Source organism: Pelmatolapia mariae, linkage group LG9 (genome assembly GCF_036321145.2).
Source record: "Pelmatolapia mariae isolate MD_Pm_ZW linkage group LG9, Pm_UMD_F_2, whole genome shotgun sequence".
Taxonomy (NCBI): domain Eukaryota; kingdom Metazoa; phylum Chordata; class Actinopteri; order Cichliformes; family Cichlidae; genus Pelmatolapia; species Pelmatolapia mariae.
Genome location: NC_086235.1, coordinates 21,896,688 through 22,104,541, shown reverse-complemented (window position 1 = coordinate 22,104,541; position 207,854 = coordinate 21,896,688). Strand labels below are relative to the sequence as shown.

At 40.9% G+C, this 207,854-nt stretch overlaps 1 protein-coding gene across 3 annotated transcripts; it reads right to left on the bottom strand.

Annotated features, from left to right (window-relative positions):
• Nucleotides 1-49,464: 49,464 nt before the first annotated feature.
• sema5a (sema domain, seven thrombospondin repeats (type 1 and type 1-like), transmembrane domain (TM) and short cytoplasmic domain, (semaphorin) 5A) lies at nucleotides 49,465-194,811 on the bottom strand. Of its 3 annotated transcripts, XR_010094874.1 has the most exons (23): nucleotides 194,336-194,811; nucleotides 151,922-152,133; nucleotides 139,847-139,946; nucleotides 135,104-135,149; nucleotides 125,742-125,804; nucleotides 122,820-122,918; nucleotides 118,250-118,463; nucleotides 116,668-116,953; nucleotides 114,177-114,312; nucleotides 108,005-108,209; nucleotides 104,163-104,370; nucleotides 102,339-102,456; nucleotides 97,961-98,142; nucleotides 96,071-96,214; nucleotides 92,096-92,243; nucleotides 80,957-81,182; nucleotides 62,093-62,302; nucleotides 59,814-59,984; nucleotides 59,461-59,616; nucleotides 56,015-56,059; nucleotides 55,141-55,352; nucleotides 52,029-52,289; nucleotides 50,765-50,871 (listed from the first exon to the last, which is right to left on the bottom strand). XR_010094874.1 is itself a non-coding variant. In XM_063484120.1 (22 exons), exons 2-22 carry the CDS (start codon nucleotides 152,067-152,069, stop codon nucleotides 50,752-50,754), a joined length of 3,237 nt encoding a protein of 1,078 aa, XP_063340190.1. In that variant the 5' UTR covers nucleotides 152,070-152,133; nucleotides 194,336-194,811; the 3' UTR covers nucleotides 49,465-50,751. The 3 variants fall into 3 exon arrangements, 2 of the variants coding, with proteins under 2 accessions (XP_063340190.1, XP_063340191.1); XM_063484120.1 differs by lacking the exon at nucleotides 52,029-52,289 and having other exon boundaries at nucleotides 49,465-50,871; XM_063484121.1 differs by lacking the exons at nucleotides 52,029-52,289; nucleotides 59,461-59,616 and having other exon boundaries at nucleotides 49,465-50,871.
• Nucleotides 194,812-207,854: the final 13,043 nt, after the last annotated feature.

The following is a 207,854-nucleotide window of genomic DNA, read 5'->3' as shown; positions in this document are numbered from 1 at the left end:
TGGCTAGCTACGCAATGAAGCGCTTCAGTGGATGCGATGGAGCATTGTCCTGCATAACAAGTCATGGTGTTCCCTTCTTGCATCACTGCTTGAATAAAATGTTTTCTAAAAGCAGGCAGTAGTTTTCTGAGTTGATTTTGAGTTCATTTTCAACCTGAAAAGGTCCAATTAGCTCATCTTTAATAACACTAGGACCCCAACTCCACCTTGCTGGCATCATTAGAAGTGGAGCTCTATTCCCATTACTGATCCAGCCATGATCCAGATATTTCTTGGCCTAGTGTTGACATTTTGACTTATGTGTCTTGTTCAGTAGTGGTCATGCTCTGAAATATGACAGCATTGGAGCTGCCAGCTTTACGCTTCATTCTTCTCAAATCTTTGGCAGTTAATTTACATATTTTTCCTCCCTTTTTGAGTATTTTGATAGTTTTGTGATCACAGCCTAATATCTTAGCAATTTCAAGAATATTGCATTCCATTTTCACCTTTCCACAGTCCGTTAAACATCTTTTTTTGGCCCATTTTACCTGGACAACAACAGCAACAACTGCCTAATAATTATGCACTTATTCTTAAATCCAATAAGCTTTCAACTTTATAGAGTGGAGTTGGAAAATATGCATAAAAATGAAGATATGGTCAAAAACACTCACGTGCCTAATAATTGTGCACATGGTGTATTTTCTGTGGAGGCTGAGGCTTTGATTTAGGCTGAAAGCTAGTGAGAATCCTTCCTTTGACACAAGCAGAGAAAATATGTCTTCTTAAAGTTCAACTAACTTGTCCTTAATTGTGTTTAGCCATCAGCTCTGTCTGCCATCAGTGACTCAGGAATGTAAAGTCATTCCTTTCATGTGGCATCGATGGCAGCCCTGTGAACACACGCACGTATGAGTCAACCTGCGCTTCAGCATCCCAGCTGCATCCCAGCTTGCGCACACACACTTTAACTTCAGCATCTGTCATTGCTGGAGAAAAATCTATGTTTTCCTAAAGAGGCTGCAGCGCTTCTATTGAGTTTCCTGTTTTCACTGTGAGATACCAGTGTTGTTCTGGTCTCTGTTTATTGATGCACCACGAGAGATACCCCTGCTTCTGATTTGGCAGAACAAACATTTGCTGTAATTGATACTGGCAGGAGGAGGAAGTGCTCAATAAGAAAGTATTGTTCTCCCACTGGGATGGATTCAAATGGCTAAAGCGAGCGCTCTGTGAGAAGTATCAGAATAAATTTAAAACATATACTCGCGGACATTTACATGTGACCTGTGTGGGAAGCATTTTTCCATACCACTCAGGTACTGTGTGTCCAAATGAATTAAGCAGAAAGTGCTTGGCTCATCAAATGTATTAATGATGTTTCAGCGATGGATGTGCTTTCTGTCTCCATTAGTCAAAGAAATGTAAAAATTGGTTGGGCATTTTTAAACTTACAACGACGGATGAACACTTAGCAGAATTTATGGTCTCCTCTGTCCTGACAGCCATAATGACTTATGCAAATTGGAGGTTAAGTGCTGAGATGAGGCAGTTCAGCAAAAACATGCACGTACCACCCAGGATGGATGGAAAGGTGGAAGAAAATGCAGATGGAAGGGTAAACTGTGACCGCTTGACATTTGTCCAACAGACGTCTTTATTTGTCGAGCGGGCGAGCTTGTGTTGCTATGTAGCGCAATTAAATACGTCTGGAGATATCTAAAAATGCACAAGATTAAATTAATTTAAAAATATAACAGATACCGTGGGTGAAAAGTGCCGCCTCATGTTTAGCTTGATCTCACAGTGATATATTTGCTCTGTGACTAAAAGACGATAATAAAGTTTTAAGAGTTTAGACAGCCAGATGGTTGGGATCTGACCCCCACAGCCCTGTCAGATAGACTCAAAACCCCTTCAGCAACACCGCCTCTTATTTAAACTCATTTCAAACTAGATACGGACCACTTTAGCAATTACATGGAGCCTGAAAGGAGTCGAGGTTGGGTGTTCTGGGTATGTCATGCTGGGAGGAGGCCCCGGGCCAGACCCAGGAAAAGCTGGAGAGGTTACATCTTTCGGCTGGCTTGGCCCAGAAGAGCTGAAGGGGGTGGCAGGGAGATAGAGGAGGTGAGGGACTGCTTAGACCTCTGCGACCCAGATGGATGAATGGCATTTTTCAGTTGTAGTGGAGACAGTTTAAAAGGGACTCACTGTACCCAAAAGAAGTCTGGTCATAAATCTATAGGAGAAATTCTGTCCCAAAGAGCCAATCAAAAGCTGAGCTGGGAATTACAGGAACCAGTTGTGCTGCTGCACACAGAGCTTCACTACAGTTTCAGCTGGAGCCTGGAGCCTATGTATTGTTAGCCTTGGCTTACTGTACCTGTAGCATAAATTTGCATGACATTTGTTCACTGCTCTTAGTTAATAAAGTTCAGTGTTAACTTTGCACACATCTAGCAGAAGGATAACTTTCTGTAAATGTAAATGTCCGAAGTGAAGGCAAAGTTTTTAAGCACTTCTTCTGGGACCACTGACTAGCTCTCTCCCAATTAATTTAGGTAAGTGTTTTTTAAATATTTATCCTAGCATTACAATAGAAAGCATGATAGATGGACGTCCTGGTCTGTAAAGTAAAGCAGACAGGGAAGATTCTTAAACCTGTGTTCTTTGTATAGACCACCCAGAGAGGAGACAGCTGTGGCTTCAAAAAACCTGGAAATGTAGCTGAAGCCCTGAAGTCATCTCCCTGGTCAAAACCGATCATGGCACAACTGCAAAAAAAAAAGAATCATAAGATGCTGTCAGTGTTTCCATGTAGAATACAATTCTAACAAAGTGAGAAGTATAGATGAGATTATTGCAGTGAGGCAATTAGATTCTCGTGTCTCACGTGTCAGCAGCTAATCTGATTAGCATGTGGCTGTTAACACATTTTGTTTTTACATTTCTTTCTATAAATTACATTTTGACTAATTGGTTGCATGGTAAACTGGACATGTCTGACTATAACAACCACCAGCTCTCTGTCCTTGAGATAAACTTTTTGTGTTGAAGTCAGTTAGCCCAGTAGGAACTAAAGAGACAGCTGTGGCTCTGTCTCTGTAAACACTGATTAGTTTATAATCTCAGTCACTGATTTCGGGTCATTCAAAATAAAATAATAAGACAATTTTCTAAATTTGGGGGATTCTATGTGTCACAAAGAGAGAGGCTTATCTGGTGTATGCTCATTAGATATTGCTCAACGAGCGTGCAGTTCCATAGTTAGATCTGCCTTTAGTTATCAGAGGGACTTCACAAAAGAAAAGATGATGTCAAGGTAGCTACATCCATCTTTTATCGAGATTTGCAGACCCACTAACTATGATCACTAACTATGTGACGTTAACTTCCAGGCCATTTTGGATGCGTCATGATGGCGATGTCGGATCAAGTGAATACGGCCCCAGTTACACATGCTTTAAGAGCAGCAGCCACTGGTCAGAAGGGGAAAATGATCTATTCCCTGACTGGGTGCAAGTGTTTGCTGGAGGTTGATTGCAGTCACTGGGTAAATGATTGCTAAAGTCCCAGTCACACACATACTACAGACCAGTCAGTGACCCCCATTTTTCTCTAGCAACCCACCTGTTTCCAGGGAAAATGTATATTTCCCAGCTGGTTGACAAAACCTGGCAGATTGCTGTGGTTGTCATTTGAATAGAAGTGACAGAAGTGGCTATGAACATTAGCTTGCTACTCTCAGAGCTGTAGGGAAACTGTGAAAAGTGCAACAGGTGTGACAACACACCTGTTGAAACATGTTGGCTGCAGCACAGCCTCACAACCTCCACTGCCAACTAATTGGAGAATATACATTTTTCCAAAGCAAGCAGTGATTGTATTACATCCAACATGGCAGGTCAATCTTGAACAACATGCATACCTATACTCTCTTAGTAGTGAGACTTGTATCTAGAAAGACCATTTCAGTGCTTCAGGGATAATTGTTAGCTTACTATTTGTACCAATCGATCGCTACTTTTGCCATTAAAACCTCTGATAGCTATCCACTGTTTAGTGAGTGCGCTCAGTAGTTTATCCATAACTGTTAATCCATACTATTAGCTAATAATTTCAGCGGCTGCCCTAGTTTTAGCTAACAATAACTATTTATTTGGAATTTTAGCTAGCTACATTAACTGTCTTATAGGATAAAAAGGTAAATAATTAATTTAATTATGCATACTTTTCACTTTTTTGGCTCTTGCATGTTTTGCTTTAACCATTTTTGTCATTATTTCCTATTCATTTTTATTCTTTAACCACTTTTGATGATTTTCTCCCTCAAACCTGTTCATGTCCACTCAGCTCTCAAACAGGAAATTGTAATGTACTGCTGTTTTCAGACTAGTTTAGCTAACGTGTCCACTCTGAATTCAAAACGCTGTCATATCAGTTTTTGTGTGCAGTTTTAAAAAGCTTCTCTGCTGTGACAATGTTTATATCCAAAGCCTTCGCCTTGTACTTTTGCTATTCTACTGTGGCACTGGCAACTGTCCTAATATCACCCAACGCCTGATAAGCAGGCATGAGCTGTCTGGTGAGTGGGGCTCATCAGTGGCAGATTAATGCCCAGCTGTACTCCCCGCACCACGCTGTGAAAGGGATGAACAAAGTGAGGCTGAAAGTAGAATGACACAGTTAAGAGGGAAAGACTAACCGTAAAAGCCTGGAAATTGGGCTAAAATATAGAAAAAGAGCTGAGACCGAGAGAGGCATTCAAAATCAATTTTCCTCTGAGAGGATAAGGATGGGCAGATAAAGATAGTGAAGATAAAATGGACAACAGGTGGAAGTGCGACGGGAAAATGTGAGAGGTGCCTGACCCTGAATCTATTAGTGTGCTTTCTGTGCAGTGGGAGGGGAAGCAGGTTGAGTTACAACATCACCTGAACCTTTTTTGGGTTTGACTCCTGTAGAGATGGGCACAGAGTCATCCCACAGCACAAACACACATGCACACTTTAGCACATTAATAAATAATACACCACAAACTGGTTGTCCTCGTATCCAGGGTCCAAGAGCCACGTAAAAAGTTTATACCTTCATCAAAACTCATAACGTGGAAAAGAAGTGAAATATAGCCCCCGAGGCAAAAGAAAGCGTTAAGGATGCATTTAAAAAATGGGCAACTATTTGTGTGATTAATCATCGTCCCACAAAGTGACAGCCTGTGTGCATGTAATGGGACGTCTGGGATTTTGCTGCGTAATTACGGTTTTATTGAAAAATCTGTACATACGGAAGAGCAATTACAAAGGTTACAACATAAACTGTTTGTAGTGCAGTTTATCAGTGTTCAAGGCAAATCATGCATCAGTGCAGGAATTATGTTTTCTGCCCATTTGAGAGATTGGGCATTAAATGGATTTGATATGCGGAGATATGCACACGTATTAAAAATGGAGATTAAAAACAGGGTAAACAAACTACTGGAAGGAAAAAGTAATTTTCAAAAACAGACTTTAAGTGCATTTAAATGATAAAAGTTTTTAACCATATGGCTAGTATAGGGAAGCTCCATTATTTTACCTTTCTTTTTTAATAAAACAGCATGTAGTATTTTAGCAAAGAAACTTCTGGTGATACAAGCTTTCATTCTTCAAGCTTTAGGCTAATATAGAGGTATAAAAGTATGTTTCTTTGTTTGGTTTTTAAATGGTTCTGCGGGAGGTTTCTTCCTATTAAAAGTCTCCAAATGCATGCTCGTAGGGCATTGTCTGATTGTTGAGACGACTATTGGTGTGATTTAGCACTTTATAGATTAAATGAATGACAGTAAACACACTTAAATAACCACTTGTGGCCTTTGAACATGGTATTAGACACTTTTACCTCTGTATGGGTCTCCACCAACCCTGGGGATAAATTACCAAATTCTTAGCTGCTAAATGTTCCACTGTGCTCAACACTAAGCTGCTGAATTTGTCTGATATTTGGAGCTTTTCACTGTGGGGAGAGCTTAACAGGGGCAGTGAGAGTAATTCAAAACAATAAATCCAGGGTTGTAAAACACAAGGATAGAATGAATATGCTTAACATAAATACACTGCTCTAAAAGAATAAGGAAACCATTATTGTATAACACAAAGTCAGTTAAACCTCAGGGATATCGGTCTGTCCAGCTAGGAAGCAGAAACCTTTGTTTTTTTTTTCACCTGCTTTGGTGCAAATGAAAGTAACAACAGGTGCACTGGAGAGGCAACAAGACAGCCCAGGAAAAGGAAATGGTTATGCAGGTGTTAACCACAGGCCATCGCTATTGCTCTTTATATCTCCCGGCTGATTTTTCTGCTACTTTTGTTCCCGTCACCGCTGATAGCGTGAGACAGTACCTGCAGCACATTCAGGTTGCACAGGTAGTCCAGCTCCTTCAGGATGGCACATCCATAGGTGCCGTCACGAGAAGGTTTGCTGTGTCTTCCGGCACAGTTTCAACAGTGTGGAGGAGATACCAGGAGACAGGCTGTTACGTGAGGAGAGCTGGACAGGGCCACAGGAGGGCATCAACCCAGCAGCAGGACCAGTATTTGCTCCTTTGTACGAGGAAGAACAGGATGACCACTACAGAGTGACCTCCAGCGAATGAAAGTGCATGTGTTTGGTGCAAATTAAAGTGACAACAGGTGCACCGGTGACAAGACAACCCAGAAAAAAATGTGCATGTTTTTTGACCAGACTGTCAGAAACAGACTACGTGAGGATGGCAACAAGGACGTTTAATGAGACCTCTTCTCACAGACCAGTGCTGTGCAGCTTGATTGGCTTTTTCCAGAGAACACCAGCACTGGCAGGTCCTCCGACAGGGCAACCTTTCACTGTGCTATACTGTGACAATCAGGTGATCCTCCACTGTGCTGCTCCTTTTCGTTGTGCATGTACAATGATAATAAAGGGCGGTTCTATTCTATTACACAAGACTGTTGTTAGTATGTGTTTTAAAGTGTTTGAGTTTTTACCCTGTGTTGACCTCAAGGTCAAAGTCAGAGGTCAAGTTTTCTGAAAATCTTGAGAAAGTGATAACTTACTTAATGTAATACCATAGGTGTGTCTACTTGGAGGCTCAGGGGGTAGCTGACAGTTATTGTTTCCATTATATTCTTAAAATACAACAACCTCTTGTGTTTCTATTAATTTTAATGCCTGTATTTGTAATTTCTCTACATGTTGGCAACTCTTTACTTCTCCTGTGTTGTTTGTGAGTCCATCTTTTTGCTTTCTTGTATGTATTACTAATGTTTTTCCCCATGTTCCTTGACTTTCTTCAGCTTTCCGATTAAGCACTACCTTTGCTGAAACTGCGTCCTTGGATTTTCTGTTTACTTAGACTCATGTAAGTTTTATTCAGCTTCTTGTTAAAGTGTCCTTAATTTTTTTTGATAAAAAACCATTATGTCAGTGCAGCTTTAATATAATCTTAACCCACCAAAATAGATAAGCTTCTTTAAATAATTAAGGCACAATGAAAGCTTATTATGTTCCTTCTTTTGGGTTATTTTTATTAACTCTGCCCTGTCTGTCGCCTCCCCATCTGCCTCCTTCATTGTGAATTTGTTATTTTAGTCATTTTTTAATGCAAGAAACAGTTTTTGGTGCAGTTTAAATGTAATCTTAATCTAATCTACTGGTTATCAGAAGGAGTTTCAGCACACAAAATATATAAAAGCGCACTAAGTGTGCAGATGATGAAACTTAAACTGTTCATGCGAGCTTCTTATTGAAGCACTACTGGAGAAACTTTCATACAGACATATTACAGAATGCATTATATCAAAGGGCTACAAACAATTGAGCTGAGACACACATTCAGCGAAGGGTCGAAGTTCTCCCAAAAACCATTAAACTGGAGTTTGATCCAGAGCCAGTGATTAAAAACAGCTTAAACGCGACTCTTTTCTTTAGGAGCTGTGATGGTACTACAATGCACTGCCGCGGCTGTTGCTAAGTAACTGCTACAGCAACTGATCTTTTCATTTTTGCACTAATAATAGAGAAGGCTTTATTTCTGGCAGTCAACACATCTTCCTTTTAAAGTAGTGGCAACGACACAACTCTCACGTCGTTTCGATGACAGTAACGATGAAGGAGGACAGGAAGGGCCTTCCCCGCAAGCACTCCACATTAAGTTACGCTTGTAGCTCCGGAGTAAAGTTTTCATTACAGCAGATAAATAAAACAGATGAACTATAGGACAATACAGAAGACACGCTCATCCGGTTGCGGTGATGATCTAACGATTTGATCGCGTCTTTTTGCCAGCTTGCGAAAAGCTTTGATTCCTTTTCATGTGATGCGGTGAAAAACATTTGAGCATAATTCATTTTCACTACATATTCAGCAATGTTTAATTGTTTAAAACAGCTGCTCCAAAATGTAACAGTCTGAAGTATGGAAAACGCACCACAAAATCATAGCTAATGAATCTATTAACACCGCTCTGTTCGTGCCATTCAAACACTGGTATTAATGATGAAGCTGTTGATCAGAAAAAAAGCAAACAAAGTAGTACAAATGCAGTTTTAACTGATGTAGCTACAAACTTTAGACCAATCAGAGATAAAACATACCTCTTTGCCATCTTTGGCCATCATTTTTCTGCTACTTTATTGACCATGTTCTTCTTTTTAGCTCCCCCCCACACACTTTCTTTTCTTGTTTTTGATGGTGCCCCAGTAAGCCGTGAGCTGCAATCCGCAATACCAGGAATCCGAAATAAAGGCTGCTAAAAGGAATCCAAGCATAATTTGGATTTCTGTGAAATGGAAAACGTCTTCCAAGGCTTCCCCTCTAAAAAAGGGGGAGAAAAAAAGTCATGCAGAGAACTTTTATGCAGTTTTTCAAATTCAACAGCCTCAATCTACAGTCTTATCTTTATAACTAGAAAAATACTTCATATTTAGCTCCGTGGATTCTGTTTTTTATATTTCATTTGTGTCTCCTTCGGGGAAATGAGGTTATCAGTAACTGTCGACAGGCGACAGATTAATGTGTTTGATCTGCAGCCACATGTAATCACTCTTTGTCTGCACTAGAATGGGTCTGGATTAAGCCTATTGTGTTTCACAGAGGTGATCAATAATGATACTACCGAGACTGTTTTCACAAAAAGAATTTAACAGTTTGTTGCACTCTTTTCAAATGAAGCAGTCTTTCCCCTTAATGATTTGAATGTTGAGTTTTAGTGAGAAACAAAGGATTTTTTTATGTGGGGGTGGTGGTTTGGTAAAAACATTCAATTAACGCAAGAACGTCGTGATGATAAAGTATTGATCCGATTAACTCGCACAAGCTTTGAACTGCTAATAAAGTTGCTTACATGGTCCAGATAATTAGACGAGTGTTGCACAGCAGATGTTTTGGCATTTCATAGCTACAAAATGTCTATTAGTTAAAGTTAGAATGGCTCCATTTAGATGAGCCAGCTCCAGGTATGGGGCATGCTGGCTTGCTGTTAGTACTGGAACACTTAATGGAACTGAACTGAATTTGTTTCACCTGCACTTTTCCTCTCATGTCAAGACAAAATGTGTGCCCTGAAAAAGGTTTGGTGCATGCTCACAGAGATTTTGGCTCATTTGCCCTCTGCTGAGGTTAAAGCTCCAAGGCAACTTTTTTCTTTCTTTTTTGTTGTTGTTTTTTTGTATGAGCTTTTCCACAGCACACACACACACACACACAAAAGCAACAGAGTCCTTACTGTTGTTATTCTTGTTTAATTCAACGCCTTCTTGTTGAAATGAATTTTCTAACCAGCTAAATTGCTTTCCCAGTTATGTTTAAGTGCAATTAAATTGTTGGCTTGATTATACCTTAATGTGATTTTTTTCTCATAGTGTCATAATAACAACAAATGTCCACAATCTTTCTTTAACCTTAACCGAGTGCTGTGAATAACGCTAGAAACTGTACTCCATTATCACCGAACATCTCATTCAACATTAATGACTGAAATCCATCGTTATGTTTAAAGAAATTGTATGTTTGCAGTTAGATTTGCTGTGGTGTAAAAACAGATCAAAATTGCAGTGGCTGTTGTTGGACGCAGAGAGAACATTATTGTCAGATCAACTATTTGGACTTGTACCCTGCGTCACATGACCAACCCGTGGCTTCAAGCCAGTTGTTGCCCCAGAAAAGTCAAGTGCAGTGTCCAACAGAGGATATGAGTCAGTGTTTGGTTCATAAACTGGAAATCTGAAATTAAGAGCAAGTTAAGATTGTACAAAAGTGGATTTTCCCTAAAATGTGTCTATTTTACTTGTCGTAGGTCATTAATGTGGTAATGTAGTATGTTTTTGTGCAAACTTATAATGATGACGTAAATACTGATATGCAAAATGTGGTTTCTTTTAGCTATTTTAATATCAATGAAGGACAAAGTCTTGAATATGTGTGTGTGTGTGTGTGTGTGTGTGTGTGTGTGTGTGTGTGTGTGTGTGTCTGTGTGCGTGTTTTCTCTGCTAGTCTTTGAATTCAAGAATCAGTGGATCTACCATGTGGTCGTTGTTTAGGTCAAGTGCAAATAAAAGCTTGTAAAGAAAACTTAAGTGCAGAAATAGAGAAAGTTATTTTATTCCTTTGGAGACTATCAGCCTTTAACCTTCAAATAATATCCACCAGTCCTTATTATGTTCCTTAGTTGTAGATATTTTGTAGATATTTTTTATAAGTTGTTGATTAATTTCCTTGCCAAAAAGAAAGAATAATGTTGCAGTGACAGTCTCAAGTCCAAATACTGCTTTCTTTTCAGTTTTAGGTCATCTGGCTGAAGGGCCAGTGAGCTCATGCCATGGTGAGGTGTCAGCTGTCTCCCCTTCCTGTAGTAATGGTCAGATTTTAGTGATACTTGCACACACCAATCACCTAATGGGTCTTCTTCTAAGGCCACATTTGTTGCTTTACTGGCAATAAACTTAGATGAATTATGTCAATAGCAAAGTGTGTTTTTAAGATTATTGGCCTGTGTTACAAGATCAACACGTCTACAAGATGTTTCTTTTGAATTCAGTGTATTCTTGGATGAGTAAAAAGGCTGGGATCGCTTTTCATATTAAAAATAGGCTATTATTGTGTTCAAGATTAATCATTTATCAGCAAAATAGTACAGACAACTGTACTTACTTGCATACCTGAAATAACTAAGTAATTTTCCTCCTTAGCCATGGGATTCGGTCCATGGACTCTAGAGTTGATCTCTTTATCTCTTTGCCCAATTATGTGCATTTATCACTGAGCAAATGCTGATCTGGGACACGAAAGGTGGATAGTAAGGTGGAAGTCCTGGGTGTAGGTTTCACTGCTTAAAACTATTTTCCTTTTTCTTGAAAAGTATGAAGTTGACCAAGTTGTACCAAAAACCTGTACTTTGAACTTATTTGTATAAAAGCGTAATATTACGTTTCATTACATGGCTACTTTACATTTCTAAGAAACACTTCTTCGCTTCTCCTCCTACAAGAAGTCAAAAAGTCTGCTGTAAAAAGAATCATAGAGGTATAGGTTGTTCTGGCATAGCACAACAAGCAGCATAGTGATGATACATTTGGGTCAAACTTGAATGCATCCATGTGAGAGTTGCAATATCCACCCTATCAAAATGACTGATTTCACAAGTCAGGATGCCCGGAAGCGACTACCTCTTAGCAGCAGCAACAATGTCTCCGCACAAACAGATCACTTGCTGTGGCTTTGCTCTCAGCCCACTTGTTTCTGTTGGGTTCTTGCACTTGCAACATGGTATCATCACACATTGCTGCCTCGGTTTATTGCAGTTATTACTTGTTCTGTCCAATCCACTGGTTTTAATTCATGGTCGCTCACCCACAGTGCTGCTGATTTTCCCGTTCTGCCAGCTAGTTAATTGCAGTTAATTACAATCACCTGGGTTTGCAGGTGTAGCTCAGTCCCTAATCGGATAGCCTGAATAATGTGGGCTGTGAGGACTGGGAAGCCAAGGTCAATGCTCCAGTCACGCTCCAGTTTGTCTTCACTGTGGAGTATTTCATCAAAACTAATAAATTGAAAAGGCTGGTCTTCCTACCGTCCTTAAAAAATGTAATCGCAATAATGAAAAGTCATCTGCTCTATGAGTCTGCAATATATTTCCCACGAGAGCTAAGCCACATGCTTATGTATGCATGTTTGCATGCCATGAGCTCTCTCACACGCACACACAACCTTCAGACAACTGCTGAAGCCTAAATTTTGCTGTTTATCTGCAGACCGGTGTAGGTTCTGTGATAAATCACCCTCTTTGACAGATATCTCTCGCTTGCATGCAAGCACATGAAGCTTGTTCTAAGAAAGGGGCGAGTGAATTAGATGTTTGAGGGCTGGCAATATTTCCTGCAAACCTCAGAGGATGCTGGACAGGAAAGCTGGAGTCAAAAAGCTGAATATGACACCAGTTGTGCAGTGAATTGTCATGAAAAGGATGCCGTTAGATAGCAAAAGCATAATATCTGCCCACAATGAAATCTCAAAAGGTCAAAAAAAAGAAAAAAAGAGCTGCCTAAATTTTATGTTTTATTATTCAGACTGAATACCAGAGTTCTAGAGATGGCACAGCATCACTATGCATACTTTGCAAAGCAGTTTGGGAGATCTGCGAAACCTACCACCTTCAAGTCATCGTATAAAAATGCAAAGCGCTTCTTTTAAAACAATACGTTGTGAAGACAATGACTGTCCTTATCAAGGCCTTGACTCTCTCTTTGTTTCTGATTTAATTGGAGTGAACATCGAGCCTGTCCTCCTCAGTGCTCACAGAGCGTCCCTCAGGTTGTCGTTTTGTCCCAGTGGGATCATATAATGCAATTGTTGTTGCGTCTAACAGTGCAAACTCTTAGAAGAGAGAGGAGGCTTGTGCTTTGTTACATGCAGTGCAAGAGAAAAGTCAGTTTTCTTTTTCTTGGTTTTGCTGATATTTCGAGCACTCCGAACTGCGACAGTTTAGGGGCCCTCTGTGCACAGCTAAATAATCTATGATCCTCATATGGAGCCCAGATTTTGGCATCGTCTTTCCCTGCTTCACCTGCTTCTTTAAGCAGCAGAATCGTGTAAAAAGTTGCAGGCGCTCATCAATCACTTTAAGATCTATCTGTCAAAGCAAACTTTTGAAGATACTTGTTATAAAGGTATGGAAGTGGCAAGGCGGCAAGGAAAATTGCTCCACCTGACTCTGCGTGCCATGAGCCAGCAGTATGTCTCATTTCTTGATGTGACTTACTGCGCACCTGGAGGTTTGATCTGCTTTCCTGCTGCTGACAAACACCCCCCACGTCTCATCCATGTTTATCATGAGAGATTTTCTTAGTTTCTACTAGCAGGGATGGAACACAGTTAAATAGCAACATGGAAATATTTAAAAAAAGAAGAAGAAGCATACATTAAAGAGAGTGGGTATATTGGGTATTTTTGCACTGACTTACCAGTTAAGTTACAGCCTAACAGGATAAGTGAAGAAGTGAAGCATCAGGAGGAGAAGTTGGGTAAAATACTACGCAGATTTTCCGGCTCGCCGTGTTGCACCGAGGGGCAGTTCTGTGGTATTAGTAGTTACCTTGGGGTCCAACCTGGCCTGAACTGATAGACCAAATCTCACCCTGTGTGAGTTGCTCTCGTATCATATAGCATGCAGAGCAGAGGCGGCGAATTATGTATTCCTTTGAGCGATGAAGAAGATGAGATGGGAGGGCAGATACGCAGTGATAGCCAAATAAAATGCCTTTCACTCAAACACCTGAACCTTGGACCACCCCGGCGGCCTATTTAGTGATCTAATTTAAATTTCAGCCGGGCTTTGGTCATGGAAGGGGCAACGCAGCTGAACTTATAAATATCTATCTCCTGCCTCCGAACAAACAAAACGGGTGAAAGCTGGGCTGTGGGTTTTAATGAAGAATCAATGATTTAAGACCCACTAGAAAGGCAATGAAATAATTCAGAGATATTTATGCTTGCAATTAGTGCATAATGATCCTCTGTGCCCTGTTGCATAATGCAGAATAATACTTTGGCAATATTCCAGTACACGCACAAATATTATATCTGTGCCAGAAGAAGACTTTAAGGGTCGATCGCATATGTGATGCTGGCTGTTCCCATAAACATGGCAAAAGTATCAAACACACAAAAGCACAGACAAAACTGGAGAAAAATGGCTTGCTTCATACAAAAGATAAATTGTGGACCTACATTAAGAGCCAGTATACGAGTGAATCATACAAAGGTCCTCTAATAGAGTCCCCCCCCCCTCCAAAAAAAACATGTTGCTGTAAAACAACATAATAGTCCCTGTTTCAAGGAAAAAATACTTGAGCAGTTTATTCTAAGTAATGCTAAACTGAGTCATCTCAGCTTGCTTTCTTCTGCTCAATGAGACAGCGAAGAAATTGGTGCAATCCCGCCCTAAATTACTTTAATTTGAACATTTTTCGATCATTATTTGAAAATACTTCCTAAATAAATAGCTGCAAATTTGCGCTTATAGGAGGGGTATATACATGCCAAAAGGCGTGAAGCTAGCTGTAGAAACAAAGGCAGTTTGTGTAATAGGAGCAATTAGTGCAGGCCACTCTTGGGTTAATTGAGTTAGATGCTTTCATCCCACAGGATCCAGACCTAAGATTCAAAATGTTATTAAGGTGTTTCAGTGTAGCTTTTGTCTGTGTACAGTCACCCAACTCCACTTCCTCAGAGCCGCTGGGAGGGTCAGATAGCCAAAAGTACAGAGACTGAAGTTATTGTAAGCCACACAACTACAGGGCAAAACAAAGCTCTTCTGTACTTCTAATACACTTCAAAATACATGAAAACAAGAATCACAGAAGCCAACTCAAGTTTAGGTGGCCAGACTTCTACAAAATTGTCCTCAATTTGCAAATAAATTGAGAAATCAAAAGAAAATCAGAAGAATATTAGAACACTGACATTCAACCTCCCTTCACACATTGCATTATTAAGTGGAGAGAGAAATGTAGAAGAGAAACATGGACAGAAAGACTCAACCTTGGTGTGGTCCTGTGAGGAGTAATAAGTGGGGCCAGAGACAGAGAGTAGACGACTAATGAGGCAAGTCGCTAATTAGCCACTAGTGGCACTGGCCTTTTTTACTTTCACATGCTATGTATTTATGGATGTGTGTGAGTGTGAGACTCTCCCACTTCCGCAGGTATACATTCATGTCATTATTTCAAAAAAGTAATGCACAGAAATCCATAAAAACCTTATTACCGTAGGGAATTTTGCATTTATAAATAACATCTAATAATGCTGCTTGGAGTTTTCTAATAAAGCCTAGCATCTCCTCAGGCTACCAATATGTCTATAAAAAGTCAATGACTGCTTTTAGATTTCCTGCCGTAAATTTAAAATTAAATTATGTAATTTAAAAACTTTTAAGAACAAGGTCGATGCTTGTGTATCTACAACATGTGCAAGAGTCTTCAATAAGGGAACGCACCAAGAAAATAACATCGTCTCTTCTATTTCACAATGAAGAAATGCTTTTTCTCTATTGCTGCTGCTACGATGATTCAACAAGAGTGCTCCTGGTGCTTGCTCCTATGTCATTTACATGTATGTATGTATGTATGGTAACTTACCTTAGCACAACCAGTTTACAAAGCACTCAAAAAACAGAAGATGAAAAAAATCCCCCAAAGAGCTCCATGCATTACAAATCTCCTCTTGTCTATAGGAAGCAGTCTTCCTCTTCTGAAACTCACCTCAGGTTCACGTGGTTAGGATCAGTGACACATGGAGCCTCCACTCAGTATGAACCAACATGTGGACCTTGAGGAACTCTCTGGGGAGCCTTTAAGACCCATCCACTTCATCCCCCTTAAGCTGTTCTCCATTGAGACAGTGCTTTAGTGCTAACCACAGCATCAGCTGAGAAGCTGAGTGACTTTTATGCTCTATGTGCAGTACTGAACCTAAAGGGCGGACTGCTATCTTTTACCAACATACTGGAGAGAACTTCAGTAACAGTCCTCTTTGTTCTTTTTATAAATAAAAAGGTGGAGGCTTGTGTTCTGTCATAGCCGCATAGCTACTAAACAATAGGATGTCTTTGATTCTATCTTGAGCTCACCTAAAGCATTACAGAAACAAACCAGCGTGACTTTGAGTCATCACTGGAGGTTTTGCTATTTTCTCCCCACCGTAGCTCTCGTTTAAAGGGTGGAGAGGGCTTCACTGAATTTGCGATGCAACAGCAAATTGGAGAGCTGCCAATCTAATTGCTTCCTGTGTCTGCATGCCCATCAGTCAATGCTTTGGAAAGGCTCAGTAGCCTTGGCTTGAATGACCACGATTCACCTTTGTTTGACTGCAGGTGTCGTCTATTACATTATTCATAATTACAAGAATTCCTGTTATACCCTGAGCTAAAAGGACAGATTTCTGTGCTACTTCCCACTATGATATAATGTCCAGCTGCATGTGCATGTAGCAGTTTTATTTTAGAAATTTCTTCAAAGAATTTCGTGCAAATCTGAAGGGATAAAAGAATCCTTGCACAGATGTGTTATTTTCACTTTCCTGGTACTGCAACCTCTAATAAGCTACACCTTGATGGAATTCACACCGTTATGATCGTCTTATGGATTAAGCCACATAAAGACGTGTGAAATAATGAGCTTGGCATTTTCTCTCTCGCACCAAGGTGCTCTGAAATTTATGTTGAGAGAGCTCTTGATCAAAATTACCTGCCGCTGTCCTTTCCACTTCAGCTGTGCAGAAACGGTCCTCGCTATTACTTTTCACAGGGGCAGCACAGCTCCAGCTCATACCGCCACGACTTGTTGCATAAGCTTTAGCTTAACACGTGAAAAGTTTCAAGACTGCCCCCTGGACTCCTCGGGCACTGATTGATTGCAAGAGATTTGCAGCATTTTTTTTTCTTTTTTTAACCAATGCTTCCTCTCACGCCGCTCAGTGTGGCTGTGAAATGAGTCTTTAGTGAGTGACAGAGAATACTAAACACACTGAAAAGGTCAGTCAATATCTAATTGCTTTGTCAACTCAGTCTTTATTCATATCTTAAATATTTAATATTGCTATTAAAAATTTAGAGGCAGGAGAGTCTGGTTTCAGATCGCACGGTGGTATCAGGAAAGATCTCATTAAGCGTTTTTCATAATGAATGACATCTTTCCTGTCAGTAACAGGCTACTTAACATGGATACTCACACCTCCAGGAGGTAGATCACCTTGCCTCCAATGTGTGAAATGTAAAACAAAGGAAATGAGAAAATGTTTCATCTTATCATGAAGATAAAAGATAAGAAACCTTGCAGGTGCTGTAGGCACCACATTCTGCTTCCAAGAGGGAAATAGGATAATGTATTTATTTGATGAGATTTAGGTTTGTTTGTTTGTTTGTTTTTTAAAAAGGTTCACTATACTCCTTATCTCACACACTAGAAGGAGAATCTGTCTCAATATCAGAAGGTTTTTTTGGGGTGTAGATGATAAAGTCCCTTCATTTCTTATTTTATCTGTTTTTTAGAGAACGAATTGCTCTCTGTATTCAATGAGCTCTAAAACAAAACGCAAAAGCGGCGTAGAAACCAAGGGCGCAGATAAAGCGCCATGCTCCGAATCCCGCAATGAAAAACAAACTTTGTCAAGCTGGATTAACACTCACACGAGCTCCCGAGCAGGAAGGCAATTACTTGTGTTAACACTGTTATCCACTGTAACGTCCCTCGACAGCTGATTTTTCTTTGTGGGCGTCCGTGTGTGTTTATGTGTGTGAAGAGGAGAGAGCAAAAGATATAAAGAGCTTTCGTGTCTTCTTGTCTAACATGGTGTATATGTAAACTCCACAGAGGCTTGAATGCAGTAAAGACAGGCAGTAATGAGGCGCCGCAGTAGAAGTGTGTGAGTTTTTTGTGTGTGAAAGAGACGCTAATTTGCACCTCTTGAGCACCCTATGACTTCATTTTAAACTCCAATGCATCTGAGCCACATAGCATGAAAAGCTATGAACTGCCTTTCAATTAAAACACAGTATGGGTAAAAACAATGGGCGCTGTTGCAAAGCAACCGCTAATTGAGGTTTGGAGGTTCTCTTCCAATTTATTCTCTTGCTTATGCTCAGGAAATCTTCAAATGCTGACTTTTTAGAGATATTTATTTCGATTATTGAGCAGAAGTGCTTTCAGAAGAATGGTGGAACTGCAGTGGAGGTTCTTGCGTGATGACAGGAATATGTTCATTTGTGGTAATTTTTGCACTGGGTGAGTGTATTTATAATTCCCAGATGTAAAACTTTTCCCAAACTTTCCTGAAACAGCTGGGAGATGTTCTTCTTATCCCTTTCTTTCTTTCTTTTTCTTTCTTTTGAGCTAGACCTGTCCCAGACTTCTGTGCTCACTTTCTTTCCTCTCACGAGCTCTTTCACTTCAGAGCCACTCAGATGTTGCTGCTGGTGTGTAACAAGGTCACCCCTACTAGCATTTCGCACCTTTATTCATCTTTTTAGGCCTCGCACCGGTAGACCTCACCCCCACACACACCCATGTAACCCCCTCCCTGTTCAGGCACAGACTTATGCACACACACCTCATCACCCTCTCTAATCACTGCATGCATGCCGGGATGATTGACAGCTGATCACTGTGACTGACCTTGGCTGGTTATATTCCTGACAAAGTATGACAGACACTAAGCTGCAGAGAAAATAGAAAGAAAGAAAAAACTGTGTATATGTGTATGAAAAGGCAGATTCATAAAACTGAAAGAAATAAAAGAAAAAAGAGAATGACTGAGTAGACGAGTGAAACGAGCACAGAGTAAAAGTGTGAGAGACAGAAAGTGAAACACGCACACAAAAGAAGAAGAGCAGATTTAAAAACAATAAAAGTCAGACAGAAAAGGACTCTATGTGCATAGTAAAGACTGCATCGTCTTGTATTTGTGATTTAAAGCTCTGTGCTATGGCTGGTACAGACTCTTCACTGGTACTGCTGAGGATGTTCATGAGCGGGTCTCCTCTGAGAAAGCTGGGGGTGATCGGGGTCACGAGTTGAATAGTCGGTCTAGAACTGTCGTGCCACGTAGCCATTACACACTACAAAGCCTCTTTATCAGCCTGTGTATCCTGAGGGGCAAAACATGCAACCTTGACCCTGAGGACTTTCAAAGGACCGTCAAAGATACACACTCGCATACACACACACACACACACACACACACACACACACACACACACATGCAATAACTGAAAAGGCGCAGTCTGAAGTGAACCTAAAGCAAAGCCAACAGGTTCAATCATTTTTTCAGGGCTGTGGGACCAGGTGGTTGACATTTGCAAGATTCCACTTGAATGAATTAGTAAGACTTTTGTGAATAAATATGGTGAGCAGATTCATAGCATGGGAGTCGGTTAGGTTAAAGTTTTTGTCCCTTTCATCAGATCAAATGCTACTGACTCCTAATTTAACACAGATCACATCATCCTCTGACTATCAGGTGTGAGTCCTAAAGACACACAACCTCAATGACCTCCTGCCACAAGCTGGACATAACTGGAGCTTTGAACTTTGCCTCAGAGGACATTGCTATTATTACCTTTAAGTTCCCTGATATGCACCAACTTTGTTAGGTACACCTGTTCAGCTGTTTGATAATGATATGTAATCAGCCAGTGACAAGGCAGAAACTCAGTGCATTTAGGTATTGGTCAAGATGAGCTGCTGAAGTCCAAACTGAGCATCAGAAATGGGAAGAAAGGTGATTTAAGTGACTTTGAATATGCCATGATTGCTGGTTGGAGTGATTCAGAAGCTGCTGATCTACTAGGATTTTTCTGCACAAACATCTCTATGGTTTACAGAAACTGGTTAAAAAAGAGGAAATGTCCAGTGAGCAGCAGTCCTCTGGCTGAAAGTGCATAGTTTGATGCCACAGGTGAGAGGAGACTTGGATTTGAGCCGATAGGAAGACAAAAGTAACTCAAATGACAAACTGTTACAACCAAGGTATAAAGAAGAGCATCTATGAAAGCACAGCACATCAAATCTTAAAACAGATGGGCTAAAGCAGCAGAAGACCACACAGACCCAGTGTGGAACAGGGACAGGAAACTGAGGTTAAACTTCACATGGGCTCACCAAAAAAAAAACCTAGTACCTGATCTGATGAGTCTCAATTTCTGCTACGACATTTAGATGGTAGGGTCAGAATTTGGCATAAACAACACAAAAGCATGAATCCATCCTGCACTCCATCAACAGTTCAAGCTGCTGGGAATGGTAATAATGCAGGGGATATTTTTTGGCACCCTTTGAGCATTGTTTAAACACCACAGAATACCTGAGCATTGTTGCCGACCGTCAACTGTGTCCATCCCTTTATGACCACAGTGTGCCTTCTTCTGGTGGCAGGATAACGCACCGTGTCCAAAATCTCAGAGGAATAGTTCCAGGACCTTGTTGAGTCTACGCCGTGAAGAATTAAAGCAGTTCTGAAGATGAATGGCAGTTATTATTTCTAGTAATTATTATTATTAGTTTTTGAAGAACTTCCAGTTCCCTCTTTAGCATTTGTTGTTCTGTATGTTATATTTCTCATATTCTTACTTGCCTCTATTCCACTTGTATTATTTCTAGTTCTTGTTTTAGCTTTTCTAGTTAACTTTTTAGCATTTGTGATTGAGTTTTCAGTGTTCCTCATTCTCTTTTTAATGTTTTGATTTGCCATTTTATGTAGGTCTATTTTAGTGGTTATTTTGTTTCTTGCTCCATTTGTTTCTCTAATAATTCTTCTATCTTACCCTCTTTGTATTATGTGTTATGCTGCAAACCTATATTCTGTGATTAAGTGGGGTATTGTGAATATAATCCAATTTTTTTCATCTATTTTGCCCAGAAAGGCCTTTACATAAGCCCCTTGTATTATCAATGCACATTGACAGCTGTAAATTCGAAAGATTAAAAAAAAAAAAGAATGCTATTAAATGGAAAAAAAGACCTCACTGTAAGTCAGATTTCACAGTATCAATAAGCATCTAAAATTCAATAGAAAGTATAAATTCTTTGGTTTCAAGTTTTTTTTTAATGTTTTTCTTGGCAACAATGATCAAAACATTGAGATTTATAAATTCAAGTTCTGAAAAAGAGTTCACAAACTATTCTTACAGGCAGCTGTGTCAAAATGTACATTGAATACATACAGTAACTGAAAGACTCACTATAATCTCCTAGACCCTATACTGAACAAAATATTCTGACAAGAAAAAAAAATCCCTGCCTGCTCCTGAACACCAGAGCCCATCTCTGTTCTCTTCAGCTATTTTCTGTGCTGTATTGATTGCTCACTGCAGGAAATATTCCTGCTTCTCCTCCTGTCTGTATTCATGTCTGAGCTTCAAGATCTTTCTTCATTATTGACATGTGCAGTTGAAGACAAGTAGCAATGGGGGACACGCCTCAGTTCCTGCTGCACGTAGAGATCAAGCAGATGCTCTGACTGATTTCTGAACACTGTTCTGGTAATTGAGATGTTTTCAGAGGCAATGCTTGCACATACAGCTACAAAACTTAATTTGTAAAACTTTCTGAGCAAAAGAAAAAAATATATCATAACACAGATTTAGATTTTTCTTTTTGCTAGAACAGTTTAAGAGACATACCAGCACATCTTCTGTAACTGGAAATAGCCTTCATGTCTGACAGTTCTTGAGGAGATGAGGATGTGTTTCCTGTTCTGGTCCCATTATTTCCTAATGATGAATCTCTGCTAATGGTTAGTCTCTCCTGTGCTGCTCTGTGGTGCTCACAATGGGCTTCTTGTTAATTGGCCTTTTGACAGTGATGCCCACCCACCGGTGGCCAACTGGGGTTTGATAAATGAGGTGCTCACGTTACTTGCACTCCCTCCATGCTTCATGTTTTGAGAGTGGAGTGAAGTGGGCGTTTTTGTTTTCCATTGCACTTTCTGAGAGGTGAGTACGCTTTGCTGCACACAACAACTCATAAGATCCACAAGTTGAACAATGCTTGTTTGAGTGCTCATGACGGACTCTGTACTTAAAGGTAAATTCACCATAAAATGTTCAAAACTTGATGCTCCTTGAACTTTTCTTTGAACCTTGTGTTTATTTGCTGTTTGCTGGTGTACTAATGAAAATAAAAAATAAAAAAACATGGTCAGGTGTAACGAGTGTATGATGATCAAATTAGGATGATATTTTTTTCTTATACACCTGAACAGACTAATTTCTAATACTATCAGTAAATATCTAAAAGTGCGCATTCAAAGTGCAAAATTTTAACTCAAAAAGGGAAAATCTACCACAAAAAGGAGAAGATTAATGCTCTTCTGGAACAAGCCGTGTTTACCAACCTCAAAATGTTATAGGTCTCAGCCGACATATGGTATATCCTTTGAGCATGAAAAATCTACACAATAAACACACTTCAATGACATAAGATTTTGTAAAAGATTGACTAGCCACCCTGATGTCACCTATGTGGACTAAAGGCTCAAGTTTGACAATTTTTAATATCAGATTTTAGAGCTAGAGCTAGAGCTAGCACTAGCGCTGGCTAGCTTGAGCTGCTAGCAGGCTGCTTGCTTAATTCATTGTGAAACTAAATAAGATTACTTACTTTGGCTGGTGCACTGGCTAGAGTTGTTCCCTAAGAACAAATAAGATCCTAGGTTTGAATCTAACAGCCAGCTGGAGTGTGGCTTCCTCTTATTAATACAAAATTCAGTAAAGTGATTACTCTCTGATGACCTCTCAAAGCAGAACAGGATCTCACAGTCTCAGCAGTCATAATAATTAGGACAGTACCACCCACCTGGAGTCTAGATGCTGCTGGGGGTGGGGGTCCTGTCCTAAATCCTGTAAAGAACACACTAGCGATGGGTGAATGCGGTGGCTATGTCTCAGTCTCCAGTCTGCACACCAAAGTATCCTTGGGTAAGATACTAAACCCTGAGTTGCTCCCAGTGTGTTCAATAGAAATGTTTAATAGATACTTAGATGTAGCAATAACTGCTTATACGGTTATGTGTGTGAATGGGTGAAAGACAGCTGTTGTATAAAGTGCTTTGAGTGCTCAACCAGAGTAAAAAAGCACCGTATGAGAAACCCATGAGCTTTATCTTCAGTTGTCTGTCCCTTCGTGTCAGACCTGTGAAAACCTTTTGCCCAGTCCAGGGTGCACTCTGCCTCTTGCTCCATAACAGCTGAAATCCTGAACTAGACAGAAGAAGTCGATAAAGAAAACAGATAGACAGATGTAACATTAGCCAAGAGCAAGATGGTATGTACCTGTCAATTAAAATAGCTATTTTCTTAGTTGTGCAAATTTCAGGTGAAATTTCAGGTAATTAGCTATGGAGCTCAAAATCATTTTTTGCATCTGTAAGCATCTTTTTATTTTTGTTGTGAAATCCAGTCTCTGGGGATCGACTTTGAAGTTAGCTTCAAACAGCTAATCAACAAGTCGAAAAAAATTGATTTTTTAATATTTTGGCATTTGGCTACATTGTTCCGCTTCAGGGCTTTCTGCTTATTATGTGCCTTTTAAATACTGTTTGCATTCAAGTTAAGGTTGTAGGAAGTAACCTGCCAGCACCGGCAGTCTTTTACCTTAAGCAGCTGCTTAATGTGAGCTGCAAGTTCGTCTATGTACACACCAGGTTTTAGCAGCTTTGATTATTTTTATACGTGTTCATCAGTTAGAACTGCGTGGCACTAGGAAAACCTAATGTGTCATCTACTTCCACTGAAGAGTTCAATCAAAATGCAGAGACAGCTGCTGCACCACCAGAACCAGCCCTTATCAAGTCAGCTCCATGCTTTACTGATGAGTAGTTTTATGGTGACATTTTCAGGTGGAAACTAGGGTCTGACAGTGTCTTCCTTCCAAACTATAACTGTGATGTTGCACATTTAGTCATAAATATTCAATGGTCCGGATAAATATTTAACACTTGCACAAGGCTTCAGTGTACCTGGATATGTTGAGCAATATTGCAAAGTAAATGTCTGACATTGTTGTGACATTTATATGTCAAAGTCTTCTAACAAAATGAGAAAAGTCATTCATACTGTAGAACCACGGTTGCAGAGCATGGATTATTAAACTGCTGAAATATGGTAGTAACCTCTAGGGGGCACTGAACTACCAAATTAACCTCAGGTCAACGTAATTTGTGAGGCAGTGTCCACAGACACCAACAGATACTCTCTTGTCATTTTAGTGTGCAGCTCGCAAACCGTCGCATTATTTCATATTTTCTCGTATAATTCCTGTCACAATAGAAGTGCCTCCTGTGTCCTCACTCCATGTCCTTGAGGAAATATTACTTCAAAAATGTGGTTGCTTAGGAAAATATTATAAGGAGTAGGTTAATTAACATGCCGGCATATTTATGCCGAATCTTGTCGTAGCTCTATCAAGCCCTGCTTCTTTTCTGTTTCGCCTTGTATTCTTCATTGCTTCCTCCTCCCCTCCTGTGTGTCTCTTTCAGTTTACTTTTAATTCCTTCTTGTACTCCACTTTCCTCTGTACACTGTGTTTATTTCCTCACCCGTGCTGCGTCTCAGCCTCTTAATGGATTGATCTAAGTGCTCTCCCGGTGCTTTGCAGCTGCTTGTTGTTCTTTATTGCAGCAGAATCTCGGCCTTAAGGCTGCGTAGTTTCGTCTCTTGTCCCACAGTGGGGCAACAACTGATGCCCTTGATGAGGTGGCCCTGTTGCAGTCGGACTCATTAGCTAGCAGATGTGAGGTGTCACTACATATCACAACACCAGGCACCAGTAGATTACTTTTTTTTTTTTGCCAAGGTGTGAATAATATATCAGATTTTGTTTACAGGTCCCTCTCTCCTCAGACATTGTGCAGTCGGTACCAGTCCTCCTTTGCCTGGCGCTGTACGAACTCAAGAGCTACCAACTTGCTTCGGGACAAATAACGCAGCCAGTGTTCTCTGTCACCTTGGATTTAAGTTTACGTTGCTTAACTATACATGGTGACACTGCCCTCTGCAAGGCGCAGTGGGCGTGGCTGGGTAGGAGACATTACAGTACGTTCAAATAATCTCAAAGGACAGTCTGAACAAAAGAGGAGATACGTGTCCTCTGGCCTGTTTCCAAATCTTGTTTGATGGGGGGGAAACTGATTAGAGCATCCCTATGCGAAGAGACCAAATCAGATCATGTTTGCTGCTCTCACTTTGATTAGAGATTAATTGAAATAGGAACTGAGCCTCCTGGGAGGAGAGAGGAAATAACAAGGGTTACAGAGCTACACACACACACACACGCACGTACACTTCACCTTCCTTTATATCTCAGTTTAGTGCTATCTTTGGATTGGCTAGAAAACCTGATACACTCTCATCAAAGGTGGAAGAACAAAACAGCTTGCATCCATAGTCATTCATCCTAATTGCTTAGACTACTAAAGGATGCTGCACACTGCTTGAAGTATTGACTCAAAGCAAAATTTATTTGTTTATTTGAAACTTGTCCCTTTTAAAGTTGCTGAAAAAATTAAGGGAAATCAAACATATCTATTAAACTGTCTTGTAGCACTTACAGCGTAGGGTGTTGACCAAGCCACAATATGTATAACTCCCAGACCTTGGCTGTATATGTCTGTTTCCTCCTCTTGTTTCCTTTGTATTATTCATCCCCTCTTGTTTCCTGCTCCTTTTCACCGTCTGTCATATCCAGTGTATCCGGATTTTTCTCTCTTCTTTATTTTGTACCTCTCCGCCTCCTCACTTCCCCGCCTTTCTGCTGCCTGCGACCTGGATCTTTATCTCAGTGGGCCATCTTCAAGGATGACTCAATTCCTAGAATGCACCTGGAGGAGAGCGAAACGGGGAGAGAGGTAAGTTTAATTGCAGAGGTACGAGCAAGAATGAACAAGTGTGTCCATGCATCTGAGGTGCAAGGGACAAAGATGCCAGGAAAGGAAAAGAACTGATTACGTACAAACTGAAAAATAAAAAGAAAGGTAAGCGTTTGTGCAATAATTTCTTCCTCTTTTTCTCTGTTCTCCCAACTCCAATCAAGAGCTGTCCATCTCCACTAAACGCACCTGTGGCTCATTAACTGCAGTATATCTACTCCAGCTCTGCAGTTACTGCCAGATCATTCCACCTGCTAGAAGATTATTAGACTATGCTGCTGAGTTTTGTCTGGTTAGCTCTTCGTGTTTTGTTCTGTAACTAATCCAGCCCTATTGTGCATAGAGCCATCATCTCATCATCCACCAGCTCAGTCAAAGTTTGAATCTTTTGCTTAGTGTCAGACTCCATTCTCTTGTGTGTTCCAACACCTACTACAACACCACACTTAGGGTGCACTCAAACTTGATGAGCTGTAATGTTCCTGAGCGTGTTTGACCCTCAAACTTGAGCTTGTTTTACTTGTTTGCGGCATACTGTTCCCGGGCACAAATGAACCGCGCCCTTGCTTGAAGAAGCGAGCTCAGATGTTTTAGTTGGACTTGGGAATGACACACACGTACTGAAGCATAATGAGTGATCATGTTCAAGCACACAACTCCAAAGAGGATTGGTTTAAAAAATGTTACTAAATTTGCTACTGCGCTTTGAAAAAATATTTATGTGCAGAGAAGAGGGTGAGGGGAACTGAGATGCTCAGTCAAACTGAAGCGTACTCCGGCTTAGACCACAGGGTAGACAGCGTGGGGAGAGGGCAGTCGTGCCCGGGCATGTTACACAGCAACTATGCCCAGTGTGAGTACACCACACAGCATAAAACACAGACATAGCTTCCAGGTTGGAAAAATGAAGCCAGTGCAGAAACGCCTTAAAGACGTCCCGTCCTCGTGAAAGTATGAGGGAAAACAACCCTGTAAACACTTTCCTGCTAAGTTTATGAGCTCAGTCACTCATTTTATCTCATACTATGTTTGACTATGTATGACTTTTAAATCAGAAGTCGTTAGCTAATGACTGCGTGATCTCACAGTCAGACCCAGCTCTCCTCATCACATCCAGGTTTCTGTTAACAATATTCAAAAACACGACTCCAGAAACCAATGCTCAATGTTTCGACCATCTTTTATAAGCTAATCTCTATGGAGAACATCCTGACTGCGCTTCACATTCAGCTCAAATTGCCATGCTCCCTCCTTCCATTTCCAAGACCCATTCCGTCTCCAATACAACACCATTTTCAAACTGGAACCAATAAGTTTTTCTAATTCTTTGTTCATGTGGTCCTCAATACAATACTCTATGTATAAAAACTACTTTTATGCAGACGATAAATGTGACATCAAGGCATCAAAGGCTTAAAAAAACTAACTCTCTCCAAAGTCTGCTTATACTCTTAGTGCAGCTTCATACACACTACTTCAACATGTGGTCAGTAATAGGCAGCTTGTCCTGTTGCTTTTTACAAATATGTGAAAATGGAAGCATAAAGTGCCAGAGTGCTGGTTTTGTGTTCAGAAAATATATCTTCCATCCAGCCTTTAGTTTGTTTACAGCTGAGTGCACCATGTGCATCAAACCTTCTTTACAGAAAGGTAAAATTTGGCACATTTATACAAATGTAAAATGTGACGTCTTTTCACAGGAAATTCTATGCTCAATGTTCTGCATGTTGACAGATGTGAAACATTACAGTACGTACTTTATGCTTCTGAGTTTAATGGTATAAGTGTCCTCAGTGGTCTAAGCCGTTACCTGTGGTTCTGAGAGGTTTAGGTGAGAAGTTATTTGGGGGGCGGGAGGACAGCAACTAGAGAGTTTGTGTTTAATTTTTATGGTGGAAGATGCATTATGAAATTATAAGTTAATGTGCAGTTGTTCAAGTTTAGCTTTGTAGTTACCACCTCACTGATTTGAACTGATGTAAGGCTTTGTGTGCTTCCATTAAAACTTGATATAAACAGCAGTTGGTATAAGTGCTTTAGAATAGTCAGTGAATAAGCTGAAACCTTGCTGACCTCTTTTCCCCTCAGCAGGGGTGATATGGGTATTGTATTACCCTGTGAGAACCGCCTGATGTTCAGCCATTGTAAAAGGCTTGATTGCTGTCGTGCCGTTTGATATGAGCCCACTACCGCCAGGGTTGCTCCATAAATCTCGCTCGTTCAGCTGCTTCTGCTCCTCTATTCTCCTTTTGATGGAAACCATTGACCAGAAACATTAATAATAAAAAGAGTTTTAGTCACGGCCCATAAAGTTACACTTTGCAGTCGTTAGGGAAGCCTGGGAGGAAATCATTTGTCGTGTTTTTGATGTGAATTGCTTGAAAGGCGACACGGAGTCAAGCAAACAATCTGCATGCTCGCATGTGATGAGATGCCAAATGACTATTTGAAATTTCAAGATAAAAATTTATCACATTATCTTTTGCCATTCATCATGATTAGGTACAGTAATAGATGCAGATGAGTTGCAATCTGGAAATTAACATAGCCCACTGATATTAGTAGTAAGACGTTTGCTGGGTTATGTGAGTATCTCGGCGTTTGAGCTTTTATTTTCTGCCTGATGACTTTAGATATACATCGTCAATCGAGAGTTTTATTCTGTTTGTGTACTCTCCAAGGACTGTAGTAATTTATCTCCTATCCATCTCCATTTCTTCCCATCTCTGTTCCACTGTATGCGGTGTATATTTGTGTGTTTGTGTAGATGACAGTGTCCTTGAAACCAATGTACACACGAGGGTGTGTATTAATGTGTTTCTTTTCTCTCTCTCTCACAAAGAGCACTCCCATCCGTCTTCTGCACTCAGTAATGGGGGCTCAGAGAGGCTTACGCTCGGCCCCCTGATCCGTCCTCATTTGCTTGGCATTTTGTTACAGGCCAGACACTCTTCCTGTGACATGGAAAGAAACACAGACTACCTCCCTCCACCTGCCACCTTCGCCACTGCTTCACTTTTTCTTTTCCTTTCTCCTCGGAGCTCGTGCTCCCTCCGCCTGACACAAACAAACACACACAGAGATACACACATCTTCTTTCCATGTCTGCATCTCAGCTTTCACACCGCTACCACAGGACGAGGCAAAATGAGGACAAATTGATATGAATCCCAAGGAAACAAGCCAAGGGGTAAGGAAAAAAATAGAAAGGAAGAAGGTAGTGGCGCTTTGCCTGCGAGGCAACTGTAAGCATAAATCCACTGATATACTGCTGTGTTATTCGCTCTGTAAGTGCATCCATTCCTCACCATGATGCCCATAACGGTCATACAAGAAGAACCCTCAGGATAACCCACTGTCACATCAGCATCTGTTGATCATGTGCTTTGATTTTGAATTTGCCACCAGTATAGATTATAGCCGTGATCGTGCTATTTTAAGTTTGTCTCAGTTTCGTCCACTGATTGATCTCTCCACAGCGGTCATGCGGTACAAATAAAGGCAAAAAATAGTAAACCGGAGAGAACTGATCTACCTCAACTGGCCAGAGGCCAGAGATAACGCATAGAGGCGATGTGCTGCAATGCACTCTGAATACCCTGTGGTTTAAACCGAGGGCTGACAAGCTGAGACAAACCTCATCTTGTTTAAAGGCAATTCCCCTTCATAGTGGTTCTTTAGCCCCGAGCTGCAGGGCCCAAAACAAAGCCAGTCAATCTAATCATGAGAAAAGGTGAGCGGGGAGGATAGGAGAAAGAAGGAGAGGGACGCTGGGAAGGAGGTTGAGAAAGAGCCTGATGGTGTATATGAGATAGAGTGTGGGGAGGGGGTGGAGAGGGCTTCACAACATCAAATCTATGAACTCTGAGGCCCCTGGCTGACTCTCAGAGGTGTTTATGTGTCTAAAATCCAGATTTAGCCTGCCCGCTGCTTTCACTGTCTGGGAGAAAAGCTGTGAGATACTGGTGTCGGATTTTTCAGGCACTAAACGTCTCCGCGGTTAGCAGCTGAATAATGGCTTCCCTCATTTTTTTGCATCCATAAAAGTGTATTTATGCAGAGCCACACTTGCATCAGGTGTTTTTTTTTTTTTTTTTTTAATGTACCCTGTAAACTCAAAAGCATATCAACACAGACACAAGACTTACACACATGCACAAGTCTTTGCACAAAAACATGGAAGTGAAGCTCCATTGTGTAGGTGCACGCGCTGAGGTGAGCGCTCAAGTCAAGTCAGCACAACATGGCTTCTCTGAGCTGCTGGATAGCCCTACTGCTGAGCGCTGCAAGTACAGTACATCTCAATTTGTTCTGGGAGGGATCAAATTCTACTGCCTTGCAAATCTTCCCGAGCAGCAGGGAAAGCACTCGATGAATAAATGGAGAACTGTAGGAAATATAATAGAGCTGTGTTTGAACCACTAGAATCAAATTGGAGCCAGGATATCTGTATCAATAACCTGTGGGAAGTCTGGCCAAGCTGGATATAAAGTAAATCGATGAAATTCGGAATAATTACAGGCTGCGTATAACACAAAACTGCTTATCGTATCCTCGTCTGTTGATAGATGAAAGGCTGTAAACAGCGTCGCATGGAATAATCAAAAAATATCAGTCTTCTCCTCTAGGATGACAGTTCATACAAGTCTGAAGTCTTATTAATAATTACCTTTTGATGGATGTTATTAATCTTTCATTCAGAAGTGGCCCAAGAGAGGAAAAAAAAAATCCTCACAGGTCCTGAAGAAGGTTGAAGAGCAGAGGTTGAGAAAGGACAACCAAATCCTAATTACCGTCATCACTCACTCTGCCCCGTAATTTATCTGATCCTCTCCCGGAAATGAAAAACCTCATCACTAATAGCCAATATCACAAAGCCGAGGAGGAGTTTCACAGAGTAAGGCACTTTCTTGATGGTATTTGATTCAAATTTTTTTCCCCTTTAAGGTTGTTAAAGGTTAAATTAATCGCCATTTATTTGGAGAAAAGGGGAAAGGGCATGTTGACAAACAAGCATTCGTGGAAGAAGGGTTAATGATCGATTAACATTAACCTTTACACACGTCGTGACCTTTACCTTCACATGGCCAGTTTTGTTTTGTTTAGGTTGTTTGGAGTAGGGTTGTCAGATTTGACAAAAAAAGTCTTGTTCAATTAGTTCTTAAAAAAAAATCCACACACATAACAGAGCGGCGTGTCTGGAACCTGAAGCAGTGGGAGATGCTCCTACGCCACACAGCTGTTCGTACTTTGACACACACACACAGTGTGGTGATTGTAGGTGGATGGTGCTTCATTAAACCCCAGCAGCGCTGCGTCTAACAACTTTTCTGGTGGAAATCCAGCTTTGCTCAGAGGACAGACAGTGGCCGCCAGCACTGTTTTATTTTTTTAATGAGTTTTTTTTTTATTTTTTTTTTTTTTACCTGTAATCATTTAAAAAAAATAATCAAATCACTGCCCTGCTTTATTGTCATCTTTTGTCTGCTTATTGCAGTCCAACCACAGCCCTCCTGCTTCACTGGCAGCATGCATTGTGGCAAGCTTTCTTGTAATTTCTTTAAGTAGTCTTCAGGAATAGTTCTCCAGGCTTCTTGAAGGACATTCAAAGCTCTTCTTTGGATGTTGGGTGCCTTTTTTTTGGTTCTCTCTAAAGATGAGCCCACACTGTTTCAATAATATTGAGGTCTGCGCTCTGGGGAGGCCAATCCATGACTGATAAAAATAGCTTTTTGACAGCCACCCTTCCACTGAGACTTTCTGATGAGGCTTTAGCAAAAGGTCCAGATGTATCACTCAGGTTCAGGTTCTCACTTGTCCGTTTTTTTAAGGACACACTGCGCATCATTTTTGCAGCTAATGCCTCATAGCAGGGGCGTAATTTCCAGGGGGGTTAGGGGGCTATGACACCCCCCCCCCCCAATAATCACACCCAACCAATATAACCCCCCAATAAAATTATGAATTACCTTGCATAAATTGGCTGTTGATTTTCTTTACTCATTTCAGTTATTACCAGCAAAATAGTTGCATTTTTAATCATCTGGGAATTTACAAAGATGTATTTATTTATTTAGACAGAGATCTTGACCCCCCCAATGTTCAGCACAAAGTTATGCCTGTCAAACAGAATTATCTTTGTCATTTTCATAGATTAAACTGAAGAAATGGGAACAAATTATATGTTTTTATGAAAGGCTAGTAATAAAGTGCCTAAAGATGCAATTTAATTACTTGCTAAGTTATCTGTTGTGTTTAGACACAACACTGGTCCATTCCTTGTTAGGTGCCCTTTTAATGCTTGAATGATTCATCAGTCACTGTTAAGTAGCTTGAAAAATGATAAAAAGAAAAAAAGCACTCATCTGAAAATAGTCAGGTCCAAGGATTAGACTGAAAATAAGAGTAAAAGTAGCCAATGTCCAAAGAAAAGCTCAGAGACCTTCAGAAAGCCTGGAGAACTATTGAGCAAAAACAAATATAAAGAAATGGGGTTGGCTCAAGACTTTCGCACAGTACTGTGCACTCTAAAAATGGAAACTATGCCAAAATCTGAATATATCCTCTTTAAAACAAATCAGATTAAGAAAAAGGGATTAAGGTCAGCTGGATATGGAGGTGCTTTTTAGAAATGTCCTGACTTACATGACAGATAGCTAATGCTGATAAAGTCTAGAGACTGGCATAATTTGAACGAATAAAGTCAGTGGCGATGAAAGTGATGAAGAGCTTGCTTTGCTTCTGTTTCCTTTGTGTGGATTCAAAGGTCCCAGGTTTTCAAAAAATTAGCTCCGATTTTAAGTGGTGTAACCTGGGCAAACCTTTTAATAAATAGCCTTATTAAAATGCCTCCTACATTACTTTGGAGAATATTTTCTTTTTTTTCTTCTTTTTTTTTTTGTGTTTTGCTTTTAGCCCTCACACTTAGCTCCTCAGACACCTTGCTGTAGATCAATAGCTCATCACAAGGTCCATTAGCAGAGCGGATGGATCTAATGAGGTGGGGAAAAGAAGGGCTGGTTTAATCCAGGACAGCCTGATTCTAATTGTACGACCCCGGTAAGGTAAAGAGCTAGAGAAAGATGAGTTACTGGTTGCTTCTGAAATCGCTCTGCAAATTAACACTGATTAATCCCCTAAACAGCTTATGTGATTGAAAGTTTAAGATCCAGGTGCCTTATTTTTCCAACGTGACTGCAAACTTTGGAAGTTTGAAAGCCGTACAGGGCTAGACTCTCATCTCCGTGGTATTAGTGTTTTATTTTGTTGTATGATGCCAGTAATCACTCTGCCGAAAGAAGAAAGTGTTTTTAGTGATGTTTTACATGCACTTATAAGAACCATTAATATCAGAGCTTTACAAAACATTGTGATTACTTTACCTGGACTGATTTCCTGTAATGATCTTGAAGCTAAAAACAGAGGCCCAGTCATTACGCTTCCCAATTCGCCATTGTTTTCTAGTTAAAGGTAATCAATTTTCTTATGAGCACGAATCCCTTAAGTGTTCCGCTGCCTATGTCGAGTGCTTTCATTAATCAAACAGACAAACCATACCTTAGGGGAAGCTCGTGCTTCTATTGTACATTTGTGAAAATGGCGGTAAAACAGAACAAAACTTAAAATGTAAAAATGAAAGATGTTACAGCACCAGGAGAGACAAATAACGAGAGTCAGTCTTGAGTTTCTCTTGCTTGTATCTTTCGCTGTCATCTCCCATCTGTCGATTTCTCATTCTCTGACTTTCCCTTCTCTCTCTTTCTCCCATCTCCTCCCGTCCTGTGGCTCATGAAGGGCTTCATTTGTCATCTCGCAGGTGACGAGTGCAGTGTTTTTCACCCTGACCTCTAGTCTGTCCCTAATGAGATATCAGCTATGCTGCTTCATGCTCCCACAGCCGAGACTGAGACCCAGGTCAAATAATATTTGAAAACCCTCGTTCAGTTCATTTAAGCCTTGGAGGCACCAGGTGATGGATTTACCAAGCAGGGGACTGTAATGAACAGTAAACATTTAAAGATGCCCCTCAGAGAATATAGCATCTAAAAGATAATAACTGTCTGGGATGGACAACTTACCTGACACTGTGAATGATCTCCAGCCATCTGGTGAGCCCAACAGGTAAAAACGAGCAATGACACTTGAAGCTAATTATGCAAACAGTCACACCAGTGGCGTTAAAGAAGTTTCTGGCTTCATCCTGGTTTAACACATGCATTTCACAGATAATGCCGCAGTCCCTCTCCTTTTTTTTTATCAGTGTCTGGAAATATGTGTCACTAAATAAATAAATAAAAATGTAATATCACACCCCAAGAGCTTTCGCAGCAATACGTCTTCAGCCAGCACTCCCACACGCTTCATGACTTTTGTTAAAATCGTAGGCTAACCTGCAGCTGTCAGACTTCATGATTTCAGTCACACACTCACCGTGCATAATCATCCACAGCCAAAAAGCAAACCAGCAGGACAGCAGATGCTGTAATGGAATGAAAAAATATTGAAAAAAATAAATCAGTTTTTTTCCCTCTTGTATTTTAGTGGACATTTGTTAGCAGAACCTGAAGTTTTACATTTTTCTTACCACAAAATAGAAGTTTGGAGGGTTTTTTGGGAAAAATGGTAAAAAAGCAATCGGTCTTATCTGAAAACGAAACTAGGTCACTGATAGATGATGTGAGAAAAAGTCAGTTTAAATCCAACATATTGAACATATTCTGTCTGAGGGACAAAATATTTTCAATGGGAGAGAAAATTTACATTCCCAGTGCGGAAATCTGGCATGATGTCATGACAAGACATTTGTCTTAAAGTTACTAAACACAAGTACATGTACTGAGATACTGTGCATTTTACCGTATTTGACAAATTAATATTATCAGCAACTAAAATATCTACTAAGGAAATGTTATTTACTGCACATTTATTTTGGCAGCTACAATCCCCACAAACACACAAAACAATATGAGATATGAGACTTTTTATAGAAAAAACTTCTCAGGTATATGTGTGAGTGTGAGAGTGTATGCTCTGAGCCTTGTTCTGTTCTAAAGAAAGATAATAGATATGAGATGGCTCCAGTTTTCTAGAGTTTTAATCTGAGTTGGATAATTTTGATTAAGTAAGAATAACTCAGTGCAGTGGACACATTCAAAACTTTATTGAAAAACATCTTTATATACATATTTCTTTCTTGTAAAAACACATATCTTACGTGTCAGAATCAAGCAATATGATATCATAGCTTCATCCATCAGCGTCCTCTTTAGCGAACCCTCAGAGAGAGATTAATTTTTAAATCGCCAGTTATGTTGATTTTATTCTCTGAAAGTGTAGTTGACTGAGCACACACTTTTAAACTTTCCCTCTGCAGCTGTTCAGCTACAGATAGCAGATTGGATGGACATGAGTTACTCATTACTCTGATAACACTGATTTACAGCCAAAATGCTTCTGAAACAAAATTTTCGGTTACTGAAACTGAAAATGATGCTTAAAATCGTTGGCCGGCTTCTGTTTTGATGATACTGCTGTTGTGTCAGTTCTAAGACCAAATGTTCTTTATTAAAACCAGAAGTGGCCGAAATAAATTTTGTCCTCTGACTTTCGGTAAATATCTCCTAAATGAGAGTAGGTGTTAATTTTCAGCAGATGGCCACTCTTCCTGAACTATCCATCCAGTTTTGGCCTAACGTGAACTGCAACTGTATCAAGTAAAAAATGCAGTTTTGATATTATGTTTGCTGACCTTTTGACTTCTAATCTGACTTTGGATTTGAGCTTCCTAGTAGCGGAACATCTGTAACATTGCAAAGTAAAGTTACAAGTTACTTAAAGAATCACTCTGCGCTGTTGAAACGACTATGACTTTTAGAACTTGCACCTGTGAAATGAATGTGACCTTTGCAGTTCCAGTATTAGTGCCACATTGTTAAACACTTAAAAACCTCCACGACCTCTAATTTCCTGCTTCCAAATTCAGATAAAACTGAGGTTATTGTACTCAGCCCTAAAAATCTTACAAACATGGCGTCTAACCAGATACCTACTCTTGATCACCGTGACCTCCGGTAACACTGTGAGGAATCTTGGAATTATTTTTGACCAAGATATGTTCTTCAATGCGCATATTAAACAAATATGTAGGACTGCTTTCTTGTATTTTCATAATATCTCTAAATTTAGAAACATCCTGTCTCAGAGTGATGCTGAAAAACTAGTTCATGCATTTATTACTGCTAGGATGGACTATCGTAATTCGTTATCATCAGCATGTCCTAAAAACTCCCTGAAAAGCCTTCAGTTGATCCAAAATGCTGCAGCGAGAGTACTGACATGGACTAGAAGGGAAGAGCCTATTTTTTCCATACTGGCTTCTCTTCACTGACTTCACTGAATCCTGCTCCTCACATACAGGGTCCTGAATAATCTTATCTTTAAGACCTCACAGTACCATATCACCTCAGTAGAACACTTCGCTCTCAGACTGCTGGTTTACTTGTGGTTCTCTGAATATTTGAAAGTACAATGGGAGGCAGACATTTCATCTTTCTGTCTTTCTTCTGTGGAACCAGCTCCACAGCTGGATTCAGGAGACAGACACCCTCTCTACTTTTAAGAGTAGGCTTAAAACTTTTTGAATAAAAATCATAGTTCGGGCTGGATCAGATGACCCTGAATCTTCCCTTAGTTATGGTGCAATAGACATAGGCTGCTGGGAGTTCCTTCCCACTGTCGCCAAGTGCTTGCTCATAGGGGGTTGTCTAATTTTTCGGGTTTTTTCTGTATTTTTTAGGGTCTTCACCTTACAAAAAAAATAATAAAGCACCTTGAGGCAACTGCAATTATGATTTTGGTGGTATATAAATAAAATAAAATTAAACTTAGTTCAATAAACAAACAGGTTTTGTTGTGGAGACATCGACAGATAGACATGCAGCCATGTGAATATCCCATCAAGACACAATTGAGGTAGAACTGTGCCTACTAATATAACGTTTCATTTTAAGCTTCCCTTTAAAATTTTCCAGATTTTTACCTTGTTATATACACTAATGACAAAAAGTGAAATATTACATGAAGCTGCCATAAACAGATAGGGTCGGTATTTCTGATTAAAACTGAATTAAACTAATAAATAAGTGGTAAACGGAGTGGTTGTTACTGTATATTGGGCTTTTCTGCTCTATCTGAGCACTCAAAGTGCTTAAATAAACAGCAGCCAGTCCGCTATTTTAATTGTCTGATTTTTAATTCAGCACATTGAAGGCCATAGGAAATACCGCATTTTATCTCTGAGCAGACAGTTTTTGAAAAAACAGTCGACCAGTTGTTTAGTTCGTTTGGTTTTAGTAGCTCAGGTGTTGCTGTTCTTCTGCATGACTACAGCGATGGTGCAGATTTGTCCACTGAAGCGATCTGGGTTGAGATACAAATGCTGAGAGACACGCTGTATGATCTGGGGACTGTGAATGTGCAGCTGAGGGTAGAGCTGAGGAGCCTGAAACCAGAATGAGAAACTAAGAGGTTCAGGCGAAGATAAAGAGAAGCAAAGTGCTTCTTCTCACAGCTGAGCTAGGTGATTTGTTGAAGAAGGTAGATGAGCAGAGAAAAGGAGCTGCTGGTTGCTGGAAGAAGATGACTGAGCAGGAGAAAACGAATGAGGGTCTGTGTGCAGTAATTTTTCAGTTTTGCAATGAGTGCAATAGCTAAATGCTAAGATTTTTCCATTTAAGAAATTTTATGTCCTAATACCAATTTAAAAAAAAACGAGAGAGCCCATTTGTCTTTGTCTTATTAAATGAAAAATATATATGATTAAAAATTAGGGTGTTGTACAATGGTTTAGGTCCTATACACCAATCAGCTACAACCTTAAACGATCTTCTGGTAAACCTTGGATGCTGACACTGAACACCCCCAATATCAACAGCACACCCCGATGGCAGCAGCCTCCATCTAGAGGACAATGCACTCCACTAAACAGCAAAAAAATTAATGAAAAAATGCTGAACTATGGCTACAGGAACAGAACAAAAAGCTCATGGCACTGATCCAGTCTCCAAACCCCAGATCACAATCTAATTGAGCATCTGTGGAGTTCCTGCCCCCACAGCAATCATCCCAGAACACAGGACACCTCCAAAATGTGCCATATCTGAGCTTCATTGTGTCGGGGCTGTTTTGGCAGAATGAGGGGAAACCATATGATATGAGGCAGGTGGTTTTAGTGCTGTAGCTGATGGTAAACGTAGTAAAAATGTGGTACAATTGATTTTAGTGTCAATTACACAGACTCAAAGAGCTACTGAGTATATTCTGGACTCATCTCGGCTGAGGAACATCCAGATGAGTGATCGGCTGTGACGACCCGGCATGTGTCTGAGGGATGATATGTCACCAGACCATCATCTTTCTATGCTGTTTTTCTGAAGCTGGGATGCAGTTTGCTGAAATTCCTCATCTCCAGTTTGTGTTTAGTACAAATTAGCAAGTTAGTTATCTAGCTGATGTCCAGGTAGTTGCTGTTTTAGATGGCCGGGCTACCACATTGAAATGTGTAAAAAAAACAAAACAAAAACCCCACAGTGTAGCCATGGAGCATTTCCGTTTATTTTGTGAATGGCACCAGTGAAACATGGCCACATTACTTGAAATTATTGAAGCGTATAAACCGTATCCAAAACCAAATGAAAGGGCTATTCCTAGCACTATTATTAAAAATATTCAAAACATGACAAAGTAAAAGTACACACAAAGGTTGAGGGTATGGTACATCTCACAAGCTCTGCTAGGAATATTATGAACAGATGAATCATAACAACACTGGAGAATTGCTTATTCTTCTGAGGATGACAATAAATGAGATCCTGACTTTGTGAATGCAGAAATAATATCCACAGTGGTTCACGGGCGTATGGGTACATTTCTCGCTTCATAACCGTCATCTTTGCAGTGGAATACAAGACATTTGGATGTAAAAGCTCAAATGGTTTCCACAAAGTCAATCTGAGTTTGTTTGAAGTTTGGTTTAAAGGCATCCTTTTTTATGGCTTCCAATGCTGCGCGCGCGTGTGTGTATTTTGAAATATTGATTCAAATATTTCATTTCAGGCATGCCACAGATGAATTTTGCTTGAGGCTATGCTTTGAATATTTTCATTAGATTTGTTATGGTTGTATTTACAATAGATTGGATTTTGTTGAGTAGCTGTTGAATGCATAACAGCGACTCATGCTTTTTTCCCTCTTTACAATTTTAGTGCTATCAGCAGAAGCACTGGCTGCCACACTCTGTTGAACAGAGAGTGGCAGCCAGTGAGGGAGACCTAAGCAATCAGAGCAAAGAAGTGGCCATTTTTATAGCAGTATTGAGTACCACTGAGACTCAAGTGCAGCTCCAAAGATAATAATATAGAAGATGTGGAGAAAGGAGTAACAGGTATGATACAAAGACTCATCTCATGTTTTTACTCAACTACAACAAACCATGTATGAATGACGAGCACAAAGCTTTGGGTTAATTTGTGATGAAGGGACATTATTTCACAATTTCTTTATGTTTTTCTAGGAAAATTGGAAATAGGTGTAGTGATTTATTCAAACATGTGAAAGGATGCATGGAAATACAGTAAATAAGGCAAAAATCAGATTTTTTTACAACCCTAACAAGCTTGAAAGTCAATGTTTGGTATGACCACCTTTATTCTTCAACACATTCAAAAACTGGCTGAGATGCAGCCCTACACATGACAGACCCTCCGCCGTGTTGTACACATGGCTGCAGATACTCACTGTTGTACGTCTCTCCAAATGTGAATTCTTCACTCCACTCCAGTTTTTGGACCAGTTTTTGGACCAGAATTGTTCACATTGCACACCATGCAAAGATATGCCAACTAATAGCTCTTCAGGAATCGCCTTGTAGTAACAAAGTGCCTAAAGATACATTTTCAAATTGGTTCTTTACTAAGTTGTCTGTCATGTGTAGACACAACACTAGTTCACTTAAGTTAGTGCCTTTTCTATCATTGAAAGTTTCATATGTAAGTCTTAAGTGTTTCAAAGAAAAGGACTGGACTGAAAATTGGTGAAAAAGCAGCCAATGATCTGTTGCAAGACCATTTTAACACATTACAAGAAAGTCTGGATCCTTCAAAACACAATATAAAGGAATCAGCAGTGGGACAAAACTTTTGCACGGCACCATATATTGATTAATTTTATATTTACTAGACTAAACTTTGAGATGTCTTTACTCTTCATCATTTTTATCACAGATAAATTGTAATTGCATTAAAGCCCAACACTTTCTGATCAATTCAAAGTCTTTTGCATAAATTACATTAGAATTTACAAAGCATGCTAGCATTATCCTTTAATGATTAGCATGTTTTTTTAATAAGCTTTCAGACTTCCATAACCTCTACTGTTTACCATGATTAAATTTAAATGTGATACGAACTGTCCTTGCTTTTCTGTCGACAGCCTCGGAGCAACAAACCAGATTAGATGCTGTGGACTTGAGACTTACACGGAGTGAAAGGCACTGAGGAGCGCAAGTTGGAGGTGATGACTCTGAGAGTGGAGCTGAATAACATTTGGGCTAAACTGCAGCTCCACAATGAAACAGAACGGCTGGAGAAGAATGAGTTTGGAGTTTTTTAGGTTCCTTCTACCTGATAAAATATGCATAAATGTCTGTGCCATATTCAGCATCTCAAACTTTTTGGGGGTTTTTACTTATCAATAATTTTCTCTAATATTTTTTTTTCACCGGCAAGCTTGCTTTCTCTGTTGGTTTGACCGATCAGGTAGGACAATTCAAGCTGGAGACCTCACTGAAATTCAACATTTGCAGTACTTGCAACATAACTTCAGGTGCATTTAATCTAACAAATGAATCCAAATGGATCTGAGCACACTTAACCTTCGCAATGCTTAATAAAATACAAAACCCGCTTTTCTTATCTTCTTATTCAGGCAGGTTCATTGCACCAGCCAGATGTCTACTACTTCAGATTCACTGCCTTTGATCACTGAATTGGGAAACTCTGGTTTTCAACTTTACTGCAATAACCAGAAAATCATTTCTAACTGGGAAAACAAGAATAATGGAGGCCATTTGTACCTGTCAGATGCATTAACTCTTCAAATAAATGAGGGGGAGTTAGTGTACATGCACCTTCCCTCTGGGCACAGCCTTTATGATGATCAAAATATTCCCAACACATTAAGTGGTCTCTTATATTTCAGTCTTAAATGCCTCCCACGTGGCGGTCACGTTGTGCTGCCCATTTATGGTGACCCACGACATAACTAAATATTTAATGATCAGCAACTGGTGCTCCTGTCATCCAATGTTGTGCATTTACAGCATAGACAATTTTCTCAGCTAAATTACCTGCGATTAGCCTTCCGTGCGAGTTTTATGAACTGCAGGTTAAGGACATATGTTTACTCCGGCAACATAGGCGATTGCTTTATTTTGATGAGTTCAGCCTTTAATTGCTTGTGTAGAGTCATCTCAAGATGAAAAACTCCACTGAAGCTGCACTTGATCAAAGCTGCGCTAAAGTGAGGTCTGCAGTGAGTGAGTAAGAGAACAAATAGCGATTTCAAATTCTGTATGAAGTTTATCCGCTATGATGCTCACTGGTAAAAAATACTAGAAATAAGACATCTTTTGTGGCAGAGATGTATGAGAGTAAAGGGTAACACACGCATTGGATCATCCACACTGAATAAAGTGTAGTTTAACAACGTATCTGCATTTGAAACAAAGAGAGCCCAGGTCTAGTTCTGTGAGGCTGTGCTTTGAACTAAATGCTGATGTCAGCATGCCAGCACAGAGTACCTATTACAATGAGAGCGCTAAAATGCTGATGTAAGGTTTAAATAGTGAACTATCTGTGCCTTTTTACCTTAGCTGTTCTATGGCACTTAAAAATATGTTTTGTTTTGTTTTTTCCACCCACCCATTCACACAGACACCAGCGGAGCTCACCTGCTATCAGGAGCAGCTTGGAGCTCAGCATGAGCTACGTGATTTACCATGTTTGCTATCATTAGCAGATTAGCATGTTCTTTGTTTACGGTCTTTACATCAAGCATGAAAAACAAAGTGAAGCTAACGCTAAGAGGGTCAAAAAGGGCCATTAGACTTTTTAAAAGTTAAACAAGTAAGAAGTGAATGGTGGAGCGGGACAGTGATGCAGTTTTTGAGGAGTGGACATCACTTTTATTTTTATTGTGCAAAAGAGAAACTGCTAACACAACTTTGGCTCTTTGCAGCATGCTAGCACAGTCCAGCAACCAGATACTGAACTTCAACAAGTAAGAAAAATATTGATGAGCAGTCTGTAGCCTCTGTATCTGCCTGTTTTAAAGTAGAATCACTGCAGGCAATCGCTATGAAGTCTTTCTTCGTCTGTTTTTCGTCTTTGCCTTGTGTTGCTGGCTTTGTGTTCATACGGGGGTAATGTTTTACAGCACAACAAGAAAGTGATGTAATGAGCAGTGTAACAAATTACTTTCTCTGGCTAAACATATTAAATTACTTTTAAGAAAAGTAATGTGTAATCTGTAACACGTTACTTTTACTGAGTAATGACACCAACACTGGTAATATCACGGCATTACCTACAGGCTTAAAGGCTAAACTACAGCAAGATTTAACAGATCTAAAAAAATGACAGATGTATAAAATCACTTAAGCCTTGTATATCAACAGAAACACACATCTGATTGCAGCAAACATCAATTTGCAATGACCGAGTCTCATTGCAAATAATGCTCTTTAAACTCGATCCATATAATCACCATGCTATTAAGCAAAGGTCTGGCTACAGCCCTCTGGAAGTTTGTTGGACACCAGTATTTGCCAGAGACGTTGCACTTTGAGAGACACTTCTGTACTATTGATAAGACCCGCTAAACACCGTGGCAGTCATCTCTTGCGAGTGAATCTAGCGCCGACAGAGCCCTTCTGTTCTGAAAGGTCTCGCGCCGCACAGATACTGAAGAAGGGGAGCAGCGCCAGAGCAGCTGGGAAAGATGAGTAGAATCGGGTCTTGTGGGGAAGTTGGCAAGGAAACATGGAGAAGACATAGTGGTTAATTGGAGCGCAGCGATATCCGCCATGTTGGCTCGTTACCTAAATAACAGCTTTGATTGAGGTGAATAGGCCCATAAAGGGTTCTGGTGGAGCCGATAAGGCTCAGTGTAGCTTGGCTGGTGTTGCGAAGCTTTTGGCATCCACGAGGACTCCTGGCTTCCTGCAGCTGAGACCTGGATCGGTTGGGAAGGGCACCTGGGATTCCAGATGTCTCAGGGTGGAATCTATGGTACCATCTCTCAGTTGGCATTAGTGCCTACGGTGACATTCATCCTTCAGTCTGGCATAACGGAACTGGAAGCGTCTTGCCAGCTTCCTATCTACCCACACAGATCTGCACGTGAGCCCTGCTGGAAGTTGTGCTTCCTTCTGCCTGGAATAAAGGAAAAAACAAAACAGAGTGCAGGAAATAAAGAAAGAAGAGGCTGCTTTTCTGTCTGGAAATGTGGAAAGTAACACCCAACAGCAGATGCTAATGTAGCCTAATGAGTGTAGGATTCTTAGACTCAGTGGCAAAAACACAATTTTCCTCAAAGATGTCGCTGTTCGAAAACATATTTTTCTTTAAGCGTGGCAGCAAGGATGTTATGGAGATTAGAGCTGCTTTGAAAAATCTTTCTCATCTGTTTGCTTTGAATACATGGTAATGTTAATCTGGACTGAAGCTGCATTAGGGAATGTTTGCTTCAAAACATACAAGCGTGTGGAGAAAAAAATTACACTTAAGGGGATGCTCCAATGCACTGTGGGATTGTTAAAGCATCTTCTGTCTGACTCAGTCTATTTACAAAAAACAACAAATAAAGCGATAAATCTACACGGCTTCACCTTGGCCTCAGGTGGGGAGAGACGGAGAGGGAGTGTGAGGTAATGCGGCGCTCTTGCTTTTAAAACTAATTTGAACTGCGCTTACTGTACCGCCACGCTTTCCTCGCTCAAGGATTCCACTGCGTAACAATCTTCGGTAATCGGTGTTATTTTCCTACTGCAAAAAACACAAAATTTCATGACAGCTCATAAATTGTTCAGCAGTTTTTCGTTTTCCCTGGGGTAGTTGAGTCAACATCTACTGCCGTCACTTCTCCATACTCGCGCAAACGCAACGCTTCAGCACCCATTCATCACTCGGTTTTCTCTCCTGACTGTATGGGGGTCCTGTCCCAGACTTTGCTTTAACTTCTTTTGATTTCCTCCACACAAACAAATGACTAAAGAGCGTGGGCTTGATTAACCACAGGCACTGAATAACAACAGCAGCTGCAGCAGCAGCCACTTGTTGTCAGGGGGGCATCATTTTGGGGAATTTGTCAACTCGGTCCTGCTGATGTTTCGGTGCTAACGGGGGTGGCGAGTCTACTCGGGGAGGTGCAGAAAGACCGATCTCGAGCACAGCAATCCATGCGAAAGGGAGAAAATCTGATCTTGAGAGGAAAAAGAGGTGTTTAATGGGATGTTCACGCTCTGTTACCTGCCTGACAGGAACAATCTCACTCACTGGCCTTATTTGCCACTCAGAGGCCTCTGTATACAGGCTGCTAATTACCAGGGCTCCTGAATGCTTTATGAGCAAATCTGCTACCTGCACAGAGAAGCCTGGCTCATATTTGGAAAATGAAATTTCTAGCAAACGTGTGCCATCTTTCAATCACATCACATACACTAACACCCACAAACAATTAAAAAAATGGCTATATAAAGTACAATGTTGGGCAAAGGGTAAATAAAAACAAAACACTATGATCTGCCAATTATTCAGACATGTATTTAATTAAAAACTGTACAAAGATACTTTAATGGTACACATATAAGCTTAAAGGAAGCAGCTGAAAGAAGAAAAAATAATTTTTTTAAGAGTTTGATTCACACAAAAACAGTGAAAAAAGAAAGCTGTGTATTCGGCTAATTGGAAACAGGTCATGTTTTCCCTGTCAGGCTGATTCTAAAAGTAAAGAAATAAAATTAATTTTGTGTTTTGTCATAATATGGACGAGAGCCAAAGGCCTCTCACACTCTGTGGCCGTCTTGAAGTGTCTCAGAGGACTTAATTATCTTAACTTAGAAACTGAATGTATGGAATATGCAATTCTATTTGATTAATATGCAATACTAACTTTGTCCCCAAATAAGGATTTTAAAAAGCATTTTACCCCTTAGTTATCCTTGTATCATCATCTTTACATATATCTGTTCAGGAGTCTGATATCTGAGTGTGATATTTGACTTGTACAAAAACAATACTAAAAGACCAAAATCTTTGTTTTGCACAAATTCAAAACTCTATTAAACAAAGGAGAAAGATGACGCTGGACCCAAACTCATTTAAACAGACCGATCGATATCTGATTTTTGGGAAAAATACTGATTCTGATTTAATACTGATTCATTTGCTTTAGACTTCAAGTCACAAGCAAGTTAAGTAATTGCTTATTTCAGTAACCACAGCCTGCCTGTGTTCCCACTGCAACAGGAATGAGAAGCACAAATGTACAAATGTTTTAAAAAACAAAGAAACAAAATCATTAAAATCTCAACATTTACAATGCCTATCTTTGTATTAAGCACGGCAATAGATTGCCAACTTGTCTACACATGCTGAGTTTAAGCGAGACAGAAGGGATATTTTATTTTTGATGTTTCCCTTTCTATTTTAGCCAGTTTAGCTTTTATTTATTTATTTGTGAAACCACTGGAACAAGCATGCGTAAATGCTTACAGTCGCGAAAACATTTCCACTTTGGGAGAGTGTGTTAGCATGCTAACATTTCCTAATTAGTGCAAACAGCGCAAGCCTAAGAATAATGGGAGCCTGATGAGTTTTTCTGGTATCCGATGACACCATAGTTAACTTTCAAACTTATTCCATTCATTTCACTTTCACATTAATATAGCACCAAATCCAAACAACTGTTGCCTGAAGGTGCTTTTTATTATAAGGTAAAGCTCCTCCAGTAATACAGAGAAAAACTGAGAAAACCTCAACAACCAGCTCAAAAGTCAGGAGCTGACAATCTAGGTGTTGAGACTTTTTTAATCACAGAGCTCATTAGGTCCTAAATAGTTTTCTGTCACATTCAACGCCCGATTTGTTCGGCTCAAATATTCATTCCCTTAAAGCCTCTTTAATATACAAAACGCAGAATGTGCTCCATCTCTTCCTGCGAGTCACATCTCATGACACCTTGACTTTTTTATACACATGCAGGCACTCACACAGTCAGTTTCTCTGACATGCACCAGACCTGCTCTTGTGACCTTTAGCTGTGACCTTTAGCAGTCCCCAAATGCCACTTTGAGAAAGTCATTTATCGTGCTGGCCCCTGCTGTCAAAGTGGAATGTCACATGTGTCTGACTGACTACGAGTCGCATAGCTCGTGTTGCTGCCAAATTCATGGGAGGATAAAAGTGCCCAAGAAAACTTGAGTGCTTCTCTTTAGGCTGTATATGTGTGTGTATGTCTGTGTGTGTGCGCAATGAATATATATATATATATATATATATATATATATATATATATATATATATATATATATATATATATATATATATATATATATATATCACATTATGTGTGCATCCAGTAATGAATCATCAGTCAAGGTTAGTTGAGGTCAGTGTGGAACAAATTGCTGATTTATATAACATGCACATAGACTGAAAAGGTGTTTGGAGACTAACCAATACTGAGAGAGAAATCATGTCTCTTGCAGGCATTCACACTGTTTTTCCAGCTGCACACACTAACATATACACAACTGCTCTTACACTCACTGCCCCCTAGCCCCTTCTGTACACAACCATCTGTGTGTCTACTGCTGCATCTCTTCTTCTTACTCAGGTTGCGAGAATGAAGTCAAGGTAAAGAGAGATTAATCCTCTGAAGTCAGACCCTCAACCAACCAAACAGCGGGGTGATTAATAACACCCCCTCCCATTACCCTCTGCACACAGATGAGACGTCAGGTTGAAGGTTGATGGAGAACAGCACGGTGTGTGGTATTACACCCAATCATACAGATTAGAGTTCGGACTTGAGACCCAACAACCTTTACCCCGCTGTCTCGCGCGATTTGTATCCTTCACGTATCCTTCCACCGATGCTGATGCCATTTGTCACCGCAGGGCCCCGCTGAAGACTCCTTTAAAAACAGGTGGAGGGAGTCTCTTCCTCTGGTTTTGGGTGATTTATGAAGTGCTGGTACATGCCTGAGCTGCTGTGGTTTTACAGTGTTTAGCCTGAGGAATATCACAGTCTCCAAAGTTGTGAGATGAGCCACATTGGACAGAGGCGTCTCACACTTGTGAGTGATCTAAATACATGTGAGGGCTTCACAATTTTCCTATAAGGTGGACTCAAGGACCCACTTCATAAAACACAGTCAGGTTCAAAGTGTTCATATGAACTCAGACATAGCTATGAATTTACTATCTCAGTGAATGCTTCATTTGTGTTTATTAACCAGTTATAACAATTTAGTCATAACACTTAGATGAAGATTTCCATCCATTCATTTTCTGCCACTGATTTGGGTTGTAGTTGCAGGAGGAGCAGTCGAAGCCCAGACCTCACTCCCCGGCCACACTGACGCGCTCCCAAACCAGCCGAAAGAGCTGCAATCTCCCCAATGTATCCTGTTTCTGTTCTGGGACCTCCTCCAGGCGCGAGTGAGCACTCCATTTTTTTCCTTTAACAGTTTATAAGCAGATTTTAATGCACAGCTTTAGTTTGCTATTTCAGTTACCTTTCCAGCATGTTAGCCACAATTTATTCATCAATACTTTTAGGTAATCAGTCTAAGTGGTGGTGGTTGTCAATTAAACCAAAAATGAGTGTCTTATTTTTATATATATATATCTGGCTATTTATTTGTTATTATTTGCTTATTCAAGAATTTATTTGGTGTGTTTAACATACAATTTCATGTATTTATTCATATTAGCTTAAACTCAAACAAGTTTAGATTTCTTTTAGATTTTCTCTAATGCACACATATACTTGAAAAGTATGCACACAGGATTAAAAAGATATATGCTCCCACTAGCATTTGGAGATAGTCTTCCTTCATTAGTCCATCCACTCTGTCCACTGTATCAGTACCACTGCCAGCTAAACAGTCCCAGAGCATGATGCTACCACCACCATGCTTGCCACTTCTGCAGTGTTCATAGGGTTGAAAGTCTCACCTTTACTCCTCCAAACATACCGCTTGTCATTGTTGCCAAATCGCTCAATCTGTCTTGTCTGACCATAAAACCTTTTTCCAGAAGGCGTCATCTTCCTGGGTTGTTTCTGAACATCCTTATCAATTTCTAACCAATCGGGGTGACAGTTTGGGTCTTTTTCCAGACCTTGGCAAAGTGTCATTACATCGAGAAAACTCGTATGTACGTACAATTGTTTGAACTGACCTTGGCAGTTTACAGCCTTTCAAGTTAAAAGACATTGTGGAACCTTCAGCACCAATTATTAAAAGATTTAAGTGAGAGTATGTGTATGTTCGAGCCTCTGTGTATGCTTTTGACTTGGGACTATGTGCATTTGCAGTTTGTAGATTAGAGAAAATCCTGCACCCGGTTCTTGTTTCAGTCATTAAAGATGTATGCTGTCCAATCATTATACCCTCGAAAAAAACAGTTCAAAGAAATCATCAAATGCCCAAAATTAGCGTGACATTCATGGTCATGATGAGTGTAACTGTATTTGTAACAGAATTTGAAAACCGGGCCAAAGTTGTTGTGTTTTTATGTTCACTAAAATTTTAAAACTTGTAGATTAACATAAAAAATAACATTTCATGTATGTTTCTTTGTTTATTTTTTGTGAATCTTTTACTCAAAAATGTCAACCTGTGTCTGTTCTTTGAATTATTTTGGTTCATTGATGGTGCGTATAGACACAAATGGCCTCTTGAAGAAATAAAAACAAAAAATTCTTCTGCTTATCCTCAGCTGGATAAAGAAGATTAAGATTAACATTTGAAATATCGGAAATTTCCATTATTCTTGACTGAGTCGCTGCTTGACTATTTCTATGTGAAGAAGATTGTTGGTCTGCATCTTTGGCCCATATAGCAACTCTCTGTTGGCACTGCTTCTCTATCGCTATCAGTAAACTAACATTTCTGCTTCAACCTGTGCAGATCCACAAAATTCTCAAACTGGCTTTTTTCACATTTGAGCTCAAATGTGCACCAATCCCTTGGCTACTGCAGAATTACCTACTGAGTGGTTTAACCTGTCTCCTGTTTGGGAATCGCAGCTTTAAATCATCTCTGTTTTCTCCTCTTTATGTCATTCATTAGAGCTACAGAGGTAATAAGCAGTCATGTGATGTATTGCTTTCACACGTTACAGATGAAACTGCAAGAAACTAAATGTGTATAATTCACACCTTGACAAGTTTGTGTACGAAGCAATTTTAATTTATGCACAGTAACACAAGCAAACATGTAAAAAGAGTTAGTCGCAACTAAACCATTGAATAACCTAATATTTGGTTATACACTCTGAACAGAAAGATCTCAACTTAATGAGTGAATGTCATCTTACAGTATATGAGTAGCACTCCAGTTGGGTTTTCAGGAGAACAGTAGTTGCTACTTTGCACCATCTGTACAGCAAATGCCTGCTCTCACAAACACTTAGCTCAGAAGCCAAAGAATAATAATGAGCACTATCAAAATTCAAAAACATTTTTTTTACAAAAAATATATAAAAAGTACAATGACGAGGACAAAACTTGATGCAGGCTGAAATGAATACTCCCAATTACTTGCCAGAACGTACATAAACCTTTTTTTTTCTTTTTAAAGGAAAATGTTCTTTTAACACTTGAGACACCGAATAAATGTATTTAGAAAACCCGCAGACAGGGGATTCAAACTGAACTTCCTGTACAAAACAAACAAAGAAAAACATGTAATCTTTAAAAGCAAAATGAAAAAGAGAAAAAAATTTTACATTGAAAGTTTAAACACTTCTAGCTGCTAGAGGAACGAAAAGCAAACTAAAGAAAAACATGGACAAACTTGACCACAGACTTCAAATAACTACATCCTGATTCTGGGGCTGGGGGTAGATATTGATCTGCCTGGAGACTGCTGCTGCAGTAAAGCCACCAGGCATCACCGCAGCCTTTGTTTTTTTTATGACATCCAAAACCAGCCCTGAATCTAAGCCCAGCAAAAAAACCCAAAAATCAAAATGCCCCCTACACCATGGAATGCGATCGATCATGCAAAATCAAACCGAAAGGCAGAGAAAACACATCAGATGAAGTCATGCAAAGCAATTTGTGGTTATTTCCAATCATTACAAATACAGGTCTGTTTTAGAGGCGTCACAGGAAAGTTAAAAGGGATACGGTTCCCAAAGTCTCGTTGACGTGAGTTCTTCTTTTTCCCTTCTTAGTTTTTTGTTGTTTATTTTGTTTCTTTTGTTTTTGTTTAATCCACATCAGGAAATCCAGTTGTCTATTTCTCAGTGAGAGTCAAGGCAAGATATACCCCCAAAACATTGAGCTTTCCAAGTGTACCTCAAGGCACCTGAGAGAAAGTGGGGATTTCCCTCTGTTGGCAACACTGTGTGTCTGTGTTTAATTACATACCAGCTGCCATAGAGTCTCAGAGTGGGCTTGTCCCACGCGTGGTGTGACGAATCTCAATACAAAGCACAAAGAAAAGAATAAAGTCCGATTTGATGATAAGGTAGGTGTCGAGGGTTAATAGTCATCGTAGGTGTTGAGGTCGGTGAAGTATGCATTGGTATAGGTCTTCCCGGCAAGCTGTGGGTTGAAATACTTATTTCTTTCCTCCAGAATCAGATTGTTTTTGTTGAAGGCCTGTGAACATAAGAAGAAAAAAGAGAAGAAGGAGAGAAGGAAGGCAGCTGAGTCAGTACGGACTTTCCGACACATGGATCAAGTGATTATTCAGCCCAGATGGCAAGGTAAAAGCAAATCCATCTAGCAACCCTCCCCAAAATAAAAAAAGGGAGCAACACAAATCAATGAGGGGCTGCTCAGTGAATGAAACATACTTTCCACAGTGCAAGGTCAAAGCATTTGCAAACAGGCTGGAAAAATGATAAGCCACCACAGGGCTAAATTATTTTGATGCGCATCCGTATGTCCACCTCTGTCATCTCTAATACACAGCATCAGCAGTTTTTATGGCCCTTGGATTGTTGGTCCTCAGGACAATCTAAGCCATAAAAATCGATCATGTGAGAGTCACTTTTCTGTTAAACAATAAGGATGAGCCATGGGGGCATCTTCTCTGTCCCCGCGTGACATGGTAAACATGGAGTGATGCCTCTGATGTGGTGCTCAATACAACATCAGCAATTTGGCAAATAGATGTGTTCATTTCCAGTCTGCTGTAGTGGAGTGTGTGCTGGGAGTCCCTTGGGGGCAACCGTAATTGAACACTTGATGATGCTGCGTTTGCAGCTGATGGATGCTTCCGACTGACACTGATAGGGAACAAGTGTGCCGGACAAAAAACTCATATATTTTGCTTCATTCCCATTATGTGATTTGCACACAAAGGGAATGCAATCAACTCTCCTGCCGCCCCGGAGACGGTTATGTGTCTCTGCAGGTGGCCCCATGGCTGCTTTCAAACAGATGTGCTACGATGCTTGTTAGCATCACCTACTTCATCTTGCCTTAAATGCTTTTAATTGGCTCAGGAGTGATTATATTTGTCTGTATTTGTAAACAAACGTATCTTTAACTATAAAGTAGAATCAGTGAAAGAGAGGTAACAGAGGAGTTTAATAAAAGAACCCAACAAATCAAAACCATCAAGTAAGAAACAAAACAAGGAATACGGACACGGAAAGAAAAACACATGCACATGGAGGCGCTTTTAAGAGAAACATAAAGATGGGATACACTGCCTTCTCACAAGCTGCGAGGGAGAAGGGAGGGTTTCATGATGGAGGGATGAAAAGGGTCTGAGCAGAGAAAGAGAAACTAGAGTACTGTACTCCAACCTGCCACACACAGGAAGAGCCACAGGAAGTGGAGGGGCGGGGCACGGTGGGGAACAGGATGTAGCAGTAGTAGTAGCGGTAGCAGAAGTAGTAGTGGTTTGGGTCAAATTGCTGTTGGGGGGGAAGAGTCAAAAGGCGGGATGTTGTAGAGGTCAGTGGTTAGTAGAAAATCTCCAGTCCACGCATAGACACCCCCATATTAGAAGAGAGAGGCTGGTGCATGGCGGGGTCGTCCAAGGGCAAGAGTACCGACACATCTGGCTGCAAGGAGGAGAGGAACGGGCAAGAGTCATCTCAGAGAAACCCTAAGGCCATATTCTGTTTTACAGGAAGCCTGGAAATATGATACACTGTACATAAAAGTGCAGCTTAACGGTGAGCGTTGCGATCATAAACTATACAGCTGGAAATACTCCAGGACACCGGTATGAAGTGTGTCTGTGATACACTGTGCATAATAACAACAACGACAAATGCATCATCAACATCAGGCTCTGAGCCAAATCTGCTAAAATACGACGTCAGGTGTTCACGAGTCCTTCCTGTACACACCTAAAAGAAGCATGTTATGGTTTTGCACACTTAATGGTTGAAAATTCACTGCAACATCTGAACTGTTTAGGCCCACAGAGAGAGGGCTGGAGGCAGAATGTGCTTCTGGAAAATCACACATTATTCAATTGTCAGGCACCTCCTTTTGTATTTTCGCATGGAGTGTCTATATTCATATCCTCCTCTATCTGCAACTGCTCTAACTGAATTATGCTCCATGCTCCTGACTCTAATTGCATGACAGATGAAGCTCCTCACACCTTCATTTTGCAATGAAATAACATTCAGAGAAGTTTGCTTCGAGCCAGCGGATCTGTTCACACTCTGACAGTTATACAAAACATTTTCATAACTGTGAAGTGGTTTTGCAAACAGAGATCCAGGTATTCACTTAGTTCATAATATAGCCAGTTTCTGATAGTGAAGGTGCCCCCTGATGGTGTACAGCATAAAAAAACCTTTGCAAAGGAACGCGAAGCTGTTAAAAAAGTGCTTATTTATCTGGATTCCTGTAGTATCATACTGACTGTTCAACTCCTGAAGATAAAGATGTTCAAATAACTGTTCACTAAGTCCCCCCTCACAATAGTCACAACCTGATCACAGCTAACCAGCTAATCACAGGAGGTATGCCAATCATAGACTGTAATCAAAACACGGATGAAATATCAATTCCCTCTAATGGCCACCAGGGGGTGACTTCTCTAGTTACATTAAAAAAGTCAATAAAACACTATCACTTTATTTCTGACCTATGCAAACACTTGAATCTGTGAGTCTATGGCTTCAATCACTAATTTAAAGTCTTATTTAATACAGTATAGTGCTTATTATGCTAATAATAGTACCAGTAAAATACATGTACATACTTTTGTGATTAATAAGTTGCTAGCTTATGAATGTTGGGGTTTTTTTTCAGTCAAACTCATCCCCTAGGCTTCAAAATATTTCACAAACCTGTGAGTGACCATGTTGATCTTATATCCAGTCTATAGTGTCAACCTTTGGATATTTCAGCATTGGAAAGCAGTGTGTAGAACTTGTACTTTTCATTTATAATGTCTACAAGTTGAGATCTTTATTATTTTATTAGAGGCATCTGGAGGTTTTCGTAATTTAGATTTAACATTTAACGTTTAGATTTAACATTTAGATTTAACATTTAAAATTGTGTTTTAAATATGAAAAGTTACAAATATTTTACTAAATGTTGTAAAAAATGACTTGAAAAAACATGTTTTTGTAAGGTTTTGAGCTAAATATGGAAAAATGTTGCCGTTAATTTCAGTATGTTTCACTTTACAAGCGGCGCCCCATAGGTTTTTGAATAAAAAAAGCCAGCCATTGTTTAATATAAAGATACCCTCTCTGATGTGTTTACGTATGTCTGAAATCCAGCTCTGAATGGTACACACAGACGCTGTGTGTACCACTGAACATACCATTGTTATGTATTGCTCTGTATTGGAATTGGCCATGTTTACAAACTCATAACCCCAGCCAGCAATACCTGAGATGTTGTCACATGACCCAAACACAATGGTTCTATAATCATCCTCTATTGTGAAGTTAAAAGTGAGTCCTGCTGTTTGAAATGAATGCAAGCTACGCTGAAAAACAGGGTAATGGTAGAACTAAATTACACTTTATTATACTTCAGACGCCTGGAAATGTGAAGCTGCTTTCGCGTGCGGGCCTGACATCGAGGACCTTTTTGTTTCAAAAAACAGCTACTGTTTTTGTACAGGCTGAGCTGCAGTACATTTGCTAGGAAATGCTAGGAATGCTAATGCTAAAACTGTGTGCATCACTGGTTTACTTGAAACATAAAGTAGTACTAAAGACATTCCTTGTTTGTGCCAAAACAACAGCTTTTACATCTAGAATAGCTGCCTATCACTAGTGAGCTCCACTAGATTATCTTTTAAACCTTTAATAAAGAGCACTGGGAACCTGGAAAAGCCCAGCTGGAGTACGGGGTATCTGTGGACAAATAGTAATCAGCTGCCCAGTCTGGCAGTAAAGGCCTGATCTAGCAGTGGATAACAGGCTGCTTGTGCCTCGAGACTAGTTGGATCTCCTTCACTGGCTCTCACACATCCGACTTTCTGCCTGCACTTTAGGATGCAATAATGACACAAAGAAGCAGGCAAATGTGCAGATGCAAAGCCTCTTCACCGACTTCCTATTCGCTCTAATAAGTAATTGCACTTTTGTATGTTATGAGAAAGCAGTGTATGACCACTGACACAGAACAGTCGCACACTGAGACACACAGCAGAGGAGCACAGGGAGTGAGGATGAACGCACAGCTGCCTATCTGTTACACAACTAGAGAGTGTCTGAGAACGACAGGAGGTGGCGTGACAGTGAGAGTCATGCAGTAAGAAGTGCATTTAATCACAGCTGACACCCGGGGAAGAGGCAAACCGTTGCTCACTGACTCAGAGTGGGGACATCAGCTGATTAAGTCAAACAGTAAGGAAATGTTGCCTGTAAATAGCTCGACGTTTGTCAAGCGTGACCCGCCGCGAACCCGGGGCAAATAAAGTCTACAGACCTTGATGGCTTCCACGGTGTCGTACTTGTCCAGTTTGTTGATGTGGTTGGTGATGCTGGTGTTGAGCGGCGCGGCTGAAATGGGATGGATGACGGTGGCGTCGTGCGACTGCTGCTGGTAGCGCTGGCAGTACGAGTAGACCAGCAGGGTGACCAGACAGCCAAGAATGGAGCTGCTGAGCCCCACGGCAATCATGTGGAAGAGGTTGAAGTCTGGAAGGAGAGCGAGAGGCTGCGGGTAATGCCGATTCACATGGCGGAAGCACAATTGAAGCAGCAATTCATACGGTAACCACGGAGTGTCTTACAGTAAAAAAGACCCTTCTGTATTGCTGAAGAAAATAGATAATTTTTTGTTGCTGCTCTTTTTTTCCCCCTTCTTTGTTTTGTGCAAGAGGAAAACAATCTATCACGGAGATGACATGCTCTGTTTACACACTGTGTGCACAAGAAGAGAAGATTAAAGAAAAAATATAAACGCTTAATGGATGCTATTTGCTGTACCCTTAGCAACACTGTAACAGCTATTAGCAGCTGATAATAGCAAATGAGTCATCATTTAAGTACTCATTTAACCTTAGTCTTAACATAATAATACATTTAGAATTTGATGATTGCTCAGAATATGATAGTTTGAAATGAGAGCTTTATTTATGGCAGGAAATAAGCATTTAAAATAAAATGCGAACATAAGATCAGCTCTGCCCACCTTCTTCTTTCCTGCTTCTTGGATGTATTTACTTGAGAGTTTCTGTGCCGCTAAGCAGGATTGCAAAGCTATCTTGTTGCCCATGATACTGTACGTGTTTTCTGCCAGGTGCTATATTCCCCCTCTCTTTATCTCACCCCCTCTGTCACACACATATATAAATTACCTCCACAGCGCCTCTCCTCCTGACTGGAGCGTGCGATCGAGACTTCTGGCAAAGGAAAAAGAAACAGCAAGAAAAGGCAGAGGTATCAGGGATATGGCCAAACACATATACTCTCCCCTGTTAGCATGACAAAGTGAACCCTTGAAGGTGAATGTGGGGATGAAAGCTGCGCTCAATACGGCACAGATTATCGTGAAAAACTCCACAAGCTAATCACGGCTGTGGCACCTGGAGTGGTTTATGAAAAGTATCAGCTCCCATTAAAGGAAATGAAGTACAAGACGTTGCTAATGAACCCTAATGGACTACCTTTCCCATAAAATGGGATGGATGATAAGGTATAAAGGCAAATGGGCAATTCTACAAAGATCTGTGAAGGTTCTCGTGAGTATTATACGCCTGCTAATTAATACAGAAAAGGTTACAAATCCATGTTTCAATCAAATGTTTATTCTGTCTGATAACTAATGATCCCTGAAGTTTCTAGACCCGGGGACTTTACTCGTGAATGGGTAGCTTTTGCAGACGCAGCCCTCCCAGTGTTCCCTGTAACACAATGTGAATAACATCAGCACAAGAATCCTCAGATAAAGGGAGAAGTTTCACTGATCTCCGTGTAGCAGAGATCGATACTTTTCTGTGTCTCACATTACTGGCTGTCGATAGGGAGATGCCCGTCTAAGCAGATGTCAATACTGATGGTGTGTGCGTGAGATAATGTGCATGTGGTTTTACAGTAAGTATGCTGAGGTTTTAAAAGGAAAGGATTTTCCTAACTTCTCAAAGCTCTGTAAAAACCTCCCTCTCATAATCACTTAACCCCTCGGTTCAGGAAACATCTTAAGATGTTTCCAACCACCTTGAGTTGTTCTTAGGCGTGTTAGCCACTTTTCTCTTCTGTCTTACTTCCATCCCATATTATGTTTGCTTTCTGCACCCATTGATCTTGTAAATTCTCTTTTGTGTCTTGCTTTTTTGCACATATTTCTGACGTGATTTGCAATGCAACGCGTACGGCACTTTAATCAACTTCAGTTGTTTTCAAATGTGTTGCATATGCAAACTTGATTTGATTACTCTCAGCTTAATCCTATCTCTAAATCAAAGTAGGATTTTATCAACAATAAATAGACATCACAAGCTAAAATGGTCTGTACTGGGATGAATGATCATCAGCTAACCAGTTTGAGTTTGTGGGGTTACATTAAGTAAGCCCTGATTCAGAATACCCTCTGCCAATGTCGAAGCTTTGTCCTGTTCTTTATTTTTTATCAGTCAACAGGTAGCATTGAACTTGCCAACACAGAGCAGCCTGAAATCACACCTCTCTCTAGGACTGCCCAGCTTTAGGCTGCAATAAAAGAACAATGTGTTTCTTCATTTAGTGTCATCTAAATGGATCATCAGCTTGTGAGATTGCTGAATTTGCATTGAACATGCAGTTTTAATGACAATATGCAATTGTCATTAATATGTTAAGAACTCTTGAAAACATAAAAACTGATCTGTATGAAAAGTAAGAGAGCAGGGCTTATTTAACCCTTTAAGTTGTCTGAGTAAGCAAGGTGGTAACCCTAACCCTAGTCTATCCCTAGACTAAGAAACTCACCATATTGGAAGAAATGAAGATCGCTTTTGATGTGTACCAGTTAGAATGATTGTTTCTTTGTTCCTTGATTGTTGAGACTTTGGACGACAATTTCATAAAAACAAATATTATATATTCTACTTGCCTAGGGTTATGGTTAGAGTTAGGGCTGGGTTGTCACTAACTTCGACTTGGAGCTCAGAGGGTTAAAAAATTAGCACTTTTTTGTCATTGTTGTGGTGGAATAGGAGAGTTTTTTCTATTCCAATGAAGACATGTTTAACCAAGTTGGTTTTTTGAAGAATAACCAGTTATTTTCCTGATTAGGACAATAATTTTTGGAAGATGAATCTCATTATTTTCAATATTTTAAACCTATAAAACGACCATCTAAATGAAAAGGTGCCACTGCTTTTGGTAGCTGTAGCTGTAATGTGATGGGACGGACTTCTGAAATTGCCTTTAGACAAAGAGGGCGGGATGTGTTTGAGTGTATCCTTGAGACAAGTCCCAAAGCACAACAATACACCACACAATTAATATGCTGCTGTGCTGCTGACAAGAATGTAATCAAGGTTTACTGAATGACAGCAACTTATAGTACAGTAAAATTAGTCTTTATTCTGACTACTGAGTCCTGTCCTGTTTATGGGGGTCTATCTATGCATGATAAACTTGAGTATTTTTGAATTGGGAGAGCAGAAACAGCTAAAAATCAAGACTGAACCTGAGAAAGGTAGTCAAATAAAATATAACTGCAGCTTATAAGCATGCCTGCACACAGCCTGCACACAAGCCTACCTAATATTAGATCTCGACTGATAATAATAAAGTAATACTAAAACTTCTGTCATGCACATATAGATTCTCTCGGTGAAGTTACGTATATTAAATAAACCTCAAAGGTGAAGACTCCTACAAACAGCTGTGAGCAAAACACAAAATGTCTTCTCCTATTTTTTTTTTAACCTGTACTACATTCAATGGCAAGAGAAGACATCTACTGTTATTTGATATGAGATTTGTTCAGGCAGCCTGAGACTGTGAGACAGAGCCTGACAGTGGGCGTCTCTGCAAGTTGGCAGCCCCGGTGAGCAGTTAGCTCTCTGTGTGCAATCAATAACGTTTATCTTATTTTCTTGTACCTAACATTCTGCTCAACTATTTCGAATTGACATTTAAGAAGTTGTTAATAAGTTGTTCACAAGTGGCAAAAACACTCCCACACGCTCTTGCCTTAACAGTATAACTATTCTCATTAGGAAAGAGCTTTCAACATTAAAGGTATTATTATTATTATGGAAACACCACATGCAGAGAGGCAAGCAAAAATACCTCATTGACCGGATACAAACAGCATGCAGGAGCAATTTCTTCCATTTGAGAAAGGCAAAACTGCTTGTGTAAGTGCTTTCTGCATGGCCTGACAAGACTCATAGGCTCATAATGAAACTAATACGGCAGCAGGATTGTTGGAATGGGTGGAGGGACTGCCCTTAAGTGTAGCACCCGAGTTCACGCCCCCACCTAATCACCTGCCGTACTCAAGAGTCCTTGAGCAAAATACTTATAACCCCAACCATCCACGAAAGCGCTGCCCTGTCGCTGAACCTGACCTCTGACATCAGACGGGTCGCTTAGAGGGATCAATAACGCATTTCATTATCATGGGATTCTTGCAAATGAACTCAATTGCTGCTGTGGGCATATGGTGGTGGGTAGTGAAGAGTGTGTGTGTGTGTGTGTGTGTGTATGTGTGCTTAAACTTGTGTGTTAAGTCATGGATGATTGCCCAAGATTTTTCTACACAGGAAGGAAGGAAGGAAGGAAGGAAGGAAGGAAGTGTGTGTGTGATCACCTGGTATAAAATTGGAGTCAGGAGAGCACGGCCTGGTCTCGCTGCTGTTTCCTAAGCACTGGTTTCCAGTGGGGAAAAGGACATCACAGTGACGCACACGCAGCTGGGCGCCGCTGGAGTCACAGTGGGACCACTCTGACCAGCTGGACCAGCTCTCTGGAAACGGCAATGACAGCAAACCTCACACACAGCCTGTCCGATGGGCGTACGTGTGTGTGTGTGTGTGTGCTGCACTGGATGAGTATTTTAGTGGTGCATTGGGTGCCCTCTGAGGGGCTCAAAGAAACTAAAGAAAATAAACAATGAGCCTGTGAAGCTGCTTATCATTAAGGTGTGTGTGTGTGTGTGAGTACCTGGACAAGGCTGCGTGTTGCACAGTGCCTCCTCAGTGTGAAGACCCAGGCAGATGTCCCCTCCGTAGGCTGGCAGGGGGTTGCTGCAGGTTCGTGTCCTCATGTAGTGACCCCCTCCACACGTCACTGAGCACTTGGACCACGAAGACCAGCATGACCAGCTGCCGTCCACTAAACCGGGGATATCAGTGGCACATTTTTAATATAAATGTGAGGTGATATTATTAAGGCAGCAGGAAAGAGTCACTGAATTCTACTGTTTCTGGTTTTCTAATAAAACTGTTGCTAAAAACGTGGGTTTTCATATCTCCGAGTCCTTTACAACAGACAGTTTCAATTGAAGTCACTCTAATCCATTTTGAAACACCAATGATTGATACACACATACGAGGCACGGAGAATATGTGCTTGTGTCTTGAACTGAAAGAAGCTGGGCTTCACCCAGCTGTTACAGCAAAGGCCTGACCTCCCTAAACCGTTGGAATAACACTCTCTCCTGTGATTAATAAAGATAAATGAAGCATCGCAGTCCGCTGCATGGCTTCTCTCTTCATGTGATGCCAAGCCAAACAACAGACGTTTAAAAGACATGAATATTCAGGCTCGCATCAGAGAAGACGTGCTGCATAAATAGGTGGATGAATCGAGAGAACGAAGAGAGGGAGAAATAAAAGGAGAGGAATAAAGAGAGCAATAAAAATGGAGGCACATCTTTACACATGAATCACAGCAGAGGCAAATATCCTTTGCCAGTCATCTGGATAAAACCTCACTTCATTGTAGCAGAGAGAAATCCCCTTTTCGATTGCTTTTAAAGACTTGGAGATGGCTGGCAGCGCTGTGCAGGTAATTGAAGTTGCCGATGCTTTTTGTCATCTCGGTGTAATTTCTCTATCACAGAGTGACACATAAGTCGATCCCTGGCCCTCGATGACGGATCGTCTCATCTCGGGTGCAGACTCAAGAAAAACCTGGATTCATTTGTTTCCAAAGCAGATGGATTGTAGGCATTGCGCTTTCCCCCCCGTCTCCTCTGCTCCTTCACAGCAAACTAACAAATTTTAAAAAAGCACTAGATTAGCCAAAGGAGGATTAAAGTTGGTCTTCCAGCCTGGCTTGGATACCTCGAAATAATATCTCACTTTGAGGGGTGCTAATTGAGTGTGCATTAGTATTCATTGCTGCTCAAGTCGTTTCCTTTGGGGGACAGGAGCGCAGAGCTGTTCATCAACATGTTGTAGCTGTGGTATTATTCCAGTCAACGTCCCAGAAAAAAGTGTACTACACGTATTAACGCAGTGCAGGAAAATGAAAGCACATTCACCCAACGTTTCACTCAAGGGGCGAGCACCTGTGGCAACCTTCCTCCAGGAGACACCAAATCAAATTCTCTGAGATCCATCCAAAGTCCTCATCTGAGCTCGCAGCTGATAACAGCTTATCCTATTAGCGAGAATGCTCAAGCTGTTGAGGAGCTGAATGGTGTCTGCTTTCACTGAATGAATTAACAGGCTGTAAAAATAGTATAGATGGCCATTCACTCTCTTGTCTCTTTCGCTTGCTTGCAGCCTGGCAGCAGTTATGAAGACAGATCGCGGGTGTCGAAGACGATGCGCCGATCCGGGCTTTTAGCAAGATAGCAAAGCCGTTCTCCAGGGGGGCTTGATTAATAATCATCCGAGACAACGTCCTGCTTGTCTGCTTACCGCCCTTGCAGGATACCAGGTGTACTTTATGCCAAACTAAGCAGTGGATTTCCATTTAGACAGCTTACTTTCCTTGTCAGACAGAGTATTCTTTTAATTAGAAAGCTTCCTCTTGCCGTCTTCCACTAGAGGAGTGTTGAAAATGCATTGTCTCAGGGCTTTTCACAACAAAATAAGGCCTCCCATAGCTGGCAGCATAATTACCCAGGAATGTAATTACACAGTGGAGCGCCACAGGGATTGTCTCTTTGATTCTTGGCGTAAATTGGGGTCTTCGTCACACCTCTTATCTGCAACTGATTTCTTTTGTGGTTCCTGATAATTTGGTCAGTGATTTTGTCTCTGCACTTCTTATACATTAATCACACAAAAAACCCTACCACAACAAAAAAGCCGAAGCCTGAGTATCGTGTGGAGGAGTGTGTGTTTAAATGTGTGACTGAAAAGGAGACTTATTGACTCCAAGTCTTTTTTCTTTTTTTAAATCGATGCATGCCTTTGTTACTATAAATGAAATTAACTGAAATCCTCTCATGTATTTAACTGTACAGAATATGTTTGTGGATTTCTTACCTGGACAAGGGGTAATGTTACACTCTTGGTACTCCTGTGCCGGCCCCAAGCAGGTCTGACCTCCATACCGGGGCTCTGGGTTACTGCAGGTCCTCTTTCTGCTTCGGATTCCCCGGCTGCAGTCTCTGCTGCACTGAGACCAGGAACTCCAGGATGACCAGGCACCGTTTACCGTGTGGCTTGAGATCCTCCCCAGACGAAGCACTTCTCCTAAACAACACATACAAGTGTGACAAAACTCTCATCAGTATCTAAAATTGTGGTATTGTTAGTATTTCTCAATAATGAACACTGCTGTTTGCAGGAAGAAAGCAGATGGCTGTTCTCACTTACTAGCATCAATGTGTGCATCTATTTTCAACAGCAATAAGCGGGCAGAGAGTCAATAACCACTCTTGACAACAGTGTATGTGCCTTTACTATTTGAGTTGGGAGCTACAAGCTTTAGCTCAATTTGTGCTGAAAGAGTCTGGCCCATTTCCTGGCTTGTGGTGTTTTTCAATGACTTTCTGCTGTAAAGCAATTTGAGGGATTTCATCAAATGATAGGAGCTTCTAAAGGCTGTCAGTCTTAGTGTGCTGTCTCAAACAATCAATCAGGAGCACAGATGTCGGTTTATTCATTCCCACTTCTGTGTTTGAATAATGCAGGTAGCATGGATCCAGGAATGGCTGGTATCTTTTTTTGGGGGTAGGTTAGTCCCCCAAATCTGAGCAAACAGATTTGCTGATACCTGAAGGATGATTATTAATTATAGTTCTTATGATGCCAACTCTATATGATGTCATCCATTAGCCTGTGATGTCCTGTTTGGAAGACTCAAATCTGTGATTTTGGTGATTTTAAACCAGACCAGAGGGCTGTATGTGAAAGTAAAGCAGCAGTAAAACAGTTAGTTGTTAGTCCTACTCTGATTTATTGTCTGTTTTACTCTACATGACACCATCATTTACAAATAGACATCATGCTCTAACAGATAGGGAAACTAGCAATTAAAATCATGAACTAAAAAGTTTTACTGAGGTCATAAATGAAGTGAGAAGTAGTGATTCTCCATAGATTTGGATCCAATTTGTCTTGTTTGTGCAGCCAAAGGAGACGGTCATAAGAAAGATTGCAGATTTAAGGCACTTTGATATTAGCATCACTTTTCATCTTTAACATACAGTCTCCAGTATTTCTCTACACATACAATGCAATTAGGTACAACGTATTAGGTGTTGTAGCCGCTTTAAATCAACAGTATTGGTAATTACCAAAATGAGTTTTAATGTTTTTTTCTATCATGGTTAATCCACCGCTATGTGCAAGCTCTTAAACTCAAGTAATATTTTTAATGCTAAAATCTAAAATTTGTTCTTATCCATGACTTTTCAAATGCACTAATTTATAAAAGAAACAGAAACACATTAAAGCACATTATGATTTTTTTTTTTATTAAGATGCCAAATCACAGTTATTTCCTTGCATCCCTGAAGAGAAAAATTTGTTTTAGTGTTTGAATGCTATGCTTGATTAATTTCTGAGTTCTTAGGGAAGTCCAGCGTGGCGGCTCACGTGTAGGCATAAAAAAATGTGAATTAAATTTGTCGTTTGTCTAATAAATGAAAACGTATTTATTAGTTTGAAACAAATTTTTGACTTATTTTAAAATATTTCTTATTTTTTTTTACTTTTATGACAGGTGCACAGAAAGTGCTGGAAGTTGTGTGTAGTTGCCTTCTTATTGGGACTTTGGTTGAAAAAGGTAAGTCATAAATCAGAAAGTAAGACTCAGGTGCCTGACAATGTGATGCCAAAAGGTTGTCACCAACTGCATCAGTATGTAACCCTCTGGTTTATGATCCAATATCTGTAAAACCAACGGCTATCATCGTCCTCACTCCTTGCTAAAGCTAATTGGAAAATGGTAACTTGCAATACTGACACGATGACCACTGTAAACACTCCACCTGCTATAATCAGGATGTGCAAAGTCAGTGTGTGCCACACAAAACTGCTAGCATGACTCTGAGCTATGAAACTTTTAAACCTCTACAAACGTACATGCCACCAGAAATCAACTACACAACATAACCCATGATTTTAATCTTCTCTTTAAAGATGGATTCAGCGAGAGCAGCATGCGCCCCGTCAACACGCGAACATGCTCGCTCATCAAACAACATCACTTGACTATTCTGTGTACTCTCATCTGGAATGAGTCGAATAGATGAGTCCTAATGAAATATGAAACCCTAATTTCTACTAAACTGTAATTACCGCACGCATTAATCAGCTCCTTGCTCTGAGAGAATGAGCAGAATGAGTGGAGAGAGAAAGCTTTCGGCATTTTTGAATGAAAAGAGCAAATTCGTCTGTTCGACTAAACGATAATCACTCAAACATCCGATGGAACTACAGTCACTGACCGAGCGCTCTTTTGATGATTCGCTCCTTCAGCAAACTGTGCTGTGATTTTTATATTACTTTTTTTTTTCAGATAATAATGCAAATCTTCATTCAGTGCCTGCACCGCGTCTGCTCGGCATCGCTCTGCGCTCCGTCTCGTTTTGCTCTTGCATTTAAATGAGCGCGAGGAGAGCCTATTAGGGCTTTTCACACAGACCGCAAATGCACATCTGGATCACGAATCTTAGCAATTCAAGCGTGAAACCTTCCTTTTGTGTCTGATTCTCCTCTTAATCTTTTTGATTTTTCTTAATTATTATTATCTCATCTATTTTGCGGACGGCCTTTCTGTAACCTTCTCTTTCTCTCTGTCTTCCTTTGCTATTAACCTCCTCCTACCTTTTGTCTTGCTGCTATCTCTCCGTCCTCCAGCCTGGCCTTGCTGTTTTGTCAGCATGCTCTTTTCACTGACAGTTATCATGGCGCGACTGCTTTGTATTCTCAGGGAGAAGAGAGTGTGTTTACTTAGTGCAAATCCTCAACCTCTTCATAACTACGGCTGACCTTGGCGGTGCACAGGCTGACTCACCCCGGCGTCAAGATGGTGTGAGTGCTGACAGGCCCGTCGAGGGCTCAAGGCCCCCAGCTCTTTATCGATTCTGAGCAGGAAGTGGCATGGACAGTCCCACCTGGCAGTATGACCCATACTCTTTATCAAGCCTTCAGTAGCCCGGTAGACTGGACCACTGCACCAAGGGAGATGGACTGCTTCACATTAATGCTTCTCATATGTAGGCACACATTAAAGAGCGCTGCAGTCAAGGCACACATACAACATAAGTATGTGCAAACACAGCCTTGGATTGTGTGTGCCGCAACCCACAATACAGTATATATACACACACTGCACTTTGCTCCCTCTGCTTGTTTAAGCTTCTTGCCGGAGACTGCTCTGATGTACTGTGCATATTGTTAACGCTACTTCACAGGAGCTGCCCTCCTGTCGCCAAAACAAACAGCTTGGTGCCCTCCTTCTCAAATAGGTAGCGACTGGATCTATCGATCATCACAAGAACCACACACAGCCGGAGAGAATTAATCCTCGCTCTCCTGACAGGCTAGGCTGAGCCAAAGCTAGGAAGGACACAGTGCAACATCCAATAGTCCCCACCGCAAAGAAACTAGGACATAAAAAAAGAGTTCCCTCCCCCCTCCTCCCGTCGCTGAACCTCACACCCAGCTCAAAGGCAAATTGCACTGTAAACAAACTGGCGAAGTTATGTGTGTGTGGGATTATGGATGCTGCGAAAAAGAGCAATGGTGGATTTTTTAAAAAAGAAAAAAATTAGCGAGGCCGCGCAAACACGCAACGCCCTGCAATCGAATGTATTGTACAGTCAACTGTTAAGACAGAGATGGAGCTGAGGTGACATCTGCAAACTAGAAAGACAACTCGGCTTCAAGATAGACAGATGTGAGAGGCAAACAGGTGGAAAACATTTGAAAAAAAGAAACTTTCAGTAGAGAAGAAAGATGAACTGTCAAGTTTTATCAGCACCAGAGTAAACCAAGACCACACTGGGAGAAAAGAGGAGAGGAGAAGTGCTTCTTCCAGCTTGTCCTAGATTCTGAACTGCACATTTACTCCCTATTACTCTTCCTCCCCCTCCGCCTTTACTTTCCATATCAGATCAGCAATGTCTCCCTGAGGAGGGACCCATTTCTTTCAATGTGTGTGTGCCTGCAAGTGTTTAGAAATGTATGGCCGTTCGTACATATGGTACGAGTTGTAAAACCATAAAATTAGGGGCTCGGGCTGTTTGCAGCGGCACAGCGTGGCCGTTTTACCTGTGCTGTCCTGACGTCTGCCGGGCGATGACTGACCCAGAAACCCTCTAGAGGAACACTCTCAAGGAAGAAGCAATTAAAGGTTTGTAAAAGTGCAATTAAAAAACCCACTCCTGAAGAGCGCGAGGAACGAGTGCACAAGTTCAGAAACACATACACACAGAAGAACATGGATTTAAATGCTAACCTGAAATAAGTAGACGGATTACTGAATGTACTAGAACGGGATGTTTCTGGAATTCACCTAAGTTGAATCCGGGGAGTTTGTCATGTTTTTATGAGGAGGATTAAAGACCCAACTTGCACCTTCAGAGAGCGGTGTCCTCTGCTGAAATACTGTCATCCCTACTTCCAGGTTTGATTACAGACTGATTTATTGGACTGAGGAGGTTTTATTCACGCTCTGTAATATTTAGGCTTACAAGGATACAAGGACTAAAAGCACATTATTCGACCTCCAGCATGTATAAACCACATTTATTTACTTTGTAGTGTTTGCAGGGTTTAACGTTTAAAGGGATTTCCAGGAGGTTAAACTTTATGGCTGAATTTCAGCGCCATTAACTTCATATCGTATTTAGTTTTCATCCCTGCCAACGTTTGAAATCCAAAATTTGAACCACACTAACAACCAACCTTGTGCATTTCACAGTGCCCATGCTTGCTTGTGTTTTTGTCTTTTTTTTCTGAGGCTTTGATTTTCTGACAAGAAAGCTCTGCATTGAATCATAAGATTTGCAGCTTCTGACTGACAATTTGTCTTTGAATGTACCATCAAGGAGAGTGCTGGCAATTGTCTCTGTCTCAAAGTGCAACAATAAAACAACTATGACAAGAAGATTAGGGTAACTACAACTTTTCTTCAGTAATGCAGGTTTCAGGTTTCACTTTTATACTATGAAAACAATTATCTGAAATAAACACCTTGTTGGAATGTGAAAAACCTGAAGTCTGTAACTCTATGGCAGACTTTGGAAAACATCCATCCATCCATCCATCCATCCATCCATCCATCCATCCATCCATTCCTTTTAGCTTCTTCAGGATACCAAGGCGTTCCCAAGTGAGCTGAGTGTGTCCTGGATCTGTCCTGCAGTGTCCTTCTGGTAGCACATGCCCGAACATCCCACGTAGGAGGTACCCAGAAGATATCCTAGTTCCTCCTGAATAATTGAGCTCCTCAAACTATCTCTAAGATCAAACCCAGACAACTTATTTCCATCATGTGTATCGGCAAGCTCATTCTTTTGGCCACCAAAACAAAAAGGTACAGCATCAAAATCACAGAAGACGCCACACCAATCCATTTCCCTAGACCTCAAGATACTAAAACTCCTCCACATGGGTCAGCAACTCACTCCTGATCCATTCCTTTTCCAACTAAGAGCCATGGTTTCAGACTTGGAGGTGCAAATGTACGTCCCAAATTCAAATTCTTTCAAATTCAGCTGCAAAACACAAGCAAGCTGGAGGTCGTGGCTTGTTGAAGCCAAAAGACCCACGGGACTTGCAAAAAGTAGAGAAGAAATCCTGAGATAAACTGTCCTCCATCCTCCAAGTATAAGTGACAGCAGGCAGCCCTGTGTCCAACACACACAGGGACATATATGAAATATACATCTTATACATAATTTACCTTTTTATGTTATATATAAATCGTCTACTGACGAACATAGTCTCACAGTTGGTGTTCTAGCTCTCTTGACCAGATTTTTGTTTTGAATACAGCAGAAGGAGCACATATGAGGAAAAGAAACTCAAGGCCAGCTCTTTCCATTTATCACTCCTGCCAATACAATCACGAGTAACACAAATGTTCAGCTGGTTCTGCTGGCTGTTCTGGTGGACATCAAGCACATGGTTGTTGTATTTAAAAAAACTTAAAAAAACAAACAAAAAAAAACAGTCAATGCAACTATCTATGATGGCCAACAAACAGTAAGAAAGATCCTTCTCCCTGATAATTTGCTCGGCTTTCTGAGGTAGCAGTCAGACCAGATTAAAAAAAAAGGGAAATAAAGCTGAAAGTGAATCAATGTCAGAGAACACAGGCAAAGAAAAGCCCATCACTGAGCCTGAATGTGAGCACCCAAAAACTTTTCTTTTGTTGTTAAGCTTTAATGTTGAAAACTGTTTAGACGGCATTGTCAAAACCTTCGGGTACGATGTTTTTAAGAGCTTAGAGCCATGATTTCATGCAGACATGCTGTAGTGGCTTTCTGCCAAAAAAGTACAAAAAGTGATTTGATTTTTTTAAAATTCTGACGGGTGGTGTTATTTTTCTGCCGACACTGGCTTCCTAATTTTGTTGACTCTAAGTCACAAAAATTTGTGCTGCTCTGTAAAGCGCTGGGGCCGAAGGTGAAACAGGCAGCGTGTCACTGGCATCCCAATCTTACCCTGCAAATTTGGTGTCAAGTTAATTCCAATTAGGTTGTGAACTTCATCTGACAGCAATCTGGAGGAGGGCACGGGTTACGTGCTTAGGTGAGGCATAACTGACAGGCATACAGGGCGGGATCTTGCAACTAAGGCAACATCACTTAAAAAGTACACAGGAGCGTCACAATTTAAACCATTCGCTGCCGTAGAGACACACAGTGCAGACGAAGAGGATTCCATAAGAGCCTCTTCCTTAAATGGATCAACTTATTACACAAAATGAACACAGTACTCCACGATGAGTAGAGTACTGAAAAACCCCCCTTTGGAGGGGTTTTCGTATTTACATACCTCATTTACATAAGCATTCAAACCCTTCACTTAGTGAATGGTTAACGCATCTTTGGCAGCAATAACATCCTCAAGTTTTCTTGGGAGTGATACTACACACTTGGAACAGAAAGTTTCTCTCATTCTTCTTGGCAGAATTATTCAAACCTATCCCTGCTGGATGGGGAGTGTTGGTGCACAGCCAACTTCAGGTCTCTCTAGAAGTGCACTATTGAGTTCTGGTCCAGATTCTGACTGGCCGAATCAACAATATTTTCCAATGATGCTCCCGAGTTTCCGCATGGTTTTAGGCTATTGGGTATTTAGAATGTAAACTTTTGCTTGGTTTTTATCTTTTTTTGCATCAATTTTTCCATCTGACTAGTCTCCCAGTCACTGTTACAGAGTCCCACAGCATGATGCTGCAACTATTGTGTTAAAGTGCAGAGCTGGTACTAATGAAGTGACGCCAAGAGTATAGTTTTCGCTACACATGTCGTTGGGAATTGTGGCGGAACAGTTAAATCCTTCTTTAATCAGAGCAGAGGATCTTGCTTCTCATGGTGTGGGAGCTGTTAAGGTGCCTTTTGGTAAACCCCCAGCAGCTTGTCACATGCCTTTTAGTCTGGAATGGCTTCTGTCTGCCGACTCTACCATGATTGGAGTAGTGCTATAAGGTTCTTACACGCCAACAAAGGAACTCCGCCCATTAAGTCTGACGTCATTAGCCATTTCTGGGACTAAACTCTTCTTCAATTCCCAAACTCAAACAAACTGTGGTATCAAAAATGACCAAAATTCTTCTATCTTTAATAAAATAAAATGATCAGTGTGGCTTCTTTCTCAGTCAAGAGAACACCTATGATGATTCATCCACAACACGAGGTTAGACATTAATGTGCTGCTGCGTGGTTTTGATTACTCGCTATTAAAAATTCCTGATGCTCAGCTTTGTGTACCCATTCAAATCTCAGTTAGCCTCAGAGGGATTCTTTTCTGAAGCATTCAAATATTTGCTGTTTGGCAAACCACGAGTCCATGACCTATAGTTATACCATAAGATTTTTAAAAACTGAGTTTAAAGATGCGATGCACATAAACGGTGCTAATAAGAAAGCAAGAGAACCTGACAGTAATCACAGATTATTTTTAGGCACTTGTTTATAACAAATAAAACGAGATACAAGTGTTCTCGAGCAATTTTTGTGCCACAGAAATGTGCCTTGAAACAATCTTGCCTCATAGGTCCATTTTTTTAACCTCCTGGCTTGAGTTTCAGTTTCAAATACACTAACTGTGCACCAGTGCACTCCAATCAAGTCAAGAAAGACCAAAATTGATCTATAACATTTCATTGCTATATTCACGGAACTCCCCTGAGCCTGAACCCTGAACCTTCTTGCAACAGGTAACAGGTCTAATCACTGCTCGATGCTGCTCGTGTGAAGTCTGTGTTTTCTGCATGCTTGCAGAAAACACAGACTGCGTGGGTTCTCTCCAGGTACTCTATCTTCCTCCCACAGTCCACAGAAATGACAGGTATATTGGCAAATCTAAATTTGTCATCGACATGAATGTGACTGTGAATGGTTGCCTGTATTTCTGTGCTACCCCTGCAACAGACTGGCGACCTATCCAGGGTGTACTCCACCTATGACAACTGGGACATACTCCTACGCCCCTCCAGGATCCTAAACTGGATAAATGGAAGATGGATGGATGCAATTAGATATGAAGCTTATGTGCAAGCTAAGTAAGGAAGATCTGTAGTCACTCATCTGCCTGCATTCCTGGATTCTTTGCTGCTAGTCTCTTCATTACATTACTACCACTTTCCCACGCTGCCAATCTCAGTACTGATGTCTTTACTCTAGTCCAATCATCTTCTTGCCTGCCTTCTTTGAGCCAATCAGCTTCCACTCTGCGTGGTTTAAATCTGCACTCTCTGTCATTTTCCTTCCACCTCACCCAGAAACTCAGAGCTCAATCCAAACCTCCACCTTCATCTTCACCACCACCAGTGTCCAGGGTCCTGTCCTAAATCCTATTTAGGGATTCCACTCTGACATGATGGGTCATTGGAGACTAATCACCAAATACATTTATTTCTCTATCTCAATGAATAATATTCAATTCTTCCAAATGATCTCGCCTCACTGAAACAACAGCTGTTTTGTAGATTATTGTTGGTTCTCAGGATGTCGCACTCTTTCTCCATCACTCATCCTTTGTGAAGACCTTCACATCCTCACTTTTATTCAGCAAAATAAGGAATGCATTCAATCTTTTTTACTATTTTGTAGCAGTTTCCCATAGAAACAGGCCTCTCAGGTACCAGATGTATGTGTTGTATAACTTTGTCTCTACCTAAACTGTGCGCTCTGTTGTTGGCTCAACTACTTTTCCTTTTTTTGCTTGACAGAGTAACAGCCACATGAAAAGGGAGCATTGAGTGTAGGAAGAGAGCAAGAGAACGAGTCAGAATACCAAAAAGACAATAAGGACACTGGGTTGGTTGTCATCCGTCAGAGTCGTCCCTCAGCGCTGTCTTGTGTCTACTCAGTGCCTGCTCACGACATCCGTGCACAAGAACTAATCTCTCGTCCATGAGAGGGCCCTGGCCTTGATACCAGATCAGCTGAAGTGAAACACATCAGGCTGCTGACAAGCCACCGTTTCTCCCTGGGATAAAATGAAGCCATCACTCACCAGCACAAGCTAGCAAAATTACAAACTCACAACCTTCTTTCATCTTTACAGCGCTTTCTTTTGCCTCTGCCTCTGGCTTTGTGTGATGCAAATGATAAAACATTTAAAGCACCAGTGGTATAATCAAGCTTAAAAGCTTTTTTTTTTAAAGCTTGATTATACCACTGCTTCACATAAAACCAGCCTGACTAACTTTTAACTAATTCACCACATGTACAGATTGAATCGCACAAGAATATTTGTTTTATCGACATATGGCTTTGCAGAAACCATCATTTAAAATTAAAAGTGCAGTGGGCTGGCCTGTGGCAGCACAGACAGTGAGTAATAGCTACGAAGTCTTTTACATTAAGCTGACTAATGATAGAAAGCGAGCTGGTTTCAATCCTTGCCACAGTGGGAGGGTTATTTCCAGTTTTATGTCGAATACAGGTGGCTGCTTGATTGGTGGATAATTGACGGAACAAAAAAACACCGCCCCCGAACACAGAGAGCGCAGTCACAGTCCTGAATGGCAAGCAGCCTGATATCTGGCAAGACTTAAAGGGTTGTGTTGTGGTTTCAGTCTGTTCAAAAATCTGAGAAAAAAGCAACACAGTAAGGAATTACAGAAGAAAGAATGCAAGCAAGCTTTATTAATTCCACAAAGGTTGTGTCGTGCTGGGTTTTGTCTACCCCTATTTGTGAGCATACATGAAACCAAAGAGGGCATGCCTTCTCATACATTTGAGCAATGTTAGCAGCTCTGTCTGGATTTGTATTGGTTGTGGGAAAGAAACCCCAAACAAACTTAAACATGCTATTGTAAAGTCACTTATTTCAAGCTAAAAAATCTTGTATTAAGTGAAAAAAATCTGCCAATGAAACAAGTGAAAATGTATGGCGTTATTTTTGTGCCACTATTCTGAGCGCACGTAAAAAAAATTTGCAGCTGCAAGTGTTGCATTTTGAGGAGAAATTTATTTTGAGCGAAGAAAAGCTAAATTTGAGTGAACAAAATTCATTGCTGCGTGCAAAAAATGTATTTCAGTGTTTGCTATTATCCATACACACACACAATAGCAGCCCCTCTCGCTCAGTTTTTGCATTTGCGCTTGCTCGCAATGTGTTGCTCGCGCTCTCAACATTTCTGCCCGTGTGCGTTCAACTCTTTCTGTACACCGTTATATTTGTGCCACAAAACCAGCCAATCACAGACTTGGATGCATAAAATCTGATTGGCTGTTTTGGTCTCCAATCAGCTCGAAATGATGAAATGCAATATCCCAGAATGCATTTCGTCCAAAACTCAAACGAGGCAGTGGCGGAGGAACACAGAGTGGCGGAGTTTGAAATATTACTCTTTCTGGGTCACAAAATAAACTTTTAAGATATTTTCATGCTAGAATGGTGCTGTGTAAACTTCAAATATCTGCTTGATTCATCAAGACATCACATATTTGCAAAAGTGCTCTAATGTTTTCGGAGATGCCTGTTACCCACCAGCTGACTGCATAGCTGAACTGGCCATTGGGCACACCATTTGCCCGGTGGGCTGATGGTGATTTTTCATTTTTATGTTTGTTTGTTTGTTTGGTTGGTTTGTAACGGTATAAACAATGAAAGGTAGTGGATTAGCCAATTGGTCGTGATCAACTCTGGGCTGGACCAATTACAATACATCCGTATTGAGGGGAAAAGGAATGCGATTCGTCCCGTACTTCAGCTAGAATGAAAAAGACACAAAGCTGGAGTTATTCTGTGTTTTTGCTGCACAACTGCCCATTCTTCTCTCATTCTCTCCCTCTCCTGTTGCTACTTCAATCATGAAACTGATCAATGATCAGCTGATCGGCTTTTCTGCCACAAGTCCCGTCTCTCTTGTTTGTTTATCGCCCACTTTGCGCCAGAAAGAGGAAACCAGCGAATGTTGCGCTAAACAACAGCAGCACGTTCAAGTTCAAGCTTGATCAGCTGTTGTTAGAATTTATTTAATATTACTTTCTAGTATCAGCTGATGTTTGCTGGAGCCACAGCTGTAAAGCTGCTGCTCATGATATCGGTTTGGATATGTGGTGAGAGGGAAACATGAAGGTGATACAAATCATACATATATACCAACAAGTGTTTGTTTTAGTTCAAAGGCTTTATGGTTTTTCCTATAATACCTGGTGGTGTAGTCGGCCGATTTTTTGTCAGTTCAGCCTTATATTTTAACCCGAGTGACCACCCGGTCAGCTAGTGGGTAACAGGCATCTCCGAAAACGTTAGAGCACTTATGCAAATATGTGATGTCTTGATAAATCAAGCAGATATTTGAAGTTTACACAGCACCATGTGACCCAGAAAGAGTAATATTTCAAACTCCGCCACTCTGTGTTCCTCCGCCACTGCCTCATTTGAGTTTTGGACGAAATGGATTCTGGGATATTGCATTTCGTCATTTCGAGCTGATTGGAGACCAAAACAGCCAATCAGATTTTTTTGCATCCAAGTCTGTGATTGGCTGGTTTTGTGGCACAAACATAACGGTGTACAGAAATGTTGAGAGCGCGAGCAACACATTGCGACCAAGCGCAAATGCAAAAACTGAGCGAGAGGGGCTGCTATTGTGTGTGTGTATGGATAATAGCAAACACTGAAATACATTTTTTTTGCACACAGCAATGAATTTTGTTCACTCAAATTTAGCTTTTCTTTGCTCAAAATAAATTTCTCCTCAAAATGCAACACTTGCAGCTGCAATTTTTTTTTTTTACGTGCGCTCAAAATGTTTTTACGTGCGCTCAAAATGTTTTTACGTGCGCTCAGAATAGTGGCACAAAAATAACGCCATAAAAATTCTCTAGTTTCTCTCTAGTTTAAAGATTCACTGTCTTGTTCCTACTTAAAGTTCCTATATCTTACTGAAATGTTGCTCTGTAGCTGATTGTGTATTATTTTAAGTGTAATGAGATAATTTTGACTAGAAATAAGACAAATATAGTTGGTAAGATTTTGAGTTTTTGCAGTTATACTGGAATGCAATAGCATTGCTTTACTCCTTTGTCCAAAAATGGATCAGCTATTTGCGGATACTGAATTGTAATTATAGAAGTGGCACTGTGGTTGGCACTTTTGCCTCACAGCGTGAAGGTCCTGGGCTCAAATCCTGGCTGGTGCCTTTTTGTGTTGAATTTGCATTATCTCCATATGTCTGTGTGGGTCTTCTCCAGATACTACAGCCTCCTCTCGCAGTCTGAAGACATGCATGTTGGGGTAAACTAACTGTAGGTGTGTGAAGGCGAGGCTGTCTGTTGTCTGTCACTCTGTGTTTTAGCCCTGCGACAGTTTGGGGACCTGAGCAGAGAAGAAAACTACTAGACATAGTTTCCACGCATTAAAAAATCTGAAGTTACATTAAAAAGAGAGCTGAGCAGGCCAACGGTCCCAGGAAACATCAAAGTCATTTATTGAAAATCAGCAAGAAGAAGAAACAGCAGTAAACCACACTAAAGAATATTAGAAATTGGTAAGGATTGACTATTCAACACCAAACATACATAGTTATTCATGTTTTGCTACTTTTTCTTGGCTTCAGAGAAGGAGCTGAGGCTGCTGTAGTTGACTCTCATCCCCACACAGAGAGCATAACACAGGGTTAACATAGTCTTACATTGTTAAACAGCTGGTGTTTTTTTCACACACACCTCTAATTGGGGCTCCTTTAGATGTCACTGCAAATCCTCTGCTAGCTTATGAGAGAGTGGGGTAAAGTGTGTGAGCCCTCGCTGACCCTCTAACAGCCTGTGGCCCCAAGCAGTTGCCTGATGTGGTTGTTGTTCACAAGCTGCTGTTATGAAAAAAAAAAATCCTGGAAGCCATCCTTGATTTGAATTTGCATTGAATTTTCTTCCTTTGCCAATTTCCCACCTCTCCCCCAAGCAGTTTTGGCACAGTGCTTAACAAACCGACACACAAGCAGACAAAACAGCATTTCAGGAAGCAAAATTCATGTCTGCAAAAAAGGACCAAATGATTCGGAAAATTAAGAATTCCTGCGTTGTCATTTGTGAGGTATGAAGTTATTATTTTTTAAGTGCATACATGCCATTTGGGGATGAAATACAAGACATGCACTGTAGCAGTATCTAAAGGTTTTGGGGGCATATCGGTGACACCATCAACTGTGCAAGGCTTCTACAGTGTGCTTCCATCCATAGAGAAGCAGATGAAAAGCAGGGGTGTAGGTATGTGTATGCACTAAACATTAGGAAATACTGTATGAACAGGAGAGGAAATCTATAGATTTTATGTTTTGCTTTTGAAAAATTAAAAAGAACTTCATGTTTAACACTTAAATTTATCCAACTGATCAAATGTTTGGCTTTTCATTCAGCCATGTAAGATGTGAAAAAGAAGGAAAATGGCTACAAGAGCTACGAGATTAATAAATGGGTGTACATGACAAGAGAGGTCTTTAAATCACCACAGATCTTAAGTAATTAACTCATCGCTATCATTAAGCTACGATCACTGATATGAAACAAGTCAGTATGTTACATAAAAGCTCATTGTAAATGCTTGGTTAAATCATATAGTCATAATTTGTCTCTCGTAATAAAGACAGATAGCGATCACGAGGCAACAGTGAAACAAAGACAGAAGGAAGCTGCTAGGTTGGCTCCAGCAGCAGTTTTATTCCCCCTGTATTGACAGGGGATTAATTTCTTCTTATCTGTATGTCCGTGATAACACTTCCAGGTGTGTGCCAATAAACATCTGCCATGTGTCTGAATATAATCCAAATCAGGTATATCTGATGGCTGTGATGCACGAGTGTACAAACACAGTGCCCAGGAGGTGGGCGGCGGAGAAGATCTTAAACAACATGGAAAAGTGGGCTTTTTATTAAATTGCAGGGAAGTGACATTAGTGTGACAGCAAGGCGGCAAGTGAGAGAAAATGTTCATGCACTGACTTCAAAAGAGAATATTCGAACAAGAACATACCTAGCAGTAAGAAGAGGTTATTTCACTTAAAATATGTGTGAAGAGAATATTTATATACTGTGTGAAAAAGTGGATACATACATTTTTTAAAAACAGGATTTATATTCAGTTTTAAGCTGTAAAGTCAGTAACATGTTAATTCTTTAACAGTTTGGAAGTCTAATTTGTTGACTTAAGTCCTTTTCACATCGAAATGGCATGAATGCACTGACATCTGTGGTCATCAGTTAACACGAGCAGGCGTTAACGGTTGATCCTGTTAAAGACTGCAAAATGGTCCTGACCGAACGCTGCCACGCACGTTATCCATCTCATCATCCTTGGAGATTTCACACTTCTGACAGATTTCAGCTTGCTCTTTCTATGAATGGGTCTCAGCGCTGTGTGGTGGCATGAGCCCTTTTAGTGCAAGTATGTAATCAGCCAATCAAACTGGTTTCTTGAACATGACAGCGAGTTCACTGTCCTCAAACGGCCTCCACAGTCACCAGATCTCAATCCCCTAGAGCACCTTTGGGACGTGATGTGAGATTGGCATCTTTTTTCAGCTTTTCCCACAGAGAGTTAAGGCAGAATTCTGAAAGCAAAAGGATGAGCAGCTACATAGTATAACGGTTAACACATTTACCTAATATATGAAAGATCACTGCTTTGAGACTGGGAGGACACACAAATCCCTGGGAGAGTTGTGTCAGGGAGGGTATCCGGCATAAAAACCCACAAAATCAATCTTTGGATCCATCTGCTGTGGTGACCCCGTTTGAATCAGGGAGCAGCTGAAAGAGGCTTGAAGGCAAAAAGGGTCCAAAAATGGCTGCCAATTTATTTGTGAATTCTTAATTTACAAATAAAACTGCATTTTCAGACGACACTTGGCTGCAGGAGGTAGTTTCTGATTAAAAGCTGCAAACTAGAAGCTTCTAGCTAACCGCTGTTAGCTTGGACTACATTCAGCTGAGCTACGAGAGGGTTTTCTTTTTTTACCACTTCATAATTCTGATACTATTGACAGCCACAGGGAAAAAAAACCAACAAATTTTGTTTTTATAAAAAAATAAGGCCCCAGGAAAAAACTATTCTCTAAACCAGATACTGAATGATACATGAAGAAACCCTTCTGTAAAAATAAACACCCTCCAAAATGCAGATAAATATAGACAAGAATAAAAATGGAAAGTAAACTTACTCCTCTGAAGTGGAGATATCTGACTCATAGTATGAGAAAAACTTATTTAAAAAAACAAAAACAAACTTCTTTTGCAACTGCAGATATTTATCAGATGGTCGATTTCTTCAATATGATAACAATAATACATTTTTTTATTTTACAAATATTGTGTTCAATTATTCAAAGGAAGTATTATGTCACCCATGGACTAAATTGCATAAATTTCTAGGAGACAAAGCGCAGTTTAAAAGAAGAAAAAAACAGTACTTGGATGCACTATCTCACCATAAGTCTGTTTGCAAAGAAAAGCGTCTGGACTTCTTTAAGTTGCTTGAAGACGTTTCACCTCTCATCCGAGAAGCTTCTTCAGAAGTCCAGACGCTTTTCTTTGCAAACTCCTTTGACTACGATGACCTGGATGACTGAGAACCTTCACAGACCTATCTCACCATAAGTGTCTCAACATGTCCTCTGCTAAGGATTAACAGCAACATGTTTATTGTGGCCTATGCACTAATTGATTACCGTCTCAAATAACTTTCCCGCCACTCTTCATAGAGCAATCTGTTTACACTGGCTCTCACAGGTAAAGCGCGTGATGTGAGCTGAACTCTAATCGATTGCAAGCTGCCTGATGCAAATAGTAAATCTTTATTGAGTGACACACCATTTCTTTTCGGGGGTCCCGCCGTCTCAGAGGGATCTCGTTGTCCTTTGCCCCAGTTCTGAGTATCAATAAACACCAGCGCTGTGGTAGTAATTACTTTATGATAGCCTCTTGCTTTCAGAAAAGTTAACTGCTGTCCCCGGGGATCTGGCACCACATGAGAGATGGACAGTAGGAGGAGGAGGGCTTATTGAAAGAATGTCTCATACGCACACACAGACACACACACAGACACAAACGTGCACATATCCACCCACCAAGAAAAAAAAAGAAAAAGGCAAACGCACATATTACCCGCCTCCACGTACACCCACAAATACACACACCAGTGCTCTCCAGATGGATGGCAACTTTGATAATGGCTGAAATGAAGAAGTGGATCGCTGGAGTCCGTCCTCTTTTTCGACAGTTATGACTTAAAACTCCTCCGAGAAGTGAATCATACCGAAGACTGGAGATGGACAATCAACACGGGACGGCGCGGACGAGAACACAGGGGCCACGCACACCTCAATAGATCTCCACTTCACTCGGTGCAGCTAATTGAAACAGAAGTTTCAAAGTGCACACTGAAGTATTTTTTTAAACCTTTTTTTCCCTTTTGCTCAAACATACGTTACTCAGTTTTTTCAAAAAGGAGGAAAAAAAACCAGATTTGAATTAAACCGTTCTGATGTTTAAAGGAAATTTGCTTCACAGAACATTTGCAGAAAGTAAATGAAAAAGAAAGAAAAAATCGTTTCACATATTTCACCGATTCCATATTAAATCACCCTGTTATTCACAAGGCTATGCTTTGAGGAGACTAGAAACATTGCCTGCAGTGATGTTAATTACTTATCTAGTTAAAGCGAAGTGTAAAGTGCAACAGCCTCACAACTAATCATCGCTGTTGATAATCTTTGCCACAGTACGTATAATGAAGTCTGTCTCTATTAGCACAGATATCCTAACCTCCCCTGCAAAATAATGGTTTAAACGCAACCTGCAGTAGTCTTGCTACAAAGTTTCCACTTTAACAAGCTGAGCTAACGGCACTTTCCATTTTCAAGAAGGTATATCTGTGAAAAAAACCACCCAAAACAAAAAAAAACCAGCTACATTTTTACAGCTAGTACTACTCAGCTCATATGGTGTATTACCATCTGCCTGCTTGGATCCTATAGTCGGCTTGCATCCTGCACTGACTAACACGTTGCCAAAAGTGACTGCTGAAATCACTGCCTTGCTTTTTTTTCTCCAATTGTTGTAATTAACACTGAAGCTAATCTGATGTCGGGCTGCCGGTGACAACCCCTAATGAAACACGTTGTGTCGGTTACTTCCTCCCACTAATCAGAAACAAGACAGACCTATTAAAGCTCGAGCCTTTGTTCTCTAACGTCTCAGATGTGTGGCTGTCACTCCTCTTAAAGCTTTGAGTCTGCAGTCAGGTTTTTCCTCTGTGCTTGTCAGCGCTCATTTAAAACCCTTCAGGAACATTTAAGCGCTGGCTTCAAAGTGTGAGAAGAACAACTTGTACCACTGTTAGCGCCTGGAAGAAAGATGGATATTAATAATCAGAAATAAGGAAGAGGTGGTGAGATCAAAAAGGCTAACCTTGGTGATTATCGCAGCGTGTGGCGTGTGATTGGTGGTAGCAACAGACCACCCAGAGACACAGATGAGCCCAGCGTGATGGGAGGCCGCCGCAGCTTAGCCGGGCGCTAACTCTGAAGCCCTTTAAAAACAGCTTTTTCCCCTCTGAGGGAGAGAGCGGCACCATAAACAAACTTTAACTGCTGCATCTGTATCTGAATCGCTTTGCTGTGGTGCGATGCCATCCTGCATGTCTCCTCTCTAACACATATTCTTCTCTTGGACAACATAAACAACTCGTCAATTAGCCGGCTGCTTGTACAAACATTTACAGCGTTTAATTCGCCAGGGGTGTGGCTGACTGAGACTGTGTGGTGCAGCGACTTAAGCAAATGGGAATAGCTGGAATTACGGATAAAGAGCCGCAGTTTGCTGCTTCTTTGTGAGCCTGTAAATGAACTTGTGCATGTGTGTCTGTTTGCGTTTCTGTGCATGTGAGCGCGGCGGATGAAATTAGTCGTAAACTGCTGATCGGCTTTGGATTGGAAGTTCATTAGCACATCTGACGCCTTGATGTCTGATAAAGGCGAGGAGGACGGGATGGTAAACACGAGAGTTGAGCGAGCTAGGGCTCCTATAACTTTTCCAGGACATCGAGAAAGGAAGAGAAAGAGCAACAGCCAAACAGAAAGAAGGACTGACTTGAGGCGAGGAGGACAATAACCCGCCCGTAGAGCTGCAGAAGAACAGTTGGAGTAGGAAAACAGGAACATCCAGAGGCTGAGAGAGCTGGAAAGAGACCATCTGTCTTATGCACTCACCATCAGTGGAGCAGCCAGTGGATCCGTCGCTGGAACAGTAGCGCATCTCGATCCTCTGTCTGCCCACTTCTAGCAGGCTCGGGTCTGGAATGCGAGCTTTGCAAGTGTAGCGGAAACGCTGCTCGTAGTGGCCGCCGTTGTCGGAGATGTTGACAGGTGTCCACGGGGTCCAGGGCGTGGTCTTTTTAAGGTCGGGACATGGCAGAGTGTTGCAAGACTGGTACTCCTGCAGGCACAGAAACACTGCATTTTAACCAAGTTTTATTTCACGAGAGAGAATCACAAATGACTGAGGCGATAATTAGCACAACAGGCTCCGACAAAAACCTTCTGTTGTGTTTTCCAAACATAATAATGACCCGGACAATGCCTTCTGAAACCCTCAGCAGTCGCTCATGTGAAATTAAACAAACTATAAAGGGGTGAGAAAAAAAAACAACGCCTTTCATCATCGCTTATCCTTGAAAGCCTCTTGATTCTGGTTCTGGCAGGTTTACAGTACGGCATGTTACCAGAACGAGTGCCACTCATTCCCAAAAATACCCTTTACAAACCAACCAGGCCTGGTTTGCCTGGCTCTAATATAGCGTGCCATTCTGCCTGCACGCACTGGCTATGGATATGCTCCCATTAGACCACTTGCCGAACATGGAAAGAGGCAAACAAACCAAGCAGAAAAGGTCATTGTTGATCAAATTTAATCTATAACCACAGGGAAAAGATGGAGAGAAGGAGCGCTGAAGCCAAGGACTACAAGAGGCTGACACAGAAAGAGGTGAAGAATACAGTAATAATGGCAACTCTTCCTCCAATCTGCATTTGACTTTGAAAGCCATATATATATATATATACATATATATATATATATATATCCAGCACTCTCCTCAGCCAACTTGGACAGCTGGCTGGAAAAGAAATACTCTTATTCTGTGGTGCTATATTTGGTGATAAGATTCAATATGATAATAGATGGGTAATAGGAAGTCCGGCCGTTTTGTGCCCAGCTAAAGAGTAAGAAGGCGGAGGGAGAGATATGTCTGAGGAAAATGACACTGTAGAAGAGAAGGTGAGATGGCTGCCATTTTCCTCGCTGCTTGTTTATTTATGCTGAATAGGACTTGACTGACTGCCAGACCTTGACAAAATAAGATAAGAGTTCCTTTCTGCACATCCGTCAGCCTGTCGCATAGGATACGCTGACAGGTCAGCTGAGGAGAAGAGCTCTATACATTATACAGTATGCAGGCATATTTTTCACCATCTCACTTCCTTTTTTATCCGCTGTCATGGTCTTACTTTGCATCCATCCATCTATCTTTATATTCCCCCAACCCCACCCCCCTGCGTTTTTCTCACACAGCTTATAACTCGCTTTGTGACACATCTCTCCCCCTCTCTCTCTCTCTGTTTCTTATTTTTTTCCTTCTGTATCTGTTTCATCTCCTTCTCCTCTCCCTATGCACCTCTGTTTCTATCTCCTGCTTCCTCTCGCTCCCTCTGCCTCCTCTCCCCAGGGTACCAAGGTTAAAAACACAGCGAGGATTTAGATTCTGTTAGGGCCCGGTGATGAATGAGGGTGTCACCTCCACCGCACTTCCCGCCTCTCTCCATCCAGTGCAGTAATCATCTTCAGACATTAATATTTAACATTGTCACGCATCACAGACCAGCCCACAATCTGTGATTATCAGCCAATAACAAAAGGGAAGGAAGAAAAAAAAAAGTCCACGTCAGCTTCTCGCCATCGCCTACAGCGACACAAATGCAACACATGGCATGAATGGGGGGGGTTGGGGGGGACGGAGGAAAGGCAAACAGTCTGTGGGTGTTTGTTGTGAGAGTGGTTGATGGTGGCCAAACACAGTAAATATTTAATGAGGCTTGTCTGGTAAGCGTTTCTCCCTATACTCTGGGGATTAGTATCAGTGCAGTGGGCTAAGGAGATAATTACTGGGTTTAAAGCTAAACCTCATTCAAGGTCTCTAAAGGAATCTACAACAACTACAGCTGAAGTATATATATCTTACAGCTAGTGGTTTATATATATATGTGTATATGCATAGCAATTTTTTAAAGTGGTCTTGAGCAATGGTTGTCCTGGCTTTCTGAAGGGCTTTCAAAGTTTTTGGCTGTTTTTTTGTCTCATTTCCCACCCAGTCCTTGTACCTAACCATTTTCAGAGGATTTCTGTTTGTTGAGCTACTTAAAAGTGACCTAACTCTAGGGATGGACCACTGTTGACAAGACAGCCAACTTAGCCAAGAACCAATTTTAAATTGTATCTTTAGGCACTTTGTTACTAGTAGCCTGCTGCAAAAATACATAATTTGTTGCAAATTGTTGTTGTTTGTTTAGCAGAATCTACAAAAAATGCCAAAGACAGCACAGTTTAACAAGCATAACATTGTATTTATGCAACAAAAATGTGTTTCTCAGCTTTTCAGCACAGAGTGCCCTTAAAAATTGATGAAAACTGGAGAAGTGGAGGAGAAAAGAAGAAGTGACAGACTTAAAAAAGTATCTAGAGCAGATGAACTGTACCCGAAAGTCAAGAAACAAAAAACCAGACACAGATGTATCTGACCCTACAAGTTATCCACATCAAGAAGCCATTCTGATTAGCCATGGATTGGCCTCCACATGTGGGATCTTCAGTGTGGCAGCCAACATCCAAAGAATTTGAATGTCCATCAGGAAATGTGGAGTGCTATTCCTGAAGACTACTTCAAGAAATTACAGAAAAGCTCATCTAAGAGAGTTCAAGTGTTGAAGAATAAAGGTGGCCATGCCAAATATTTACTGTCAAGCTTGCTGGAGCAAAAACGCTGGTTTATACTGTATTTCCATGTATTTTTGCACACGGTTCAATAAATCACTGCATCTTTCCATTTCTGCAATCTAAATATCTGGGCGCTGAAATGAGGGGTGTCGCGAGACTTTTGCATAGTGCTCTCTCTCTCCCTCTCTCTCTCTCTCTCTCTCTCCATATATATATATATGTCTATAAGTATACACTGAATGAATTAGCATGGCATTATGTCCTAGTATTTATCAATAAGGTGAATCTTTTTGTGGACCCAGACTAATTAAATGACAGGTTCTTAATAAAACCCCACAAATGTATCTGTATTAGCTCCAGAGATAAAGATGAGAGGTCACAAATTGATCGTCTCTTTAGGCTTCTAAAAACATGCTAATTAAAACACTCTGAATAAGGGACTGTGAAGTTAGACTTTATGAACTATATACACCATGTCTTTGATACGTGGTGACAGTTAGACATGACTTTATTTTAATGATCACAAGAAAAAAAATTACCCATTAGTTGTATGGGATTTGTAGCGGAATAGAGGTAATAACATTTTTAATTCAGTACATGAATCAATTTATTATTAATTTAGATATAGTGGCTTATTTATTTAGGAGTACATCTAATGGCTCTACTACAGAGGAAAAACCAAACAAAAGGGTTTAGTTTGACTTTTTAGGCTCAAGAGATTTCAAGCTAGCTCAGTGTGTCATTTATTTACATGTGGCATTGCCGGCATGTGTTAGACTATTGGTCTGAAGAAAATCTGCACGCTAAGTCAGTTTTATTTATACAGGTGATAATGACAAATCACACATTTGTCTAAAGGGGATTTTACAATCTGTTCAGCTCACTGTCTATCCTAGGCTTTTTTTCCTGAAAAACTGAACAAGCAACACACAGCAACAAGCATTTTTTCAATCATAGACTGTACATACATGTACAGACTTCTTCTCGAGGTAGCCACACACTAATGCACAATTATTTTCAGTTTTACCCTGAACGTGATCATAACTTACAAAGTTACCATCATGTTGTATTAAATGTGACATGAAGTCAAAATATTCCCAGGGATCAGAAATAAAGACAATATATTTTATAGGCTTGTAAATAAAGTAGAGTCCCCCTCTGCTGGTTGTTGGACAGAATGCAGGTTTTAAGGTGCTTCCACTGACTTCACGTTTATGTCCATCTTTTATATACAGCCTCTGCTACCCACACGGATACATTCACGTAGACATGCTGTATGGAAACATTTGTGGGAAGGGTCATTTTTGTTTTACTTGTACCGAAGTATATTATAGGATTGCAATGCAATGCCATGAAGATAATCTTGCTGCTCCCCAGTATCAGCCCTGTGTTACCTGGGGGTCTATAATGTGAAATAAGTCAAAACACCCTTGCTGTTGATGGTGTCTACTCTTAAAGTGGAGGGATAGTGGACAGTTTATTATATTTTACTGCAATAAAAGGAGCCTTGTTACAGCGGCTATGCATGGGACACAATGGCATGATAATAAACACAAAAACAGTCTCTCCTGCTTTTAGAGTAGAAATTTTTACAACATGTTTTGAATAATGCATTAAAAATGGACCTAAGGAGGTGGAAATAAACATCAATCCAAACCTATAACCATAACACACATACACCCACAAACCAATAAAATGACTCATTTTAATGACTTTGACTGTCTCGGAGCAGTGAATAGGCCATTTTGGGCATAAAATACATCTTGACCATTGTAAACATGTCCGTCTGAATTAAAACAAAGAGCCCTATTTCTTTTATAATTTTTTTTTTTTATTAAACTTTGATTTTAACTATGCTATTTAAATGTTTTATCTCATTCTTTCCAGCTGATATGGTAAAGTAGTAAAACAAAGTAATACAACTACAGTAAAACAAGTAAAAAAACAACAAAAAACCAGGAAAAAGGATTTTCTGCACTCTTCACTCAGCCACACTCACGTCTCAATTTCACAGAAATTACCCTAAAAGGGAAAAACATAGACCAAAGCAGTCGGATGTGACGAGTGGCATGTGGAACACAAGATTGAATTCAATTAGTCCGCTGATTTTGACTCATACCCGTGCCCACCGCCCCCCTGGAGAGAGCAGCAATGTGCATTATGGGCAAATGGAGAGCTGCGATTTTATGCTGCTTAACACCTTTAACAGGCAGCTGCTCGGAGACGGGCACCTCTGTAATGGGTTTCTGGCTGGAGCTCAGGAGGGCTGGGTGGAAGGATGCTTCTTGATAGCATCATAACGGTCTGGTTGGTCAGCAGTGGAAGCAGTGGTTGGGCTGTTTGTGTGTATGTGTCTATGCAAGGCTGTCAACTTGACTATTGAGTCAAAGTTCTTACTTTGGCACCTTGCACTCACTTGTCTGTGTCTGTTACTGTGCCTGAAGCGCGTGCATGTTTATACGTTTATCCATGGCCGACTTATGGATTCAGGCTTCAGCTCCTATCTCATTCTGTCTCCATCCACAGACCTTTCTGCCTATTTTTTAGGTGTTACAGACTAACGGGATACAAGTTGAGGATGGAGGAAGGGAGAAAGGAAGAAAGAGAGCCAGTGTGAGTGTCAGCATACTGTTTGAGTCCTGTGGAAACATAATCCCTCAGCCTCTTTCCCTACTGGAAAATGTATGAATGTAAAGTGGAGGCCGAAATACCCTGTATATCTTTACTTATGTGTGTGTGGAAGAAACAAAATGTGTGTGTAGGTACAAAAGGGCCTCTGTCACGGTCAGCTGTGGGAGGTGAATAATAAGGAGTCGTGCCTCTCCAGCCTCCTACCATCATTACACTCATTAAACTTCTTATTGGACTGGGAGAGCTGTGAGTGTGTGAGCCAGAGAGGAAAACTTATGTGAATATAAGGATGGCTGCACTTACATACTGCTGCAGAACCCAGACGTTTAAGTGTACGCTCCAGATGTGAGAGTGACTAATCCTCTCCGGTGCCTACGTCTTTATCTATTGTGGTCGAGTCTGCAGAGACGGAGGCCTAATGTTCCTCAAGTCTCGGTGACACATCAGTTCAATTAGCGGCACCGACCAAAACACACTTTGTCAAACACAGACTCCTCTCTCTTTCTCTCTCTCTCTGCCTACCAGTCTGACTCCATAATGAAGCTCGCTCTCGGCCGGGAGCAGGCTACACACCAGTGCGCACACAATGACTAAAACGGAGCAGTACAAAAACACACGCGCGCGCACATGCACACACACGAACACAAGTGCGTTCACCTGCCAGACTGCCTACACAAACACTGGGTGCTTAACTTTCATTTCACAGGCTGGCTGCACAACTGAACTCCTCACAGGTAAATAGAACAGCTCTCAGTTTCATTAAGCAGCTCTGTGCATCGTCAGTTCTGCCTGGCCCACGTTTGACTTATTTAACTCCGCCAGGCATATTCAGCAGAGAAGAATGGTTCCTTTTGATCCTTGGATGTGACAGACATTTGATGTACTTTACTGTACAAAGTAGGAAATACCATAGTGAAGGATGTACTCTTGAAGACGGCACAACTCTGAAGTCTTCTTTTATCTACCCGTAGGAACTAAAAGGAATAAAACCATGGCATTCACAATGAAGTTGTAGCTCTCGACAAGATCTAGTTTAAAATTCTCTCTTATATGCTGTCTTTTTCACGACTTTTATTTTAATCGTAGATCATTTCTAACATAGTAGCTTCATAGCTTTAATGCACTAAAACAGAGTGCAAGTATGCAAAACGTGACACTAAATTTCAAGTTGTTCAACGCAGAAATGCAGTGTATAGAAAATGCAAAGAGAATACTAACTTGCATTTTAAATGAAACTCAAATTAAACTCAGCTTGAATTTCGGCAGTAATGCATCATTTAATAAAAACGACTGTAGATCTCGCCGTACACGGGTCGGTCTTTTTGTCGGTAAGCTGCTGAGGATGTGATTTGAAAAATGAGAAATTAATGGAGGTTTAGGGTAGTGAAAATTATTTAATCACGCAGGGACCTACTCTCCATTTTTTTTCCAGAAGCTGAAGAAAGACATCTATTTGTCAATGCCGCTGAAAAGTTTTACGGATTCTAATCACCTACAACCATTTTTCTTCCTTCGATCTCATTGCTTACTTCATGCTTATAAATAACAGTCCTAATTATTCTGCCCTCTGACTTAAGTCAGCAGTTGTATGTGGTAACTGATTGTAACTTGTGTTGAATCTATCCAAACATACTCTCTTGATACTTTTACTTTGAAATGTCTCAGGAAGTGTGGGCAGTGTGATCCAAACATGTGACAAACATGCCTTTTTGCACTTGAGCTACAATCAGCTTATTTCACTTGGTGTTCATGGGAGGAGGAAAAAAGGGTGGAGCAGTCTATAACTTGTGACAAGCAAACATGTGGACATTACTTTGATTTTTATGAAGAACAAGAGTGCGAAGGTAAACTGCAATCTTCATCCAGGACAGAAACACCTACGTTATACTGCTGACACAACGCTGGCTCTGTGTAAGCTACTATACAATCACTTCCCAGAGTGACTTAAGGCTGAGTGTGTGCTGACCCCAGCCCAGCAGCCAGAGCCTGAGCTTCGGCAGGTAACAACGGCAGCGATGAGCAGTCAGGCTTATAGCATTGTAGCATTCATTGCCACCTACGTATGCTTCCACAGTAGAATTGCTGTGGTGATTGCCATGAAGTCTCTTTCAGCTGCTTTTCAGCACTAAAAGAAAAACTGTAAGCGTGTCCTATCCTATTAGGACAGGGATTTGTATCAGTGTAGGACTGAGCCTCAGGATTATACTGCTAACTGGTAAATATGTGGCAATGCATTTAAGTACATATCATGAGCAGTGAAACAAGTAGTGTAACAAACTACTCTCTCCAGGGAGTAATTAAGTAAAGTAATGCGTAATACACAATAATGTGTAAAACGCTTTTTTATGGGTAACGACGCCAAGACTAGTTGCAAGATATGAAGGAAAGAGAGAAAACTACATGATTCAGGCCTGTCTGTGTGCAATAATTCACTTTAATTATTTATATAGCGCCATAGATTCACCAAAGCACTTTATAATGTAAAGTAAATAGATAATCACTAAGTTCTAGGTTTTTGTTGTTTTACACCCTTATTAATTGCTCTAACTTCCCTTTCAATGCACAGTGTTTGTCTTTTGATGCTTATTGTTGGGGTTGCAGTGACGCTCATGTATCATGATGTTACAACATCGTTCTTTCTGCGCTCCTGTTGTTACAATTACAACTGCAGCACTCTTGCTATGCTAGCTGATGTAAAAGTTAAGTCCTTTCTGTTTTTTTGCTCGCTGCAGTTTTACTTGTAAATTTTCACCTGTGTGCACAAACTTTGTCAATACGAAGCACAAGGTACATTTTTCCTGGCCTGTGAAAAGTTTGTCTGGCCGTGGAACATATAGCAGGAATAAATTCAGCATGAAATTTCCCCAGCCCACATTAATGATCCCACTCTAAACACAGTGAGCGAGCTGCTTCTAAATTTATTTAATTATTTTAGCCTTGTTTCCAGAATTCATAACCTCCGGCAAATAATAGCTTTTTGTCTCAATACTGGGGAAAAAAAATACCTTGCTTCCAATTCATCCAAGGTTGACTGAGCACACTTCCAATTCTGTGGTAAAGTTTTAAGTCACAGGAAAAGATGGGGTTAAGTACTGTATTGCAGCTATAGTGCATCACTACTGTTTTATTTCCTACCTAGCTTAGCTAGCTTCCCTGGGGACTCAACACTGTAGAGTGAATACACTGAATGTGATGGAGCAGCACTGTGTGGACTTCAGACTGATGAAGTTGCAGTTATGTGGCCTTTTTCATCAGCAAAAATGAGGCACTGAACTGTAGTAAGCCTGCAGCTGAAGCTTATGGCTATGACACACGGGGCAACGTAAGGGCAGGTTTGATGGAAATAAAGCACCGAGAGAGGTTGTTCCTTTAATCAAGCATCTGGCAGCATTTTGTTTTCAGGGTAGCGGGGTTGCATAGTGAGCGAGGACTCTTTGATTTAAACTGAAATGTCCTTGACCTGAATCCCTACTAGTTTTAGTTGAGCTACTCTGTTTCTGACTGTGTTGCGAGCACCCTGTGGAGGGGTATAAGCAAAGAAATGTTTGCTTCAGGGATCAACAGAGAATCACAAAAAAAGTAACAACTGAACATTTTTTTCTGCTCAGGGATTCATTTTACCACATGTTGGGAGTGTATTGACAACGTTGACAACAGAATATTTATCACCAACTTAGTTCAACTTTGCACACTCGTCAAAAAGTTCCAAAAAAGATTTAAAATCGTTCTCTTTTTTCAAAACAAGTTGCAGATGTTAGTCCATTGCTGTCACTACCTATCTGACAAACACCTGGAGCTGACCACAGGTGGCTGTGACAATATAAATCCTTACAGGTAAACGCAAAGGCGCAAATGAACATACTCGCACCTTTGTTGACGATCTAACACCCTTTCCAGGTCTCAGTAGGATTCCCAGACTAAATAAAGTAGCTGTGATGACAGAAGCTGCAACATGTGTGTGTTTGTGCGTGTGGTCTCCTTCTGTTTAATTAAACATGTGTCCGGGGAAAGAAACGCACGCAGATGGCACATAAAAATGAACTCCATCACATTTTGGGGGTTCTTGAAATTACCATTGCTGTTATTATCCCCATCATATGTGGAAATCTTTAAGGTCTGAATAGAAATGTGTGTGGATATGGGTGCTTTAAATGCATTGAAGCACTTGTTATACATTAACAGCTGTGCCTTTTAGCACCTTATACGAGTTGTAAATAAAAGGCAGCAAATGGTTCTCTGATCTGAGTAAATGTGTGACTCTAATATAACTTAGAAAAACCATCCAAATAAGTCTTTCCCGGCAAAGAATTGCCTCTGAAGTCAGTATGTAATTACCTCTCCGGTGCCTGAAACGTCCCTAATTAAGTCCATATCACAATGTTAGAAGACAAGGAGTCAATGAGAAAACAAAACAAAGGAGAAAGGGACAACAAGTGAAAATGCAAGAGCAAGAAGGAAGAGGGAGGAGGAAGACAACTTGGCTAAACAAACAGAAAATTTATAAGAGTCAGTGCAAAGTGCCTGTTTGACCTTTCCTGCTTTCCTTTGTGTAGCACGACTGTAACCGCGACGACGCTGTCACCTCCACGGACACACGCAAACACACAGAACCATCTTTAACATCTCCTGTCCTGTTCCCTCATTCCTAATGACAAGTTGCTCTATTCCTAGCGTGTTAATGGCCACCATGCAATGACAGAAATATGACCATAGGAACCGTGTGGCTGTGTAGGTGCACGAAGCAGGAGATGATAAGGTATGACTGCTAAATTGCTACTTAATGGGAGGTCAGTCTTTTTATTTGGGTGTTCTGCAGCAACTAATGTGTCACGGGCAATTATCACATACTATATATGCTCGCGAGGTATCAAGGTCTTGCGTGGGATGTTTCATCGTGTGCACTGTATTATTTCGCTTTACAACAGACCATTACACAACCTCTGTAATGTGACTTTTTTTCCTGCTAAATGCGATTTGGGTCAATGAAAGTATTTTACAGCATTTTACTGAAATTTTCTAAAAGCAAAAAGCACCCAATTATTTAATTTAACCAAGTGAATGTCTGTGTGTCCAATCTTTTACATGAAAATTCTATGAAAATACACATAATTCTTTGCTTTGCTTTGGGGCTAAAACATTAAAAAAATCCAAACGTCTACTTAAAATGATAAAGAAAACCCGCAAACAAACAGAAATACACTTCAAGAATCCCATGCATCCACAAGGCCCTGACCCATATTCTTTAATCTGTTTTCAACAGGGGGACAAGACGCTACAGCTATCATGTTCGTTCTCTCTTATTTTTACCAGGACTGAGGATGAGGGAGTCTGTGCGTGTATGAAAATAGCAGCAGAAATAACACAAGCATCACATCATTCTGTCATCAAGAAGAACACTCGTATTTCAACACTTCCTTGCATCATCTTTGCTTTGGAGACATCTTTGTGGCAGAAAATAAGCCTATTCATATGTGGAATGATTACAGTATGTGTGTGTGTGTGCGTGTGCGTGCATGGTATTAAATAGGTCTTGGTAATAAATCTGATGGCTGCTGCCACTGTATAAATATAGCCGGGGGATTTGGTCATGTTAGATGTTCCCATTTCATCACCACTGACGCTTCGTCGCATCAAATGGCTTAAGCTGAGCTCCCAAACAATGAACAGCCACAGAGAAAAGACGGGTGTTAGAACGGTGCATATGAGAGGCATTGTTCTGCATGACATACCTGACCACACCCGGGACAGTCGTTGCCGTTCTCACAGGTTCTCCGGCGTGACTGGATGCCGCCGCCACAAGGCACAGTGCAGCGTTCCCACGCCGACCAGGCGGACCAGTAGACGTGTGGCGGGCAGGGCAAGTGTTCGTTGCAGTACCTGAGAAGTCACATAAGCACAGATTTAAACTCATAATAGTCAAGCTCAGCCACATTCAGCTGATGGCTTATCTAATGGTCTCCTATACATCCAACTGGCAAATTTCACACATAGTAGGACGCTCTACTTAAGCCGATTTAGCCTGACCATGGTTGCTATGCATCTGCAAGCCACTCAGCAACCATCCTCAAACTCAGCTTATCATATCATTCTGCTTCTGTATTAAACAATGTCTATCTATGGCGCCTGCTCTGCCCCACTAGTCTGCAAACAGATGCAGATGGAAATACCTTTCTTCCTTTTACTGCAGCAGTCCTGACTCAAAGATAAATTCAAGATCTCCAGCAGGAGAGAGAGAGTTATCGAGTACTTTTGTGAGTTTATTCTGCTTAAAAGGTGAATATATCTCTAACCAGTCTCATCCTCTGTATTCCAGGTTGCGTCACTGACCACTCTGCACTTCATGTCAGTGCAACAAGCTGTAAACAACACTGTCATGTCATGTTTAATATCAAACTCATAAGCAGCTGTCTTTAAGATGGTTATTACCCTCCAATAAGTAACTAAAGTGTCCAATAATACTTCATCTGTAGCTGTTTCAGTCGTCAAAAAACTCCTGAGGCTCTGACAGGAGTTAGTTTAAAAGCTTTCACAGAGGATACCTTATTGAATCATGTATAGGAGTCTCTGGGATTGTCTGTGGAAAATGGAATAGCTTCTTTATCTGACAGACCACTGAAATTATATATGAAGGACACCGAAGACGTCACCGCACTCTTGAAACCTTGCCACTGCGCTACAACTACAAATAGCTCAGACCACAAGACAGGGATGTTTGAAAAGGCGTGTAAACTTCACTTCCAACAAACTTTTGTAAAAACCAACATCTTTCTTTGATGTGGCCTTGGAGTGCAGAGAACACAGCTCGGTGCGAGTCTGAAGGTCTGTAGCGTATGTCTGTGCATAATGTTGTATTAGCCACTGTGGCTTCAAAGTACAGTTAAGAAAATTGAATCTCAAAACATAACTTCCACATGTAGTTTGCATAATTCATTGACACAGCCTATTAAAAAAGCCTCATATGTGCATGCATCATCTGTAATTACATCGTTTTACAAGACAGGATTATGGCGATGTCTAAAATACTTTAATAGCTCAATCCTCATTAGGCATTAACTACAGACGATTGCCAGTCTTATTAGAGCCATATAATTTATTTTATAACTCTTACGCATGCTATAAAATTGCTTTTATTGCTATTTTGTTGTCTTTTTGCAGATGACCGCTTTTTGAAGAAAACCGAGTCTTCTTTAAACCCTTCCTCCAGAGGCTCAGGCTGGATATTTCCATTGTACCATTCTCAAACACTCGGCTATTGTTCACGCCAAATCAAACGCCACATTCTGTACACCCCTTGTTGTTAAAAAATCCTTAGAGCAGTGTCTTTCTTTCCACTTCTACTAATCTGCGCGCTTGTACGATACAGTAGGGAGGAGGAGTGTGGAAAAGTGAGGACAAGTGTGGATTACAATCTTGCGAAAGCCCGAGAGAAGGGGGAAGATGCACAAACACACACACTCACACAGACGACCGTGCAAACAAGTCGTGCGCATTAACTGCAGCGACCCAACACAATATGAAAAAAAAAAAAAAACGTCCGCAATCAATATGTAGAGCTTTAGAATCATCATCATCATACACACTAATCATTTCAGACGAGTAAGTGGCTTTGCTCCATCTCATCTTATCCTTTTCCCTTCTCTGTAAAACACACAGAGCTGATCAAACCGAAAGCGAGGCTAATTACCCGCTATAGGCTGAGTAAGCAGTGCGGACGCTGTCAGTGTGCTGAGGGAAATACCAACAGAAGGTTCATAAATGCAGGCATTAACTGGCCAGATTTAAGCCCGTAGCGCTGCTGTGTACGGTTGGTTTCATAGCATTTGCTTTATCTTTAAAAGCTTTGCCTGCTGCAAACAATCAGGGCCAGACTTATTGGAGGCCTGTTGGCTAATGCAAAAAAAAAAAGACGTAGAAAAAGAAGTTTATTTTGCCCTCAGAATCGTTGTATTTTGCAAATATGCGTGTCTGTAAATATAAGCTCGTGTCATATGCATGGATCTGTGAACATAAGGCCTGTGAGTTAATCCCAACACAGTGCTTGAAGCAAGAACAGCGTATAGTGTGTCTTTGCTGCAGATGCCTAGCACCTATGAAAGAAACCCAGTGCCTCATAAAATAAAAGCCTCCACTGGCATTAAAAGAATCGCTCAGCGAGCAGAATTTGAAAAAACGCCAGTCCGCCTCATGCTTTTAACGACAGAGGTGGTTGAAATTTTTTGGACACTGTGTTGATCACCGAATTTTTTTACATCTCTTCCCCATTTGTTTTGTGGCACAAGCAATAAACATTCCTGCTTCACCAGGACACACACATACACCTTTTCTAGCATCCCTTTCTTTTTCCTCCCTCGGGCAGTCTCAAACTGACACAGCATAATTCATCTGTTAACACATTTTCTTTCAGTGTCTCTGCTTTCCTGTTCATTTCTCTCTTCAAGCACTAAACACACACACACACACACACATGCAAGACTCCTCCCCTTTCACTCCTGTCTTACAAGAATCCTTTTCCAGCCCTCACAGCTGGCCTCTAAGGTGGCCTAAGGTGTTTTAAATAGCTGAACAGAGCAAGCAGTGATGGAAGGGGAGATGAAACAAATGAGATTAAAGCTCGGAGAGTGAAATCGAAGGGTGGGAGGTGTAAAATGTGCTTCTGGCCTCCTGTGGTCTTTAGTGCCAGCCAGCATTTTTTGGGTTTGGTTCCTGAGTAAGTGGGCTGTGCCGGTCACTCTGTATATGTTTTGCTCAGGGCTCGTGGCGGAGCAGTCACTTTCTCAAGGACTGCTCCAGGAGCAGCAATGAGTGGAAGAGGGTGGGGGGGAGGCAGGAGGTTAGACGAGGGAGTGAGAGGAAATGAAAAAGTGCTGGGAAAAGGAAAAAAAAGAAAAACAAGTAATATAAGGTTCATCCTTGAAGGCCGTATCCTATTACTCACCCATCACGCTGCTTCTGTTGCCATGGTGACAACTGGTAACAATTTCTGTCTCCTTTCTCCTTCCCTGTATCCTCTGAACTGTGTTTATTTGTACTTTTACTGCCTTCACCTCGGGTTAACAGCAGGGGGGTGGATGAAAAACATCAGACACTATGGACACCAAGAAGGAATGCCACTCTGTACTTGGATGGAATTAACTTTCTCTAAGACAGCTTGTTTCGTATAATTTTCGAACACACCTAAAGATCTTAAAGTTTTCCTCAGTGCTTTTCAGGTTCACCTTACTTAATTGACCTCATTTAACTTAAGAAAACTCATCTCTTGACCTTTTCTACCTTGCTTCTTCGCATACTTTCTCTTTGAAAAACTAAGTTTTTTTCAGGCCTTCAAGGTTGCTTAGAAACCGTACAAACATCTTTAAAAAGGCGATTATTCTACAGCAAAGCCTCCAAAGCTTCAAAACGTGGACTCAGTCTGTGTGTGAAAGCCAGATAATTACCCAAGCGCAGGCCTATCCCACTTATTCCTTAATTGGCTGTCACATATTTGGACAGAAGTGAGGGGGGAAGGCGGGGAGGAAAACAAAAAGTCACAGCCAAAGTCGTACTTTCTAACAGCAGGTTGCAAATTATGGGGAAAAAAAAGTTGTTTTCTTTTTCCCTTTCCTTAAACATGCATGGATCCAAACGCACTTGTAAAGCTTGTTTTTACTTGAATCGGCTCATGTTGACCAATGTATACGTGTGGGTGTTGCGTTTGCATTATTCACCTCTCCTCGCGGTTCTGGCCCACGCATACTCGTCCGCCGTGGCGAGGGGTCGGGTTGCTGCAGGAGCGCTGACGCACCTGAAAGCCAATACCACAGGTGGTGCTGCAGGGAGACCAGGAAGTCCAGGGGGTCCACGCTCCATTTCTATGGTGACAGACGAAGCAATGTCAGTCTGTGACTTTAGCCACTGATTGAGAAGCTGTGCAATTGGTCTAGCTTGTACCAGATTGTCCTGTCTTTATTGTTTAAGAAGAAGGTCTTGGCTGAGAAGCCATTCCTCATTGCATGTTGCTCAGAGGAACAGCACGACCTTTCTCGGGGCTAACACAAAGAAACACACCACCATTCACCATCACATTCACACCTACGGTCAATTTAGCCACACAGGAAGAGCAAGGACATGCGAACTCCACACAAAAAAGCCTCCAACCAGCCTGCAATCTGAACCTTCTAGCTTTTTGGCGATGGTGCTAACCACTTCACCACTGTGCTGCTTGCGGGTGATCAGACTAATCTTTGTAGCACATATTAAGGGAAAATGAGCCAGTGAAACAAATCAGATAAAGGGATGTGTTTTCATGTGTCTGTTTCACTGTAAATGTAATGATAGGCTCAGAGTTTGAGATAAGCATTTCTGATTACGCTCAGACATTTATTACTGCAAAAGATTCATTGACTGTTTCTAACTTCCCTTCATCAAAACACCTCATCCTTCATGAACGAATATGCTCATATTCTTTGTATAGCCGCCGGAAGAGTCATGCAGCAGCAACTTTAACTGTGAGAGTTAAAAACAGTCACGTATCAGCTGATGCGGTGCAAAAAAAAAAGCAACACCCAATCAACACTTGTTAGCCCTGAATAGATGACAGTGAGGATGCAATAATGACTGACTGTGTTTAGATACCAAAGGACTAGTTGCAATTCTCCAGGGAATTAACTAACTTTCTCAACCTCCCTCTTAAAGGTACAGTCAGTCGTTTTTTAAGTTACTTTATAGAAAAAATGAAAGTCGCACTTATAAATACATATTGATTAATCTGTAATTACATCTTCCAAGAAACTGATGCCTTAATTTAAAATTTGTAGAAGTCTCTATATTGCCCCGCCATCTTGAATACAGTGACCAAAAAGGACATCACCTTTCTGCTGAATCGTGCTTTATGTCTGTGGCTAGAGACCACATATCTAGTACACCTTATACATTACTATTGGCAACTGTCAAACCTTTGAGTCACCGAGCAGCTGAATAGGGGAATAATGTTGACGTGCCCGCTGCTCAAACGTTACTCGAAGTTCCAGTTTAAAAACTCCTTTATTTGTTATCAAAATCCTTAAAATCCATAGAAATCCGTGTCTGGACAGCTGACAGCAAGGCATTTAAACAACAATAAAGCCAAACAGCTAACAGTATGCCAGCTAATGTTAGGCCTCCAATAAACAACATGATAACAGAGTTTAATCACTAAGACTCAGAGTACAGCAAAATTACATCTACTTTAAAGACAGTTTCACTAACAGCAGCTAACAGCGGCAAAAAGAACAGTTTTTACCAAAACAAAAGTTAAACCTAATCTCAAGAACTCATCTCAGTATCTGTAACAGATGAGGTAAACAGCGGACTGACAGCCTACACTCACTACAGATGAACAGTGGCAAGAGTTGTTTGACCTACAAAGGCCACCGTAGCTAGCATTATGAATTTACATTGGTAAAGGTAAGAAAAAAGCAGTTGACTGCAATGTGCAATCTGCTGACATGTAGTGGTGAGATTTTACATACTGCACCATATAAGTTCTATTGTTCCCTACATAGATGTATGCAAAGATATTCATAGATCATTTAGAAACATTTGCACATATGTGCTGCTGCATCAACAAAGTAGTTTACCTGGAGCAGTTGGCGACCTCAACACTGATCCCATGACACTGCTGCCCACCACACTGCGGGGCTGGGTTATCGCAGGCTCGCGTCCGACACAGACAAGACCCTGCACTGCCTCCGTCGTTGTGGCTACAAGTGGACCAGCCGGACCAGGCACCAAAGCCTCCATCGACTGTAACATTACGAACCTAGCAGCAACAGAGAAGGTCAAAAATGAAACACCTGAAAGTAATGGCTTCTCAGAAAATGGTCATTGAGTGATGCTCTCAGGAAGGTATTGCTCTGCGAAATTCAGCCCATGGGTGGATGCAAACAGAAATCAATTTTCCTCTAATAGATGCAAAGAAAAAAAAACATTACATCTACAGCACACCCCAAATTGTGCATTTATGTGCTGTAAACATAAGGAAGATACACAAAAATTGCATCAGGAAATGATGAGCGACGAAAACGGGAAAATAGAGATTCATAAATGCAGATCAAGGCTGTGAATGGACATATTCAAAGGACAGAAATATGAGGAAATAAAAGTGGCCTCATAACTGAATATGTGAAGCAAAACAGAATCGAACAGGAAGGCTCTGATATTGCAGCCGCTATGAATTACGACTGATGTCCTAGGCGTATGAGCTAAATACAAAAAAGCGCCGTTGTGAGATTCAGAGCTGCAGATGATATGAGCCATGTCGCCACAACATTTCAGGATGATTTAAAAATGCAAAGAACACTTTCACACAAGGGGAAGAGGGAGCGTGATCATCAGCAGTTTTGGCAGAAGCAGAATACCGTCTGCCCTCCGCTCTTTTTGGTAATTGAACTCTGCTGTGTGCCTAAATGGGGTACCCTTGGCTGAGGCAGACAACATCAACGGGCTGCCTAGAAAGCAAACAACTATACAGCAACAGCCAATGCAGAAATATTGCAATATCATTTACAGCCGAGGCTATAAATGATTTGGTAGATGAATATTTCATGCTGTATATATCTCTCATTAAAAAATAAAGATCCAAAGAGAAATAAAGTTACTTTTTTACTGGCAGGAAATGTAGTTTTTTTTCATTAAAATGCCAAAATAGAAGGGAAAAGGCGCCAGAAAGAGGACAATAGAAAAAAATCTGAAAGATGATGAAAAGCACTCATATTTTTTTATGGAATATAAAAATAATACTTTCTTTCACTGACTGAAAAAGCAAGAGAGGGGTCTCTTTTTATTCAAAATATATATAAAAAAAACATGCTTTAGATTTGGGCTTGGTGGAGGACAGGCAAAGCGGATACCTTACAAAAAATATTGAGTAAAAATTTCCATTTTACCTGAGTTAAAATTGGGACAAAAATGTCTGTGACTAAGACTTTCACCTCCCCTAAAACCACAGCAAAACACATTTTTTTGCTTGTTTCCAGACATGAGACTGTGAAGCCAGATGGCGATTATGAATAGGTTGGTAAAGCGTATCTCCTGTCTCTGCCTACACAACACTACTCAGTGTGCAAACCCTTGACTGGCCTCCAACTCCAGGCTTCCACTTCGCAGGAGAACAGACATTCAGCCAGTTTAGCCTTTGCAAACTGTTAATGGACTCACAGGGAGTGAAATTGTAGCTGTGATAAAAGAACGCTTCTTTATTTTCAGGTTTTACAAACTGCGACTGAATTGTTGCAGACTCCTACTGTCTGGCCATTCCTCAGTGTCAGCATATAAAGTTCATTTAGATTAACTCATGATCACTCTAAGGCTATGTCCACACGTACACGGGTATTTTTGAAAACGGAGATTTTCCGTTTTCGTTTTAAAAAATAATCCCGTCCACACGTAAAGGCAGAAATGAAGGAAAACGCTGCTAGGAACATGCCAAAGCAGCAGGTGGCGCTATATTCCTAACCGTGTAGAAATGTTGGCCAATCAGAAGTCTAGAAGCCTCGGTGGGAAATAGTAAACAAAGCTGGGGCATAGAAGCAGAACTGAGTCGTATGTGTGGAGGGACAGTAACTGTGTGTGTATATGTAAGCATTTAAACACTGCAGAGAGTACAATTAACAGTAACAGTATTGTAGAAATTCATTTCACCGAAACAACAACGTGGCGCACACTGTGACGTCAAAAAAGGCGCACACCTTTGACGCTGCGTTTTCTCCGTTTTTCTCGTCCACACGTAAATGCAAAAACGGAGTTTTAGAAAATAACCACCCTGGCCGGAGTTTTTAGAAATCTCCGTTTTCAGTGACCGAAAACGCCGTTTACGTGTGGACGAAAGGTGCAAACGCATAGAAAAATCTGCGTTTTCAAAAATACCCGGGTACGTGTGGACATAGCCTAAATGGACTAGACCGGACCAGACAAAGGTTAACCAAGCAAATATATACCCCATCAGTGGTGTGGGCAGTGATATGTGGCCACCTGAAAATGCATAAAAACTAAAGTATTAGTGGCTATGCAGCAAGAAACACGGGTAATATCTTCAATCAGCATTTAAAGTAATAACTTGAATTTTTTGGGGGGGGATCTGAACCCCCTCCAAATGACAGTTAGATTAAAAGATAAGCCATGCTGTCTCACGTCCATGATTAGACAGGTGACAATTACTTTAAGCTATGATACTGTTAGGAAAATGGGAGAGACAACTTGATTTTTACACTTTTGTTTCGTAAAATTTTAGATCATATAACAACAACTTATAGAGAGAAGATATAAAACATGGACAAAGCCACTGTGACTGTGTGAAATCAGACGTGAACATATTTGGACAGGAGCACAGAGCAGAGCAGCTACTAGCTACTGCTAGCACTTTCTAGCTAGCTTAGCTAGCAATATGAAGCCGTAATTTGGTGCAATACTGAAGTAGACTAAGTTGGCCTATCCTCAAAAAGAGATATTTTTGAAACACTTAGTTACAAAAAAAAGAAAAGAGGAGCATATTTTAGTAAAGTTTCATGATTTACTAGACAACAACAGCCACACTCCTCATTATACAAAGTGTTAATTACTTTTTAAACAGACGGGTTACATCACTGCTCACTCACTAAACGTGAATTGGTAAATCAGCTCTAGATTAAAGCCCTTAAAAAAAAAATTCCTGTCCTTTCACCCTCGATTGGTCGAGGCAGATGTCTGCCCCTCCCCAAGTCTGATTTCATCCTGTTAAATGGGAGGTTTTCCTTCCCACTGTCTCCAAGTGGTTGCTCATGGTTGGAGTTTTCTCTTTTCTCTTTCCGTATTATTGTAGGGTCTTTATCTTGCAATAAAAAGCACATTGAGGTAACTGTGATTGCGATTAGGTGTTATATAAATAAAATGAAACTGAAATGAATTGTCTTTTGGAATCAACTCAATTTTGGAGCCAATTTGAGGAGCATCATTTTTTGGCAGTTCTTGGCTTTATTTTACAGGCTTGAAGTTTGGGTTGCTGTTTAACCCTGTTTTCATGCTTTGTGCTATGCTAAGCTAACTGTGCCTTGGCTCCTCTTTCATTTTTAATGAGCAAATATGAGAGTGATGTAAATTTCCCGCACATTAAAATGATTCACCAAAATGCTCAACTGATCATAAGTAGCAGAGCTAAATGTTTTGAAGCTGAAATTGCTTCAATGAAAATGTGATCTTGATGAAATATTGACTAGAAATGTTGTGGTGAGCTCATGAAGCTTTTGCCTCTGGCACAAAGAAAAAAAACACACTGTTGCAGTTGCTGAAATGGTAATGCTTATTCATGCACATATATGCATGTGTAATTGTGTCCATGTATGCTCTCTGAATGGATATGCGGATGTGGTGTTGGCTAGCTTTCTGCCAGAGCTCTGCTGACAGATGCCATGGCTTGAGTGCCAGATATTTCCCTGAATATAAAGCCACATAAAAGAGCCACACAGCACTCTTGACTGGCTTGAAACTGATGTCTGTGAAACACTGCTCAAATTGATAGGCTTACCGCCCCCTAATACGGCTCCCAATGCTGGTGCACGTTAAAAATAAATGGAAGAGCTGTTGTGCTAATGAACCAGCAGTTGGAGGTGAATGATTGAGGCAGCGTTCTCGATCATTCTGAGGGTACATGCAGCTCCCTTAAAGTCAAGTTGTTCAGTCCTGAGATGTCTTTTGTTGTTGGGAAGGATATGTTTCACAGTGCTGGTTTTAGGGACTGCTTGTGAGCCGTGAAGATCTGGAGAGCAGGATGTAGCTTTCAATGGGGAAGAGTACAAATTAATGTAAGAAACGAATACATGCGAAAAAGAGAGTGAGCTTGCAGGTGGAGCAAGGATAATTGTGTTTTCTGCCAACTTTTGTTAAGTTTGAAAGCTGAAAAAAGAAAAATAAAGCAATCAAAAACCAAGCGAGTAAGCTACAATGAAGTCTGTGCACATCACACAATAGCTTCATGATACTCACAGGGCATTTTGAGATGCTTTGCTCCCACTGGCTCATTCTGATGCTTTCCTCCAGAGTGGTGCATTTCTTTAGCAGCAGATCCCAACCGCAGTACGGGTCCCTCGCTCCTACACAGGCTCTGAAAGGACAGAATAAAGTTCGTCATTTAATGGGCTTTTATTAACCTGTCATGTATGTATACAGACACCTCTGCATTGTTGCTTGACATGAAATCAAACATCAGGATGAAGAGGGAGATTACTGGGAGAGCTAAACGATAAGGTGCTGGGATAGGTGATGTATGGAAATATAGAACTGCGAGAGATAAGATGCTGGGGAAAGTGTCAAAAGAGTGACGGCACAGGAAATAAGAAAAAAGAGAGCGTTTGGGAGAGGACAAAGAAGAAAATTAACAGTGGGACTGTAAATCACCGTCATGCATTGCAATGCATCAGCATCCTAGAATTATCTCCTAACACAGTTTAGTGACTGATTTTTCAGGTAATCCTCAGTCAAACACCAGGATTACATTCATGCCATCACATATGCGCACACATACATTCCTGACTCAAATAGCTTATCAGCTCCCACATGAGAATGCTGTAGTAAAGATAACTGGGTCTGTTTTTGCCGTATCCGCTTCAGATGTTTTGCTGAGTGCAATAAAAAGCCCGATGTTACTATTTTCATATAAATAAAAGTCTGCACTGACAGCACAATGACATATCTTTGAGCCGCAGGCTTCAATGCTGCCTGACATGCCCCTAGTGAAATTTAACAAAGTTGTCCGTGGGTTTCATAACAATGAACCGCATGCACACACAAACAAGTGAGCTTATGCAAGCAACACATGATCATACCCTATCTGGCTGTATGAAATTGCAGAAAGGGAAGACTCATGCTTTCCTGCACACACAAAGTGGCTGACATAATGTCTGGGTGACTGTAGGTGTCCAGACAAAATATCAGGGCCAAAGACAGGAGAACAAAATGAAAGGGAGAAGTAACACGTCAGTACCTGTCTTTCATGGGGCCTTAAGGGCTGTACAGATCGTACACCTCCCATCGGTGAGCCACACAGCAAAAGACGGAGACAGCCGTCTAATATTTCAAATAGGCAAACCTCAAAGAAATGTCAGTGATGATCCCAGAAACACTCCCTGTAGCTGCCAGTCCGTGTCCAAGATTTTATTACTTTTATCTGTTTTTTTCTGTTCTGAATTCTCTCTTTAAAAAAAAAAAGAAAAAAAAAAAAGCATCAGCGATGTGATGAAGTGCCATTACGGCTGCAGCATATATCACAGAGCCACAGCTGTAATATGAAGCCTTAAGTCTTTTGTGTATTCCAATAACAGCTCATTGTGCGAGAGATAAGGTATGCAGGTGTGATTCCTTTCCTGTGTGCGATGATGGATGGGATCCCAATCTTAGTGAGTCTTCACACCCCGGCCTCTGTCTCAGGTTTTCTTTGCCAATATTTATACCTTGATGGAGCTCCTTCCAGACAGACAGAAACTCAATATATCTGATAAACACACGCACACGGTCGCTGCAGGACTGTGCACGAGGCAGAAAACATGTGGTTTTGTGGGCGGGTCAATGACAATGAGCGACATCGAGACAGGGCAGCCGTGGGCACCTCCAGTGGCTCAGACAAAGCTGATTTAGAGGATTTTTAATCTCACCAAAGGCCCCTGATCAACACAAAGGCCTGGCTCCCTCAGATAAAGAGCATCTCGTGAAAGAGGGAGCTTTAAAACTTCGTTGTAAGCACATTTGCTTTTTTGACCATTTCAACTGAGATTAACGGTGTTGGTTTGTTGGTTTCTTTGCGCATGTACTCACTCTCTGCTCTTGTGGTAGCTGCATCTCTTGAGCGGGATCTTGATGACCTGGTCTCTCACACCCACGTATAGCTCGCTGCGGCTGTGCAGGATCAGCAGGCTCCGGATGTGCTGCCTCTTCCTGGGAGGGAACAGCTCGATCTCTTCTAAAAGGCAGCTCCCTGTAGACTGGTTGAGCGGGGAAAGCACTTTTTTGATAGTACCGTAATCTAGAAGAGAGAGACAGAGCTGAGGTGAAGATTTGGCCACAAAGAGGAAGGAGGGTCATTTTCTGAACAAGAAAAGGTGGCGGAAAGAGCAAAAGGAAAGCCATGGTAACAATAGAGGAGTTTGAGGAGGGTAAACAACAACAACACATATTTGCTGGATGTGAACTCAGGGTGCGAGCGCACACAAATAACAATCACTTCCTAACACAGCGGCTGTGAAATAATACTGTCAAAAAGAATGGCGATGGCTGGTGTGCCGAGCTCTGTTATGCCGTCAACATGCAGCACTGTCGATGCAACCAGGGAATTGATATGGCACCTGAATCCATGATTTCTGGCCTACTTTGCTTTGAGGGGATATTCCAGGGGATAAAACCTCTTTGTAGCTTTGAGAGAGAAGAGTGTGTAAATCCATGTCACTGTGAATGTGTCCCGACCCTTATTTTCTGTAAAGGCGGGCCCTATGGGATAAGGTTAGGGACACATTTTCTTTGTAGAGAGTTAAAACAAATATCATCTATTATACATGCAATCCCCTGGGTGAAGAAAAAATAATTAGGTGCACAGTGATGCCTAAGGAAGACGTGACATGCTAATAGATATTTTTAAGGCAGGGGATGCAGAAGTTAAGTTTTGCCCCCAGCACTAAGGGCAAGGGAGCAATTAGTTCTGAAAGTAGCAAGAAGTGTAGAATCCCAGTAAGGCTACATTACTTTGGTATTTGGGAGTTGGCTTGCTTGCTTGTTTTGGATGCCAGATATTAGACCACTCTGACTGTAGTCCATAAATATACAGGTCTTAGAGTTACTACCTTTGCAGAGAGATAAAAGGGATGGAGTTCTGGGTTGGAACCAGAAACATGAGCTGAATTTAGTTGATTAGATAGAGGATAGGGAGTAGCTCCATAGTGCAGTGGTTTATGCATTAGCAAGCAAACAATCCACTGTTTTTTTTCTCTGGGAGGAGACACAAACTCCTTTTGGGTTACATCAGGAAGGGTTTAAAAAATCTACCAAATCAAACATACTGGGCTACTACTTGCTGTGGAGACCCCGTGTGAATAAGGGAGCAGCAAAACGTAGCTTACGTAGAGAGCTTTAATTGTGCTAACTGTGGCTAACATTAAGGTAGCTATTGATAGCTAGCTAATCTAGCTAGCTAGCTAATAGATAGCTACTCACTCATATTGTACTGTATAAATCAATCAATCAAAACTTTATTTTCAAAGTTCTTCTCATACAATAAAGATGCAACTCAGATTTCTGTACACATTAAAAGAAGAAAATAAACAAAAATATACAGCCGGACACAAACACCTTTTTCACTCATCCCTCTCATCACCCCTCTGTCCCTACAACCCCACCTAGATATCAACACCCACCTGACAGATAAAAAAAGATGTAAGGTAACTATAAAGGAAACTAAAGTGAACAAATAGATACACAAATATAATAAAAGAGGATTAACCATGTAAAGGAATGATTCAATGAACATGCCATTAAATATATGAAAAGTAAAATAAGTTTTAAAAGTCTCAGCAGGCCAGCAGTCATTAGGTAGACTGATCCACAAGCGTGGCACATAATAACACATATGGCATAAGACAAAATAGTATTAATTAGTAGTATCACCATTTATCATCCTTCATATTATACTATTTATGATGTGTAGGCAGCTACTATATGTGCATAGGTACAGTACCCCATACTTTCAAATTAGTTTTTAAAAAAGGTTTTCTATTTTTAAATCCAAGATTATTTTATTGTGCACACGTGTTTTAGAAAAACGTTGTGACTGTATGTTGAAGTTTAATAAAAATACAGTGCAATGATTTCAGATCATTCGATTCATATTTAATCAAAATCATTAACTTCTTATTTGCTCAAAGTTAAATCATAGCAGATAAATTATAATAGATAATTATAGCATTATCTGTTTAATCAAAGATTAATGTAATCCTACTTCTATTTTTGTGCTGTTGCAAATGTAGCCTATATTAGTCATAATATATGTATATGTCTTACTTCTGATATGTTTTATATGCATCCGTGTGGGGACGTCTAAGGTCACAGTTACTGTATCTAATTACTTTTGCAAATGACTAATTAGCTAAAGTTTTAATCACGAATGCCTTATGAGTAAGAAAAGCATTGTTTTTTTTCTTAAAGGATTTACCTGGTTAAAAGTTTAGCACTGCGGTGAACAATGAATTGAAAAGTCTTTTGCTTTTAACTCAATTCTGTTCACGTTAATGGAAAGAAAATAAATACTGCTTCGGGGCAGAAATTCCTAATGAGGGCTGAAAAACAAGGTGACTGCTTGCCACATGTTCAAATTGAAAACCCCCACACCTTCACATCTTTGGACCCCTAGTTGAAGCTAGCAGCTTTTCCACAATGGCCCCAATCAGTGGGGTGTTTTTAGGCGTTAATAATGGCATGTGATTAGGTACAGTATGTGTGCTAGCCAGTGGCCTTGGCAGCATTTCAGATGTTTTCATTAGCGTCTGGTTAGTGTCTAGGGAACTTGCAGTGTGGGCAACTCTGGTCCAATGCTACATTGATCACAGCCCCATGCAAACAATGAGAGGGGAGTTTTTGAGGGAGATGCCAAGCACGGAGGCAGCGAACTGGAACAGGTTGTGTGTGTGTTTGTGTGTGTGTGTTTTTGTGTGTGTGTAAGTAAGAGGGAGAAAAAGAGCTTGTATGCTTGCATATGAGATATCCTAAAATAACACTGACGCTACAACAGGAAGATCATGTTGACATTTCCCAGTGGGCTTATGGTACATTAGCACAGTGAAGTGGGTCACTACATTCAAATTCTGCTCAGTACACCTGTTCATAATCCACGTATGTGTGTTATATCATAATACAGACACCCTGGTGCCTATCTGGTGTCTTGCTGATACCGTTTCCCCCACCTTGCCAAGTCTAACATCACATATTGTCACGCCATTATGATCAAACAGTGGACTGATAAGCAGACGGCACCACGCACGTCAGACTGGGTAACCGTGCAAGGGCTGAATCTGTGTGTGTTATTAATTATCCATCTGTCTGCTTTTGATGCATCGCTGTCGGTTGTTTCATGGTATTTATGATCTCTTCATGAGGGATTGCATGGAAGTGACATGTGGTGAGCCTGCCTGCATAATAGTTTATGTTGCGTCAGTGCATATGGAGAACATATGGAGGTAAAAAAGTGATTTAAACCCATGTCAAAGACAGAGCTTTGGCGTCTACATGATAATCATACTGATAGATTGGTTTCATTTGTCTTCACACAGCCCCCTTTTTTTCCTCATACAGAGTGCACTTCAATTATGAGAGTATAATTTTAAGTATTTTACTGTGACAACCAATATTCATGGCTGTCGAAGTAACAATTAAAGCTAACATTTGAAAAATAATGACGCTTTTTTATGAATTAAGACAAACTTAGCTCTAATTTTGCCCACTTTAAATAAATAACATGTTTATGTAGGATACTGTTCCTCATAACAAGAAGCTAATAGAGAACATTTATTTTTAGACCCTTTAATATGTCACACATTGACATCAGAAGGTCCAAAACACAATGTGCACGAAAAAGAAAGAGGCAGTAATATGTAGATGCAATCTTAAAGACCTACCTGTGGCCAAATATATGATGTGGAACAGCGTGTCTTTCCCCTGCACCACATCCACTGCCACATGAGTGAAGCGGACGTTGTCCTCCATGAAGTAGGGCACAGGAACCACAGGTTGGATCACCTCATGCATCAGTAAAAACTTCTGAGCATCCTGCAAGTTTCTTTGAGTCAGGTTCACGTAAGCGCCGGAGTCGATGGTGCCGCACTGTGGGGAAGGTAGGGGAGTTGGAAAGGAAGAAAAAAAAAAGGTTTGACTGATTTCATTAATAAAAGCCTCTGGGATGGCAAGTTAATAAGCTTAAGCTTTTTGTTCAGAAGTACCACCAGAGATGGAAAAGGGAGGGATTGAATGATTAAACGAACAAGGCTTGAAAGTCAATTGCTGAGTCGTTGCACTGGTTTTCTATCCTCACAACCTCAAGACTTTGTAGTCAATACACCGAGGCTGATGGAAGGAGTCTGAATGTGATGTTTGACTGAGCAAGTAGTTATCTCTTTCATTAGATTCTTCTCCTCATATGCATATATATTGCTGGTGAGCTTTATTGGTACCCCCATAACAGTGTGTCTTGATTTTGTCATTCTTTACCTCAAAAGTATCTTCTTAAATCAGTTTTCAGGTCTTCATTATTGCTACTCTGAAAATAAAACATGCAACAATATCATTCAACCAAAGAACTCCCACCCCGCACTGAAAATGGCTTGCACCCACGATTTTTGGACTGTAGAAATCTGCAGTCAAAACAACAGAAGTGTCTCACAGAAATGAGTGAATTCCATTGTTACAGATAAATTTGATTTTATCAGGCATTGTTTACTTGGAGTTCTCAAGTCCCGGTAGAGACCTGCGACTGAAGCAGAGTCAGTGCTGCGGCGCTGGCTTATAATAAGAAATATCTGCTATGTAACATATTTCCCAGAGTCTATTACTAAAAAAAAACAGCTCAATAAAGTGAACTCTCTCCAAATGGGATTTTAAAGACGGAAATATTAAGGAGTCAAGAGGAGTATGGTTTCCTTTTTCACGTTAGAGGACATTGTAAAACCCAAGTGTGTTCATTTTTAAAACTGTATTGTTAACTGAATCTTTTTATTGGATGTTACTAAAACGATTTTTAGGATTTTGAAACGTCGTTTTTCAAATTCAGTATAGTTCCAGCGATCACTATCACAGTGCACTACTATTGTAAAAAAAAAAAAATACACTTTGCAACTTTGTGTGTAACGTGATCACTGAGATTTTAAACAAACTGTAAAGTGTATCTACAGTTAGGTCCATAAATAGTTGGTAAGAGACTTTTTTTTTCTACTTTTAGTTCTGTACATTACCACAATGGATTTTAAATGAAACAACTCAGATGCAGTTGAAGTGCAGACTTAAAGCTGTCTTTTTTAAAATAAAAAGATTGCATAAAAATGTGAGGAACTAAAGCATTTTTAACACAATCCCTTCATTTCAGTGGCTCGAAAGTTATTGGATAAATTGTTAATTTGTAATACTTGGTTGAAAACTCTTTGCTGACAATGACAGCCTGAAGTCTTGAGCTCATGGACATCACCAGATGCTGGGTTTCCTCCTTTTTATGCTCTGCCAGGCCTTTACTGCAGTGTCTTTCAGTTGCTGTGTGTTTGTGAGCGTTTCTGTCCAAAGTTTAGTCTTCAACAAGTGAAATGCATGCTCAGCTGGGTTAAGATCAGGGGACTGACTTAGCCTTTCAAAAATATTCCACTTCTTTGCTTTAATAAACTTCTGAGTTGCTTTGACTGTATGTTTTGGGTCATTGTCCGTGTGTATTTTGAAACACTGCCCAATCAATTTGACTTCATTGAGCTGGATTTGAGCAGACAATACGTCTCTGAACACCTCAGAGTTTATTTGGCTGCTTCTGTCCTGTGTCACATCATCAATAAACACTAGAGTCCCAGTGCCACTGGCAGCCATGCACGCCCAAGCCATCACACTGCCTCTGATGTGATGTGATCATGAGCTGTTCCACGCCTTCTCCATACTTTTATGTTGACATCACTCTGGTAGAGGTTGATCGTGGTTTCATTTGTCCAAAGAATGTTTTTCCAGACTTGTGTTGGCTTTTTTTTAGATGGTTTCTAGTAAAGTACAGTCTAGCCTTTCTATTCTTTAGGCTTACGAGTGGCTTGCACCTTACAGTGAACCCTCTGTATTTACTTTCATGCAGTTGTCTCTTTATGGTAGACTTGGATATCGATATGCCTACATCCTGGAGAGTGTTGTTCACTCTTTGTGAAAAGGTCTCTTATCATCAAGGAAATTCTGTGATCATCCACCACTGTTGTCTTCCTTGGACGTCCAGGTCTTTTTGCTTTGCTGAGTTCACCAGTGCTTTCTTTCTTTCTCAGGATGTACCAAACTGTAGATTTTGGCACTCCTAATATTGCAGCAATTTCTCGAAGGGTTTTTTTCTGTTTTCACAGCTTAAGGATGGCTTGTTTCATCTGCATGGAGAGCTCCTTTGACCGCATGTTCTTCCAAATGTAAGCACCACACCTCAAATTATCTTCAGGTGTTTTATCTGCTTAACTGATAATGACATAATGAAGGAACTGCCTACACCTAAACAAGAATAGCCTTTGAGTCAATTGTGGAATTACTTTTGTCCCTTTAAAAAGTAGGTAGCACTAATTAAGGAACTGAAACTCTGAAACCCTTCATCCAGTTTGAATGTGATAACCCTCAAATAAAAGCTGAGAGTCTACACATTATCTCCATGTCCATTATATACCTATAATTGGAATATGTTTCAGTAAACAGGAAAAAAAAAAAAAAACTTGTGGCAGTGTCCAAATACATATGGACCTAACTGTACTTCTTAAAGGTAAATAAACTATTTGAAAACACACTGGATTACCTGAAAGCTATACACTGAAAACCTGGCTGTGCTTCTCAGCTCTCTAAAACTCAATGTTTGCGAGGAACTTGGTATTCACAGGATGATCCTCATGCTTTTTAAAGTGGAAATGTAGATCCTTTTCTCCACCAAGCTGAAAGGGACAAGGTGAGGCATAAAGCCATTCCTGCTGAGGGAGAGCTGGATGAGTAAAGCTAACCATGCATGTCCTCTTCAGTAAAAGAGGTCCCAGGCTGGGGTCAGGATCGTGGATTGAGGCCCAGTTCACAAAGAATAGTCCTATACTAACTAATAAAGCAGAGAAAAGCAAAATAAGCTTTGCTCTGCACTTGCATCAGCCCAAATGACTGTTTTGTACATAGGATCATGTTTGCTCCGGGATAACTATACACACTCACTTCTTACTTAGTTGAGACTGGACCTTGGGTGGTGATTAGTTCCTGCTGACTAGCTACAGTATGAACATGACAGAGACTTTATAGAGATCAATCCCCGGCCTTCCCAGGGCTGACAGATGAGAATCATAGAGGGCTTCCCCACGCTGGTGAATGGATCAGTGCCCTCGCCACATCAGGAAATGGGAAATTAAAGCCCTGAAGGACACGCAGGAGCAAAACTGAGTGTGCCCATGTGCCAGACTGCCTAAAATGAAGTTCCTGCTTGTGGCAAAAATGTGCTGTGTGTCTAAGCGATGCAGCCTGAATAGCAACGCACGTGTAAGGTTTCCTTTTGCGGTTTGTCCTTGCATTGCGTGCGTGTCTCTGAATCCCAGAGTGTCGGTGTGACTATATTTCTGCCACAGTGAGACAAAGTCAGACGCTGACCAGTGAGGGTCTATGACATCTGTGAATGAACCGTGAGATGGATGTTGTGATTTCCTCAGTACAGTCAAGGTGAGGGACACGGCCATTATTTGGCTGAGGACCCATCCAACATCAGCTGTCTCGTGCATCACCAGTGGACTGCGCTCTGGCAGGATGATAAGTGCCACTCAGAAATCCATCCAGGTGGGGCGGTCTGATAGCATGCTATTCCACTCTCTTCCCCCTAACCTTCCAGGTTATTCAGTATTTTAAAAACAATGTGGGTTAGAACTAAATCTGGTTATTTTTTTGGTCAGTTTTATGATTATATATAACATCCAAAGGAAGGCAAAGAAAACTGACACTTTTATTTTCCTGACCTCTAAATATCAACCATAATAAGGACATTCATATTTGGGTTTGAGTTGAACTTTAAAGTTTATTTTCAAACATTAGCAATGAATGTGTTTTTACAGTTAGCAATTACAGAGTGACAGAAAACCTATACAACTCATAGACGGCATTAGCTCCTAATGTACAGCGAACATGACTCATAGCCTGAATAAACTCTCCAGAATCAATCCGCGTGGTTCAAATAAATGGGGGGCTTTTCTTTGCAGACAGACAGGGAATTAAGCTCTCAATCAATGACCAGTATGTGTGTGTTGAGTGATGAGCTCGCAGTCATAATTATCTCTATTTGGCAGCAATCTATAACCCTTTATTTTTGAGGGCGTATTTGTGTACGGTAGACATGTACGTGGCCAGTGGCTTTCATGGCTGCAAGTTTCCTGTAGGTGTTTGTTTGTGCATTCACTCGTGTGTGTGTGTGTGTGTGTTTGTGTGTAGGTGTGCTTGTAGAAAGGCCTGAAAAAAAAAAGGACAGGCTATAAATCCTGTGCTCGTAAATCTAATCCTCCAACATTGACAAATGCTTGATGAAGATGTCACTGAAACCTAGATAAAGTGCGCATCGGTCCAGTGGTGAGGAGCAGCCATTGTGCCCGAGCTTAAGTGGAAAGATGAGATGGAAGAGGAAGAAGCCGTATAAAAGTCTATAGTGCATAGAACCCCCCCACCCACCGATGATGTACCTACATGTACAAGGTGCTGAAGAGGATACATCTGTGACCAGATAAGGAGCACTGGTTTTCTTGATGGTGCTGATGTGCAGAAATGTGAATACATGGTGACAGTGAGAGCTTACAAATTCATATGTATGTGCATGTTTTTTTTAGAATACTATCACACCCAGCACTTTTCTCTATGTGCATTTCAGCCACTTTTTCTGCAGATAATGTGTCTGCGTTAGTTCTCGATAGGAGGCATCGTGAATACTCATGCATCTGTTGGTGGGAAAACGGTCGAGGGCCATGATGTGCGGAAACGAGGGGTTTGCTCACCACTGGTAGCCATGCCTCAGAGGGATTTGAATCCCTCACGGAGAGCTGCGTGGATTAGCTCATTCGCTATCTGCTAAGCCTGCAACAACTGAGAGCCACTTCTTCTGCTAATAAAGCATTCCCGCTATGCCATCAGTATGGAGGAGTGCTTCAAATCAGAATAAGGTGCTTGGTTTGCCCCTGCGGGTTTTAGGATGGAGCATAAACATAAAGTGCCACTTGTGCAAAACAAGGACAGTTTATTAGGAGGCCCACAGTTCACAGAACGAGGCTATGAGACATCTTCAAGGAATGATTGTGCCATTGTAAAAATCACTGGATTTTATAACGAGCGGTCGTAATGTGTGTGCTCATGAGCAGAGGAGAGAGGTGACTGAAAGAGAGAGAAAATTAATGAGAGTGAAGAGCTTCCTGGGACTCTGACCAAGGCCGATCAAAGCAAACACACATTTATTTATCAGCATACACATGCAGCATGCACACTAAATGCATATATTTCCTTGGGCGTGCTCCCAGCTGTACTGTATGACTGATTTGATTGTGTGTTGAGTCTAAATGACCCCTAGCTTAAAAAAAAGAGATCAGTCACGATCACAGAAGGGCAGCTAGATCTGAACTTTGCCTCACATACATCCTTTAAAAAGCTGCCCTATCACATAGTTTTAACTATGCTAGCAGCATGGAGGAATGCATCACTGGTCCAAAGTTTTGGCCTTGACAAGCATTAATTTTTGTGCAGACATCAAACCCCAGAGCATAAATCTGATCGACTCTATCTGTAACATTTAGGTGGAGTTCGAAAGCTCTGGATTGGGATGACTTCTGAAGTAATTAGCATTCTCATTAGCAAAATAGCATTAGCATGCTAGTGAGTTTGGTTACCAGGCTTAACCCGGGTTCTCTGAATAGTGAGTGAGGTCTATTTACAGAGGGTGAGCATCCATTGCACAGTCAATAACTGTAACGCTTTTGGCTTTTAGTCCAACAGAGCTGAGAGCATTATTGGGACTAAATTAAACATATTTTTTAAGCATTTGTGGTTTGTTTGTGAAAGAAACAGACTTAAATATAGTTTCATTACCTGAAAGTCTGGGTTGGGGTTTGGGTAGGGCAGCCAGGCCGACCTTGAGTTCTCCTGATACTTGAAGGGCCCGTTGAAAGCCTGTGATATGGCACTGAGATTGAAGGCACACACTGCAGAGGCAGCAATGCTGTTTCTGAATGTCAGGAAGATAAAAAAGGCAGGAAGAATCCAACAGAGGGTGATGAGAGAATGGAAAGGATGAATGTCGAGACAGAGAGAAACAGAAGTAAGTGTTAGAATAACCAAAATCAAAAAAGGGGCACTATACTGCAAGCAGAAATCTGTTCAGCATTTCTTGGTATTTGTAAAGCTGACCTCTTTATGTCTGCACTGCTCACAAACAACACAAATCAAACACTGACAGACAGACAGACGCAGACGCCGGGGTAAGTGATGGTCATTATTGGAATATAAATCCAGCAATGGGACACAATTAAGCTGTTCGCCTTGTCTGATTAACTGTACAGATCTCATGCTTGAAATACAGCTTTGACTTTTTAAGCTGTCAGTTTCAACAAGTACCGGTCTCCTCCCTCGGACGAGAAAGTAAAGAATGAGAGTATTAACTCTCAACTCAAACAGTGAGAGTTGGGCGGTGTGAATTATAATCCAGTGCAGCTGTTCATTAAACTCTGTGCCTGCAGGGGGAAATGTTTCCAATACCCTTCAAAAGACTTCTTTTTCAGCAATGTGAAGGCACTGACCATAAAGAATTGATTACTCAGCTTTTAATAATGGCCTGTGTGTGCACGTGTGGGCGCACAGGTGTGTTTGTGTGTATGAGCGAGGTAGGAGAAAGAAAGAAAGATGGCGAGACAAAAAGAGGGAAAGGGTTTTGATGTTTACGACAACAAAAAAATAATACTTTTCATTATACTCCCATATACCTAATACAGTGTGGAGCAAGATGATAAGCTTCTTTTGTGGGGAATAAATGGGAGATAGCTGCTGCAATTTGCAGCCCTCTTTGTAGATAACTTGGGCTATAAGGATGACAATTTCTAGACAATAATATGGTTATACAACACTCAATTATATACACTCACTGCATAAAATATAACAAAGATATGTCCTGTTTTGTCCTCTATTATATTGTAAGATCTTTACCTTAAAATTTAAAATACCTTGACTTGTGACTTTTGCTGTGAACCAGTTATATGTATAACCAAATTTAATAGCATGTTCATACAGAATTTGCCATTTAAAGTGAACTAATATTAATGTGAAAAACATGAAAACAAAAAAAATATAATTTTTTAAAAGAATAACCTAATAAATGCCGAATAAACAACTGAATTATTCTAAGTAGTCATGATGTCAAAGACCAAGGAAAATAAATTAAAATGAAAAATTCGTGAATGATTTGAAACAAACAAACAAACAAATTTGAAGAAACATTTTTTAAGATACCTTTTCTAGGTTTCGGATTTTTCTTTTTTGCTGGAAAATTCAGTCTGACACTAGAAGCGGTTCTCAAATCAAGTCGTTCCAGACTTTCACTTGCTTTTTTGAGTGTTTACTTAAAGTGTGTTTTGTTGGCAGCACACAGTAAAAAGTTTAGTAAGTCAGCACCCGATCCGCACACAGAAACCTGAACTTTTTTTTTTTTAACTTGTACAACCATATATGTACTTTTTAATCACAGCTACAGATTTTTAAAAATCATTTTCTTGCTGCTGTACGATGAAAATCACTGAACTATTGTTACCTGGCATCAGTATCAGTGTTGTAAAGTAACGCACGTGTTACATTTTTCTTGTTTCTACAAAGAACTCTTCTTTCATCTGACTTCGATGGCAGTGATCCCCTCCACTACCTGCGTGCCAGCATTTTTGTTTCTTATATGCAAAATGTTATGAATTAAAGTCAAACTTTAAGGTTTAAAAAAATATGTTGAATTTTACTTTACTGTATTCACTAAACTAAGACTATCCCTTCAGCCATACATCCATTCTCTTCCGCCTTATCCTTATTAGAGCAGCAGAGAGTTGGAGCCTATCCCAGCGGGCATAGAGTAAGGGTACACCCTAGGCAGGTCACGAGTCTGTTGCAGGTCTAATACGGAGACCGGCAACCACTTATGCTCATACCTATGGCCAATTTAGAATCACCAAGTAACCAAACTTTATGCATGTCTTTGGACTCTGCAAGGAAGCCAAGGTGCCCTGAGAGAAGCCACAAAGGTATAGGTACTACCATGTCACCATTTTAAGCTACTGCAATCTCAATATGGACGTAACAGAGTTTTATTGTGAAAGGAAGGGACAGGAAGGGGCCTTTTGGCGTGTTTCTGGTATGGATCAGGCAATGCCAATGGGGGACACAGTTTCTTAGCAGGAGGAGGATATCTAGTCAGGTAGCTAGCTTTAGCCACATGATACCACGTGAGATCAGAAAGCTTGAGGTGTAGCAAAAGTAGCTAAATTATCTAGGCTTTGCTAATTTTCTGTGGATGGAACAATAAATATTAAAGTTTCATGTCACTCACACATTAGTAGTAAAAATGCCATAGAGCAGCTCCAGCTCAGGCAAGTAGAAAGTTCCCTGCAGCTCATTGTAGTTGAAGGGGATTTCTCCTGGTCTGGAGCAGTTCAGCCTGGCCTTCATGAAGGTTGTCCACGTGTCTTCCAGGAGGAAGCGGCCACCGATGTCATTCTTACACACCCGCCCGGCGCGGGAAAACACCGTCCGACCACAGTCGTGCTCCACTGCATTTTCCCGGAAGAAGAAGTATGTGAAGTTTCCAATATCGTAGGATGAGACAAAATTCGGCTCTGTTGAAGCAAAGGTGACAAGAGAGGAGGGGAATGAATAGGAGGCGGCATGTCAGAAAGAGAAAGAAGACATAGAAAGAAAAATTGAAGGATGCCAAAAGAAAGATAAAGTGCAGAGAAAAGGAGAAAAAATACAGAAAGAAAACTATTTAAGGTTGTGGGAGTAAGACGGAGTGGGAGAATGAACGGGGTATGTGCTATGACTGATTGACTCGCAGTGTGTGCGAGCACTCAGCCCACACAACAGCAGGTGATCAGGATTAATAACTACAGGCTATGTTATTAATGGCGTTGTGTTGTAATAGGAAAACTCATTTTTCACTCCCCAAACCTAAAGGTTAGGATGAGAAATGACCAAAACAGGTGTAGCGTAATAGCTTCACCCTATCTGAAACACACGACCTCCACGACACTGTCACGACTACAGCGTTCATCTTTATGTATGACATTATTGGATTTAAACCGCACACTTTATTCTCACTGACAGTGATTTAATTCAGGTTTAAATGAAAGTTACCCCCTCCCCAGCACCTCCTCGTTTCAACTCTTTTCTCCTCTGCACCTTTGGAGGGCAGTGTGGAAAAAAAAATCAATTCGCCATAAAATTAGTTATTAAACCGTCTCCCAGAAGGTTGCTGCCAAGCAATGTATGTGGTAGTTTTTAATTTATTTTTTCAATTTAACTTAAATGTGAATCAGATAAAAGTCACTTGCTGACAAGATAGTGATTGACCTGCTCCTCTGTAGGCTGGACACCTTAAGCGCTCTGAAGTCGCCCAATCTGCACTGAGGAGGTCTCTGCTTGAAGTCAGCCTGAACGTTCAGGGGAAAAGACATTGATTTTTTTTTTGTTGTTGGATGAATTCACAATTTTATGCCCCTCCTAGATGGTAAATATAAAGATTTTCTAGTTGCTTAGTAACTTAAGAATTAATTGTTTTTTAAGGTGAAATGCAGCAGAACAATTATGAGGGGAGGATCTTCTTTTCTTAGCATTCGCCAAAACAGCATTGCGCAGCAGATTTAAGGTGGAAGATAATCTTTCAACAGAGACAGATTCCAACTCCCATGCTACATAAGCATCTGCCAAGCTCAAGCATCCTCGAAGTCACAAATTGAAGCCCCGGCAGCTGCAGTGCTAATGTTCGATAGCTGCGCGGGGAGAAAGCAAAAAAGAAAGCAAATCCTTCCGTTGTGTTTCTCTCTATTCGAAATGGCCATTTATCTTTATGTAACAACTTTTTACATAGATTTGCATAAAATGTAGCATTCATTTGAACTTTGGCAGCTCCCCACCGTTGAGCCACTTGGAGTTGTACTGGGCAGTGCGCAGCGGTGGCAAGCCGCCCAGGCTGCGGTAAATGGCGGGGTCTCGCCCAGAGAAGTCCATGGCAGTGGCGGCGTACAGCTCCCCGCTGGAGGTGATGAGGGCGGTGGAGTTGTGGAGGGGATTGTAGGGACACCGAGCCATTCCGCTAATCTGATCGTGGATCTCTGTCAGATTAGTCAACTGCAACACAGAGAGAGAAGACAATGAAGGCGAGGAGAATAAAGAGGAAACAAACAGCGAGTGGCTGGAAGCAGACGCTCCATACGTACTACTAAAAGAAGCTTATTTTGATTGTTAGCATGAGTATCCCATGAGTTAAGCCAAAGCAATGAAAAGAAACACTCGTGGGAATAAGAGTTGTTTTCTTCACACAAATGATTATTTTTGAAAACCTGCATAAAAATATAGGACATAGTATCAAAGGGCAGCATTAAAATTCAAACTGGAGGAGTCTGGTAATGTTTTGTTTGTTCCTGCCAATATGCAAATGCTACAGACTGAAAAAAATGGAAAAAAAAGACTTCCTCTCATTATGTTTTGTTTGGTTTACATCTACTGAGAAACACACACATAGATCTATTCGAGCAAAACCTTCAGGAGCAGCAAGAACACATTTAGAATCATTAGCAACGTAAAACACAGCAACACAGCAGCTGTTTCAAGTCCAACGTTAAGAAACCACCTGTTATAAAACCAATAAAATTCCTAAACAGGCTTCTTAAATCAAGTTACTCTTGGCTGCATTGTTTAGTTGGTTTGGTTTCTGATGTCTCTACAGGACAAGCAGCTGTTTTTCTGGCTGTAGCGCTATTATACCACAACTTTAAGAAGCCCTTCTGAGCTCAAAAAGAGGTTTGATGTGAGATGCAGTCTTCTGTTGCATATTGCCTTTGAATATGAAGCCAAATCCAACTCCCCGCTTTTTAAAAATACTTTACAGCATGACCCCGGCTTAGCACTGACACACTGCTCTGGTTGCTCCTCCAAAAAAAAAAAAGGAGAAGAAGCACAGGCCATAGCTTAGAGACACAGCCTTGAATACCAAAAAAGTAGTAATGCAATTTTTAAATCCAAGATGTAATTATATTTTATGGTGCAAAAGTAAACACAGTATATGGGGATTAGCTCATGGTTCGTGCTCCCATCCAAGTTCATCTGAGTTCTGAGGGGGGACAAAAAATGCATGACGCAAAATGACTGCACTAATCTCAGGTTTAGAAATGCACAAAGGATAATTAAAATTATTCTATTTGCAATTACTTTTCTATCAATCAGCCTCGTTCCACATTTATGACTCTATCCACTCCAAGTGACAATGCAAAGTCTCAAACGCTTCAAACGCTCCCCTTGCTTTTCACACGTTTTCATCAGCTGAACAATCTGTGCATTCCTTCCCTTATTCCATAACGAGCCAGCCGACTTCTGCGGCCAATTTCCCGGAGCTGGTCAATTTGGATCAAGAGTTCTGTTCATTCCTGCCACCCCTGTTCCGCCCAAACCACACCAGACAGAGCGGCCCTGTCTAATCTCTGCCAGGCCGAGATGAAAGCCTGCTATTGACTGGACTCGTTCTGTGGGCCGGAATAGTCATTTTGAGGTCAATCGGGCCATTTAGAAAACCAAGAGCAGCAGTGATAAATAGAACGCAGTGCATCCGTCGCATTTTGAGGAAGTGAAGTGACAGTTGTCTCTATGGCGGACCCGGCAGCTGTGAGAACAGGGCGCTGAAGTGACTCTGAATGCTCCTGATAGAGACGATGCAGAAAGAGACAGCTCACAGTGGAAGACAGATCACTGCGAGTGCCAGCAGGATGCTGTGTATGGTGCTACTGAGAAGCCGTTGAGAGAATTTTAAACTACCCACTATAGCAAGAAGTCTAGCCGCGAGCCCTATGTCTGATCCGAGATGCGCTAGTGGACAGAGTTGTCAACGGTAATCCTCGAAGAGACACGGGGAATATCACTTTATATGACACATCCAGTGCCTATCTGTCAAGTAACCATGAACAGAAGGCGAAGCTCCTTCTCATCCTGTGCTGCAGCATGAGTTATAGTATATAATCTAATCTATTCCCAACTAGGACCACTATAACAACGTAAAATAGAGACATAAATCAAGAGAGAAAGTCAGTCAAAAAACTCAAATGGTTAACAGCATTTAATCATCCGTCTCCCAGCGCTTATTAAACCATTAATATTCTCCTCATTGTCTGTTTATCACCACAGCTGATAGTAAATCTGTCCGAGCGTGATTCCGTCGCCGTTGCTGTTCCCAACTCGTGTTTCACATTAACGGACGTTCAGTGGGTAAATATGACAGCGCCTGATGAAATACTGCTATAATAATGCCATGGCATTTCAACTATATGTATTTTCACAGCGGTAAACAGTCATTATGAGCCAGTGACCTTTGGATTCAGTGCTTTTGGACAAAAACAAATGTCATCATAATAGTAAGCTCCTGCCTCCTCCTCCTCTAAACGCACAACAGAACGAGAGCTAGATATCTATGCTATGGTCTTATTGCTGTTCTAAGGTAAGAACAATACTCTAACATTTTAAACGCTGCTCTATACTTAACATCAGTGAGCATTTGTCACCACCACCAACAAAAAAAAAGGTTCTCAGCTGACACGTCAGTTACCAAGAAACATGGTTATTAGTGCTGCTTTTATAATAAAAGTGAAAGGGCTGCAGCCACTTGCAAACTGGTGGTTACTTCACGAGAAAAATATTGGGTTGCTCTACTGTGTCAAGAGCCTGCTGAAACACAATAGCAATTCAAAATGAAAAGTCCAGCTAAACATCCTTTAAAACACAGGATTAAGAGCTGCAGGGAATTTGAGTTAGGAGGAGAGAGAGAGGAGCGAAAACCTTGCGTCACGCTAGAAAGAAATATAGAAGATGAGAAGACAATGTGATGTGCTAGAAAGGTGCAAAGTAATTGCCGTGACTCATGAAGAAGGACAAAGCAGAACAGATGAGACAGGGAGTCTGTTTACTTGCAGGCCAGCACCATGATTTTCAGGAGTAATGAGCTTAAGGCAATGTTTTGATTACGATGCTTAACAAGTCTGAGGTAACACGACATCCAAAATAAGAGAGCTTAATAAGATTTATTTTGTAATTAGTCTACATCCCAGAGTGCAAAACAGGAGGCAAGAAAAGCCACAGGAGCTTGTACAGAGAATCCTCTGATATTAAGATCTCAGTCATACCTTGATTAAATGTGTTTATCAACCTTGACCTTTCTTTCTGACGACATCCACCGATCAATCAGTCTTAATATTTTGAATATTTGCAGGCTTATTAAAAAATAACGACTTTCAGGGATGCTCGAGAGAACAACTAAACTGGCAACTCGAAACTCAACATGAAAGTGAGAGATACATACTCACAAATATAATTGTACAGATAATGATGCTTCATCAAGACCCCTTGGTATCACATTTTAACAAACCCAATATCCCTTTTTAGTATGATTTTTCAAAATGCAGGCTAGCCTAGTACCTAAAGACGGGGTATATAAAAAGGATAGACAAAGATTTCCATAAGCAGGCTGGAGGAGTAATAAAAACCCAAGACATTCATCTAGAAGAGTCTTTGACTTGCTTACCAAAGCCAAGATCTTACCAAGGCATCTTATTGGACCACTAAGACCTCTTTCTTTTAACCACCATCCAATCCACAGGCAGGAACTACATTGGATCTACATTGTCACTTTTACCTATGAACCCATGAGCTGTGGGGAGTAACTGAAAGAACAAGATCGTGAACACAAGCGGTGGCTTCCTCCAAAGGTTGGCTAGACTCAGTCTTAACCCTGGAGAACCCATGGGGTCAAATTTGACCCCATGGTTTCCCTAGAAAACCAATGGGGTCGACTCTGACCCCATGGGTTCTCCAGGGTTAAACTTAAGAAAAGGAGAAAAGTGACATTCAGAATGAAAAATGAAAATCCTTCAGATTACATCTCTCAGCTAACTTGGCAACACATTGGTATTGCTTTGTATGAGCTGGAGGAGATGACTGGGGAGAAGAAAGCCTAGTCATCTCTGGTTAGACTGCTGCTCCCCTTGAACCCAGGAGAAAATGGATGGATGGATGGATGGATGGATGGATGGATGGATGGATGGATGGATGGATGAATGGATGGACGGACTGCTAGCTTATTGAACAACAGGCCTCTGATATTATTGCATGAAGATGTAGCAACACTGCAAAGACTACATTTTATTGCACATGAATTAATCTTTTCTTTTGCAGGTGCATGTATGTGTTATGTCGTAATACTCACTACCAGTGTAATATAACACTGAAAAAATAGGTGACGAGCAAAAATACTAGCAGACTATCACTCTTGAAGGATTAACGTACTATATTAATAATATACCGACTTCCCTTGAATTAACACTATCAGGGATATAGTAGCTATAAATGATATAAGTGATATAAATGATAAGACTCTGTGTGAAAGTTAAGGTCAAAATAATGCAGCGTTGTAGAAGCCAAGACAAATTCTGGCATTGTTCATACCGTTCGGTTGGTGCAGATGGGGGTGAAGGCATTGGTTCCACATGTAAACAGCCTGTTCCCATTTACCAGTAGCACCCTGATGTAGTTCTGGCACTCCTCCTGTGGAAACACACCAGCAAACACACATATCGGAGTTAGCAGTTAGCAGCAGTGCCATTATCTATCCACTGACAAGCAACAGCATCAGGCAGAGACAAAATTACACTTTATGCCAATAAATGAGAAAAACACCTGCAACCACGGGAGGCCTACTCTGAAACGTGGGCAAGCTAGACAGAGTCAAATCAAGGCTAATGCCCACATGGCTTAGCCAAGTCACATCTTAATTCAACAGGGGCTGGATTTGGAGAGGGATCTGAATAAAGTGAAGAACAGATAAATGTAACGGCTGTGGGAGAGTACCACTCAGGATTGGTTTAGAAAATAGCTTTGTCTCTGTTGATTGGTCAAAAAGTGAAATATAAAGTGTAGACTCTCATACACTCTATTTAATCATCCTTTCTTTTAGCCAGCTCTCTACATTAATCAATTCAAACTACTTTCCCCTAAATTATGGTGAAGTACATGTTCACAGCTCCTTTCTTGGCTCAGTCCTCCTCTGAGGTTTTGGCCCGGGTTTCTAGCAAAACCACTCAGCACTTGGTTAAAAGCGCACAAATAAAGTGGGACCGACGCATTGAGTGATTGATTGAAAGAATGATTGTCGCTGAAAGTCATGAACTCTGAATATTACGGTCCGGCTTCCACAAAGCCTTTCTGGCAATTTCCATCAGCAGGAGTCATTTTGTAGTAAATGTTACAGCAGGAGTCAGTATTCATGTCAGAGAGCGGCATTTGTTTTTGTCCTAGGACAAGGTAATAAACTCATAGGGTCTCCTCCATCCAAAAGGGGCCATGGCTGGGTTGGTGAGGCCCCTCATAGAAATTTAAAACCTTGTAAATCTGCTATTGTCTGAGCCACTTGAAGTGCCCAGGGCAACCCTAACTCCCCCTCTCGAGGGTCTGATTTAGGAGTGGAGGGCATCACAGCGAGGATGGAAGGAAGGAGGGTAAGGACTTTTATTTCCCCCTATCAAGATGAAGGCTGACTCGTAAAACAACTCGTTTCCTGGTGCTAAGCACGGCCAAAGTATGTGTGCATGTGTTTATTTGCGTGTACGAGCAGTCGCGCCTAACGTCATGCGTGCCTATATATCTGTGCTGTTTGTGCAGCTAGTTATGCACTGTATACCCGCATGTGCGCGTGTGGGTGGAGGAACAGGCGTGGGTTGTGAAGGGGCCCGTATAATTCAATCCTTCGCTGCAGTTTGTTTCTAGAGTAAATACCAGCATATTTAATATTTGCCCAGCCTCACAGTCTTGACTTGTTTATGAAAACTTCCTGACAAATGTTCTGCGTCCATACTGTAATACAGAGACTGCTGCGCTTGGCTCTCACATTATAAAACAAAACAGAAGCAGCAATCAAGTCCTGTCAAGTCAATTTAAGTCTCCTTTCTTTTCCCAGCTGGAATAAATCAAATACACAAAAGAAGAGCGGATGCGTGCATTAAGAAAAAACCCCCAAACAATCACTTGTAAATTCACTCAAAGCACAGGGACGGTGTCTGTGTAATAGCTTAAGCGATGGTATATTGCTCCGCATTGAGCTAGGTAATAAACCATCGAAAGCCCTGTCAGCTGCCGGAGAATAAAGTCTTTTAATGCTATTCTTAGTGTACATCACAGGAGCTGATCCTCAGAAGGGAACAGTGAGCAAAACAATTCAGCCTTGCCAAACAGCAGTGACTCTCAAGGACTGAGGTAGCTTTGGTCTGTAATTCACAACAGCTATCTTATGCTGGCCAGCCAGTGCATGCCTATTATGGGTCCCTAACCACCTTTCACAGGAGGATAAATACACAGTAGTGCGCGCGCACACACACACACACAGATCAGGGCTGGGCAGTTCACCTACAAGTCAAGTTTAGCCGCTAAACCATCTGTTTTGTAGGGGAATATGCCAGCTAACCACGTACAAAAACATACACTGCACAGAATGAAACAATAGGAACTCCCTTTGCACAAGATCCATAAATAGGGGGTTAAGGTGTGGTGGGAAGGTCTTTACTTCACATTAAGTTGATCTGAATTGTCTTTGAGGTATATCCCATATACAAAGCAGGGATTCCCCATGTGTCCATATGCTAAAGCCACATTAAAAGCCCCGCGTTGCTTTCAAACCTCATTATGTTTCATCATAACTTGACATTTTTCCTTTGTGTTCTTTGAAACCGATCAACTGTTTCTGTAAAGACAAAAAGGCTGGTAGATCCATGATTAGTGTCTTTAGAAGATTTCTTTCCTTTTTTTTTTTTTTTAGCTTTCAAGTCAAAGCTATTATACAGCACTGATGTGCTGGTGGGAACATCTGGGCACTTCATTTCCTCCAGTGAACAGCATTCATTCAGGTGTTATTTTTGTAGATTACCAAACCCGCAGGAAAAAGGTTGAGGAAACATGAAAGCTGCGGGCTTGTAATTTAGAAAGTCTTTCAGCAAATGCTGAAGGATTGCATTTTCGTTCGTAATCGACTATCTTTTTTGTTACTCTAACAAAACATTGTGGGAAATTCCATTAATTTTCACATTAGCATCAGTTCTGGTGCACAAACGTGTGCAAGAAAACAACCGAGCCGATGTCGTAAGTATGCTAGGGTTGATTTGGAAATATGTATGCATGTAATATTTCCAAATTTTATAATTAAAAATGGCTTTAAATAACCCTTAAAGCGACTTCATCAAAACCAACAGTTAACTGCAAAGTAGCAAGCGAGCCGAGTTCACTGAAATATACACTGAAACTTGTATTTTTTTTTCTTTTCAATTTAGTGACAAGTGTCCGATAAAGCACAATTACAGTTCAGCCATCGCCTCAACTCACCTCAGACTTTCCACGGCTGAAGCAGGCTCCCTTGGTGAATTCATCGCAGTGCCACTCAGCCTCCTGCAGAGAAAAAGAAAAGCTGTGTAAGGCTACCAATAAACCATCAAGAAGTAGCAAACACTGGGCGCCATGTCATCATCATGAAGCACTTTGAAAAGCACTCACTGAGCCCAAACAAAACAATGCCCAGCTCTAAGCCATGGGCATGATTCCCACCTTTTTGAAGTCAGTTTGATGTTTGTTGACTAGCTCGGCAATACAAATGCCACAGAAGACAAGAAAACACATTTAGAAAATCAAATAGAAAAGCATACAGCATACAGCATACAGCGATCGACTTGGGTGGGAGGGATGGATTCAAACAGAGGCGAAAATTAATTTGACATCACATCTTCACTGTACTCTCAGAGGCACACACACGTTCTTGCACGCTCTTACGGCACACACACACACGCGTTTATAAGCCCTGTTAAATACAGACATGGAATCCAATTAAGGTGGATAGCAAGCAGAGACCCCCAAAAAATGAGACGCAAGAGCGTGCAAGCCGAATGTCAATTTGATTTATGTGTGAGGGAAAAGGAGGGATCTTAAGACATAACAGGCGAGTCCCTAGAGTAGGGTGTCAACGTGATTTACATGTGAGGGAGAAACAGAGGGACGCCTCTGACATTTTAAGGCAGCAGGAGGAAGAATAAGAAGATAAAGCCGACTTTTTCTCCTCCAAGGGTGAAGACACCAACGTGCTCCACTTTCTACCTTTTAATTTCCTCGTAACCTCTGGGGAAGGGGGCTTCCTCATTGATAAAAATTCTCTATTCATGAAATGCCTGCTGGTCTTGGGAGGGCAGTAGGCCACTAAGACGCTCGCACTTGTGACAGGCAGAATTAGCCGCCACTGCCACGAGCTCTGCATGACTGGCAGAGACACGAATACTTAAAAGAAGAATTGGCTGGTGAAATAATACGCTTAACGCCGAGTCACAGAAAGTTTCCAAAAGTGAGACTATTTAACTTCCGTTTTTTTTTGTTGCCCACAGCAGTACAACTTTCCTGCAGTAATAACCTGGAAAGTAGCCAGAGGTGCAGTACTTCTCTCTGTGGGAATATAGTAAATATCGCTAACTGACGGAGAATATTAGATTTCACCTTCGTATCAGGACTGTTTTATGCCAGGACAAGAGGGGGAACGAAAGCTGAACACCCCTCAGCATTTAGTAGAACTTCTTTCATTTCTTCTTTAGAAGGCGATGGAAGTTTACGCTGCGTTTTATGACAAGAGCTTTTGTTTTCTGCTTCAGTGAACTTTGGGAGGCATAGAAACACCTAAATGTGTACACAGTTCAGTAACAGGGAGGAGGGGCTTAAAGGAAGGAAAGCGCTCAGCATGTGTGCTGCAATTCGGGGAGGATAAGATATGGGACATTAATGGACGCTGGCTTCTCTCTGTCTCTTGTGTGTCACTTCCATTCCAGGCCAAAGCTGGCTATTCTGGGGCTGTGCATCCATCCACTACACAAACCACACACATCAGCACAAACAGCACAGCCTGCACACACAGCACCACTGCTGGTCCCAGCTGAATTCAATGTGGGTGCTGAAAGCGCTGAGAGCGCTTTAGCTAATCGCATGGGGGGGTAAAGAAAAACTGTTAATGGCCTGAAACCTTACTCACAAGCTTTCAGTGTAAAAAAATCAGTCGTGGTACGAGGCTAAATTACAACTTGAAATCACATTAGTGGGAGCAAAGTGGTTCTTTTTGTCATCACGGGGCAATCATGTGATTTATCGTCATTCGGAGAGGTGCAGAACGTATTTTCGGAATAATACATATTCTCATTTCATATTTAAGACATCAACTTTACAGCTACTGAAGTAGGTGATGTCCACGAGCAAGTTAAGTGGCGATATGCTGACATCACAGACTGCTAACGCCACCTAATCTGACTGCCCAGGCTCAAATGGTCCAGAGTGGAGAACAGAATCACAGCCGAGCAAAGCAAGCGCCAGTGTCATTAAGAAACATTAAAAGCTCATTAGAATGCTATTGTTCAGCCCCTGTGCCTCCAAGATGAATCTGTCTTAAACTGAAATATGTCTGGAATGTGCTGTCATTAAGTAATAATAATTCTTGGCTTTATCAGAGGAAGCTGCTTCACACAAGTCTTTTCTGTGCCTTTGTCACCTAGAGGGAACTAGAATAAAGACATAGAGGGGAAGCAAAGAAGATAAGACAGAAAGAGAGGGCCAGGATTAAATTTAGCGACACAAAAAGCTGGTGATTTAGCCCAAAACGGAAAATACACCATATGGGACTGAAGTAATGGCTCAAAAGAAATATTGATTTTTTTTTTTTTGTAACACAATACATAGATTTTGAAGAATAATAATGGTTTGCTATTTGTTTGCTGTTTGAGTGGGTGTTAAAACATTTTACTTTCAATGTATCCAAACTGTTTTACTCTGAGGTAGAACTGAAAGTTGACAGCACACGTGAAACATCACAAATCATCCCTCACTGGTATTTCAAGGCAATGTGACACATGTGAGGATAGCAGATCAGAGTTGCAAACGCCACTTCTGAAGTAAAAAACAAAGAAGTGAAAGCAAGAAAGAAATGCAGCCACCTGAGGTAGGCTCCTAATGCATAAACTAGAGTGCAGAGTAGGGGTGCGCATTTCATTTTCTCCAAAGGGCCACTTGAGAAACAGGGACCCTGGAGGAGGGCTGTACCAATAAGTTGAACTCAATTCTGCACAATATTTCTTTTATCTCTTTTAGAAACCTATCGATTTGCTAACAATAAGAGTAGATGTTACAATTCGGCAATGGAAATTTGCAATAGGCGCAAAATATTTCATTAGCATTCCCATGTTGTCCCATTTCAGCTCCAGGCTATGCAAGCATAAAGTTACCTCAATAAACAAGTAGTCCCTTTCACTGAGTGCATTGCTGCCAGCCCCTCTGGAATCTCAAACTCTTACGTTATTTCAAGTAAAAAGATAAGCAACTGGGCGGTACCGCCGACATCACAACTCTCATAAAGCGCTATGGACTAACAATCAAAACCGTCCACACTGTTTTTCCACAGTGAAAGTGCATTTTCTTACCGCACACACACACTCACACACACACACACCAGTAATAAATTAAAAAAGAAATAAACAAGCCGTTTCCGTTAAAATGTGTATCTGATTTCCCACAAAATTGCAAAAACCAGCGAGCAATTCTCTGATAGGGAGTTTATCAATGAATGCTTTGTGTCTAAAATGTGACTGTATAATTCGTATTTTATTGCACCTAAGATTAAAAATAAACAAACCAATACACAACAACAGTGTTGGAGGCTGAGTGGATGGAATCAACCAGATAATACACACATTTTCTGGAAATGTAGAAAAATTCACATTTTCTGAGTCAAAATTCACTCAGCTGTTTGTCATATATTAGGTTATATAATTTCTTGGATACTTGAAAGGTGCTGTACATGTAAAGGACCATTACTTGGCTAAAATTCTCCTTTCTGCAGCAAAGATCACCAAAAACTGGATTAAGACAAAGGCACCAGGAAAGAAGCAGTGGGTAGGACATTATGGAGATGGAGAACTTTACATGATGTATACTTAGCTGTAGTGTCGGGTTTTCAAAGGAAAGAAAATCTAAATAACTCTGTCATTCTTAGTTAACAGTACATATTTTGATGGGTATTATAGAAGGTCTTTTTTAAGATATGCGCCCTCCCTATACAGCAAAAATAAAACTAATAAGCCTAACAGCCAGAAAGGAGTTCACAGTGTTTACGACATCCAGGCAGAATGCAGCAAGATACTGGAGAGATACTGTCAGCACAGAAAAGACAGGCCACATTAATCATGAAATGTTTATTATGTTTTCATCTGGTCCAATTTGTCTCGTTGGTGGGTGAGAAACAGCGGAACTGCTCAACTGATCATTGGGTGGTCGGGGGATCATTTGCTCTGCTTTCCTTTCTGTAAAAGTCATCGCACACCACTGACTCAGACCAATAATTATTTTAGAAAATCAGTGAAAAAGTTAATTATATTGTACTTTCTATTTGTATAGACACAACAGGAGGCCAAACAAGAGGTCTTGAACGCACACGCTGCCAAATAGCTCAGCTGTAAAGAGAAGCTTGTGCTTATTGTCAACAGGTCTAAACACAGCTGTTTGGAACCAGCATGAGTCACTGCAGTACTACCTCAAGTTAGCTTGACAGATCTATAGCTGCTTGAAATGTTAGCGGTCCGCTCAATATTTTTACTCTTTTCTTTTCTAAATATTTTCTAATTTCTGAATTTTCTAAATCTAGAAATTTTCTGGATAATTTGTATGACTGCGCCTGTTTGTTGTCACATTTTATTTATTTTAAGCATCACTGCTACCATCTAGTGCTCAGCGAGAGCTTGATGGACAGTTTTATTTTTAACCAAAGCGGCTAAAAAATAGGAAAATTAAAATAGACTGGAATAGTATGTTAAGTAACATAAAATGTGATTACGATGCAGAAATTCAGTTAGGCAGAGAGAATTTACCACAGTCATTTGTTGCTTCAGGGAAGAAATGAAAGCAGTGGAGAAGAAAAAAAAAATGTTATTTTCCTCGCGTCCACCCTCTATCCTGCCCCCTGTAATGGGTGCAGTCCTTAGAGATGAACCATTGTGCCCAAGCCTCTCGTCAGCCCTCACACTGAGGGGCTATTGTTAGGTGTGGTGGGTGCAGGAGAGATACAAAGGGGGAGAGTAGGCAGGGAGGGAGACGGACAACGACAGAGGAAAGGACAGAAAAGGGAAAATAAGGAACAAATAGACAGGGGGGGAAACAACAAAGCGAAAACAGAGTCCAACTTAGGAGTCAGCCAGAACAAGGCAGACTGTGTGGGCTGAGTGAGGTAGTCAGTGAGATGGAGGAGGGAGTGAGGAGCTGAATTCCAAAACAGCAGTTTCCAGACATGATATTGAATATATTTTGCATAAAGAGGGTCCAGAGAACACACTCGCTGCTGACAGCTGTCTAGCTTTGTGAAATGACTAGCTGTGCGCCTCATTACAAGGGGACGGCGGGTTGAGAGTAAGAGCTGGACAAATCCTGTGGGGGGAAATCTAATCTGGCTTATGAATATCTGATATTACCTTCTGATGTGCTGGCACAGTATTTACTATTCACACTGATGTCTGCTGATGTAAGCTGCTGAAAGATTTACACGCGAAATTGGTCTTGATGTCATGCCTCCGCCAACGTGTAGGTCTGTGTCTCTACTCATATCATCGTGACACCTTAAACGGATGAGTCCGTGTAGAAGAGACCCCCTGCTACTGTCTGCCTTTTACAATATACTCACAACTATTATGGTTGAACATGCCATCGCGTCCATGATATCACTGTACGTGTCTGCATCTCCAGTTCCAATCGTGCATTTTGGTCTATGCATTTAAACGGCCAAGTTAGCGTTCAGCTCAGTGAATTGGAAATGCTTCCAGAGCTATGAAGGACAGTTTCTGTTAGCTACTGATTAGCAGGGCTAATTGTTTGGCTGATGCAGTGTAATTACAAGAGACAAGGCCGTGATATATTAGACACGCAAAAGTGGAAAAAGTCCTTCTTTTAAAAAATTTTTAAAAAGAGGGGGACGGGGTGAAGGACACAATACAAGAGGAAGCAAAGAAAAATAAAAGCACAAAATACATCTCAACAGCATACAGTGTCTGTTGCCAAGGGAAACTGTTATGGATAGTGTTTTCCTGTGCTAGTGCAGGAGGACAAGAGAGAGGCTGGAGTGAATTTCCACTATTTTCTCCTCCTCGCCTGTATTGAATCATGAACAATACCACTGATCCTTCCTCATCCCAGTGCTTATTGACTAATGCTGTGCCTCGGTTTTTCTGTTGAAACTCAGGCTCATCTTCTGCATCTTATTCCGATTTAGCATGGAAGCAGGCTCCTGATATTGGCTTGTACAGGCCGAGTGTGCGTGTGCGTTTAGCTTTTTTTCCCCTTCCCCTGGTAATTTCTTCTTACATTAGCACCTTTGTTTATGTGAATTCAATAGACTCTTATCACTGAATGCAAATTAGACACTTTGGGTCCTTTCGGTTCATGCTTTTAAGGACCAGCACGGAAGTTAGCAGTGGTTTATTAGCCCAAGTAAAGAAGTAAAGACGTTGCTAAAAATGGGCACGCTGATATTATTTGGTGAGCTCACGTGCAGACAGAAAAACAAGCAATTAATCTGAGCTGGCAACATAGTTAGCAATGGCAGTGCCAGCATTGATTTGCTTCCCCTAAGGCTGGCAGTAGCTGATCTCAGGATATGAATGATAAACAGGGCAGAAGGACAACACTGAATGGAGATGACATGTAATGTGCAATTTACTGTAAATGGAGGAAGGAAATTGTGCTTCGTTGGGTCGTTTCAAGCTAATTGTTTGTCTGTGGAAGCTCTAAATGTCTCAGTAGTTGCACATGCTGCACAATTACGTTCCTGTCTTCTTCTTCTATTTTTTTTTCGACTCTGCTGCACAAGTTTTGAAAGTGGAGCAAGGAGAAAAGTATCCACCTTTTGTTCTTGACAGTGTTTTCCAGATCAGTGAGGATGAGGGTAGAGGTTGACAGGGAGAGGAAAGCCTCTTCAGGCTACTGAGACACAGCAGGAAAAAAAACTTTAAGTATGAGATATTAACTCCAATCAAGGTCATCGCAAGGGCTGACGCATGTTTTGATGACTGACTCTTCCCACTTCAACCCCAAACTGCCACTCGGTTTGAGCACAGGTTAGAAAGTTAACGTGATGTGAAATATTTTCTTCTCTTTATGATTCTTTAAGTGCGCCTCTGTCTTGTAAACACCCTTTATAGCTTTCCTCAGGGAGTGACACAGTTTACACTCCTAAGACCAAATCTTTAAGGTCTTCTTAGAAAACACACACTTCACAGATGGATTCGCATCCACTATTTTTTTTAAAACAAAAGTCCGCTTTCTCTCCAGCTTGTGATGCTGTTGCCCTTTCTTCTGTTTTTTATTACCTCCAAACAAGGAGCCAATTTACTGAGGAGATTATGGTTGCTGGGGCTCAGGGTCGATCAATCTCTTTGTCTCATCTCGATATGTGCAACGGACAGGCAGTGTTTAGCTACCAGTCCAAGTGTCAGTGCTTTCAACCCCCCCCCCCCCCCCCCCCCCCCTTCGTAATACAACAGTAAGACTACCAGATATTCACAGTTCATTTTCTGCCTCTTGAAAAGCTTGAAAGCAACTTATCACACTGCATCCAAGGGCAGGAGAGGTAGGTTGGATTAATCTTTGCCTCAAAGAAAACCTTGGTGGCTGTTTTTTATTTTGTCCTCCCCAGAAAAGTTTCATGCATGATGAGATCAGTCATCGATCATAAGGTAATTATACCCAACTCTTTAGCGTATTACAGGCTGTTTGTATTACAGGAGCTTTAAACCTTGTGCTCTGTCAAATCATACACAGCCTCCTTCTTAACGCTGCCATCCATGCAAGAACAAATCACTGCCATCGGGCATTATCTGACAGGGCTGATACATGGGGATGGGGTGAAATCACAAAGACAGGCGTAGGTGTAGCTTTTAGCTTGATTTCCTCCTGCAGAAGAGAGAGAGAGAGAGAGAAGCTCATGCAACTCTCTTGAACCTTGGTGTAACCATAATAAAATGCACAGGACTACTAACAAGTGCTTGTGCTCAAACTTTCTTTGTTGGCTCTGCCACCTTCAGCGCCACGTTCCCTAGTAAATCTATTTGATCAATCAGCAATGCGTGTAATGTGAGTGGAGCAACAGCGCCAAAGGGGAAATTCATTCAAGGCTTTCATATCCAACAACAATAAGAATGAGAAATATATGTAAACCCAGGCGCAGAGGCAACCAAATCTCTGCGCATTTAATCTCCTGTTTCATGCTTGGATGAAAAAAAAGGAAGGAAAGAAAGACGCTTCAAGGAGGTGAAAGGAATAATTCCCCCTTTCCTCCTTAAATTCCACCACTTGGATATATATTTATGCTTGACTTTATGGCCTTGGCATGGTTAAATGCGAAGCTGGGACTAGTGTGCAGGTCAGCTTAAACGGGCCCCAGGCCTTGGCACAGATTACCAGATCCTATTCTCTCATAAGAAGACATCTTGGAGATGCAGGGTAGATTGGCTCAGTGGAATCTCCTTGCTGATTCTGCAACACCAGTCGAGCACAGGATGAAAAAAAGAAGGGGAGGATAGCTGGGTGCGCGGATGCCACAGAGCAACTTTAAAAAGCATCGGAGTCCTAGCGAGCGGCCACAAAAGACCGGCTCTGCGTGAATCCTCGTCTCTCTCCGCGGGGTTTTTTTTTTTCTGCTTTCTTCCCTCGCTGTCTGTGTGCTGTCTCACTGCTCCCTGATTCCTTTGTGCGTTCTACCCTCCACTCCCTCCTGCCTAACAAATTCAGCCTCGCTTCTTATTTCTTCTGTCCATTTTCCTCATTTTCCCCTTCCAGTCAGATCTATGTCAACAACACTCCTGTTCCACCCAGCCGTTCTTGCTCCCCTGATTCTCTTTCTCTCCGTCCTCATCCTCTCCCCTGGTTTTCTAGAGTGTAAATGGCAAACATAAAGAGTTGTCTAAGCATCAAAGAAGGCTTGCTGTTACCACCTGCAAATAAAGCCCTCAAAGTGTCAGTGTTTGTATGGTAACTCAGTGGGTCACAAAATTGGCTTGCTCCACAGGTGGGGATATGTGGGCTCATAGAAGAGAGGAAAAAAAGAAAGTGAAATGAGAGGATGTTGGAAAAAGAAATTAGCGACAACATGTGGGAAAGACAGGGTGAAAAAATTAAATTGCCACCTTGCGTGCACAGATATTTATACATATTTCGTGCAACACGCGCACAAGATGTTAGGACACTTTGATTTCTGTTTGCCATTTCAAATCATTTATAGTATCACATTAAAGAAATTGCAGAAGATCTTTTAAAAGCTTAGACATGTGGCAAAGTACAGCTTCAAATTTCACAAACACCTTCAAATTGGATTTCAGCGAGGAGGATATTAACACAGACTACGCTTCCTATCAACACTCTTTCATTCCCTACGAGTATCAACCCACGGCGCCGTCAACCGAGCCCACTGGAGCTCCACCGGGTTGTGAAGTTGTTGTGACATGTGAAACGCTAAACCATTTTGCTGTAACCGCTTTAAGTTGCGAGCACAGACACGCGGCGTGCTAAAATTAGCGCAGTGTTTGTTGAAGGGGGAGTCATACGAGCAGACAGAGTTAATACGTATTCGCCTAGAAAACTGGGTGAGTGAGACTCGGAAAACGGCAGCGGGAGACAGAATTAGCACTCACCTGGATCAGTGTCAGGTCTTCAAGATTGAGTCTGAAGAGGTGATTTCTGTGAAAAGAAGGGAAGGTGTGAGTTAATGGAGCCCTTTAATGCATTGAAAGCAAGAAAAAAAGGTGTGAGGATTGGACAACAGGTCAAAACTGCACTGTTATTAAAAGGTTTTTGCATTTCAATTCTAAGATTTTACTTATCAGGACATAATAAGAAAATATGTGGTCCTTAACAGGCTCTAAAATGATTTAAATACAACTTCAGATGAACAACACTTGACATTTCACACTGTGTCAATATTTATTTTGCAAAAATTAAGCCAAAATGCAGAAGCAATTAGTGAAAAACTGGGCACACCTCATGCAATAACTTGTTTTGACTTTATCAGTCTCTCACATTGTTGAGGAATTTTGGTCCACTCTTCTTTACAGCATTGCATTGAGGTTTCTTGGCATTGATTTATGCACAGCTCTCTTAAGGTCTCATCAATCAAGTTGAGGTCAGGACTTTAACTGGACCATCGCTGCACCTTAATTGTTTTCTCTTTCAGGCATTCTGTAGATTTGCTTGAGATCATTGTCCTGTTGCACGACCTAATATTGGCCAAGCTTTAGCTGTTGGACTGTAGAATACATTGGTGTAAGAGGAGTTCACAGTTGACTTAATGACCTAAAGGTGCCCAGGTCCTGAGGCTGCAAAACAAGCTCAAATCCTCATACTTCCCTCAGTTGGTATGAAGTATTTGTGCTGGTTTGCTGTGTTTGCTTTTGGCCAAACATCTCCACTTTGGTCTCATCTGTTCATTGTTCCAGAAATCTTGTGGTTCGTTCAAATGCAACTTTGCAAACCTTAGCTTCCATGCCATTTTTAGAGGTAAGAGGGTTTTTCCTGGCAAACCGTCCAAACAAGCCCTTCTTGCTCAGCCTTTTCCTAATTGTATTGTCGTGAACTTTAACATTTTACATGCTAACTGAGGCCTGTAGAGTCTAAAATATACCTCTTGGGCTTTTTGCAGTTTCTCTGAACTCTCTGAACATTTTTCACTTGTGAATAATCTTTTTCACTGTAGAGCGATGGACTTCACATTGGAAATGGCTTAATAACCCTTCTCAGATTGATGGGCAGAAACAGTTTCTTCTATAAGATCATTGCTGTTATCGTTCTTCCTTTGTTAACACAAACCTGACTCAAGCAAATTGTAAAAACTGCTAGAGATTAGTGATTAATTAATCAAGTGCATCTGATCAGCAGTACCTACGGCTTACCCTTCCTACACTCTTCAGTCTTATGAAAGTAGTAAAAGATTACTTGATATTTTGGCTTAGTTTATGTTGAAAAAAAGAAAATACAGTGTATTATATATGCCATGTGTTGTTGTTCATCTGATTTTAGAATTTGGTAAGAACCAGACAATTTATTTTTATTATTTTATTGTTATTCCTGTTATGTAAAACCTCGAATTTAAAAGAGGATGCGCTTTCTTTTTATATGCCTGTTTTACTGTAACTAGTTATGTAGCTTCAATCCACGAGGCTCAAGCGAGGATGAGAAGCAGGCTACAGACTTCAGACAGCCTCAATCCTCTCCAGCGCCACTCCCTCATTTTTACTCTTATTTTTTGGGAAACTTGCTCTCATCACACGACCTTTATTGAATTCAGTTCCACATATGCAGCAGTATAATACGGGAATTGTAAATAGACTTTGTTGTGTAAAATTGGTGAAGTTCCCCTTTAAAAATGCCACATCTGAAGCTTCTAAAGTTCCCGCAGTCGGAGTTAAAATGAATCTTTTCATAGGTGGCACAAGGAATTGTAAGAGTGTAGTCAGGGTATTGAAATGAACTGCATTCAACGGATGGCTGAATTCAACGACTGCAGCAAATGATGGACCTCTAGGTTTCTCCAACCCATAATTAGGACACCAAAAAAAGACTAGATAAAGCATAGCTAAAAGGTTTTATGCTCCTATTCCCAGGGTTTCACATGTATGAAAAGAGTAAGCGAGAGAGAGAGAAGGGGGAAAAAAGGCAACTGAAGGACAATCAAAGCCTGACTGTGAAATCGCACTCTAATAAGTAAGTCCTGCCTTGCCTGGAGCTTTTCAAATCTGCAAGGCATAAACAACACTGATTCACTGGCATTTCTAACTTTTCAAGAAACATCATAGTTGTAATGAATGCTGTCTCAAGAGGAATATTCTATAATTTGACTAACAATGTCTCAGGCTGTCTACTACAGCCATTATCCACCATTACCAGAATGAGATCACATGAAACTTGACAATTAGGACTAAAAGCATTATTTACTGTGATTTTTCCCCCCCTTTGAGATTTCTGTAATATCCATGTTTTTGCAGGTCCGTGCCACCAAAAGGAAAATTTTTTAAAGAGGAATGTTATATGTGCATATGAAATGTGCCCACGGTTTCGAATAATCTGGCGAAGATAGCTCAGTCTCGTTTTTTTTTTTTTTTTTAAACTTTCATACCCAACTTAAATCAGCTCGTAACCGACTTTGTAACATGACCGTCTGCTCAAATCATAACAAGTTTAATCTTCATTTTAGCACTTTTTACAGATATCTATAGAAATGCATGTACATACTCTCTTAGGCTGAACAATTAGAAGAAGAAATTTCACTTTGTGGCTTTAAGTACAGACAGACCAGCTGCAAGTGGAGGTGTGGATGTATACCTCGGGCCCTAAAATGGCTTTTTTCAGACAAGCTGAAATCTACTTGAAAGGTCTTGTGTGACTGGCTACAAAAGTGAGTCAGTGCCTACAGGCTATCAAGTTAAAATGCCCAGCTTTACAAATAAATATAAATATGTAATAACATTGGGCTCTATAGCTATTTTCTCCCATCATGACAGTCATAGAGTTATAAAACTTATTGTGCAAGACTTAAAAGTTTACCATCTTTGATCAGAGGTGCAGACTCACTGAAATGGACCTCAGCCATGTTTGTGGTGTTGGTGCTTTTTGGACAATTTTTAATGCAGCTACATGACAAAGAAATGCTACTTGCTGGACAGATATTTGTACTAATTTATTCATTCATTAGCATTAATAAGCGGGTATCTGCACATGTAAAATACTCCCATATTTATGTAGCTTGCTAACTTAGCTAGCTAGCATGATCTAAATACTTATCAACAAAGCCTGGCAATGGAAAGTAAATATCATGGTGATATCATGGTGCATGTGTCCATTTTTTATATACAGTCTATGGTTTTAGAAAGCAGGTATGCTGAGTTGCTGCATTACATATATAGGGATATTTGTTAAGTTAATTTCTGAGAAAAAATATTTTATTCAAAGACGATCTGGACTGCATGATTTCTTTTCATTACTTGATTTGCTTAAAAGCTCTTGAACAGACACAGATTTTGCAAACGTGTAGGAAGATAACCTATCAGGTGCTTTTTTCATGCAAGCAAACAGTTTTACGGAGCAATCTTTATTTTTTTTTCTAAATAAAGCAGATATCTCATTACAGAGTAAAAATCCTGAAGCCTGTTCCCACAAGCACCTGAATACACATGCACATACAGACAAGTGCTTTGGCAAAGATCAGTCTCCCGAAGAGTGGCTATCAGCCAGGTCTCAGCGTGGCCACGGCCTCCTATTTTACTGTATTGATATTTTCATCGATCCCTCCTTCCTTCCATTATCACTCATACTTCTAACCCAACCTGCAGTCATCTATCTAGCTACACTGCCTTTCATACTTAGACACTCAACAGCCATCGACTTGGCACAGAGAAGTGAATCTCTTATTTGATTTTTTTTTTGAGTGTTGTATGCATGTGTTGATATAACTGCCTGAATCTTGAATGGTAGCTAAAAATAAAAGATGGCTTTTATTTGCTGTATTATATTATATTATATTATATTATATTATATTATATTATATTATATTATATTATATTATATTATATTATATTATATTATATTATATTCCTTACCATGTTTTCCAGGGGGGATTTACTCACCTGTAAGACCTTTATCCACCCACATACATTTTCCAGATTAAGCCTTTCCATCTTAAGGTTCTAGGTGCATTAGTAAATTCCCTGGGCTCACTTTGTTTCTGTTTGCTTTGCTGCGCTCCTTCCTGATAGCTTTCCTGTTATCTCCTGTTGATGTTGCCATGATTATTTCTTTCTACAACTACTAAAGCTATTAAGTGAAGTGCATAGCATACTTCATCAGCAAGGAAGCAAACACTTACACATCTAAGTCTTCAAGCACATATAAATTTTTTTAAAAAACAACAGTGTTCATTCATAACTTTATACATTCATTCATTCATTTGGGATCTTAGCCTAACCACAACTACTACTTACTAATCCTTATCTCTGACCTTACCCTGACCTTCCACCAAGCCTTCACCCTTAAATGTAAGGATTTATGTTTTGGGCACTTAGTGTTTGTCTCTAAAAGTGAGGCTAATCCCAACGATGTCACTGTGTAAACAGATTTATGTCCTCACAACATAAGCAATACAAGTACACATATATGCAAACACACACACACTTGGCTGTGCTCGACAAAGACAATGGACTTGGAAACAATCTCCAAAGCCATTTTTCTTTTGAAGACATCTATGGAGAAACTGATCATTACTCATGCAACGCACCAACAAACGCTGCAAAAAAAAACAAGAATGAAAGACAACAAAAGCACAGACAACAAAGACAAAGGACAAAGGAAAGAGAATGAGAAAAGTAACAATGTTGGATATGGGTTACCTGGCGCCGACGATAAGTTCGTTCTGGCCAGGGTCAAAGGTCAGCTGTGAATAATCCACCGTGCCCTCTGCTTTGAACCTGAAGATCCAGGGCTCCATTTCTGTCAACAACACAGAGGACAAAATGTCAATGAGCCAATCAGAGTGGAGCTGGCAGTAAATAACAGCTGTGCTGATGAATAATGTTAGTTCAAAGGGGTGCTGCAACTTTTCTCAAGGCACTCGAATACACTGCTCAAAAAAATTAGAAAAACACTTTGAAAGCAGATCAGATCTCAATGGAGGGGGAAACATATCTACACTGATATGAACTGGGTAATGTGTTAGGAATGAAAGGATTCGACATTGTTTGATGGAAAAGAAAATTATAAACCGAGGGCTGATTTCAAAGACACACCAAAAATCAAAGTGAAAAAATGATGTGGCAGGATAGTCCATTTTGCAGATATTTCATTGCAGCAATTCAAAATGGTAGTCAGTATTTTGTATGGGCCCTACGTGCTTCTATGCATGCCTGACAATGTTGGGGCATGCTACTAATGAGACGAAGGATGGTGTCCCGGGGGATCTCCTCCCACATCTGGACCAGGGCATCACTGAGATCCTGGACAGTTTAGCGTACAGGTAAGATGGACTGAAACATAATGTCCCAAAGGTTTTTTTTTATTGGATTTAAGTCAGGAGAGTGTGGGGACCAGTCAGTAGTATCAATCCCTTCATTCCCCTATGAAATGCCTGGATAGATCACTGGGCATTGTTAGGCACCAGGACCACTGCACCACGGTAGGATCTGACAATGAGTCAAAGACTTCATCCTGATAATGGCATTCAGAGTGCTGTTGTATAGACATCTGTGCATCCCTCCATGGATGTACCTCCCTAGACTATAACTGACCCACCACCAAACCGGGCATGCTGAACAGTGTTACAGGCAGCATAACGTTCTCCACGGCTTCTCCAAACCCTTTTACATCTGTTACATATACTTAGGGTGAACCTGCTCTCAACTGTGGAAAGCATAGGGCCCACTAGAGGATGTCAGGTCCTCAAGCCAACCTCACGAAGTCTGTTTCTGGTTGTTTGGTCAGAGACATTCACACCAGCAGCCTGCTGGAGGTCATTTTGTAGCTCTAGCAGTGCTCATCCTGTTCCCCCTTGCAGAAACGAGCAGATACCGGTCCTGCTGACGGGTCAATGCCCTTCTACAGACCTGTCCTGTCTCTCATGGAGTTTTCAATTTCTGTAGAGTATACATAAGGTATCACCTCATTCTACTAATAGTGACACTAAGCAAATGCAAAACTAGTGAAAAAACAGTCAGAAATATGAGGAGGGAAGATTTCAGTGGTGTCCACCTGTAAATCATTTTGCCCGTATGTATAGGAGAACCTATGGTGGCCATACATTAGCGTATACATGCCAAAGGCCCTCCATTGAAACCATGTTTGGTTTATCTATTCTGGGCTCATGTAGGGACAAGGCAGCTGGAAATGGCAGGCTCCCTGAAAAAGGCCTCCTGCATATGTAGAAATGAAGGGCACATTCTAAATTAACCAAAACACAATTATTTATAAGTGATTATCCTCTAATGAAAACACAGTTATGACTAATATGCTAAATTTTAAGGTGTCCCTGAATCTCACACAAGCTTTAAATGAGACATTAATATGTACGAAAATTACTTAAAAGTGAGCAACTGGTACTTGGTGCTGGTACAACAATATTTGGTTATCACCATCCCCCAACTGAATCTTTCAGTCCACTTTTTCACTGCCATGATTTAAACTGGGGTTGAAGAAACGAAGATGAGACTGAGTAAAGAACACAAAGGCTCTGCGCTGTCCTTGCTTGATAAGGTCACTCATTCAAAAGTTCTTCAGCGTGGATAAAAGTACTTAGACGTTAGTGTTTCACAAGCTCCTTTTCTTAAAATCTTCCAAAGTGAAACCTGAAATTTGGATGTCTTATGACTCACTGGAAAACCATTTAAATTCAGTACATCACTGAACAACTAGTGCTGATTGACACAAGGAAATTAATGCTCTGCAAAATCTACGAGGCAGATGAGATTTGGACTTTTGTTTTTATGACGATCTGACCGCTTCTCCATGTTACATAGAAACAGAGACAGAAAGATAGAGAGAGCGAGATCCCAGACAGACACTGACATCTTATCCACAACATGCCTGTTGGCGCCCAACCCATTAACCCTTGACCAATTGAATCAAGCTGCGAGGATGGTCTGTCTACTGTCTGGTTACCTGATAGGTTTAGCTGAGGGTAGTCGGTCAGTCATTATAGTGACAAATCACTTGCTTGATCTGCAGTCATTATTGAAGAATTGCTGTACACAAAAGTCTGGCTACATTTAAAATAACCTAAACGGGACATTTCCTTCAGATATCTAGGAATTACTGCGTGCGTGAATATCTCCGAGCAGGGTGCCAAGGCAAATTTCTTTTAGTGGTTGCTACAGTGATTTAAAATCATTCATCACTACATTTGCGAGCTATTTCCAGACTAAAAATTTCAAAGGGACGTTTTTAATTTACCGGGGAGCTTTCCATCAGGGCTGGAACAGAGGGAGAGGACAGCTTGAATATCCCCCCTCGAAACACATTATCTGCTTCTTCAGGCACACCTGTCAGACAGCGTTTCAAATGAAAGCACGCTCTCCCTTGACTGCATCAAAAGCAAGTACTTCGAGTTTCTGTGACAAACGTGGGATTTGTGAGTGGTTCAAAATGAAGACAAACAGAGCAAAGAAACAGGAGCTTCCAAAGAACATCTGCTGCCACCAACTCACGTAGTGGGACCAAACCCTGGCTCTCCTAACAAAACAATATCATCCGCAGAGACAGCGCCGCTGTATGCAAAGACATTTTTCCCCTTGTTCTCTTTCAAGTCTCCAGTGATAAGTACAAGAGAACTGCGAGACAGAAAAGCACCCCGCGTCTTACTCCACACAGCATTAATGCATTTTCATTAGCCCTGCTGAAATAAATATCTGGAAGATCGCAACCAACTTCACCCCAAAGATTTCATTTTGCTTAATGGCTGCTGCTCCGCTTATTCTAGAGGGAGAGAGCAAGTTGCGGATGTGCGAATCCTTTGACTCCAATGGGCTTGTTTTTTGGGTTTTTTTTATAGTACGCCATTGAGAGGATCCCTGGCATACAAATGCAGTTGTGACACCCCCCGGGGGGAAGACGGCGCTTGACGAACCCAGCTTCTTCTCATAAATCTCCCTGACTCACCAGGGGAGGCTCTGTAACGGGGTGATGGAGAGTGTGTCTGTGTGTGTGTGTGTCTGCATGTATGAGACGGAAAGAGGGAGAAGAGGGGATATTTGTTAGGAGTGTGCAAAAGGGGCAAAAGGTTCTAATTGAACACAAAAGCACTCAATGGATTTATGGCCTTTTGTGATGAGGAACCATTCATAAACATTCATAGCCAGTGTGGATGGGCCCTCCCAAGGCTGTGCAGCTAAATATATGCAGAGCTTCCCAACATCCCACTCATGGGGGGGTTTGGCACATTGGTCTTTGGCTTTCCCGCTACAAAAGTGTGGCACACTTGGAAAGAGTTTTACAAAACAACATTCCTGGATGCTGGTTTACCATCACCAAAAAAATATTTCCATTTCTCATCTGAATTGATATATATGTGTTTTTTTCTTTTTTGGATAGATTGTAGAAGGTAATTTTAGAGGCACCCAGGGAGAATTACATGATCCAACACACAGCCAACAAATTAACCTTATCGTTAACCCAGCAGATAAGGGACCAGTAGGACGACCCCCCCTAACTAATAAGACAAATCCAATTTCCTATCTCCTTTACTAAATTTCAGCGCTGCTTTGCATCTTGCATGGGTTCACATGAGCTGCTCTTTAAATGCATGTGATAATGTAATCACATCAAGGCTTGTACAGCAGCTGACTGAATCAGGGGATTGGCTGCTCATAAGACGACGGCGTGCAGACACACACGCGGGACGGCTCACACACAAACACACACACGGATCAGGGGTGTAAATTCAGAGCGCAGCCAGGGCTCTGGGCCAACACGAAACCAGCGAACACACACATATAAACCCCCCTTCCCCCCTTTTCTCAGTCCCAACTTATCCTCTTAACCCCTGTCTCCCACCTCCTCAAAATAGAACCCATCACTCACATACCATTTGTTATTCCCTTCTATGACACACGGCAGTTGACACAAAGACAAAATGACAGGATATATAAATATTTACACTGAGCATCAGAGGCCACGCCACTCTCCAGTCTGCCAGTGCTTAAAGTTGCCGCTCAACAGCACTGCCAGGCTGACAACAATGGCAACATGTGGAACCAATTCTGAAACATGAATGGTTTCTCTGTGAGTGGTGTAAATAGAGTGTGGCGGCGGGCGCTCGCATAAATGAAGAGCCAATTCACTCTAAAATGCCACCCTGCGGTAATGGCGCTGCGGCGAGAATGGCAACTATTTGTTCAAGTTGTTACGAGGAAACGACTGGTCCGCGCAGTCGAAGAACCGACACCTGCGCGGTTGGAGAAAATCCAAAGCAAAAAAAGAGGGTGCTTAAGAGCTTCATGCACGGCTCAGCGCCCCGAGGTTCCTGCATGTTGTTTTTTGGGTTTTTTTTTTTTTTAGAGCCAAAAAAAAAAAAACAACCCCAAGCACGATTTCCAGCTAGAAGTCCTACAACTTCAACTCCCATTGCTGTGTTGTGGCCCCGGGGCAGTGAGTGAATCATGCAAAACAAACCACGGTAAAAAGCCACAAATAAGTGTGCACTAAAATATTTAAATCCAATGTGTATTTAGGACAGAAGCGCTTTTACCAGGATGACCAGATCTCTTCAGTCCACTCAGAGGAATATAAAATGAAAACAAATATGCATGGCGATGACATCTTAGAGAAGCTGGGGAACGTAAAAATGCACTAATCCCAAAAATATGGATGGCGCCTCATTTGTTCCCCAGGCAGATTGCCACCCATTTAAGTAAAACATGGCTAATGCATACCTGACCTTGGACATTAATACAGACGTTAAGCTCCAAAGACCTCAGTGGGCTTTAAATTTAAAAGACACATCCCCAAAAGGCCAATTAAAGCATCTCTGACACTTCTTGCGGCCTGTTGCATTTATGAATTCTATAAGGCCATTTGTTTATTTTCTTGCTTTCACTCCCCTCCTTCTAACGATGTGTTTGCTGTTCGGGGATGATAAAAGCTGAGCTCAGTTTGTGGCTGTAAAACAAGTCGGGCTGTTGCTCTCCACAGAGACATGGCCCTCGGCTTGGCCTGTGAAGACATTGTTTACACCACAGTTTATAACCTTTAAAAGCCTTTCAAGCCTACACCTAGGAACTCTTGTTAAATACAACGCTTTATTAATACAGTATATCTCAGGGGCTACAGTAACACTACAAATCCTTTGTCAGGAGTCTTCTGCCAAAACATGCCCGCCAGAAACAGATAAATCCTTCAAAGCCCCTCCTAAAGTAATCCTATAAATGGCACACATTTACATTGGACCTCTTCTGGAGCTATATGCAGACCTGTTTTTGTTCAAATACAGCAAGCGTACCTTTTCGGGGTAAACATTTTGGAGCATTGCTGCTGAACTGTATGTGGTGTGCTTTCTTTCTGAAACCGCCACACAAAGCAGAAAGCAGTCATTAGACTACGGCACACTTGCGCCACAGTAGCAGTTCTGTCAGCCAAGTGTTGTGCCAAGTCAGAAAACCACCATCCCCAGTGGGGTCAAACCCATGTGAGGCACACCCTTCCACTGTCAGGCCACAATCACACAGAAAGAAAGAAATGCTGTCACTGGAACCCACTCAGACAAACCTTGACCTTGGCTTCTCGTGATGGGTCATAACCGCTCTTTGAGCTCTATTTTAACTCCTTTTTTGCAAGCTGAGCATGGGATGTTTTTTTTTTCTTTCTGTGAGCTGAGCAGCCACAGATGGAGGTCTAGTAGACCTGCATATAAAACCTGTGCCCGAAAAGCAATGTGAATCGTCCTTAAACCTAGATTCTCTCCAATTACTAGGAGTGGGCAACTCCTTTATGTTTGAAAATACATGTTTTTTTAATCAAGTCTTCGTCAAGACAGCTTGTTCATGCTGATGCACTTTAGCCCTGTGGCTAACTTCTTTTTTGACTGACAAGTCCCTGCCATACAGTGAAAACTTTGACAGCTAATTTTGATTTTATTTTAGCAATAATCTTTACTAAAGCCTCATTTTGTCTTAGTAATAGTTCAAGAGCCTAAATTCTTTTTGTTTCAGTGTAGTTTTAGTCCTTGTTTCATAAGATTATTGTAGACTAAATCTAAAGTTGATTCATTTTAAATGTTTGTCGTGTTTTTCCACGCGATTCACAAAGCGTCTTGTTTTCCTTGACATCAAATGCGAAATGTGTCCATATGTCTACTTTTCTCCTCCTCCCAAGCGTTGACATTTTGTCACGTTTTCATCACAAATGAGGAGCATGGGAGCTTTCTCACTTTCTGTCGCCTCAGATCTCTTCATTAATGAGAATCACTTCCAGTGTGGATATTCCACAAAATGCTAACTTGCCACACATGCAAGCACCAGCTATGAAGGTCACACGATTTGATGTCCCTGTGTTGTTCCTACATCATCCTAACAACAGATAACAATGGATAAACCATGAAACTCTCACTAAAACTCATAAACAAGGACATACACAGACAAATGCTATACATTTGTTTGTGTATGTCCTTAAGGGAAATGTTCATCTGAGTAGAGTGGGACTGTTAGGCTGTTGTGGTCTACAGGGGTGTCTTTAATGTGTCTGTAGTCCTCCCAGCTTGGCTAAAGAGGAGTCATGGCAGCCTGCACACTGTTTACTCGCAACAACCGGGGATTACATTATATTACGTGGAGCACCATGACTCACAAAAGACAATGATAATAGGTTTAACGAGAGGCTTCAGTTCCCTCACACAGTCTCAGCATATGCGTATGCGTGTCTATGTCCATATGCATACGCCTTGTGATATTCTGTAATGACTCATAGCTTCTTTCTTTTTGCTTTTATTGCAAAAAAACCTCACATGGGCTATAATTTCGCAGTCACTAAAAAGCATTGAGCAGCCTTTTTTTAAAAAAACAATTCTGAACAACGAGATGTGTTTGAACTGCACAATCAGGGCACGAAAGGAAAGCTATTAAAAAACAAAATGAAAATACCTATAAATGTGAAGGGAAAGATAAATGGACATCTTCATGGGACCACGGGAATTAGCAGCCCTGCAAATGTGCTGATTCTTACACAAGGTGAAAATAAATAGGACTGAAACGCAAGTAATGCAATCAAAGTTGGGCGATAAAACTTCAAGTGAAAACTTGTACTTAAAGCAAATTTTCTTTCTCCACATGACTGCTGTGAAAAAGTCTGCAGAACTTTAGAGCTTTATAACAAAGCTGATATGTAAACAGGAGTACAGCAGGCTTTACAAGCCACTTAAATGGAACTGCATCAATGTAATTCCATTTTATGAAAACTAGGGCTGCCTGCATGTGTGTGTGCCACTGAGTGTTTACGTACCCCAACACTTCCATAAAGCCTTACCCACTCATACCCCAGGATTAAAACACTGCAGGTGAGACAAAATTTGATTTACACTTTTAATGTTTCACCCTGTGACCACCCACTTCAAGATTCACAGCTTGGGGACACTGAGAAATGATAAACTTGGTTTGATCCTCCTGCTAAATTAAAACATGATGCTTTCTTCTCCACTAAAAAAATTAAGGGTAAGATGGTCATGTTCAGTAGCTTCCCGCTTTTTCCTGAGTTTCCAAGACTTGAATAACAGAAATATAACACAGAGGCATAGTAGCTGTAGACAGAGCTTTTTAAACGTCTCAGCTGAAGCTTAGACCCTTAAACAGTCTTAAACCTTCAGGCACATGTTGGTTCCCACAGTCACAACTAACCAACTCTCTTGGAAGCCTGAGAAGAAAAAAAGCTGTTTTCTGATTCACTAACACCACATGTGTTTGAAGTATTGCATTTGTCCGATTTCTGTTGCTTTTACATCGATGCCTGGTTCAGTTAATCTGTATGTATCAGTACCAATGATGCAAACCAGCACTTAGCTCCAAATCCTGTCCAATTATAATGAATTTAAATGTTATAATTATATGCCATGTACTATACTTTTCCACAGAGATGTTTTCCTAAACATCGGTTTTTGCTACAAAGTCGCTCCAGCAAAACACACTCACAAATGCCACATCTCCATGGCTAAAAAACATAAACCAACCCGAAGCGCCAAAAACTGTCGTTCCTTGAATGACCGCTTGAAGAAGACTCCAGGAGAGAGTCAGTCCCCTTAGACACTCGAGTGGAAATGTCCGGATTTATAACATAAACAAACATTTCAAAGCCTACCAAGCCAAAGCATTACTTTTAAATAGATTAGTCTTAAAGCTAATGCATCCCTTCGTGAAAAGGGGTGGAAGAGCTGTTATTTTTTTAATTCACTCATATACTCAAATTTAATAAGGCTTAAAGTTAGGGATTTGGCTGCTTTAATTAACAGGTTGACACCGACACAGGCAGCTGTGGCCAGCAGCTGTCTGCTAGGCCTCACCTCTGATGATTAGTCACTGAACTAAACGTCTCGACCTTGTTGTGAAAGTTTTTTTGTGTGCAATTATCAAAGAGATAATATGACTCTCTGTGTGGTTAATTGTAGTAATAGACTGTCCAAGGCTTCTTTGGTGCACACTATTATAGTATTTAGTGTTAAGAAGCACTAATTAGGAGGTTTCTGTGTCTGTGTGGTACTCCCATACAGTCTCTAGCTTTGGTGAGCTTGCTGCCATGAGCTGATATCTTCGCACTTAATATCTTATCTTAGCCTCATAATACAACGGTTAACATACTTTATGTATAGTTAATGTCCACTGTATTGGCGTAAAACCTTAAATGCTTTTGTGATTTGGTGAGTCAACCTTTTAGCTTTTTACCATACATCATCTACTTTTATTTAATAACTCCCCAAAGAAGCTCTAAAGACTCTTTGCATTAAGAAGCAACTGTATCACCACAGCTAATCACTCACTAAAGACTTCCTAACTTGCCTTTCTCTTCCTCTGTACAGTCGACTCTGTGTTGCTGAACCGTGTCTGAATGCTAACTAAAATGTCGACCCTCTTTATTAATGCTCCTATATTTCAACCAAAGCATTAACCCACTGAAGCTTAATGGGCCAATCTGGTACATTAGAGAACACAAACGCATTGACCACAGCTGACCCACCAGCTGATGTCTGATCCTCCCCATGCAGAAAGCACAAGGTATGAATGTATTGCATTAGCTGGGCAGTTAGTCATCATCATCATTGCACTCAATCGGTGCAGAGGGAAGAGGCTCAGCTAACAATGAAGTGACAAAGAGTAGGAAGGGAGACAGCGTGAGGGAGAATTAGGGTTATAGGTGGGTGGTTATTCGGAATATGAGTCTATGCATGCGTGTGGATCACATGCAGTGACCTTGCTCTTCCAGTCAATTTTACCCAGACAGAATGCTATGAGATTATCTGACTGGGGATCTGTTGTAATGAAAACAGCTCAATGACATTTCTGCTGCCTCGCAGCGGCTAGACAGAACTGCATTGATCGCTATTGATACCTTCAGTCGACTAGGATTCACAGCGTTTCATTACAGTTTAGCTGTTCAATAGAAAAGTATGACAGCGAGTGAGGGCAATGAAATCGGATGCAGAACATACTGTATCTAAAAACTGCAGAGCCATGTCGCAAAAGGCCCATAACAAAGGCACCGTCTGCCTTGTGGAACAAAGAGGAAGGTAATAAAGGAGGTGAACTTTTCCTAGACAGCAAGAAACATTGTAATTACAGATTACAGCTGGATCGTTCCAAGAGGACATAACCAGAAAAATCCATAATTGTCATTTTTCTAACTGCTAGTTTCATTAATTGCTGCTAGTCTTTCTCTTTTCACATGCCACGTTTGCACATTTCAATTGTTGTAAATGTATTAAAAGTAATAGGTAATACTTTTTTTTTCTTTTTTTTAAACAATGAGTCATTGATTTCAGTCTGACAAAGACAAAAAAACCAAAAAAAACAGGCCCCACCCATAGTAGCTGGTCAGCCACCGTTAATTTTGCTTGATGAAATCTGTAAAATTTATGAGCTGGATAATTAAGGTCTCGACTTTTGAATGTTTCTGGTGTACTTGCTTAAAGTAAAAGTCTTATAAAATTGTTTCTTAATCAGAAGCTGCATTAGACTTTTTCGTTGCTCACCCTCTTATCTGTCAAGATTGTAAAAATTCAAACATAATCTAGTGACCTCTGAGGGAATACTCATTTTTCCCTACCAATAAGGGTGCCTTATTCACTTGACCCTGCATTGCAACAATGATTTTTAAACAAGGGGAACAAGTTAACCAGATGTGGTTAGTAGTCATGTGACTAGTTGCCACGTAACTGCAGACTTCAACACAAGTCTGTGGGAAAACATCTTTCTGACTTGACCTCCGTGAACTCTTACTGTCTTCTGAGTTTAGGGTCCCAGTCACTCATTTTGGGTCATATTGAATACAAAATTTGGTGCATTTTGTAAATCTTGCCTATACTTTCTTTCATTTCTGTTTCACATTGGCTAACAACTTGTGACTGGTAAGTTTGATCAACCACATGCCTCTCGTTATATAACTAATACGCCAAGGTGGCAACAGTGAAAATGCTCAACTAGACAGGATGAAACAGGATTTCAGAAACCAACATGTGACATCAATGTAGTTACCTATGGTAATGATTTTTTATTTAGATGGTAAAATCATCACTAAACCTTCATCTAAAACAGACAATCTGACATTTGATCTAAATCCTGCTTACCAGAGACTGAAATTACCAGTGCTTCTTCATTGATAATCAGAGAACATTTCTCCCCTGGAAGTGGAGCTGGGAGGATTGTCTCAGCATTTAATTTCTTAGTTCTGTAAGCTCTTTACTGGGAGGAAATCCCAGAGCCTCCTATGAACCATTGTGGTCAAAGTTCCAGAAAAGAAAAAAATTGATGTAATGTTAAAAATAGAGAAAAACCACCAAATGCTGCAGACGTTGTTCTTGAGAATGATTATTTTTTGTTATGATAGATCTTTCACAGTCTCAAAATCTATTCAAGCTTTTTTATATCATTGTGTGTAAAGTTATTTAACATGACTGTTTGATGACTGTGATTCACATTACTTTATAGAGTAAATGCTTAAGCTGTACACTTCAGATAATAATAATAATAGTGTTATACTGCACGCAGAAAGTTGGTGAGCTGGACACATTAGAGAAGAGACTTATTTCCATACTTGGATTTTTGCTCTTTTAAATACAAAAAAAGAAAGAAAGAAAACCCACACCACAGGCAGTATCACTCTGCATTTAAATAACATTAAAACTGGTGGAAAAATCCACAGTTTGACAGGCCTGAAGTGCCTAATTACAGCTGCTAAGATATAATTGGATGTTCACTGTTTGGCAGAGGTTTGGTGAACAGTTAATTCACATTAAATGTAGTAAATGTGAGTTAGGCTTTAGAAGTACGCTTACCTCATGTCTGTAATGCAATCAAAGGTTTAGGCTGATTGCTCTCCAGGGCTGCGGATTTGAACATTTTTCAAAGTGCTGAGTGCATTTAAAATGACTTTTACACAGATTAAAACTTGCCAGGCATCAAATGCGACGACGGTGTTTTCTAAAGTGATAATTACAACAGCATATCATAAGAGTGTGAGAAAAACTGCTCTAAAAAGACAAACTCTTTACTAACTTTGTGTACTTTCTTTAACTTTGTTCATCACAATCAGCGTGACGTGTGTGCAAGGTTGTTTATGTCTCTTAGCAACAGAACTGAAATAATGAACTGTTCAGAAACATGTATGGTTTACAAGTTTAACCTTGCTAAGAGTGGAAAAGGTGAAATGGGTATAATAACTCACGAGAAAACTTCAGATATTTATGAAGGGAGGGGGAATGAGAGTGTATTTCTCAAACCACCTACCTGAGTGTGGGACGAGTGGGTGCTCCGTCCTGTAACAGGGTGATTCAGGCAGCAGCACTGGCCCTCTCCTGCCGGCCACACCTCCAGGCCGTAGGACCAGCATGCACTGCAGCAGCAGCAGTGCATGCTGGATAACAGGGCGTCCCATGGGGGCCTGGGCTTGGCTCACTTCTCCTCAGGCCTCAAGGGCCAAGCGCATTGGGGAGACACACCTGGAGAGACAGAAGGAGAAAGAGACAGATGTAGGTTTTAACAAAGGTTTATTTCACATTTGATTTAATCCGCGTGCTGAAAATCTTATACAGCCCCTCTGTATCGCTACACTCACTGCGCAGCATTCCCCTCAGGAGATGAAAAGCTGCAAATATAAATCCTTACCAAAAGGGAGCAGGGGAGTGAGGTGTGAAGAAGAGAGAGTGTGACAGATTTTCAGGGAAAAGTGTGCAGAGTTTGTGCTGGGAAACAGCAGGGTGCTCGTCTGCACTGTGAGACCTCACTTCTCACACCTCTGACGCCACCGCGGTCAGTCAGACATGGTATGCATTATCACCCAAAGGGCAGTGTTTGTCTGCCCTCTAATATCTGACATTAAACGCCCTTTTGTGCAGGTCCTTGCGCCCACTGCAGAGAAGCTTTGCTGTCTCTAACGACGAAGGAAGAATGGGGCATTCATGTGTTTTTCATCATTAAGAGTCCATTTTCTTTTGTGCCTTTGTGACTGATATACACACGGAGCGGCACAGCACTCCTTGTGGCTCAATTACATCCTATAGCCGCTGCAAATCTGACACGTTTTTATTCACAGCCAAACCCTCCAATGCGCAGACGTAATTATTACATAATGCACACAGCAGACTCGCGCGTCCTGTAGTCATTCGCTGTGAGACAAACAAAGCAGTTTGCACAACTCAATTGTTCCTGATTTCTTTCTTTGTGGGGGTGAATTGATGAGCAGTCTAGACCACCGACATCATTACTTTTTAATCACTTATGTGATGCTATTACCAAGAAAGATGCATGCTGTGCGCAGCGGAGGAGCAAGTCTTTCTGACTGTATATGACATTAGGAGCAGCGTGTGCGGCGGAGTGAGCAAAGATACTCGTGGTCTTAGCTTTAAAGTGCAAGTGATGGAAGGCATTGCTTTAGGTTTTCATAATAGAGCAGCTGAACCTGTGGAAAACTCTTATTATTTTTATTGCATGCGAAATAGGCTTTTCATCTGTTGTCCAGCCAGTGGAAGAAATTGTATTTTCTGGAGCATGCACAGTTGATTTAGTACGAACGGTAGGTCGCAAATAAGGAAAAATAAAAGTGCATCTTTGTGTTGCTTGTGGGAAAACAGTCAAATATAGAAAAAGAAAAGCTAGCTGTTCGCAAGCTAAGAAAAAAAGAATTGGTTTGAACATTTGCGCTCCACAGAGCTCCACTTCTCTCTGAAGTATGAATCCCCCTTAGTGCTGGAAAGCTTGGAGTGGCTGTGGGGTAGAATATAAGACACCTACTCCTGCTTTCAAGTGAAAACCATAATGCCGATAGTGTGGCGGTATTATTTCATTTTCTCCTTGAATGAAAAGTTTACTCTGGCCTTAGTGTGCATGAATAAGCTCCACGGTCGAGGGGGCGATATGGAATTCGCTCTGAGTCCGGCGTGTAAAGGCGCAGGCGGTGCAGATATATGTGTTGCTCTCACCCGCAGAGTAATGTAAAACACCTGTCATCTACAGAAGGGAAAGCAAGTGACAGCCAGCGCCAGTTGCCTCTCTCTGTTCCATTTCTCTTTCGTCTTGACGGTTCACGCGTCAGCTTCTGTACTCTTTCGAAATTTTGCTTTAGTCAACCTGTCGCTTTACATGGCACCTTTCTTTGTCTGCTAGTTTCTTTGACACTCTTTAGCAATGTTTTGCCCACCAAAAAGCCATTTTACCTGTTGCTAGTCTGCTGGCTTGGACATTATTCTTGTCATTTCTCACGCAGCCTTACAACCTTTTCTGCCTGCATTCACTTAGGGAAAATATTTCATAATCTTCTGAGCACAGAGGTGAACCTGATTTAGGAAATGAGATTATGGATGTTTTTACAGTCTTGTGTGTGTATGTGGTCAGAGATTTAGAAGGGCTCGGTTATTCACATGGATTTCTGTGAGCATATTTGCTGGTCCCCCAACACAAACACGCACACACGCACACACGCACACACACACACACACACACACACACACACACACACACACACACACACACACACACATTCACACCCATACAGAGGGTTAGCTGACAGGAGCTTAAGCCAAGGCCAGCAGGTTGAGCGCCCTTTGTTGGCCTCGCTCCCTCAGTAACAATCCTGTATGTAACCTCCCGTCATCTCAAACATCCCTGCATGCACGCACACGGAAAACAAAACACCGCCATCTCATTTGAGCACGGTTTGTTGCGCTATTTAAAAATACATGCTATTGTGTAACCAGTCCCTTTTATCTGTTTCTTCATCATTTCGTGTGCTCTCTGTGTTCTGTTCCACTGAGTTACAGGATGTTAAAATTTTTAATATGCCTTCATTTCAAGGTAAATTTAGTTTTCAGGATGCTCCAAAGTTTATGGTCGTATGCACCCATTTGGTGTAATTCATCTGCTGGTCACCACAATAGTGGGAATGTTTATTAAGTTGATTAATACATGTAAGATCTGCTCATCAAGACATTTCTCTATATTTTATAAGAAATAGGTGCAGCAATTTATTAAAATTTCATAGATGGAAACACAGCATATGAAGCGAAAATTGAGTCAGTAGAATTCTGACCTTGAAAGTCAATATTTGGTATGACCGCATTTATTCTTCAACACAGCCTGAACTCTCTTTTTTTGTAATTTCTATAAACAGTCTTCAGGTATAATTGTCCAGGCTGCTTGAAGGATATCCAAAGCTTTCTTTGTTCTTGTTAATGTCAATATGCTTCAATAATGTTGATGTCTGGGATCTGGGGAGGCCGATCTATGATGGATAGTGCTCTACTGTATGCTTTTTTTCTATTCAGGTATGCTTTTACTGCACTGGTAGTGTGTCTGGCATCACTGTCATCCTGAAAAATGAGGCAAATCAGATGCTTTCCAGATGATATTAGAGAGTGGATCAAAGTCTGACCGTACATTTCTGGGTTCATAATTGCATCCATTGAAAAGATCTCCAACACCACTGGCTGAAATGCAGCTCCAAACCATGAGAGAGTCTCTGTTTTATACATAGCTGTAGACACTCACTGTTTTCTTTTTTGAGCTCTGCCACATATTGATTACAGTTTGAACCTCAAAATTCAAATTTTTCACTCCATAAGACCTCGTGTTGCTCAAGTCCACTTACAAGACTTACAAGAAAGTGTGACTCCTTGTGAGCGTAATAAAGAGAAACAAGGGGTAGCTCAAGACTTTTGCACAGTACTGTATATTCACATGAAAGCCAACTCCAATGAAAACCTCTCATTACATGGCAAAACAATTAAGATCTAGAGGCTAAAAACATTTATGATCCATAAATTAAAAAAATGCATATGTCACTTCAAAGACCCACAGAAACCTGATTTATGACCACATGAGCTGTTGCATTATTTAAAGAGAAACCATTTAAGCTGTTGTTTCACTTGAAGTGATTTCTGACTGGATCCTATTTTCTCTGTAACTCACCACAAGCCACTGACTTGTCCTATGGGAGAAAACTGGAAGAGATCTCTGCTGTTCGGTGGTTTAACTCTAAATCATCTCCAGGGCATTAATACACGCCTCCACCACCACCCACTACTATTCTCAATGCTAGACAAGAACACATGTACACGGCCAGTGCATTTTACTGCACACTGAATGCACCCGGGGACCTGGTGATGGATAACACCCGGTGTATTCAGGGCACAGAGCAGAGGGAGTAGAAGTCACATAAAAACTTAACATGGTATAAATGATGTCATATGAAATGTATGTAGAGAGCCGCATGCAACCCGGGGAAGTGTTGCGCTTTGTGAGCTAAATGTTTTGACAGCATTTCTTCTTCACTCACTTCTTTGCAGTCTCTGAGTGTTTGTACACCACTTTGATTCTAATCATTGCAAATGACTCGTCCACAGTGTGTCTTTTGCCTTGTCTCCCTCTCATCACCCACAACTGGTTGTGGCAAATGCTTTCTTCCTGTTAATAGGGAGTTTTTCCTTCCCACTGTCACCAAGTGCTTGCTCATAGGGGGTTGTCTAGTTGTTAGAAGTTTTCTCTGTGTTACTGTAGGGTTTTTACCTTCCAATATAAAGTGCCTGGAGGTGACTGTTGTTGTGATTTAGTGCTATATAAATAAAACTGACCTGAACTGAATTGAATTCATTAGTGCTATTGTCCTGTTGATTCATGGGCCTATATTCAGCATGAATGGATGACAGCAGACCCCAATTAAGGTCAGAGGGTAAAGTGGGCTGGAATAATCTAGAAAGGTGTTAAAGCACCTTAATTATAATTGGATAAATCTGACTGGCAGTTTAATAATGTCACGCAAGATAATTGTGTGTGTGTGTTTTGTTGCTTCCAGTAGAGAGACACTATTGTCACTGGCCACACATCCTTTTCCCCCTTATCATTTCTCTCAGTAGAGCAGGTTCATGAGTGTTCGTGTCAATAAACTTGCAATCATGGTGTTTATCTTCAAGACATAGCTAGCTACAGAAGGAGACCAAATGTAAGTACAGCTGCTTTTTAGTTAATGTCAAATGCAACATTTAAAAGGCTCAAAAATATCAGCAATAACACAAACAGAACAATTTTTCTCTGTCTTTCTCCCCACCCCTGCAGTAGCTCTATATCCTGATTAGTATAGGTATAAGTGTATAATTATAATTAACATTGTAGCCCTGTCATGGACTGCTCAGTAAATGACATTTGATAAATGGAAGGAATTTAAAGCTTGCATAAGTAATTTTCTGTATAATTATTGTAATTAGACAGTACATATGTACATAATGTCCTGTTGAAGTCAGGTTAATTCATATTCAAAAAAGTAAATTGAATGATAAATGATAATTACTTTGTTTTATTCAAGGGCTGTGTAAGAATACCACCTTCAACTTCTACTTAACAACTTCTACAGCTTTTACTTTAAAAAGTGAAAGATATAGAAGTTGTTAAGATTACAGGATCGAATATAAGACATGGATTAGTCATTGGTACATGAGTTAGTGAAGTGGGTGGGTTACCGGCTATTGTGAAGCCAGAAGCTGGGCATATTCGCCATCCCCACCTTAACTTATCAAAACCAGGTTTTATGTGCATGAGAAGGATCTGACTGTGAAATAGAGGGAAAAAGCACGCTACCCAACTCACAACTGGTCAATCACACATTTATATATGATCCTTTTTGACAATAATAAGCACCATAACTGTCATACTTTTCACAGTTCCACTGCTGCTTGGAGAGCAGTTCCATGCAAACTGTGGATGACTTTAGCAAGCTACTAATGACCAAAGCAATTTCAAGGGCGTTTTTACCAACCAGTCAGGGAATACACATTGTTCCTTAGTGAATAGTGGTCATGAAGGGGTTGCTGACCAGTCTCTAGGTCTGAGTCACAGCACCTTTAGCAATTGATTTCTTAGCGGCTGCTATCAACCTCCAGCAACCACTTTAATGAACACTTCACCCCTTGAAAGCCTATTTGGTGTAAACCTTGATGCTCTTTTCTGAACAGAGGAGTTTCAGTCATATTTCAGGCCTGCTTGTAGAATAAAATGTCTGGCTTTGTATCAGAAGTAAGTGAGAGTGACCTATGCCTATGCAGGAAACTATTCTAATGGTCACCAAACCACATCTTTGTTGACATATACTTTGGTGTCAGAACTTAAAGGAATAATTGGGGGGTCATGTTCATGTTTCTAAATTAAATATAAAGCTGAAGGCAGCAGGTGGTTAGCTCAGTTTAGCAGAAGACTTGAAGCAGTGGAAAACAGGTACCAGCGCCCCTGAGCTCACTAATTAATATCATGTCACATCTTGTTTAGATTAAACTGCAAATGTAATCCACTGAAATCTAAATAGGGTGTTAAACTGTGATGGTCTTGGACTGAAACCTTTACGCCTTTACTAAGCCAACTGTTTGAGACACCACACTATGAATAATTTCACTAAAATCACTTGAAGCAAAATGTAAACGCAGAAAATAATGCATTCAGTTGCATTTGCACCGTCTACACTCACGCACACCTGCATATGCATTTTAGGAGCTGAGGTGTTAACTAACTAATCAATTGAGATCTTCCTGCAGTAACAAGTGCAGAGAGGATCATATTAACAACACTATTGATTTTGTCTGAGGGGGACTTCATGATGGTTAAACTGCACTATACATAATGAATAGACTCCTGAATAAACGGTGGCATTGTATTCATCATACTGACACATACATGGGGGCGCACACACACACACACACACACACACACACACACACACACACACACACACACACACACACACACACACACACACACACGAAAGAGCACGTTTGTCAAATGTGAGTAGTGCAGTGATGATCCATCTGTCCAAACACAGTCAGGGGAGTGTGAGATCGGGGTCACACCACGGTGCTGATAGATGCTTCTCTCACTCCCACTGGTCTCCCTCTCTCACTCTCACTCTCTCTATGGCCCCACAGCACACCACCAGTAAAATCAACTCAGACTCTGCTTTAGAGCAGAGCACACAAAGACACTAGCTGCTTTATAAAGCTCTACGCTTGTAAAGCTGCAGACTTGTATGTGCGTATTTGGAATGTGACTGGCTGGGTGTTTGCCTGTTTATCACTCTGTCTATCAGGTGGGTTACTGCCAGTTTTGGTTTGTTGTTCTGCGTCTCTGTCTGCCAATTGGTTTCTGCGATTTTGTGTTTAGACCAAAGCGTGCACAGAAATGGAGATGCGTCGCTCTGAAAGGGACAGCCGACTGTCTTATTTTCTAAAATGTCAGACTGACAGATTAGATTATGATGGAACAAAATTATTTGTAGAGAAAGTGACCTGATGAAATAAACAAATGACTCAAGCATTCAAGCATTGACCAACTAGCTGAGTAGCCAAAACGATTAGCTGTTTTACTGAGTAACCAACAAACAACCAAGTGCCTGCCAGGTTGACAGGATGACTGACAAATGACGTGGCCGAGTAACAAACAAGGTGACTGACTGACAGAGAGACTGATGAGGTGCCTGACTGAGTGAATGACTGCTGTGTGAAACACAACATGACTGACAGAAAGACTGGCCTGTGTTCTGACTTTTGTTATTTTCTGGCTCTAATGGGATTTTCCTTACTGCCACTGGTCTGATTTTTTTCCCTGTCTTATATTGTTATCCCTCCGCGTGCCCCTCTGTCTCCACCTTTCGCTGACCTCTTCCCTCAGTGTTTATGCTCTTAGTGCACCTCAGTCCGCTGGGTGTCTCACAGGCTCAGCGGATGACAGAGAGAATGACGGAGTGATGATTTTGCCATCAAAGGCTCATCGCAGCACAGCAGGGCCCTTTCCGCTCGGCGACCCTCCACATCAGAGGGCAGATTAATTCCTTGCAAAGAATTTTGTTTGTGTCTCTCCAAGAGTGGGATTGAAAAGCACGCTTGGATCAGATGGCTTGTTTCAAAACCTTATCTTTGCTGCACAGTGTGGCTTTTGAAGCACAAATCAAATGTGCAAATGTACAGTTTGGTTCCTCTCTCTCTCTCTCTCTCTCTCTCTCTCTCTCTCACACACACACACACACACACACACACACACACACACACACACACACACACACACACACACACACAGCTGAGTAAACATCTCTCCCAGTTTTCTCCAACTCCAAAAGCATTTCACACTCCAGCTTTCTTACTCTGTATCGAAATTTCTCCACAGTTGGATCAAATAAGTCAGTGTGTGTGTGTGTAAATAGTTACACACTCAGGCCTCTGCATGTGTGCTCTATATCCTATACATTATATATGTTACTTTGCCACTCTCACTGATGTCTCGATTAAACAGCATAGCTTTTACCGCAGATTCCTGCACTCGTATTTATAATTTTATGAAATGGTGTAAAAGCTACGTGACTACAAAAGCTGCCAGACATTTGAGTTTTGGACAAAAAACAAATTATATTTCTCCTTAAGGGGTGTACTTTGAAGATTAGTTAGTTAGCAAGGGATTAGACAGCTTAAAGGCAAAGTTTTTAGAGTCACAATGGTGGCTCTCTTTTATCCTGGTTAGATCACTATAGAAACCTGCTAAGCACATGGCTCGGTCTGGAGCACGTTATGTTCAGATTTTCAGCCTAAAATCACTGTGAGTGTGATACTGTTTGTCAGCGAAGGGAACTGGCTCTGTATGGGTCAGTCTTATGTTAGAAGTACCATCACACAAAGCTATGAAGTAAAGTTAAAGCTGTGCAAACTGGATGCTTTGAATTCCAAATAATTTAAAATGAATGGACTCAGTAGGTGATGGAGAAAATGCATAAATGTACTTTTTGTGCTATTCATTACATTCTTATGTAGCCAAAGTTTAATAGATTTCTATGTACACTTCATCATGGAAATGTCAGACCTGAATGTGATTCATGTTTAACTCTTCACCCCATTTAGATGACTCCTTAATGACGAGTTTTGACACCTCAGTAGATATCAATAAAGATGTGGTTTTTACAACCATTAGAATGAACTCCATTAGAGACTACCATGTTATTTTTGTTCTATAAGCAGGCCTGAAATACAACAGAAACAGGTCAGTTCAGAAAAGCACTTCAAGGCATACTTCTACTAGACTTTCAGGTGGTAAAGAGTTAAAAGTATGAAGATTAAACTTCGAGATTTCTTATGTGTGGCTGCTATGCTAGAATGAGTAAAACAATCTATCAAATAAAATGTATGCATTATCTTTATGAAATTTACAGGCTTAATCATAATCAGTCTGCAGTCTCTTCTTGCCTTATTTGTAGCAAACTTGTATTTTTGATCTCTCTACGACTTGGACAGGGTTTTAATGACCTTATCATAGAGTCTAATGAACAAAGCCTCAGTTAACAAAGAATGGTTCTAACCATCATTGTGATACCCAGTTACCTTACAGTGGGGTTTTAGGATCTGCCAAGACACCTCATGCAAAGAAAGCTATGTTGAACATGGGTCTACATGAACACTGAGGACCCAATGCAGGACACTGGAGGCAGGAATGCTGAACAAAGTGCAACCTACAAAACTACATGCTACAAAAACTCCAGGAAGAGCTCAGTACATCAGCTCAGACAAAAAAGAGAGAACAAAAGGAGCGTTCTCCTGACTCCTGTTGTCAATCTTGCTGTCAGACTGACAACAGAGTGAGTGAGGACGTGGACTATAAAAACACAGGGAACTAACTGACTGCTAGAACACTGGGAAAACTCATTGGAAAGCGATCATAAAGGCTGTAAGAGGGATAAAGACAAAGAAGAGCATAGCAATTACTAAAATAAAACAGGACTTACCATAACTGAGACACAGAAGACGCAGAAGACGACACAGGCAGAGTCATCTCACAACACAAAAAGAACCAAAGCTAACAAAACCCTAACACCATAAACGTGGATGCGTAAGACTCAAATTTCTTCATTTAGATTAAAATTTTCCCTTAGAAGTTCAATCTTTTCTAATTAGTTTTCCTTCACATTGTTTTGGACATTTAAAAAAAATACAGCTTTGTCTCCAAGCGAAAACCAAGAACACTTTTCTTAACTTTGGACCGACAGCAGCAGGGTGCGTCCTGTCTTTCTTTGTCAGTGCATATTCCTCGCTGTAGTCTTTTATCACCTGCACATAATCTGACTGCGAGGATGAAATTCCATTCTGTTCGACAAACAGGTCGAAATTGGAACAAACACTAAATCGAGCAAATAATGAATTTATTTTTCCTTCGCTGGAATGATGATTCCAATCTGTTGTTGGGTTTGGGACTGCCGAGTAAGATTCGGAAAACACAAGTGCATGACTTTCTGTGTGTTTTCTGCTCTCGGCATATGGAGGGAGGCGAGATGGTTGATGAAACACAGGCGCTGGGGACGAGAAACAGACGCGAGCTTCTCTGGTGGTAAAGTGAGACATCGCAGGCAGCCTCCTCGGTTTGAGAGCTTAAAGTTCATTTCACGAACATTTCGCTGAAACTTGTTTTTTTGTTGCTTTTTTGCTATTTTAGGGTCAATCTAAGGTAATCTAAGATCTAACATAATTGCTCCTGAGTAGCTCAACCTGTACTGCATGCTTACTTTTTTTCCCACAGGCTGGAAAACACAATGAATTTCAAACACACAGAAGGCTGTGTACTGTACGGAGTAGAAAGGCTTTTTTTTGGACCAGCCTTGATGACTCGCCCGGCCACAACCATAGCTTTGGTCCACTTAAATCGTACATTGCACATATTTGCACACACTCACTGAGCCACAGAGAAACACACACACTAACTCCCTCCACTCTCTTGCTCAAAAACACACCCAGCAATTTCACGACAGTCCCACCCTAACTCCCCAGAGCTTCCCAAATTCTGCTGTTATTTTTACTCGGCCTGCTTTCTCTCTAGCACTTGCGCTGATGCTTTACCACGTGTCTGAGTGCGGTCTGCATGTGTGCATCAACGCAACTACAGGACAGGCACGGCTTAAACAGCCTGCAAAATGTGGCAGGAAAGTGACATCACGTCTGAAGAGAGAGAAACATCCTCTCGCACAGCACCAGAAAGCAATTCGCAGCAGGAGCTTGTGTTGTTGTTTTCTCCTTTTATGATTACTGGAGGTACCGTGATATAACCTGTGACTCAAAACCATTACACGAGGTCAGAGTACAGACCTGAACTGTTTCCTTTCAAGTTTAGGTCAAAGCGAGGCAGAGCCAGAGCTCGTGACCTACACTCCGACTTCATAATTACAGAGTTTATCATCTCAGTGGGTTTTTTTTTTCTTTCTTCTCAGCTGAGAAGTACCACACTGAGAAGTTGTTTGGTTTTTATTTAGGCTAAATAAGAAACTGCCAAATCTGGAAACCTATTATAGTTTGCTGACTGGAGTGAATGACAACATATCAAACATTTCAGCTGACGGTGTTTCCCAGCCTCTAGTCATCGTGATGTTTGTTTGAGTTACATCTTCAACGTTGCCTAGACATCATTGATAGACTTCTTTTAAAGAGAACATTTGTGCTTAAGAAGTATTTACCACTATCTATAGATTAGAATAAAATCAAATAAACAAAATATTGTTTCTCGTCAATCAACAACCTCATCCTTTTAAGTCCTCCACTGAGTCTGATGCAGTTCACCATGCTGCAAACGAATTTAGATGAACACAACTGTAAATTGCTTAAAAGTATTGGTTATTTATTTAATTACTTAAAAAGTCTGGAGAAGATGTTCTGTTGATGTTTATAAACAACCATGTGCTAAAAAAAAGATCATAGTGTGATTGTTGGGAAGGTTGTGCACCGGTGCTTCAGGTCGCTGGTCAGATTTGTGTTAAAAATACAGATGAACAGATCTTATGTTTGATTTTTGGCAAATACAGTCCCCCATTGCTCTTCAAATCAGTGGTTTACCAGTAGGCCACAAAAAAATGCCCAATCAAAAGACCTTGAACTACAAGCAAACTACAAGCAGAAATCAGAAAGCCTCTGGCACCAAAAATCTTGTCACTTACCCTAAATATTCTAAATATTCATATACAGAGTCTGTTAAAAGAGATAAGAAGCTTGCAGACTCAGCTTAAAGTAAAAGTCAAGTTGTGTCCAGAGATAACAACACCAATCTATCAGCAGCAATAATAATTTAAATAATTTATGCAGTAAAACCACACGTTGTCACCTGTGTGCATGAGTTTTTGTGCAGAAGAACAAATGAGAGACAATTTTATTTGGTGAACTTTAAAGCTCCTGGTAGGTTAAGTTAAAGAAAGTGGACAGGTGGAAAGACCTGACAGAGGACGCTCAGCTGATCCATCTACTGTTCACTGAAGCCTCATCAGAAATGGTCCCAGTGAAAGGGTAGCTGTCAAGAAGCCATTCTTATGGAAGGGAAACTGAAGAAAAGGCAGAGGTATGCCAAATTACACAAGAACTGTACTGAAAATCAGTGACAACAGGTCCTATGGACACAGCTGGGCTGCATTTCAGCCACTTGTGTTCAGAATCTTGTCAAAATTAATGGAATTGTATACAAAGAAAAGATAATAGCATCTGGAATGTGTCTGATTGGCAACAGCTTCATTTTTCAGCATAAAAATGATCCCAAACACACTGCCGGTACAGTACATGCAGACATGGATAGAAAAAATGTACAACGGATCAGTCATGGATTGGCCTCCCCAGAACCCGGACTATTGAAGCATAGGGATGGGTACCGGTATCTGACATAAACGGTAGTAACCAGACCGAAAAGCAGCGCACATTTCGGTGCTTTATTTCGGTGCTTTTTTTCCCTGAGATGTCATACACTTTAGATTCTAGCCAATCATTTTACGTTTCCGAGGATAGTAGGCGGGCCCAGGTACGTACGTTCTTTAGAGCAGAGCTACAGATTAAAAATGCCCAAGGCGAAGCGGTCCAAAGTCTGGCTGTACTTCACAGCAAAAGATGCAAACTCAGCAGCCTGCAACAAATGCTTTAAGGTGATACTGTGATACTGTGCAAAGGAGGTAACACCTCGAATCTGATGAAAAGCCTGGCGACGCATAGCGTTTTTTTAAAAGCCGAGAAATGCACCGTATTTGATAGCTTGCTGCAAGACCGAGCACCGAGCACATCTACTGCGGGTGTGGTGCCTGTTATCGGACCCGGAGTTAGCAACATCCCCCAAAAATCCGAAGAGGAGAGTCCTGGTCCCTAGCCCTGCCAGTGTAGCAGAGATGATGACGGATGATGATGGCAGCAGCAGCCGTTCTTCTCTGGGTGAGTAGCTTAATGTTGTTCGTGTGTAATTTACGTTGAGTAGGCTAACCACGTTATTAAATTAATGCATGAACTAGCAAACACTGTCGTAGTTACATGCGGTTGTCTTCTTGTTTGATGGCAGATGCTCCCTTCACCCTGGCAAAAAAGAAAAAGTGGAAAACAGCTAAACATGAGAGGTTTTTGGACCAATTTTGTGTTTTTTCCATTGTTTAAGCACTGCTTCCAGCCACGAGTGATACCATAAATCCCCTATAGCCGCAGAAAAGGCTAACATTGTTATCTTTTTACAAAAAAAACAGCTAAACATGAGAGGTTTCTGGACCAATTTTGTGTTCTTCATTCTTTAAGCACCGGTTTAAGCACCGTTTAAGCACCGGCACCGTTTCAAAAGTACCGGTTTGGTACTGGTATCAGATAAAACCTAAACGATACCCATCCCTATTGCAGCAGTATGGGATTGTCTTGACAGAGAAAGGCAGCCAGCATCCAAAGAAGAGCTTTGAGAACCATTCCTGAAGACTTTTTACATAAAGCTTGCCTAACACAGTGCTGAGGAACCAAGGTGGTCACACCAAAGAACAAATACTGACTTCATACCAAATACTGACTTTTAAGCTAATTAGAATTGTACAAACCCTCTTTTTGCCTTATATCTGTGTATGTAATTCTGCAGCAACAAAACATATTACTGCTCTACAGAAAAAATTATTGACTCAGATCTGAAGAGATTCCAATAAAGTCCATAAAATAGCAGTTTGTCACTTTGATTTATGCCTGTCTTCAAGGAAGTGAATCAGCATATTTGCCTTCAAGTGTTGAACTGCTTCTTTAATGTTTTCTTAGTGAAAAAGGCCCTGACAGATTTATATGCAGCACAGACACAGGGAAAAAGGATTATCAGCTATCAGGATCTATAAACCACACACTCAGCCTTTCTGTGCCAATTTCCATCATCACACAAACAGCGCACCTATCCTAACCTTTACAGCCAGGCTGTTGCTGAGGGATGTAACAGTGTCACCTTCTAAAAACAAACGAAACAAAGAGAGAAAAAAAAGAAAAGAAATGTGGCCGGCCTAGGCGCTGATTGACTCTGACACGCAGCCCAGACCCCGAGGCTAGTGTCTGAGCTGCTCTCAGTGTCAAGAAGGCGCTGTTCACAGGGACCAAGTTGTCAAAACAACCTTACAGCGCTGGAGTGGCTTAAATCTCAGAGACGAAACCCACAGTTTGTCACTGCTGTCCAAAAACAACATCATACTGAGAGCTGATATTTCCATATCCGCCTCAGCAGTGTAATGCAGCCACTTCTCTGATAAGGAGTGTTTTTTTCTGCTGCCACCCATGTTATTAAAATTCATCAATGTCTTCGACCACAGCTTATACTTAACATCAACATCAACCCCCAAAACGCTTGATTGATTTCTGTTTTTCTTTCCCCCATTACTTGAATATGATCAAAATAATCCGTTTTGTGGATGTTTGAAGATTTTTCTGTCATTTCCCCAACATTTAACCGCTTAGGTAATGAACTGGCATCAAAAGATTCCTTACACTTCAAAAGCCTTTGTTCTCTGTGAGGTGTATTAACAGAGCCACTTCGCGCTAGCAGAGCCGTGCCATCTGATGAGTGATCCAAGGCCGTGGCGCGGGAATGGCCACAACACTCAAAGACTTACAGACAAATAACTTGGCAGCGGTGCAGGAAATACAAACACTAAACTCATACCGACACATGCACGTTCACCTGGGACCGCAGCGATAAGGGGCATAAAGCCCACCACTGAGGAATGGTGACATTTTTAAAGCTTTAATTACATGGTTGGCTAACGGGCAGCCGGCTGTCTCACTCGGTGCAAAATTACACTATCACTGTCTAAGGCTGTGCACGAACACAAAGTCGAAAACTGACTTGCCATTCATACAAACACACCTGCCTGCTGAACCTCTGAGGCGAAGACACAGAGCGAGGACGCCCACTGTTCTGCCATTATCACAGGGAAACCACTAACTACAAGACCAGCTGGCTCATCGACCTATACATCCAAAAGAGCATTGAAATGCTAGCTTGATGTTAACCACGCTACAAATGAAAAGAAAATTACAGCCATCCAAGGGTAAATTCCTCTCATTCAGCTGAGAAATGAAATCAGTGAGTGGAGATTTTTTTTTCTTTTCTGTCTGTTCTTCTGCAGTTTCGAATCATCCAATTACTAATCTTGCAATCAATCATCAGCTTTAGCGTTGACAGAGTACGACTGGGGAATGATGGATGAAATCCCTTACAGATAGATTCCACCACAGGGGAGGTCGAGTCTCTTCAGCTGAGCTTGCTGTGATTGTGCAGAGCTCTCAGCTGTTTGTGCCGTTTGATCTTCTGCAGCAGAGGTGGAAAGCAAGAAAGGGTATTTAATCATAAAGTTAATATTTAATTGTGGTGCTATTTTGTTTCTATTCAAAGTCCTGTTGGTATATAGCAGCTAATTATATGCAGAGGATTGTCCTTAATTCTTACTGCTGACCCCTGCTATACAGACTTTTACAGCTTCTTTTAACTCATCATTTTGGATTTTATCCTGGTGGCCACAAACATGACACCAAATGAATGCTAACATTAGTGCATTTGCTGCTGGATGCGTAAACACTTGTCTGGCAAATCAAAGGGTGTTTACAGGCTGTTTCCACTTTTCCTCACGTGCCAGAAAATCTGTTAGTGCGGGTTTACATGTGAAGCATAAAACAAGATAAAGTATCATGGACTTTTATAGTCTAAACTTGGCAACATGACAGATGAGATTTTTAGAAGACAGTTTTTGGATCCCAATCTTTATTTACCTACATAATGCCATACATAGCTTAAAGTGACTCCTCAAAAATCATCAACTTAATTCCTTGCATGCTCGTGCCAAGCTGTTCCCATTAAGTGGATTTTGAGTAAAGTAAGCCTCAACATCTGTTTGTTGTCATGTTTTTTTCTCTCGTCTTGATGCGTATTATGCCAACAGAATATGCATTAATGGTTAATCCGATCAGCTTGTGTATAAATGAGCTTGTTATACATGGGTTTAATTCAAAAATACATCTATGTGCTAGAAAACACTTTGTCTGCAACATATACTGTCATACGTATTTTTTTTTGTATTTAAATAGCTATATCAATAAAGTCATTTTTTCACTTGATATTTTTTTCTTTCTATTTTATCACAAAAATATGTGACGTGACCAAAAACCTTTTAACACCACATGATGTATTCAAATTAAATCGTAGAATGATAACAGATCCATTAGAATGATCAATCAGGAGTTTTGTTGAGGTGGACACACAAACATCAGTTATTGAGGGGTCATGTCAACTGTTATTTGTCCAAAAAAATAACTGCACTACTACACTCATCAGTCAGACACTGTCCTCAGTGACAATTGGTACAGTAGATTTTGTAACATCATTTAGTCAAAGAGGATTTCATAATTTCTATTATGGTCGTACATTATGTGCCATTTTGTTTCCCTACACATGTCAAAAACATGAACCTGACAAGATTATAATAACAAGCTGGGGAAAAAAGTGGTTTTGTAAGCTGGACTAATGTGGCTTGAAATCTTATTGTTTTAAGTATATATACATATATTGTTAGGCATATAACATAAGACAAAATGCTGAAAATATACACTGATAATACATTGCATGACGATATGTCCAGCCCATCCTTGCTGATGCAGACAATTGAAATTTTTCACAATTCTTCTGTGCAATCACACAGTTGTGTGGATTGCTGGATACATATACTGGATGATTGTTTGGCCGAAACACGTTGGCCAAGTAATAAAGTCGTTCTTTACACTACAAGTGCAGCTGGAGCTTCAAACTTTTCACTACTACACTCGACAGCCAGACACTGTCCAATAAAGGTGGGGGGAAAAAATCGATACAGCACAGTATTACGATATGTTGTGTGGTGATATTGTATCAATACAGTGACATCAAATATCGATAACTTCTTAAATAAATTAAAATACTATGAATAAGGGGGGTCATCTCACCTTATAGGAGGCAACCTTTCTGCAAACAGTCTACCTCTACTGTCCAACCCTGCTAAGAGTACAGTGATATGAGTGGTATGCAAGATTTTGTTCAGTTAAATATAACCCATATACTCAAAGAGGATCTCTTGATTTTCATTATAGTTATATATTTACATCCCTTACGGCTTATCTATACATGGACTACCTATCCCATTGCCTACATGCACACACATACAGTCTATTTATTAACTTAGATATTCTGATGAAATGAAAGTGATATGGTTCTTTCATAAGGTGTAACTATGTAGCCTTTGGTAGGTGGTTGCTAGGTAACATGAAGACATAATATCTGATATAGACAAGAACGTTCAGAGGCCTAAAATGTACCTGTGTTCCCGTTTTGGTTGTTCAACTCGTGATTATGTAGGAGCAGTTTGCAGGCGAACAAATCGAGATTTTGTGTAAGTAAGATTACTTTTTTGTAATCCGTCACTTTTGGTTGAACGTTTGCTAAATTAATCAGATATAGTAAAAGACTGGTAACCCAGTTTCACCAGAAAACATAACTGATTTATTAATAAGACTGATGTTTATTTTGGCTACTGGAAAGAAACCAGACTGCAAATGGGATAGCTCTAACCAAGCTGATGTTCGATACTTTTTCAGCCCATCTCAATATAGCTTTTTATTTTATTTTTTTTACATTTTCCTTTAAGTTGGCTGGTTCCTAACAAAAATCCCAAATGGTCAAAAGAGGGCAAAAAAGCAGGCAGAAGTGTGCGGTGATCAATCTTTCCACATGTTTCTTACAATCAACACATCGAAGAAAACAAGCCTAACAAGCAGCCAAATCCTACAGCTCAGTAATTATATGCCTGAAAAACAACAACAGCCACCTCTTTGGTATGAAAAAGAAAAACATGAACAGATATACTTCAGCACACATAAGGGACCTACAGATGGGGAGGGAGCAATAAGAAAGCTGCCTTGAGATGAGTAGTCTTTCTGTATCTGAAGAAATGTGGCAGGAGGGATAGTAAATTAGCTCCCGGCTCCACTGGAACCAATTAATTACCCGTATGTGTGCATTCGTGTAAGCCTGTGCGTGTCTGTTCAGTGTCTGGCCTTTGTAATTTGTCCCGTTAACATCAGAGATAGGCACAATGGCAGAAAGTTATAGCGTTAATGAAAAGCAGAGACGGGTTTGGTTAACAGCAGCTGTTTCAACACAGAAGGGACGCAGCAGAAGTGGTCTTTGTGCGTACGCGCCTGCCCGAGCCTGCATCTCCCCGAACTTATCTCCCAAGGGTAAACTGGAACAAGAGAGGAGCAGAGTCGGAGACGGAGCCTGCAGACATCTGATGTGATTGTGTCTCCGCTAGACAGAGCAAACAGATGTAGGCCTGTCTCTCTCGTCTTGCTCTTTATTTCCTCGCCATGGTACTGAGGAATTTTGAAGGATTGCGTTTCACTGCGAGCTGAACGGACCAGTCCACTTTGACAGTTAGCCTCCTCAAAATAGAGACGCCCAAGACTTCCTGCCACTTTCAGAGGCAAGCTGCACACCTTAGCTCCAGGCATCTTGTATTTCTGGATCTACTGAGGCCATGTAAAGGCAAAAACTTATATAAGGATGGAATGTGCTACTTCAGTAATTCTTCTCCTTCTCTTTTCTGTTCACTTCTACAGGAGCAGGGCCTACGGGTAAAGACTTTAATTGGGCATTTGATTCCCACTTGGCGTCCAGAAGAAGACTTATTTTAGTCCGTGGTACAATTAGGAGGTGTAGCAAATGTTTTGATTCTGCAGTTATTTATATCACAGGCACTAATATCACACCTGCACTTTTAAAAATAACTGTGTTAAAGATTTATTCAAGTTTGCTAGCTTGGAGCTCGGTTTATAATCTCTTAAAGCTGAACCTGAAAACACACACACACACACACACACACACACACACACACACACACACACATGTCTGGTTTGCTATCCTCGTGGGGACATCCCATTGACATAATGCTTTCCCTAGCCCCTTACCCTAACCCTAACCATTAAAAATGAATGCCTAACCCTAACCCTTACCCTAAACCTAACCATAACCTAATTGTAACCCTGACAGTAAAACCGCATTTTGAGTGTGAAAATTGCTTTCAACCCCGAGGGGACCTGGATTTTGGTCCCCACGGTGCAGAAAGTCCCCACCAGGATAGTAAAAGTCAGATTTTGGTCCCCACCAGGATAGTACGAACCCGTACACACACACACACACACACACACACACACACACACACACACACACACACACACACACACAACCAGCTGCTACACCAACAAAAAAAATTAGAATTTACACAAAAATTTTAAATATATTAACTTCACTAGTAAGTTTTTCGAGCCTCCGTTGCATTAATGTCGGTAATGCTTCTTGAGGTCATTGGATGAACATATGAAAATGGCTGGTTAATAAGCTTATTTACATCTTGTGAGGACACGAGTGAGTAAATCAAATGATTTGTGCTACGTCTTTGAAATGCACCACATTAAAGAGGCTAACTTTTAACATCAGGGCTCAGTGATTAGGATTCTGCAGGGAGGCGGTAATTGCATTTCCGTCTGTGTGATCCAGCGTATTTTCCCCATGAGAGAGGCCGGGCTGTTTTGAAACAAGCACAACATCTCGCAACACTCTCAGAGGGGAAAAAAACTGCGAAAGCAAAGGGCAGGTGACATTAATATATGCTGAGCTGTCCATCATTGTGTGAATGATCCAAGTGCATTGTGTTTTTAATAGTAGCGTGCTTCTGATACCCGGCAAAATGATTTTTCTTTAAAAAGTCAATCAAACAACAAAATTTTGTACAATATAACGTGGATAACCTGGATTAGGTTTGTGAGACACAAAAATACAACCTCAGTTCTTAATAAGTTTGATGCTTTGTAAATGCAAATAAGAACAGAATGTGATGATTTTAAATCTCATAAATCCAGATTTTATTCTCAATAGAACAAAGGAAACATATAATTTTGAACACTGAACTTGATAACAGCAACATGTCTCAAAAAAGCTGTGAGAGAGCCACGTTTCCCACTCTGTAGCATCTCCTCTTGTTTTAACAACAGTCCAAATTATAGGAACTGAGGAATGTTGTCCCATTCTGGTCCGATATAGGATTCTAGCTGCTCAGCAGTCCTGGGTCTTCTTGGTCTTTGCACACATTTTTTAAAAAAAGGTCAGACTTTAATTCATCTGACCACAGAACTGTTTTCCGCTTCTCCTCACTTCTCGCTTCTTTTTAAATAAGCTTGTCCCAGAAATGATGGTGGTGTTTCTGGATTGTGTTCACTTATGGCTTCTTCTTTGGTTAACAAAGTTTTAACCTACAATTGTGGATGGTTGATAGTTATTTGTGGAGGTGTTCCTGAGCCTGTGCAGTGATTTCCATCACAGATTCTTTCATCTGAGGGCCTGAAAATCTCAGTCATCTAATAGTGATTTTCAGACTTATTTCTTGCACACGGAGCCATTTTTGCAGATTCTCTGAATCTGTTGATAATATTATACACTGTAGATGATGGGATATTCAAAGTCTTCACAATATTATGTTGAGGGATATTAAAATGGTTCTACAATTTGTTGAGTTTTTTGCAGATTGGTAAACTTCTGCCCATCTTTACTTCCTAGAAACTCTGCCTCTATAAGATGCTCTTTTTATACTCAGTCATGTTACTCACCTGCTGCTAATTAACCTTAATTAGTTGTAAAATGTTCCTACAGCTGTTTCTTTTTATTTTACAGCCCTTTGTTGACCCCATCTAAATGTTTTGCTGCAATAATCTATAATCTATAATTTCAATAATCAAATACTGATTATTGAAATAATAAAATGTCTCAGGTTCAGATAATTTTTATGTTCCATTTTGAATAAAATCATCAGCCACTGGATTTGCCGATCAATATGATTTGTTTTTATTTACATTGGGGTTGTATGATTTTTAATGCACTGACATGAAACTGACTAGAAATAAAATATCAAAAATACATTACGTAAGGTTTAATATTATTTGACCTCATTTGCATGTTTAATTTTCCTGGTGACATCTTTAAGTTTATAATAAGTAAAACACCTACATGCTATCATTCTTACTAAATCTGCCTTCATCGTGTGCAGCATCTCCACAATCTCACATACATATTGCAAGGCTAGTTGCGGATGAGGAGGGAGACCGGGTCATCTGCCAATCAGAAGATCAGTTGTTTGATCTTCAGCTCCTCCCATCTGTATGTTTAAATGTCTGCAGTCAAAATAATAAGCCCCTGATGCATTGTGTTCGCAAATGTTACACAAAGCTTATAGGTATAAGAAAAAAGAACCAGTATGAATGAGTGTGTGTTTGGGTGAATGCCCAGTTAGAGTAGGAAAGCGCTATATGAGTGACAGTCCATTTACCATTTACACAATCATCATAACGTCCAAGCTACTGAGATTAGCTTACCAATGGACACTTTTATGTATGTACCCCAGAAGTTAGCAAACAGCAGGCTCATCAATCTGGCAACATTAGCTTTTAAGTAAAAACTTTAATTTATCTAATCAGTAACATTAAATTCATATACGTGGATGTCGGGTTGATTGAGGCATTAAGCAAATTGACTTAAACATTGTATTTATTAAATATTCCAGTAGTGAGTGGAATAGTGTGCATGAGTTTCATTTAATTACTTTTATTATGCATTTTCTGAGCTTTCCTTTAGAAAAGTCTGCAGAGATTTAATACGATATGTATTTGATTAAAAATGTATCCATAAATACAAGTTTCCAATAAAAAAAGAGATTTTTCCACGACAGTGGGAGCAAGGAATATTTTATTCCTAAACAGAGTGGATTTTTTTCTGACAGCATTTTCTCATTTATGCAATGCAAAAAAAGGAAAGAAAAACTTCCATCATTTCCTCTGTAAAAGAAAAAAATTCATATTTATTATTATTGTAAAAGAAAATTCATGCACAGTAAGACAGATGAGCCCTATTTGCATATTAAAATCTCTGTTCATCAACTAGTTTTTTAAAAATATCTTATTAACCTTAACACCATCCTCCATGTGCGGCATGAATATTCAGCGTTCCAGCGCTATTTATAAAGTACTCATTGCTGACGGCTTTAACAACCCACATTTCCCCTCTAACAGAGACACTCACTGGATTACTGTAAGGTAAAAGGGCTTAAACCACGCCACATCATTATTTCACCTCACATCAATAGACGTCATTATCTACATGCTTAGGTCCAAAGGCTTAATGACCAGGTTGTCCTTCACCATGTGCTCATTAACCACTGTGACAAAGCCTTTTGTGCAGGTAGATTTCCTCTGTAAATGCCAATTGGAAGGTCATGAGAAGTACTGAATTGGAGCACAAGTTGACAAAGTGCCAGTGAAGAAATGCAGGTTAAATGAGGGTTTTACCCTGCCAAGTAAGCCCTGCCTCATGTTAACCAAACCAAACAGGAACTACTAACATTGTTAAAACTCCCAAAGTGAAATTTGCCTTTGCAGGCTGTTTCATAGACTTTCATATAAAAGCACTGAGGTGGGGAGGTGGTGCATTTGAGAAGCTGCCACGCTTTGGAGACAAGGACAGGAGGGGAAACTTCAAACTTCAGAGGGAAACTGGGAAACTGAGGCTCAAGCAGATTTTCTTCGGGTGTCATTAATGATGCTGATCCCTCGGCACGTCATGCTCCGCTCTTACTAATCAGGTCTCACCATAATGTTTCCTCACTGTCTCTCTCTCTCTGATCAATGACACTCTGCCCTCCTTTAAAAGCATGAAACCTCAGACAGAAAGCGTGAACTGCACAGCTAATCCACTCCACCAGTGTACTGCTAAATTACACTACTAAGAATGGACAGGTGGGTGCGATGAAAGTAGAGCAGGTAAAGATTATATCAGGCCACACAGAGACAATCAAAGAACTGCAAACAAAGACGTGACTCTGAAAACAGGGAGGAACCTGAACCTGCCTGGTCAGTTCCACCTTTGATTCTGACCATTTTGGAATGAGCATCACAGAGCCACATTCAATCATCGCTTCACTAATGTGCTTTACAGTATTTCAAGGTGAAAGAACTGCTGACATTGCCATTTGCAGTCAGACTTTGAGATGGTTTAGAAAGAAATAGGAAAAACACTTCAGGGAAGCTGTGCAGCATTCAGCTGGGAGGTCAGTTCTGGTTTTAATAAAAAAAAGAAGAAGAAAAAAATCAAGGCTATTTTGAATGAGTTAGACAAAGAGCTGCAGTAGCTTGTAATTAGGCTGAAAAGTGCACTTTGCCTGAGACAGTGTGCAGAAGACTGTTTTTATGACTATAGTTGGTTTCCTCTGGTCTGAATTCAGTGGATAAAGAGAGCATGTCAGCTCCTAAAAGTGATGCACTGGAAGGGGTTTGATATTCTTTCACAGAAAATGCATTACTAAAAGCCAAGTTGGAGCATTCACATACTCACGTGTATCTGCACAGGAAGGTCCTGCAGAAACTCCCCAAATATAAAAAAGGCAAGAAGACCTCACTTCATACCCAGAGTAGCCTCTTGCAGCTATTGATTTTGATCCCATTCAGATATGCAAAGCACACCTGGCCATGAGCTCTGTCTAGCTCAGGCTTGCAGAGCGCTCCTTGAAGTTGGGTCAGTCTGGGGTTGGATCATCTTCCCTCAATCTCCTCTAAAGGTTTTCACAACACTCGTGCATCTGTTTTTTCATTATACAGACAAGTTGAAGGTGGCGTCTGTGCCCTCGGGTCAAATAAAAATTCAGACAAAGATCATCATAACCGCATATCTTATTCAATCTTTCATGGTCCAAGGGAGTTTCACATAGGTGCATTATGCAAATGTAACATTTGTAAAGCAGTGATATTGAGTGGGTACTCCAAAACCAGCAGACATGCAGAGTTTAGTTCTCGTTATTTAAAGTTATTTTCACTCACAACAGAGAGAGGCACAACATAAAACACATTACTATTAATTTGAACATAAAGTTTGACACAGGAGGTGTCCTTCCTCCTTGTTTGCTTTAATTAAACTGCAAATTCTTCTTTGAAAGCAAATATTAAATCTGTGCTACTGCAATTTTAACTACTGCAAAGATCCGGGTGTTACATAATTTAAAAAATTGTTGTGTGTTTTTTTTTTTTTTTAAATAAAGCATTCAAATAGATATCACTGTGCTATCATAGTGTCGGGTTTAGAAAGGAAGCATCCACTCTTCAGCTATTCTCTGTTCAGCTCGTGGCACGGCTGCCTTGAACTACCTTGTAGCAACAACACTTTATGACGAACACTAGTGACTATTTGAGGAATTCATAGTCAGACTAATTGCAAGTCCTTGGGGTACGGTGTCACTGTGCCCCCAAAACACTGACAACACATAATAAGTTTCTTCTAATTGACCCAAATGAGCGACGTAACAAATAGCAATCACTTTGATAGTGTGTCATCACTTTCCTGTAAAAGGAATCTCAGATAGCATCAGGGATTCGGGGCTACAAAGAGTGAGGATACACATCCTGTCTGTCTGCTTGTGTTCTAGCCCAAAAAAGTGAGAATGCTACATCTGTCAGAACAAATAGCACATAAAACACACTTGTAAAGCTGGAAATTGCCACATATCATAAAAGCGGTATATCTTTAACCTTTTTTTTTAAAACCTGCAAAGACATAATTATCAAAAAACCCACCCTCTGTTTTGCTAGGAAGTGGATGGATGGGCTATAATCATTATAAGAATGCATGTGTCAGCAGGTGTGCATGAGTGTGTGCAAGCGTAAACTTAAGGCTTGTGGTCGGCGTTTAATGAGTTTTGTGGGGGGGAAACTCCAAAGGGTTTCAGGATACGAGTAAGAAGCTGTAGTCTGTATTTGGGCCAGCCAGTATTAACTCTGAGCCGTTATTGCTGCAGGCTCCTCTACAACTTGATTAGGCAGGTATGAGGAAGGGACTTTGTGCGCTCTCGCTCGGCTGAAGTGAAGGCGTGCACAAGGACGAGCCGACATACACACACACACAAACACACACTCAAATTAATACACAAAGGGACACACACATGCAATCTTTGTCCGTCTTTTTACCCTCTTTCCCCACCACCCCTCGCGTTTAATACAAACACAGTCCTTCAAAAACTGCCACCTGGGAGCAAAAACAATATCATCTAATCAGCTGCAACAGCTACATCAACTTCCCTGACAGATGAAGAGACGCGTGAGCCCGCATGGCATGTGTCTATAGCGGTGACACGTCTAATTTAAGCTCACAGCTAAATATACAGTACAGTGCAACACTGCCCCTCTGAACTGTGCAGTTTCATGACGCCTTTGATGGCTCAACATCAAAGCTGAATATCATCGCTTTTAACTCTAATATATTAATTCACTTTCTATGTTTAGGTTTTGCCTCATATTGCTGCTGCAAAAGTTAGCTTGCCCTCGTAATGCATATTCATGCAGCATGAGCACACACACACAAACACACATTACAGCACCTAAGAACCACATAAGACATTAAGCTCCTGAGATTTTGGTCAGCTGGCCTAAATTTCCCTGAAATTATGGCATGTATTAATTTGGAAAAGACCTTCCTGTGTTATTATAAGAACAATTACAGGTTGTGCTCTTGGTTGATACCCCCTGACTGCTCTAAATCCCCAGCAGTCAGTCATACAAATAGTGGGAGTATCTAATGTGTGGTCTCGCCTGCTGTTGTCACACTGGCCCTGGGGTCCATATGAGCTTGATTGTAGGCCAAAAACAGATGTTTCTGTCTGTAAATGTGTGTGCGTGTGTGTGTGTGTGTGTGTGTGTGTGTGTGTGTGTGTGTGTGTGTGTGTGTGTGTGTGTGTATGGTCTCTTCACCAGCTTAAAGCCTGTTTGTAAAAAAGCAAAATGTGTACGTGTGTGTCTGCACAGCTGTTTACCTGGGCCAAAAGTATTTATTACTGCCGAAGCGCTTCTTTGTCAGTGTGCACATGACCCACTTATCAGTTTATGCTTACTTGTGTGCTTTTTGAGGGTGTGAGTATGAGTTCACTTTACCAGTTTAAGTTTAAGGAGTCATTAGAGAGAGAGAGACCAAAAAAACCCTACAACAGTCAGCGCTAGCATCAGTTCGTGGTCTAATTTTAGCTCGTTAGCATCAAACAGCAACCACCTTGACTGAAAAATGAAGCAAAAACAGCAGTTTCCCAAATGGCCACTTAAGGCTGGCTCCAAAAACAAGTTAATCCCAAAAGACCCCTGTGATAACACGCCTAGCTTTACAGTCAACACAAACTTGTTTACAGTATACTAAAAAAAAAAAGCTGCTGCTAGCTTTTTGTTTGTTTTTCACAACTCAGATCTTTAATTTTTACTAAGTTAGCATTATTAGGGGTTTAGCCACGTTAAGTGAAAGCTGCCTGGGGACCAGAGGTGGTATAAGGTGAATGTAGCTACTGTGAAGCCACCGCCTCGAGGTGAGGACTTTCGCCATTGCCATTTTGATGTTTTGAATCCTGATATGATTAGAGGAATAGAGGTAACTGTTAAATGTTCATTTGTTAATAGCTTACCAATCATGAATCATTAGCCATCAGCGTGCCCCAGATAATCATCATTACTCAATCACAGTATGACCAAGATGTACAAAATGGACTAAATTAAGGACGAAATGAGCGACTGAACCCATCAGCTCAAGAGGAAAGCGTTTACAGAGGCAGCAGACCTTAAGAAGTGGACGGGCAACCAGCTTTGATGGGGGGCATTGAGCTCACTTTGCTATTCCAAAAAACCAAGTAGACTCATAGAGAAATGTAGCTACAGGTATAAAGTCTAAATGTCTTATGTTATAGAAACAAACAGAACACAAACATTTTCTGTAAGTGCAGAAGTGGATCAATGAACTCACCACACACTGCAGTTGATTGTGAGTACACAATACACTCAACACATTTCCATTGGTTTTGCAATGTTTAGTAGAGTCATGCTTTAAAACTAGCTGCACAAGCTGATGAATGACCGCATTTTAGTTTCAAAGAGACATAAAGGGTACTTCCCACTGTCTGACCTGCATCCTCAGTGCCCTCCTCAGTCATGCTGTTTATCACAATTGCTGTAGAAGCACTAAACTACTATGAACTGAATAATTAAACTGAGCTCACACTGCAATAGCGTATCTGTGACATGGGTATTTTAGGTTTTACCAAACTGTATGAATTACTGCAACTTATAGTTAAAATGTATCAGCAGAATTTAGCTGAGGGTGCAAAGTGCCTTTACCAGGTGGGCCTGGACCCCTGAGGCCCATCCATAACGCAGGTAAACAGAGGTCAAGACAGAGAGCTGTTTTTCCACAGATTTCTACGGCATCTATTAAACTATTACCATCTGTATTGTACCAGATTTAGCTGCTAGCTAACTTTTATCCATGGTCTTCATAAAAAGCACCTCATGAATAGACAAATTATACTAATGCAAATGCAATTTAATGCAATTAGACCAATTATTTCTAAACCACATAGACAGTAACCAAATCCCATATGTCCATTACATTCACACATAAATATCAAGTATATCTAAATAATAATTTAAAACTCTATCTTAAAGAACCGAAAGAATTACAAACTGTTAGATGGTTAATGTTGATAGATCTGATCTGCACTGGCTTCATTTTATGGCATCAAAGCTCTGGACTGTCCATCCTTTATAATGTCCATAACACATGACACAGGCTGCTTTAGCTGCTAGCTGTATGATACTAACTACCTCAGCTAATTTGAAACACTGAACTGGACCTCTGAACTGTGTTTATGGCTTGTTGTGCAGTTAATTGTGCTAAAAGGCCTTCTGTGTTGGTCAATAAAATTCTGGTATTACTCTATTTATACATCAACATTTCATTTCTAATGCATCTGTAGAGTCTGTGGATGCACTTTAAACACTGAGATAGTTAGCATTAGCTAATACTAAGATTGGGACGGCGAAAACACCAAACTTAAAGCTTCAAAGCTTAACACTTATTTTACCGCTTATCAAATACAGGAGAAATGGTCTGGAAAATATGCCACATTCACACCTATGGCCAATTAGAATCAAATATTAACCTAATATACATGACTTTAGACTATGGGAAGAAGACCGAGTACTGGGAGATCCCGCTACCACCTACAGCAGCACCGTGCTGCCTGTCACAGTGGTCATATTTTTTAATTTATTAGCCATATTTTTTAGGCCTTAGTTAGTATTTACATGGAAGTTCCTCTGTGCAAAAAATCATATTGACTCAAACCCTCAAGTATCAGAGTGTGTATGCGTTACAGATAAAAGAATATGATTGTGATTTAATTTGTTTGTAGATTAGCTGTTGAAGTGTGAGGATTTTCTGTTTTTGTTCTATTTTATATCAGTGAAATCAGAATATGTTTGGGCTTGGGACTGTTGGTTAGACTAAGAAATATGCCGGATCTCTTCAATCAAGAAATAACCAGCAGAAGACTCGACAGTAACAATAATCTCTTTTTGCTGCCCCAGTCTTTTGTAAGTCATACAATAAAACAGCTTTATGTGCTGATAATTATGAAGCTGTGAAGAAATGTGCCTCTCTTGGCAATATGGAAGTAAATCCACACTCTCGCCTCTCAGGTGTGTGCGTTTCTTTTATACTTATGTGATTTGGGGCGAAACGTCTCCACCGGTAATCAGCAACATGCTAAGCAAATCATAACTTAAAGAAATCAGGAAAGGGAGCTCAATATCAACCTCGTGACAGTTTAAACAAACCTCTCTGTGTGTGAAATTGGATTTATCAGTGTAAACGGATTGGACAAATGACAAGGGGGACAATGATATTAAGCGCCTTAAAGAGGAATTTATTTTTTCTATGATCTGCGAGACGATCACTTGGGATGGTAATTTGCTGAAATACGCACCCAAACTGGTTATTAGAGCCACCAATCGGCTCACTTGAGACCAAGAGGCATGTTTCACAAAAGCAATTTGCGAGCACGATACACTCTGCCAGCCTCCTGTTTCACAAATAACTGTCACACGCAGACAGCAGCTAAATTAGCAGGTTCAACGGCGCTTCAGTATGGTCTTTCGTCTGGTTGCCCAGCAAGCCTCGGCAATCTGCGGTCACCCACAGCGCTCTTCTCAGTGTAGGCTGGTAAAGATGCCGCGTTTAACTGTTGTCATGTGATCACCTGACCACATTATTTCTGTTTTGCTAAACAAAAGCGACTTCAAATGTTTACAAAGAGACTGCTTCAGAGAGATGAGTTGTTGAATCCTGTAAAATGAATTTGCTCCTCCGTGTCAAGGCGGGTGGCATGTTATCAAAAACGGCAGCGGTATTTCAAACAGATCTTCTTACTTTTTGTTGCTGTAATGTCTGCGATTTTATCGACTCAAAGTATAAATCTTTTCTCGTGGTGAAATGTGAACAGGCAGCTCTTCTGATTTTCCGTCTTGTGTCAGTAAGCCGAATTGTCCTACAGAATACCGTCACAGGGAATTATCACATGGTTACACTCAAACGCGTGGAGTCGATAGATGAAGTCAGAACGAATTTAGGTCCTAACTTTACTGCAAATCACTCTCCAGCGAGTGGATGCCTGCATCAGTTATATCTGTTGTGCGTGTTATTTTTGTTCAAGTGTGCAAATGTGCGCGAGTGCAAGTGTGTCTGCCGGTAATTTATCGGAGGCACTGAGCTATTCAACTGACTGAAAGGCTGAAACTCCACAAAGAAAATGGCCTTGAGTCTCACACTGACCCACTCTTCTACAGCGATAGGCGAAGGAGTTGAGAGGGAGATGGGGCGAGAAAGTCGTTGAGGGTCACTTGAGGTAGATTACTGGAGAGAGGCCGGTAATAATGAGATGCATACAAGAACAGAGGATGAAGGAGATGCAGGAGAGGATGAAGGGTAGAGGTTGGGTGAGATAAAATTGAGGGAGAGGGCAGAGATGGAGGAGGTTGGAGTAAAGAGAAGAGGGATGTTAGAGGTTAGGTGTGAACAAAAGGAGCAGTGAGCGAGGAGGGAGGGGATTAAGAGAACATCGAGTTTCAGGTGGAAACAAAGAGGAGTTTAGGAGCACTTCAGAGCAAGGAAAGAAGGGCTGGAGGTGAAGTGTGGCTTTGCTGTGAGGAGTTCCTGGGATCTCCATAAATCAAACATACCACATGCCATAAAACAAGAGTTTCTCGCATTTCTGCAGTCCAGCACTTGTCAGGAAAAGCGGCCCCGTGGAGGTAATTGAATCAGGACACAAAAACAACAGAACAGACTCACGTTGAGGCGGTCGGGCGCAGCTGGGAAAGCAAGAGAGCCCCTTCTTTTAAAGCAAAGGGAAAGGAAAGACCAGGGGAAATAGCGGTATTTGGAGACCGAGGCGTCCAGAGAGCTGACTCTACGCGGCCTTTCACACGAGCCATGGCTCCAGGTGCAGCACAAAGCAGGTCTGTTTCACAGCCTGTTCCCCACCACCACCTCCTCTACACCTCGAGTCTCACCCATCCTTTTTTTTTTTTATCGTTTTGTTTAATGTAAACTGCAATCATATGACTGCAATCAACCATCACGCTGTGAAATGACAACAGAGAAGGTGAAAATGGATTCAGATTTGTCCCCTGACAAAAAGGACGTGCAGCTTAAAATAAACCAGTCTGCACAAAAATACCTGCGACAGAGTATCTGCTTTTACAGGCTGTGAGCATGTTGCGGGGACGGGAAGAAGCTGCTGACTTTAAAGCGCTCTGTTTTGCAGCGTGCTTTTAACTGGGCTTGTCCAGTAAACTACCACTATTGTAAAGGGGAAATTGCCTGTAAAAACTTCCCCTCTGCCACCTCGGTGAAGACTCACTCTGGGAGCAGCATGTGAATAAACACAAACAACACTAGGTGTAAATGAGCCTAATGGGGGTGGGGGGGCCTGAATCGTATCTACAGCTGGCCCAGACTGTTAATGTCTGCACTTTTTCTATTAGACGGGACCCCCTGGCTGCCTCGTACAATTATGTTATTCTTCTGGGACTGTGAGTGTGGGTGTCTGCACTGTGAGACGGTGTCTGGAGGTGATAAAACAGCAGAAAGCACATAAATAATGACTTAATGATCCCCTCCACCCTAAGCTGTAATGATGACGATGGAGTTTTGCAACCCGGGGACGCTGGTGGAGGCGGGCGGGGTAATCCACATGTGGCCTCCAGGTGTGCTTAACTTCTACAATGTTACTTCTTAACCTCTAAACTCACCAAGGCTACACTCACTTTTACTTTGTTCCTTCTGCACCATCCACACCGCTGCATATATGGCTAGAAATGTTAAGCTTTTCTCGTGTGGGCACGAAAGCTGTCTTTTTTCTGGAGAATGAAACCGCTGAATATTTATCTTCTTTTTAAGGAGAGGACGCCACAATATGTGTGTGTGTGTACACGATGGAAAGAAAAAAAGAAATGGGTAATTTTGAGTGACAGACTGGGAGGAATCAGATGCCGAATCAGACGTGCGGCTAAATTATAGTGTAGTCACTGAGGCAGAGATAAGAGTTTGCGTAATTGTCCAGGTACGTTCTGCTGCCAATGCTTTACAACAATAGCAGTAAATCATGTGACTGTAAACTGTAATTAACATCCTTTTGCCTCCTTCCCGTTAATCATGCTCCGCGGCTAAATATTGATGTGTTTGAGACATTTTTGAATGTCGTGCTGAAGGTGTTTTTAATTATTTTGCCAACAACTAATTGGCTTTAGCGGCGTCTGGGAAGCTCAGGAGTTCAGCGAGAACTCTGAATGTCATCGATTTACACTGACAGTGGGGGGAGGGGGGGGGGTAAGTAAGTAGCACTAAAGAGTGAGAATCAAAGAAGAAATAACGTAAGCGTAATCTGCCAATTAGTATAATTGCTTCAGCTAAAACCGATGAACCCTGGATCCCAGAGAGGCTGAGGATCGCGCACGCGTCCACATATGTTTTAAAAACCAGGCTAAGAAGAAGCATACATTTGGAAGGAGAAAGTGTTAATCAAAATATATAAGGAGTCAGCGCAGGTGTGCAACTGTGTTGGCGACAGTGACAGATTACATTAGGTGATCTGCCACAGCCACCATAGTGAATCATGGCAAACTCTAATTATTTTTTGACTTTACTGTGATCACCATTAATTAACACAATTATCATCACAAATTTAGTAAACTTTTTTAAAAAGTTCTTTTTAACAGAGGATTTCCTTGAACTTTAGTTCAGCCAGAGATACTTTCATTCAAAGGAGATTAGTATCCTATCTGCAGTTAATTATATTTAGAGGTATGGCTCTATTCTGGGACCTCTCTGCCCTTCCACGTGCATACATATAAAGCCTGAAGCTGAGGGAAGCAAAAACAAGAATACAGAACAGAGTAGCCATCACGGACACAAGACATGGCTTTGATGGAGTTAGAGTCAACATAAAAAGGAAGGGCTGGGGTAAAGGTGGGTAGCAAAGTGGCCTGCAGAGGCAGCAGCAACTGCAGACAGGCTAAGAAGCACACTGGGTTTAAAAGACAAGACAAATCAGGATCAGCGTCCCTGTAAAATGGAATGACAGTTTTATATAGATTATCTTATTTTCCTAATTGCTGGAAGCCAAATATAATTCAGCAATAAATGAAAGCAAAACGGCTCCAAATTCTGCTGTTATGTAATTAACACACAAACACTCCGAGTTAAAGTGGGAAGAAGGATTGTTGGCACCCCTCAGTGAGTTACTGAATCGTGACTGTGCTCCCTGACCTTCCCCCGTATCAGACGAAGGTAAGCGAAAAAGATTTCTTCCCTCTGGGGATGAATATAGCAGTAACATTATGGTTTTCAGTGCAGGGTGAGAAGGAGGGTGGATATTGTAATGGGGCTGAGGAAAGGGAGGAAGAGATGTCTCATTTTCTCTAAAACAACCCAGAATGGTTTGTGGATCTCCAGATGCATATCTCAGGCTTTTGTAACACAATCGGAGACATTAAAAAGAAAGAAATGGGCTTTATTCGCACAATTACCTCCTGAGTATCAGCTGCTTGATGGTGTCTAGCAACAGCTTCCTCTTCACATTGTGCAATGCAACTCCTTTTTTTGTGTGCTCTTCTAAAGTCAATAAAACGATGTCGACCCTGCTAGAAAGGGTGCCCTTTTGCCCTCTGCTGTTGCAGTGATGGGAGTACTTTTCCACCCAGAAAGCCCTTGGGGAACAGCGTGAAGCACAAAATAGATCAGGATGCTACGGGGCCCCTGGCTTCATAAGGGCAGAAGTCTATTTTTAATGACAAGAGGAGCACCGCAACACAGTGTGGCGGCAGGGCAAGTCCAGAGGAAATTTATCCTCTGCGTAGGAGTTCCCTCGCTCACTGCGCCTGTCTGAAGAGTTCTGAGGCTTAAATCAAAAACAACTGCGGAGGGTTTTACCTGCAACAGAAAATCTATTTTGTTGAGCTGATCTCAGCTCGTGCTCATTAAGGAAAACTTGGGCTTTTCGTTTTGTGCAAAATTTGTGATTTTGTTGCATCTGTGCACATTCCCTCCATTTTTGCATGTATCTGTATTTGAAAGGGCAGCTGGGAAGGAGGGGTCAGATTTAGGGTCAGGCCGGGGTTGCGACCAAACCCATTCCTGAGAAAGTGAAATCGGAGCCTTTCCTCTTGAGCCACTGCATCCTGCTTGACCTCCAGAGTCCTGCATATATGTGCCTGAGCTGCATGTGAAATAAAGAGCAGAAGTATTCCTATTCCTCATATTTGTACACAGAGATATTTTTGTTACTGCCTCTACTCTCTCTGCCTATTCTCAGGGAATTATTTGTTGATTTCACTTTTCCATCTGACAGCCTGTGTTTCTTTTCCTTAGTCGAATCTCAGCCTACACTGCGCGATGCTGCAGGGTTTAAAGCTCATCTCCTCCGTACCACAGAAAAACACACAATACACACCTTACACTACGTGTACAATGCAATGTGTGTTTTAGGCGCTTTGGAGTTTCCTTGTATTTGAGTTTTCTTTTTTCTATGCAGGAACAAGGAGGGAGGGGAGGAAAAAAAACATCTCATCTCATCCTAAAGCATCTTTTAACAATCCTCTTCAGTCCCAATAGGGCAGCACGGCGGAAGCAGCACAGGCAGAGAGTCAGCACAACTCTTGAACGTAACTCACTTCTCTGGGGAACTGAGCAACACAATAGAGCCGGAGCAGAATAGAAACATTCTTTGGTTTCAGCATAATCAGATGACTGTATTACACTGTCTGTGGAAAAAAAAAAAGGATACTGATGGCAATACCTCTACAATTACTCATTGTCTTTTGGAGCAACTGATATCCTTATCGCTGAAGCCCAGTACCTGGCTCGACTTAATGTTCCACAACAAACTAGCCCGTGAAATCAAACTCTCACCTGCGTGCAACAGCAGTCATCTCCAAATGACCACATCCTCTTATACGCAGATAATAATAACAACAATAGTAATATTAAAAATCAAGCCAGCTCAACATGCTGAAAAACTACAAAATAAGGTACCTGCTCCTGGCAGGCATCCACACAGTTTCCAGCTGAGGGCTCATTCTTCCTAATGGTTTATTCAAGTAAGAATGAAATGTTATTCAGAAGGAATAATAAGTGGTTTGTTACTCACTGCTGGTGGTTTAGATCGGACCACACATCCTCTGTGTGGTTTCACCTTCAGAACTGAGAAGGCATTGTGCCTATGACCGGGTAGACTACACATTCGCACTGAAGCTCCACACAGACCGGTAAAAAGGTTTGAAAACAATGGGTGCATGCGAAGGAGCTCTTTGCCACACGACTGTGTTTTCTTGCTTTTGTGTAATGGTATTTTATTAAACATAATACATTTGTAAGTGTTTCGATGTTATATACATTGTGGAATTGATAGACAACTGATTTTTGATAGACAAATGGATGTTGTTAACCTTTGTTGTTCACTTTTGCATGTTTAAGGGAGATATTAGCTTTTAATTCCATGAGTCCTTCAGTCAGGCTAAAAACAGCTGCATGAACCTCACGCAGTACTGGGATCATTCACATAAGAGTGTTTTAACCTATAGTTTGTTTACTATTTACTAAACTTTAAGCTTTTCCTCCTGATTTTTCTACACAGAGAAAAATCCAAGTAAGAATGTTCAGTCCACTCATTGGCCAGACGTGTCTGGACTGAGAGCAACAAAAGTAAATACAGGAAGAAGGTGCTGTGTTTTTGATTATTGGACAACACAGAGAATTTACCTTGCTTTCACGGCTAGTTGCTGTCCCCTACAGACCATTGCACATTTCTAGTACCTTTCCACATCCCAGAATACAACGAATCCATGGCTACAAGACGTTTTTTTTAACTCAAACGTACACCTGGTAGCTGGTTCGGATTGAGGTTGGCTCACGTTCACACCATAAACGAACGCCTCTTGAGTTAATTTGGAATCACACCAAAACCACCTCCTCCAATGGGTCTTGGTGCGGTTGCTTTGGTCCACGATTACTTTGTTCACACCTGCATAAATGAACCACACCCAGGGGGGAAACGGACCAGAGTTCGATCTAAATGGATGAAACACTGCAAGTGTGAAAAAAGTTAAACAAGTTAAAATACCAATACAACAATTAAATTATAGTTCATCACAGAAAAACTCTTCAATCAGTTATTACTACATATGATCCTATTATTATTGACCTTAATATTATTGACCGTATGCGTGAATGTAAATCTAACTGGTTGTTTGTCACCCTGTGTTGGCCCTGTGATAGTCTGCCGACCTGTACCCCGCCTTTTACAATATGTCAGGTGGGACAGGCTCAAAACCCCTTGCTATCCCGAATTAAAAAAGCAGTAGAAAATGGATGGATCCAATTAAATGATTACCTTAGATAAGCAGTAATAATGGATCAGTGTGGAAAAAGTGTTCTACCATTGTGGTTGGTTTTTATGATGTTAAATATTTGGTCCACAGGTATTCAAAGTAAGCGCCAAAGGGTCATAAGAGTGATCTAAGTATAATCCTGAGATAATAAGCAGTGTGGGAAAGACAATCTCTGTTCTGGATTTGTTCTGGTTTGTGGCGTTTTCATCTTTTGGTGTAAAATTTTAGACGATAAAAGCCAATGGTTCTTTGGGGGAACTGCCAACAATAAGAAGCCCAAATGCAGTGTAGTTTTTAAGCCAAGAAATCTTGGGAGCTATTTGTTTAATCTCTTATATTGAAGCATATTTTTAAAGCTGATTATGGGTATTTGTATAAGATCTAAAAAAAAAAAGAAGAAGAAGTAGCTACAAAACAGCCGTTGACGCATATTTCCAAAAGTAGAGTGGATTAGAAACTTGTAAAAGCATAAAAAAGGAGAAGCTGTGTCAACTTATTCAGAATTAAAAACTTCTTAACTATTTTCCACAACCCGGGATGCAGTTATTTGGCAAAAACTGCCAAATTTCTGCTTTAAACTGAGGCAGCTGGGACAAGGAAATGAGCTTCTCTGATCTTTGTGGTAAAAACATTTGGGGTTTTTTGTGATGAGACAGTAAAGGAATGCAGTTAGGACAGATCTGAAAGTGTAAAAGTAGAGATTTTGAGGATTTTGAAAAGTGACATAGACATATAACCTTTATACCAATTTTCCCTTCCATTGCCTTAGTCTTTTCTATCACCTGTCCTCTTCCTCTGCCTCCTGTCTTTCATCATCTTTCCTTCTCTTGATGTCTTAGCTCTCTTTTCTCTGTCTTGTTTGGTCCGGTCCTGTCCTGCCCCTCTTTCCCTCTCTGAGGACGTCTTGCACTGACAGCTGAATCCAGCAGACAGATGCATCTGGGAACAGACTAGACTGCTGCCTCTTGAGGGAACCTCCTCCTTGTACACTTAACAATTTCCCTCAGACCCGTTCACCCTGCCTGTCTGCTCATCTGCCTATCACCCTTTCTATCTCCATTTCTTCAGTTTTCTTTCCCCTGCCCTTTATTTTTCCATTCAAAAAGCAGGCACCTCCCCTCTTTGTTGGGCAAACTTAAGCTTTTATCTTTTCACCTATATCTGCGTTGTCGCCTCTCCTTTTCTCTCTTTATGTCTCTCCTCTAATCTCCCTCTGCATCTCTCTTCCATTCCCATTTTTTTCCCCGCGTGGCCAAACTACAAGAAGTGGGCCGCTTTATCTTTTTAGATGTTATCGCAAACTTTCATATGAGGTCGGATAAAAAAGAATATAGCACCCTCTGTAATTCCGTTTCCTCATTCATCTGCTGAGGGAAGCATCCTCTTGCAACTTGAATATTTTTTCTTCCTTTCCTTTTCTTGTCTTTTTTTTTTTTCGAGGATATTGCACTGATTAGCCCATCGTAATGATTTCAAAGTAGAGATAAATGTTTTCATTTGCTGAAGATTAAAGTATTTTCTGTATTTATATCCTCTCGCTGATCAAATTAGAGCCTCTCCGGCTGTTTGTGGCGCTGCGATAGATGAAGCTCCGATAGTACTAAACGCATCACATCAAAAGAGCTTCTTATCGTATAATGATATGCTCCATAAAGATAAGGAGCAAGCATTTTGGTCCCACGAGGAGTTAAAAAAAAACAAAACTCAAAACCGCGACCGATTGCGAGCTACATAGTCTCCTGTTTATTCGAAGGCATACGGTAAACACAAATAAAAGCGCAGAAATCACACACATGGGCCTGCTTTAGTAGTGGGTGGGCGCCTAATTTAGTTGTGACTATACATAGCAAAGAGTCTCAAAGTCTCGCAGGAGGCAGTCCAGTTTTGCTCTCATCTCAGAGGTACAAGCTGCAGCCTGAAAGAAGAAGCTCCTACAAAAGGGGAAATATACGAGCTGAGCGCCGCTATCAAATGATCCTCTCATTCATGCTTCAAAGTCATTCATCTTCCAGAGAAATACAGCAGGGTGACGGCCCGTAGAGGGAGAAAAGTGTGTATTTCCCCCTGTGTATGTCTGCATGTGTGTTTGGTGACAACTCATGACTCATTTCACCCTTCAAACGGCCCCGTGGCACTCAATCAGTCAATAAACAAAGACCAGCAAAGCTTCTCCTCCACTCTTTTTTTTGCCCCAGCCTCCCTTTTAAAGAAAAAAAAGCCTCTTTTCACCTCTTTTCCCCTGACTCATTACACCTCATCACACACTCTCTCCACACTCCCGCCTTCTCATCCTACCCCCACCTCTCAGCGACTCTCCTGGCTAGCTTCATACCGACACAAGTGTAAATGGAAGACTACAATAAACTCCGAAACTTAAAGTTTACAATAATCGCCTCTCCTGATGTCACAAAAAAAGAGTGAAAGTTGAGAGCCCTCTCTGTTTAACCTTTTGAACATCCTCTCAGCTTGATCCTTAGTAGGGAGAAAGAGGCTTTGGGGATTATTCAATCATGACCCAAATAGTCCGCTCTGTGTTTCGCCTGCGCTGGCATCGTGGTTAAAAGACAGATTCCTCCACTATCTGAGTGGGGTTGGAGGTTGTCGCGAAAGAGGGGGACAGAGCTAATGCAGTGTAGCTGTGCTGGCGAGTGACGGCTGGTTTAGTGGTGCTAATTCCTTCTGACGTGTGGACATGCGAAGGGATGTTTAACTCAAACCGCAGGCGTTCACTCTTAGATCCAAGCAGCAGAAGCAATAGCACATCCAGGATCACATATCGCTCGCTCGCACCTCCCTGCCTCACTCTGAACTCAAATTATTTCCTACACCTGCCTTTGCGCTGCTTCTGCTGTTTAGCATGCAGTGTGAAATTACCACAGCTTCCTCTGTCTGTTTTACAAGGATAGGTCCCATCAGAGAACTGGTGTGCTTGTGCATGTCTGTGTGTGTGTGTGTCTCTTTTTACACGTGCACTTTTTTATCATTTCATTTCCAGCTCTTTTGCATGTCAGTCTTAATTTTGCACCTGTACGTGCCTTGTTTTTACTTTAGCTCCCTTTACTCCGACTGCGCAGCACTGTAATATAATATTCCTCGCAGGAAAACAGACTCACAACGTGAGTTTTGGAAAAAATGGCGCCATGTTCGTTTTTTAAAAAGCGTCAAACCTTTCACGGCTGACCTTGACGGAAAGGGACTCGAATCTCCGTGCGGCACACAGAGACGTCGACTATTGTGAGGATAAACAACAGATGCTTTGGGGTTGCATTATGCATCCCACTTCATAACTTCCTCGCACTGTCTGTGGCAACTGTTAGGACACTTTGGCCTTTAAAGAACAGAAGTGGCGTGGCTGATAAACTTTCATTTTGCCAACATTTTCATTTCCTCTCAACAGCCTTTCAAATCCCCGGTAGGAAACCTTGAGAGTAGCCATAGCAACATTGCACCATCTCGCTGTATCACTGACAATGACAGAAGCGAAAAAGAAAGAAAAGGAGAAAAAAATGCTTAGTTTCACCCTGGCAACTTTCTCTTTTGTGTCAGGATAGGTCAGAAATGGCACAAACGGGCACTGAACTCCCCTCAAAATGAATTATAAAGTTAAACAGTCATCCAACATGTGGGATGATTCTCTGGAGCTGCCACAGTCTTGAACTCAAAAGTGGCAGGAGGACCAAGGAGGAGGGATGAGATAATGGCAAAGTGGTTGTAATGTATAAATAGCCTGTGGTAGCTTGAGGACAAAGCACAGCGGGAATGAGCAGAAAACCACTTCAGCTATTGTTTGCGACTCCAAGTTTCCTTTCTTAGGAGCAATAAATCATCCATTTGGGGAGAATTAGTCAAATCTGGCCTTCCATGCAATTCTCACCCAATAAACTCACATCTTTTGTGAGGCTGCGTGTACAGAGGCAAACTATAACAAAACCCCATCTTGGTGGTGTCACACAAATAAGTAACCAATGGGGCCTTAGAGAGGCCAGAGGCTAATGGCTGTTTAGTTTGCACGTGCAAGATAATGCCTTTCGCTTTCCCTCCCAACAGAGCTCGACCCCCGAGGGGATGTTGAATCACAAAGGTCGACAACAATGGGGCTTGTCATTCAGTCAGTTTCCACGGTGACCACACAGTCTCACCGTGCTCCGACACCACCAGATTCATCGCAGAACATCTTCAGGCTGGGACTAATTGCTGTGTTTCTGCTGGGGAACTGTGTCAGCGCTCAGGCAAACTCCCCACGCAACACAAATATCAATCACGGCTAATCATATGCTGCTCCTCACAGCGCGCTGGAATGTGGAGCAAGTTTACATACAATGGGCTCATGTGAGCCTGCTGCTCGTCTCTCTGTCAGTGCAGGAGTTGGTGGTGGGGGGTTTTTGCACGCCACAAATACTGCTTATTACAGTTTCCCCTGTAAATGATCATTAGCAAACGCAGTTTTTCCTGTTTTGTCCAAGCAACCGTCCAAAACTCAAAGATAACAAATGCACTTTTATCAGAGACCAAGAAAACGCAGCAAATGTTCACATCTGAGAAGCTAGAACCACTAATCTGGATTAAAAGTTACTTAAAGGATTTATTAAGCTTCAAAGTAAATGGCAGTTTCCTCAATTAATTGTTTACTTTTTCTCTCTTTAAACTGATGACTACAGCTCTGAACCATTTTTCTTTTTTTCCTCTCTCCATTCAATATTTCTCAAGCAATTTTGTCCCAAAAACTTCCTAGCACTTATTTCCCCTTTTATTTCCCCTTTTTCTTTTCCAAAGGGATTTTAGCTTCCAGCATCTAATAAAAGGCCTGAATAATTCTTCCATCTGGATGATGGTCACTTATTTCCACTGGTGTCATGGCACAGATGAGTTCCAGCATCCTTAAGGTCAATACTTAAAAGACATCCCAAAAAAACTTGCAGAACCGTTAAAAACAGCGAGTCTGAATGGAGAAAAGAGTTTGGCGTGGGTTGGACATTCTGGACACGACATGTGAGAAAAATGTGCACGATTTTGTAAAAGGTGTTTGCCTCAGGCCAGGAAAAACATTGGGGAAAAGCAGCTTAGTTAACAATTATAATGTACACTCATCAGCATAGTCACAGTTGGAGATTAGCAACCCTCTAAACGTGCTGCAAGGGCAGGCTCGTGAGGGGCATTGAGGTAGCAGCAGAACCACATACATTAACTCCTCACAGCAGAAATCTTTCCATCTCTTCTTTTCCCCCTTCACAGCAGATCCCTCAGTATATTTAACTTGTCCTTTCTCATTTTTTAACCAACTCACTGACGAATATGATGAATGCCATGTCAGTTTGGCTTTTGTGGAAGAGTTCTGCTCGCTTGATTTTTTTTCAGCATAAGAAAAGTTAAAATGAAGCTTTTATTCCAATAGTAAAATAAATTCTCTTTCTTTTTTTTGATAGTTTTACAAAATCCTGTTTAAAAAAAAAAAAAAAAAGCCTTCAAGGACAGCTCTGGCTGTGCAATGTGTGAGTGAGCAGAATTAAATTTGAGGTGCACGGCTGAAAAGTTTGAATACCTCAACAAAGAGATCAGCAGAATGAAATAAACTTGGCACATCTTGTTATTGTGATTAAATGAAAATTACTAGCATTAAACCGCGGAAAATCAGTGTCTCTCAAAGGGCACTCATTCATTCTTGTGGAATCAAAACGGTGAGAAAGAAAAATTCAACAAAAGCTGCAGAAATTGAAATCTTTACTCTATCAAAGCAGGAGCAAAACATTACATAAAAAAGCAAGGACGTTTATTATAAAAATAATAATAATATCAATAATAAGTGGAATAAATCCTTGAATAACATCAGATTTTGTTTTAATGGATAACTAAAGAAGATGTGGATGTGAAAATTCAACAACTTGTCTCCTGTGAAGCCACTGACGTTTTCAGGATTGGTGCACTGCCATTTGCTATACTGTTGGCCCTTTTCCCCCCTTATTTGTTTTCTTTTTAAAAATTGTGACACAACACATATTTTCCAAGCATCTCCCAAAATAAGTGGGAAGGAGTGAATGAAGCAGAGGCTTAGCTATTAGATCGGTCGTGATATGAAACCCTAATCAGCTGTAATGAGATATTAGAAAGAGGAAAGCGAAAAGCCAGACACTGCTGCGAATGTGTGAGATGTAAAGATCTGATGAAAGCTGTGAGGTACCTGCTGATGGCCGCACTCTGCCAGCACCACCAAGCGGCGAGTCGTCGCAGAGCACAATGCAAAACTTCTAAAACTGATTATTTACCCTATTGTGGTGAAGTGCAGGCATGTGCTCCAAGGCATGCAACCCTATCCCCATCCTGCCGGATACTGTTTGGATTTTTTACGCATGTTAACGTGTGATTTAGGTACAAAAATGTCATTTAAAGGTGAGTTAAAGTCGTCCGTTGTGATCAGGAGAAAAACATGTTAAGAAATGCAGAAATCAGAAGCATATCTGAATAACATCAACACTGGCGCAGAGCTCAAAATAAAATAAAAAAACGCTTTTTATTTTTCATGTCTTACCAAGTGAGGTGTCCAACTCCCGGTCATCTAGTAGGGAGCGAAGCTGCGTGTCTTGTCCCGGTGAGAACAGCGCAGAGGAAAAAGACAGAAAGCAAAGATGATCTAAAGAGAAAATATCCTCACTTCAGCTGTGCCTCTGGTCAGAAATGGACCTCGGTAAAACTCGGTTAAACGGAGATGGTGCCGTCTCTGTACCTCCTGAGGAGCCCCGTGTGCTATTTCTGCTCCGACGGAGGAGCGCTCTGGTGCCGGTGGCTCCTCGGCGCACGATCTGTAATCGGACACCGCACTGTCGCGCTGCGCCACAGACGATATGCCTCCGCTGTGTGGCGAAAAAGCGACGGCGCGTTAAACGCAAAACTTTCCTTGCGCTAAAACGCTCAGCGCCTGTGCGAGAGGCGAGAGGAGCGGGAGGAGCGGAGGCGGCTGATGCGCCCGGTGCTGCTGGCGGTTACAGCTGCGCAGGGTTGCGAGCAGGGTTTTGATGGCTGAGGACTGCGCCCCCACTTTGCGCGTCCACTCCAGCAGCAGCAGCAGCAGCGAGGAGAGACGTGGCAGCGGCGCACAGCTGTCCTGCAGGTGGAGGATAGGACTAGAGCTCACTGAGCGCTGGAGCTACAAGTGGGATGACAGATTTGGAAGATCTTCAGCTTTTTCTTTTGTTTTCTTTCTTTTTAAACGTATTTATTTAGTCATGCACTTGTTTTCAGGTGTGAAAATCTCCTCTAGATCTTCTCTTTCATGAAGGTCAGAGGTCAATGTCATAATCTGAAAAGCACTCCCTCCCTTTTTTAAATTGAACTCATTTGCATTGAATCCTCAGGGTGCGTTCAGCTACATTTGGAAATATAATCCTTCTTCAGAGGGCTTAAATTTAATTTTTCATATATTATAGATTTTTTGAGTCAGCTACCAATCACGTGCACAACTGGTGAGCTAGTGAAGGACACTTCAGCAGAGAGGATGCTCGCTGCAAGTGGGTTTGAACCCTGTCATGCATATATCGCTAACCATGAGACCCAGCTGCTCAATATTGTGTGAATCCTTCAGATAGACAAAGGCAACTCGCCGCTCTCTCAAGTTCATTGAACAGCAAATTCATCTTGTTAGAAAGTAAAGATTTAACATGTAGGTTATGATATGTGTGTGTCTGTTTCTGTGTGTGTGTGTGTGTGTGTGTGTGTGTGTCTGAGAGAGCGAGAGAAAGAAGAGAGAAGCAAGACAGAAAGTGACAGTGGCGTGTGTCTGCGCCTTTGTATATTTTAATAGCGACATCCCCCGGTTCAATTACCTATTTATCCCCTGGTGAATGAGCGCAGCCCTCTATCAAGCTCCAAAAGCCCAAACAGCCGTACACAGCTTTAAGGCTGTGACTGAAAGTGTGTCTGTCTTTTTGACAGACACGCTGGAGAGTCAACAACAGCCTGTTAATACGCCTCTTCGTTAAACCAGAACATGCCTCTGTGAATGCTTCTGCTCCCCTGTATCCACATCTAAATTCAAATCAGGTAATTTTCATAAAAATGTCGCTACCCACAACGGGATGGGGGGTGGGGGGGGGGGGGGTGGGGGGTAAAGCTGAGATTTACATTTCAAGTGGCCGCTGTGCAACTCTGGGAAATGCGTGGGTAACCTTTTCCGTTCTCTTGCTGCGCAGGGAGATGCAAAGGGAGCAGATCTGCGTTCTTAAAATATCAGAACAGATTGGATAGAGATATGCAATGCCAAAGGCAATGTTAGTGACTGACAAATGCAATGAAACAATAAACTGAGCTCTGATACAATGAAGTGACTTTGTGGCAGTAGTTTGCAAATCAAATGCACTTTCATCAGCTGAAAACGCTGTGACCTCCAGAACTTTTTCACTTTGCTTCAGGAATTTCAGGCTTGCTTTTAGTTCGCTTGGTTTGCTCTCCCGCACAATAGATGTTTTACTCCCTCACGGCCAACGGCGAAAACCCGCCGAGCTGCAGCTCAACTTCAGAGCGAAGGAAAAACAATGGCGTGTCTTTGAATTGGCCATCAGAGTCGGCGATGGATGATTGTTAGTACATTAGTCTGTGATGGGGAGGCGTAAGAATGAATCAAAGTTACACAGGAGCTTGTGTCTCTGTGTGTTTGTTTGTGGAGGTGTGTGCGGCTACCTTTGTTGCTTTGCATTCCTGTTTTGATGTCAGGCAAATGCACTCAAGTTTCTAGGCAACCACAGAAGAAGTCTCCTATAATTCACCCGGTCATGTAAGATCTTAGTGGGATGTATTTGTGTATTTGTGTGTGTGTGCTTGCTGTTTGTGTATTGTTTCATCTGGCAGCTTCTTTGAGGAATTGGAGATTTCAGCCTTCTCCGCGACTGAATAATGGTTCAAAAAATATTGTCACGGTGAAAGAAACTGAAGGCCAGCTTTTATGTATATAAAAAATAATAATACCAGAGTGAAAGAGCAATGTCTGTTCATTTTTTGTCATATTTCCTTCATGCAAGCATGTCCATTTGTAGTGTGTGTCTCTATACACTGATGGAAGGAGATACTAACAGCAGGCCAAGCCCCTGCTTTAGTGCCAAACCTCAGCCGACCACAGTCGAGCCCCTAAAATCACTTTGTCACACAGGCCATCTGTCACGCAGTTTCTCTGCCGTTTCAAGCCCCACGTCATCTCGCACCTCACAAACACAACCCATCAGCCAACCTGGCAGCCGCCTGGACACTCACAAAACACACCCTCGCCGACACGCAAGTGCAACAGCGCTCACATGTTGTGGAGCACTCACATGCTAATACGAGAGTGACTACAAGCGACTGAGTCAAGCTGGAACTCAGGAGGTTGAGAGTACGTGTGAGTAAGAGACAAGAAAGATGTTTTGGTCATTTCCCAGGAGAGGAAGAGTTGTGGAATAAAAGGGGGCACATGAAAAGATAGCAAGGGTGAGAGAAAGAGAGAGAGAAGAGCCGGCCAGCTGTGAAAGACTGCAGTCATTCCTCACTCTGAGCTCCATACCTGCAGACTCAATGAGCCATCCCACGCTGCAGCAGGGCCAAAGCCGTGTGATTTCTCAGGCTTACTCAGCCTTACTGTGCCCCTGCAGCAGCAGCATCTAGGGCCTTGTAGTGCCAAGACTCCACAAAGTCTACTTCCCCCGCCACGCTTCATGGGAGGAAGGATTGGACGATGATGCCGTAACTGTCAGAGTGTCAGAGGAAGTATGTATGCGACAGGGTAAAGGGCTCTCCATGAGATGTCAGACTCAGCGAAATTATTAAGGGCTTTAAGTTTCTGTAGGCTGCTATTTTATTCAGCTCCTTACACATTATTAGTCATGCTAACATCATGCTGTAGGGGTGACGATATTGACCTGTCAGCCCACCACTTGGTTCAGACTTGAAATAGCTCATAAGAACACTGGATGGATAGCTATGAATAGAAGCGAATACACCCATAGTACCCAGAGGGTGAATCTCAATGCCTTTAGTGATCCGCTGACTTTTTCTAGCGCCACCAGGAGGTTAGTTTTTACTGATTCTGTGAATTCTCTTAGCAGAGGAGACATATTAGCCTAGAGTTGGTGAAGACGTTCCAAGATGATCAGTTCAGCGGGTGACCCCTCGAGAACATGTATTAAATTAAATTTGCTGACATTTACGTTCTCATCAGATGAATTAAAGCATCCTTGGTGATCATTTTCACTTCCCACATAGTACCACCATCAGACGAAAAGGTTTTACTGGTGCAGTAGTTTGGTTTCAGACTGAATGCTTGCAAAAATAATGACTTTACTTTTTTAGTACCGGCAAATATTATCACGCTAACGAGCTAAATTTAGACGGTGGGGGACGACGTTAGCATTGTCACTTGGAGTGTTTTTGAAATTATGACCAAGGAAGGAGTTTTTGCCACTGGCTTTATGAAGTACTTTCTATTCATCTCTTGCAGTGCACGTTCATTTTTATTCAGCTGTTTAAGCCATCTTAAACAGAGTACCACCCCTAAGCAGTTTTAGCTTGGGTAACCCTCCTCTCTTAAAACATGCCTCTTTATACTGGCTCTTTATTGTCTAAATACCCATCGTTCCTCTTATGGAAGGCCTTTAGCTTTATTGTCTGATGGTGCTACGCATAAAAAACTACAAGGTATAAGCATGCTGATGTTAGCAATTAGCTCCAAACGCTACCACAGTCGCATAAACATTAGCATGGTTCAAACAAGTTGTGACTGAGGTAAATATAGCGCTCCCCTGATTGAGCTTTATACACTGTTTTCTCACTTATAACATCATTATGAACGTTTACTCCATCTTTATCTGACCCTCATGGTTCTGCCCTGGTCTCATCAGCCTGCTACAATGCAGTGCAGCGGTATGATGGAGTGTTTATAAGAGCCAAATCCGTCCAAAGGTAGTGAATGAATGAACTTGGTGAGATAATGAAATGCAGCACCAGAGTCCAAGGGGGTCATCCTTCTCGCTCTCTGCTGAGGTTCTGGCTGGCTGTATTTGTCTTTGTCCTCCCCTCTATGGCCCATGATGGATAGCAAAAAGAATATGGCTGATAGTGAAAGTTTTTTTTCTTCCCTACTCTTCTTTTTTTTAGTATCCTTTCTTTTTTTTTCTCCTCCTCCATCACCATTAGCGAGGTGGCAAAGTTAAGGGCTAGAGAGATGAACTCTGTGAAATTCAATCATGGGAATTGAAGGTTTGGAGGCATGAGGTCTTGGCCCCATGGGCAGTTTGGAGATTGCTTCAGATTAATTAATGTCAAAATGGAGAGGCCGAGGCCGTAGAGAACAATTATATATGTGACTGGTGGACACGATGTTTGCCATTCCCACTAGAGAGTGCAATGTGCTGATTTTTGTCTGTCTTAAGAAGGTATTTTATTCCCAGTCAGTAATTTTGAAGACCCAAAGGCAATTTAAGTGGAGATAGACTAGGGAAAGCTACCCATGGCTAAATGGATAGAAAAATAAAGCCACTTATGTAAGTACTAAAGGCGCGTATAATCCAGAGAAGCCACAGTGGGGAAAACTACCGCCATCTCCCGTGCATTGTAATCTTCTGAAGGCAGACGTGGAGTTAAAAGGGGAATAACGCGCAGTTAAAAATTCAGATTTCATTTGTAATGACTTGTTAATGTGTCTGTGCAGTGGGATCACCCTATAGTCTCTACTATGTGTGCGCAAAACTGTCTGTGGTCATCTTTAAACGTGCATCGTCGTCTGCAGTCAGAGCCACTCCTCCAGCTTTTTCCACCACATTTTTAGGTGAAGTTTACATAGGCAGTGCTACCTCAGATTAAGCAGACAAATACACTGTACGCTGCTGCTTTAGGGCCTCGTGGGACCAGAGTGATTCTTCACCAATACTGACCGAACCGTCTCCGGAAACTGGAATAAATCCTCCAATTTCTAACTCGGCAGAAGCAATTTGTTTCTTTCAACGCTATCTTGTATTTCAGGGTGACTTCACTGGCCTCTCACTGCATGGTGCTGTCTGTTCTCTCAATGCACACATCCATCCAAGCATGGCTACGCACCGACTCAGGGTGCAGGCATCGCACACAGTTATATTACATACATAAACACGACACATTTACAGTCGTGCACATATTTTCAGGTGTCCCTGATATGCTTTCTGCCTTTGTGCAGGTTTGTGTGACCGTGATGCACTCCAAGCAGGTATGCACAGGAAACCGAGATTGGTCTTCTCGCTACAGTGCATTTTTTTCCTTTTTTTTTTATCTCCAGAGTTTTGGAAACATGATTTATGTGTCTGCAGAGGAAACATAAAAATCCAAAAAGTATGTCAGGCTTTTCACAGTTTGCTGGACTAAATGCTAAACACAGACTGAGGAAATTGAAAAGATTTGGAAAAGATGTTTAAGTTGCACTAAAATATGCACGCTTATGGTGAATGAAACACATCACTGTCTTTGCCTATTACAGAGCTGATATCTGCATCTTCAGCCAACGCTGACTTTCATAAACTGGCCCATTAAAGAAGAGAAAATAACCAGCAAGGCTGACAACAGCGACCAAAACTGGCATTAACCGATAATAATCAAAGTCATTACTGGGATATTATCGTTTCTTATTATTCTCAGCAATAAAGATCCTGTATTTTTTATAATGAGCCTGCAATATGGCAGGGGAACTCATTAGAAAGGAGGCATTACTGGAAATTCAGACATCCATCATCTCTTGTAGGAGCTTGCTCATAACAATGAACTTTTTTTGACAGGCAAAGGGGTTTTTGGGTAATTGTTTTTACCCCACGTTGGACAAACAAAATCATTTTAATTACTGTCAGCTTTCCATTTAGAGGTTAGAAGTCAGAGCTGCACCAGGATGTGTGTAGGAGGTAGAGTGAAATATCTATTTTTCCATTTATTAGTGGAGACGCAAGTGTAATGCTGAGATGGTGATTTAACCGTGAGCTTGTTCAGAAAGTCTTCTCTCTGAAGTTGTCTTAGGAGCTGCTTTGCCTACTGATGGGAAAAATGAGCTCGGGAGAGTCTAGCTGTCCTCGCACAGTAGAGCCGGAACCGTCAAAACGGCATTATAAGATGGAAGCACTTGCTTGTTTTTAAGAAATTTAGGCCATTCGGCAAAAAGGAAGAAACCCTTTTGCTTTGGCTTTGAACATGCCCTCCCCCCAGAGTCACTTTCACCTTTTCCCATCTTTGAGGTATGCCTTTGGACAAGATGAAAGTAAATGTCTAAGCACTTCAGTCAGGCTATGCTAGATAAACTATATGGAGGAAGTTAATATGAAGTAAATGTCCCCGAAAGGAAGAATTCTAAGAACAAGAGACTACCAACGCTCTTTTGATGGTGCTGGTCAGACTGCTGCACGGTTTTGTGCTAAATAGGAAAAGAAAAAAAAGGAAAGAATTTATCACATGTGCAAGATTATTTTTAAGACCAGTACACCCAGTGGATACTTTATTAGGTAGACCTTGCTAGAACCAGGTTGGACTCGCTTTTGCCGTCAGAACTGCTTTAATTCTTCATGGCATGGATTCAACAAAATCTTGGAAATATTCCTCAGAGATTTTGGTCCATATTGACGAGACAGCATCACACAGTTACTGCAGATTTGTCATTCACAGCCACAATGTGACTCTGTTCCACCACATCCTAAAGTTGCTCTCATATCAAAACCATTTGTGTACAGTGAATGAACTCATTGTCATGTACAAGAAAGCAGCTTGAGGCGACTTGGTGTGTTATCCTGCTGGAAGAAACCATCAGAAGATCCACTGTGGTGACACTTTGGTCATAATGGACATGGACAGCAACAATACTCAGGTAGCCTGTGACGTTTAAATGATTGATGCTAAGGAGCCTGAAGTGTGCCAAGAAAATATCCCAGACACTATTACACCAGCAGCACCTTAAGCCGCTGATGTAAGGCAGGATGGACTCATGCTTTTGTGTTACATCAAATTCTGACCCTGCCATCCGAATGTTGCAGCAGAAATTGGGATTCTGTCCAGGAAACTTTTTTTCAGTTTCCTGTTGCCCAAATTGTGATGAGTCTGTGCAAATTGTAACCTCTGTTTCCTGTTTTTAGCTGACAGGTATGATGAAGCCTATCTGCTTTAAGGCTTGGTGACTTGGGTATTCAGAGATGCTCTTCTGCATACCTTGGTTGTAACAAGTAGTTATATGAGTTACTATTCAGGATTCATACACCTTTTTCAGGGTTAAATTCAAGCACTTCTTAAGCACTTTCGAGGTCCATTACCAAAAACAGAATGCATGAAAATGCAAAAAGAATTCAATTTGCATTACAAATCATTCTTAGGTTGACTTAAACACCTTTGTTCTCCTTTTGTTAAAACATTGAAAAACGCACCACACAAAATACTGTAAAAGGAAAAGGTTGCCTTATATGCATAAAGTGTATACACTCAAAACACACATTTCACTTAAAAATTATGATGTGCAAATGTGAACAAATGAATTTGTTAAAGATATTCATCTCCTGTTGAAAAAAACCCCCAACCCCACAAAACAAGAAAACTGCACCAAACACCACAAAAAAATACAGCAAGGCCAAATTAATAAGTCTTCCAATCAGATATTGATGCCTATTTCCTAAATGACGCAAAACATAGGAGACTTTTTTTTTTTTAAGTTCATTCTTAATAAAACTAACTGTAAGATGTTTAACTACATTGCTGTCTGGACCTTTAAAGTGTTTATGCTAATAATATCATGTACACTAAGACAGACATGGACAATAGCACTGACCGGGAGAGGCTTTGAACAGATGACATGCTCAGTTCAATTCAAGATATAAGACTTTCAGAATGCACAAGCATCCATCTAAAATCTATTTATTTATTTAATCTATCATCTGTGATATTATTATATTGATATTATATAGAGCTGGGCGATAGAACGATAACGATATGTATTGCGAAATAACTTTTTCTCGATAGAAAAATTAAACTATTGCGATAGGCCTCATCTCTCTTGTCCTCTTAAAAAAAAGAAAAAAAGAACAGCCAATCCAAATTAAGTAGCGCAGAGCCGAACCAATCACAGCCGCAGCGTCACGTCACGTGACTTGTTACGTACAGCACAAGTGCCAAGGCGCACATGTGTATTTGTTTTTGCAGCCAGGCTGCCCGGGTAATAAAGGAAATGAGTTTGCCGACTAGAGAAAAATCAACCGAGAGCGTGACCGAAGGTTACCGAAGAGAAAACAGATGATGGTTCCAATGCCAGAGAGATTGTCAAACGGAAGGGCCATAGAAGTTCCGTAGTGTGAAGGTATTTCGGCTATTTCAAGTCTGACAAAAAACAGAGTAGCGCGCACTGTAAATTGTGCCGAAAGCAAGTCTGGAAATACAATAAACCGGTGCATGCTCAATCTCTGAGTGAAAGCGCTAATTCGTCATTCGGCTTTTGTCAGACTAAAGCAACTGTTAAAACTGTTTGAAAAGCTAAGCTATACAACAAGGAGAGATTGAGAATTTCCTTTTAGTTCTCAGTTTATTTGATATTGACAAAAGTTAGTCAATTTTGTCTGTTCTTCTGTAAAACGAACTAAGATTTATTTTTAGAATTAATATTTTGTTTCTAAGTAGAATTGACAATTTAGTAGTCTGTTTTGTTTGTTCTATTTTGAAACTTAAACGCTTTAGCGGCTGCCTTTTGTGTAGTTTGCAATATTTGCCTTTATTTATCTGAAACTGAAGTCTCATGTTCCTTAAGTACATCTACCCTGTTGAACTTATTATGGGAAATAAATATTTAAATCAAAACAAGCTGCTGATTATTTCACATTTTACTTGTGAGCAATGGCACATTTAAATCTTACAAATATAGTTATTTGGCTTATATCGTGATATATATCGTTATCGCCTGAAATGAAAAAAAAAACAAATCGTGATATGAAAAAATCTTATATCGCCCAGCTCTAATATTATATATTGTTCATCTCCTTTAAATAAACAGGCAGCCTTAAAGTATGAAATATTCATAGATGAAAACACATAAATTTGTCTATTGTCTCGGTGGCTGATAGTGCCTCACAGGCCTCAATTGAAACGGACTGACATGCAGATGTGCATGGCAGCCCAAACGGAGAAATTTTGCTTTTAGAGAAATAAAATGACTTGGAAAGTCTATCTCAGGGGTAGCCAACTCCAGGGCTCAGGGGCCAGTGTCCTGCAGGTTTTAGATATCACCCTGGTTCAACACACCTGAATCAAACTATTAGTTTATTACCAGGCCTCTGGAGAACTTCAAGACATATTGAGGAGGTAATTTTAGCAATTTGAATTAGCTGTGTTGGATCAATGACACATCTAAAACCTGCAGGACACCGGCTTTTGAGGCTTGGAGTTGCCTACCCCTGCTCTATCTGATATGAAAACTATTCAATCAGATAGTTATTTGTGGTGAATGAAATACAGTCACAGTTTCAAGCAGTTTTAAGCACCACATCCAAAATTCAAGCACTTTTCAAACCTTGAAAAGGCAATATTAATATCCAAACATTTCCAAGGACTTCAAGCACCCGTACGAACCCTGTACTATTACCTTCCTATCAGGTTGAAGCAGGTGTCCTCTGAAGATCAACAAGACATTTTAGCTCAAAGAACTGCTGCTCACTGGATATTTTCTTTTCACATCATCCTCTGTAAACCCTAGAGACCGCTGTGCAGGAAAATCCCAGGAGATCAGCAGTTTCCAAAATACTCAGACCAGCCCGTGTGGCACCAACAGCCATGTTCAAACTCACTTAAAAATCAGATTTCTTTCCCATTCTGATGCTTGATCTGAACTTCAGCAGGTCATCTACGTGCCATGTGAAAAAACTCACATGGCAGTGAGTTGCTGTTGTGCTGTTGCTACGTGATGCGCTGATTATGTAATTAGAACTAGCAGTTAAACAGCCCAATAACTTCATACAGCCTATGTCTAACAAAGTGGCTGATTAAAGTGTATATTCTGTTGAGATTAGGGGAGTAACTGTAAGTGGACACTATGCTATGTTCAATAATGAAATCATCTATGTGATCAAGCCTGGTATTCAGGAACACACTTCAAGGAAGTGAAAAACTCAGTAGTATTGCCCCCATTTCTTTTTAGTTCCTTTCTGCTTATAGAGCTTCTCTGTCTGTGTCTTCACATTGTCTGTTTCTTTATCTACCTTTCTTGCTTTGTCCTTTTATATTTTTTATTTTGGCAGTTATTTTTCTTTTTCTGGTGCTTTTGCTCTGTGTCTTCCTGCTCTTGCAATTTTTCTGATCTGATTGTGTTCACACATTTTATGTTACAATAACAGGGATTTTTAAAAAAGTTCCCCCTTTTTTTTAACATTGGATGGCGAGCAGCCAATATAGGATGGCAATCAAAGAGTCCAAGAGAGCATGTGGATTAATAAAAATAAATCATCAACAATATAAATGCTAAAAATACCATAAGATGCCTAAAAATCTTTGATAATAAAAGATATAACCATTAAAAATGACAGGGAGTCCCAACAAGAAAAATAAAGTACATGGACAATATAAACTGTGAAAATAGTAAAAACTGAACCACATCATTAAAACACACAGATGAGTCTTTAAAATAGTCTTGTGGCCTACAGTGGAGGAATAAAACAGTCAGCTTTGGGGAGGTAAAGTACAGCTGACCTGTCCTTTGGTGGGGTGCTCACACTGGGAGCAGCTCATTAAAACAGGGGTCACAAACCACCATATCGGTCCACGTTCTCTTTACCATAACCCAAACCCTCTGCTGATTTCTTTGTATTCCACTTGACCAAATGCTGGAACTGATGCCCCGCTGGGGCTCACTGCTTCTGGATGTTTGGCGAAACACACTCTTCTCCATGTTTTCCTCATTACCCTTCCATGTTCTTTGCAGCACTTCCACTCTATTCTTAGTCCCGCTGTTCTGTCATTTTCTGTCTGTTTTCCTCAGCAGGGGTAATTTATTACTTTAATTAAGGCAGGTGGAAATTAAAATATGTACAGGCATTTAAAACTGTGATTTTCAAAATAAATGCACCCAGAAATCCAGAAATAGCACACAAAAGCATAAACCCCCCCATTAAAAACACATGTAGTGATTGTCATTACAGTGGTTTCCCACATGTGTATTTACCCATTATGCTTTCACTACATCTTTGTCAGTCCATCAAGGTATGCTCTGTCTTGATGTCTCGCTTGTTTCTCTGTTGCCGTTTTCAATCAGTGTTATTTTCCCTGTTTAGATTTCCTTGGTGGGACTTTTGGCTGGATTATTCTTCCCTGCAGCACCTTTTGTTGTTCACGCATAGGTTTAATTAAAAGTTGCTTTTGTTTTCTCTGTCTTTTTCTTTTATTGAATTGAACTTTAAAAGAACACCGCAGACAACAAAAACACTGTATTTGCATTACTAACGCAAATACATCAACAAATATTTGCCTGTAATGACCAACTAGTGGGAAGCTTCTTTAAATATCACTTATAGCTGGAATTAGATACTTTGAGAATTTACCAGGAAGTCCTGCAGTTTTCCTTTGTTTTCTCCAGGCACAATCCATCTCTGTGTAACAGCTGAATCAGTTTCATCCTTATTTCTGACTGTCAGCGTCATTAGGAAAATCCACAGTCTGTCAGAGGGTCGCAGCTGATATGATATATCATGATATTTTTAAATTCTTTATTAACTGTTCGTCTTCATGTTTGAAGCTGAGTTGATTTGCATCTTTTTTTTTATTTTATTATAACCTTTATTTAACCAGGAAAAATAATCCCATTGAGATTAAGAACCTCTTTTTCAAGGGAGTCCTGGCCAAGAGGCGACAACACGTTAAAAATTACAAAGTTACATACATATTGTAAAATAACAATTACATTTTAAACAACAATTTTCTCTGGCTCTCTCAATCTAGACTTAAAGGCATTTAATGAAATAAGATCTGCTATCTTCCAATCTTTTTGCATCGTGTTCCATGTGGATGGGGCAGCATAAATAAAAGCCCTCTTTCCCAGTTCAGTTCTGGCAAATGGAACATTAAGCAACAAAAGATCGCTTGAACGCAAGCTATAGGAAACAGTGCTTTTCCGTGTGAGCAGATCACAAATGTAAGTGGGCATTTGACCAAGCAGGGCCTTATAAATAAAGATGCACCAGTGAGCAAATCTCCTGGAGGACAACGAAGGCCACCCCACACAAACATACAGATCACAACAATGGGTCAAAGCCCTACAGTTTGTAATAAACCGTAAAGAAGCATGATATACTGAATCGATCTTTTGAAGACACTGGGCAGAAGCATTCATATACAGCAGATCACCATAATCTAAAACAGATAAAAATGTAGCATTCACAAGACGCTTTTTTGTCTCAAAGGAAAAACAAAATTTGTTTCGAAAGAAAAATCCCAATTTTAATTTGAGTTTTTTCACAAGATTGTCTATGTGAGGTTTAAAGGTCAAAGAATCATCAATTAGAAAGCCAAGATATTTATACGTATGGACCACTTCTATGAGGTCACCCTCAAGAGTGGACACCACAGGGACAGTTTGAGAAGAATTCTTCATGTTTGAAAACAACATTAGCTTGGTCTTATCAGCATTAAGAACCAATTTCAGCTCCAAAAGTGTGTGCTGAACCACGTCAAAAGCTTTCTGCAAGGATTGTATTGCTTTTTCGAGGTTTGAGCCAAAGGAATAAATAACTGTGTCTATGCATCATCTTTGCATAGATTTTGTCTGCCTCACGGTGCACAAAAATCTTACCTTGTGTTCGGTCTGAACTCGCCATATGAGGTACGATCAAAAAGGTAAAAATGAGATCAAATTTAAAAACCTTACCTGGAACTGGCTTGAGACCCATCAACATCATCTTCCCATGCACCTCCACACATCTCATCCTGACTGCTATTTCTAGACAGACCATGTTTTCACCATGGACTCAAAGCAAAGCAAACATAGTCAGATAAAGAGTCCAGACTTTCTGAACCCGATGTGCATGCTTAGAAGTGTGTCAATTTCTTTATGACCAGGGATGTCA

What these genes read in the sequence shown, in the direction of transcription:
- sema5a (XM_063484120.1), bottom strand. Translation starts at nt 152,069, where the DNA reads ATGGGACGCCCTGTTATCCAGCATGCACTGCTGCTGCTGCAGTGCATG. An exon ending in TCAGCCGTGGAAAGTCTGAG is followed by an intron (nt 122,919 to 125,741) that starts GTGAGTTGAGGC and finishes GTGTTTCCACAG; the next exon opens with GAGGAGTGCCAGAACTACAT. An exon ending in TGACTCCAATTTTATACCAG is followed by an intron (nt 56,060 to 59,460) that starts GTGATCACACAC and finishes TTCCTTTGCCAG; the next exon opens with AAGTCTCGATCGCACGCTCC.